The 224,965-nt window shown below is 37.3% G+C and overlaps 3 protein-coding genes across 6 annotated transcripts; 2 read left to right on the top strand and 1 right to left on the bottom strand.

Moving 5' to 3' along the window:
- The first annotated feature begins 95,501 nt into the window (after positions 1 to 95,501).
- Positions 95,502 to 99,116, top strand: GIMD1 (GIMAP family P-loop NTPase domain containing 1). The gene is made up of 2 exons (XM_058837562.1): positions 95,502 to 95,894; positions 97,070 to 99,116. Exons 1-2 carry the CDS (start codon positions 95,502 to 95,504, stop codon positions 97,337 to 97,339), a joined length of 663 nt encoding a protein of 220 aa, XP_058693545.1. The 3' UTR covers positions 97,340 to 99,116.
- A 146-nt stretch (positions 99,117 to 99,262) lies between these two features.
- Positions 99,263 to 131,009, bottom strand: AIMP1 (aminoacyl tRNA synthetase complex interacting multifunctional protein 1). 3 transcript variants are annotated; one of them, XM_058837560.1, is made up of 7 exons: positions 130,888 to 131,009; positions 115,503 to 115,636; positions 114,672 to 114,785; positions 112,295 to 112,453; positions 109,576 to 109,787; positions 106,193 to 106,361; positions 99,263 to 99,505 (listed from the first exon to the last, which is right to left on the bottom strand). In XM_058837560.1, coding segments are annotated over exons 1-7 (957 nt in total). In that variant the 5' UTR covers positions 130,890 to 131,009; the 3' UTR covers positions 99,263 to 99,338. The 3 variants fall into 3 exon arrangements, with proteins under 3 accessions (XP_058693543.1, XP_058693544.1, XP_058693542.1); XM_058837561.1 differs by lacking the exon at positions 130,888 to 131,009 and adding an exon at positions 130,314 to 130,448; XM_058837559.1 differs by lacking the exon at positions 130,888 to 131,009 and adding an exon at positions 123,054 to 123,139.
- Positions 131,010 to 131,142: 133 nt separating this feature from the next.
- Positions 131,143 to 219,535, top strand: TBCK (TBC1 domain containing kinase). 2 transcript variants are annotated; one of them, XM_058837557.1, is made up of 26 exons: positions 131,143 to 131,288; positions 135,065 to 135,299; positions 137,727 to 137,799; positions 153,198 to 153,312; positions 154,793 to 154,866; positions 155,848 to 155,989; positions 156,473 to 156,533; positions 157,802 to 157,863; positions 158,611 to 158,672; positions 159,006 to 159,154; positions 160,109 to 160,247; positions 161,160 to 161,259; positions 163,119 to 163,168; positions 163,514 to 163,643; positions 164,466 to 164,564; positions 165,803 to 165,865; positions 166,723 to 166,849; positions 167,402 to 167,452; positions 168,153 to 168,236; positions 170,517 to 170,602; positions 176,739 to 176,775; positions 178,163 to 178,324; positions 192,150 to 192,325; positions 205,118 to 205,293; positions 208,262 to 208,421; positions 218,882 to 219,535. In XM_058837557.1, exons 2-26 carry the CDS (start codon positions 135,107 to 135,109, stop codon positions 218,990 to 218,992), a joined length of 2,682 nt encoding a protein of 893 aa, XP_058693540.1. In that variant the 5' UTR covers positions 131,143 to 131,288; positions 135,065 to 135,106; the 3' UTR covers positions 218,993 to 219,535. The 2 variants fall into 2 exon arrangements, with proteins under 2 accessions (XP_058693540.1, XP_058693541.1); XM_058837558.1 differs by lacking the exon at positions 208,262 to 208,421 and having other exon boundaries at positions 205,118 to 205,196; positions 218,882 to 219,064.
- Positions 219,536 to 224,965: the final 5,430 nt, after the last annotated feature.

Raw genomic sequence — 224,965 nt, 5'->3', positions numbered from 1 at the left:
AGATGACAAGATTTTTTGTTTTTGTTTTATAAGGCCACTGAGTGGCCTTATCCTGAGGTAATTTTTTTAAAAAAAACAATGAAAACTACTTAAAGAGAAAAGGGAACCTTTAAAGAAACAAATAGGAATAAAGAGGTTATGGTGTCGGGTTTCCTTGTGTCTATCAAAGGGCACTTCCAGAAGAAATACACAAATTGTAAAACCTAGATTTAAGCTCAAAGTGTCTTTCACTTGGAAATCACCTTGCCAAAAATCCACAGAGTGGTGATGTGTACAATTCTGGATTTCTCAACACCATCTGGCCATGGCTTTTGTACACATCTCACATTCTGTTTTTGTAGGACATGCATCTTGATCGCTAACCCGAACTAACAGAAAAACTGTAAATCCAGATGAACCAAACAAAATAATAAGACCACAAAGTGTCACGTTAAATACAAAAGAAGTAATAATGAAAATCTTGAAATTCACTAAAATTAAGAAAATATTATATCAAATGTAATCTCCTGTTGGTAGGAGAGGGCTGTGTGAGATATAGCTCAGGGTGGACCTGTGTGGATACTCCTTGTCATTAGGATTACCTGTGTAGATGCCCACTTTGGAAACTGACACACAAAAACTAACATTGTCAGTGGAGAAATATTCATTCAGCCTTAAAACTCTCGCTGACAGAAGTATGTTTTTCCAAGTAATAGACACTTTTCTGCAAAAACTATCATCTTTCCCTGGGAAAATACTGACAGGCCACTAGAAAGTATATCAAATTAAAATCTAGAAGTAAAACCATACTGCTAAAATATTATCTTTTGCTCATATATGTGTAACTGTGCCCTGTGGAAGTTGCCAGCTGCACTCGTATCCAGGCTGCCCTGCAATCTCATGGCAAATCTCTTCTTCTCACCAAGAAGAGAGGCTGCAATTTTTTGTAATTACTGCAGTATGACAAAGAAACTCATTCCATAGACGAGAAGGAGAGCATGAGACAGGAAAGTACATTTGTCCACCTGGAACTGGGCATTATTTCAGAAAAGCCTGTTAGTCAAAATACAAAATATCCGCAGCTTTGGTACAGTATTTTCTCTTTTGACAATAGAATGTCAAACTTCATTTTTTGGACAGTTTGGATTACTTTTTATGCTTCTAGTCTGACAGAGGGCATGCAATGTGAGTTGAAGAAAATTTTTATTCAGAAGAGTAAAATTTCACCTTTCTTTCAGGAAAAGATTGCCTTTTGAGTTACTCAGAAATCAGTCTGAAGGGCAGAAAATCTGCCTGAAAACTTAGAATTTCTTAAAAGCATTTCAAAATAAAAGGGAAAGACAGGAAAGAAATAGAGCAAATATTTTAACCTTGCCAAAGGTTAAATAAAATAGCAGAAGCAAATAGGGTCAGAAAGATGTGTTTTTTCCCTTCAATATTTAAGCCAGCATCTTGAAGAGAAATTGTGGTTCTACAGAAGTACTTTAAAGGAAAATCTATATTTGAACAGCTGTGCTGAGGTTTACCTGAATCTGTAGGGGGAACTAAACTCTAAAAAACAAAGTTGAGCTGCCTTTTTTTAAGAATTGTAACTAAGATGACTGATCACATAAAATTCGACTTTTTTTTTTTAATATCCCTTGTTAGAGCAAGGCAAAATAACACCCTAGCAGCTGTAATGATGCTGTTATATACGAGATCATGCAAGCTGTTATGTGCCATATAAAATTACCGTGCCACTATGGGATATTTTGTTGATAGTATCCAGATATCAGAAAGGGAACAGTAATCAGTAATTGCTCAGTGACAATGGCATGGCATTCTGCTTTCTAACATACTGAGGAAAGCTGAGAAACCTGCAAATCTAGAGCTGGCACCTGAAGCAGTGGGTATTTCAGAGCAGAAGGAACTCTGGGCCATGTTTTCAGGCACTTTGCTAAGAAATATTGTCTACTGATCAAACACTTGCCAAATAATTGTATGAGAATATTTAATTTCATAACATCCTTGCAAACACAAAACACAGCAATATCTAATGTTTTATCAATGGCAATCGCAGACAGCAAAATGCAGGGTCTTAAGCACAAAGCATCCTTTCCATGTTCCCATTGACATCTCCTCTTTTCCCTAGGAGTGCCAGATCGTTAGCGTTTGGATCTCACAGTTCCATGAGGCTCACTGAGCAGATTCAAAAGTGCTCCTTGCTACCTTATGGAAATATCGAGTAAAATCATCTCTTTTCAAAACCTGGGAGAGCAACTGTAGGTCCTCTAATTTTATTTTTGATAGAAGTCTGTTATGGCAGACAGAGATGAACTGTCCTCCCCCGCTTTTTTTTATGCAACATGTGTTAAAGGTATTATTTCATAAAATACATGTTTATTATGCAGTTATCTCAGCCTGAAGGCTTATGGCTTTCCAGCATGTATAAAATGGTACATAACTATAATCCATAGAGACTCTGGTTTATTTAAGTCTCTAGACTCGCAGCAAAAATACCAAAATAGCATAAGTAAATAGAAGGCTGTCTGAATGTAATAATCTTAAAAATAAACAAACACATCTTGTAAGTAAGCACAGATCAGCAATATTGTCTAGTTTAAGTTCCAAAGCTTACTGTCTCCATCCAGAAACTGGTAAGAATTATTCACATACTTGTAAACTTACTAGTTTCAACCATGCTTTCCAAATAAATCATGTAACCATATAAAGATATTTTAATAGCCAGATGTACTTTGGTTCCTCAATCATCTGAGGTAGTAAGAAACATCTGGCAAGGAACCTGTCCAGAGAAGTACAATTTGCCTCCCCATAACAAACATACATGCACAAACGCACAAGAAGATACCTTCCAGCCTCAAATATGCAGGTCTACCTCTAGATATTACATCTGCTCATGTTTAATGGTTCTCTGTGGTTCAATATTTAACTATTTTAGCATTCAGTCATATGGACAAGTGCATGTGCTTTTGTATTCAGAAAACTACCACTAGGAATAAATGATAAAGAATAATATTCTTTACTGATTTTATCTCAACCAAACACTCGGTCAAGGAACCAAAACAGATGTCAGCTTCTGAATCTCAAGAGGTGGATGTAGGGGGAACCTTCTGCAAAAGCCAAATAGGTTTTCACACTTAACATTTGTACACAGAGTTTCAATGTTCCCTTTGCTGAAGCAGAAGCACACACAGAGTTAAGGGCTGTTTTTGCAAGAATAAATCTATTGCATCCAGTTTTAGTTCTCCGGGCAAACCATTACTGTTTTCCCATAAAACTGAGAACGTAACTCAAAAAAAATGGAAAGTTTTTGGAAAATCTGACAGTCTTTTGAAAAGGGATTTGGCAGCTTGAAAAATACTATATCACTTCATCATGGATGAAAAAAGAAAAGAGGGATAATCACAGATATCTAATTTGTCCAGACTGATTTTCAACAATATAGCAAATTATTCCATTCTTCTTCAGAAAAATCATTGTTGGGTCTTGCATATTAGCAGTATCACAATCGCATTAGCAAGGAAAAACATTATTATATTTGTGACTGAAAATTGCTTCTAGTCACAGGGCTGACTTCAGTTTGTGGGTTTATTGCTGTTGGAGATAATTTACCTGGCGGTAATTTATTTACAGAACTTTTATTTTGTTCATTTGAAGTGTAATAGCATTTTTTGGTTTTTTTTTTTTTGTTGTTTTTTTCTTTTTGTTGCCAAAAGGATCAATATACTTGCAGTATTTCCTTTATTTGCATTACATTACAGACTCTGTTCAGATCCTTATAGAAAAGCCTTTGTTTTTCAAAGAATAGGCAGTATGATATTTGGTTTATTGCTAAGCTGATCATTCCAGGCAGCTTCTAAGAATCCTGGATACATAGTGAAAATAAGTTGTTTTAATTTTTCGATGGAATCTTTCTCTGTCACTGAGACTTAAAAGACTGATATTCCCTGTCAAAATGCTCTGTTAAAAGGCTGAAAGCAAAGACTGTGCCCTTAATAAACACTTAAATAGTAAATTGTGCGGTACCATGGCTAGACCAGGTGAATGAAAATCTATACTGCAAATTTGATTTTTAGAAAGAGTGTCAGAGAAGTTAAACCATGAGATTGGAGCCAAATGATTTTAGTTGTTATTTTATAGTTCAAGTATTAATAATAATGACTTCTTCTTACTGCACAGTAAACTAAAGGAAGATCTTCTAAAAATTTTGCATATTTTCCCTCTATTCAACTAATAGTTACTATCATATTGCCAGTGGATATCCAAGTTTAAAAACTCCTGAAAACCAGCTCAAGGAGATAACCGGGGTAAAATTTCAACAATGTAATAAAAGCATATTACATGTAATGTTTAGGCAATAGCAACAATGAAAATGCAAAATATTCTATTTGAACACAGTTCTTTTCCAAAAATCAGAAAGAACTTTACAAAATCTATAAGTCATAATCTCACAGATGGTAGTACAGTCCCTTCAGCTCCTTAGCCAAGCTTATAAACATGTTTAAGACAGCTAGCATACTTCATCTTATCTGATAAGGTGATTGCTTTCCTACACAAAAAAAGCACAAAAATTTAATCTACTGGACTTCACTGAAACATTTGATACGTTGCCATATGGGAAGTTATTAATTCAGCAGCTGAAAGTGGAGATTAGCAGCAGAACTATAAAAGAGATAGTGGACTTGACTGCCAATTGTCAGGAAGTACTGAAATTATAAGGTTAAAAAGAGGTTACCAGTGTAACTCCTCAACAATTCCATCTTGGAGACAACTCTTTTCATTTAGTGACATTTTCACAAACAGAAATAATTTACCAGTGAGTCTGCCAATTACATAAGTGTGGTGGAGGGCTAGAATATCTCATGGGAAAAAAACAGGGATCTTAGGGATAGACATGATACCAAAACAATTAAAAGTTTAAAAAAAATAAAATCAGAAAACCAGGAACAGGATTACTAGATTTCTCTTGGAGAGCTCTACCAATGGAAATGGCAGAGGACAGAATGATCTGGCTACATTTTCCAAAGAGAGAGGGACTCTCACATGTTTATGCCATCTAACCCTGGATGTACCTTGAAGATTTTCCAGCGGGGACAAGTATTTGTGTTTCGGTAGAAGACACTGGCAAGGCATCTTTCAGAAGACTGTGTACACTTATGGTCAGCCAAGATCATAAAAAATTTATTTAAACCAGAACAGAGCTACCAGAACACATAAGAGCACTAGAATATTAAAACACAGGGCAGCTTATTTGGCCTCTTTAAAAATTAAAAAAAAAAAAAAAAAAAAAAAAAAAGTTTAAAGGGACCTCAGTTTTCCTCTGCAAGCAGTCAGAGTGATTAACACTAGCAGGGGAGAAAAGCTTTCCAGGATCCTCTTGCCATAGGCAAATATAAATGAAAACATTCCCCTCCCAGTGCATATTCCTCTCACTCCATGTGAACTCCTCTCCTCCAGTTCCAGCAGGCCTGGGACTGGGGCTGTGCTGGCACACCCAGCCAAAACAGCTGGGTGGGTGCAGTGAGGTCTCATCTATCCACATCACCTGCAGGCTGCTGAGAACAGCTTTTCAAAGAAAATCAGAGAGAAGACACACATTCAGAGATCCTCTGGAGAACAGGCTCCTGAAGAAGCTGATTCCTTATAGCCTGTGTCTCTGTATTTATACCTGTGTCTTTGTATTTACAGAGGCAGCAATGTCCCATGGACAGGGACATCTTTTACTAGTTCAGGTTTCTCAGTGCCCCATCCAACCCTGGGCACTTCCAAGGATGTGGCACTCACAGCTTCTCTGGACCTGTTCCAATGTTTCACCATCCTCACCATAAAAGAAAATTGACTATTCAGTCATAGTCCAGGTAAGAACTGGTAGTGTCCTGCTGAGAAGAAAACTCTGCGTCTTCAGGAAGCCTTCTGGGATCTCCTCTTGTTCTCTCAGTCCTTTTCATATCCAGCAAGCATGGCTAGGGACAAACCCACAACTCAGCCCTGCTTTCATTGCTTTCCTGTCCTTGCACTTCTTTGGCTCAGGGAGGGTTTTCCTGCCAAATCCTGAGAAAATGAAAGATTTTTTTCCTTTTTTCTGACCATCACATTCTATCCTTTTCCATTTCAGTCTTTCTGTAACTATGTAGCCCAAATACACAGAATTTGTTTTTTCATTCCTGTGTCATACAATACTCTGCTTACATGGTAACAAGCTCAGATGCTCAGACAGATGAAGAAGAAGTTCAACAACATGTATTGTTTTTTTATATCACATCAGATCAAATTGTTAGATTTTTTTTTCATTATTTTAAAAACAGAACCACAACTACAAAAACTCATTTCTTGAAATTTTGCCCAAATGAGCAAATACATGGTTTCAATATATACATTGATAGTTTAAGCAGTTACAAGAATGAAGATTTAGTGAGTCAATGGGAACTAATTTCTTAATGAAGTTATTAGGGGATTTGAGGGATGCCAGTCCAGAATGACGGAAATACATGGCTAAATAATGCAAATTTTGAAGTCACAAATATGTTCATACATTTTCTTGGTTATCTAAAATGAAGTGTGTTTTAACCCAGATAATATATATAAATGAAATCTAAAATAAAATTCCTCCAGATTGCAGTGCCACAGAGATTAAGAGACGTTGAAACACTAGAAATAAATTTGAATCACATTTAGATCTCTGACTAATAAGATATTCTAGATGAGGTACTTAAAAATCTAAATACCACCTAGAGGGCAGCAAATACTGAGTGGTAGTACTTTAAAAAGCCGTGCAATTAAAATCTATTCACCTTTTGTTCCACATGCTTAGAACTAAGTTCAAATTTTAGATTTAACTGCTGAAGAATACCAAGCTTACTTTACTATAACACATTATAGCCTGAAAGATGAGAACAAACACCAACATGGTCATTTCACCAAGTAAAACCAACCCCAAATCCCACAATATAATGGCTTTTAAAATGTTGGGTTAAATTTGCTAGTATTATAATTCGCCACACCTTATCTAGGGCACTTTGGGAGGAAAAGACAACCATACACCTCTCAGCTCACCTGCCTATAGCAGTGCAAAGACCTGGTTTCATAACACTGAGCAGTTGCAAGTCTGTACCATACCATGGTAAAGAATCCAGCCTGACAGCCACAACTACAGCATGACAATGCCATGCTTAGACACGACTTTCACCTTGACCAAGGGAAAAAGCTTTTACAGCTCCAGCAATTTTTATGTAACCATGCAGTAAGGAAGATCACCAAAGACTCTATCTAGTCATCAGCTAATTAAGATAGAAGAAATGATTGTATAATCATACTCAGCTCACCCAATTATTTTGTGGAGCATCTGGGTGTCATTAGGTTGGCTTCTTTTAGTCTGACCATACTGCCAGCCAAGCGGTTTCCCCATAACCTGAATTGAGTTCTTTTGCCAGTTAATTGTTAAAATCCAGAATCAGAGTATCAAAACATGGTAATTGGTCTACTTTTTTGCTCATTACACAACCCTATTATTGACAAAAACATAAAAGTAAATGATGACAAAGTACCATGCCTTTATTATTTTCATTACCACTGAGCCCTTGAGCCCCACCACTAGAGAGGATCCCACTGTGCAAGGCATTCTACAAACAGAGTAAAAACGGCTCTGGACAGAAAGCAGAGCTCTGCAGAAAACCAGAGAGGGCAGTTAAACAATAATAATTTACATTGGGATGAAGCAGATCCAAAGAGCAAGGCAAGCTAAAAAAAAACAATGAAGAGGCTCCAGAAGGAGAGTTGCTCTACTGAGAGCAGAACAGGAGAAGTAGGAGAGAAGGAGACTAAGGGAAATGCAGAAGTAGCACCTAGTCAGAAACACTTCTAGTTTTGTCTATTAGTCCTGATTACGCTGCAGTTACTAGCTCAGTTCTAGTGCTGTTTCCCTCAGATGAGGCAGACAGCGTTGCCTGTATTTTTGGGTGAGCAGCCCCGCTCTGTGAGGAGGCCTGCAATGGCCTCTTGAGACCCATGTACCTTCCAGTAGGACACAGTAACCAGTGTGACTAATGCCAATCATATGCAATTCATTCCCTCTCTCATCCTGCTGCCAGGGGAACAAGTGAGTGAGCAGGGAATGTTTTGTGTTAGCAGCATTTGGGTTTTCCCACCCTTGCACACAATGCGGAAGACAAAGCCAGCTGAAGAAATGCATTATTCCTTTGCAGCAGAAATGCAGAGGCTTAAGAATGTTTTATGTTCCTGTGAAAGCATATTTAAAGTTCATGCCCTAACCTAAGTACGAATGGCTAAAAATTACGGGTTTGAACATGGCTTGTTTGTTGAATTGGGAGTCACTAGATTATCTCAACCTCTATATTTCTGAGACCCAGACCTACAGGGACATAACCACAGCAGACACGAATCAAGCAAAACAGTGCGAAAACAACATTTTCTGTGTGTGCATGTGTGCAAATGATCTAACAAGACAAAAAAGATCTGAACGCTGTTTCTCATGGAGCCAGTAAAGGAAAGGTGTCATAGAAATATAACCAGGGCTACAGGCAAACCCTCGAAGCTGGCAGAAAACACTGCTGACTGCTTTCAACAGATGAATAAATCTGGTGCATCAATAAGCAAAGCCTGCACTCTCAACAGCTCCTGCAGCAGTAGAGAGCACACAGTGATGGCCCACAAGTCCTTTCACTTTGCCTGTAATAAGTGACTCCTCCCTCAGTTCTGTGATGAGCAGAAGTAAAAATGACATCTGGGCATAAAGGCACAGCAGGCAGCCACGGGCTGGGGTGTTTCCAGTGGTTCAGTAGGTGGGGTTACTTGTTCAGGCACAATTTCTTTCACTGCACTACTCCCCTAAATCTGTTTTTAAATGGGTTTGTAGCTGCCACATTGCTCCAGCTCTGATAAGCAAGGCAAGGCACACATGAAGAGAGGTACCTGTGACACTTTTATTAAACCAGTTGATGCAGCAGAATACCTTATCTTAGCCATTCTTTCATTTCCTGGTGTTTCCCTCTCACAGCCTGTTTTGATTTAAAGCTGTTTCTTCAGGCAGGAGTACTTCACATAGGTGACACAAAGTTTACAAGACACAAAATGTGCGTGTGCATGCACACACATACACACTTGCCCATTATTCCCACACCATCCATATCTGTAGTCTAGACAAAGCCACAAGAGCCAGAAGTGGGGAACAGGAAAGGGAAATAAAAGGTGAGGATTGCATCAGTGTCACCAGAGCCTAAACTGGGAAAAAAACAGAGTGAAAACTTGCATGTTTCTCACTGAGCTGGGATATGACCTTCCATCAACCCTGGTCCACATAGACCCAAAAGATATGAAATCACCTCTGTGGCATGAGTTCAGTAATCAAGGCCCTCAATCCCATAAGAATTAAGCTGATGCACTAATTTGCCTTTGAGCTGCAGAAGGACATACTTTCAACTACAGGGTCTGAGTAGCAGCTGATGCTGTGCCACAAACAGCTGTGACTAATCTACACAAGAAAGAAGGGGTGCTAGCAGGAGTAAAAAAGGCTTTCACAGAATGTTTTCAAGTCCACAAAATCAACTTTCCTCCAATTTCTCCTTAAAAATGGGGCAGAGCAACAAACCACACAGGAGATGGGATGGAGGGCATGGTACTAGGGCATACTCATGAAATACTTTGAGTATAACCTTGGTTATGAAGAATGAAGTTTAAAAAAACACAAAACAACGCACTTATTTTCTATTTATTTCTTTGATTTACCCTGCTGGAAAAATAAAATAGGCAGTACAGTTTCCTAAACCACAAGACTTCACCACAGACCATATCGTCTTTCTGCTGGTATCCAAACACAACAGGCATGGGATATACCCCTTCATCTCTTTGGGTGGTAAATTGTTACTCAGTCCATGGAAAATAAAAGGAACAGATGCACAAAACAAAACCGTGGTCCTCGGTTTTTGCAGGTTGCAAGAGACAGTCCCGTCCCCTCAGCAGCGCTGCTAAGCCTATGGAGCAAAGCCTTGCCACCAGGGTGTGGGTGTGAATGACTGACAACTGCGCTGCGGTAAGTGCACATTAACACTTCTGGGTTGAAAGCAGCCAGGTTGACAAGAGCCCCATGGTAACAGATGAGTCAGCTTTGAATGGATCCTAATTGAAGCCAGCAGCGTGGCTGGACATTTTGCACCAATGTGCTGGCCACCTGCTCCCGGGGCAGCAGAAATTTCAGATGCTAAATTCATGGGCTGAATGACCTCAGCTAAGAGCAGCCATCACATCTCAGGCACCTTTTAGCAGAATACAAACCAGAATAAATACCGGGGTATAAATGCTGCTGCCGTTATAGAACACATAATCTGTTATGTATGGGTTTAAGCGAGGGGGTGAAGGCTTTCTTGAAACCAATTTAAAATCAAGCCAACTCATAGCCAAAATCTAGCCATTATTCCAAATTTGTTGGTTGCTTTATTTTTAAACAGAACTTTAGGAAGTGCATAGCTTCAGTGTTTTGGCTGTTGTTCATTTAATGGCAGAAGGATTTGGACTAAATTTGACACAGTGCCTTACTGTCTTGTTCAGCCATTTGTAGTGAGAACGTTATTGGTGATAATTTAGACATGTTCCAGATGTGAGAGAAATGTTCACTCATTTCTAAGATTCTTGTGCTATGCCAAATACACACAAACAGAATTCATACCAGAGGGTGCATAATTTATCGTTTTCCAGACCAAAAGGCAAGAAAAAATGAAAGGCATCCAGCACAGATACCACCATATGTATTGCTAAGGTAAAACATAGTAATTTATGTGACCCCCCCAGTCCCCTAAAAAGACAAATGTAATCGTGATGCATGCACCTACAGTAGTAAGATTGTTTTTTCCTATTAATTCAATTATTATTTATACTGTAAGTGTTTGGTTAAGGTATTGAATTTTAAATTGCATTGTATCTTTGATTTTATTACTTATTTGAGATTTGAGATGTCTTGTTCATCAGCACTTGTGTGCTCAAAACAACTAGTTTAATGTGTACAGAAAGAGTAATATTATGAGCAAATAAAAATACAATAGCACACATCCTCAATTGGAAAATCTTGTTTAAAATAAGATCCAATAAGCATACTGAGCCAAACTGTATAAAAAAGGGTACTTATTTTCATTAACTAAAATAATTTACAAAAATGTTACAACTGCTAACTTCCTTGTTCGCCTCACTCCCCATGCTGGATGAAATGCAGTGCTTAAAAATCACACCACAGAAGGTTTATAGAACTTTGCAAATTTCTTCATATATAAATGACATTTAATATATATTTCAGTGATACAGTTTCTACATAAAAAATTTGACCTGTAGATTTTCCTCCCTAATTCTTTCCTCTACATCTCACCTGAATGTTTTTACATTCATCAGTCACCCACAGACAAAAAGTTTCAGATCTGGAACATGTTTGAGATAATGATAATCTGAAATAGCTAAGGAAGAAAAACCCAAAGAAAACAAATTTCAGAACTTTTCACTTACTGTACACAGATTTTCCAAAATATTGCATTCAAAACTTAACTGAAAAATCAGTGGTGGAGAGAGTAGGAGAAGGAACAGAAGGAGAAGGCTCTGGGTTTTCACTTAAGGGAAGGGAGTGGAGTTTTAGCTTTAATTTATTTTACTTAAGGCTGATAAGTTTAATTAACCAGGTATGGTTTGAATACACAGGTAATTCATTAGACTAAAGCCACAGTTGCATACAGATGGTCATTTTGCTTGTTAATACTGAAAGACTTGCTCATGTGCTGAGCTTAAGACCACGTGAAATCCCATGTCAAGTCTGTTTTGCCCATGATGGCAAATGATGAGTGATCTCTCCTTGTCCTTAACTCATGAGCCTTTTGTTATATTTTCTTTCCTCTGTCCATCTGAGGAAGGAAGAGAGAGAGGGGCTTTGGTGGGCACCTGGCACCCAGCCAGAGTTAACTCATCACAGGGGTTCTGGAGAAAAGCTGGAAGGGAACTATTTACAAGGGCATGTAGTGGTAGGGCACAAAGGGTGAATGGCTTAAAATGGAAAGAAAATAAGTTTGGATTAGTAAATAGGAAAAAATTCTTCGCTTAGTTTAAGGCCAGGTTGGACTAGGCTTTGAGCAAGCCAGTGTCGTGAAACACGTCCATAGCCATGACAAGGGTGTTAGAACTAGATGATCTTTTAAATCCCTTCCAACACAAATCATGGTTCCCTAAGGCACTGAGAACTACCATTCATGATAGTCATGGTACTAAAGGCACTGTCAAGGGATTTATCACAAAGTTGCCTACTGTAATAAGGAGCAGACATTCTCATTACATGAACTTGATTAAATACATTAGTTCAGCATCTGACTATTTTTCCAGTAAGGTCAGAAGAGGAGAAAGGTGCAGAAGGCAAGGCTACAGCAACACGCAAACATGCTTTTTTGGATAAGCCAGGTATTAAAGGAAGGGTACCTATAAAATCCCTGCTGACAGCAGACAGCCTTTCCCACCCTCCTCTATAAACATCCAGCACAGCATAAGAAAAACATGCCATGGGCAAAGATCTCTAGAAAACCAATTCAATCTGTTGGCATCCAGGGGGTTCACAGTTCCAGCTTACTGTACCTGAACTACAAATAAGTTTGAGGGGGCTCTCCAGGTCTTTATCTGCTGGAGACTCCCAAGGAGCTGAAGTTGCCCTTCACAGGAAGGTGATGGTTGCCCACTTGGTGTTTTAGTGGGACATCTACCTCCCAGACGTTCTGATGCTGTTCTAAGGTAGCTCACCCAGGGAGACATTCCTTAACTCTTCTCTGCCTTCATAGACCTTCTCCAGAAGAAAATCTGAGATAATTTTCCCTGCTCATTTTGCCTGATACCAGCAGGGATATAGCTACTTGTGTTTCTATCTGTCAGTATTTTTCCCAGTTTCTAAAATATTTTTTGTCTCTTGCTACAGCTTACTAGGCCTAGTCCACACTTCTAAATTTATATTCTACTTGAAGCCTTATTAACTGTAAATCTGACAGAGAAATCTCAAATGATTAGTGCCTTTAAATTCATGACCTTATTTTAGAATTTCTGTTCCACTAAACTGTAAAAAATCAGTCTGAAATTATGTATGATTTTTAAAAAAGAAATATTAACACCCTGATTGGTGATTGCACAGATGTAATCTGAGTGGCAGTACTTACACCAGCACAAAACCAACACACATCCTATCAGAATCCACTTGCACAGATTGTATTCTTTAAACTGCTCATTTTCCTCCACTCCAGACACACTGAACTCATTGTTTTAATAATTAGCATTAAAAAGCCTGAACTTAAAAAAAACACAATAAGCATACAAGTAACACAATCCACATAAAAGACAAAAAGCATTTGTTCTTTCATTAGATTGACTTTTGCTTAGATGCACTTAAAATACCACATCATAAAATGTATGTGAGGAGACCATTTATTGCATGAACAATTAAAAAGTTTTTTTCTTTATTTATTTGTGTAGGACCAGCTACCCCACAAACCACTTGGCCAAACAACCTGTTGGAGTACTTCCAGGATGCATCGAGACATCCACCAAAATATCAAAGACTGTAATTACACTTTCATCGTATGTTCCAACTCATCCAAGAATAGTCAAGAAACATTAAAGACAACAATCTCATCTGAAGCTAATTACTGACAACTAGCTCAATACTGCCTATAGAACTCATCATCTTTGATTTTATTCTTTAAAGAGCAGTCTCATCAGTTCCCATGTATCTCAAAGTATTTCTTAAAAGGGTTATAATTTAGTGGCGATGAATTCCAGCTCCTGGGTTTCTGAAATTTTTATAGCTTCACTGTCCTAATAGGTTCTTCATAGTTGGTCTAAGTTTGATCATAACTGCAATGATGAAAAGATTGGTTCAGGAAGAAAAAAAAAAAAAAAAAAGAAGACTGCTGAGTTAATAAAAAATTGGGTGGGGTTTTGTCACAAAAACTAAAAATAATAATAAAAAAAATTTTGTTCCTATTTTGAAATTCCCATTGAAAATTTTCAGCATATTTAATAATTATATTTTTACTCACAAAACATTGGTTGTTAAAAGGATAAAGTTCTTTTGCTCACATTTTAGAGATAGGGAAATGAGTCACTTTGGAAAACTGCAGCAGAACAGGGACTTTTAGCCTGGTCTCCATACTATCAAATTGGTCTTCTAAATACTGGAAATCCTTTCCTACTGCTAGTCTCAAACAGCAGCTGCAATAACTGCAGGGTAACCACATTCTGGCTGAAGCTGTGCTGAAAACCAGTTTGATTAAACCAGTGGAAACATTGCTGAAGAGATCTCCCTAACCAACCCAGTCAGCTAATTTTCAGATTTTTCTCCTCAAGAGAGATGGTGGACAAGCTACTTCAAGGAGAAATTTTTCTATAAATATTAATCAATTTTTCCATGAAAACAGTATTTTTTTAAAAATATAATAAAATGAAAATAAAAAAAAATCAATAATACTGCAGTGTTTTTGAAAGCCTCAATTTTCCCCTTGGTGATTCCTTTGGCTAAAGTACTTTACTTAAGCAAAGTGCACTTTTTGATCTAACTAGTGGAACAGGACTTGTGGGGACCACTCTCCCCAAGATGCAAGGAAATGTCAGCAGATCAGAGGCCTGCTGCTGTCTTCTACAGAAAACACAAAGAGAAGGCACTCTAAGAAGCACTGGGTGGCAGCAAGGCATGCTGAAGAGAGTCTTGAAAAACTTCTGAAACTGGATGTTCTTTCGCATTTGTTCTATACCCTGCTGAACTCAGTCCTGTAACTGAGACATACCAAACACTGTGTTTTCTAAAACTTTTCATACCAGAAAACCTTCTGCACTGAGATGAGCCTCACATCCTTACACTTTCACATCTGAAGATACACATAAGCTTTGCTTTACTGCATGGCATGAGGCTCCCTTTAAGGTAGTAAATGGCAATACCAAGTCCTGCTCGGGATCCTAAACCAAAAAAGTAATGGGGGGGAGGGGGCATAGGACAGAAGCTTAGCCTTGTTGGTGTGGACTCAGGGTGACACTGGAGGTCCCAGGGCTATAAACTGCTGGCAACCAGTGGTCAGTGACTAGCCAGGAGAGGGATGAGTTCTTGGGAGCTGGGTGAAACCAGCCAGCCGTAACCAAAAGAGAAAAAACAAGTGACAAACATATGTCAAAACCACCATATAGAATAAATCCAAATTCTATGTGGAACTAAAACCAGTCAAGAAGGAGATAGGTGCAGGCCATGCAAAAATGCCTGCAAGCAGATCCTAAAGTGAAGGGGAAAGATTTCTCCCAAGGATATATTTGGAATACTCAGGATGCCGACAGCTCACCAAAAACTACCACTTCTGCCCAGATTAAAAATACTGACTTCCAGACCCAGAGCACCAGTGGAAAGTATAACTTACGGGAAAGATGTACAAAAACCTTATATGTTTTTATACATACTAGAAAATGTGTGTATGCCTCATTTTATCTGCATTTACTTCGATGTGTGTCACTATTATTGTAACTGGACAAATAATAACCCTTTGACCAAACAATTAAGATTTTAATGATAATACTAATGATAAATTCTTGTCTTTGAATAGAAGGTGAGTTCTTTTTGCCTATTGTAAGATCTTGAATGTGACAAATTTGTGGGAATTGGAGGAACCTGTTCTGTAACTGGGACGCAACGATTTCCTAAGAGTAACATGCTCACTGGTCCATCAAATTCAGGTTCAATCTCCCTTGGGGAGGGAGCAGGAGTGTTTGAGAAGAGTCAGAGCATTTAATAGGAATCAGTTCAAAGAACATGATACTTACAGGAATAAAACCATTGACATCAACGTTTTTTCACCCTTACAGCCTCAGAAATGTTTCAAAAGTGATGGATTTAAAATCGATACAGAGCACCAACTCACACAGCACTCAAACCCCAGGCAGAAGACACAGATCACAGAGTACCATTAACATATGGTGCTCATAAACTATACTGCTGCCCGCTCGTATTTGGAGAGGTTTATGGTTATGTTCTACACGGAGTTATCTTGTCTAAAGGTATCACACAGATGGATCACAGCTATGAGATCTGCACCTAAGAAAAACCACCGGCCTCCTGGCCAGCTTCAGTTGTAATCAGTGCTAAAGAAATAATGCTGTTTCCAGCACACTGAGCTACAGCTGGAGGGGCTGCATGAATTCCTCAAGGCTACACATCCATACAAATGTCGCAGCCTGAAAGAGAGAGGTCAGCCACACCCCCTACCCACGCCTTTCTGCATCACCTTTGCTTTGCTCGGGGCTGATCATCAAAATTAGGCTTTCTGCCCTCCAAGTCCCCTTCAAGCAGGGTGGGGAGTCATCCCACACAGCACCTGTGAAGTTGTTTCAGCAAGAGAATCTGGCCAGACCTAGCACCTCAACACTGGGACCCTGCTCGGTAAGTCAAAGGTTTGCCAGGATTTTACACCACACATCAGGTGCTGCCAATTAAAACGTCTCAACATAGTGGAATTCATGCAATTATATGAGTAATAACAACATAATGTGTAAGTTAAGAATAAAACCCTGAATTCATAAGTGATTTTGTTGAATAAATGGAAAATATGGATCAACAGTGGAGACTGATATCTAACATGACTGTTAGTTATGATTTTGGAGTAGGAGTTCTAAACTTTGGAGGGGGCTTTTAGAATAAGACTTTATTAACTGAGAATCAAATTCTCTAGAAATTGCTCATTTTTTTCTTTTACCCTTTGTTTTATTGTTGGACTAAGGCACAGCAAATTTTGCCAAGAAAGGGTAAGATCCTGTGTAATATAGCTGCTCTAGGGATAGTAAGAGGTTATATAATCCTCCCAAAGGAAGGGATTTGTATTTTTTTGTGGAACTATAAACATAAAGCAAATGGAATTGCTTAAGAGTTGCTATTTGCCCTGTTGGTTCTTGTTCATCTTGTAAACTAAATGCAATAAAAGAACAAAGACTATTTTCCATTTTTAAGGATTGTGTCTCCATCAGAGCTATTCAGAAACAGTTTATTTTCCAGTTGGTGAATTCAGATTGAGGTTTCTGTCTCTCCTTCCTATACTTGGCACAACTACTCCATTTTTGAAAAATACAGTATCAAGTCAATGCCTTACACTTTACCTTAGAGCAAGGTAAAGAACTGAACTTTGCCTGCTGAGGAAAATAAACAATATGTTTTAGAACATTGCTAAAGGAAAATTTGAAATCATTCATATAATACTTTATGGAACCTCTTAAGGAAATATTTTAAAATAGTAAACACAGTGAAGAAATTAAAAAACTTATTCCTAATTTATTTGAGCTAGCAGATATTCTTTAAACAAAACAAACAACCTACATTACAGGTAATTTATTAGGAGCTGCTGAGCACTTACCACGAGGAAAAAAAAGGTTATTTATTTATGTACTGATTTTTGGAACAGGATGGGTATTTTAGACAGTGACTAGGATCCTTTGCAATCAGACTGTGATAATTTCAGACCATTGTAAAAATTTATTAAGCCTCCATCTACACTTTCTTCTTCTGTATGTGTGGGCAGAGCAAAAGTGAAACTGAGTTGATGAGAATAAATTTGTAGTACTTCATTAGTAACCCATGTCAACTTGGAAAAAAATGGGCAGATGTTAATCATGCAGTTCCCTCTCCTGGATTCTCCTGGTTTGTTTTTACTGAGTAAATGTATTGATGGAAATGGAGCGTTTTTAGAGAAAGGAGCAAAATGTGCAAGAGCTACCAATCATGCAGAACTGGGAGAAAAACAAAAATTTTTGCTACTTACAAGAATTCTACAGAAAACACATTTTCTCCCCTACAGCCTGGAACACACACAACACTCCCTGTTCTTGAGACACAAATATCAGAGTGAATTTAAAGGAAAATACCCCAAAATTCATCCTCATTGGCATATAGTATTTGATCTGCTTAAGCTCTTTTTAAAAAATACTGACAATGATACCCAGAAAAATTATGCCTGTTGAATATAGCTCTGTAACCAAGCACTCAGGTAGACTTCTGGCCTTCTGCTTTATCCCCTTCTATCCCCTTATTGCACTCATCAATTCACATCAAGTACACACAGTTAAGCCAAGTGAGAAGTAGGGAGATTTTTACAAGGCACACTACTGGGCACAGTATATTCATATATTTTTTAATATATAAAGCTGAAATGTCACACACCTTTCCCTGATATACCTTGAGGAAGGAAAATAATTTTTTATTCAATTAGCTGCAGAAACATCTTGCAACCTCTTTGCAACAATTTGTTATGACCTTTCATAAATCAGAACAGAGTTGTTTAGCAGCCAATGAAAACATCTGTCAGAAGACAAAGAAATTAGTCCACACTCACATGCAAAGACGATTAAAATCAAATTCAGACATTAATAATTGATCCCAGGTGTCCCTCTATTCTTTGACCCATAGTTGTCAGTTGTCACTGATGTAGTTAGATGGTTAGAAAGATTTTTCTTTTTTTCCATGGTGATTTGGCAAGTTTCTAAAAGCTTTTAAGAGTCAAATCTAGGAATTCATTCAATAAATATCATTATTGTAGAAGCCACAACAATTAAAATCTTTTTCCAAGAATTTTAAATCATCTTAATCTGGAGCAGTATAGATCATAAAAATAGCAAGTGTTTGGGGAAAACATTGTCTGCACTTTTTCTTTGGAAATTTTGAGGCAGACATTGGAGGTGGGTTGCAAAGTCAGCAGTGCATTTTGATCATTCAGATGTGCAGATGTGCAAATACTCAAGATGATATATTGTTTTTTTTCTTTCCACAAAACACAGGCACTTTAACAGCTGAAAAACAATAATTAATGCCCAAGTTCATCAGCTAAGAAGCACTATGGCTCCATAACAGAATTCCTTATTTCTTGGGTCTATTGCATTTCCTAACCATTTCTCTTCATCTTTTAAAAAACAGATCAGCCTGACATACCCAGAGGTTACTAATACCTACAATTTAAATTTCAAAAGGCAGCCCCCACAACTATACACGGAAAAGAGGAGAGTGGGAAAATCTGTAAGGAGGCTTTTCTTTTGAGTCAGCAATGAGTAACCACTGCTCTCAGTTCAATGTTTTGGGCTGGTAAAGAGTTATAAACTGGTCACTAAAACAGCAAACAAAATGTTACTGGACATTAAATTAAAAATGTACAAATTTGAAGTCAATTAAGAATTGTCAGTCTTTCTTTTACTATCCACACTTAGATGAGGATTGTTGACTTTTAGACACACATTTTAGACACACATTGACTTTTAGCCACATGCCATGAGGCATCACCACCAGGCTGTCACCACACTCAGCTATAAAGACTCTTGTTACAACAGACAGCTAACCCAGCAAAGAGACTGGGTGCACATGGTGACCCTTGTGGTGACATGGGTCTCATTTTGTAGTGCATCATCTGTTCAGGGCACCATCTCAGTCCATAACCTAAATGAGCCTTAAAATGTTCGTTTCCCTTTATGAGGAAGTCTCTCCTGACACACACACACACACACACACACACACAAAAGCATGGATGTAGAATAAGTCATGCAAGGAGAGAAAAAGGACAGTCCTCAGCACACAGTGGCGCTGTGGTAAGACATACCATCACATTATGTTTTCCCTTGTTACGTTGCCAGTTGAGGCAGTGTGTAGTCTTTCCTACTTTTCCTAGAATTCTTCACAGGAAACCTGCAACCCACACTGTCTGGCAACAGCAGGCTGGACACAGCCAAAAGAGAAGAGCATTAATACTCAAAATTAACAGCCAAAGAACTAAGGCTTCTAAACCACAAAAAACAATGCATCATAGTTGTGGCAGGGTACTCGATATGTTTAGTTAATGCAGAGAGAAAAAGAAAAGTTTTGTTGACAGGTGAACTTCTGGAATTTCCTTTTACTCCAAAGGCCACACACTCACAAAAGCACTCCAGAACACAGCAGCAGGAAAAGACTTTACATAAGAAGCATTCTGTTGCATCAGAGGCCTGTGGCTTTTTTAGAAGAGGGGGATCTATGTTTTTGCAGAAATACTTAGTTGGCCTTGCAGTAAAGGAATAAGCTCAAGATTACATGAGAATTTAAATTGCCTCCTAACATCACAGTCAGAACTATGCTGGCAGCTCCCAGGCTCTTTTGCCTTTCCATATCCAGCTGGAACTTCATGCAAAGAGGCAGATTTCCATGATGTAATTAAAATCTTGCTGGAAATGAGATTTTTCACATACTCCATCAAGTTTAAAAGCAGAGGCATTCAAACAGACTGCATCTTTTTAACTCTTGGATACCATGCAGTCTTTTCCTCCACCAGCTCTCATCATTATCCGTGCAGGAATTCTCTACAATTACCATTGCATTAAATTAAATTAAGTCCACAATCTTTCTGCTATGATCAAAGTAAGCACAGATGTTGAGATTGTATAAGGCATAGTCTGTAAAAAAATGGGATGGGGGCTGAAGCAAAATCACAACACCACTATCCAGTAAACCAGATAATTAGTAACAAAGAGGTTACCTGCTCTCAAGATGCCATCATTTCCATCTAATTTAACTTTTTATTAGCTTACAAAAGAAAATATCCTATCAAAAAGCATTTCTCACCATTTTTTGCCTTTGGAAAAAGTCACCCAAACAAATACTTATTTTTGAAAATCATATTCTTCTGAGTAATATCATCTAAATGACATCTCTCCTAGCATTTATAGCCCTCTCTGTTATTATCTATGAGACTCTCATCATGTTTTTTGGTAACTGAGGACAGTATTTTTCCAGAAGCACCACTAGAGTTCATGTTAACCATTTTTTTTAATGATTTCTATTTTTCAGTTCAGAAAAGGCCTGAAATACAGTATGGAAGTATTTAGCATGCACACAAGAGTTAGGTAAGACTATTTCACTCTTTTTTCTTTTTAGTGCCTAATTGTTTTCAAATTCCTGACAGAGTAAGTTAGTCAGAAAGAAAATCGAGAAAAAAAAATTGTGCTGGCATTTGGTATTCTGAAGGTCCTGTTCTTAATTTCCTCCATTCTTTCATGTAATAATAGCTTTGGTTAAGCCTCCGGATACATGGTAAATTGGACTGAGTTTGAGTTCTTCCTCTTAATAGCTTTTCTTGTAAAGGGGTCCAATGCAAATAAATACAATAGGGCACATTAATCCATAAGTTTTTTGGAGGGGGGGAAATCAAAGAGTAAAAACTGATTAAAAGTTAGCAAAATATTTGTAGCTCTAGGGAAAAGTTTCATTCAGTTTTCTGCTCATCTCGCCTGCGATGCACGATGGTGATTCACACCCACCAGGGTGTGCACATGGAGAAAAGCAGTGCTGGCTCTCCTCTCCTGCCACTCGTTACACTTGGAAGATAATCAGGACTTGAACACCCATGACCAGGTAGGTGACAGATTACTTTGCATGCTTTTTTGGAACCTGGGGTGGCTTTGCAGGCCAGGCTAAGAATGAGAAACAGCTTCCCACAACCAGCAAGGGGAGCAGGTAGACAGTAATGAAACTTCTAACCACAGTCAAATGCTGAGAATTCAATCTGAAAGTTGAGTTTTCAGTTGATGACAGGAGCTAAATCTTATTGCGTTTCCAATTAAGCCCCTAAGTGTTTCCAATTGTTATGCTAATAGAGACAATATTAGCATACCGAGTTTAAAAAAATATACATATATATTACATAGACATCTACAGTAAGTCACAAGAGCACTACAACTCTCACAGGCTCAGGAGCTGTCCCTGAAGAGGACACACCAAAATCTTGCACTGACATAATATGTGCTATTTTCCCCAATTTTAACCTCTATTTTCCTCCTGTAATGATTATTTTCTTACCCACCTGTCTCCTGACCACCTTTAGAAAAGTCTTACCTATCTCCTTTATTTGGTCTATAAATATGGATGCAGTTTTGGTCATCAAATTGCTTGAATTTTCTTAGTAGCACTGCACCTGCAGAGTTTCCAGTCTCCTATAGCCTGCTGCTGATAGAAGTCATCCTCCCACTAGTCAGCCTGTAGGAGAATTCTCCAGCTACTTCCAATCAACATGAGACAGATTACCAAAGACATACAATTTGAACTAATTAACCTAGCCTAGATCTTTTTTGCTTAACCAGGTGTGGGGTCATCCCCGTGACCAACTTAGCTGGCAGCTGTGAAAAAGTCAAAACCTCTGGGAGGAAGGATGTGACGAGAAGCCAGTAACCATCATGCTTCCTCTTCCAGCTGCTTCCACAGTTCTCCCTCTAAAACACCGTCCTGATCCCCCCTGTGAGGGGTCACGCTTTCCTCTGCAGACCAAGGCAACATGCAGCCATTACTAGCAGGCTGAAACCTGAGAAGAGCAGCTCCAGTACAGCTCTTCATGCTGTCCCAACTACTCTTACCAGTCTCTGAGGACCTCCTCTGGTTACAATTTGTTTCCTCCTCTATTTGTGTACTATTAGACTATTCCTCTTCTTAATGCTGTGTCCTTCCCAAGTTTCCATAACTCTGCTCTGACACTCTTCCTCCTGTTCCACCTAAGCAGTGTTGAGTAAATGAGATAATTTGGGTGTCTTCACACAACAATGTGTGGTCATTCCCTGGGACAACCTCCTTCACCTGTTCAATTAGACTGAGAATAACTCAAAACAAAATTTGTGCTGAAGGCCTTTGTTAAAACACCAGCTGCTCCAAGGCCCATAATTCAAGCATCCCTGAAGCATTACCATGCCTATGTTTGCTGAAATGTCCTCTGAAAATGGGCTCACAGCAGTTTTCTTCTGTACCTTTGCAGCATTTTTATGCCTTTTTATGCTTAAGTGCCTTAGTACTGAAATACAGTATACTTGAAAACAGTCTTACCAATGTTTTAATTAAAAGCCCCTTTTTGTTGCTTCCAATAAGGTAGGAGAGCAAATATCTCCTTTTCCCATTTACAGAAACTCCAAATTTTGCCTCCATTTTTACAAGGAATACAGAGACATTGCAAAGTATGCCCCAAATGTGTCATCATCCAATAAAATTCCACATTTGCAAAAACCAGCACTAAAATAAAGAGACTATGACAAAGTTATAGCCAGCAGGAGGAAACAAAAGGTAGTGAGGTACAAGTTAAGAATATTGTTACTAGCTATTGAAGGAGAGTCCAGGGTATATTTCAGAAGTTCAAGATTGAAATGTCCTGGCCAATATTATAATAGAATTCCCAAACTCATCCAAAATGAGATTTTACTCCATCTTGAAGAAGGCCTGTGCCTCTTCAAGTCCTCTACAACACTTTCAACAACATGAACCTTTTGTTCACAAAAACCAGAAGAGGAAAGACCTGGAATGCATCTATGCAACATGAAAGCTGGGAGGAGAACCAAGTGGGGTGAGCTGCACCGGAAAAGTACACAGTCTTTGATGGGTTTTGAACAAGCACAGGTGTGGTGGCATGAATTCCTAGTAGGATTTATACATTTGTTGCAAGAAAGACCTTGAAAAACCAAATTTAATTGTCAAATAATCTAGAGGAAGATTCTATTCCTCAAAACACATAATTACATAACAGTATATGATTTACAGATGGTGAAAAAGTACAGCACCTGTCACAGACTTTGCTAAGCCAAAGCTTAAATATGTTTATCCTTTGTAACATGTTTCTGACTAATCTTTTTTAATTCTAGGTCCACTGCCAACTGTGAGGACTAATCCTTTCTCCAGAAGAATAGACTGAAGTCTTTATAACACAGTCATCAAGTCAATGCTTACCAACTGGGGATAAATCCAGTGCCCTAGAGGGCATTAGTCCTGCTGATAGAAAAGGCAGCTAAGGTGTGCTAAAAAAAATACAGTAAATGAAGTAAAGTGGAGACTGTAGAGCTTTAAAGATAAACCCCGGTACCAACATGAATTATTTCAGTTAGATGAACAAGATAAGGGTTAAATATTTTCCTCCAAGTGCTCTTCAGTATTCAAATCAACACTGACAGTTCTTCATAAGGTACGAACTAGTAGAAATAAGAGTATAGACCAAGCAAGTGGTGCAGCATGGTAGAAATGCACCCATAAAGAGAAGCAGCTGGTGGTGAAGATGAGATATCCTCACTGTTGGACATTCACGGACTTCTGGTGCCCAGCAGTCTGGTCCTGGAAGCCAAATGCCCACTAGCAGGTTGGAATGTATTTTCTTGTTTAGTTGCAGCCAAAGGAAATCCTTCTAACATGCTGCCAGGCTGCCCCACAGAGCACAACAATGCACTTTGGGTGTGGATGAGTGGATGATGTGTTTCAAAGCTCACTAATATACTAATTGAAATGTTAAACACAGAGGAGTATAAACCCAAGCCTTGTTTAGGACTTGTGACTCCAGGTCACAAAAGGTGCAGCTTCCCTCTTCACTGATTGCTGGCCATCATGGTAGGCTTATGGATTTCGGTGATAACTTCAGGAGTTCCCTTCACTCTGAAATCTAAGCCATTTTTATTGGGTATCTAATGTTAGGACTTTATATCTGATGCTATTTATTTACATGTTTCAAGAAATGGGAAAGTGTAGCTGAGGTGAAGACATGTGGCAAGAGTATTCCAGATGGTCAGAGCTGCAGGGGAAAGAAACTGGATTAGACTGGTGTGTTACAGACCCGCTGGGAAGAAATTACACTGAGTAAGTTAATGATAAATTATGAATGAAGTATGTGCCATGAATATTAACCACACACACTGTGTACTTTCTGAAACTGTCTGTCTCCAGAAGAATAGTTTTGTAGCCACAAGACAGCACCAGTTTATTTAGGGGACATGGGAACTCTGTAGGGAGTAGGAATCCTACAGAACTAAAGAAATTGTCCGGTGTTGTGAAAAACAGAAAATTATTCCTAACTTATACAGCACACTAAATAACAAAGACATTAAACTTTTATGGCACTCCTAGGGATGGATGGAAGCCCATTTCAAGAGCAGATTTAATTCTCCCCAGTTACAAAACATCAAGATTTACATGAACCTGGGGAGGAGGAAAGCCAGGGAGATACAGAAGAAGCATCACAGTACAATGTTAATTAATAAATAACAGAAGTGTCTTGAGACTCCAGAAATGTGGGTAGAAGTATTAATGTCAATAAGAGATATTTTTGGAAAGGATACCTGTGTGACTTCAGAACAATGGGGTTTTTAAGTGTTGGAAGGAAACTTCCACATGTCAACCATAAAAATGAAAAATAAGTTGTCACTTTAAATTTCCTTTCCTAGGCAAGCACCTTATTTCAGACTCTATTGAGCGGAGAATCTTTTTTTTGAACCTTTTGAGGATATACAAGTGCACAGACCCTTCTTTAGCCTATAGTTCCCCATGCCTTAAAAAGTTTACACAATAATATCATTATACTGAAGACTATGCTGGCACAAAAAACTGAAAACACAATGGTCCTGACAGCCTTTCTAAAGGCTCAAGTGTTTGTGGTCAGACACCTCCTGACATAAATATGTAACTTCCCAGATTTCCATTGTTCTGACATGTGTACATGGTAAACAGAGGAACACAGCTTTGGAGGTCCTCACTGGCCAAGGAAGAGCAAAGAAGCACCCACCACATCTGCCAGTGCCTGGCTCAGGAATGGGAACATTACCTGCTTTTCTTCTTTGTTTTACCAGCGGCAAAAGAGCCAAGCCAAGACTGGACAGAGCACAAGGTGTCCAGATTAAATGTTGCGAGCCACTGTAATGAGTCAGGCAAGTAAGAGCACCACCAAACCCACATGCTTTCTGTAAGGAGCTGGGCTGAGCTGCTGATGGTGAGCATACACAACAAGTAAGAAGTGCCTGAAATGCAACACAGGGCACAGACCTGGGACTAGTGGCAGACAGATTCCAGCAGCTGGAGAAATCAATCACTTGCTACAGTGCTTAGACCTCATTGAGGCAAGAGTAAAGTCTAATATGTACTTTTTTGGCTTTTCATTTCAGATTAACTTGCCTTTCTCTGTATTACATCCTTATTTCAGACATCCAGAAAATTATGCTCTGGCCCTGTGCCTCAAAAGTCACACATAAAACCTACCATAAACTTCTACTCTATTCTAAAAGTGACAATAATGGCACTTTCAAGGCAGAAATTGAAGGACAGGTTTCCAGATACAGGGAGTATTACGTGAGTTGTATCATTGGCATAAATGGATAAAAATACAAAGCATTAATATTTACTGTAAGAATTAAAATACTGAAAAAGTCAGAATGTGTATTTTACAAGGTTGTCAATCATGCAATATAAAGAAGGATTATATTGGCAGTGAAAGTCATATGAAGTATTAATGAAGTGACCTCCCCCTTACTACTTCTTAAAAACAAAAAAATCTTATCTACGTGTATAGAAGAACACAGGCTAAGTGGACATAAACCATGTATTTTACTCCACTTTACAAACACTTTAAATTTTTTGTTGGGTTATTTGGGTTTTTCTTTTTCCCTTGTAACTTAGCTTTAGAAACAACTAGGCATCCTGGCATCAGTTTATTCAAAATGTCTGCTTCAGCATGGGGCAGTAATGGTTGCTTTCTCTTATTATCTATGCTATGAAAACTTCCACATATATTTTATATCCGAAAAATTCTTTTAAGTCTGTTGAAAATATTGTGGCTCTTTGGAGAAGGATCTCAAATTTAATAATGAAATGTCACCAATAACAAGGAAGTAATGTCAAAATTGCAAGATAGCATGCTGTCTATCTCTTGAATACTATTTTCCACTGCATATACAGACAAATAGAAGAATGATTCTAGAATTTCCTGCTGTAATAACTCAACCTAGCTAGCAGAAGCAGAGATTATGAAGTAGCATGGTCTTCAGTGCAGGGCTGTGATGACTTGGAAACTGGTGGTATGGCACACATGCTCTGATGGTCGGCAAGATGCCTCTGTTGCAGCATCCTGAAAGTCCTGTCATCATTGTCCTCAGCTTGCTCTAAAGATGAGGAACAGACCCTTTGGAATGCTGCATGATATATTTTCTGAGCATCTGCTCTGTAGAGATATTGCTATACCAGGGAAAATCCCAAACAAACAAACAAACAAAATCAAGGGTGAAAGCAGAGAAGAAAAACAGATTACTTAGTCTGGCAGTGTTTTAAAACCTATCCCTATCAGCCTGAAGCTGGAAAGTGACAACAAGCACAAATTCAGGCAGCTCTAAGTTAGGCAGCAGAGCCAGGGTGAGCAGAGGGGGAGGCTTGGCTGTGCAGCAGCCCAGCCTCACTGTGCTGAGTGTCTGGCTGGGGAACCTGCATCTGCAGCCTCCAGGGATGCAAGTAGCTCACAAGGCCACACACAGCTTTTGCTGGATAAAGCTTGTGGTGCACTGTGGTCGCTGTCCTGTTTTCCAGGAACATCAGCGCTCAATAACTACTTAACTTTTCACCTGTTCACTCCTTGTCACTCTTCAAAAGAAGTCCTAATGCCACCTAATGCATACTGGGTAGCAGATACAGAGTGTGTGTCCTGGCAAGGATAAGCTAAGTGAGGTGAAACAAATGAGGTGTTGCAGTCTATGACACAGGAAAACAGACAAATGATTAATAGTTCAATGAAAGACTATCCTCATCTGATATTTCCACACGAGTGAAATCTATCCCAGCTGCAATTTTATGTAAGAGTTGTCTCTTTGGATTTCCTAACAACCCTGCTTCAAGCACTTTTATAATTGTTTGCTTTGAACTTCCAGTAATCTTTAAGAATTAGTATAAAAATACCTTAGAATCCTAAAGATTTTAAGCTGAAGGGCTCAAAATATTTTGTTTTCCAAGTCTAGATACCACAGAATAGCAGCAAAACCCTCTATCCTGCAAGACAATGAAATAACTTGCCAAGCCATAGCAAAGAGAAGGGCTGCTGCTCAAGTGGCAACGAAAAGTTACTTCAAGGCTAAAGAAAGCTTAAGAAAGCTGCCAATAGCAACAGTGTCAACATCAATCAGACCTGGGAGAGGATAAAAATGCCTTTCTTAAGTCTAACCATCAAACACCAGAGCTTTTGTAAAGATGGGCTATGTCTCATGTGCAACTTGCTATACTGTAGATGAATTATTAAGCAACTCTTTATCTTCTCGTGCCTGCAGTGACCAAAGGTTACAGGAAATTTTCTGTCCTATCTTTCTCCATTCATTTCTCACAGTTTCAGTTAGCCCCTGCAAAAAAATCAGTATCTCTTACTAAAGCAAAAAAAAAAAAAAAAAAAAAAAAAAAAAAAAAAAAAAAAAAAAAAAAATTTCTGTAGTTCTCTATTCTTATTACAAGGGAAAAGGCAAGAAAATTCACTGTAAAAATCCTTTAGCAAAAGGGCTACACTGTTGTGATATACATGGAATAATCAGGGGAAAAACTTGTCATTAACAAGTCATTGTAAGAATTCTGAGTTCTTGTAAGATCTATTACTCCTTTTCACTGGTTCTTCCATGCCCATGTCCTTTGACAGAGAGAGAAGAGTTCATTATTTTCTGATATACAAGGTGGGTGGGAAGGGAAAAAAAAGGGATAGAAATGAGGAGATCCACAGGAGAATGTCAAGATCTGGTGATGTTCAGCTCCTACAGGAAGTTTAGAAGGTCAGAGTTTATAGGGACAAATGGTCCCTCTCTGCAGAAAACCCTGTTTCTACAGAGAGAAATCAGCTGACTGCTCCATCAGTTATTCAGGATGGCAGCTCAAATCTTCCTTCATTTCCTTCCTCTTTCCATTACATTTGTGTGCCTTCTGATATATTGCTATTGCACATAGTAGCAGGTGTCCTACCCTACGGTAAACTTCCTAAGGAAAAGCTCAAGGAGAACGTCTGAAAAACCTGAAGATAAAATACTTTTGGTACCTTCGGGGGGAATCTTAGGGGAACACACTTTCAAGCTGTGCCTCCCACCTCTCACTTGAGTGGAAAGACTCAAGGAGAAAAGACTTAAAGACAAACTTCTCCAGGGAACTGGAATACTGCACCTGCAGTGAGTGCAGAGAGAATGCTTTATGTCAGTGAAGTTATTAAGACCTCTGCAAACATTCTTGTAACCACAGTCCTGGTGGGTGTTTTTTTTTTATTTTTTACTTTTTTTTTTTTTTATCTGTTGGTTGCTTTGTGGACTTTTTTCCTCATTCCCCTTTGTCCTTTATCTTTCAGATTGACTGGGCAGTAAAATAATGAGCTTAGATCCACCAGATTTAAAGATAAACTGTTAATAGATAATGGGGATGAGGCTTAGATTGAAAGATAAGGTATTAATAGATAATGGGGAGGAGGCTTGGGCTAAATACCATACAGGAAGGGAGGTTCCTTCGAAAACATTCCATACTAATAATTTCTCTTGCAGTAAAGGAAATGGTATGATCCTTTCAGTTGACCTCTGAATATAACCAGCCATCATCATTCCTATCTCTAATTCCTTTACCTGACTTTTCAGAAACCAAACAATGGTAAGAACAGTGATGATGCACCCTGTCAGAGCTGAGAGAAAGGAACAGTCCCCACGGTCACTGCTTTTCTATCCACACACTATTTAGTAAACTTGTCTCTCTGGGGGAAAAAAGAACCTTACAATGTCACAACATTTTCATGGAAATTTTGTAGCATTTTCCTTTCTGATGTTTTGCATTAACTTTCAACAAAGTCAGGTGAAGAAAAGCAAGGAGAAAACTAAACAGAAAATTTATCCATTATTCCTAAATTCTGTTTTATGACTGGGTGAGTCTTCAGTTGTTACTTTCACACTACTTTTTAAAAACACCTTTCTATAAGTGCTTCTGACTTCCTTTAAAAAATCCAAATTTGCTCTTTATAGTAGAAAAATACTTTTTTTTAGTCAACAGGATATTCCATTTACCTCAGGTCTTTAAACCTCCAAGTCAAACAGAACTACTATATTTCCAGATATAGTTTCAGCAAATCGTGGGTTGGGTATTTTCTGAGCAGGGACTTTAACAGGTTGAACACAGCTGAGGAAAGGAAGTTCTGTAGACCAATATTTCAGCAAATGCCTTCTTCATAAGGCGCCCAGCCAAAACATTCATCTGCAGAATTTCCTTCCTAGTTACAGTGAGATTTACCCCTGAGTGTTTGTAGTGATAGATAGAGCTTTCAAGAGACCAACTCTCACTCACAGTCTCAAAGGTGAGGAATGAGAGCTACAAACAATATATAACCCACACCACGAACATCTGTACCCAGTGTCTTTGCAAGCTTTCTTCATTTTGTCTGGCTGCTCATCTTTCCCAAGCATCTTTCAGGAACCAGCCACCTTTGCTAGGGAATTCCTCCTCTTCTGTTCCTTGTGAAGATACAGTTGGCAGTGACAACATTGCTGTTCACTTAGGATTTGGATAGTGAGTGTTCACTGTTTTAGTAAGGAAAATTTATTTAGGGGAAAATCCATAATTTTTTGCATGCATATTATGGGAATAATTACCACTCAACAAAGTGTGTTTCTGACATTTATGATACAATTTTCAGTTTTCAAAAAAAAAAGGCAGCGCTTGGTCCTTACCCTACCACACATAACTTAAATAATTTCCTCCTAAAAAGTTTCCTCTGGGTTTGGATGAAGTATTTGAACTTTAACAGTGCTAAGGTCCAGCCTGAGTTTTACATCAAGTTTACACCAAGTCTGTTCTACTGATTCTAGTGGAATTATTCCATCTTTAAGTAAATATAATATCAGTATCAGAAGATATAAAAATGCTTTTCTTGAGGAATATGGACAAATATCTAGATATTTTTCCTTTCATATAATTAAACTCTATGTTAATAAACTAATTCCTTATATTAAAAGTTACTCCACCTAGATTAGACCACCTAGATTATATGGTGTCTCTGTCTTAAGAGAGTGTGCATTTTGTAAGCAAAACATCTAATACTGTGGGTAAGGCAGGATTAAGTTGGAGACACTGTTAATTTAAGTGTCAAATGCTTTTAAGAGTTGAAAGTGTTCACTCATAACTGTTATGAATTCAGCATATGTTATAAATTATGTACATATAACCTAAAAGACAGATGAATTTTGTGTAATGCCTTTTTTCAATTAAGACATTAATTGGCCAACATGTTAAAAAAAAAGAAGGATTAGGATAGGTGAGGCTGTTTTCTAGTTTAAAAAGAAAAAGAATCTTTAGAGGAATCAACCAAATGATTCCCCAGTAAATTGGTAACATTAGTGGGAGAGGCAAGGGTGTCCGCTATATGATGGTTCAAAGTCATTCATAAATTTACACTTGCATCACATCCTTGATAGCCTATAGTAGCTGAAAATACAGATGGAAAGTCACAGTATTTCCTTTATGGAGTGGCTGGACAGCAACTGGATATTTTGTCTTAATACCTTTTACTAACTTGATACCCTATCATTTTTTACTCTCCCATGTGAACTATAAAGCAGTCAAAGCCTATATAAAAGAGCACTGAATTTATAAGACCTTCATTCTGCACCCATTTCTTACCAAAAAAAAAAAGCCAAGTAGCTAAGAATACCAGCCATACCTTTTTCAAACGCTTTTAGTTTCCAAGGAAAACAACAATACTACAACCAAAACCACCTCATGTACACAAAAAATCCCCACCAAGGCTATATTAAAGATCCCTTGAAACGACCCAAACAGTTTCTTGTCTGCAGCTACCAGGGTTTGGCAAAGGCTGTTCAACAATGACATTTCCTGGCAAAAGAAAAACTGGGCAAGAAAAACTGAACAGTGGTGAGTAGTACTTTATGATTCAGATGGATGTAAATTGAATTACAAGTCTGGAACACCAAATAACAAGGAGCTGTAAATAAAGGTCATAAACGTTTCACATGAAGATATACACAAAGAAGCTGTAAAGCAATGTCATGTCTGCACTCAATCCAAGCATACATTAAATGAACTCTGTTTTGTCACAGTGCTTTCCAAGGTATTAAACATAGCAAATAAATAAAAAACTATAGACCCTTCAGCCAATATAAGCATGTAGGATAAAGGTTTCTCATCCAATGACCGAACAAAATAACTCTCTTTATTCTCCAAAGTAGTTTATCTTTTCTGGCCACTTTCAAGTGTTTGCGAATTACTGTTTTCCCCCAAAAGTCGAAGTATGAAAAGTCATAAAAAAGACTGACCCTTGTGTTATTGTTGACTTTATGGAAACCAGAAAATGCTGACATATTCACATTATGGCTTTGTCTCTTACAACTTGGAACTCCACAAAGCACCTGAAACTTACTTTCTGTGGTCTAAGTTTCCCCTGAATGCAAACTTCCACAGCCTTTAGCAATGAAACATCTCAGAGTTGAGATTATGCTTTCTAGTCCTGCTAAATGCTTTATAACAATATGAACTTGAAAGGATCCAAGTGCCCTTTCCAATGGAGGAGATCAAAATAAAAATCAGTTATTAGGGAGAAAGAAAATGCCACCAAAACAACACTTGCTGCAATAAGGTTGACACTCGCAGTGTTTACAGGAGGGAAAACAAACAGAAGTTAACTTCTCCCTAAGTCTAAAACAGGCAGTAAGACCTAAATGCAGAGCCAAGGTCTTCCAATTCTCACTCCACCATCCAAGCCACTCGGTCTCAGTTGCCTTAATGTGATGCCTCAAAGAGAGGTCAAGGTACGGACTGCCTTTCAATCTAAAATATGCTGGAAAATAGCTGAAGCCAATGTCAGCCTCAGCACAGACAATGCAGCCAACTGATGAATGAACTGAGGGGTTTGGACCCACATTTAATTGAACAGACCAAAAATCTCTCTCAATGGTCTTCAAATGAAATCTTTAGGGAGAAATCCTGTTTCTGCTGGAGTGAGTAGGAGCTTTGAGTTCCTTAAGCGATGAAGTCAACAGCTAAGCAATGAAGCAAGCAGTCCAGAGTTTACCACAGAAAATATTCAGGGCTTCTCACCTCCAAGTTCAGCTTTCACATTTAAATTCTACTGAGGATAACTACAGTAGTCTGCCAATTCCAATTCGCAAAAAGGCAAGCAGAGCCAGCCAGACTCCTTCTGTGCAATCTACTGGAGACAGCATCACAAGCTTTCTGTGTCTCACTTCACATCCTCTGAAGCAGCAGACCGCCACATCTGACTCACAGGCACAGCATAGGAATGACTCCAGTCACATTAGCGTAGGTACTCAGACTGCTATGCTAAGGACTACAAATAAACCTTATAAACAGAGAGGAGAAAAAACCTCCATATTTCTCTTGTTTACACAGGAGACACTATCCTGCTCCCCAGGAAGCCAATGATAAAATATTCACTGACGTCAATGGGAGTGTGTTCAAGACTCAATTTAGGTTAAAATTGAGTAGTGTTCAAGTAGTAGTTTTTGTCTTCCTCTTTACCCTCTGTATAAAATTGAACAGCTCCATCCTCACTAAATCATTCATGTTTGTCAGCTTCCTGCCTCTCCCTGCATGGTGGGATCCAAGGAGCCAAAGCTGTTTATAGATACACATGGACTTATTTGTGTATGATTTTAATTTTCTTAGGCTCTAGAGAAGAGCAAGACTTGCCAGGGGTGGTTTCTGTCACTACAGGATTCACTCATTTTCTTCATTCCCATCATATTTGCAAAAGCAGTGGAAGCACATTCAAACTAAGACTCCTGTGGGTGTGGCAGGTCACAGAGTCCATAAATATTTGGGAGAGCTCCTATAAGCCTTCCACAGTTTTAAGAACTTAATTCAAAGATTTTAAAAAAGCACTTAAATACCCACCGATACAAGAAAAGATCTTCTCAGATCCTCAAAAAGCGTAAAACGATAAGGATACATAACGCCTCATTGATCTCGGAAGTAATTAGGTGCATAACCTTCTTGGTTAGAATTACTCTAAATCCTGTTTTCACGTGTTTGCATCAATACCTATTAATCACACAGAAAATGCGGATTGCAGATCTCTACCTCCATTGACTTTTGCTGAAGCATAGCTGGACTCTTAAAAGTTTCTGTTGGTGTTGCTAAATGGCCCAAAAGGGATAATTTGAAAAGAATTGATGCAACTGAGATACTGAACACTGACATCAGAATTAAGCATGAATGCTCACCTTCAACATTCCATTTCAGTCCAACAGTAACAGCTTCAAAAATTTGTTTCCCAAATGCTTCAGTCCCATATGCATTCACCTAGGGATTTCTAATCACTCAGCAAGGTTCCACTGAGTATCTTATTTCCTTTGATTTATCAATCTCTTTAATAGGCAAGAATTGAGGAAAAGCCTGAATGTCCTGGAGAAAGTCAGAGAGATATTATAAATATGTTTACATTTGTTTCAGTATGTGGCTGAAGTTGAGTGAGCAAACATCGCAAGCAAAAGTCTCAAGGACTACAGTAACTGTAAAAATTAATAAAGGAATCATACAGGGAGCAAAGCAATTAGGAAAATATTGACCAAACATCCCTTCTTCTTTCTCACGTTTGACAATAATAGAAAAATTAAAAAATAGGTTTCATGCGTGAAAGAAAATGGACCCGCTCTACCTACTTTGTTGCATATTCATCTTTCTGCATAATGGGACATGGCTCTTTCAGAAGTTATTCATTGAAAATTTCAGTATTGTTTCAGCTTAATATTGAGACCAAGTTGCCTAAAATAGCTGCACAGAGTTCTTTGACAGCCTTTTTTTGCCTCACAGAGCTGTTACAGGGGTGGGCTCTTCCCCCTCGCCTTCCCAAATATTTTCTTTATTGTGATCTGAACTTCAGAGAAGGATCCAGGAGGGTAGCTGTGCATCAGCCGGGCCCCACGCTGGCTCTCCTCAGGGGTGGGGAGCAGGCACTCCAAAGCTATCCTGCATGGTAAGTGGGGTCTGTCCTAATTACTAACAGACTGACATAACAGGCACCAATCTGAAGATGATTAAGTCTCCCCTGACATCACTGCAAAAGTCACTTACCCTCCTCCAGCTTTCCCCTTCTTTTGTAGGTGAAGAAAGGCCACAGCTAACACCACTGCTTCTGCAGAAAGGCCAAAAATTAGAAGGGAAAGTGATGGCTAACCACACAGCTCCGTGGTATAAACTTTGTTAATGAATATAAACCATTCTTAATGTACAGTTAATAGTTTCTGCTCCTGAAGCTGCCAGCATCTGCTGATTTATCATTTAGCTTACTCACCACTGTTTCAAAGCCTAATCTTCAAGAAAACAGGGTAGATGAGCACTGTGTCCATTGTTTCCGATTAGTACTTATCTTTGGATCCTTTTTGATTATTCTCCATTAAAATAAAACGTGCCATGCTTGCCAAGGTTTCCTGTACAGACACACTGCAGAAAGAGAGTGAGCTGGAAGCCCCCAAGCACTGCAGTCTTCTCAGAGAGCACAGCTCTGTTCACAGGTCAGTAGAATGGATCTGTCTGATAGGAGCAGATCATCAGTGAGATGTCTAGGAGAGGACACCTGTAAAGCAGAGAGAGCCAGTTAAAGCTGAACACAGAGAATGCTTTGGCACACTGAGTAAATTCTGCCCAGTCACATCAAAGAGCATTCTCAGGCAACACAAAGGAAAAAGTCCAGTAAGAAAGTCCAGTAACTTAAAGAGTGGGAGATCACAATATAAGCTGTTGGCATTTAAGGAAATTACAAACATAAATCAAATAAGAAAATAACACTTTTTAAAAGAATTTTATTTATTAATAAACCATATTTCCGTAATCTAGACCATACACTGGCACAGGCAGAAACCCATCAATTTTCTTCACTTTCTCATTCAGGACAATTTATGGTGTCAAATAAAAACCCATGAAATTAAGGTAAGCGTCTAGTGAGCACAGCATTTTCTTTAGAGAAGTATATACCAACAGATAGGTCTTAATGAAAATTGTTAAGCAGAAGACAATGAAGAGAGGTGTCTCACACGTCCATAATATTGTCAGAGAATTGCTGGTTCTTAAACTGGAACATTTTCCAGCAATGTACTTAGCATGTGACCTCTCTGTGGCTCCACAGTTTCCCCAACTGTTTTCATAGCTCATAAAACGTTTAGGAAGTGTTTATAAAAACTGCTTGAGGAAACAGTGCCACAAAGAACTTGAGCTTCATGTCTCAGCAGTGCAGCTTTGATTTAGTTCTCTTCGACGGGATTTCATTTTGCAAATGCCCCACTAACATCTGCATGCAGGCCCTCTTGGGACAGCACCGAGACAGAGTGCAGTTTTATGTATATTACTTGGCCAAGTTCCTCCAGCATGTGATGGTTGACTTGCCTCCCTCATGAAATCACACATGCAAATGTTCCCCATGCATACACTTACTGATGGCCACTTTCAGTGATCTGTGTTGGGAAGAAATATTATGTCATAAACACCATTGCAACATCTGCGACGGATCCTTTTGGAACCCGACACGGCCCGCCAAGCCCAGAGAGCGCTCTCACATCACAAGTCCATGACTGACGGTGCTTGACCTACTGCCCTGCAAGCTCACCCCAGCTTTTTCATGCATGCTCTAACAGCCTGCTTGGAAACACACAGCCAGAGAAGTGTCACAGACAAGCTCTCAGTATATAGCTCTCTAGAGAATGTTTGCAGAGTGCAACAGTGAAACACGATCATGCAAGAACAATGAGGTTTAAAACCAACATTTTACTATGCTTAATTAACTAAAACCAACATTCAGAGTGTTCTAGTGGAAGTCTAGTCTTCAGCCACAGCCTCGTGACTTCCTGTGTCTTGGATATTAATTAATAATTATCAGTAGCCTTTGAATTCGCTCAGGATAAGGAGATTCACCCCTACAGAAAGACTCTTCATTTAATTCTTATGCTGAAGCATTCAAGTCCAATGTCACCAAGAATTCTACTAAATAAAGCAAGAAATTCTTCAGTCATAGCATATTTTTCTCATAAGTTAAGAAGAAAACTCTACTTGTATCCAAGTAGCAGACATAGCTCTAGTAGACATATTTTAAATATAGACATCATTAACCTCTTTTGAGGGAGCATCACATGGCAAACTGATGGCCCTGACTACATGTCTAAATAGTCATATACTCCACCAAGATCATCTTAAAAGAGTTAAGCAAAAAGCTCTTCAATCCTGTTCATGGACCCATCTCCATACACCTAAACTGGTTACTAAGATAGCTTATGAAAAAAATACCAATAATATATGCAATAAAGTGCCACCAATAACTATGGCAAAGATTTTATTCTCTTACTGGTAGAGATTAAATATCCTTGAGCAAGACAAGCCCTATTTGTATTAAAAATAAATTACAGCATAGACATAAAGTTTTTAGCACATTCTTTTGACAATAGAATTTTTCCAGTTCAAGGCTGCTTTATGATACTAAAATAACGTTATTCAAACCCAGGAATTAGTTCTGTGATATTTTGAGTGTCTAGTCAAGCATGCACATTCTCTCTCACCCCTGTTAATTAATTATCCACTCCTAAGCAATAAATAAGAAGAGGTCACTACCCTTGAGGAAAAAGCAGGACGTATGTATCAGGTGTTAGACATAAAAAACAGTTTCAACTGTTTATTTGGCTCCCAGGCTTAGCCCAGGGATTCAAATGAAGCAGTCAGTGAAAAACAGCTACCCTGTTCCTAGCTCTGAGGACCACAGGAATCTTTAGGAGTTGTCAGACAATACAGTACTACATCTTTCCTTAGACTTCAAGTTACAATTAAGGTCAAGTCATTCTTATTTTAACTCCATTGAGACAGTCATGAGAGGGACAGGGGAAAAATGAGTGCCCCTTCTTTTTCTTTCCCACTAAAAAAAAGGAAGCCTGCATTAATGCTGTCACTGCCCTGCACCTTAACTGAATACCCAGTCCAAACATTTCTTATTGTCTAGACAGTTAAACAGAAACAGAAAAGGCAGAAGCACTCAGATCTGACAAATAAGATGAAATTAAAGAGTTTGAAATGAAATTCATTAAATGAATTAAATGAATTAACTTTCTGGAACACTCAAAGTACGGGTTCTAAAAATTAGGTTTTATGTGTGCTTTGCTGCTGATAAGGCTAACCATGATTGAGAAGGCTCATTTTGCAAACAGAGGAAAACAAAAAATATCATTCAACAATGATGAAGGAAGGCTTCAGAATCTTATCAAATCCCTACTTATGAAAACCACTGAGTGAATATACGAGCTGACACATTAGTATGTATATATGTAGCTCATGCTCCCCATGTCTAAAATCCCTGTTCACAGCAACCCTGTCTCACAAGACTTTTATCTTAATGGACAAAAAGCAGGCAAGAATCACATCTGCCTTGCTCAGTGGAAGAGATTGGAAAGTCCCCATATTTTCCAGTAATTGAAATCCTATGACACAATTCTTTTGGAGCAAAAATCAATCTAGAAATTTTGGGGGGAAAAACAAAGACCAGCAATCAACCAAAATCAAACCCAAACCCCCAGAATCCCCAACTATTTAAATATCCTATGTCCTGAAAGTCTGTGTTCACCACCTGTCTTGAGAATGAATGCATTTCTTACTCCTTAGAAGTAATGTATTCAGATCACAAGTGAATGCAACTTAATATCAGCATTAAATATCATTAAATATCAGCATCAAAGTCACATTGCCCAGTTCTTAATTTCTTAATTAACAAAATATCTGCTGACATCACTATTTTTCTTCCCCTACTATCCACCTCTGTTCTTGGCTGTCACAGAGGCAGACTGAACATTAACAACTCTACATCACCATTACATTGCTCTTTGTTTTACTAAAGTCTGTAAAGCCATTATAATATAGAAACAAATACCAACTTCAAGGATCTTCCATTCAAACATATATTTGCTTGCAGTATTTTCTCTAGATAATTGAAATTTACCTTTGTGCCTCCTCAAAATACATGTGGCTTTATCAAAATGTAAGCCAACCTACAACTGCTGGAAAGGATAAGATACATGAAGTACACAATTTGTATTTACTGTGCTCGAGAGGGGTAATTCCCTCTTTGCTGAGTTGAGCTGCAGCCCTTCAATCATCATTGACAAGCAGGAATGAAAGAGGCAATCAGTAAGAAATGCTGGTAGAACTGGAGAGCAATTCACAAGAGAAACTGCTCTGGGAAGGCTCTTTCATATAAGACATGACGCTTTATGGTCACAGTGAGACTTTTCTTCACATTGCTTGAAGTTCCTCACCATGCTACAGATTGCTGATATTTTTTTATTTTTTTTTATTTTTTAGTATGAGAGAACTCAAGTCTACTCAAGAAATCCCTCTTCAGCCCCCTTCACAACACATTTACTTTATTACTGAGCAGTCAATGCTGCAGACATACGCTCACATCTCTACAAAATTAATTCATTGTCTTGTTGCAGCTACAATAACAGGCTGCAGAATAGTTTTCTTTTAGATGGAAAATTGATGAAAGAATACTTCTTTAAAGCAAATCCAGTATTTCTATTATATATAAAAACTTTTAAATGGATCTTTTTCTTCAGTGGGTTAAAATAGTAAAGTTAAATGAAGATGGGGGAATGAATACCTGGGCAGAACCAAGACTCTCAAGGGTACCACTCACCAATCAACACATCTGCAAAGCCAGATGACCAAGAACTCTGCTCAAGGAGAATGTGCTCAGGAGCACATTCCGTTCTGCAGTCCTCTCATTTCATCCCCACCAGTGGGGAACCTGCATCACTCCTTAACAACTCTTCCAGAAAACTGAACAAAATTAGTTGCTTGTAATGTGCCAAATTCATGAGACAAATTCATGAGACAGATTCAATAAATGTGTGTGGTGTCTTAACAAAACCAAAATCATAACAGCATCCTTCCACCCTAGATAAGAGAAGGAGTGATGTGCACTTGAGCAGAATTCAAACAATTTATGGGTTTTTTAAAATGTCAGTTCTAAGCTATGACATATTCTGTCATTACCTTGGGAATTGTCTTACAATTTTCTATCCCATAAAAGTATGGTACTTCAACTGATGTAGAATGTCTCTAACTGGATGGCTGCCCACTACTTGAAAGGCACCTTGCCTGCTTGACACGGTTATCTTTCTGCCAGCCTTGGAGCACAGACAGCCTGGTCTCATGTGGTTTCACTTGTGCATTTGTTTCTCCCTTTATTGCAGATTCCACACCTGAATATGTAATCTTCAATGGCGGTGTGCGTGCTTGGCCAGAACTAAGAAAATCTTATGTTCCTGCCCTGCATTTCCCAATGCATAGATGAATATAAAGGATTTGCACAGAGCACTCCTCACCTCCAGCAGCCAGCAGCATTTCAGCAAAGCAGCTTCTTCTGGAAGAAGTGGGGGAGAAGGGAAAGAGGGAATTCCTACCTTTTTGCAATGAATCTAGGAGCCCAATAATTTAAGGTAGGGTGATCAAATGACAAACAGAAGTGTCCCACATCTAATACTCTTGAAAGACAAGATCATTTCATATCAAACATTCTTTCTATGGCTTCCACACTTTTCATTGCTAAATACCAACGTGAAAGGTTATTTAAAAATGATCATTCTCATTTTCTAGGCTCAAAGGTACATATCTACCGTTAAAGAACCAAACCCCATAACATCAGGGACAATAGATGTGCTCCACACACTATCAAATCTAATACACTATCTAGTTCTTACTGTCTGCTTCTTAGAACACAATTTTGACCAAATAATTATTTGTCTTTCTGTTTTATACTGATTTAAAAAATAATTATGAGACAAGTCTGGTTCCCATTCATGTTTACAATAGTAGAAAAACAGATCAAACCGAACTTCAGTAGTTACTTAGTAACCACACCAACAAAAACAAAATGCCACTCATAAATCCTCTTTCTACATCCCTCTCAGCTACTAAAACATATGATCTTTTGATTACATCATTGTACAATCAAAGAAACATTAAACCAATTTCAGTATTTTAAACCCTAATAATGTATATTTCTTTTCTGAGGGACTATAGGACAAGACAACACTCTGCTTACATTTATTTGTATCCCCTTCACTCTATATGGCAATCCTGAAAGCAGAGCTATACAGAATTTTATGACCTGACTCTACATTACACAAAGAAAGCTTAAGTTATCTTTTATGAGTCCTCAGCCTGTAGAGGAGGAAAGCAATACTGTCTTACCTTTGCTAGAGTAAAAATCATTAACTCAAACCAAAAGCCAAAACAAACTAGAAGAAGTTACAAGAACTTTGAGAGAAGCTTCTCCCCAGTACAAAGAAGAGTTTTCTGATAAGGTTATTGTTATTGTTCCAAATAACAGAACAGTGCTACACCCACAGTGATTTAAAGTGTGAGTTTCAGTGTGAATATGGATAAGAAATCCCAGTCCTGCAGTTACTAGTAAGTTTTCAAACACATGAGTCCAGAGAGCAAACTTGTTCAGGTACAGCCAGAAATTTGAGTGGTCCACAAAAGCCAGTGCTTTGAACACCTGATCTCAGCATACTTGTGCATTCCAAATGTAGCAAGTTATTGCTTCCTCACTGATTGCTAATACACCTGTATGTTTGCATGATGCCCAAGGGCAGTTGCAGGCTTCCAGCAGCATTTTAATAAGCTTTTATATGTGTATTTTCTGAATTCTATTAAGAAATTTACCCTACAGGACACTCCCAGGAAATAACAGAGGGGGGAAAAGCCTCAAAATCCAAATAAAACAGAACAGTCCCACAAGTGCACCTAAGCCTCCTATTGTCAGTATAATATTAAGGGTACATTAGATTAGATCCCACTCAGGAAGATGAAACCTGCACCCAGGATAAAGTTGCACACTGATGACAATTTGGCCACCTTAGAGATCTTTCTGTTAGAACAAAAGCCCCTTCAAGAGTCAGAAGGTACAGAAAGCTGACACAATGAAGCAGCTGCATTTATTTCCCACTGGAGTTTGGCTATAGTTCCAAATGGCCCAGTTAATTGTTTTCTAGGGTCAGACATATGATATGGCACCAATATTACTCCTGAATATTAGAGTCCTACTGACCCAAAGGTATCTGTAGATTACAGTCTGGAGACTCTCATTTGCTAGGGAGAATGGTTCTTCTTCAATAAGGTGTGCTCACAGTGCCTCCACTTCACTAGCTCAAGTACATAATGTGCCTCATGAAAGAAGAAGAATAAAGAAATACCAGGGATTTATGAATTAAAGGCTGATTAGATTTTTCTTTTATTTGAATACCTCTGAAAAAAGACCCTACTATGAGACATAAGAAATCCTTTACTTCCAAAGAAGTGACTGACCACCAAATGGTTAAAGACAAAAAAGCTATGCAAAAAAATTGCTGTAGCATTGGTCAGTGCTGATATGCAATTCCTGCCTATCACCTTATGACAACTGTCTTTGGAGTTAAAAAATGCCCATATTTTGTGCGAGCCAGAGGGAGGAAAATGCAAACCAGACACTTCCAAGCTATTCCAGAAGATCATATCCTCACTTCTACCTCCACCCTGAGCTCACTGGCAATGTGTCAAACACATGGCCACATTTGACATTTTACACATATCAAGCCTGCCAGCCTCACCTGTGAGGCAGTAGGTGAGCACCAACTGGATGTCCACAAACTGACCACACATTTCTCACCTAAACATGCTAACTTCCATATGGGTGAAAGTCTTGTCAGGGAAGCAGGGAGGTGGTACAGGACTGATGCTTTGAGGTTTTTTGTTCTGGGTTCTTCCTCCTCCTCTTCCCAACAAAATTTGGTGGTTGGAGTAGGAAATTTATTTTGGGCTTTAGCATAAAGACAGCCACCTTGCTTATGGAGCAAAGTGCAGGATGCTTTCTTCAGGTACTCAGAACCACCTGCTTGCAGTGACATGTATAGGAGTACCTGGTGGTTAAGGATATGTGTTAATTAAATGGGACCTGCCTGATGAGGAACAGTGCTCTCATTGAAAGGGATAGCATTGTTTCTAGATAGACAAGTTATTTACATGTTTTAAGTCACACACTCATGCAGAAAATGGCATGGTTATTATTGAGCTCAATTCAGAGTTCCTCCTACTCAAAAAAAAATTGTCTGGAGTGAGGGAAAACCCAATGACATAGTTTCAATTTACTGAAAAAAAGATCTATCAATGCTAACAAAAGCACTAAAATTCATTCTAGGATTCTAACAGTTTCTCTGAGAAAACTGAAATATTTTAAATTTGTTGAGGTTTACTGATTCCACAAATTACTTTTTATTTTTAAACCCTCTAAATAAAAATGAAGTTATCTTTATTTCCCTAAGGAATTTAAGCCACCTTGTTTCTTCCAGGATCATGTTGAGAACACAACACTTCTGAATAGCTTTCACTCATTGAACACCAGCCTTGAAGGTAAGCAATTTTTTAACCCTTGTTTTTCAAACAGACTACAAGACACAAAACCTTTGCTTTTCTACCCTACTCACCTTTCCTTTAGACCTCACCCTTCCTGAGGAATTTTGCTGTATTATTTTATTCATGAACGAGTCAAAGTAAAAACTAAGTGGGTAACTGGACAGTGTACTAGGTAAATCTTTTAACTTACACTGGTTTCAGGCCCACCCAAGGGTCTGAAGAGAAGGAAACCAGGTGGTCTAACCTAAGTCCCACGGCAGAGATATGCTATATTGCCAAAGCAAAATAAGTGATCCCACAGAACCTGAAACATATCTGTTGACTCTTTGCAAAGAAATGAAAGCTGAAATGAATGGAAATTAAATTATCTCCTCCCCCCAGAGACAGTCATCTTCCCAGGTCAGGGGTATGCAGAGGAAATATGAGAGTTCCCATTTCATGGCTTGCACCATAGCTATGATGAGGCAAACAATATCTCCTCTTTTTTTCTCTCCCACCCCACCATCCAGACTTGGATCTTCCAAGTATTCCTCATAACAGAACTATTACAATACATAAGAGGAAAAAATAGTATATGCAGCTTTAAACAAAGCATTTCTTGTGAAAATGTGCCAAAACTGAAAATTGTGTGGTTTTGTATAAAGGAAGAGCATACTATCACATAACCTCGCTGAAACATATTTTTTGCATTCATTCTCAAAAATGATAAATAAGCACTAGGAAAATAATTATGAAATTTTTCAGAAATTGTTGGTGAGAATTGGAAGGGACACGATGAAAGAAAACAGACTGTCAGATTTGCAACTGCAAGCTAGCTGGGAATAGATACTTTCAAGAACAAGCTTATGTTTTAGAAATATTTACAGTAGATGAAAAGCCTAAAGGCATTACTTAAAAAAACCCAAACAAACAAACAAACAGGAAGAAGCACAGTTTCATCATTAAGACCAGAATGAAAATTTCTAAGCTTTAAAGAATTCGCAAGTTCTGCCTAGGCCCCTCTCAGCGATTTAATCAGAATTCAAGTTTGGCATTAAAAAAGATGAATTCTACCACATGTGTAATCTGTAAACATGCATATAAACCAACAAATGTAACACACAAACATTTTAATGCTTGCAATATTTTAAAAAGATGACTATTTTTCTCCAACACGATGACCAAATTACCTTCCAGATGATCAGTAATTTGTCTTGAAAATTTATCCTGTTTCATAAAACAAAAAGAAAATCAGAAAAGTGCATCACATACAAATCTACTGCTTTAAGGTGTAGAGTTTTAGATCACTGAAACTGCAGAATTAAATATTTTGGCCTACGACAGAGTAGCTATGAATCCATCAATTAATATTGGGGGTTTTTTTCACACTAGCCACAAGATAGGTACACAATCCAGTGAAAAATACCTGCTGAACATAATAACTAATGAATGATCAGTAGTACAACAATTTCTGACTGTCTACGCATGCTCTTCAACCAACTTGCTCTGTAAATAATTTTTTTTTATCTTAAAGATGTTAATGATCATATCGTGTTTGTTTTGCTGACTTGACCCAGACAGTTATCCATATAAAACTGACACCAATAATGAGGCAATGTAAATTGACTGAATTCCTCACCTTTTACAACATGTAAGAAACCACCCTATATTTGAGCCATTCAGCTGCTCAAGAGCCAAAGATAATTATTACAAAGAAATGCAGAAGTGAGATCCATTTCCTTCCCTTTTTGTTGCTTAAATTGAGATTGCCACCAATCTCAAAAACGCAGAAGTCTCAGAGGTTTCTGTAGTAACCCTCACTGCTCCTGCTCGAGCTGCCACAGAGCAGGACCAGCACTCTCTAGCTCTGTCCTGCATGCTCTGTGCCTTTATTCAGGAGAGAAGTGTAGTTTATTCTTATCCAAGATAATTTCCACTGTGCATGCTGGAACTCTGTTTCTAGTTAGTCCAACACTTGACCATATTGCTAAAAATATGTAAGCACATTTTTGCACGAAGTGAATATTAAAGTTTTCTAAGTCAACAGGAAAACAAAAATATGGATATGGTAAAACAAACACTTTCCAGGGGAAAAGACACACATTTTTCAAAGCTTGTTTCACTGGATCCTATGTGACATGATTTTGATAGAAGCAGTCAAGTGGAATTTGATTTTGCTTTTCCTTTCCCTGGGGAGTGTTGGGGTGAGAAGATGGACATGCTCCCCATAACAGTGAGCTCAGCTACATGCTGCAGTAGGTTTGTGATCATGTATAAAACAGAGCCTGAGAAACTACATCTGTCCTGTCTTTTGGGTCTTCTATGCAGAGGAGCTGACAACAGCTCAAGCAAATTCTTGCCACTTCACTATGGGCAAATCCCTCTGTGGCACACAGTTCTGCTATTATAAAAGTAACAATAACAACAATAACAAAGATGCTGTATCCAACTACAGCATGCCGAGATAAAAAAGTAAGTAAAATGGCTCCTCCCTCCCAAAACAACCCCAAAACATGTCCAATAAGCACCTAGATCCTCCACTGCTGCAGCTGTATGTCCATCACGATAGTTGAGCTTACCCATCGTAGCCTGAATTTACTCTCTGGCATGGAACTGTTCATCCCGTGAGACTGGTTTTATGTTCAAAGCATTCTCAAAGCTTTGTTGCCTTTGTGGCACATTTTGTATCCATCAACATCAAGCCACAAGCTCCATTTTTTCCTTGTTAATTATGCTTATGCTGCTCTGCTCTGGCTTTGTTCATTGCAGAGCTTTGATAAATGAGCTTTCTGCCCCCATCATTCTGAGGACACAGAGAGAATTCCCATCCAGTTCAAAATTAAATGATGAAAATAAGGAAGTGGTTTGGTTTTTATATTAGAAATTGATGAAGTGTGCAAGAGAGGGAGGGTAGGGAGAAAAAAAAAAAAAATAAAAAAAAAAAATAAAAAAAAAAAAAAAAAAAGGAAAGAAAAAACTCCAGATTTAACCAGACTTGACCAGCAGCTCTGACTTCCTGGAGCCACTCAGGTCCTCCAGCTCTGGCTATGCTTCCAGCTATAAAACAACTTTTCACTTCATTTTCCCACCAGTGGGCTGGGAACTTCAGCCTCAGCAAAAGCCTGGTTTTAGTGCTCTGCCTAGGGTTTGGGTTACGCTTAGGATTAGGGTTGAGGAAACCACAAAGCCCAGAGCTCCAGGGATAGTGCAACTACAAAAGGCATGCCAAGGGCAGCACAGCACTGCCCCAACATTTCTCCCTCCACACTGTGCTCTGTGGCATCTCCCATGTTCTGGCCACCTCAGTCTAGGAAAATCCTGATTTTACTGCTCAGCTTAGGCTTGAATAAACCACAGAGCCTAGAGCTCCATGGACACTGCAACTACCAAAGTCTGCAGTTTGAGAAACTGTAAAGCTCTCCTTGTTTGGATAACTCTTCTTTTGAGTGCACGCTGTTTCCCCTATTTAATAACTGCACAAGTGCTGCATGAAACGCTTAAGTGCCACAAGACCACTAGGAGATGTCCTGGGCTTGTGATCAAGTGGCCCATTCACATCTAAAATTAACTGTCTGCTCAGAACTGTACTTCAAATATTCTAACATTGCAGATACTGTGTATCAGCTCACTTCTACCTCTGTGGAGCTTAAGTGACAAAGCCACCCAAAACTAAATTTTGCACCAAGAGTACAGTGCCCTCCCCTTCCAACACCTGTGAAGGAGTAAAACAGGAGGGACTGGTGGGCTAGGGATGAGGCAGGTAGAGAAAGAAAAAAAAACCCTAGTCCTAAAAGCACAAGCCTATGACTACTCAGTTATTAACTAATTAAATGGTTTTTATAAGAGTAGCAGCACTTGCTTCTTATGGGGGAAGAAAACTGCAAACAGGTTCTAACTAGAAAAATTACTGTAGCCTGCACAGATTGATTAGATGACAGGAAAGCAAGAACACTGTCAAGAAAAGTAATTTCAAATTGCTTTGCATAATCAGGCAAGATTTCTGTCTTAAGTAGATAAGATAATGACAAAACAGGTTCAAACACAAGCGGAGTCACTTGATCACTTGGGCCACTCCTGGTCCCAAAGTCAGGTGTAGGGCAGCTCACTTCAAGCCATTCCAGGTCTCTGCTCACCTGAGGCAGCATTTGTGAAGCTGTGTTTTCCTGTGCTCTTTGCCCAGGACATTCTCAACAGAGAACACCATGAGCAGCAACAGGAACATCACAGCACAGTAGCACACCATGGCTAAGAGGGAGTGTATTTCTTTCACTTATTATGTTAATTCCCTCTTTTTGTCTGTTTTCTGTCAAACAAAACATCCTTCACTTTTTACTAATGCATTACAATGAAATGTACCTAGAGGGATATCCAGCTGTGTTTAAGTTCACTTAATTTCCTTGTTCTCAGGAAACTTTGTAAGTTTCAGGCAGAATATAAATAAGGAAACAAACCAGACTTGATTCAGAACAAGAAACTTGGTGTTCCCATGAGCTGTCTCCTTTGTTCTTCTCCTGTTTCTGTATCTGATTTTTCCTAAGTTACCACCAATAGGATGGCAGAGCTTTTTTATTTTGCTAACTGCAAGTCACCGTTGCTCTGGGTGAAACAAATGAAGTTTTCCTTTGTATTCTATGTTGCCAAGCAATTTACCCGCTGATTTAAACTTGGATATCCATTGCAAACAAGGCAACAATATCTTGTATGAAATAGATATTTCAGGAATAAACATCATTGGACAAATTCTGCATTGAAATAAATACTGGAACATTGAAATAAATACTGTGCAACATCCCAAGATTAAATGGGCTCTCATGTAGATGCACAGCACTTAAAATATGATGCAATTTGCTTTGAAATAACTGAGGAAGACACAGATTTCTGGGGCAGCCAAAACTGCTACAAATGTTACTCCTTCCTGACCAGGTCATACAGGCCCTTTTGTGAATGCACACCTTGGGCAGCGGGGCCACACACAGGCCTTTTCCAGCCTTTCCTTCCAGCCAGTCACCGGTGAAGCAATACAGATTAAAGGTGGTACAGCCACTGTGTGCCCCTTAAGCACATGCATCAATGTCCTTTGCATACATACTCTGACCTTATGCTTCTCATGCCTGACTTGTGTTTCCCCTGTTCTCATAAAAAACCCCTCTCACCCTACATTTTAGTCATTTTTCATGAGCCATCCTTTTGGGATACACCCACTTCATCTCCACTAGTGAGCTTTACTAATCCAGCAATTTCTGTTTCCATGTTGACGCAATTTGACTGTTCAGCCACCATGACTGGGATTCCTAAATATCTGACATTACAAAAAATTAAAGAAGTTAGTTTAATATGCATATGAACAAAATAAAACAGACCAAACTGGTAAGCATGGCATCAGCTCAGCAGTTACCCAGTTGCACAGCATTATCACGGTTTTCTTCTTTAGCTTAGTAGGTGTGTGTACTAGATGCCTATACCAGCTTTGCATGCATTTGCATGCACACAAAAAGGATCTTATTTTATCAGTCTTAAGTTCTCTGGTCTGAAGGAAGCAGTGAAGTAAAGCTTAATAACTCTACCAAGTAGTTACCCATCCTAATGTGAAGGTCTTTGAATTCTTTATTTTCAGAGGCAGTGAATAACTTTGGTTAAGCCTTATGCTTATTTTTTAAAGGTAAACAAACATATTGATTTTTCAAATACTTTCTCGGAGCTACTGCATTTCATTTGATTTTTTACTTCCTGATAATGGAGAAAACAGTCAACAGAATACTCAACAGTCCCTTACTGAAATCACTTTCATACCACTGCAGAGAATAAAACCAGCTAACCAGGCAGTACATTAACCCCAGAAACATGGGAAGCCACATCAAAGTCAGGGTATTTCAGTGTCTTTCCTGATGCTTATGTCCTCTTTTCATACACTTAGTTCAGGAAAAGCCCTGAATTCACCCTATGCCCAAGAAAAGAGAGTGGAAAAAGCTGAAGGGAGGGTTGTTCCAAAATAAAAATAGAGTTTACAAAGTGTGGTGACTTGTGTAACATGCTTTCTGTTTTACTGACATGCAAGCCAGGCACATCTGATATTCAGCTGGCTTTTTTTCACACAAGATAGTGCGATTATATCAAACACACTGTGGCTCACCACAGCAGAAAGGGAGGTGTGCCACATGACTTTCATTTGACCAACATGAATAAACATGTCACTAAAAGCTTTCTTAGGAAACATTGTCATCTTGAAATAAAAAACATATTTTGAAAGAGAGCCCACAACAGAAGTCATGGAATCTTTGGTCTTTGCGTAACATGGAACATTTTCTGGGATAACCATCATGGTGCAAGTTCTCAGGACTGCCTGGTTGTTGGCCTTCAAGTAACTACACAAGGGTTTCAGATACTCCATGTTTGGCAGCTGTAAAAGGTGCCTTGAAATATCAGGGAAACTGAAGTCCAGCTACAGTGACTAGCTATTAGTTTTTCTGCTGGCAGTGGCCCAGATTGTGTTCATTTTACTCACAGGAGCCATCCAGCTGAGGTCAATGTGATGACTCACGGGGACCAGAGTGCACAGGACTTGGCACAGAATGTCACAGAAGTGCAGATGTGGAAACTGCTCTACAGCCAGAGACAAACAGGATTCACAAGGCAACGAAGGTTTTGAAGTTGTTTCTGCTGACCTGTTCATGCACTGAGACTCAACCAGACAACCGCAACTCCCTCATGGTAGAGTTTACTGCTAGTGTGTTATTTATGGTTTCAATAACCTCTATCCCAAGAACTCACCAGTTCAATAGGACCCACTGACATTTTTCTGAGCACCTACTGCAAGTTAGGCCCAACTATTAGGCCTTGAAGAGAAAATGTAATTAAAGATTCACAGTTCCCATAAGAGCACCTTAACATGTTAGCATTTCCCTTCATCCACAGTACAGGAAAGTATTTTTCCCAAGACATTATGTGAAATCTCAGACAGTTTTGTTACTCAGGATTAACCTTCCAATGCTATTCCTGATATATCACCCCCATACCAGAAATGAGATCTTAGAGGTTAGGTTTTAATTATTAATTTATTTTACAAGCTAAGTTGTGGAAACATTGAGAAACTATATTATTTTCTAGTACACATTTTTTCAAATTCATCAATCTATACACTTGGAGTAGATACTCTCAGATGTCTCATCTTCTTCTGTAGTATGAAGGACCTGGATAACTGTGTTAAAAACATCTGAGCAACTACAATTTTATGAATTTTCATTCCATTTGGAATATGTCACAGTCAACAAGTTGGAAACTCCACCAGTTTTGACTTGTGGAGTGTTTCTGTGATTTTTCTCTCTCTGACGGCATTTTTGACTCTCCCCAAAGAAAGCAGGAGTTCCAACCCACAACTCCAGATGGACCACTAGAGGCAAAGATCACCTGCAGTGTAGCTTACTACATCTGCTACTCCCATGAGCACACACTCTGCTTAAATACACTTTCCAGGTTCTTCCTTGATGGTGGGTTTTTTTTTCAGAACATCCCTTCAAGGGGAACTTCCAAACCACAGAAAGGGGAAACATTATAATCTACTGCTGACTGAGAACTGCACTATCATTTTGGGAGAGAGAAAAAAAAAGAAAGATAAAGTAGGAAAAAAGATAATGGGAGGGTGAGAATTGACAGAGGCCTGTTTGTGTGATTTCTATACCATCCAAACTCTGGATATAAAATATAGAAGAACAACCTGGGAGCAGATTGAGAGAGATTGAATATGGCATATTTTGTATGAGGGGAAAGCCTATTAACTAAAGAATTAAGAGCTGGAAATTAGATCAACCACATCTCTGACATAATCTGACTTAGCACAGAAGGCTTATTTTATTCCATTTGGGGTTGTAGTTAAATTTTATGCATACAGATATAATATACTAATACCCTTCCTTTAGCAAGGGTGTGATTATTAGCTTCGAGATTAACAAAATAAAAATATCTTGGTAGACATTTTAGAATTTCCTTACAATTAAATCAATCCAGAAATTAAATACTGGGAAAAAAAAAGCCCATAAAGTTCCAAACCATTTTGGGAAAGAGACTGGTTGCATTGCTGACTTTACACATACATCCTTGAGTTTATTATTTTGGCCATTAGTTCTTTGCAGTCATAGTGGCAACACTGGCTGGCTTTTATCGTCAAGTCACTGACACTTCAATGTTCCACTTTAAACCAGTAAACACTGGCTTCATCTAAGTGGAAACAAATATTTTTTAGCAATCCAAGATAAATGTGCTGTTTCAGCAGAAACAAAAACAGGTTCTCAGTTTTCCTGCCTGGCTCTTCAAAGAGGCCAGTTCTTAGTCCGTTCCTATGCTCATGGCATCCACAATCAGCTCACACACAGCTCTCTCATGCATGCACACATAACATCATCTCACTCTCCTCTTCTTTTGCCTTAGAAATGAGAGGTGACACAGGTGAAGACAGTCCTCTCTGGAGACTGCCACTGGTATGTCAAATCCACCTCATCCTGGCCATGCTCTCAGTGGACAGCCTTTATGTAGAAGAAAGCTGTTTGTCAGCTCAGGTGAAATGTCCCCAGGTTTTCTCATTAGCACCTGGCAGTATCAGCACTAATTTGTTCACATTCCATCCCACAACAGTGCTGTCCTTTCCCGCTCCCTGTCCCACTGGGACTGCATTCATATATGGCACAGCCCACCCAACTGATTCAATGTACAGGAAGGGGCCACTCTGCGTGCTGACTGAAGTTTAAAAGAGATAAGAGTTCCTGCATTAAATATGACTGGAAGCATTTCTAATTCACCATTTTAAATGTGGATCTCAGGTTTCCCACCTTAGCTTAATAGTAGATTCAGCTACAAAAAAATCAGAGGGGAAAAGTGCTTACAAGCATATTCCTGAAAAGAAGAGAGTTAATAAAATATTCCCTGTCCACCAAAGAAATATCTATGCTTGTACTCAAACTTTAAATATATGTTAGACTAAATTAATTTTAAATATTAGAGTAAGGAAATATTTTTTTAAAAAAAGTATCAGAGTACTACCCCTGCTCACTCACAGAGAAATTAGGCATCCCCACCTGGAAACAGCTAACAGAAATTCCTTAAATCTGTCTGCATTAAAAGCTGAAAAATACTTTGTGTCTACGCAATGTTATCAAGACAGAGCTATTAACATTTTCCCATTCATTTGCATTACTTGCTACAGAAGTTGACCATAGTAAACTATTTGCAGAGTGCATTTGCATTACCTGGGTAACTCTGGGCAAACCTAAAAAGCCCACTTGCTCTGGAATTCCAGAGGTTGAATGAGTTCAGTACATGCCGAGCTATTTGGAGCTTTGCATCAGTGGGTGTAGCTTGATTACAGGCTAATAGAGTAGAACACTAACACTAGCATCAGACATCTTGCTTGTTTGATGGTTCAGCTCTTTTCTGCAGCTGTAAAACAGCTAAAGCACATTCTACTAGATTTGTTACAGGCCTCCCACTTGCCATGTGAAGTCTGAGGAAGAGCCTTGAGCTAATCCCAAAGAACAGTCTCATAACCTAGCCCTGGGCAAAATTTACACTGATCCTTCACACTGCAATCAATCCTTGTTTAGTTTTGTAGTCTAAGTCTGGCAGCATCTGCCTTCTGTCAGCTACAGAAAGCCATATGTGACACTGGGCACTGGAAAGCAGACAAGTTTCGCATTTTCATAAGTTACACCACATATTCAGGACATCACAAATGAAGAAACAGGTTTGCTTAAAGTTAAACAGGGTCAGGATTGTATTCTATAACACCAGAAGTTTAGACTTAAGCCAATCACTACAAAACTGTCTCTTAACAACTGACTCAATTCCTACAGGAACGGCGCTTCTATGCAAGTGCTAATGACAACAAAGCGTATTTTGAATGTACACCAGAGTCCACCAAAGTGACTCATGCTTTTACTCTTCTGTTCTAGGCTTTTTTGTGATCCTTGGCCATCCTCCATCTTTCCCCAATCTATGATGGAAGGAGAGAGCAAACATTTCTGTCACAATGGCAAAAATTATTGGCCATTCAGTCATACCTGCCAAGCTGGGAAAGAGTTCATGAAGAAATAAAGCATTTTGGAAGGCCTGCAGGACCCAAGTCCTCAAAGCGACCATGTTTAATGTTAACAGCATGAGTGGTCTTGTGCCAGCTCTTGGGTGATCCTGCTTAGGATTTGCTCCTGCCTGCATTTCTCTAGGAAAGTGGGATTTTGGTAAGACACCTTGTCAGCTTTGCAAGCTAGTTCAAAAGTAGTGTAGGGAGAGCATTTCCAGTTAAGTTCAGTGTGCTCAGATCAGCTCTGCTTCTTGACATCATTATCTCACACAGACAGTTCTCCCACCACCATGCAGCTTTAGCTCCAATACCTGGCCAACAATATGTGGGCACACCACCTCTTTACGTGATGTTGCCCTTTCTAGTGCAGCCATACTTGTACCACTGTTTTTTCTGATCCAGAATGTGACTGTGTTTGCATTTTTTTATTAGCATGTAAAAAGGCATTTTGGCTTCTTCCACTAACTGTTCTAGCAGCTTGGAAAGGAATTTTTAGCTTGTTTTGTTCTTTTTTTTTTTTTTTTTTCCCAGGCATCTCCATTCTCTAAGTCAATTTACAAGAACAATCCCTTGTAAATGTTGCCTCTCATATTTATTGTGCTGGCCTAATTATCCCATTCTTTGCAGTATTTCAGGCACCCTGTATACCTTGCCTAACAGCTACATGCTGTTGCTGACATCAGCATAACATCCTTGGTGGGAAATGATGCTAGTTAGAAATATAAAGCAACAATAATAAATTCAAGGAAAAAAATGCAAAAATGCTCCATGACCTCCCTGACAAACTGCTGTAATGGTCTGAAAACTGCAGATGTTTTTCCACTAAGTTTTTACAATGTTTGTTTTGAAATGATTCTTTTTAAAATCATGTTGTTTTCCTGTTGTAATTTCTGCAAAGCAGATGTGACATCTTGGGCTTAAGGGCTTTAAGCTGATTTTGATGGCTCAGTCTTGCTGTTATTCAGGCAGCACAGAAAGTTCTCCTGCAGTGGAATGGGATTCGCTGCGTAAGAACAAAGAATCACCTGGGAGGAAAGGGGTTGTCCTCACTGTTGGTGATGGGACTTGGCTGTTGGATTTAGGGAAAAGGTCCATCTACTGCTTAGTCCCATATGGCTAATTCTCAGAAACTGGAATAACACCAGGGGCCATATCAACTAGCCTAACACACCTCTATTTCAAGCAGCCTAAAGTCACCCATATGCAGCACAGACTAGTGTTACAGCAGAATACAGCAAAAAAAAAAAAAAAATGGCAGGAGCATTGATTGCATCTTTGGAAGCATTTACAAGATAATGCTTTCTCCTAAAATCAAAATAAAATGGCAGGACAGTTAAGAACTGGATCAAATAGATTACCCTCTTATATAACCAAGTTACAGTCAGAGCAGAACAAAAGCTTTCTGCCATCATATCTTCTCAGAACAACTACAAGAAAAGCTATGAATGTCCAGCTGGTGACAGTGATGAGGAATCATAAATGCCTTGTCTGCCTGTCAGTTAAGCTGCAAATGGTTTCAGTGAAGCACAGAAAAAACTTGTGTAGCTTTTTTTTTCCCAGTCTACAGTCTTAGGTTTCACTGAAATGTACAGAACAGGCAGGTTTATACCCACAAAACCAGGTGGTTCTTGTGTAGTACTATTGGAATAATAAAGGAGACGATTTTTGTCCCTTCCACATGGCTCTGCTACCCTCCTCACCCTCAAGGCCCTCTTATAGACTCCTACCTTTCTTCTCCCTGGGCAAGGAGTTCTACTTGTGGTTGCCATTCAAAGCCTTTTGTGGCAAGTACAGGTGCTATTCTAGAGTTAGCCAGAGAGGCTGTGGCTTGTGCAGTGCAGTGAACTGCAGCACACATTAAATACAGCTCCAAGACAGAGCAACATACCTTATGGAGGCAAAACAAAAGACAAAAAATGATGGATATCTGTCTTGGGCCCCCAAGTACTCATCATTAGAGCACCTTACCATATCTGTGACAGCCAACAGTGCAGAAACATTAAAAATGGGGATTTCAGAGCTGCCTGGATGATCTAGATATTTATTAATTTTTAATTATGCTTGACAGGTTGAATGCTGCCCATACATTTCCAGTGATGGTTTAAGGGCTAGATAGCTAAGATTGAAAGAAAATTATAGTCATAACTAGACAGTAGGAACTGAAATAAGAAGTCAACCTAGGGTGGCAGGCAATAAACCTAGAATGAATGCTTGATTTTTCAGAATAAAAATAGCTAGGTTTTTGCTCTTTTTACACATGCTGAAAAGGAAGCTGCACAACGTGGAACAGTGAGACCCTGCCTTCATCAAATCCACCATTCAACAAAATATTCTTACCGGTGTTACTCTAATTCAAATCTTTGTGTCAGTATTTTATTTCTTTTGCACCTTGAATCAGAGACGAGACAGCAAGCAGTGTAGTCTCAGAAGGTGTAAATAAGGCAGTGCTATAATCAAACTAAGCCTTCCACCTCCCTAAAGATTGTTCTTTCCAAGCTGTTCAAATACTGAATAACTCCAGAATATAATTACCCCTTGTATTCGATCATGTGCCAAAGCTAAACTAACCAAGCACTGTAATATAATATAGTTCCTTGAACCAGCTAAATTTTCACATCATTTATCTCTGTCATATGTAAAAGGACCACCCAAACAGAAATATCAGGTAGAGGTTATTGTCCATGCTCAGTGAAAAGGAAGGTGGTGGAGAAGAGCTATAGATGACACAGTATTAAGGTGATTTAGTGACACACAAAAGAGTTGGAACATTTCTGCTCTTTTCCTGGTTATAGCCACAGACAGCTGTAAGAAAAGCAATCACATATCTTGTTTGGCCTTGATTCAGTATTTTCTTTGTAAATTGGAGGCAACCCCACTGAAATATATCTATTGCCTAAAGGCTTTTGAGCCAGACAAAAAATGCAACACTTTATTAAAATAACGCTAGACTTTTATTTCAGAAAATGGCGAGGGTTTTTTTCTCAGTGTTAAAGATAACAAAATAGAACACACTACTTGGAAGCAATCACAGAAAATCCATTTTTCTAAAATGTAATATAATTTGGTTTAAGGTCAAAAAGAATAGCATTCCATTCACTGCTGATGCTAGTAAATATCCTTCTATTCTATATCAATTAATAAATTTTCAAATGAAGAGATGCTATCTGAACCTGGGACTATAACCAGCTACTAAAGTCTTTTTCCTTTCCAAATAAACATCAAACTCTTCAGAGTTTTACATATAAAAGTAAGAAAACACTAAATAATCTGTTGAGACCAAAAATGTTACATTCCTAGATAGCTTTTTGGAGAATGTTTTAAAGACCACGTGGGGAAAAGTTGATGAATTTAACAGGATATTTTCTTAATGTGGGCCATATTAAAGACTAAGGTTCTTTAAAAAAAAATATAAAATTATCAGTGCCCACTAAGCTTAGAATATGGTATTTCCTGTCTGTTTCAGTTCAGATCAGTATCAGAACCCAATTTTCCTCCATTTTCTGCTCTGAAGTCCTTCCACAGCCATTGTCTGGAATACAAGGTAAGACAAAGCATGAAATGGGTTTTCCATATGGGGTGAAAAAGTCAGCACCACTATTTAGCTTAAATAAGGAGTGAGAAATTATTATTTACTGTTGATAGACAAGGGTGAACTAGGCTCTCACAACTTCTGATCCTAGTGCTGTGTAGCACCATCTTCAGACAGGTCACTCACCCAAGTGATCCTCAAAAGATGTCCTAGTACCAAACTTTTAAACTTTTAGTGGATTTAAGGGCTCACATCCCAGCCTGGAGAAGCACTTTATGCTTCATGTGGCTTTCTAGACCAGGATTTCAACTCCTGTGCTTTCCTTTCAGTCTGTAAAAATGGAAAGAAAGCTTTAAGGAAAGGTCAAAAGAAATTCCTGCGAGATTTGTAATAAAATTTCGCAAAATCTCATGTTGTTGTCTTAAGTGAAGTGCCTGAATACCTTCTGTGCAACTCCAGCCTTGGTTTCCTTTTAAGCTTATAGAAATAGAACTTCAAATGTGTCTCAGATGTACCATTAGCTTCTCCCCTGGCCATTCACACCATAGCACAGAAAAACACAGTTATCAGGTTTCTAGAGATATTTGAACTTCCAGGAAGATGACAAAGATCCAAATGTTGAAAGAAAATTATGTGAAGCAGCAGCAGCAAAAAATCACCCTCCAGAAGAAAGGGGTGATGGAGTCTCAGCTCGGTTCAAGAACCACAGAATGGTTGAGACTTGCACATGTCAGCAGATGATACATTTGAAAAGTTGCAAACTGGTGTGACAAAACTGAGGGAGAAGTGAGGAGAATTCTTGTATCACTGTTTATGAACAAATGGCTTCAACACACTGGTACTACCAGGTAAGCCTCAGAAAGAGGCTACAAATTCTTATGATTTCAACCTTCTTGAGACAAGAGTAAGATGAAAAATAAGAAGCATTTGTCAGAACAAGCCTCAAGCCATCTGCAAGCCGGAGCACATCCACGGTGGAGAAGGCATTTTGCCACAGTGAGGAGCCATACCACTAAGACAGCTGATGAAGGTGTACTGGACTGTGTTAAAGAAGGGGAAGCATTATCCTACATTTTTCAGGCTTTTAAGCTGCTAAAAACACTTTATAAATTCCTCTGGCACCAGGAGCTACATAAGGAGAGCATAAGTTGTTCTATATGAGCATAAGAGTTTTTAAAGCTTTCAAGGAAAGCTCAAACTCAGTGCTTATAATAAGTTTCCAATAAAAGGAGAGATAAAAAGAGGAGGAGAGATTCTTGTATGCAACAATCCTCGTTTCAAGCCATCTGTACCCTCTGACAGGACTTGCTATACTTACACAGGCTGTTTTTCAAACGCCATGCAACCCAGTTCCAGGTGATGGGATTGCCACTCCAATTTTGGATCAGTGAGCTAAAAAAAATACCAAAATCCAAAATTAACAACCAACTAAAATGAAAAAGGCCCACACCTATCTTTGCCTTACTTACTTACTTTGCAGCACTCAACTCAAATATATGAAAGAACCTCAATTTTTAAACCTACTTTTTATACAGCCTCCCCTCAGTTCATTGTACAGTCTTGAATATGCCATCAGAGCTGACATATGCATTTCTGAAGAAAGTAAGTTTGTGGGGAAAAAAGAAATGAAAAAAAACCAAAAAATTAACTAGTTTTTTGGGGTTTCTTCAGAACTATTCTAATCTGACATTTAGTTTGCCTGCATTGTGTCATACAAAAAAGCCTCAGCTGCTGTCACTGGCTGCATGTAATAAAGAGAGGCTGTGTTTTTCTCTGTTTAGACACACTTACACCAAGCTGCTTTAAGCTACTGCAGAATTTAATGTCAATGTGCCTCTTGGAAACACAATAACATCATAATTAGGGCTGGCAAATCACTTGCTACTCATTAGCTAGGAGAAACAGAAGCAAACTTAAGTTGTATTTAAATTGACTGTTTGTTGTGTATTGAAGGTAAGCCAGCTATTCTTACTAGTGGGAGACAAATTTCAGAGACATAAACAAATATGCATTAAAATGTTTATTTATGAACAAATGCATGCACTTCGAAACGAAGATACCTCAGAAAACATTGCTGACAGGCACTACATATTCTTCCAACCTTGAAATAATCCAATGCTAAATGCTGTGTCCACATGCTATTTTTAATTCTTAAAAGACAACATTGACCACAATTAATACATGTGTATAAACATATACATAAAATGTACATGTATTAGATGTGATTAAAGTTTAGAATTTAAGAAAAAAAATTAAGAATAAAGAAGATGGGTTTCCTTAAGAGTGAGGGCCCAAAATATTAAAATAATTATTTTATTAATATGCCCAAAATAGCAAGAATTGTAGGTGACCTGAGACAATATGGCTCTTCAAAACAATGGGAAGTGTGTATAAACAGCAGTAACTAAGTAGCAGTGTTACTAACACATCGGTCTCAATTGTTTTGATATAAACATATTCTTCTTAAATAATTATTTGATTTCTACTTGGAAAATATCTATTTGTGGTACACAAAGAGCTTTTAGACAATGTGTGATTAAATTAAAATCAGCTTCTGAACTGGAAAATCTTCGTTAAGCACACAGAAAAAAATTAAGATGCAAGTAGGTCACTCTTCACTCTTACAAATTTCTCAAGCTGTCATCCAAACAGCACATAATCAGGAGTGCTGTGTTTCAGAAAACTAGACTCCAAGAGGGAGGATATTCAAACTTTCAGGAAACTGGCCAAGGCTTACAAGTATGGGATTGATTTCTTGCTCTCACAAGGATTTCCAGTGTATCTTGGCTTACGTTACCAAAGGGATTCCAAAAATCTAAAAATCAAACTTGGTAACAAATTTAGCATCAAATATTCATCAAAGAGGATTTGCTTAACTTGGAAGCACCCAAGACCATCAGCATGTATGCTTCCTAGCTTCCAATTAATAAAACTCTCTGGTTTAGAATAAAACAGTAACATCGTAGCCTCAGCCACAGATGAACTATCATGTAGTGGCACCCCTAAGGGACACCCTCAGGGAGCCTGGACAGCAGGCTTCCATCACCCACTCCAAATGGTGCTCCCATTCCTGCTCTTCTTCCATCTGCTGGGGGCAGGATACGCACAGACAGACTTCCTGCACACAGGCAACAAAAGTAAACTGTACCTACGCTTAAACTGCAGCTGCCACACCAGCTCTGAGGGGTCTGTCTTGCACTTTCACACCACTGGCTTTGAGTAAACAGAAAGGTCCAGGTGAGATGCTCAGGCACTGCAGGAATAGGGCTGCACTACACAGATGGAAAACATCCCCATTCGGGATGAAACCATGGAGGGAAAGGAGTGGTGAGTCTTGTGCAGCAAGTGTTTAGTAACTTTTCTAGGTTGTGGTCCAAGGGGAGAGCAAACCCTGGGGTTTGCAGCATGTTCTAGCAGAGGAAAATCCATCAGTTGTATAAAAATGTCCTGACAGTTTGGCACACCTGTAGTTAAGGACTTTAGCAAATAACACCACTACACAGTAAAATGTGTTTTCTATTGTGTTGCACAAAGCCAATATTTAGATTAATTTTACTTGACATTTTCCACTTCATATCATTACTTTTTTCATCAAAATGGAAAAAAAAGTAATAAGATGGACTCCCCTGAGTCACATTTTTCCAGTGTGAAGAATTTGTATAGGGGATTCTGGCCAAGGTACAAATTTCATATAAAACAATCAAATGCAATTTTACCTGCAGCTTTCTACCCTCTCCACCTTCAGCAAGTTGAAGGTAGTCCTGGTTTTCTATGTCTTTCTTCTCTGTCCTATTTGAGGTACTACCATGACCCATTTCTTATGAAAACAAATGAGCTCCTGGTTTGTTTGACTTTCTTTTATCTGTCCTTCAACTCTTGTGAGGTTTTAACTGCAGCTCACAAGGGACACAAGTCCCTATCACTACCATATTCCATTTTCACAATTAAAGCACAGAATTAATAAAGATGATAAAACACTATAGTGAAAAAAATATTCTTATCTTCAACTGTTATTTTAGCACTCCCTAGTTTCATTTCTCTGCTTTATTGTCAAATGGACTGTTGGAGCCCCTGTAGGAAAATCAGTAGTCAAAAGAGATTTGTAAAAGAAAATGTCTCTTTCTAATCTTCCTCTGCCTCTTGATAACCACGAAAGATTAATCAATTTTGGTAGGCCATTCTGAAATTCCTAACTTGGATGTGCAAGAGAAGTCAGGGATTCCAGCAAGCTAACAACAGAAACGCTTGTTAGTAACTCACATTTATTTTCAGAATCACTAGAAGTTCAAAACATGTTTTTTTTAAAATTACTGTTTAGTTATAAATTACACAAATACCACGTGCTGAAAAGGATATTTTCTTCTTATTATTTTTTTTCCTGACTAGGCCAAATTCAGACATACTTTGTATGTCTGTCCCATACACCTGGACTCCTTTTGATACAAAGGAGGGAGGAAGAATTCCACCATGCCCCAGTCCAGCCCTAGCAGGCTTGAAACCAGCCAGCTCGTAAGGCATGGTAGTTTGAAGGCCTTCCAAAGACATGTAGTTCAGACATACCTTTAGCAATACAGAAGTGTGATTTTATTGTGGAAGAAACTCTGCAGCCCTAGCCAGATATTCAGGAGTGTCTATGGTTGCTACAGGTACAGTTCTTCCTCAGCTGCTCATCCAGAGAAGTGAAAAGACATAGGTAAAAGCTGATAAAATTATCAACTCAGTGCTTTCACTTTTTAACTGAAATACTGCTGGGAATTCCTCACTTTCACAATCAATTCCTCCCAGTTTTAACCAGAGAAGTTCTGTTCTTTAAGACAAGTTGGTTTAACTTTTCCTTATGAAATGATGATAAAACTTTGTGTAAAATACCAGCGTTATATCTTGAAATAATGCAATACATTTAGAAGAGATTTCAACAAAAAGACAGTTACTACAGGAAATTGAAACTGCCTGACTTTAACATACACTTAAATTTTGTGCATCTCCCTCTCAGTCCAGTATTAGTCACAAGCAGAGTGCCAGAATAAAGAGATCCAGAGTCAATTTCTAACCTAGGTGGCAATTTCTAAGTGTTCCTGTGTGACGACTTTCAACAGCAGAAAAAGGCAATCAGCCATAGTTTTGTACATATATAAATCATAAAGATTTTTACTTGCACTTTATACATATTAATCAATCACAAACAAATCCCAACAAAAGCCATGATCAGGAACAGAATTCTCACACTTGAAAAAGAAGTTTCTCCTTTGAGCTATCAGCAACTCAAGGACATACCAGGAAGTGGTTATTTAAAGACTTTTCTGATCTTTAGCAAGAACTTTGCTGCTAAATGAAAAAGAATGTACAAGCACAAAAGCAGCAGTGATTTGTCTTACGGTTACTGAGGAAGAACAGACTTTCCTATCCCTTTTCAGTGAAGCATCTTCTACACTATGTGCAGTCCAGGAACATCTCTGGCACTGACATTTTAATGATCCTATCCCACAAATTATTCCCTTAACCGATTAACCTTATTGTTGTAACACTACACTAGTCTAATTTCACTTCTAATTTGGTGGAATTTTTCTGTCTGCCAAGGCTACTCATTACTTTGAAGCACTGTTTGAAACTCAACTCCAGCTACACAAAGACAATTCTTAAAATAGCCCATGAACTGTGTGAGTTAATGCCAGAATGAAATCGGATATTTGCCTGTGCTCTTCCAGCTACTTTATTTGATGTCTCCTGAGAAGAACCCAAAATCTGCATTTGTTTACTATACTTCACATAATGCTTAGCTATGGAGAGATGGGCTTGATGGATATATCTGTCTGTGTTAATCTCACCTCTGAATTCATAGAGGACAAGATTATGAGCACTCCATCATGTGAATGCTCCTTTTATGAATTGCTGACCAAGGGATTACCTCTCAGGACAGAAACCTGTGCAATGGGAGAAAGCAAATACCCACAGCAACGAATATGAATGAAATAAAATCAGTGATTTAAAGCACAGTATCCAAGGGTGCTCAGACAACATCTAGAAAGACCAGTTCTTCTCGGGAAGAGATGCTGGATGAGTCTCTGATGTTGTTATTGTAGGTGTGTCAGCTGTTATGCCAGCAGGGAGCTAGAACAGGATCCTTTCAGCTGTGCATTCCCACAGGGAACAGAAAAAAAATTAATCATTTTTAGCTGAATGATATCAGAAACTTTTTTTCGGCTGGGTTTTGTTTAAATGCCGAAGGCATTCCAAAGCAAAGGATTTGGTAAGAAACTGGAATTTGCTATATATTAATTCACATTTTACTCAAGTACTCTAAAGTCTATGTTTCAAAGAAGTTTACACAAACAAAGGTTTAGCAGGATACATTTTCAGTGTGTTACTACTATTTAGTAACACTGCAGGATGAATAAATAAAATGTAAGCAGAGGTATGCCTGATGGGGAAAGTGTGATTTATGAGCAGTAGGTAGACACTAATCCAAATATTTTATAGAGGTCATACAACCATAAAAAGGATTCAGAAAGTGCGAATTTTTGAAAGATGCAACATCTGGTAGAATTTTCTGGAGCCACAAGGCCCTCTTAGCCTCTAGAATAATCTGTAAAACAAATAATGCCAAAAAATAAAGTCTGTGAAAAATATTTGTTTAAAAGAAAAAGAGTAACTCTATATGAAGACATAAATTCAGCTATTCAAAATCTACATTTTTAGATGTTAAGCTGGAACAACTTTTATTTCTTCAAATCAAGACTTCTGTAATTCTCCTAAAGGTACATCTTGGGTAGATAGCAGTACTCTATCACCACATCATTACACTACTAAATCAAAATAAGGTATATCATGTCAAGTTTCAGTTAATTATTTTACCAAAACCTTGCAAAGCTACCTTTTAAACTAAGGGGGAATTACTTTGAAGGTCTTCACTTGAACTTTTGCTGTGTTTTTGATTCTCAAAAGATTTAAGAAAGGGGGCTTTGGGGTGGAAACTAGACATAAAACTAATAGTGATGCATTTTGTCTCAGCTAGGAATGCTGCCTGACGAATCTTTCAGCAATATAGGAATATTGGCAAAAGTCTTTACTATACCCTGAGAATGTCATCTGGATTACATCCTCTCTAGCAGTGGGATTAAACCACTTGTAAAAAAAGCGAAATCTCTTTTCATTAGTTTTCTAAAATTTATTTATTTAAAGAAAATAACTATAAAACTAAACTCATTAAAAAAAAAAGGAACTTTTGTGTGGATTTCTCAAGATCCAGTCTGAACTTCACAAGCCCTTCAGAAGGAGCAACTGTTTGATTTGTATTTTCAATGTGTTGCAAGAGTCTCACTTATCCATGGGTTTGATCATGACATTCCAGTGGGGAAAAATTACGAAATGGTGACAACACAACACTGATAATTCTGCAAGTATGAGGATGGGAATAGAGGGTTCAACATCTACAGACAGAAACCTGTAACTTTTCCCCATCCAAAAAAAAATCTTTTGTTGAACATACTGAGAAAGGGTCTTAGCTGTGATCATTAATTGCCCACTAGAAGAATTTTGAAGACAGATACTAAACGTAGTAAGTAAATCACCACACTCCATATTTCTTCAACACTGACCCTTTAATGGTGTCAAGAGAAAGGTTTGGGGTTTTTTCACCTCTGCAACTCAAACTGAGAAGCGATGATTTTGGCTGCAGTTTAAGCACACCTTTGAGTAGTTTTTGGGATGTCTATAACCATGGAAGACAGAAGTTTATAACTCCATCTCTGATCTTAATGTTGGTTTTCACAAGGACCTGTGGGAGATCCTCTGACAGCAAGCAGGTTTGAAAGCAGCTGTGATTACAGTCACTCTGAGGCTGCCAAACACTGCATGTGGGGTGAGACAATGCACCATTCAGATTTTCAGCATGTTTTCTTCCAGCAGAGATTTTACATTTTGATAATGAAAGAGCATAGGATTAAGACACCACACAGAAAGGAGCATGGGGAGAGGAGGAAATCAAGAGGAAAAGCAACCCTCGGCTGTTTTAGCAGTAGCATGGTATGAACTAAAGGCACATACACTGAACAGCCATATGAAATGCTACAAGACATTTTAGGTGCATAAAACAGACCAGTTATGGTGATGGCTGGGAATCTAACAGTAACAAGTATCCAAATTTGCTGAGTATTTTAATCTGAGTTTTACAGAAACTTTTCAGAGGGGCTCAAATGTTCCCTCTTTCCAAACCGAGTTTTCACATCACTGCCTTCTTTAGTAGCCAGGTCACAGCACACCGTCTCTGCCAGCATGCCATTCATACCAACTAATGCTTTGGCAGAAGTACAGCATCTCACACTAGCACCATCTGCTCAACAATCTGTCCAGATATCACACACATCACTTAAAATGGAGCCATGCTCTTTGCTGCTGTCTTGGGTAGCAATGCAAGATGCAATCAAAAGTAAGTATTCTATTACCATCTGTTAAAACCAGGTGGGGCAGTGTTCTTTATCTCTTCCATGACCCATCCTCCCTCCAGGGGGATCTCTTCTGTTAATGGGCCATTGAGTCTCACTGCATGACTGATAAAATTACATCATCCCGTTGTGAGATGTTCCACACAGGGGGAGGAGCCAAGCATTCCTACCTGGATATAATCTGAGACTCAGAACACCACAGGCAGCCTTTCTCCACTGGATTCCCAGAAGACCAGACTCTTCTACATCACCACCAGACCTTCAGAAGAAAACTGCACCATTCTATGGGATCACTGCTTCAACAGAACCACATCTGTCACTCCAGGAGGGCTGCAGCCACCACTTAGAGTGCTACCAACACCCTGACCAACAGGGTGTCAGGCTGTATTCTGTCAGTGGGTTTGTTTCTTTGTACTACTGCATTTTTATTTTTATTTTAATTTTCCTAGTAAAGAACTGTTCCTATTCCTATATCTTTGCCTGAGAGCCCCTTGATTTCAAGACTATAATAATTCAGAGCAGGGAGTGTGGTTTATATTTTTCCATTTCAATGGAGGTTTCTGCCTTCCTTAGCAGACACCCGTCTTTTCAAACCAAGACAGCTGTCCACAGAGATAGTTGTAAACTACATTTGACACAATTCTCTGAGTTCATGCAAACAATCTTCCCCACTCCTCTAGTCTGGATCCTGACATTTGATTAATTTATAGCACAAATGCTCTTTATTAATCTCTTCTCTAATTATTTTGCAGTCATCACACACCTGTATGTCAGGTGATGCAACACTTTCTTAAGAATTCCTCTTGGACTCAATCCAAAATAATAATAATCATGAAATAACCAAATTTTTTTTCCACTCATTTGAGCACATTCTGTCTCCTCTTACTCAGGAAAACATTTTACATCGATGTCCATGAGGTAACAGAGTATGTTTAAATAGAAGGATAATTAGTTTGATTTCTTGCTAATTTATCAAGAATTTTTTTTTTCTCAAAGGCTGTTGATTTAGTTTGTAAATTCTAAAGTAGTATGATGTTCTAAAGTACATGCATGATGTTACAAGAACTGCAAACTGGCCTGCATTGGTTAGGTTTATTTTAATTTACCTTAAGGTTTTAGGAAGGAAGAGATGGCAATTTATGAGAAATAAGTTTAAGTGTCAAGACAAGGCATGAATCCAAAGAATCTGTGCTAAAAATTAAATTGCTGCACCGTAAGTCCATGTCAGACCCCTTAAATTCTTTACTACATTCTCAGATGTTAGCTGCCCATCAGTTTCTATTATCTAAACAATTGTGTTTTAAGTCCTATTCAGATATGGCAAAAGCAGGAATGAGGAAGACATGTCTCACTCAGTTCCATCAAGGGCTGCTTTGGATGACAGTCTTTGGCTAAGACCTAGACTCTCCTCTGCCTGCCCATGCTCACATGTATTAGGCTTCAGTGTTTGTACAGCTGGCCACATTTTTACCTTAATACTATTTACCCTATCTTTGCTATAAATTTAGAACTACAAATAAAATGGGTAAGATGACAACTGAGAGAGAAAGCTCACTGCTCAACATTGCATCTCTCAGTACCACCCCCACTGTTAGTATAATACTGTAATTCATTATGATGTCATGTAAGGGAACTGAAGGCTACATTCAGGTTGTTATATATAGTTGTTTCAAATTATCATATGCTGTTTCTCAAACAATGACAATAGAGTGTGACCTGCAAATTTAAAAAGCTGTATTATAAATGCAATACACTTCAAATAAAAATAAAATACCCAAGCCAAGTTTAACCATGTTACCTAGGCATGTCTTTAATATAATATTCATCTGGAACAACAAAGAACATGGACAGCCTTTCATTTTCTACTGTTTGTTTGGCAAAATCCTTCATTCTTTTACCTTTGTCATGAATGCTTCTGACAACAGATACTTGGCTCAGAAACTGAAAATCAAACTGTAAGTACTACTGTAAGAGGTAACAGACAGCATCATAATCTTTCAACAAAAAAGGGATTCCAGCTTTACAGTGCAATAGCAGATCTGTCTCTGAGATCACTTCTCATCCTTTGTGCTGGTCACTGTATTGTTCTGTTTCAGGACCGCTCATTCCTTCATGAAGAAAAAGTAGGATCATTTAGGCTGGAAAAATCTTCAGGATCATCGAGTACAGCCATTAACTGAGCACTGCCATGTCGCCAGGTGCTGCCTCTACACATCTTTTAAATATGTCCAGGGGTGGTGACTCCACCATTTCCCTGGGCAGCCTGTTCCAGCATCTGTTCCCATTTTGGGAAAGAATTTTTTCCTGGTATCCAGTCTAAGCATTCCCTAGTGCAACTTGAGGAGATTTCCTCTCATTCTGCCACTTACTCTTTGGGGAAAGAGGCTGAGCCCCACCTGGCTACACCCTCCTCTCGGGTCACTGTAGGGAGCGATAAGGTCTCACCTGAGTCTCCTTTGCTCCAGGCTGAACACCCCCCAGCCGCTCCTCACAGGACTTGTGCTCCAGACCATTCCCCAGCTCTGTTGCCCCTCTCTGGACACGCTCCAGCACTGCAATGCCTTTCTTGTAGTGAGTGGCCCAGAACTGGACACAGCTCTCGAGGTGTGGCCTCACCAGTGCCGAGCACAGGGGACAATCCCTGCCCTGCTCCTGCTGGCCACACCATTGCTGATCCAGGCCAGGATGTCCTTGGCCTTGCCTACTGCTACAGTTCTCTACAGATGAAACAGAACTATTGTCTGCGAAGTAAAACCAGCAGAGATCTTGATCCTTTATTGTTCAGTACAAAGGAAGTACCCATTTTAGTCACCTTACTTTTCCTCTGCCACTAGGAGTGCACTCTATTTCGTGGTTATGTTGCCAACACCCATTTTAGTGCACACACCTACAAAAGTGAAAAAGAAACTAGAGGAATCATGGATCAGATTTCTAAAGTTGCCAAATGAAGTTGTATTTTCTACTTGATGTGAAAGCAAGAAGAACAAAACAGTCATCCACCTTGTATTCCAAATAATAATTCTGCTGGTCAAATGGCTGCTTTTCTTCTCATTTCACCTCCAGAGTTGTTCCCAGAATACATCCTGTTGCACACAAGCAAGCAAATAGATTTTGTAGCAATTGCCACTGATTGTCAAGAAGCTGCTTCTTGACATTTTAAGAATATCAGTTCTCCAGTCTTTGCAATAATTTTTAAAAATGTGGTTAAAACACCAACATTTTTGTCACTGAAGCAATCAGATCTAAGTACAAAAAAACCCCCAAAATCTCTATGATGTGACAAGAGTGAATTTCAGAAGCCCTGAACTCTGAAAAGGTCTGTTGAATTCTGGGACACAGTGACGCCTTTGTCTGTGCTTCCCCCTTCAGGCAAGTTGTGAATAAATCTTTCTAAGCACTTTTCATGACTAGCCCAGGTTTACCAATGGCAGAAAACAGTCTCTGATGCACAAGTGTCCAACGCTGTCCCAAGATTAGGTGGCTATATAATATTCAAGTCAGTACTACTGCCCACTGATGAGTAAGTTTGTTAGCAAAACTCTAGTGGAGGCATCCATCACAGAAACATATACCTGAAAGAAGCCCTTGAAGTGGTACTAAAGGACTTGTTTAATACTCATTTCATGGCAATCCTCACTTTTTTATTTTGCAAGATGCATTACAGCTCACTGCTGTTCTCCCTCGAATATTTAGGTTGTCTTACAATCTCTATTCACAGCAAGTTTGTCTAATGAGGTATCCAGTTACTCTTAGATCTAATTACAAGGTACACACACTATACAGAAAAACAACACAACTTTTATTTATTCTTTGCTATAATCTGAGAGTGAAAATGCTCAAATACTTTCCAGACATCACAGGGATGTAATACCTTCTTCAGAAATAAAAAGCCATAACAAGTCAGTTCAAAACAATACAGCCACAATCAACACTTTCAAAACAACTTTGTTTGACCTTTGCAGTTATACCTGACATATTTAGTTCACTTTTCACTTGATTTATAATACATACTGCTGTTTCAGGCTGTCATGCTGTGCCAGCTCTCTGAGTATTGTATATGTCGTATACTGCCAGCTATGAAATCATGCTAAGATTGTGAAATACATCAAAGCAAGGACATTCGACGTTTCTTCAGGCATTCTCATCTAATTTCCCCCTTCTCTGCTTTAGCTGCAGTTTATGTTGAACTACACTGGGGCATGAGATGGAGATTCTGGTCATCCATCAAAAGAACAAGACGCAGACTTTAAAGACATTTTTCAGAACTACTGTTAGTGGGTGAACCTCAAAGGCATGACTGAAAACACCCAGTATATTCGCTAAACCTCAAGTCTTTGTGACAGTCATTTTGGAAACAGCTGGCATCTCGCTTTTTTCTTCTCCTGAGTAATATGAAATATTTCATGCTTTTGGAAATCCAAATGTAGTTTTAGTGGTCATTTTGTTTGGTTTGTTGTTTTTGGTTTTTTCAAAACTCAGATGAAGCTCCTAGTGCCTATATCTCCCTTGTTTAACATTACTTGCAACAAACATTTCTTGGGAAACTTAGATATGAATACCTACAGCAATTTCTAAGAATTGGCAAGAGAATTTAGGTTACTACTTCAACCTTTTTCACTAACAGGTTAAAAAAATCTGCTAAAGGAGTTCTTTTGGACATACCACTGAACAGCCTAAATGAGCTGTAGTTGACACTGGACAACCACCACAGTTAAATTCTATATTAATTTTTAAACCTGTCTCATTATCAACATAAAGAAAAAATATTATTCCCAGTGTTGATGTTTGGGGTTCTTTATGATAGTAAACATTTAATCTGACGTCAAGTTGCTTTAATTGCGTTATGAATCTTATTGATTTTTCTAATTAACACCTTGTATTTGCATGAGAGGAAGACGGGAGGTCACCAAGGCCTTATTTTTATGGTACAGTTCATCTATGTGCTCCTACTACACCAGTTTGCTGAAACAGCCTTGGTCATTGTTTCTGCAGCAACTCCAAACATCTCCTTCACAGGCTGTTATCGTTTTCTTGCAGGAGCTACTCTTCTTTCTGTCAAGAAATCCCACCTGTGGCTGGGATGCAGCCAATGCAAATGAAGGGGGTCGATCAGCACTGGGGCTATGGTTGTTCCAATTTTCATCTTTCTGTTGTCACTATCAAGGTTTTGTCCAAAATACATGCAGAGACACGAAGAATTTGATAGTGGCAATTGACCAGGAATTTGATGGAAGTTCAGGAATTATTCCTGTCATATAGCAGCACTACTCTCTTCTGGCTTTTAGACAGATCAAGCAATAACTCTATTCCACTCTGGCTCCTAACACTGCCATAAAAGATGAAAATACTGCAAGAGCTCATTGCTCTTTTGAAGTTCCCAGGTGAAGGAGACATTAAAATACTAAAATATTGTCCTAGGGTGACTCCCTAAACTAGGACAAGTATGTCTGTACTTATGCTGCGCTCTTTCAAATTGGTTCCTATGCCAGCCTAGATAAATGACTACTACCTTAATGGGATGCTGCTTTCTACTGCCTGCAACTTCCCCATTCAGTTTCAGTTTACTCCCCTAAATGTTGGCTCATTGGCTGGCAGTGCTTTCCTGAGCCAACAAACATCCATCCAGTTCAATCCATCTCTCTTACTTAATAGAAGAAATAAAATTAAACAGAAAAGCATTTTTTGCTCTGATAAAAATAAATCTAATTAATCTATTCATTACAAAACTATCATTATACACCAGTTCACAGAAAACATTTAAAAATAACTTTTCCTCAGAAGACACTTGGCAGCCTATTGTATCTGTGCTAAGAACACACTCTTACAACTCTTCTATTGCTTTAAAAATATATATATATTCAGTTACTTAAGATATTTCAGGTTAGCAGCTATATGGACGCTAACTGTGAAGCAGGGAGCACAGTGCCCGTGGAACAGCAGGCCATATAACTTTCTCAGTCTTGCCTGAGAAAGTGGTCTGAGAAATCATAAGGAGAAATTAAAACAATCCTCAGAGATAGTAAACAGCCTTGCAGGTGCTGTTTGTCTGTTCCTTGTTGTCTTGCAAGAGAAGGTCGAGGGGTGTTGAACCCCACTGACCAATGATAGTGATGTGTTAGTTTACTAACCAATAAGAGTTTTACCTTTCTGTACTTTCACGTATCGGTCTATAAAAAAGATCTGAGGCAATAAACCGAGAGAAATTCTCCTGTCAACTCCCAAGAGAGTCTGTGTCATTCTTCTCATCTTTCCCAATAAAGCGACACAGCTATACTGGTAAGACAACTTTATATTGCAGCTGGCACAGTTTAGAGGGTCTTCTTCATTTGAAATTCAGTGACTTAAAGATACAATGGTGGCCAGACTTGGATTCACCAATCACTCATCAAATTCAAGAATGATCAGCCTCTTTTCCTTCCAATTATATAAAATTTTCCAGGAACTGGATGCATGTACACTTCTGGGGGTGAGGTTTGGCTGCTTCAGTTATTCTACAAATAAAATACAAAAGAAAGAAGAGTGTATGGGCTTGGGGATTTCTCCCCTCCTCTGAATTATTACTAAACAAATGTAATTTGTGGTCTGAGAAGGAGTGGATGGAACTGTTACCCACACTCCCATTAGGACATGCTAACACATCTGCTAATGCATTTTTTGCCTGCCAGGACTTTCAATCTACCCCATATTAAACCCCAAAGTGCTCTGGAGCCAGTCTGGCCAGCTGGCAAATCACAGTCCCCCTCCTATGTGTCTTTTTGTGTCTATGTGTTTGTGGCAGCACCAGCTCTATAATTCTCAGTCTCACATTGGATTCATGAGGCTGTCACAGTCTTATTCTACTTCCCAGCTGCATAGACTGCTCTTTAGTGAAGCCAAAATTTACAAAAATCCTCACTCTCCTTTGTTCAGCAAGTGACTGCATCGACCCTCTGTAGTAAGGGAGGACTGATCTTTTGTTTGCTTTCCAAGAATAACATTGTATTTCAGCCATTCTTAAGGCATTTATCAACATGCCTGAAGGAAAATTATCATATTATGCATTGATTGCTTTCTTAATTTCCTATAAAAAGCCAACATTCTGTTTTTATTATGCAATACAAACAAAGGCATGGGCAGTTCAGAAGAGCGTGAGGGTGGTGATGGCTTAGTGTTTTTTTACTTTCTTCTCCTCCACTCCCACCAACCTTTTTTTAATAAGTTAACTAGACAAATATCTTAAAAATTCTCCTGTGTATATTTAGAAATTAAAAATAAAAATAAAATTAAGATCTAATAGAATTTGTTACTTTAAAAAATCATAAGGAAAATGTTATCGTCCAGTTTGTTGGAATGCAGAATTGTCATTGCAGAGCTGGAACAAATGTTTAAACTTGTTTTTCTGAGTACTAAAGTCATGTTAACCTTTTCCATTACTCCTCCCTCTCTAAACACCAACTATCTATTTGGATCACTATAAAACATAAAACAATGTCAAATGGAGACAAAGACAATCCAGTGAACAGCAGATTTTGACATAGGGTGTTTTTTCCCAGCATTCTTTTAGCCAGTTTAGAGAGCCATTGAAGTTCTTTAATTATTCATAGAGCAGGGAACTGCAAGGACTGAGGAAGTATTAATTAGCACTTGCATGAATCAAGAATTAACATAGTTCACAGTTGTCACAGGAAACTCTCCCTTATTTGAACTACTCTACTATGGTACACCTAAAGTAGTAATAGCAGCTATTTCCAAAACTAATCCACCATACAAAACACTTGGTCCCAAAAAGGTGCAAGAAGAAATACATTCTCTACCATTTTAAAAAGGCTGGAAGTCATTCTAAATACCAATTCATAATAAAACATCAAAAAAAGTCAAAAAAACTGGTACAATTGAGTGTGTTGTAACCAGCAAATATTTAGTTTTTAAGGGACAAAGTCAAAGCTATAACCTAGCAGCACATTCTTTCAGAAGGAATATATTCTCTGTAGATAAAGATATCCTTCAGCTTCTATCACAGCCATGAAGTATCCATATAGATGTCTTGTTTGTAAAGAGTCAGGATATGTTTTGGGATTCACTATGAGGAAGCCTTCAATAAAAGCAAAATATAGCTTTCTATTGACAGGATAACCATTGAGCTAAGCTGCCCCCTCTAGCACAAGGGCCAGCAGTAGGACCATTTGTTGTGTCTCGCTAAATCAAAACTACCTAGAGGAAAACATAAACCTAGAGAGGAAAAGAGAAGAGCAAGAAGAGATTTGGGAAATTAGGTCTAGATCCATATGCAGAGAGGACCAGAAGTCAACTAACTTTGCAAAACACACTTTCATAAATACTTGAGAGCTAGGAAATTTGAGGTATAATTGATTTTATCATATCTGGGCCTTCTGTGGAACCTTGAAAGGAGCCAATTTTGTAATGCTTTCTACTTTTTAATTGAAAAAAGTCCTCAAATGTGTCAGTTTTCCATATGCTTTATGTCTATGGCTATGGATTTTTTCAGTGGCACAAACTGAGGACTGAAGCTCATAAGCTGCTTTCAATATTACAAGAAAGGAACCAACCAAGAAGAACACTTTTTAAAAATTCTTTTTCTCGTTTCAAAGAAATGGAACATTATCACTGTTTCACAGGCAGAAGGTGCCTGTAAACAACTGTGAGCCCTTACCACCTCAATATTTCTATACAGTCATACACAAAGTAGAAGTCAGAAAGCTTCCTGGTTTTTCCTGGAGAATTAGCTTACACCTGTCCTGCAGTATGAAGAGCTAATCAAGAAATACATATTAGAATTTACATTAAAGAGATTCCTAAAAGAGACAGTAAGATAAAATAGCATAATTTTTGTATTATTTAAAAATAAAGCGGAAGAAAGGAAAACCCAAAACTATTTCCACAATTAAAGCATCACTGGATTCATGTGGCAAACAAAAAAATGGATGGCCACATTTTGATGGCATTTCAACTTCACTTGGTGGCCATCACATGCTGTACCCTCTGGCAACATAAAGTGTGAAGCTCATCATCTATTGCTGAATTATTTTATGCATAGAACAGGTCACAGAACATAGTACAAAAGTATGCACGTATGAGTACATAGAATAACTAATGTATCACTCTTAGCCTACATTCTGATCCTAGGATTAATTAAGCGCTTATTTATTTTTTATTTGGTGCAAGTATGTCTCCTTTCATGATCAATTTTGGTGAGTAATACCATATCCAAATGAAAAATTCAATTATACTAGTTAAGATTAAGAGAATCTCATAACCATAAGCCTTAAAAAACTAAGGGTAAAGTATAAAGATAAAAACAAAAGGTAGGGTAAAAAAGCTTCTAAATAAATTCAAACACCCAAGTGTGATATTACTTCAGCAGGGTTACTCCTGATCAAGAGCTGTTCATTGAAAACTGAGAAAAATATTTACTACTAAAAGTAGCATGGAGACGCCAGTCAAATTGATCTTGCATATTTGCTCTTCATTTAGAAAGTTTCAGAGCATTCCCCAAGATTATCTGGACTTTATTCATGTTTTCTCAGGTCTAGACTAAACAGACATTGCTTCTGACCTAAAACCAATCCTTTTGGTAGTGGACATGGCACCTCCTTGACCAACATGCAGCAATAGCAGACTAATGCAAATCACAGCTCAGCTGGGGGTTTTAGAGCAGGAACTTCATCTCCCAAGCAACCTGGTTCTCTTCTTACAAGGAAAGAGCTGTACAGGCCCTGTGAGTGAGCAGCCGCACTGAAAAGACTCTGGGGTCTTGGTGGACAGGAGTCTAACCATTGATGACTTGTGACCTGGCAACAATGAAGGCTAACAGTACCTGTGGCTGTACCACCCAGAGAATTATAAATTTTCTAATGAAATTATAAAGTTTCCCTAATTAGGGAACTTCAGACTGTGTCTGAACTCATTGTTGAACAGCCTCCTAAGGACCTTTCCAACCTGAATGATTTATATCAGTGTCACCAGATTGTCAGGATCATGATGGTAATTACAGAGATCACTTCTACCAGTGCAGCATCTCTCAAAATTAAAAGCATCTGCTTCTGCACACCTTTGTGTCCAGAAAGTTTCATGTCCAGGATTCAGCCTTACTTGGCCCTACCTTGCTTTGAGAGCAGACAAGATATCTTTATTATCATTAGGTATCATTTCTGAAGAACAGCATCTATCCCACTAGCCAAGTTTATCTGTTTTAACAAAGTCCATGCCAGCATATTTGAAAGATTACATGTATGAATCATTCCTTTAAAGCAATTACTGTGATGTTTTTATTGGAAAACTCCTGCATTCCTCAGATTCTCAGTGCTGTTCTTTGCAACAAAACCTACAAGCACGGAACATTGTTTCTTTTGTTTCACATCATCAAAATGAGTATAATCAACTGACTGAGATTTCAAGACTGTTATTAAGAGTCAAGCCAGATTATCTTGTGAAAGAAAACTGTCACTATGTTTATCATTCTTCTGATGGAAGAAAAAGATAAAAAAAAAGAGAAAAAGAAAAAGAGGAGAAAAAAAGAGAGAGAAAAAAAGAGGAGAAAAAAAGAGAAAAAGAGGGAAAAAAAGAGAAAAAGAGAAAAAGAGGAGCAAAGAGGAGAAAAGAAAGAGAAGAAAAGAAAGAGGAGAAAAGAAAGAGGAGAAAAAAGAAAGAAAAAAGAAAAAAAGAAAAAAGAAAAAAGAAAAAAGAAAAAAGAAAAAAGAAAAAACTTACCACCCTTGTAGTATTGCTTTTCCCACAACCTACAGCTGAACTGGGGAGAAAGTTACTCACTATATTACTATACTAGACCATTGATTTATACTGTCTAAACACAGACATTTAGCTAAAACATTCTATTCAACCACCATTCACCACCAACCCAACCATACGTGATGCAGCTGTACCTGTACCAGGGATGCTGCAGGAACAGCAACATCCCTGCCCCTGGCAGGATGGGGAGGGAGCAGAACAAGGAGGAGAAATTACATTCAAATATTCAATAGCAGTCAAAAAATTTGTTAAGTGAGATTAGTACATTCTAGCTAATAGATTAAAACTACTTCATACTTCAGGCATCTCAGAATGTTTAAAATACTTACAATAGGTAAGTATTACTTTAAGGCAGCACCACATGGGATCACTTATTATGAAATCAGACTTCAAATTAAACACATGGAAAAGAGAAACGCTTTGGTAATTTACTCTACGCCTACCTCTAAAACTCCCTGTTTCATCTGCCACGCTGCCTGCTCGGTTCTGTGTCAAATTGTCTCCTAATGTGCTCCTAAGTCCTGCCTGTCTCTTGTTACTGCACAGGCGTGTGCCAGGCACCAAGCCAGCCAAGGCATATGTCCTGATGGCTAACTGATACCAGCTGATCCCCTGCCTCCTGGAGTTACTGTGATCCACCGAGGCAGCTGAACCACCCTTCACCTCCATACCTTAATCCCCAGCACACCTTCATTACACCAGTCGCAGGCACTGGCCTGCGAGCTGGTGCAGCTTCATCCAGAATAAAGACCATTTCAATAGACTAATTTAGTCCAGCCTCAGTTTTTCCATAGAAACTTCTCTTTTTCCTTTAAATTCGGTGAAATTCTTTCTTCTTTGTGAGAAGGAGCAAAAAAATTAAACTATTTATGACGTTGGCCTATTTGCATCAATTCAAAATTAAGTGAATACTGGAGTTTAAAAATACAGCACTTTAATAATTTGACATTTATATGTGCCATTCTAAGATGAGCATGAATAGACAAGGAGTAATTCTTTGAAAAGCACCAACTTTCATGCACACCATGTTCCAGGTTCCTTTTTGGTTTTGAACCGCATCACCTCCATCACCAGAGATGTCCACGGTAAACAGTGAGGACTGGAGCGACAGATATTAACTACTTTCCTCTAACAACTCAACCACATCATCACCGGCTTTCTCGTCACATCAGCAGATACAAAACACACTACAGGTATGTCAATTCCCTGTGAACACAAAGCCCTTTCAACTCAGTGCCTCCAGGACTGGATTCATATTACTAAGGCTCAAGGGGAGGCATTAGGTATATTGGGAAGATAATCTGACATATGTTTATTTTCTGACAATCCACATACCAAAACACACTGTGTATGACTTAAAGCCATGCAGCACACACAACTTACCTCAGAGCAGAGCTCGGCAAACAAACCACTCCTCCTCATGTAGATCTAAACTGGTCTCTCTGCCAGGTTTCACTTCAGTATTATGGCCAGGCCCTGACACAGACTGGCCTTTCAAGAAAGGCTCCAGAAGCAGTGAGGCTGATGCTTTCCCCCAGAACACAGGGCACATATACACTGGATCCATATCCAAATTATATCCATCTCTCCATAACAGCCCAACTGAAAATTCAGTCATCAACTGCTTCCCCAGAGAGCTCACAAGTTAGAACAAATCTCTAGAGACTGAAACTATTTGGTAGCAATCAGAGAGTGGATGAATTTCTTAGACATGCACAGAAATAAATCAAACTAAACTCTCCCAAGACTGGACCAAAAACGATTTTCTAATCAGATTTAGAGCCTCAGACACTCCTGATAAAGGGAGTGAGCCCTCTAAATTTCAATTCATCCAACAGAGAAACAAAAAGGCAGTGATATATTAAGATAAATGGACAAATGCCTCTTCCATAAGCAACAACTACCATAAAATACCAGTATATTTATGGGGAATTGTAGTATGTTTATTCAGTTCTGTTAAAATTGTTAGTGTTTTGTCTGTTTGGTATGTTCCTGGTTCTCCCCCATTTATTGCTTTGGTTGGTTCCATTTGTCTGTTATGTAAACCCCTCCCAGTTTTCCTGAATGTTCCCCGTCAATCACCTTTACCCTGCCCCATCTCCCCATCCATCATGGTAAACCCCACCTCTCCTTCCAGCTCCTTCCATGTATATCATCCTTTCCTAGACATGTTATTGGTTGTTGTGTTATGTTCCCACCTGCCTTGTATCCCCATTGGTCCCTGACATTGTACCCTCCTCCCCTTACCCCTCCCTCCGTGAGCTCCCATTGGACCCTGGACTGTGCCCGCCCCTGAGATAAAACCCAGTGCACAGAGGTGCTCTGGGCTCTCTTCGGTCCTGATTTCTCCCTGCCCAGACCCTTGTGCTCATCCCCTCTCCTGAGTAAAGTAGTAAAGGGAAGTACAGCCGAGTGAGTCTCCTCCTTCCTTTTGCCACCACACACGACGCCTGATTTGGCAGAACCTGGCAGGATTCTGTGCTCTGAAGGTTCTGCAGTGGGATCGCCTTTCCCCTGCAGTTCCCCTCTCCTGGTGACTGCCCGTGCCGGAGTGGCACCGTAGAGCTAGCCCGGAGCTCCAGTGCAGCCAAGAGCAGCGTCAGGGAACTACATCTTTGTGTGCATCTCTAAGAAGCAAACAGAATTTCATTCACATATCCTCCACTTAACCTGTGAAACTCCACCACTTCTCCACTATGCCAATCTGTCCTCTCTTCTTCCCCAGTTTACATCTAGAACACTCCTTCATTCTGTTTCTTAATAAATAATTTCCACACCCCAACAGCAACTTCGTTTCAGCACCCAGCCACTCACCTCCATTATTCATTACAGAAAACGAGAGGCTCCTGCTCATCAGAAGTGAGTTTCTCTTTCAGTTTTGCAATGTAAAAGAATTAAAATAACTGTACATCAAGCACTACTGTAGTTCCTTAGAGAAAAAACCTGCACAGAGCAGATCCATGCTCACCAACACCCACCCTCAAAAAACAAAGTAAAACCTAATGGCATGCCAACAGCAGCCCCATTTGGATTCCATCACCTGTGTAACACAGGTGGTAAGGATCAAAGTCTACATCAACACTAAGCCACATTTTTGCTGGCTCAAAAAGATAACAGCGTCATATCAACAATGCTTTACAGCTGCCATAAATGCTTTGCATGTCTCAAAACAAAACATATTTTCTTTCTATTATTTTATTTGCTAGAATATTTGGAAAACCTTCTATTTTCAAAGTGAAGAGAGGAGGACTTCCCTCACAGATTTCTAAATTCTAACACCTTCCCTTGAAATCACTTGATCTGTAATCTAAAGGAAAACATTGCAAGAAGGCTATAGATTTCCTTGTGGGCTTCAGATTCCTTTCTCCAGAAAATCTTCTCTTCTATTGTCTCTCCACTGTTCAGCTTTACAGATTTGTGCAAGAGAGAAAAGCTATTTAGCTATTTATTTTGCTTCTTCTTGCACTCTAATTTCTATTCAGCTTAGTCTGAGCCACTTTTCTTATACTCTCCCCTACTTTCTGATGTGGAAAACTATGGTCAAGTAAGAATCTGACAATTCCTTAAAATGCATATTTTGTTGTCAGTGATGCTTTCAACAGGGTGAAGGTTCTATGTTTAATTGTTCTTTGCTGCTGTATGATTACCGTGAAAACACTGCCAAAGCAGCAGCACTAGAGAAGGGTGTGAGTGCTGTGGAGCAGCATGTGCCCATTTCTCTGCTGTTCCTGTTAGAAAGGCTGGACACTTCTCCTTGCTTACATGTGTTAAGCTTGATGGATTTTTTGCTGGAAGTTGTCTCCTGGAGTAACTGAGAAGGGGCATCTTTAAGATTATTTGGAACAATCACTGTTTTACAGCTCCAAAAGAAATCAATACAGTCCATCAGGAGTCAGCAAAGGTATTTCCATTGGCAATCAGGAATGCCATTAATAACATTTTTAAAAGTACAAGTAGAATCCCATCTTTATTACCTCAGTAATCCTGGAAGGAAGAGAAGCCAAAAAACTTGTATCTTTAAAATTTTAGTTACGTGTTTTCCTTCATGTTTCACAAGAGACAAATCTGCCTGCCTTTTTCTGTGTAGTATGAGAGCCAAAGTTTTCCCATGCATTTCATTCCAACTTTGTTCTCTATTTTATACCTTCATTAGTATAGCCATAACCTTTGTGGTTATATGTGGTTGTACACTACAGTTCATTGCACTGAACTATGCATTCTCTCTTTTAAGAATGTCATATGAAAAGAAGGTCGTGGATCGGTCTTAAAATAAATTTTAGGGTAAGCTGCTCATATAGACACATGCTATGCAGCTTGAATAGCAGGCATACTATGCTTTGTCAGCAAAACTTATCTTTGGTAGCAGTTCTGCTCCTTAAAATTGAGTTTCTAAAGTTACCTCTTAGCATCTGCTTCTCTTTTCCTGCTATCTATATGCTGATGTCATTAATATATGGGTTATATGGCTGTACATTAATTCTGCAGTTCCTACTTTTCTTTTCTTTTTTTTTTTTTTTAAGTAAGTTTCTGATGTATGATATGGTAGGAAACATGGTGGAAAGTACACCTGTGGTTAGGCTGAAAGATACTGGTTTCACTTTTATGCAGAGCACCATGGAGAGGCACTCAGGAAAATGCCTCAGCTTAAGCCTCTCAAGGAGCTTAAGCCTCTCAAGACCTCTCCTCTTCTTCATAGACTGAGCTCCTCTTAGTGTTGCTCCTTAGAAAATAGGAACAGGCCTGTATCTGAAGTATAGCCACCTATAGAGGGAACAAGGCCAGCAGCTGGAATGCAGCAATTCCCAGTAGTTCAAAATTGTTGGAACAAACCTTTTCATATTAGTAGTTTGTACATGTTGAAGTTCAACAAAATAGTAGATTTTATGCAGACAAGTTTCAGTTTTAATTGATAAGTTCTATATTACCTTGCGTACATTCACAATTTTTTTTCATCTTCAAATTCTATGATATTGACTCATACCCTTCTGTTTTACCTTGTTTCCTCTACTCTTTTCTATTTTTACTGTGTCCTGCTTAACCAATGACTAATTTGCCAACAGAGGTCAGGGTCTGGTTTGCATCTCCTGTGTGTCCTTTATAAACTACATCGGTGTTCTTTAACAAGTAACCTGCTTCTTGCTATCTCATAGCTTGGAGTTCTGAAATTTCACCTTTTATTTCAGCTAATTGAAATGAGAGAAATTACTCTTGCCATGCTTGTGTCACTTCTTTTTGGAATTCATCTGGCTCTTGAGGAATCTCTTCATTCTGTGAGCAGAAACAGGAACTGGTTCAGTTACAAGACATTTCTCTACAGTCAAATTAAATGTGAGTTTTCTAGTACCACCAAATAAAGTATTTACATTCCTTTAAAAACCACTTCATAATGAGCTATGTCCATCCCATTAGTGGCTTCCAATTGCCCCTGAATTATGGCGCAAGCTAATGTATCGACTTTTCCCTTTGTTTAAAGCACTCCACAAATCCAGGATGTCTTACAAGAACTGGCAGTGAAACCTGCAATCATTAAAAATCCAGTACTACATTTTGCAACATTTTTGATGAATCACTGGATAAGTATTTGGCAAGAGCATGAATTCTGCAAGCTTGAATTGACTTTTCTCACCCTATTTTCTTGTCCCTCGATGCTTTGATCTTGTGTAAAAGGAAGAATGGACAATAAAAACACTTATACAGATATTCTGGTTTCACAGAACATGCTTTTTTAATTTTGACAGTTTTTAATAAGGTTTCTAATTTCTTGAAGTACTGTAAAAAGAGAAACTGTGATTTTTCCAGAGAAGAAAATAAAGAATAAAAACAAAAGAAAGATAGCCAAAGGAGTTATAAAAGAGATTTTAGGATATTCCAGTTAAAGTTCACAAAAAGAAGTATCTCAAGATGTATGTTATGAAATAGATATAGGCTTTGTAAAGAATACCCATAATTGTACACTGAAAACAAAGGCTTTTTATCCTGTTATAAAACTACACTTAGATAAAAATGCCCACAACGAATGCAGAAAGATTTGCTGAGGGTGGGGAGCAAAAATATGAAATATATTAAGCAGATTTTAAATATGATAAACCCAGAAATTAATTTTGAAGTTAGAAAAATGAAAAGACAGCTGAAACTGAGAGGGAAGGCAGTGCATTGCCTAAAAAGTGTAGAACTGCTTTTTATTTTTCTACTTAAATAAGCTTTATTCTTACTTCTTTCTACATATTCTACCAGAATTGTCCTTAGATTTTATTGCTGACTAAGCTATCAAAGACAAGTTGTTGCTGTACCAACAACTAAAGTAGCTGTTGCACACTAGAAAGAAAACAACCAAGAGGAGAAAAATAAACATGGATACATATGAGAAATGCACATATGCCTTATTAAAAACCCAAAACTTCTCTACAGATTTTCCAAACTTTCTGATTTCCAAGGTAATAACTTTGATGAGAACCAGCAAGGCAGTGAAGAAAATGTAGTTTAAGGTTTCCTCAGTTAATTCTTTTCTTCCTGAGATACATGAAAAGGCAGATTTCCACCAACATCTTATAAACCACTCACACATCTGTACATTTTTCCCTAATGAGATTTGATATAGTCAAGTGGTCATCAGAGTCTTGGAAAAAGTTCACGCTCAACACTTGCAGGCAGTTTTAGTTTGCAGTTTCACGGGTTATGTTTGTCAAAACGTTTCTAATTTTCTTACTGAACTAGTTTGGCCTCCAAGTTGTCTGTGGGTCCTGATTTTTAATGCCTGTCCTTGCAAAAGAACCTTTATAGAGAAGAATCAGAAGCACATAGTGATTCATGGTTTTAAAATGGCAGCATTTTTTCTTGGCAGCTACATATAACTAAAAATATTGTAAAAGCAGTATAGATACTATCACAAAGTGAACAGCATGAGGATGACTCTTCATATCTAACAACTGATGTTCGTGTGTCCTGGCAGGTAAGAATCCATGGATTTCATGGCTGGACCCATTGTCGAGCAACGCAGCAGGGCCAGTGATTTTCCCCAGTGCATATCCAAGATGAAGCTTCTGTGATTGAACTGTTTTCTTTGGCTCTCAATGTATGACACCTAAAGTTATTCCAAAAAAAAGAGCAAATGATCATTTGTAGCAGGGAGTAACTTAACCTCACAAATTTCATTAATCTTAATGAGATAATGAGGTAGGGATTGGAGGGGTCAGTAGTAGACAGAAGCAACTTCTATTTGCATTGACAGGAAAAACAGTATTCATCAAGACACAGAGGTCTCATGACATGAACACCAACACTTGCTTTTGATCAATATTGATTGCAGCTTTCAGATAGGTAAAGTAGGAACACGGGAGAAATCCTTTCCTTGGGACCACCAAACAAAATTAAACCCTCGAGTAGAGGAGTCATGAAATGAGAATAAATAAAAGACAAAATGTTCTTTCTTTGGTTTAAAAAGCTGTAAAATTTATCTTCTTGCCTGCTGTTCTCAGTTACAGAATACCAACACTCCTTTTTCTTTTTTAGGCAGAATATATGACCTAAGAGAAATGAGAACCAAGGGGGAAAAAAGGCACTTAAAGATAGTGTCTTTCTATCAGTGACAAAATATTTGTCTCTGCTTTCTTGAGAAGTTTAGAAGAGTGCTGCTTTTTATCCTTTCAATAAATATTTTTCTCTCTATTCAGACTATTAAAAATAATAAGAGGAATATAATAAAATTTAAAATGAGAGTTTATATATCACATGCTTTATGACAGCTGCTTTTATTTCACTTTAGATTAACAAAGCCTTTATGTTGAGACTTTGGAGCTGACCTTACAAAGAGGCAATACCATTAGCCCTGAAGCACATGTTTCCTATTTAATGTTTCTGAGGTAACATTCTTTGTGAAAGTGAGAGAAATGAGAACGCAAACTTGCAGGAAAAATAAAAGTCTGACTGTCCTTCTTTTGAACAGAATTAAAGTAAGTTTGGACACTTGAAAATATGAAGTGAGAGGCCACGGCCTTACAAAGAGTTTCTCAATGTGATCCCAAGAGTTGCAATGCTCAGCTTTCCTTCAGTATGCCATTCCTCTTTGTCATTTCCTCTCAAGAGGCTGGACATATTTTGCTATCTCAATTCGAAGTGAAAGGTGTTGCTTACATCAATGTTATTTCAGGTTTAACCAGCACTACTCAAATGATTTATAAACACACCCAACCAAGAGAGCATTATAATAGTTTAAGCAAATGAACCCAACAAAGTTATTTGTGGATACAGCAGAACGGAGTTGGATCTGCCATATCTGAAAAAGCCTTAAGTCATTGTTATGCATAGAAATCAAACTGATCTTAATGATGTTTTACCACTGGTTCAGTGCAAGAGCAATGCATGGTTTTTTTCCGTCAGTAAACTTAACAGTGCCTACCCACAAGTCTTCCATCCTTTTGTTCAATGACTTCATGCATTAAGACCTTCCTTCAGCTGCTGTCACAGTCAACATTTTATGCTTATAACCCTTTCTTAAACTCTTTTCAGTCAGTGGATGTGAAAACCTGCAGACTAGAGTCTACAAGGTTCAAAACAAACTCAAGAGAATCTGAAAAACACAGGAATGAGGTGAACAAGGGCACAGTTTGGAAGCCAGCGTATGCTCTTTTTATTTGGGGCCTTGCCAAAGAAAAGAAAAACCTATATGCACAAGAAAAGGAGAAAAACTGTGATTTGGAGGAGAAGCTGACAAATTCAGCACTAAAATCATCATCTATGCCAGTGGAAGCTGGACCAAAGTTTTGCTAAACATATGGCCTTACACTCAAAGCAAACCTTGCCTTTGAAAGACATTTCTGCAAAGCCTTCCAACAGGAATGCTGCAGAATTTCCTGGAGGTGCATCCAGGTTCCAACAGACCATGGCTGCAAAGGTGTCTGGGACTAGTTTAGAATGGAGACTTCTTTTTTTTTTTTTTTTTTTTTTTAAGAAAGAGACAAAAACATTTGTTTCTTAAATCCATGTTTAAGCATTTAAATTCAAAATTCTAATTGAAAACCACTAGTTTTCTCTCTTCCTACAGACACAAATGAGAATTCTTGGAGGCTGAGCCTTCTGAAAACTCGAGATGTTATTTAGCACAAAAAAAACATGAAGAAGCAGACTGCTTGGAGCATCCCTGAAATGCTCTTGTCCTAAGCCTCAGGGATTTCAGCTGCTTTTTGTCCCAGGACCAGTGTTATTCTCAGAGAGCCCACCATAATCTGCACAATACTTTTTCCTAATCTTGCAGTAAATATGAATTTATATTCCTGATATCAGATGCAAACAGACACACAGGTTTTCTAAGGTTTCCCAAAAAAAGGTTAACTTACACTAAGCAAAGCTGTACAATCTTGCTATTTGCTTCACCAAGTCCATTCCCTCATATTTACCTATTCTTTCGACTACTGTTAGACTCCCCCAGTCAATAAACCAATCAATGATCATGAAGTTCCTTTTGCCCTACTATTTGGTGCCTTTCCCTCACCAGTGGAACACTTTGTCCTGCACTTCGTGTGCCATGTATGATACTCTTCCCCTTCAGTTTGGGCAACCAAACCCCTTGGTTTGTTTGTCTGGCTTGGTTTTTGCTTTATGCTTCATAAACTCAGTATTAGGGAAGAAGAAATAAGAGAAGTATGCTCACATAGCATTTTTGCCATCAGGTATCTGGTATTGTTGGCAATATTCTATGTAAGAAACTACACTCTGCCTGTACAGTCCTCCAGTTTTCTCTGATATATTTAAATTCTGACTCTAAACTGTTGGTTTCTTGTGTTACACTGATAACATAGCTGCAGTTAAGAGACTCCTATGTCTAAATTTGTATTTCAGTAAGGTTAGATATGTTCAGAAACAAGAAATCTGAAAGGTGAAACAATAGAAATAAAAATCACTCATGTGCAAGCGCAGACTTAAGTACCCAATATGTCTTACTGAAATGACAATCTGAATTACCACATTACCATTGTAGTCAGGTCCAAATAGGCTATTTTCACCACATTACAGTCCAAATTACAGTTTACTTTTGTCTGTGATTAAATATCAACTCTGGGGAAATCTTCCCTTTCTTTTTTCCCCTTTTTGCTTTCTCTAATAGTTGGTCTTGATATCATTAAATGGCACAGAAAAAGCCAATATTTAGATTTCTGTTCAATCTTCTGTGTTTGGTCATTTTGACTTCATTTTCTTTGATGTCTAGAAAATAATTTTTCTTCATGTTCTTTGTATTCAGAGGAAAAAAAAAATCTGCAACTCTTTTGGTGTGCTAAGAATAAGCATGGATATGTTGGGACAGGAAATACATACATGCCACTACAATTAAAATAGACTAATTTGTTAGCAATCCCATAATATCCCCCAAATGCAGAAATTCTAAACAGTGTGTAGTCATCTGGGTAACTCCTCTTCTCTTTTCTGCTGCCAGGCTCCACAAGCCATGTCTTCCATAACAGTGAATATCATGGGGAGAGACAGCATGCCAAATTTTGTGGACTAATATGGAACACTGCAGCACTAGCCAGTATGATATAGTGCATATTTCAGACAGTCCCTGAATCTCCCACCTACTAAAGCCAACTCCTTTTTTGCAAGCTCCTTCCATTATGACTTCTCCAGCTTTCTCTGCATGCTCTCGGACATGACTGCCTTTCCTGACACATTCCCTGGATAATTTAGCCACTGAATTCCAGTTGTATACATGGTAAATAGACAGCACTTTCTTAAATCAGGCTGGATTTGTCCTCTTGCTAGAATAAGAATTCTCAAAAACAGTCTGAAGTTCCCAACTCCCCAGCAAATAACAGCCAAAAGACGATCACAGAAAGCAATTTAAGATGCAGCTCTCTGACATCTTCTATGCAAATGCAGTAAATTTATATATATATATATATATATATATATATATAATCATTCCATTATTCAAGTCTAAAACAAGAAAAATGAAACCATGTTTTCTCTTTACACCAGGATTATAAATTAAGACATGAAAATTTGGTCTTTGAGGTTACAGAAATGCTAACAGCTGAAAGTTTTTGTTCCTGCATCACAGTTTCCTTTTTTTTATTATTTTTAAATGAAGCCTTTCTCTCATTTGAGACAAATTCCATTTCTGAAGAAAGAAATGTGGGTGCAAAAAATTACTACTACTTTTTTCGTCATGGCCCTCTGATGATTTTATGCTGACTCTAAAGAGAAGTTTTGTATAATCCTAGCTGCGACAATGAACGAGCATTGTGTGAGCTACAGGGGAGATAATGTAAGAATATAAACTCACGACATAATTTTATTTTTCCAGTTTAAAACTGAACTTCACTTGCAGTTCTGAATTATTCTTGCTGGTTCACTTAACTGGGAGACAGAACTGCTTGGGAGTCACACTTTAGTCTCTGCTACACAGCTGTCCCCTGTACACCTCTGTTCTGAGAAAAGGCCTCTGGAACATTGCATGACAGTAATTTATAGCTGGATTTCCACCAGCAGTGCTGCTTTTGCATAGCACTACAGATGGAATACTCTCATCTCTGCCACAGAAGTTATTCACAGCGTGATGCCACGTTTTAAACTCGTCTCATGGTTTTGTGCAGTTTTATTGTAAAATACATCAGAGGCTTAACTATTCAGATAAAAACCAGAGCTGAGAACAGGAAGGGGACACAATACTTTCACTTACTTTATCAGAGTCCATGAACCTGATAGTTGGTTAGCAAGGCCATGTAATCATCAGTCTTCCCTTCTGACCCTTTATCCCACTCTGTACAGGGAGCCCAGGTTTGCATCAGGACTGGAAGCACCAGCAAGCAAACTTTTTCCAGGATTCCAGATGTCTGATAGTGGGGAAAAAAGTAAATAAAAAAACCCCAAAACCTTTCTTTTAAGGCAAAGAAGCTGCTGTCAACTAAAGAATCAAATGCACAAAAATTGCACCCATCTCTTTCTGACAGGAAAGACCGTCACATCTAGAAGGAAACAAGCCAATTCTAGATGTGGATGGAAGCAGGTGAAAGGAGGTGGCCACAGCAAGACTTTGAGGACCTGAATCCATTTAATTTGTAGTGGCAAACTGGTTTGTAGCTCTCAAGAAAGACAAACAAACAAACAAAAAATCCCTAAAAATAAACAATGCAAATTGACTTCTGAAAACTTTCTTCTAGTCCATGTTTGTTTCCTTGTGTATCATTATTACCTTTAAAATTTCCAGTCTAAGTCTTGGTGACTTAAAAAAAGGTGTATGGAGGACACACTCCTGCAAGTCAGGAGGATCTGGTTTCTCATTTCCTGTGTGCCATGTGGAGTGCTAGACCTGGGTTATTTTATCTGAGGATACTCAGCAGAAGGATTCCACAGTGTGCAGATGATGAAGTCTGTCAAGCACTGATACAATACCATGGAGGAACCTAGGGAAAAGTCCAATCATCCTGAAACTTCTCAGCCTTCTGCTTTATCTGAAGTTCAAGTGTGACTTCCATTATTCCTAGATGTGTCAGTGATCTCTGTACGTAGGCTTCAGGTCTGCAGCATTTGCACAGACTCATTTCTCTACACCTACAAAATTTTAATTTCAGGAGTCAGTAGTGATGCAGCTCTGTGTTTTCCATCAACAGCAAATTCCAGCCACTGAATAAGGTAATGGTCTGTCACACTTCAAGGACTGGAAGATCCTAGCCACATTCCAAATTTTATAGAGGTAACACATTCCTGAATGCAGCACATTACAGATGCTACAACACACACTGCATTGAAGAGAGGAATTCTGGTTTCTTATATTCTTTCCACTGTGAAAGGCGGGTAGAGATTTTTGCTCCTTTTGTCCCTTCATGCAGAAAAGGCATCAATTTGAAAAGCTCCAACTTCACAGGATTTTGTGACAGTTAATAGTAGAAAGTTACAAGCACTGAAGTTAATTACCACATACTAGCTCTGTAGCCATATACTTTGTGCCCCTTCCTGATTAGAATTTTAATAAACTATCTACAGCAATTTCACTTTTCCAAACAAGTCTGTTGCCTAAGCAAGCCACATTGCCTTTTAAGACAACTTTCACAAGATAATTCTGACATTACATGTTCAGTGGCTTGACAGCATGAAATATATGGAAAGTTGACTTCAGATTCAGCTTGTTTGAGATGTTTTAAAACAGAAAAAGCATCTGTGCAGGTTTGATGTCCACAAATATCATGATTATAAAATGCAAGAAGTGTAGTATTTCTAATTAATAGTCCACTTTCTTAAACTTGTATTTCTAAGAAATGCTCTTTGAAATTCAGAACGTTGCCTCCAAAGGGTAGGTATACATAGAGAAGACAGGAGAGATTTGGAATCAGAATAAAATATAAAAAATATCAAGTTGTTAGATACTGTATATTTTAAGAGAAGTCCTCAACATATGTTGTATCTATAGAAATACAAACACCCTAGAAAACCTGGAAAATAAGAAAATAATGGAACTGAGTAACAAATCTGTCCTGAATACACACAGATACCCATGTTATTGAGTAGAAATATTTCATTTTTACACATCCTTGAGTTGAAACTTTGTAAGATTTGTATTACTGGCACTTCATGAAATACCTCTTAATTATTAGAGTCCATAAGAGTAACAGTGTGACCAGCTCAACTCTGTGCATCAGTGCAACTTCTGTGCATACTAGTGTTACAAGGATTATAGACTTTCCAGGTATCATGGAAATATTTTTGGAAAGTATGTCTTCAGTCATTTGGGTCCCTATAGAATATCATACAATACGATAATTTTTTTATTTTTTTATTATTTTAATGCAAGCAATGCTGTTATTGCTGTACAGAAATCTGTTCCCTTCAGCCAAATCACTTCCACTACCCATCTTCAAAAGAGGTGGATACTTCCTGTATTATTTAGATGAGAAAACTGAGAAACTTCTTCTCAGAATTAGGGAATGTTATAGGAATAACAGCCAGATCTGGGTTTCCTGAGCTTCCAGATATGCTCACCGTTCAGAGCACTTCTGTCTCAGGAGCAAAATGTTCTTACACATGGACACATTTTGAGGCTAAGCACAAGAAAGTGAATGAGTATGGTATCATGTGGTCACAACAGATGTATGAGGCAAGTCACAGAATCCATCCAACTAAGTATGTATAAGGGAAAAAGGAGAAAAAGGATTCTGAAGTCTGCATTTTCATTCGTTCTGATTATTGTTTCTTTTCCAAATACATGCCTTTGAAATCAATAGTTTATCAATTTGGTTTGTTGGTGGTGATTTTATTGTTGCTTTTTTTAAACATTATTTATATGTGTATAGTCTTCCTTGTAATATCACCTAAATTTCTTGATCTTAATTTCATGAAGCCATGAACAGACACAAACATGCCAGCCTTGTGGCACAGTCTTATAGCCAGCGTTGTGCACTAGTGACTTATGTCCAACCCTTATATTGTGGAAAGCATTTTGTGGCAACACAGGTGAAAACAAAGTAGTTGAAATATCTCTAAGTAATCTGATCAAGAGACAGCATAGAACAATATGGTATGTTAAAAACATTCCTTGCATATTAAAAAAACAAATTGATACACTGCGAAGCAGAAAATCATCACTTAAATAATGGAGAAATTGCGGGTTAGTAGGAGAAATAAGAAACTGGCAGCCTGCAGCAGTAAGCGATATGTCCTCCTTTATATTGCATGCCCCCACATTTTGAAAAGCCATGTCACACCAAACCATAATAACAAGAAGAGACCCTGTTCCTGTGGCTTGTTAAGTGCTGTTTTAAGCACATGGAGAAGCAGAGGGCTTAGAGGATTATCATTCCTGCCAACACAAGGAATTTCTGCGCTGCTTCCACAGCAGAGTCTTACCAGATGAGCACGGCAAATATACCACTTTCAAATCTGAAGAAGACAAAGATATCTTGTGGATTTTACTGATTCCTTTGGATTATTGGGGGGGGGGGGAAGTCCAGCTGATGTTCTCAGTGCTCTGATAGTTCTTTCAAACACAAAGCAAGTCCTTGATCTGCTAGCAGTATTTGTCCTGAACTCGTAAACCACTGCAAGTACAGTGGAAACTTGAGGAGCTACATCCACAGTTGTACAAACACAGTGCCCAAAAGCTGGTGCAATTTCAGCATTACTCTGCAGCTACACCCTCCCTCCTTTCCCCTTAGCAATGCCAATGGAGTAGCACACAATCTACATAGCCACCTATACTGCAAAAAGAAACATGATCTTGTAGACTGCTGATAATTGATTACTTATGTTTAAAAGTACTAAAGATACTAAGGACTGCATTAAGGAAAGGGAAAAAAATAATCATCTGTTTAAGGATACTTTTGTGTACTTTGTATGTATGTGTCTTCCTTCGGAATCAGAAGATTTTTGTGTGAATGAAGTCCAAAAGGAGAAGAACATCGCTAAGAATGTCCTATTTCTCTCTCAGCAGTGACGTGCCTGTTGTTTCTTAGAAATTACACATCTAACAGAACTGAAGCCACACTGACTACGTGGACTGCATACCTTCCTGGATTTCTCATGTTGGTTGGGCAGGCTAAGAGCCTGCCTTTGTGTGTGGCAATCCATAAATGGCCTCACTGGGTTTTCTCTAAGTAAGAGAAATTCATCAAAGCACATCTTAAATTACTTATTATGGCATCATCTTGGGCTATAATGAGAGCCCACATCAGGAAAGAAGCTGTAAGGGATGGGAAAGCGTGGGAACTGAAAGATGACACATGGTAAGAGATACCATGTGCCTAAAGAGAAACTACTATTTCAGTTTTACAAGATCTAGCCTGCTTGGTATACCCTAACAAGCATCATGGAGAGCTTGTTTAGGGTGTGTGCAAACCAACTGGGTGATCACAGGGACTACAATAGAACAGCAGCTGACACAGCAATGTGACTAAAATGCAACTCCAGTTAACTCTATAGATAGATACAAAACTAACGGCTACTTGCAAAGTATTTTAGCCTTGTTTTATTCAAAGACAAATAAAGATGCTAGATACACAAATGATCCTTATGTTCAATTAGATTAAGGATTTTATTTCCTTAGATTCCTGAAAATTCCTCACTAGACTTACTAGGTATTTCCATGGGAGCAGTACAATGATTCCTTTATCAGTTACAAGAACCCCTTCTGCCTGCAAATCAGTAATAGCCTCAGTTTTGATCTTCTCTTTGCTATTTCAAAAATAAAGAAATACAAAAACAAAGCAAACAAAAAAGACAGGTCATCCACTGGAAGCAAGCAGTGCTAAAAAGCATCCTAGGCAACTTTATTGTACTTTGTACATGATGTTTTGACAGTAGATTTTATGTCTAAAGCCTCATAATAAGTGTCACTGACTCAACTTAAAAACTAGTGAAAACAAAAGACCTTGAATTTCAAGAATCATGTAAGGAACAGTGAATATCACTTCAGTTTCTTAACTGCTACCCCTCCATTACTGATGTTCAAATTCATTAATTAAGGTGCTACTGTTTATATTTTATACCTAAAGTAAAAATGTTTCTTGTGACAGAAGAGAGACAAATGCTATTTACATTTCTTATCTCAGGAGATGCTTGAAGAGTCCTGTAATTCCGCTGTGTTTTCTAATGCTGTAGCTCATTTCTGATCTGGTATTTTATTTCAGCATAGGACTGCAGAGCAAGGGACCCCAGCTGAGTTTTATGGTACCTGTGGAGCAGGCTGATACTGCCACCTTGGGGAGGACTTTTTCCACATTTGAGGAGCCCATGGAAGTGTTATATAAATCAGTTTGATTTTTCCTCCTGTCATATCCTCCCAGGAAGACAACTTTTTAAAATCCTCTGCCCATGCAGTTGTTAAGACCTTCCAGATGTGGTCCAACTTGGATTGTATTCCATTCACAATAATACTAGAAAGAAATGCTTTTTATTTAAATTTTTAATATAAATTATAATACAGGGAAAGATTTCATGTCTGACTTCTCACTAGAAGAGGCAGGCTCAAGAACACTTGTCTATGTGCTCTTAAAAACAAGTAACAAAATCTTTTACACAGCCACCTTCAGCCAAGTAACGCAAACGATGAACTCATTCATGACAAACTATGTGGATCTACACAAGGAGCTCCTACCTTCTGCCAGAGCACTGATTGTGCTGGTGGCTCCCTGGCAGGAGTCAACGGGTTTCTAGAGGAACTGCAGTCCCCCTTCACTGCTGTGGCTGGCAGGAGCAGCCCTGGTACTGTGGTAAACCAACACTTCCAGGCTCCTACAGAGAGCTACAACTCGGATGACGATGTCCCCAGCAGGACTGGGCTCCGGAAAGCACATTCCTCTTTTCCTGCCACCACATACAGCTTACATACCAGATTCCTGTACTTACTGACAAATATCTTAATACCCTTGGAGTAAACTTGTGCCTGCACCCCCTGAGATTAACAGAGAGATGGCTGATCCTTTTGAACAGACAGGACAGGCTCATCCACTCTTCCATTCTATAACTACAACCTGGTCATTAAAGCACAAATTTGCATTTATTTTCTAACTAGTTACTTTCCCACTTGTGGAAAATTATCAAAAAAGCAAGTGATAGATTCTTTCTGGACAATCTTCTATCTCTGGTTTTAATGCTACTATAGTATGGCAAATAATGATGCTTGCAAGAGAAATGTATTAGGCTAACAGCTAATGCACGACTGGCGGTTTGCAAGAAGCCTTCGGTTTTCTTCCTGGTTCACAAAAAAATTCTGTATTTTAATATATTTGTTATTATTTTAATCCATCTTGTTAAGCAAACATCTTTATATCTGCACATTATTTACACTGTACTACAAAAATACTGCAATTAATAATTTATTACCATAAGAGAGTGCATTTGCTATTTACATGCACATATGAAGACACATTCAAGAAAATGCAATACAAAGGAATCTCACTGCTACATTTACCACTTGCATGTTTATCTGCTAGTGGAATTAATTTACTTTTAAAAATATCAACGTCATGCAACCACTTAAGTGACTTCAAAAACAGCATTTGCAGCTAAGTTACAAAAATTCAACAGTGCCAATTACTGACCAAACATATGCAATTGAATGAGGCTCTATCAGTAATAATTAACCAGATTAATGTGTACGTAACAGTCTCAGCATGGTACGGTGCTCCTGTTAGTTTCAAAGTTCACATATGAACTTCTTTTTACACTGCACATGTGGTTAATGAATGAAGCCTAAATGAAAGAGGAAACTAAGGGAAAATAAGGTAAGTGACCCAAAATGAAACTAATTTAAATATTTAAGTGTGGACTACTTAAAGGGAAAAAAAACCCAAATCTTTGACTATGATTTAAAAAAGGAATGGATGAATCCATGTCCACTACTTCCTATTATTACACTACTAAGTGTAAAATGCATATCTAGACTGATGAATAATTGAAGACAGCAATTTCGTAATATGTCTTTTTTAAAAGGAAATTGATCATTGAAAAATCCACAAAAACCTCACTGTGAATTCAGTAAGGAAGATTATAAAGTACATATTCAATGCTACCTGTAACAATATTAGTATATTACTACCTTTTGCATCTTTGGTGTTGAAGTTATTTCAAAAGATTAATTCTCATGGAATTAATATGAGAAAGCTTAAACTGCACAGCAAGAATCTAAATTAATTAATCACAGGAAATCCCAGTCTAAAATGATCCATTACTTCTCTATGAGTACCTAAACATGGTATCTTAAAAAAAAATTAAAAAAAAAGAATAATTCTGAAATTCACATGTCACAGAAACTTAAAATCCACTATTTGCCACTATGGTTTTACCTTCTGAAACACATCTCAGTTTATTCAAACAAGTTATCCCGTTAGATGATCAGTACACACCAAAAGCCCTTCAGATACTGGGTTACTGAAAAGTACAAAGAGAATGAGACATCTTATGAACAAATAGAGTAACTGGAAATGATACCAAGCCGACTCCCTCTATCAACCAGTCTATGCTTTTCCACTTACTGTGCTAAAAAGTTGGTTTAGTATACATTTCCAAAATGTAACTTTCATGAGATTGGCTATTTCAGCTCTTCTCCTTTTTTTAAACTGAGGTACTTATCTGCATCAGAAAGCGCTTTCAGACTGTTGTCTATTTCAACATCAGTGGTAACCTAAGAAAGACATATTTTAAGCTGTTCTCTGCTGTGAAAGTGCTCCCTTAAAATCTACTTCTCCTTTATTATTCTTTTTCCTTAAACAAGTAAACATTTACATCCTGAAACACTGTCACTTAATAATAGTACCACCTATTTGTCACCATTCTTTTCTTCCTTCCCTAGTTTCCCTCCTTTACCTAGCCAGCTACTCTCCCAGAAAGGCAACAGTGTTTTCCACAGCTGTTTCCCAGCTCCTCCCTTCTCTGTTGCATCTCCACAACTATTTTGCTTCTTCCTAAAACTCTTCATATTTCAGGCAGGGAAAAACACTCAAAAGACTTTGAATGTTGGAAATTCTTGCCTCTACTGTTTTTTTTCTCCTTGAAGTTATCTGAAGCACCTTGTTATTTGTGCTTAGTGACAGGTTTGCGGACAAAAGCACAATGGCAGACAGCAATGAGATGACCATCAACCTTGTTGTCCTTGGAAAACCTCAGAGTGGCAAAAGTGCTGCTGGGAACAGCCTGTTGGGCAGCTCAGACTTCGAGAGCCATCTCTCCCCCAGCTCTGTGACTACGTGCTGTAGCCTCGGACGCAGTGGACGCATTTTGGGGCTCATACGAAGAAACGGCTGCGAGTCAGCTCTCCGTGTTCAAGTACTAGACACTCCAAGCTACCCTCACAGTGCTCTGAGCAAAGAGCAAGTGAGGGACACAGTGACAGCAGCCCTGGCTCAGCACTATGGGGAGCAAGGCCTGCACTTGGCTCTCTTGGTCCTGAGGGCTGACCTGCCCCTGTTTCCAGATGAAAGCAATGACACAGTTCAGCTCATCCAGGTAACCAAAAAATAAATACAAGTCTCTGCCCTAATGGCAACTCTTCCATCTTCAGGTGAAAATAGCTACGGAAGACTTGACTGCAAAAGTGAAATATTTAGTTTCTAACAACAGCCTAATCAATTGCAAGTGGCAAATATTAATTTCAGAACAAAGACTATAATTGATTTTGAGTCTGCAGCAAATCAAAGCTCTATTCTCTCTGAAACTGGTGACTCATGTCTTCCTTGGGCAGTTTAAGGGAAAATTTTATATGTGTTTGATATTTTTCACCTCTAGTGTCTAAAAGAGATTAATCACTCTCAATACACCAGGTCTTTTCAACACCCCACTTACCTTGAAAGTAGACAGACATCCTTTAAAGTAGTTCTGTATACCTTAGCGTTTAGGTTTCAGAGCCAAGATCGCTGGCAGTGTCCCTTACCACCAGGGTAGGCTTCTTGTCATATATAGGGGTTAACGGGATTGCACCAAAGTTGTAATTTCATTTATACCTGTAAATTAAAGACCAACCTCTCTTATTCCTGTTAAAGTTTTCTGTACCTACTGAAAGAAAAGCAGCTTGTTCTCTCCATTCCCCTGCATCAGATAAATCACAGAAGTTGAACACAAACTCTCTGGCCCATTATTTAAGGTGTTGCATTTGATTTGTGTTTTCACTGAATTGCTGAGAATACTTCAGTTTTATGGATCACAGCTGGAACTGAAGTTACATAGAAATTCATCATTTACTTTTTCAACAAAAGGCGATTTGGTGTTTTTCAAACAAATTTTTTCCAAGAGCTGTAAATAGCATGGCAATATGCGTATGTGGTAACTAGTGATTTCAAACTGTGTATCTCACAGGTGTGACACGGCTAAGCAAGCATTTTTCCTTATTTACATGAACATTTTTTAACTGGAGACATTCTGTTAACATCTGCATCCAGGGAACAGAGAACTGCTAGTACTGCATGACAATATATTTCCACTGGCAGTGGATGTGAATGTCTCGGAAAGGTGAAAAAAGACCCAGAAATTTCAGCAACTCGGATAGCATGAACTGGACTACTGCCAGGAAAAAAAAACCAAACCAAACCATACATGTAACTTGTCTGTTAATGTACTAAGTATATGAAATGGGAGTGGGGAAAAGAAATAAGAGATAACTAATTAAGATTTGCTTTTCATTACAGGAACTTCTGGGTCCCACATGGAAGGATTTCACTGCAGTTCTACTTACTCATGCAGACAAGGCAGAAGAGGCTGGATACAGTGAGGAAACATACTTGCATAATGCTTCAAGTACCCTGTTGTCACTTTTGAGTTCAGTACAGCATAAATATATTTTCCTAGACAACCAAAACAGCATAATTAAAGAGGAAAGAAATATTGTCTTAAGAAAGCTCTTGAATTTTATTCAAAAAAATAATTATCAAGTACTACTTAAACACAGCAAGGAATAAAATTAGCTTTAAGATGCTCACTTGTCTATTTTCTATAGTAGGTAACATCTAACAGAAATAAAACAGTAAAAGCCATCAACTGGAAAACTCCACATCCATACCAAACACCTCTGAACACACAATTAGAAATATCTCTTTAGATTATCAAACTACTTCCTTCCACAGAGTACCTCACACTACTGCACTCAGAATCCTAGGTTCAACCCCAAAATCAGAACAAGCTAGTGCTCCAAAATCATGCTCCCAATATGTGTGTAGTTACAAATGAGATTTTGCACTACACCAGACTGTATATTCCAGTTCACACAGAATACAGATCTGAAAGATTAAAATTTAAAAATACTTTAAGGAAAAAAAAGAAAAATAAAAAAAACATTAAAAATGTGCGAGCTCAGAATCAGGGGGCCTCTTTTGCTCAATTCTTCAAGCTTTCAGAAGTTCCTCTGAACTTCCATTTCTAAAAAGAGCTCTCTGGTACTAAAAGCTAAGATTTATCTATTGTAAAAGTATTTCCCCGCCATGATTCAAGATCAGTTATAACTGAGTTCTTGAGCTACAAGGATTTTATTTATTAAGACATTATTGGATATACAGTTTACAAGGCAAATAAAATGGCTTCCATGTGCTCCATGCTATTCAGCATATTTAAAAGAATTACTTTTGCTTATTGCCAGATGCATGAAAAATTAACAGTTTATAGGCATAACAAAAACTCATTCAAAAAGAAAATATGTTCATCTCCTCTTTATGCATGCTCCTTTTAATTTTATATCATTGTCATTTTGTTTTCTCTCCACTCACTGGATGAAGTTCAAAGCCTGCAAAATTTAGAAAGGCTCAAGTTTGGTTTTAATTTCAGCAGTTAAAATAGTATTTACTGTTTCAATGGTTTTACAGCAACAATTTAATATTATATGCAAAAATATCTAAAGTATCTCTAAATAGCTACTTAAAAAGGTTATTGTAAATTGATTCAAAATATTTATTTTCATATTACTGAAAGTAAGGAATTAAAATAATTAATTTGATGCTAATAGCCTAGCAACATGACTATTTGTACATTACTATAAAATAACTCTAACTGTAAAAATTGAAGAAGCTATTTGTGTAAAAACCAAAGCACTTTTTGTATAAAACATCACTGCATAAAAGCAGATTAAAACAAAACCAAAACAAATCAATTAGTTTTATACCCGTTTGAGCACTGGAAATAGATTTTTTTGGCTTGGGTGCTTTTTTGAGTTTTCTTGGGGGCTGGTTTTTTGGGGTCTGAGGTTTTTTTAGTTTTTTATTAGTTCCAGGAATCTCTTATTAATTATTCCTTAGTCTTACCTATAGGTTTGGAAGGATGGACAAGACAAAAACTGTTCTAGTGAAGTGGCAGTTTTGATCTTAATGAAAATTTAACAGCATAGTTGTGGGGACATGAAAGTGTGTGCACTTGTACAACCTAGGGCATAAACCACCATGGTTTAATCTTTCAGTTACAACTGACTGCAGACTACAGAGAGAACACAGGCAAGAACAAAGGTGTAGAGGCTTATAATACATCTGAAAACTGCTTGGAAAAAGAGGAGGAAAACTATTATAAAGAGACTAGAAGAACAAAGACAATTGTCTTCACTAAACAAATGCCAGTCCTGCAACTAGCACACAAGGAACACAGCAGAATGTTTTCCTTACTTCCTTTAGCTCTTGCTAAATAGAAGCTCTACACCTTCAAACTGTCCAGAGAATTTACTTGCCTGCCTGTGGTCTCACCACAAACAAGCCTTGGCAATTAAGTTATGAGCACTGAGTGGTTAACAACTGCTGACAACACACAACCTCAAGGACAATAAGCCTAGTCAATGAGTGAATTGTCAAAATGTTGGAGATGTAACATATTCTGGAAAAGAAGTCAAACAAAACAAGTCTCAGCCATGCATTTCATGTTTTTTTATTGTGCTTGCATCACTTTCCATTTCAACATCTGTAAAAGTTTCTAATAACCACTTATTTATTTAATCCCGCTGTTTGCCATGGTCTCTGCCCTGCACACTCCTTTCCCTTTCACTTCAAATGGAACTCCTTTGTATGTAGCAACACACTGGTCATTGGTATGAAGATCAGGTTGGATTTGCTCCCAAATCTTCTTCTTTGGATTAAGTTCCTTCTCAGGATCTCCTGTTCCAAAACAAAGAATAAACTCATAGTACATAACTCAGAACAAGAGCTCTGTGTACTTACACATCTATGACAGCCCACAGCATCATTGCATACACTTTTAAGGGAAAAAAACCCCAACATTCCTTTTGATTCTCAAAATGAAAACTTTGATTGGAATTAGGAATTGTCTAGGAAATGTCTCCAGAATCTCTTCTGAAAATGAGGATCTTTCAAGGGAAAAATAATGTATCAGGTAACAAGCACTGTCAAAAAGAAGAAATGAAACCACTGCTGTTAGTTTATACTACAGACCAATAATTAAGTACATACAGACCACAGAAGTACACCGTTTATCAAGACAGGTTTGTCAGCATCTTAAATTTAGAAATTAATGATGCTTTTATAAGCAATTAAGTGCTGTTAAAGATGAGCAATACTGAACTTAGACAAGAATAGATCAGAGATAGAATACTGACATAATTTTAGCCCCAAGTTTTAACACTGTTCTCCTATGCTTTGTATTGATGATGACAAGCTCGGATGCCCGAAACAACAGGAGCAATAGAGATTAGCTACAGTTTCAGCAATTATGGCCTCAGTGTCCATAAGCCTCGGTTTCCTGTTTCCATGGATACATCACGATAAGATACCTACACCCTAGAGCTAGCAAATTACATTAGCAAATCTGATTATTTAAGGATCTCTAATGACCAGAAAATGTAGGCGTTTTCCTATTAATGTTTTGAAATATTGTCAACAAATTAGATAGCATAGTGAAGGATATTTTTCCTATTTTTAAATAAGCATGAAATGCAAAGTACAGATACAAAACAAGCTAAATAATCTTGCTGCCAAGATTAATTGCTGTCTACTGACATAATCTAGATAAAACAATTCACTCTACTATTACTTTCTGCTCAAAGGTAAAGTTAATCTCTTAATTCTAATACAACACAGATTACATTAAAAAAAACATTAAAAATAATTTCATCGTAAGACTGTTGGGTGCTTTTGACTTCTTGAGTGTCACACAGGCAAGGCAAACAAAAAACCCCACAAGAATTGCACATTTAAATGCTCAAAGAAATCTCATGCTATTTCATTGTTATTACACTGTATGTTTTTACTTGCTTGTTGTGCCATATTGGCAGCATTCTGCCCAAGCTACCAAAATCAAAAGTTCCAGAACAAGCAAGAATCAAAAACCAAATCCTAGGAATCATATCCTCCCTGAGATCCTCTCAGAGGAGGAGCTCTCAAAGTGAGCAGAACATGAAGTACTCCCATATAGCACTACAAAGTGTTCCCAAAGGTTCAGGAAGAAAAACTGTAAGACTACAAGGATTTTAGCATACCTCTTTCTAGTAGCTGGTTGAAACTCACTGCTTGGTAAGTCCTGATTGACTAACAAGTGGTTAAATCAACTACTGTCATTCCAGCCTGCCTTGTGCCTTATTGGTATTCTCCTTTAAATGTTTTCAATAGTTCAGTATACCCACATTCTCAATGCCTACAAACCTGGGTTATTTCTGTCTGTAGATGGGTTTAATTCTGTAATTTCTGTAATTCTAATGTCTGTAGTATATATGCAAGAGAAGCAGACTAGGCCAGATTTCTCTGTGAAGTAAGCTAGCCTCACCAGAGCAGTATTTAATACTGCAGTCAAGTAATCTCACATTCAGAGTGCATTTAGTATTTCAAAGAAAAATCAGTCATAACATTAATAATTATCTTTGTACAATATTTATAATTAATATTAAACAGAGGAAGAAATTTAAATACTTTAATTACTTAAATGATTACACTAGTAAATAAAAATTATTAAAGGTTTGGAGCTAATTGTACATTTTTACAAAAATAAATTAGCTTAATGCTCAGGTTCATGAACAAAGGCAATTTAGACCACAGTGGATGCATAAACTAATAAAATTATTAAACAGAATGTTAAGTGATCCATTGTACATTTTCCTTCCCCTTCTCAAATAAAAAAACCACATGTTTTCTTGGGTTTTTTTCAGTAAGAAAACCTCCTGACTTTTATTATAAAAAACACGCTTTGGATGTTAATAAGTTTCTTTGGAATCCTGAGTCAAGCTCCCTTGGGATCTGTGGTGAGCTCATATTAGATTAGCATAGGCACCAATTTTAAATACTACCAGAGCTTTAGGCTGTGCATTTTCCTATGTCTTCTCCTCACTGCATTCCTTTTTCCCAGAAAATATTCTTTAGAAGAGTTTCTATAAATAAAATAAATTGAAGCTTTTAATGGTTTAATCAGCTTTCCACTCTCTTTACCAAAAATGGGCCAAATAAGAGGTCCTAAATTTTGTCAAACACAACATTCCATCTAGCAGCTTTAACATTACAAAGAAATTTTCATAATAAGCAAGAAACCTCTCTACTTTGTAACAGCTCAGCAACTACTGACGGAATATATCTCAGCACGGCAAGGAGCAAAAGGACATAGCGATGTGTGACTTTACTTAATGCTACTTACCCCACAGTGGATTGTAACCATGCAGCTGAAGGAAAGCATCCATACACTCAAGCTTTGATTAAAGAAATCTGCTAACTACAGGCTAACCACTGCACTCCAGCTTTACCACTTTTTATTCTTTAAAGAGATAGTAATTTACTAAATTGCTAGTGAGCCTTAGACATTAATGATAATTTAATTATAATTTATAATTGAATGATAATTTAAGTAACAGGTTTTTGGTTCATGTTGCATCAAAGCATCTGATACTGCTATCAAAAAAGAGATTTCACAGTTAGCTATAAATCTTCAAGTATTATTGCTGTCTTAAGGCAATTACTGTGTAGGAGGTTATAGAATTTACATACCCATGATAGAATAATTCTTCTATGGTTTGAAAATCAGACTTTTTCCAGTGAAGATGGATAAAAATCTGATAAAGTTCTTGATGCAAAAAAGGCTCAAGAGACCTTGAAGATGCATGCATTGGAGTATAAAACAGTGCTAAAAATTCCACTGAGGGCAAAGACATCAGATAAATAAACAAAACAGAACAGTACTCCAGACAACAGCACTCCTTATCAAATCACTCCTCTATAACACTCAAGATGGCTCTAGGTAAACACTCCAGCTGCTACAGAAAAAAATTTAACTGGTTTGAGACAAGATATCTTTTGTTTACTTTGACTAAAACAGACAAAGAAAGTTAGTCTGTATCTCATGAATATTTTGTATAATGGAGAGAAAAAACTTAAAAATAGCTCAATTCCAAGCTGCTTGATAAGACAGCTGTGTGCATTTTAGAATTGCTTTATTGTTGCTGGTGGTACTTCTGTTGCTTCACAAACTTTCGTACTTCAAACTTAAGTAAGACCCAGCTCTCCTTTCTATTTTAACTTCAAGGACTCCAACTGAATCTTTACGCTTTACAGTTACTTTTTAAAACAAAAAATTGATCAGAACATAAATGTTTACAATTAAGCAGTGAAATTAAATGAAATCTGACACAACAAGGAGTCTATCCTCCTGGTAACAGCATCAGGCAAGTGCCAGATGGTCTTTGATGAGACAGCAGCAGCTAAGAAGCGGAAGGTTTTAACACAAAAAAGTGAGTAGAAGATAGATGTTCAACCCCATTAAACAACTGAGAAAGTTTTCCAGTCTCGCAGTGAGTTTCCCCCTTAGTTTACAACAGAAACATTGAAAAGACAAGTACCCAACAAATAAATGTAGAGAAGCAGATGTCACCATGATTTTGTAGGTCTCCATCCACCAATGCTTTTTTTTGCATTTTCCTCCTCAAGACAGTAAAATCACAAGTCTGAAAATTCTTTAAAGTAAGTTTAACGTAAGAAGACAGATCACTCTACTTTGTACTATTAAGCATTAGGGAAATTTTCAAAGTCAATGATTAGCTTAAATTTCATACCTACCAAATTTTCCAAGCAGCAATTTATGAAGCATTAGAAAACAGTGCCACATTTCAGACTACTATCTATAGCCCTGAATATATAAGCCTTGCAAAGGGGTTGTAAAAACAGTCATTTGGCACTTACCAGAGCCCCATGTCTCTGGCTCTCCACCAGAAGGAAACTGATATAAACCACACAAAACCTTGTCTCACTGGCTGCAAGTCATAAGCTCAGACCTAGACTTTAGCTTACTCTCTATCTTTTAAGGATCAAAATGTCAACAGTGTCTGCATGCAGTAACACCTGGGAATAATTCTATAACAAATATTTCCATAACTGATTTGCCTAGGAAAAGCTTTTTGCCACTGTAAAAAAGCCAAACAACTGGAGTCAAATACTTCAGTTATTTTGACAGAACTCACTTCATTAGTCATGTGCAAGAACAAATATGCTGGTGAACAGAAAATAGCGCTACTACCAGCTCTCACATTTTCAATTGTCAGGTATATGAAGCCACTTGAGATGTAAGTTTAGAGGAAGGCTGTATCTTAGAATAAAGCAAATGGAAAAAGATGGGGCATAGGGCGTTTTTGAGGGGTGAACTTGTACATAATTTTCTAGGGCTTATGCACTAGAAGTGTTCCATCTACAACTTGATGCTCTCTTGCACATCCATTTCCATAGCAACAGAAAGCAGTTATGAGTGTATTTGTCACTTGTGATTCTCACAGGTAACCAAAGTCCAAGATTTAATCCATCTTTACTCACTATATGTAATAATAACTAGAAGCCATGAATGAGTATTCCTACAATTTAGTCAATGCAATTGATGAAGCACTTAAGATTTCAGTATAGCTAACAAATTCTGCATCTCAACTAGCAAGGTCAGTATACTTTTAGTGCAGGAAACTAAAAATAAAATAAAAAAATTAAAAAAAATGCTGCCAGAGAGATTTCCTTTTAAAACAGTATTATTTTAAAGTACTTCCAATTGGAGCATTAAATCACAGCAAGCTGAGCTCTTTTTCTGTTTCATAAAGCAGCTAGATAGAGCATTGCTTCCTTTATCATATTCTAACCAAAATATATCTTTTTTTTAAAGCATCACAATTTCAGTCTTGAGAATTATAAAAATATATATTTCTGAAAGGTATTTCATGCAAATATGTTCAAGCGTAGAGCTTGCGAAGAGGTTCATAAATCAAAACTCTGCTGTACCGCTAGGAATTGTCAGAAGTGCAATAGTTTAAAAAGGTTCATATGGCTCTCTGCAGAAAATAAAAGTTACACTATTTTCTCGCATGTGAAAGCCAACTTTTGAACAATAAATTTATCCTGAAGATGAATACTTCATTGATAAATGCACACACATACACTTTCACCCAGTATGGGAAATACTGGGAGTTGGACCGTGTTTTTTCAAGTTAAAGCGATGGAGTGATCCTGACCAGAAGAGCACCGCTTACCAAGACCTCTGTGATCCACTTACCACCTGACCCAAGTAGATCTGGGCTTGTGCTGTGCTGTACAAATTCCCAAATTCCTAGGCTGCAGGATAAACCTATGCAGCTGGTTGTCAGGGCAGAGCCTACAGGCAGCTCCCATGCAGCACCAGTAACTGAGCCACCAGCGTGACCTCACCTTTATGGAACAGGGCAGCACCAAGTTCTCACACAAACTTCCTTTATGACTGACAGCCACAATGAGTAAAAAAAATACAGCAGTAACTCAAACAGTGGAAAGGGAAGAAACTGCTTGCGGACAAGGAGTGCACAGCAAGCTGCAGGTGCATTCCCATCATCTGTGCCATGTAAGATTATTTATAATAGTCTGTCTTTTCAGACTCAGCATTTTAAATGGCACTTCAGAGTATGACTGCCTTTTTTACTGGGATTATAATGAACCAGCAATTCCTGATAAAAACACTCAACCATTATAAAAATTACAAAATAACAGTTCTAACAAACACAGCAACAGAAGAAGCTGATCTGACTGTATCCCTTTCAGACTGAGAATAATGAACTGGCATTTGGGTAGGAGGGGAGCATTCATCAACATGATAGATCTATAATGCTTTATTTGAGTTCCTAATATGCAGTCAAAAAATAATCATTTTCACAGAGGTGGAAGAAATGGAAAAATGGATGAAAAATCATCTTTTGATAAAGTTCAAATTTGGTAAAATTCTCATTTATATTCTGAAAAAAGAGATATATTGATTTAATTAAGTGGGGAAAAGTCCAATGTCTGTCTTTGGAAATGAAAAAAGACATTTTGTCCCAGACAAACAAACAACAAAACCCTGGTGTATTGACTATTACGGGCTCCTCTCATGAATAGGAGAATTCCAACCCCTTGCATCCCCTCCATCCCTTCTTCCTCAAAAAAAATCTACCCAAAGTTCTGACACATTCATCACAGTGAGGAGGTGGAATTAGGAATTTAATACTTCATCACTTAGACTGAGACACTGTGAAAGATGCTTTATATTTCCTATTTCCTTGTTGTAATTTGCCGAGTACAAATACATTTATCCATGTATTTCAAAACTGAAATACTTACTGAGACTTAAAGGAATGGGGTGTTTTACATGAAAGTTCTACACAACTTTATCAAGTTAAAATTTTTTGACAGATGATAAACTATTTTCAATCCTTTATTTACACAATATTAGCATGGTCATAAAAAAATAATAGAATTAATTCAGAAAATTTCAACAAAAAACCCAGTCAGCTTTAAAAACAACTGTTTTATGTGCTTCAACACTGATGTTACCTTGACATACCTGTTTCTATCATTTTCCAAATACCTACTTACCAGGAAAACCTTCAAAAGTGATTCTGTCCCCAGGTACCGCTCCAGGTGGGGGAGCCAGAATTTCCACTTTTTCTGGGGAGCTGGCACACATCACCATTGCCTGAGATACTACTCCTCTCATCTTTGCAGGCTTCAGGTTACAGAGTAGTATTGCCATCCGATTCTGCATCTTGGGGGAGGAAAACAGAAGGATTTGAGTACTTAAATGCCATGTGGTTTTGGGGATGCCCATCATTTCATTATAATAAAAGAATTGCAGTGATGACATCTTACCATGACAAGCATAAGAAAAGCATGTAGCCAACAGATTCAGTTTTAATGCCTGGACACCACTAACATAATATTTATACCCCTTAAGAGCTGGCCAGTGAATAATGGATTAAATGCTCAAATGTGACATATTTATTTTGGAAATATAAAATATGCAATTTAGAAAATTAAAAAGCAGGTAAGGCATTTCACTTCCATTCCATCTTTATTCACTACAAACCACCACTTTAGTCCACTTTCAATATAGCACTATTAACCAAACAATTTCTATTTAATGATGATAATACTAAAAATAACAACAACAAAACCAGGCTACAAATTAAGCCCATAGGTAAAAATTTCAAACTGTATCCTGGAAGCTTAGAAGTTTTTTACGGAATGAGCTCATTTGAATCTTAAATTTTATCTTAGTTGATCCAAATGCCTTGAGTTTATTTTAACCACTGAAAATGGCTGTATATACTGTACACTGAATTTGTTAGTGCAAACCTACAAAACTACGTTTCTCCATTTATTGTTTTATTTTAATAATTACAATGGTAAACCAGAGAAAATATTCTTTGTTCAGAGAATCTGCTACACTTTAGACTCTAAAACAAACCATGCTTTCAAACTGAAGAAAAATTAAACCCTGAACATTCTTGAGAGACGAATTAAGGATGTCTTAATTCCCATGCTACTAGTGAACATTATATATAAGTATTTCATATTTCTAGATTTTTGTCTTTGTGCATCACTAATTTTGAACCTGCGGGATTAATAATTAATAAAACTCATATGATCAACTATTTCAAACACTGCATATTTTCCAAGGAGAACACCTCAAAAACCAACAATATAAATACCCAAAATGAGGCAGCTGATAAAAAGTTATGTCACCTAAGTTTCAAATCAGCCTATTGATGAAAATTTCTCAAGTTACTGCTATGGAAATAAGTAGCACAAAACACAAAAAATTGTTGTAAAATGTCAGTGACTAAAATGCAAGTTGTAGCATTATCTAGCACTGAGTAACAATTCATGAATGGAATGCTAATTACTGGGTATACGTCACAATGATCTAGAAAGAAAACATCTCAAGGCATCTAAGTGGAAGAAAAAGTTTCTGCTACAAAAATCAGAGTATATTGTTCATAAAAGATGCAACTGTATCCTCTTACAACCAGTGGTTGTAGAATAGCATTTCTGGAGGATGATGGCCTTTTCCCTTCTTGTTAAGATACATTCCCTGCATTCCTGTTCTTCACTTCTCATCACTGACATGAGGTTCTCTTAGGTTAAGGAGGTGAAGGTGACAAAGTGACACTAGAGAATTGCCTGTATTTCAAGAACAATTGCCTGTAACAGGTATTGATGCTAGGAACACACAGAGATCCACTTCAAAAAGCCAAATCAGTGGCAGAAAAGCTGTCAATTCCTTCTGACATTTCAGAAATTTCCCCAATTCTCCCCAGGTGCCAGAAGACCTCGGCAATGGCATGGTCCACCTCATGCCATGATCCCTCCATCTCCCTATTGCTTGAGACACAACTGCTCACAACAATAGAGAGCTGAACTTCTAACATGGCTTCACCACTTTGTGAACAAAAGCACATCACATCTAAAGTGGGCATGCCAGAAGTTTTCACACCCATAAATAACTTGCACTGCATACTGAAATGCTAGTGAAGATACATACTGTGCTTCCTAACCAAAAGTAAAATCAGATGATACAAATTCTACAGCCTCAAACACTGCTAAATTACCACATCAAATACCAAAATCATGAACAGATGAATTTTTTCTGAAGAAATTTATGGCTATGGTCCTTGATCTGATGTATATATTTTTATTTCAATATATGGCAGTAGACACATGCCAGGCCTTCAAATTTTTGAACACTTCAAAAACACATAAAGATGGAAGCTTGCCCCTAAGAATTTATTGTCTTAATAGATGCTTGCCAAAACCAAAAACAGACACGCAAACAAAAATGTTCACAAAGAACGTGCAAGGATGACCCCTAATTCTCTGCTAATGAGTATTTCAGATTATTTTTCCACTCAGAAAGAAGGCTAAAGAAAAAAAGACTCCTGCTGCCATTTCATTCTATACACTTCATGCTTGTAAGTCTATTTAGAATGGCTTTTAAAATGTTTTCTTCTACATGCTTTCTTGAAAGCAGACTGCTAAAAGCAAGCAAGTTGTGATTTTTCCCAGTGCAAATCCAGTAAGTGGACACCATCAGGTGATCAGTGCAGAATAGTTACTGTATTCAGTTGGGTTTACAACAATCACGATTTTAATTGCTTCCTATGCTTGCAGTCTTTCCACGGGGACAGTGTGCAAGTAAGGAGTGAAAAGACATTCAAGAAATTGGAGCTTTTTCCCGACCAATTAAGATCAATTCATTCGTGATCCATTTTGCAGTTGCTCTACACAACACTGTTTTGAATGCCAGGGTTGCATTTGAATTTAGGAGCAGCCTTCAGTCAATTCCTCTCACCCTCTAGGAGAGGTGTGAAAGGAAAACTAAATCTTGAAGTCTTAGATTGTTCAAAGGCACTCATAAACCATCTGTACCAAATGGTACCAACAAGTGTATCAACTAAAAAGACCACAGACACAGATTCTATTCTGCACGAGGAAGTAAAAATATGCAATTTGTATTCCACTGTTGTTTAAATTGCTCATTGCCAGCTAAGTTGAATTTACATGCTCTCTGCTTTACTTCATGCCAAATAATTCAACAAGATACAAAAAAAGAATTGGAAGGCAATAGTTTCAAAAGTTTGGATCATACCAAAAAAGTTACTATGATTTCTCTACTACATAGTAGGAAACCTAAACGAAGAGTAACATCTGTTTAATTTAGGAGTCCAGTGTGTACTGATGGCAGGGGAATTGGAATAAGATCCCAGGATAGAAGCACTGCCATCAGAAACTGATTTGAGGTAAGGGTACTTCTCTGATATCTGGCAAATGTTGTTAAGCATTACTTCCATCTGCATTTTATTTTTGTTTTCATGACTTTACAAATCTTTTAGCAGAATAAAAACATATCCTATAAACAGATGAATGCCTTAAGATACTTTAGGAAAGGAAAAGTTATCAGTAAATAATTTTGTCAATACCTTATCCAGAGGAACATGTTTCACTAAACCACTGACAACAGTCCTTGGGCTTGCTTCACCAACATCCACTTGTTCAACATACAGAGTGTCTGCATCTGGATGCTTTTCAGCAGTAATAATGCAGCCAACACGAAGATCCAGACGAGAAACATCTACAGGTTTTGCATCGCTACTTCCAGCAGCTGGCTGCTGTTTCTTCTCCTTCTTTTCACCTATTAGAGAATATCTTGCTCATGAAATAAACATTATAAAAAGCACAACTAGGGTATATGACTACTGCTAGGGAAAAACAAGCTACAGTCTCAGAAACAAGCATAAATTCTGTGCAAAACGTGAAAGAAAAGAGTTAGCACCTCTGTTACCAGTTTCCAGTGGTGAATCATCATATACACTTCAATTTACATCATTGTCTCAGCTAATTACCACCTCCTGTTTGTAAAGTCGCCCTGAATTTAAGTGAAACGTGTGACAGACATACTCTGACAAAGGCCACATCAATAAGCCTGATCATCCAATTTGAATAATTAGCAATTACCAATAAGCCTTGCCATGGTGTTTCACCAGCAAAACAAAAGTAGGGAATCACATTCCATCAGGTTAGGAGTGCTAATCAGCGCTGTACACAGTCAGGAGCTGTGAAGTCACTGCAACTGCACTGTCACAGCAGCAATGCAACCCTTCAAGATGACCTTAGCCAACATTCTGCACTTTCCAAACACAACAGTGTATGAAAAGGCTCATGGCTTACCAGATTCCCCTGCTGTGGTATCTTTACCCCATGATCATCACACATACAAACTGTACAGTATAAAAAAACAGTGAAGCAACACTCCCCATACTCAGCTGCTTATTTAAATCATAGAATCATAAAATATGCAATATTCTTTCAACATTAGAAAGTTACATCCAGTTTGTAGATAAGACTGTTGTTTAGGAAACGTTTAAGAGCTGTTCAACAGCTGTAATCTCTGGGAGATTAAAAAAGTCTAAGATGTGCTTACTTTAAATAAGCATATTCTGTTATTCTTTCATCCAAGATAACTTACATATTAATGTAAGCTAAACTCCCTTCTTAAGGGAGCAAAAAAGGAAAAGTGGACACAACATGCAACTTGATCTCATTCTTCACAATTTAATTTCAGGCCTGAAATTAAATGATACATTCAATAATAAAAAGGCAATATTTTTTTAATTCAAGAATTTTTTAATATAAGCAACAGCCCTTCAAAAATATTTGTTCATTTATGATGAATGAAAAGCTGTAGTGATTATGACTGGGGTTTTTTAATGTAATTGATAATTTAATTAATAAACTCAATCGTATAGAGAATAATGTGAAATAAACTGGAAAAAAAATCCCAATCAAAATAGCTAACATATAATAGCTATGATCAGTTGAAAGATGTGCTAAGTTTATCCTTGGTATAATTCCACACTGACCTCCATGACATTCCTCTACAAGAGAAATTAAGTCTTTTCTCAAAAGAGAGCACAGCAAATGTGTACATGGTGTGTACATACACAGATAGATGGAAAATAACCATTTCAATGCCACAGGCTAAGGAGAAAAAAGCATTCCTCTGGCCAGTGTTGGAGTCAGTCCAGAAACAACATCCAGAGAAATCACACAGATGAGGTTTGAAAGAAGTAGAACAAATAAGAGAATAACCAGAGAGGACAGAGATGACATAGGTGACAGAAAGCAAAGCGATTTGACATAGTCTATCATCTCACCAATTTCTAGACTTAAAAACAAATTTTACATATTGGTTTCTTCAACTGTTAAATGCAATACCTCCAACAGATGCTGAACTCCACAGAAATAGCCTGTGCATGGCTACTATTCAACATTTGTGCTATGTTTCAGCAGACAGCAGAAGTCTAACACTGCTTTCCATATGAGATGAGCTGAGTTGGTCAAAGCATGGTGCTAGTAACACCAAATTTGTGAGTTCAACCCCTGTATGAGCCATTCACTTAAGAGGTGGACTTGATGATCCTTGAGGGTCCCTTTCAACTCAGAATATTCTGCGATCTGTGTCTGACTGACTGAATTTAAGCTACTTGTATTGTACTTCCCCTCATCATATATAGAAAGTTCTGTTTTTCCATACCAACTGAACACTTGCTCTGTAGCCACTGAATACTTGAGGGAAAAATTTAATTGCCTGATAGGACATGTGGCCTCTGATTTTGTATTTACAGCTCTGTGGAATATTAATGTGTCAAAGGCTGAAATACATAAAAAATATAAAACAACTTACAAGTCTCTGTACAGCTCACCAGAAAAATAAGAGAGACGGTGCACTATCAGAATATCCATATTCTGAAAAACTGTACAAGTCTAATCATAGCCGATTAATAATAATGTGCATAAAAGAATGATGGCAAAACATAGGTTTAATTTACAAGATACTCTTGCACAAAAGTACAGGTGTCCAACAGACCTGCCTTGTTTTTTGTTGGTGGTGATTTTTTAAATGAGGAAGTGCAGTCACATTAAACAGAATTTGGCATGTATCCCATGCAAGGAAGAATCTGTAGCTTACCTGACAGCCTTCATTAGCTTCAAGTACTTTAAAGATTGATAAGCTAGCACATGACTCTTCCTCACTGTAGCTGTATGAAAGCTTTTTATTTTACTGCTCAAAATCATGCACAAGCACTTGCATAAATTAAATACCTCAACTGTCTATCAGAGATAAGAAAAGTGAAGTACCTTTTTTTTCTACTTTTTCCTTCTTTTTCTTTTCTTCATCTTCACCTTTAATTTGATCTTTGGAACCAGAAGATGCTGTAACTGCTGTAGGTTGTGGAACATCCTCTGAAAATGAAGCTGTAGAAAGGGTTGTACCAGGAGGAACTGCAACCTGCTTTACTAAAACCAAAACCACAAAAGTTAGAGGCAGTACCAGAACTTTGTACACTGACATTTTTAAGCGTACAACATAAATGAAAAAGAACTGAAAATTTTGCTTAATATACTAAACCACAACTGCTGAGTAGTGAACCACATCACAAAACACATTTCAGAACTCAATCTATAAATGATTATTATGATCAATTAAAACAAAGTGTTTGACTACACATTTTTTAAATGCAAAAAAGTGCTAAAATATATAATAAATATATAACAATATTAATATATATAAATATATAACAATAAAATATATAAGCAAACAACATCTCTTTTTGTAGTTGATTTCAACATCTAGTTATTTTTTCTACCAATGCCACATTTCTCACTTGTTTAGTTTCAGTTCATAGCTACTAGCTCTTGTCATATTGGAGACTATTCCATAAATGAGTTACGCACAAAACCATTTTTATAGTGTATTCAGATCATCCCTCAACTCTTACAATTAAGAAACTGAGCCTGAATAAATCATAATTACATGATCTGCTGATTTCTCACTTCCTTTCCCTGAATTCTCCACATTACCTTCAACAGCTCTTTTTAACTGCTGATAACAGAATTCTGGACATTGAACTATCAATCTTACCAGATGAAAGTATAAGAATTACCTCTCTTCTACATTTCTGCTCTTCAAGAATCTTATCAAGGCTTTTAACCAAATAATTGCACTGAGTAAGCATCATCGGTGCTCTAGACAGTGTCATCAAGGCTCCCTTTCCCAAAAAAGGATAGATGAGATGATCTTTTGAAGTTCCTTTCAAACCAGGCTGTTTTATCATTAACAACAGATAAATCATTCTGGTGTCACCATTACAGAATTCTCCATTCTGCATAAATTTTTTGTTTTGCATTTCAGATATTCACTAACTTTCTTGAAGAACTACACTTTGTTAGTTGATGCCTGTTCTCTTCAACATGGAAGTGATTTGCACAAATTATATTCTTATAAACAACTTTCTAAATTAATTTGAATATTATTTTTTTTGTATGAACAACTACTTGCTTGCTAGTTGGGGAAAGTCTTTGTTTCTCAGGTTTTTGAAAAAATATCTTGTGATATTTTTGATCTTCCATGTCCATCTAATTTCTGTACTCAACTACTTAGTCCTTTCAAAGCTAATAAACATCTATTTCCTTCAAAAGAAAAGATCTGAATTTAGTCCTACTACCACTTAGATGAACTAGCTAACTAAAGGAAAATGCACAACAAGCATTTTCTTTGCCATCTTGGACCAATATACCTTGAGACCTCTCTCAAGCACAACAAATTCTGTGAAATATCCTACTGCTGCAGACTAACAGACAACAAATATAACTAATGGTTCGGTTTAGTATGTGAAAAGCCTTTATTGGTGTCCAGAGGAGAAAAAGAATTCTCTGTATTCACAACACGTTAATCTTTTTGAAGACTCAATGTGCTTTTATACCAGTAACACATTCAGTACAGTTAAATGCTAGCATCAGATACACTGAATACTACCCTAAACAATTGACAATACTGATAGCATGGATTAATAGCAATAACCGTTGAGCGCAGAAGAGGATTTTTTTGCATTAATTTTAAAAGACAACACAGTGTATCTGAAACACTTCAGTTTTGGGGTTTTTTTCCTCTTCTCTTTTTTAATATGAAGTACCTAATGATGGTACAAGCTGAACAGAGCTACATAGAGGAGAGCAAAGAAAGAAGTCCAATGGAAGGCTGGTCTAAAGCATGGAATCATAAATTCAGAACACATTGTTTCTAAATTTACATTACCACAGCCTTCCTAGTAAGTCCCTGACCATCTGACTTTGCACCATGGCTTGCTTTTTCCATAGTGATTTTTTAGTCACGCTAGATTAAATACTCAAAGTAGCAAGAGGAGTTCGACATGCAGCAATTTCTAAAGCATCACAAGGAGTCATTGTCATCAGTGCGGTTCACGGCTTATTATGAAAGGCATTGAACAAAAAAATACAAATAACTAGTTCCATGTCTGATTAAGTTTAGTATATGGATCTGTCAGGCCTGCAGCTTATTAAAATGTTGGAATCAAATAACTTGTAGGCATGGAACCAGGGAAAATCCAAAATTTTTAATACCATAGTCACATACAGAATAATAAAAATCAAGAATTAAAATTTTTTGGTGCTAACTACATCTATGTTGTATGAGAATAGAACTTTTTTCCCCTACCTCCATTTCGAATTTCAGCCTGAATCAGTTCCTGTTTCAGTCCTTCAATTTCTTTCTTCAGTTTAGCATTTTCTACACGGAGCTTCTTTTCTTCTCGGAGAGATGCTTGCAAGACTAGAGTTGACACATTTGAAAAAAAAAGCAGGTTCAGTAACTATCATTCATCACTTCGGACACAGAGGTTTGTTTTTAAAGGAAAGTTAAACATGGTGACCCAAACAGCACAAAAACTTTCAAGGAATATATAATCAGAAATACTTAGGAATTATTTTCTTTATTATTGGAATAGCCCTTTTTACAATACATATATATTCAATTTGCCTCTCAGTATACTATCTTCTCAGTCCCCTAAACAGGATCACGAGAAAAAACTCCAAGAAACCTACAGAAAAACCATGATGTTTGTAATACAGAGCACCTTTATTCACTGATACATTTAAGTACAAAATATCAAAGCTGAACATATGACACTCTTGAGAGAATTCCATAGTTGTGAAAAAAACACTAATAAATTCAGGATAAGGTGTAGTCTCATATTCTTTCTAACTCCCTCAGTTCCTTCAAACAGAATCATATCTTATCAAATTTCTGTAATTTGTGTATTAATTCTTCCACATCCATACCTCTTCTATTTCAGAAAAAGCAGCTTTAAAAAACAAAACAAAATAAACCCCCCACCACTGAAGTGGTGCTGCTATTACAACGTTTATCTTGGAAAACTCAAAACATGCTTTAAAGGCTGACAGCACCAAATATTCTCATTTTCTCCTATGTGCATTTACTGTTTTCCATCTGGTTAATAGGTTTAATATAAGATAGGTAAATCCTTACTGGCTTTTTCCTTGAGCAGGGCAACTTGCTGCTTGAGGTACTCAATAACTTGATCGGCCTCTGCACCCTTCTGCTCCAGTCTGTTCAGCACTGCATTGTTGGCTGCCATCTTTACCAAAAAACGGGGTAAAAACCTAGACAAAAAACAGCCTAAAATTAATGACTTCTCAATGCAGTAACACTATTATCTCTTACCACATCAAGCAGTTCCCAAATCAGTTGCTGAATAAGAAAATTTGCTAAGTGAAAGCTGGGCTCTCACCTCCTAAAGCAAAGCCCAAACAAAATGCAATGTTAAACGGAATCTGATGTTTGACAGCTGCTTTCAAGTATTTTGGAAGAAAAGCTATTTTTCTTCCCAGCTGCGGACAATGTGCTCCTCCTTCATGAAACAGAAAAAGAAAAAAATCTAGCTTCTCAGAAAGAAAGGTATGAATACATGTGGGGGGTGGGTGGGATGAGGAAGGAAATAAAAGGGAAAAGATTGGACAGGAAAATACTGTATCCTGGGCTTAACTAAAAAAAATATATATATATATATTGAGTGTATATCAAATTTTATTGAGACTAAGAAAATGGACTCATCCCACAAAGTTTCCAATGTTTCTGATACATTTATTCAGAATATACTGAATACGTTGTGCTTGTGCATATATTAGGAATTTACTGTTGTTTTACTTTTAATACTCATAATTAATGAGTATTTTTAGTTATCTCAGATAAAAACAACTTTTATTACAGGCTTAGACCTTCAGAGTTATTTTAGCACCAATTCCGATTGTTCAATTTTGCATCCACTGAAATGGAAGGGCCAGCACACAGAAAACAAAGAAGCAGGCAACACAATAGACCAGCAAAGAGCATAAATAAATGATGTCTAACTCTCTTTTATGGTATTCATAATTTATCAAATGTTTCACTAATGTTCAACAAAGTAGCTATGCCTTGGGTACAAAAAGCTACCAAATCTGGCCTACCCTCCTTCTCAGTGATATTTGTATCTGAACACAGGAGCTCAAACAGTGGCAACAGAACCATGAAAAACATTTACAATCACTCATATCTGCAGCAGACAGTGCTTTTTCCTTCCCACTCAGTACCTAAATGAGGAAAGAATCTGTACTAACAGCTGCTGCATCTGTAAATCAAGAAAATTGGTTAAAGGTGGGAAGATCTTTACAAGCAATGGTGATTTAATTCCTGTGAGGTGAATTAATTCCTGTGAATTTGTCCATGAACTGCAACAAATGAAAGAATTTGTAAGAAAATGGCAATCCAGGCACATGTATTGGCTCCTCAACTTCATCAAAATCCAAAAATGCCTATTCTCATATCAAATTGGCAGAAAACTTCCTATTTTATTCCAAGACTATTATTGTAACACTATGATCTAAATCTGGTTTTTACACACAAATGTTCCCTTTTGGGATATGCAACAAAAGTCATGCTGAAGATAAAAAAGGTTAGAAATTACTGAAAGATTAGCAGCTACAATCACACTCATGCCAGGGTTAACATACTGCCTATGCTGCACTCTAAAAATCAACACACATTTTATATCTGATCTTACATTATAAATAACTCAAATCTTTACAGGAATATATTTAAATAATTTTTTAAAAATTAATAGTAAAAAAACCTCAGAAAATGAACTACAATTATTCAGGAATAGTATATTTAAAAGGAATAGTGCATTTAAAATGTCCCAAAGTAAAATTCACAAAGCCAGAGAGATGTAGTAGTCAGATGATGCATGGGGTATCTTGCAAACATGATGCATGAGCCAACATCCTGCCTTCTTTGCAATGCAATGCAATCAAAGTCTATTTTAAACACACTGTCTCACTTAAAGATAGGAGTATTATGGCCATCACACCTTCCACTCAATCCATACTAGAGTTTTCTTTTAAAAGAAAGAAACTCTCTTGGAGCAAAGAGCAGAAAAATCTCTCCAGGACAACTAAATTAATTTTTATATTCAAATTAATGTCTGCTAACAAAAAATAATTTTGTTTTCATGGGCAGACTGAAAACAGAGAGTTTCAGAAAGGAAAACAGTGATTCCAGTAAGTTACTAATTAAGATGTCAAATGGAAACAGACATAAAACTATTATGGCACAACACAGCATAATACAAAGCCTGAGATATTACTGTCTGCATACCAGTAAGATTTCTTGCAAGCTACAAATTCTCTCAGGGGAACACAGTACTAACAGTGGAAACTTTGCCAATAACAGAAATGCTACTAAAACTTCAAAGTGAATAGAATTGGTACATTTTATAGATTTTAGCCAAGTTGGCTAATGAACTGAAGATCTGGAAATGAAGTTACATGATTAAAATTTTCCCATTTGTCCAATAAATTTCTGTAAAGCTAGTATTGTAACAATAACACAAAGGAATAGGTATTTCCGATGCTAATATAAAAAGGCAACAGGCTGAAGTGAACTGCTGCAAGAACAAGCACAGGAACCTATACAGCAGTCATAAAACTGTATCCAAAAATCCACATTAAGGAAAAAAAGATCCACCCTCTATTATGGAACACAAAACTCATTAAAAATATGAGAACTGAAACAGTCAAAGGTTACAGTCAATTTTCTTTTTTTTATTTTTTTAACCTTTACCCTATTTTCTTTGCCCTCTACTATCCTGTCACCCTAACACAAAAAAATTCTAAAACAACCAATTCTTATTGGTGATAATAACTGGAAAGAAAACCAGAAATAATACAGCTTAAAAACCAGATCAGAGCTCATTGCAGATACATCCTGACCTGTTTAGGAGAAAATATCCCCAAGAGTAACTAAAAGTAAAGTCACTTCATACAATTGTGCCTAATAAGCTCCTTTCCCTTGTTTTGAAAAACAGGTATGGCATAGCTACATTCAGACATTATGAAAAGTCCTCCTGAAGTCCTCCTGCTTGTTTAGCTAAGGGAAACTGTTTTACCTCAGAACTCTGGGGATTGTTGTGTTATTTGCAAGACACTCAGAACCGCTCCAAAACACATTTGCTCCATTTAATGAAATTCCATCTTGAAATGAAAGATTCAAGCTGTACAGTTATTCATTAGATTACACATCAACATGTGAGAGCTCCTTAATTTCTCATCATTCTACCTGCTGATTAAGAGAGTTGCCCATCTCTTTTTAAACTGAAAACACTGCCTGCTGTCATCTTCTAAGTAGCTACAGTACCCTCACAGGAGAAAACAGGCACTATCTTACTTCGTTGCTCAAAAACAAATAGTGCAGAAGTGTCCCCAAAGTGGCGAACTCTCTATAATAAATCAAGACTTCTCATATAGTACAAATTACCCCCAAATTTTAACATGTTTTACAAATACTTTATCAACATTGGCCTCAACCTTAGAATATATCCAGATCAAAAACTGAACACACAAACGACACTAAAAACGTAAACCTGGTTGTAGCTTACTCGTTACTTGTTAAAAGCAAGAAAAAGCCAAAATCGCCATAAAATTAATGACAAAATTTAAAACTTAAAACTCTAAAATTAGTTTTGGAATCTATCCATAGTCTGAACATGGAACCAATTACTTTCCAGTGTCGGAAAAGCAACTATTAAACAGAAAAAACAAAACCACAAACAAACATGCTAAATAAAAAGCAACACCTGAAACTGGAAAATAACTGACTCCTAAAGCCTAAAACAATTAGCTCTGAGCATTCCTTTTTCCAGCTGGAAATTTTAAAAAGCTCAGGACTTTGAAGGTCTCAGCTTTTACTTGCACTGCTTTGCTAATATCAACACAGAAAGTAAGATTACAACTGCAGGAGATCTAACCACAAGTGCCTCCTTCTTCTCTCTTCCTCTCCCACATACATGTTAATTCCTTCACAGTAAGAGGGTAAACTCTGACAGCCCACCACAGCTGGACAGCATTCTCCTCTGCATGGAGCTCTGCTCTCACCCATCGCTGCTCTTTGCTCTGTGCTTGCCATGGAGGAATCAAGTCTTCCTACAGGAAAGCTAATTCTATTCATCTTTACCAAAGAGCAGGTAACAACCACACAGTGGCCGAGGTGGTGCTCTCTGTGAGGCATATGTTTATGGTACGTTAATGAGTGACTGCCAGGCAAGACCTAAGATTTCCTTTTCTCATTAGAGGAAAAAAATAAAGATCTGCAAAGACACATTCTGGCTTTTCAACTGAGATGGTCCATTCAAATTAAATAGAACCAGTGGCTTATTCTAAAAGTTATCAACACCACAAAGGTAATTTCTCCAATGCTAATTAAAGCTCAATAATTTAAACTATATTAAAGTACTTGATGTTAATTCCTCTTCCTAAGCTTTTGGTCTTAAATCCTAAGCAGATCTCAAATTAAACTTTTTTTCTTCCTTTGTAGGAATGTGGCCAACTTGTATAGCAAAGTACTCTACTTTCTGCAAAAGACCAAGTACAAACAATCACTTTGTTTCTGCAAGAAGTGCGTTCAAAGCCTTCTATCTGAGCATCTTTCCTGAGTATGGTCCTTTCTGGCAGACAATCTTACAAAAACCCATAAACAGAATGTGCCAGCTGTTTGCCAGATTCTGCTCTCCTGTGCTTTGCACTTCTATGAGCTATGAGGATACAGTGAACCAGATTTGAGGATCTCACATCACACCTTTTTATTCTGCAAGGTAAGGAACAACAGTTAGCAGATCAAAACAGAAGAAAGCAAATCGGAAATATGTTTTCTTTGGCTGAACCAAAGTATCACTGCAACTAGGCAACTGTTGTAACTCATCCCACCTTTTCTCATCTTGGAGAACTGAGATCCATGCTTTATAAATCAATCCTTTCTTAAAGGTTTCTCCTAACTTTGATAAATTGTTCTAGGCCTGATGCTGTCAACATCTTTGACTAAGATTTAGAACACCTGATTTGATGATTTCACATTTTTGGTAGAAAAATATAAGGTCTAGCTTTCAAACCTCAGAAAATTTAAACTATATAAAAAAAAAAAAATCATCCAAGCCAAAACACAGGAGAGCTACAATTAATTAGTTTAGAGATCTAATCTTAGTTTTGACGTGGTCATCCCCAAGTAACTCACTCTAAGTAATGCAAAGAAAATCATCAGCAGTTCCCCATTTGTCTTAGGGAAGCAATGGCCTGAAACACTTTGTTACAAATTTTCAATTAAACAGTTCTGTTGCTAGGACATTCTGGAAATAGCATATATTTATCAAGTTTTGTGCACTTATACCCAACACTACCACAAAAGGTTGGGTATTTCACTGGCTTTATACCTCTTATATGTTGTAAAACACAATCATGGCTTTTATGCCCATATATCCCTTCTCAGGAAATTAAGTTCCAAAAGATCATGTGATTCCGGTCTTTAACAGACAGAAAATAATCAGATTTATTTATTAGAAATGCAGGTTTTCCACAGTTTTATGTGTGGGAAAATATAATTCCTCAATTAAAAAAAAAATCCTCAAATAAAAAAAAAAATTCCTCAATCAAGAAAAAGTCAAATATGGAGCTGTTCACAAACAGTTTCAAAAAATGTGCCTTTTAAACCCATATACAAATAGGCAAAGGTATCAATAATGAACAATATAATGCTGAGAAAGAAAACAGAAGAATTTTAAGTATTAGGTACTTCTGCATTGCATTACTATCAAACCCATCGTTTCCTTGCTATAATGGAGCAAAAAAAAGACATACTGCACCTACACTAAAATACCATTTCAGGCACACTTGAGGCACTCACATATCAGTGAAGATTTAACTACCAGCTCATCTCTCTTTCAGAATTAAGTTTATTGTTAGTACTGTATCAGAAGAATTTCTGTTTCCTGAATAGCACGAAGTTCACACATCTAAAAATACTATCCAAGATCTCAAGCAAATATGTGTAAGTATTCAATCATCCAGGTCCTTCTCCACATACAGCAAAGGAGACCTATCAAAACATTTTTGACAGAACATTGGCAAACACTTGAAAAACAACAGCAAAACTAAAAATAAAAAATAAACTAGCCAAACGAGCCACAAAACAAAAGAAGCCACATAAAACATACTAACAAAAATCACCCCCAAAAGGAACAAAAACAACCCATGAAAAAAAATTTAAAAGGTAAAAAAAATCAACAAAACAACCCTTAAATTTCCAAACCCAAACCATAACTGGTTTGTTTTTTTTTTCTTTTTCAAAATTTGTTCAGTATTGGTAGGTTGCAGTATAAGAAGTTAAACCTAGAAACTATCAAATGAATTATCATGGAACCTGATTTTTGACTCTCAGTACTAGACCAGCAATTCCCTGCCAGGTATTAGAGATTTGGGCACTATAAAAGATCAAATGAAATTTTAACTACTGCCCTGGTATTTTTCTAAAAATAGAATGGTCTTTTTAATATACACAAAATTAAATTACAGCCTACAATATTAAGAGGGTGTTATGAAGTATGGCAGCACAGCTTTAGAGACTCATAATTGCAGAAAGACATCAGATCTCATCTTCCTTTCTCCCCAAACTGTGATTGCTGTAACTGGGTCTGTCAACAGTCAAACAACTTGTTTTGTTTTTGTTCTTTTAGCTCTTAAATACAATTCATTATGTATTCCCTATCTACAAGCTTCTGTGTAGTCACAATTGAAAGGAATTTCCCAAGCACCAAATCAGGAGGCAAAAATGCACATATTTACTGTATATTATTTCAACTCACATCTTTGTCACTGAAGAAGTCAGAATAACTGCTTTGCAGATTTTCAAACACCCAAAATGTCTAACACAGTCCATCCAAGTAGGAATGTCAGCTCTGTAGAATGATTTGCTAGCTCTGGAGACTACAGTCCAACCCTTCTGGCTGCCAGATAAATCAGGCTCAATCCCAGCTGCACACAGGTCCTTTTAGTAGTCCTAAGAGCCTACCCCTCCCTATTTTGAAAGGCTGTAAATAGTAAAAACACAGAAAACTGAACTTTTTCGTACTGAAAAACACTGCAGCATGAAAGAGATTTTTAAACAATTGATGGAACATCACACAACAAAAGGCCCATCCACTGGTACCAATTTTGAGGAAACAGAAGTTACTTAGTAATGTACTATTTTTAAACGTGAAGATAAGTCTGCCTTGAAAGGGAATGATATACCAAAGTTACGAGCAAGTCGTAGCATTAATAAGATAGTCAAAAATCAAATCTATGCAAGGAAATGAATGAGGAAGTAAGGCATACAATACAACATATACAGTAGAAGCATGAAATTGACTGGCCTAATTTGCATTAAAATGGATGTCTTGGATTGATATGGTAGAGATCATTAGAAACTCAATAGTCAGAAGTAAAAATCATTTTAGTATTTCATTCAATTTGCATTTCAAGACTTTAGGTGATGCCACATTGTATTTATTAACTGCATCATACCTCAACATGCTCCAGCTGCAACACTCAAAAGGTTAAGAATACTTGCAGCTTCCTTCACATCCCTGATGTAAGCTTGTGCTAAATGTCTGTTCAGGGAGAAGTTTCTACTAATGCGTGCCTCAGGCCAATTCTGAATGAGCTTTGTGTTCTTTCCCACCTCTGAGCAGACACTCCAAGGACTAAACAAGGCAGAGACATGATCACCCTTAAGGCATTCCATCCAGGTTAAGACAGCAGTCAAGCATTTGGATGTGGTCTGTAAAAAAATTTACACCTTTATTAATCTGAGCAATCTGCCCGGTAATCGAATAACCAAGGATGGCTCACAACACAGCTCAAGGAAAGTAATTTCTTTTCTTTTTGACTGAAGTCTCACCAGGTTCCACACCCACTGCATCTGCCAAGTCCCTGCAAGTGCCGTAGAGATTCATCTGGCTGTGCTTTGTAGCGCAGGCTGCAGTTTAAGTAGCAGCTCATATGCCAGAACAGTTGGACAGCCTTATGTATTTCTCGGCAATGTTTATCTTTCGAATCCCACTGCATTAATATATTAATAATACTATCAAAAGCTTTCAGTAACTGATCACCACGTTCACCAAGAAATTCCCCAAATAAATCCAGTGATGGAAAAGATGCAACACCCACAACACGCTGCCTCATTTCTCTGACTGTAATTACCGATTTCCAAACCCAAAGTACATACAGGTCTTTGGAACAGAAAGCTTAAATCAAAAACCGACAATGTTTTTTGCTCATTTTGTTTCTCTTTCATTTTGTTGCATTTTTTCTGGTTATATATAGATGTGTGTGCATATACAAATAAAAATATATATATTAAAAAGTATTTGCTAATCACGTCTCAAAGTATCCTCATAAAACTTCCCTGACAGGTGATGAACTTTACAATTACAGACAGACACATATGCCTATAAATTCAGAAATTTAAGAGGGCTCAGCTGCATCTGGACAAGTCTGCAAGGTCAGCATATGCCACAGGAACTCAAAGAATCTGTACTGTGGTTCACCCTCTAGGGTTTTACTGGGAAAGTAAAGTGAAAGCTTTAGATTACTGTTGTAACTACAGAGTAAACTACTCATAAATCAGAGAGAAGAATCAGAACTGCACTGAAATCTCCCTCTTGATGCCAAGTAGAACATTTTCTTAGGCATTTTATTGATTTTTGTAACTTTAGCTTGAAAAAAGTGAACATTAACACTACTTCCTTAATTTAGAGTAAGTACAGCAGTTACAGAAAGGTAAAGAAAGAAAACTGTTTATACTCTCTCCCTAAGAGAAGTCTCTGTTGAAAACAAAGATATATTTTTAAAATATCTCTCAAAATATGGTATTTTTCTTTTGGGTCTGTCACAGCAGTAAGGAAAAAAATCCTTGTCAAAAACCTCAGCTGCTAAGAAGACACTTCAAAAATATTTTTTCCTTAGAAACTTGAAGTTTGGGAACAAGAATATCGTTAAACAATGTATTTTATGTCTCCAATAGTCTGCAAAATAATGGTATTGGTTAGGTAGTTCACAGGAATATTGATCCCCCCCCACTACATTTCAGTTCCTAATGCTCTTAATATCTGAAACCTGTCTGCTAGTTATCTTACATAGTCCAAGTGTGTTAAAAAAGAAACTTGAAATTTACTATTTTTACATTATTAACAGCTTTTCTACATGTAAAAGTAGTATCTTGTAGCACAGCTAAAGAAAAGCAGGATTTAACCATTCAATTAAAACACATACTCAGGTTAAAAATAACCATTATTTACTCATAAAAGCAGTGAGCAGACCTCATGCAGATGTATTTCGAAAGAATCAGTGTCCTGTAACTTCAGACACATTAGCAGCTGCTGGTATTTACTGAGGCAGAAACTTTAGGTGTCCTTTATGTGGGCCAAACAAATATCTGAAGAAAAACCTGAACATGTGCACCTTTGTGTGCATGTGTGCATGTAACCAATGCAAGAATAATGCCAAACATCTTTTAATGGGGAGCAACAAAGCTGTCAAACAAAATTTTCAGGGTAAGAGCAGTCCTTGATGAACTTTAACCCTGCAGCTGCAGCACCTTATTTACACAGGAAAAAACCCCTCCCCCACACATCACAAATACTTGTATTTTTCAATGCTGAATTGACTTACATAATAGAATAGGATGATATTTTAATGAAAACCTATAAAGATACTAACTAACCCTGTGCAGAGAAAATTATTTATTCAGCTGTGGAATGAAAAGTCTAAATGAACTTCTGTATCTAAAGTGGGCTGACAACTAATCCTCAGCAGCCAGAAGCAGTTTCATGTCACTTCAAAACCACGTGCCAGCAGTATCTACCACTTCTTTGTAGTTGTATGCAGTGAAAAGCACTTGGGGTTCACAGCTTTTAAGACTTCTAGGATGAAAATTATTTCCTCTCTTTTAATGCTGATCTACGCAGCAGGGGGAAAAAAAAATTCACAAAAGCAAACAAACTCCCTGTGCACCCATCTTGGATGTTGAGAGGGCTGATGTCAGCTATTAAGACTGATAGTCTCTGACAGAAGAATCCTCCAAGCAGCTTTTGGGGAATAGCCATTTTTCATTTATGGATTCAAACTATAGAAACAAAAGAAGTTTAAAGACAAGTCAGCTAACTCTAATTTTGCTGTGTTCCAAATCCTTCTATTAAATATCCAATAATTTTTAAACAATTATTTTCAATTGACATATACTAGTTCAATGTCTTCAAAAGTTCTAATTTGTGGGTAAGTTTTCAGTAAAATGCAAAGGAAAAGAAAAGATCTGTGTGTGCCTCATTCTTATCAAAAGCATTATTTTATAGAGGGTCACTTGGATGTGAAATTACTCATGCACTGTGATGCAGCAAGCATAACTGAACCCCTAAGAAAAGATTAATTTCCCCGGGGTACAATTCAGTGTCATATCCTAGTTGGCAACAGCACCTTCCTTAGTGTGCGACTGTTACCAATTATTAGAGCCCTTGACAGAGAAGGTTTCAAGCCTTACAGTAGGACTAGCACAGATGTGAACTCAGGGCCTTGCCTCCAGAGCAGCTGCCAGCAGGCCAAATGCAATGTCTCTCGCATGCCATGCACCAGCCCCTGCACTGCTGGGGGAACAGCAGTCCCCAGCTGCCCCAGACAAATGAGCTGCTGAAATGATCTGTCCACTTATCTTGAGAGTCTGAAACAAGACGCCACTACAAAGCTGTACATTAAACTGTAACTGAGAAACACTCTGGGATAGAAATCAGATCCAATAGCCATGGATAGTTTCTGAGAGAGGCTCCTGAAGTCACAGACTAAGCTTTACACTATTAATTCGTACTCAGCTATGCTGGGAAAGCTCCTGATGAGAAGGAAATGGAAATAGAAGTCTTCCATAATAGGTAGTTTTATGCCAAAAAGATTGAAGCAAATGACCTCAAGAAGACATGTCCTAACTTAAGGCAATTTTTGATGATGTTTAATGCATTACCAGCTGCCAGGAATTCAATTTTCCCCTAATCCAGAATAGAATCTCTGTCAGCATTTCAGAATTCTGAGGAAAGAATGAGTTCTACATGAATTGTGTTTAGCAGATGATGATTAAATACAGTATCTGTTGCTTTCTAATGTGAATGCTAGTTTAATCTTCCCTCTCTACAGTTCTGGAAGTCAAAGAGCAGTTTCTAGGCTGTTAATTTACATAAAGTGGCATAAGAACTTAAGAACTGAGAGTGGTGAGGTTTGCCCAGAGGCAAAGTGGTTGAGTTTGCCCAGAGGTCTGCATCATAAGCAACTGTTCCCTACAACAGGAATCTTGCACACCGAACTTTGTAATCAAGACTGACAGGGATTGCCATGCCTAAAACCAGTTACAATTGCCCAGAAATTTCTAACAGTACTGAACTTAAAAGCATCTGCTAGAAGCACAGAGAACGCTCAGGCAAGGAACTTTTCCTATTAAAATGTAAACATGGATGTTTGGAAAGTTTTGGACTACTCAAAGGGACGTGGTGACAATCTCAAAACATTTGGAGCCATCATGCAACCTAAGCAAACCAGCACGTTTTTATTATGCTTAAACAACCACTTTCTCTTGTTTCATCAAATCTATTCAACTGACTGGAACTACAGGGGCTGTATTTTCAGGAAGAAAATACATTCTTTCACTATATTTCATGCTTGTTATGGACTTCACCGTTAGAAAACTTTACGGCTCAAAAAGCATAAAGGCAATGACACGATCAATTGACACTAAACTACACCACAAAAACTACAGAGAACAACTGCTCACCTGAAAGTCTATTACCCTGCCACACCTGTCTGCTCCAGCCTACAGAAAACAAGTTCAACTTCTAATTTCTCTAGAAAGCAAGTGTGAGGGACACAGCATGGAATAAGGGAGAAGCAAGTCAGGAATGGCCTGACCAGCCACATTTTATTTTAGGTAAACTGCCTCAGCTGCCCAAGCAATACTCATGTTGAACTCATACATACTCAAGACCCCCTGCAACTGGCACAGAGATTTGCCTTTGTTCAGATTCCCCTTTCCTGTCTCTCAACTTTTTCAAGACACTTCAAAGAAGATCAAAAAGCTTGAAAGAAGTGCAGTTGTTTAGTCTACAGAAGAGAAGATAAATGGGAGACCTGGTCTTGTTCTTCAAAGACAAAGCAAGTTGGTACGAGAATGGGACTAAACTGTTCACCAGGTCTGATGCAGACATGAAAAAGAAAGCAAGATTTAAGTTTTGGAAAACTTTCAAGTAAGAGTAATAGACGGAACAGGCTGCTTTTGGAGGCTGTGGAATATCCATCACTGTAAGGTTTTAAAAACAGGCTAGGCAAACATCTGTCAGAAGTGATTAAGTTACAGTAGATGAGAAGATCTTTTGCTCCTCTTCTGCTAAGGTCTTTTTGTTACAGCCAGTGTTACAAACCCAATCACATTTCTTTCCTTTACATGCCTGTATTTTATTTAACTTAAAAACCATGCAGTAAAACCTGCCCTTCTGTGACATTTCCACATATTCAAGTGTGTTTATTTGGGACAACAAAGATTTGTTAAGTGTGAAAGAAAGTAGGATAAAGAAACCACCTGCGAAGTGAAATACCAATGAATTAAATTTACACTCACTCTGGATAAATAGGCCTCTAACATCATAATGCAGACAGCACTGCATTTTGTTGTCCTCCAAGAGAAAAAATTGTTCAACTGATGACTTACTGATCTGCAGTTCCTTTAAGATTTTCCTTAATGGATTTTTATTTTTTTTTAAGAAAGCACTTTTCTTAAACACAAATAAATATAAAATTATATATTACAAAATATTAATAATGATAAAAAAAGACAGAAAAAGGCTTCTTTGATAGGTATCCAAATCTTTTTTAAGCTATATTAAATTATGAGTGAGAATGGCTTCCATCACACTGGAGGAAAAAAAAGCCATTGGAGACCTTTTTCCTGCCCCTATTGTTTAATACTAATGTAACCATGGAAATGAAAAATAAACTTTGATTCCTCCAGCATGACTGGCAATCTAGCAGCAGAAATGCTTCCTGGTAAAGGTAAGAACCATGCAGGTAACCGTTCAGAAGAACACAAGGGTTTCTGGGGGTCTGCTGGACTGACATCATGTAACTCATACCACTACAAGAAAGGTGCTGTTTGCTTTGCAAATATCTGATGCTCCTACCAGCTGCCCTCTGTGCTGACTCCTCACTTTTGCCTATGTTGGCTAGCATTTGACCTTTTTTAGGTTTTAGGTAACACTCTCTTAGAAGATACAAACATGAATTAATAGCTGTGACATAAAACAATCAGATCATAATCAGGAAAGTTAAAAAATATCATAATATTTTGGAGGATAATACCAGATTTGTCCTTCTGCACACCTGACCAATCCTCCTAATGACAACTGTTTTACATTATTTTTATTATATACATATTTCCCAAGTATGTCCACGGAGCCTTGTAAAGTAGGTTAACTTGCCACTATTAAATTCATACTAAATCAGAGTTACAACAATATCAAAGCTATATCATCAAACCTTTCTGCATTAAACTTATTTTTCAGATTGTTTTCCCACTCAAATATGCTTCATTATCAGAAGCATTAAGTTTTCAAGCCTCTAGGCAACTCAAGTCCTAGTATTCCAATCTGATGGACTATTTTAAGATTTGCAGAATTTTTTTTTAGCAAAAATCCTTTTTCATTCAATACCATTTTCTTCAGACAATCCACTGCTTTCAGTGTGGAGAATGAGAAGTTGTTTCCTTCTCTCTTTACATTTAAAGGTGTAAAAGAAACAAAGATACCTAGAGCAATGTATGGAAAATCTGCATAAAGTTACAACAGGAAAGAGACATTATAGAGCACAAATTTGCTGAAACTAGTTTTAAGAATAATTTCTGCCCTCAACATCTTGCACCTTCAGGATTCAGTGTTGCTAAAACACCTAAGCAACCCACAAATATATTGCTAAAAGTTCTCATAAATCAAAATTACTGCAACAGGAATATATTGTTAAGGAGTGACAGGGTGGAGAGAATATATTATGATGAAGCTGTATTGATAAGCAATGACCCTTGAGGCAACCTAAAAATATACAACACTGCTCCCCTGCAAAAACAAAGTCTAAAACCCCCACTTTACCAGCCATTTCTCAAAGTTCTTTCTCTTAGTAATTTATAATACCTTTTAGCAACATCCAGTATTAAAAATTCAGGTTTCAGACTTTGGTTTTGCTTAATTTTATAGAATTTGGGTGTCCTTTCCATCAAGTATACCAAAGGACGTAATAAAATTTAAATGTGACTAGTGGATAACATAATGAGTGAATGGTAAGGACACACCAAACCAGAAGGCTGCATTTAATCCCTACTGCCTCACCTTACTGCAGATTTCATGTAAGTGTCTTGAACCCCAGAACTATCTGTGAAAAGCAATGACTTCACTTAAAAGTCTCTGAGTTACAGAAAGAGCAAGAAATGCAAGTATTACTCAGTTTGCAGTAGTATTGCCTTTATTTTGCCAGTTGCTAAACCCAGCTCAAAACCACTTATTGATAAGCCTCAGGTACAGCACTATCTGATATATACAGAACTCATATAGATCGGTTTAACAGTGATAGATACCCATTATATATGGTGCTTCAGGAACGTTGCCATATGCTGGGGGGCTGTGGACTGGCAACATAACCATAAACTCATCCCTGTCAATCCAGTGCACACATCCCTGCACAGAACACGTGCCGTATGTTAAACCTTGCATCCCTACTGAGCACGGATCAAATACTGGGTTATACTCTGTTGTTCACTCCAGGCTATGCTAAAGTATAAGAAACCTTATACAATTAACCAAAAGCGAGGCAGCAGCTACGTTTCCTTTAGTAACAGCAAACGTCACTAGGTACTCTGTGCACGTACTTTCCAGGCTAGTATAGCATATCTTCTTGCAAAGCCCTACACCACTTCCAAACCCTCATCCCAGGGACAGGACTGAATGAAGGACCACAACCACTTTGAGGCGAACCACTTCACGCGCGGCCTCCAGGCAAAGCGCGGGATCCGAATTCGCAACGCCGCCCTGCAGCTAGAGCACACGTCCAGCCCTGCCATAAAATCCCTGCTATGAATGGAAGCAGGACCGTAACACCGCCTCCTGCGGCTCTGACCCTGCCCCTGCCCCTCCGCCGCAGGGTACTCCCTCACCAGGGCGGCCTCCCTGCGACCACCGCCACGGGGCACCCCCGCTGCACCCGCCCCGCGCTGCGCTGGAAACTCGCAGCAGATTAACAGGAGAGAATTAGCGGGGCCCCGCCTGGCTCCCCCCCCAGGGAGGTCGGCCCGGCCCGGCCTGACGGGCAGCCCCAGGGCACCCATGGCGCCGCTCCCCAGCGGCTGGCGAGGGAGCACCGGGGCGAGGCCCGGCGGGGGCACGGAGAGCGCGGAGAGGGCAGAGCCCGCCCGGCCGAGCCCGCGGCCCCGCCGGGGCACTCACATGAACCGAGGAGCCGCCGCCGCTGCCCGCACGGGGAAGAAGGACCCGCTCTCGGGGCTGCTCCAGCGAGCGCCTGACGTTTGCAAAGAAGCGCTCGGGAATGCGTCGCTCCCCGAGGAAGCTCACGGCTTAGGCGCCCAACGACCCGTTCCCCGAGTACTGGCAGAGCACGCACACACACCTGAGGAAGGGTGTTAAACGCTCTCTTTTTCTTTTTTTTTTTTTTGTTTGTTTGTTTATGTTGGGTTTTCTGTTTTGTTTTTTAATAACCCGGAAAAAATAGGAAGCTCAGGCATTGTGCAAGTCACCCCTGTGGCCCTACAGCGCGCGGCTGGCGGGGAGCAGTGACGCCACTGGGGCGGGGTGGGGCCGTCGCGGCGGGGGCGGTGGCGCTGGCGCAGGTACCGCGGGAGCCTTTGGCTTTCCTCCTTCCCGTCCCTCTGCCCGGCCCCTTCGCGTCCTTCCATCCTTATCATCAGCCTCTTCCCCCATCCCTGTCCTTTTCCCCATCCCCGTTCTCCCTTTCTCATCCCCTCCCTCCATTCCCACCCCCTTCCACCTTCCCTGTCCCCGTCCGTGTCCCCAGGGGCTCTCCGGCCAGCGAGTCTGTAGCAGCACAGGGGGGATCAGGGTCCCATTCAGGATCAGGGTCCCCCAGCATTTCTGGGAGTCATTCAGAGAACCGGGTAAAAGTGATTTCTCTTGTGCCAGGTTTAGTTCCTGAGCAGACCTGTGTATTGGCTAAATCAAGTCCCCATTTTAGGTCTTTATTAGGACACTGATGTAGCAGAATTTAACTTTTCTTCAATACCTATTCTGCATCTTAATAAACTTTGTGAAATCACTCAGTTTCAGGATTTTTTTGTGAAGTAGCGACGCTAGTTAGAATTGTATATTCTATTTCAGTTATTTTATCAAATTAATAATTACTGTAGTTGTAGCAGGAATATTTTAAGACTTGGGAGTAAAGTTATTTTGTGAAAGGATTTCTTCCTATGAAATGGCACCCTTTGTTTAACATACCATGATTTAATGAAAACGTGTAAGTACAGGATATTTAGGCTACCTGTTCTCCTGAAATTGCTCTTAATTGTTTTAAAAATAATTTAGTAACAGTAGAATTATGTTTTAATTCAGAAAAGCTGTCTTCGTTGGGTAAGGGATATTTACACCTGAGTTCTCAGGAGGCATTTAACTAAGTAGCCATTTCAAGTCCCTAAAGGGGCTTTTTGCAATTATGTCTGCATATGAATGCTTTAGGAATTGATAGATGTGTTTCATTGGATGGACCCATTCAGGTTGGTCTCTTTGTATGTGCAATATTTGCTTCTGAGAATCAGATGTATTATGTTTTGACTTTTTTCCTAAGGGCAAAGTTTTAAGTGTCCCTTAACTGAATCACCTCAGCACTGCTGCAGTGAAGAAGTTGTAAATGATGCTTCTAGAAAAGGCTGACTTCTGAAGAAAAAACATATGTTCTCTGAGAGCAGTAGATATTCGGTATTTGGAGGAGGAAATAAATTCCTCAATAGATGGAGTTCCACTTGGTATTTTATTTCTCATTTTTGGTCATCAAAGAGCTACCTAGTGCAAGATTTTCAAAATAGTGCTAGTCTGAATATTTAACAGGAATTTCTAAAGGTCTTTCTTTTTTTATTTATTTTGCTGAGAATGTTGATGAGTGTTTTTGTGTACTATAAAGGTTTCTAAGGGGGATTTGGATGAAGGTAAGGAGCTAGGGGAGGTCATTCAGGAGTCAACATAACCAATAAATTATATTTAATGTTAATAGTAAATAATATTATTATATATGTTATGTATTATAAATAAATTACAATGTTTAATATCAATAACAATATAAACAATATTTATTGGATGCAATAAATCCACTTCTGGACTTCTAATCTTTATGCCAGGCACGTTTCACAGATGTGATAGGCTGTCTCATATGTGGAATAAATGGTGCTTTGGAAACAGTGACTCAGTAATTTCAGATGACACTAATAAAACAAGTCTTCGCTTCCTCTTCCATCCTTGCTGTTTTGGATTATCAGAATTGAATTTCCAGAATTCAGTCCCAAAATTGAATTTGCGTTAAGTGGTTCTGGTGTCAGTTTAATATAACAAACCTTTCTTCTTCTCTTCCTGTTTTCATTTCAAAGTGGTGGGGAAGTTCTGCAGGATACAATTAATTCCTTCGAATCATAAAATTAATGCAGTATGTGTCTTTTCTATATAGTAAAAGAGAGTTTGAGGTGTAAAATTGTGTCCATTGAAGTAAGTGCAATGTGTAATACTCTCCTGTGTTTATAGGTCTGCCAGACTTTGATGGGGAGTGAAAAAAGAAACAAAATACAGACAAACCTCCTCAATTTAAAAATAGAGAAGAGCTTTTTTCAGATGAACTTTTAAAATATCTATAACGATTCTTTTTGAATTTAAAAATGTCAATAAGTTACTTGAGAAATGTTGAGACTGAAGAAAATCTGTTAAAAAGCCCCCTTTCATTTCAGCTGCAATATGTGTCCCTTTCTGAAGGTGGTGGAAGGCTTAAGTTTGGGGTTACTTGTGTTATTTTTCAACTCGGTCTCTGGAATTTAAGTAAATTGAGAATTAAGGAGAGATCAGAGTTTGACTGTGAGGGTTGAAATTGACAGAACTGGCTGCTTTCTGTCATCAGAGAAAACTTTTACCATTGCTTTCATGGATTCTCTGTAATTAACTCTGTAGTAAGAGAATGCTTTTTATTGCCCACCTTTTACAATGCTTTATTGATTCCTTTAGGTGGGTGACAGGAAAAGTTATCATATCTCATATCTTGCTTTTTGCCCATCTGGTTTCCAACCAGAGGAGGCAAATGATGAGTGTGCAGTTGCCTGCTTGAACACATTGCAGGTGCTGCAATTCCTTCTTGTAAGCCAAGCGATCTAGAGTGCAAGGAGAGTTAATCACTTAAGATGTTTACTGAATTGATTGTATTTAACAATTATTTTTATTGAACTTCCTTTCTATGTGTCAGCTGAATGCAGGTACAATGTATTAGAAAAGTATTATCTAACAATATTTTTCTACAGTAAAAATGAGAACATTTTACCTCAGTAAATAAATTGTACAGTATATATTTACCTTCTTAGAGACATAAGATCTTACTATAATCTTGCTACTAGATCTTACTATAATCTTACTCCCCCTCCCCTCCACGCTGATCATAATAACGTAGTTTTCTTTTATTTTAGAGCAAGAATTAGAGGACTATTGTGCCAAGGAAGATTATAATTGAATCTGTAAACTAAGCTATTTTTTCTAAATGTTTACTATATATATTCTTTCTGATGTTGAGTAGTTTATTTGGCAGACTTGATGTTTTTACAGGAATGGAGGCTCTTATTATTAATACATAGTTAAGGGTTTCCAATTGGAACCTGCTGCATGCCAATAAATCTTTGTGCTTGCACTCTGTCCAATTGATGTCTTTCCAATGGAAAATTCTGACTGTAATGTGCATTGTTCACATCCTAAAATAAATCATCTGAAAAAAGTATGAAATATTCATGAGATATGAAAGTATTGTATCTTTACAAATAAGACTTTTAATACAAATACTTATATAAATATTCCAATGCTTAAAGCTGTTTTGGATTTTTCTTCCTTTTTTAACTTTGATTCCTTAACACTCTTCATACATATTCAAAATTATTATATTTATGAGAATGTAAAAATACATATCTCATGTCTGCGTCTCTTCAGGGAAAAAAAGCCAAAAATAAGATCAGTCTTTTGTGTTTGCTATGTATCCTAAGCTGGGCTGTGTTAGTTAAAACAGAAGGTATCTTTCATATCCATTTCTATAGACTTAGTAGATATGTTTAGTATATAAGGATCTTTGTGCAAACTGTATGGAGTTGCTCTCAGTTGGGATTCACAAATGAATTCAGTAGTTTTTTACTACTAGTAAAAAACTTTCAGTAGTTTTTACTGAGAATTTTGTGCTTTGAACAAGATTGTTCCCTTAGAGAAAGAAGAATTTTTAGACACCAAATGTTAAGTCTTTTGTTTCTCCTGTGTGACTTCCTGAGGGGGAAAAAATAAATCTTAATTGCATTATTTAGTAAACAACTAGTGACCTGCGTCTGTATCTTTTGCTGATAAATTCTCACTCTTGTGTTCTCTATTTAAGGAACACAAATTGCTCTGAAGGGCTTAAGATTGTGTGAAAAAGATGTTTCCTTTAAAAGACACTGTGATGGGTGCCTCCACGTTCTTTGCCTCGGCTCTGCCCCATGATGTCTGTGGAAGTAATGGCCTCCCTCTAACACCTAACTCCATAAAAATTCTGGGGAGATTTCAAATCCTTAAAACAATCACCCATCCCAGACTTTGCCAGTACGTTGACATTACCAGAGGTAAACATGGTGAGTATCTGTTTCATAAGCAAATTTTTTGTGTTATTACAGTTTGTTTGGTTTTTTTTTGGTGACAATATATTTTAAGGTGACTGAGCAGAATACTGCTTTCATAGCACCAGAAAGTGGCCAATTTTCAGTCTCAAAATTCCTGAATACCTTTACTATGTCTGGCGGTATTGGCTCTTTTGTTTCTTCTCTGTAGACTCAAAGCAGAGATTAGTTGTCTGTCTTGTCTTGTTGTGTTACACTAACAAATAAAAGCTAAGAACTTCCTTCTTTTTATACCTCACTAAAATTCTTGAACTCAATTGCTCTGCCACATCTTTGTGTGAAATGTGGAAATACATGTATTTTTGATGGTAAGCTCTTACACTCATGTTCTAGTCTTGTGAATATGTTCATGTCATGGTTAGAGGTTTCTTGTACTTGATTTGCAGCGGGTGCTGTCATCTCGTGTCCTGGCTGCAAGCTTCCTGTTAATTATCTTTTGATTTCTTAAAGATTTCTCCCACTAGTTGTTACTTTATTCTAGTACAAGTTTGGAGGGTTTTTTCAGTACCTGTTGTTACACTTATTGTTAGCTGAAATAAAACTTCATTTGTTTCTTTCTGCTCTAGATATTCTTTTGCAAGCTCAGCAGGACTACAGCACTTAATTTCCACAGAAAGTCTGCAGCACCTGTGACAATTTAAGTCATTCCCACCTTTAACTTTTAAATCGAGTGTTCTCATACAAAAGTGCATTGTATGTATTTGATTAGCTACAGGGTCTCATAAAGTAGGATGAGTAATTATTTTCTCCTTTTAGAATGCAGTATGATGGAATATTTCAGATTTTTACAAAATTAGGATATTGCCAACTCCAGATACTGAAGTATTCAGTGGGTCAGGAAGTTCTTTATGTGTTTTTCTTTGCCCTCAAACATGTAATTTTTTCACTTGCGTGGTCAGGAGGTCTAGAAAATGTAATAATTTTCATTTGTATTTACTAGTACTACTTGAAACAAAACCTGATATTTTCTTACAATATTGTTTGGGATGAAAGGTTAGGAAGTATAAGCTAACATAACATTTAATAAATAAAAAATAAATAGTAAAACATGGTATTTTTGATTAAAAAGAGTAAATGACATGAAGATTTATGTGTGTGTATAAAAATGAAGAAAAAATACCTTCCTATAGTTGAAGTAACTTAAAGGATAGTAAATAAAATGTCTAACCATGAAGTCAGGAGACTGTTCTGTTTCAACAATGGTTAGAATAGCAGCTAATAATTTTGATAAAATATAGGAAATTTAGCTGTGAATTTTATCATTTTGATACTGGCAGAACTTTCATGTGTCAGTTCTATGCCCAGTGATTTAATGTCTGTGGAGTTCTGTTTGCAAATGTCAGTTTCCACTCTTGCAGAGAAATATGAGAGCAGACTAGGAAAACAATGCCAAAATAAATTAGATGTATAAATTCCCCCACAAAAGACTTTCAAGGGGGGAATATAAAAATGAAAGATACACATTCAAATGGATTTTTTTTTTTTGTAAAATTAAACCTTTTAAAAATCTATGCTAGCATTGTAGAAGGCAATCTCAAAATTGTTTCTTCTAAAGCAAATTTAAATGGTCTTTTGAATGGAAAAAGGAGAAACAGAGTTGAGTAACAAGCATTCCAGCTATAATGTGATGACTTGAGTTCCTCAGTTTTCCATCTTTATCTTGCAGTAACAGTCATTTTACAGAAATGTTTGTATTAGTTTAATTTGATTTGATTTTGAATGTCATCATTGACTGCTAGGTGACTGAAAGTACCAAAGCTTCTTTGGGAGTTTCCTCACATGCCCCTGTAACATCTTACACCTTGGTTGTTGCTTTCAGTGCAACAACAGTTTTGGTTTTCCCTCCACATTCAGAGCCAGCCCATCCATCTTCAGAACATATGGGATCCCTACAGCTCCATGTTGGGCAAGAGGTGCTAGAGCTGGCAATGAACTCATTGGCCTGTCAGGGCTGAAGCTCATGTGCTCACCCTGAGTCCCTTTTCTCCAAGCTGGCCTTACTTTGAATATCTTCCATCAACCCAGTCACATATTGCTGCAAATTGATATCTACTTGTGTTTGAGACCTCTGTTCTTCAGTCGAATCTGACTGACATTGGCTGAGGGCTTTGATATTTCTTAGGAGATTACTGGATGCATTGGTAGTTGGATTAACAGTGCTTTGCATGAAGAAACTGGAAGGATAATTTTCTGTATCTCATAAACAAAAAATAATGGTGTTATCCATAAGTTGTACATCTTGTAACATTTTATTATGTGTAATTTTTTGTACAATATATGTCAAAATACTTCAACATCTGTCAAACAGGTAGAATGAGAAGTTTCTACTCTGAGCTTCATTTGGATTCCAGTTTTCTTACTTTTTTTTTCTTCCTAAATCAGAGAGACTGGTTGTGGCAGCTGAACACTGTGAAAAGAGTCTGGAAGATTTGCTAAGAGAAAGAAAGCCTGTCAGGTGAGGTGTCAAGCTAACTCAAATCCACTCATCATTATTCCACATCATCTGTGGCAAAATCTTGGCCCATCTTTTAACTTTACTGGTTTATCCAAATTTTACTCTGTTAGACTTTAACCTAGAGACATTGTTTAGCAGATAAAAATATGCACCTGAAGAGGGTGTATTCATTTCTGTGAAATTTTGTTATAGAGAATTTGCTTTTGTAACTCATAAAATACTGTAGTTTGGGGGTTTGCTTTTAAAGATAAAATCAGACCTGTGACAGGATATGGATCTTTCTAAGAATTAATGTGAAGGTTAAGTCTTCTAGGTGATGAAACACAGCTTTCACTAGAATGGATAGAATTTGGTGTGTGTTTTTTTATTTATAGAAATCTATTAATTTATCATCTAGAAAGTGCCAGATAATATGCCCTGTGTTTGTGTTAGCGTTTTTGTGAACTTGAACCTGTATGACAGTGTGTGTTGCAGAGGGATGTAGCTTGAGGAATGTTAGGACAATGCAGCTTCCAGTTTTCCTTATGATAAAGAGGTATTAGGTGTAAAGGGTTTTTCGTGTGTGATATGTGTGACAGTTCTTCACACAGTTTTGCATTAGGTTCCTATTGTGCAAAGTTCCAGAAGCAGTTAAAGCATCAGAAGCTCTTTTCATTCCTTTTTAATTCAGTTCTCACACTGTTCTTCTCATGTCAGATGAGAAGCAGCCCAGACTGCCTGCTTCTTCCTGACTGTTTTGGGAAAAGCTTGCATGTAGCTATTTTAAATTACAGTATACTTACGTAGATTCTCTGACAAAACTTCCTCTGACAGCAGATGAGGTCTATATGCACATCCATTATACCCTTTTACCCTAGCATGTCTTTTGTGGCCTCCTGAAGGATTTTTTGAATCTTTTTAGATAGGCTGGTAAGGTATGCAGCTTTGGGTTTTATTGTGCTCAAAGAAGTCAGTTTGTGATGTTACCTCAGCTCTTTGGACTGTAGCTCCGTTAAAAGTAGTTGCACAAAGCCTGGCTTTATTTTTTTCCTCTTGTCTTGAGAGAATTTTTACTGTAGTAAATTTTTCTACTCTCTGATCTTTCTTTTAATGAGCCAGTTGGGATTTCTTCTGGAAGTTGTAACAGTTGAGGATAAGGGCTAAAATATAGCCTATATGTATATCCATAGTTATAAGAGACATTAGTGATTCATCTACTGTAAATTACAGCTTTTGCAGTAGTAGCTTCATTCGCTTCAAATGAAGTTTCTTGCAAGACTTACGTTTTCCTTTTCCTTTTATTTTTTTTTTAAGAAAACAGAACTTTTTATTCCTATGGAGACCCAGAAACCTCCAGAAATAAGTTGGGTGGACCAATTCCCAGCTATTGGTTATGTCATCTGTATGCATCAATTACCTTTGGAGGAAATACTTGGCTTTTTTATTAATTCTGATTGCATTGGTTAGTGATAACGTAGCTGGCTACACATCCAGAGCTGATGTGTGTGCTATTGCAATTAAGTTTTTTAACTGTTCATGGAATGTGAGAAACTGCTCTTCTGGTTTCTAGATTAATTTTCCTTGTGCTTGCCAGTAACCTAAGTCCTTTGCACCTGTACCACAAGCTGATATGAAATCAGCAGGAAACCTTCTATTATTTTAGTGCTGAAATCCAAGACATTACATTATGGACAGTCTATATACATGTTGGAAAACAGGCTATACAGCTGTTTAGTAGTTTTTTGCAGTTAATCTTTGCTGAAGTCATGCATCAGGTGTAGCATACATTCCTTAATATATGAATTACATTTTTAAAAATAAATGTAGAAATGTTCTTTCTTCAATTAACTGCAGGCTTTCCCCAGGTTTTCTAATACTAATAAATCAGTTGCATGTAAGGGCCAAATACTGGAAATAAGAGCTTCAAGAGCTTATCTGCTGTGTTCAGTCACAGTGTGGAAAGTCATTTTACTAAGAGTACCACCAAACATTTGCTAAAAGTTGGAGTTGTGACATGTTGACTAATTCATTCATTCATTACCTAAAAATACTGTGTCAGCAGTCCCCACGAATGCAGAAATTGTTTGTCATTGTCCTCAAAATTAACATGCTCAACTTCATTTTCAAAGATTAATGCAAGTAAGTGTTTGGTAATTTATGGCCAGATTATTTTCTGCTTTGAGTGTTACATATTTGCGATCCTGGAATAAGCACCTTCCGCCGTAAGAACTCTTATCAGGTAAATTTCAAGAACTCTCCAAGGGAGGAGGAAATAAGTGTCAGCTGAAAAGGAATTTAATAAAGCTCTAAAATGGGTTTTTTTGTTGGGTTTTTTTTTTTCCAGAGGATAGCCATGTGGACATAGTAACTGCAGTTAATGCTTCTAGAAGTGACATTAATCCCGATTTTCTTTACTGTGCTTCCATTGAGTGTCACAGTAACAGCAGGGGAGCTCCCTTGGAGTTGCGTGCCACGGGAAATTCAGGCTGCAACCATGGATAAGAGGGTATGATAAGGGTAGGATAAGAATTTTAGTCATTGATATAGGATGAGAATTTAGGCATTGTTATCCCATTTCTCACTAGACTGCTGTCCGCTGTCTTCTCTGAGAGAGACTGGGTCATTGTTTCCTGCTTTCATATCCTAAATTTAGTGTCCTGTTGTGCTCACTGAAAGGATGCACTTAATTTCAGTTTATAACAGTCGCGCTTGTGCAAAATCAGCTCTCTGAAGTATGTTCAAGAGTCAGTTAGATGTTTAAAAGGCTGGGAATTTATGTACAGTTGCACAAAAATAGTGAATACCTGATTTAAGCTCACAATGGTTTATTGCTGTTCAGAGATTTGAAAATGTGTCTCAGTCTAGCTGGCTTCCTCTGTCTTCCTGAGCATACAAGGATTTATTTTTTTTTCTTGTAAATGAATTGAAAATAAGTCACAAAAAATTATGGTGGGTAGATGTTTTATACTTTAACAGTCTCACTAAAGTGGCAATCGAAATTTCAGTTTTTCCAAGTTCCTAGTTGTTAGTGTTGCTACCAAAGACCAGAATGTAGAATGTACATTTATCTTTAAAGTCCTCCATCTTTTAAACACATTTCCAACTACTCCTTTGAGATACCTTTTCCAGACGGTGTTAAAGGAGTTATTTTCTCCGCTCCTGTGCTGTTATAAAAGGAGTTGTGAGCATTTCCTTTCTGTCATGCTTCAAGTGTGTTTCTTCTTTGAAGAAGTTGGTCTGCACTTGTATTCATAACAATAAAAATGCCAGCAAATACTGACATTTAACAGACTTTTGGCACCTACAGCTCAGTTTCTGGATTGGTCTTCAATTTGTGGCTTGGACAGTCTAAATCCATTCCTTTCTTCAATAAAATATAGTTGTCATATGTTTTGAAAGTCATGGTATTGAAAAATTACTAGTGAACCATCAGATACAAGGTATAGTTTGTTATACATGGAACATTTGATGGGAAGCAGACTGTGTCTGCAGCTGTTTACTAGTTTGGAGAAAACATGATCTGATGGATTCAGATGAGTACATTTTATTTGGCTACATTAAACAGTTGTCTGTTCACTGATTGGACTAGAATTCTTCATGCCATCATTGCTGTTAGTGGGCTTTTGGCAAACTTGAAGGAAGACTGTGGTTATTAGATGGGGAGGAAAACAATTTCTGAGTAGCCAGGCATTCTTCAAAAATATTTGTAAAACAGGTGCAAGTCATCAAAAGGCTGAAGGTTTTACATGATTTGTCTTGAAGAGCTGCATATGAGCCGAGTCTCATGGGCTGAGTGTATTCTGCTTTGAATCAAGTCTGTGCTGGAATTTCACATGAGAAATCCATATATCACAATAAGGCTGAATTTGGCAAGGATAAATTATGTAATAGTAAAATGAAGTAGCATTAATAAACAAAGGGGTTTTTTTCCCCTAAGCATGTGTGAAGTTCTGTAGTTTGGGCATTTAATGTCTATAGACTTTTTCTTTACTTTCTTGATAATGCTTTACTTGCAAAGATACGATGAAAGATTATCTGTTAGTCTAGACTTGTTTATATATTTTCCAGTTATGCTTTCTTTCATATAGAAGTGCTGGTTTATTTCTGTAAATACTTTTTAGCCTGACTGCAAATCTTCCTGTAGCATTCCTTTTAGCATAGGTTGTCTCCTGTGATTGCCTTTACTCTTGCAAAAAAACAATTGTTTGGAATGAAAAAGCTTTCATGAGGCATTAGAGGTGAACATTATTGCTCGAGATGTTTGAGTGATGTTTTAGTTATGCAGCCAAATTCTTTGCTTGCAGAGTTGGTTGCACTGTTTGATGGCAGCACAAAGACATTTCGGAACACAGATGTGTTTCCTCCTTATATGTGACACATAACAGTGAGTGCCTGCTTGTTTTTTATCTTCCAGGAAAAAAAAAAATCCTACTCTTTGAGATTATGATAGTATCTGTCTCTTGCTATGAAGAATGTGGATATGATAGCTGTATATAATTGTCCTGGTTTCAACTAGGGTAGAGTTAATTTCCTTTCAGTAGCTGTTACAGTACATGTTTTGGATTCGGAATGAGAATGGTGTTGATAACACACTGATGTTTTGGAATTTTGCTAAGTCATGTTTATCCTGAGCCAAGGATATTTTTCTTTGGCTCATGCTCTGCCAGTGAGGAGGAACACAAAAGAAACCGTGAGGAAGCAGAGCTGGGACAGGTGACCCAAACCGACCAGTGGGAGGATATTCCACACCACGTCATGCCCAGCATCAGCTGTGGGGAGCTCCCTGGAAGGGTGGCTGGCCTGGGTCCGGGAAGGGGGTCTGGCATTGGTCAGTGGGTGGTGAGAGATTGTGCATCACTGGTTTTTCCCATTTTTTTACCAATATTCTTATCATTTGCCATTATCACTGTATTTCACTTTAGTGTCAATTATGACACTAATCTTATCTCAACCTACAAGTTTTACTTTTGTTCTTCTTCCCAATCCACTGCGGTGGTGGGGAGAGAGGGAGGTTGAGTGAGTGGCTGCATGGTGCTTAATTTCCAATTGGGCTTAAACCATGACAATATAAAGTCTGTGGATGGGGAAGAAGTGTACGATTATTTCAACCTTTTGTTCAGCTGTGCTTTTTCTGTAGTTCCTTGTAAACACTTTATACGGATTTCCGTGCTAAAAGCAGTATTAAAGATCTTGAAGAGAAGATGAGTTATGCTGAGTTAATTGAGAACAAAAGTACTGGAGAGTTTTGAGTCTACAGTTTCTAGTGAAAGAGGATGTTGAGTTTCAAACAGAGAAAACACCATCCTCAGTGGGAGGGTGGCTTCATCCTGCAAAGATATTTCTGCAAGAAATTGTGTAAGGATCATGTTAAAATTCCATTCTGCATTAATGAGCAAATTACACTAATTAGCTAATGTCTGAAAACCCAAATGTCAAATCTGTACTGTGCAAATCTTAGGGGATTAAAAGCACATTATTAATCCTAATGTTGATTTATGATAGTTGTGTTTAGCATAAAAATTGCTGTAGACTGTGAGAACAAGATGTGGTTAGTATATGGTTATTCTAACAAAATAGTATTTGACACTTCATCCTGCTTCTAGAAAGGGGGGGAAAAAATGGAAGAGTGAGCACTTGTTAGACTTGCTTTATAGTGCATCCTTCAAGAAAGGAATTTTATTTTCTTAAGTGCAAGTTCTTGCTTTTGGACTACTGAGCAATGTCTTCAAGGGAGCATTTGTCACTAATTAGGGATCAGAGAGCTGGTTTATTTAGGTGCACTGATGTGCTTGCAAACATCTCTCACGTCATTGTGGTTTGAGATTTGTTTCTTCTGTGCATATGGATATTCTCTTCTTGGGTGTGTAACTAAAGAGGTACCAGGGCACTGGACATTGTTTTTTTGCGAGTGTTTAGAAGGCTGGCACATCAGGCTAGTTTTAAGGTTTCACTCATTCATTAGCAGTATACATCTTGCTAAAGGTTAGTTTGTGCATATTGTTACTCATCACTCTGTACACAGAACTGATACTTACTGTAAATTAGCTGTGAGTATCCCAATACCACAGAGCTGGTGCTGTGCAATCAACAGTGGCAGCTGTGGCCCTCGGTGGTTATCAGAAGTCAAGGTGGTAAAGCTCAAGAGCTCTTCAAGTGAAGCATGAACTGATCTTTCTTCTACTATTATCTAATGCCTGATGTTTTCATGTAATCAGCACTATCAGCCCCTGCAAAATGTGATTTCCTGTACTTCCAGTAGTACTTATTTTACGTTTTGCCAGTCATCCTTCCTATGTATTTGGGAGTATGTCCTCCATATTTAGAGTTGGTTCTGCTTCTCTTGCCCTTTAGTCTCGCAAATTTTGGTGTGTGGATTTCTCCTACATGCAACTGCAGCCCTCTCTATTTTCCCCTTTGGTGATCACATTTCTCTTGTCACTTTCAAGAAAATTTAGTATTAATTGTGTGGTGATTGATAAATTCCTAATTTATAGTCGCAGGCATCTGCTTCATCTACACCTAAGTTTATGGTTACTGCTCCAGATAGGTGTTTCCTGCCTGTTGTGATGATGTGTACTGGTTTATAGATCAAAGTGATGTACTTCCTAGCAGCTTTTGCAAGATTAGTTGTTAGCTATGAAATTCCTAGCAGCACCAGTGCTTATTGGCCTAGTTGTAAAGTCCCTTTGATCACTTGAATTTGCAGGCTGTTCTTCTCTTGAAACTTCTCATTCTGTTTCACTTTTTAGTAGTGTCTGTACCATTGATATCCAGGTTTTTTGAGCTAAACACTAAAACATACCCAGATAGGCTTTTCACCTTAGATATTTAGTTGTTTGGTTTTTTTTCAATATGTTATGGCCGAGTTACTTGTTAAAGTAATACTGTTGCAACATATAATTTACATAGAGTGCCTGGCTTTTGAAGGTTTGTGCAGTGTTGGAAGATTTGTCCATAGCTTTAAAAGTTCTGTTGAAAATTTTTAAAATAAGGGAGAAGGGTTTAATTAGGAAAGTGGCTTGTTAATAATTTTTAATCCTCTCATAGAGATGCCTGCAAAAATTAATTTTAAAAAACCAATGCTGTCTGTCTTCAAGGACAGCATTATTTATTGATAGCTAATTATGATTTTTTGAGCCCTCAGTTCAGTTTATACTGCCACACAGCTGCAATAACGTTAACTGCATCAATAATTAACCTTCATTTTCAGCTTTTCTTTTAAAATATTTCATTGATCAGAATTTTTTGATCCACCTAGGGCACCACAGTGAGAATGAAGGAATCTGTCTCCTTGTGTGATGAGGCTGGGACCCATCACTTCTCTTGTGGTGTGGAGGAGAAAGTCGGTATGGCTGACATTAAGTAAAACTCTATTCTCATGCCATAGATATAGGTCTTCCTTAAAATTGAAGTAAAATAGGCAGTTGTACATTATAACCTCAAATGGGAGAAAACACTCCTATGATCTTAAAATGCCAGATCAATACCTTGCCCTCAGTTGCAGCAGGGAGAATTGATGGAGTATCAATCACAGTGTATGGCCTTTTAGACGTGCATGCATTTATTCAGGGGAGTACCAAAGAAAGCAAAAGATTCTGACTTCAATTATCTTATTATCTACTTTTTATCTACTTTTTATGAAGTCACTCCTTTTGGAGAAGGAGAGGAGAATGTGAGATGTGTTGTTTCCTTCAATGAAATTTTGGCCCTGTGACATATGGTACATGTATATAATGCTATTGAAGATACTTCTTTATTGTATATTTTGGGGTCACTGTCTTGTTTTTTCCTTCTGTTAGGTTTTGTTTTTTTATGATTACCTGTGCATCTAGTTCTATTATGTTACTCAGAGTGTATAGTCAGTGGTAAGAATGCTGAATCTCTGATTGGGTTTTAAATCAGAGCTACTTTACCTAATTTTTCTATCTAATGGCTGAAATAATTTATTTCATTGCACTTATTGCACATTATAAATTGTAAATTGCACATTGCACAATGTAAAGTATCACTATTGCATGTCACATACAGCATATGAGCCAGCTGAGGCTAAGATGCAAAAAAAAAACTGTTTAGAAGTTAATGAGGGGCAAAATCAAAAACTGCAAATGTGGATAGTCATTCTCGTTCTGGGCATTTAACAGGATGGCACCAGAAGTTTGATTAAAATAGCACTTTATAAGGTGTAATTACTCTTCAAAACTACTTTTTTCACTTGATTTCCCATTTCTTGGGATGAACACTGAATGTCCAAAAGGAATTAAGGTGCATTGTTTGAAAATTTTTGGTTTATGACTTACATAATTTAAAGTGATAAAGTTCTGAAAAATCACCTGTCTGATAAAAAGTGTTGTGTTCAATCTGCTCTATATATAAAGCTTTTCTTTGTCTGTGCCTTCATCTATTGTTTTATGGACTTTTATCATACATTACAAGTTGAGACCATCATAAAAGTGTAACATCATCTGTGCTGCTTTTAAAGTCATGCTTGCAGTTTAGAACTTTAAAAAAAGGAATGAAAGGACTTTCTGAGTTTCCTCAGGTGAGCGATGAACTTGTTGAAGATATCCTGTGTGAAATAACCTTGTGCATGAGTTAGTGACTTCTGAGGACTCTTGTCTATAAAATTCTTTTTTTGTGTGTGTGTCTTACTCTCTGTTTGTTGCATTCCTTTCCAGTTCATTTCATTCTGGTAATGTGAATGCATTTCCAAGTAAATTGGCAGTGTTTACAATCTTAGTCCCCAGTGCCATTTTTTAATCAAACACATAATAAAGTGCTAAATAAACTGTTCCCACCTGCATCAAACTCTTTATGTTCTGTATAGGGTATTTTGTAATTTATTTACCCAGGAAGACCCAATTTATCTGCACATCTGGTTTTCAACCCACTTCTGCTTTCTATCCAGTTTTCCAGCTGGTTGATTGAGGGATAAGGAGGTCAGATGGCTTTCTTGAGGTCAGCGTAGTGATTGTCTCAGCTGGGATTATACCCAAACTTTATCCTTCGCTGAACCACTTGGCCACACCATTTCTGACCAGTCTATCCACATTGTTAGCAATAATGGAACTAACTGCAAATGTCATTTTCTTTGTTTTATAGTTTTGCTTGTATGGAAATATCGTCACTTTTATGAGTTCAGAAACATTACATCTGTTCACAACCTGGTTCCCTTTCACTTTGAACACACACAATTTTTTGTGATGAATCTCCTTCCTGGATTCCAAATGTGTATTAGTTTCACAAGTTCAGGGATAGTGATTGATGATGTTGCTGGTTTGTGTTGCTCTGGTGTCCTTCCTCAGGGCAGACCCTGTCTGACACTCTGCTTTGGGAGAGGAACCCATGTTTTCACTCCTGTGTATCAGTGCTATTAGCCTCTTAAGACTCCTGCTTGTTGAAATTCTTTTTCTTTAGAGTTTACTTTTTACAGGAATATTACAATGTTAGAACAAAATGCCGAGATTTAATAAAGGAATTTCTAAAATGTGCATTGCAGTGTATGTACCTATGAAATGTTGAATCTGAGGAAAGAGAAACTCAGAAACTTGGTATCATCAGCATAATCTTACCCTGTTTGGTCTTGCTCTTCTGGTTCCAGTTTTTGTTAATGATTTCCTCTTTCCTTAATTTAATTTAATTTCCATTAAATTGCCGCTGCACTGAGGAAACATGACTTAGTACTAATCCACATATACATCTCTAGTACTTACAAAATTACAGGACTCTGTGCAGTTAAGTAGATGGCAAGGAGGCTTGCTTTCTGATACCAGTTCTGTTTTGTTTTCAGATTCTGGTGGGGTCTCTGTTCATTTCACTTGATGAAACATTCTTATCCAAAATAGTCCTTTAAGTACTGACACGCTGTCAGTATTTTGCAGGCACAGCTTTCTTCCTTCTAAAAACTGGATTGGGAGCTCTGTGTTGACTGATACAAAAACATAAAAATAAATTAAATTTATGACTGGCCATAACCAGTTAAAAATACCACAAATGTATTTGTAAGAGGCAGAAGTATTTCTCCTTTCCCCAAGATTTGGCTCCTGCCTTCACTTTGCTTCCAGCCTGTTGTTTTTGCTCCTGTCCTGCTGTACAGGTACATAAATGTGATGGGTTGACACTGGCCAGACACCAGTGCACTTACGAGAGGTACTGGGATTGATGCCCGCATTCTTCACCAAAAATTAATCATTGCAAAACCAGCACAACCACTATGTACTGATTACCTACACTGGAATAGCTGCCTCTGTATCAAAAGGGGAGATGACGTAGTCTAGAAGGTAGGACTGGACACAGTAGCAAGACAGGAAGATCTTTGGAGATACCAAATTACTCTTTCATATTAAACTGTTTTATTTTAGCACTGAAAAAAGATGGATAAGATGTATGTCCAGTTAATTCCATGAATGTTCTTCTCTTAAAGATAATGGAGTGAATTTGTGTGTGATTTGCATTGATTTTCCTTTAAACTGAAGGGAAAGAAACTTTTGTGAACCTGTAACTTCCATGTTACTGACATAAATGCTGAAAATTCATCTCTTTGTTGTTTCTTTTCTCACAGTGGATTTTTTTTGATCAGACAGTTTAATAAGTCAAGCCTCTTGACCCACCCGTGTCCAACCTCCAGCTGTGTGCTCTGCAGTCCTCTTGTTCTTTAGTATTCAATGTCATGCATGAAGTAGTTTTTATTTTCCCTTCAGCAGTCTGTGGTGTATGTAGCAACTACCATGCTGCTGGCTGTCAAATGCAGTTTTTCACAATTGCTTTTCCTGCTCTGGAGTTGAGCAATGATAAAATAGCAGGGAGATTCTACTGAAAGAATTCTTGATGGCTGTGGAATGCCACAGGAACTAGTAGGTGATACTATCAGACATGATGCTTAGGAGGCAAACTTTTGTTTCACCCAGAAGAAATCTTGGATTGGAGGAAGTTGGAAGTCAGGAAAATATTAAAGAAAATTTCACATGTGCTTGCTCTGTACTCTGTATTCCCTTTCTCCTAGGCAACCGTCTGCTATTTTTTGTTTGTTTGTTTTTGGGTTTGGTTTTGTTTTGTTTTGGAAAAAGGATAGTGGTCCGAAATAATTTTTGGTCTGAGCTAATATGATTATATTTAGGATTTGGAAGACCAGTAATTTTGTCTAAAGTAGAAATAATTAGTTGCAAGAAATTGTTTGTTCCTAGAGCATCCTCTCTTGGAGTCCAGTTCCCACTTCTGCGAGCAGCTGCATTATCATTCCCATTAATCATAAATTAGAAGTTAATAAATAGCCACTTAAACTGAATAATATATAGGTAATATTGCTATGGTCTTTTTAGCAGGAATTCAGCATACCACATTTTTGTCATAAATTTTTTGATTTCTAAATAAAGTAATTTTTTTTTGTTTGATCTTGTGTTTATGTTGATCTCTGACTTGAGCAGTTCTTAGCTGTTTCTTCCCAGGTACTGCTCAGTCACTACTGGATGAGTATGCTCACTCTTAGCTCTCCAATCCCGTGATCATTTTCGGGGTTTGTTGTCTTTATTTGGTTCCTGATAATCCATCTTTCTCACTCTCTCTGCTAAAATCTGATCCTTTGGAAAAAGATAGGACTCTGGCTATGCCAACTTCTTCTAGTACTTTCCCCTTCACCCTGGCCCAGAAGCTGTTCTCTTTTGGATCAAGGAGTGTGGTGGGTACAGTAAGAAGCTTTTCTTCCCCACCCCACCCATTTCAATCCAAAAAGTGGCAACAGTCTCCTAAGCAATCAGATTATTTCATCAGTGGGTTTGCAGAACCACAAGAGATTGAAACTCTGCTAGAACATCTGTTTCCTGACAGGTTAGTTTTATTATTCCTGAAGTGAACTTCCAGAAAATGTTTTTGTGTCCTTAACAGTAAGAATTCAACAGACTGGAGATCAGGCTCACTGCTAAGTGGAAAAGTTAATGTTTCTTGTGAAGGCACAATGCAGCCACCTGTGTACTATTACAGTGTGGAAATTAGTCATTTGTCTGGTATAGCTTTTGGTCTGACAAGTTCTGGAGGTAATAAAACAATCCTCCTTTTTGTGGGTTTTTAAGTAGACTTCCCTTCTCTCTCCACCCACAAATGCCATGCACATGCCTCTCTTAACCATGCTGGGTTTTGTACTGTTGGCTGAACTTGCTCATATCAACTTGTAGAGATTTTTTTCCCCTCATCCTACTTACAGGGTGGATCTGAGGGAGGAATACAGTTCTCCTTAGTGCTTCCTTTTTTATGCATTCAAGTTATAGCCCCAAATTTAGTATTGGTTTTAATCCTTACAGTCTTTTAGTTCATGATTTCTAGTATGAAGGAGCACAAAATGACCTCTTTTTTTGGCTATGTTTCTTCTCCAAACAAGGATAATCACTAAATTTAACCAGTTTGATTTTACACCCGTGTGCAATCCTTTCTCTTGAAGAGAACCCGTGTTTAGAGGCCTGGCTGACTAGGCTACAGATGAATAGATTTTTTGGTATCCAGACTGAGGATTAAAATGCACATAGCTTCTTTAATGTGTGTTCCTTTTGCAAATAAATTTCTGTTTCTTTTCCTGTTGGTGGAGAGGAGCCACCTTGTTGTAGAAGTTCTCCTGTGTTGTTTCTAGTTTGCTGTTGTTTTTTTCCCTCCACCTTCTTTTAAAGGATACTGATCCTTTAAAAAAGGTGCTGATACCTCTGCAGTACAAGGGGCCCGGTAGTTAAACCGGGTTACATCTATCCTAGTTCAGCACTAGCTAGTCTATCGAGAAACAGGCTTCCAGCTAAGCGGGGGAAAAGTTTCTGAATCTGCTCAGATCTTGCCACCAACACTGGATTTCTGTAAGTGTTGTCCTCATTAAGAACAATGTTTTCTATTTATGGGGTTTTTTTAAAAAAGAGTCAAGCTGACCTGGAGCCTGAAAGCAGCTTTGTGAGTGTACCTTCTGCATTTGCCAAAGGCTGATGTAATGCTTGCGACGTTGACAGTGGCTGTAGCGCCTGAGACAGAGTTGAGACCTACTGCAGCAAGGGGACAGCCTTGGTAGTGATCTCCAGTAAGGCTGGGAACATCGGCTGAACTTGGCCATGGGAAGTGTAAAAGGAGAGAAATCTCTTGGGCTTGGTAACAGCAGTAAGTGTAGTTGTCAGGCTGTTGGGGATTAAATGCGAATCTCATGGGTTGTAACCGCACAGTGTATTTTCCCTAATAAATAAGGGCTGCACAAGGTGCAGCAGTGCAATGCAGAGCTTGTTATACAGAGTGCCCTCTCTGCTGACCAGTGTGAGGTACTTGGCTCAAAGCTTCTGCCCCGCAGGGTGGCATCAAGAGTTTAAGAGCACTGAGCATTGAATGTACGTTGAAAAATAGTTACCACTCGTGTAGTGATCGTTGTGACGATGTGAAGGGTTTATCTTAAAGAGCAAAGAATCCCAAAGCAATATTTTCTTGTATTTTCCCGGGTTCTGGGGTGTTTTTTTAATTAATTACAAGAGAGCTTGGAGAATAAATGCGTGGCTGACGCCCCCTGGCGCCAGCAGAGCACACTGCCTGCCTCCAGCAAAGGCCACCAAATTTCGTTTCTATTAATAGTTACTTTTGGTTTTTTAATATGCCATATTTGCTTTTATTTTTTAACACAGAGAAACAGTGTTTAGGCTAGAATACCTCAAGATGTACTAATTGTTCATTTTCAATTATTTCCTTAGTGGAAACATGAATACTCCGTTATTTATTTTTCATGTCTTGTTTTGCAAAACTGAGCAGAATATGAGAGAGGGGATACTGTTTGCCACCATTATCACTAGGATTTTGCATTGCAATAAAAAATACACAAGAAAGCTGAAGACTTTTAAGGTGATTTTTTTTATCACATTCATATGCCTAAGAATGACTGAGGGGAAATGTACACAGCTAATAGTGTCTGATGCTGTGGTATAGGATTTAGCTTGTGGGTGAGAGGTGCTAGGGAGAGAGGAACTAAATGGTTTTGGGGTTTTGTTTTGGTTTTGTGGTTATTAGCTATGAGGTTTTGGTCAAGAATCACTTTCAAATACTAAGACTTAAGATACAGCAGTATGAACGTATGTTAGAATAGATTCCCTTTGTGCTTAAAATTTTTCAAAGTATATATTCACAACTCTTGTGATTTACTACAGAGGTGTTCTAGATAAAAGGTGAGGATCTGAAGGATAGCTGCAGGCAGATTAACTTAGTCATGGCCTCTTTCAGTATTTCTGTATTGCACTAGTCTCAGAATTTGTTTTAAGTGTGGGTTTTGTCAAAATGTAGCTCTGGTGACCAAACTTCATCATTCCATCAGGTGTTAATAGCAGCTGATGAAGTTGAATAAAGAAATTAATTCTGATATTTAGATAGTTGGCTTGTCCGTGTCATCAGTTGGAAGTAGTCTGAAATGCTCCTTCTCATTTTGCTGTTGCACCAGTTTTTAATCAGCAAGAGAAGGTCGTGAATATCCTCCTCAATGCTATTGTATGTTATTTTTGAACAATGAAATACAAAAAAAATGGGATGTAAAGTTAGGTCTTTATAAGTAGATATGTTTTGATTTTTGGACGTTGTGTAAACCATTGTGTAAAAAAGTGCCTGCAGAGGAAAAGTTACCAAAAAGATCTGAAATGGCTGATGGGGAGTAGACAGGATGAGGAACAGTAGAAAGTTAAATGGAATCTCTCTAGGTGACATGAGATCTGAGTGTTTTGTTCTTAAAGTGCATTTTGGAAGCCTGTTATGGTGATCTGAATAAATTCCTGATAAATTATTCACAGAAATTCCTCTTTAAGGCTATCAGTCTTTAGAGGAAATGGTAACTTTTGTCAAAATACATAGTTATGTCAAAATGTTTTGGGTTGTAAGCTTTGTTGTTTCTGTACAAAGATGGTAAGGTTGATACTTCCAAAGTTTTAGAACAAAATGTGCTGAAAATGCAGTTTCTGCCTTTTTTTTCCCTTGTGTTAGATTTTGAGATGGCTGAAAACTATAGGTCAGGCCTCTGCTATCTTCTGAATAAGCTCTAGTTACTATCTGAGTTTTAAAAACCTCTTATTCAGGTGAACTTTTTTATGAGTATCAGTAGGAGACTTAAAAAGAGCAAATGAAAATAAGGGAGGGTTGAGATTTTTTTTATTTCCTGATTAGGTGAGTTTCTAATGAAGAGAGTATTTCATACTGTCAGCATTTTCTATGCTTCCTAAGGACCCATTCAGAGTAAGAAACCTAGTTGTGGGATTTCGAGGAGATGTGTGTGTGGCACTGAACATACCCCAACATATTCAATGCTGATCCCTTACAATTTACTGGAATTGTAAATGTCTCACATTTGTTTGGAATAGCTGTGAAACACTACATTTTTACAGATTGAAAAGGAAAATATTCACTATAACATGTTGTTGGTTTGTTTGGTTTTTTTTCAGTTCTTCAAAGATCCTATGCATAGCATATGAGGTTTTGCAAGGTTTACAATATATGAATCAGCATGGAATGGTCCACCGAGCACTCTCCCCTTGCAATATCCTTTTGGATCGAAAGGTACAGCTCCAGGAATAAATCCGTGGGTTTGTTTGCTGCTAACAAGTGCCATGCTGTGTCATAGATGGAGACTGGAGTCATAGCACTTTTGATGGGGATAAAGATCTGGGAAGTTGTTTTGTTTATTTTTTTAAAGTACAATTTTCCATCATTTCCTAAGTTTCAAATGTAATGCCGAATTTGTTTTTCTGTTCTATCCCAAGCCACACATTTTCTCCCTTCTCCAAGTGGTAATCTAAGTCTACTTGTCATCACTGTAGTTAGTCACAGCACCTTCCTAGCTATTTGAATAGAATACTTCTTATGGCTAATTAGCTGTCACTAATATTTATTGTGTTCCATGGTGATATCATACTTGCCTTTTAAGATATTAAGGGGTTTTTTTTGTTCATGTTAAATTATTGAAATTTAAGTATCTGTCATTTCTGTTATCACAGGCTGTTGAGTTGGCAGAGTGGAATACAATTTCTGTTCATAAATGTTGAGAGAAATTGATAGTTACTGGTGTCTTTGGAGCAGTTTCTTCATCAGAACCAGCAGCTAAAGAGTTGAACCTGCCTGCATAACTCCTCTATCTATCCTTTTTTAAACTTGGCTTAGGTGAAATAACCAGATCCTCCCCTTGGAAGGCAAAGAAAGGAGAGGACAAAAATAAGGAACACATATATTTTTGTATGCCTGTAAACAAATGAAAATCATAATAATGCTCTAACATGCAAAAGTACTTTAGGATTTTAAGATACTCCTAAAATCAATAAAAGAACAGAAGAGGGCTATGATACAATAAACTTCTAAGCTCTCCCATCCCCTTTGAAAGCTTTCTGATGTAGCCTTCTCTGTTGCACCATCTGGAGGCTGGCTGAGTGTAATTCACAATCCAGTGGAAATAAGGCCTCAGTTTAACTTCTGTGCCTAATTTTTTGTTGTTTTGGTGTTAGCAGCTCTTTTTTCACAAATAAGAAGAAAGTGCCTGGAAAAACTGTTTGTTGGAAATATGTGTTGATACTGTTAAGGAGAGCAATATAGTAATGAGTTGAAGGGAGATCTGCAGAAGCAAGGCTGGGTAAATGGAAGAGTTAAGGGAATATTGGTCATGTTTAGGGAGTTCTAAGAGTCAAACAGGATGAACAGTTTTCAAAAAGAAAAAATGTTTGGTGGAGTCTTTAAACCTTTTTAATTTACTGAACTTAATTAATGCTGTAAGTTTAAAAGTTCTGATGTTTTTCCAAGCAAAGTGATTTCCTTAATGCTCTTGAGAAGTAAAAGCATTAGAAATAAGCATGGTTTTAACTTGCAGTGCACTTCTGCATAATGGATGAGGCAGAAACATACGAAAGTGCTTTTTATAGGTTTCTGTCGTCTGAGAGCTAATGCAGTTTGAAATTATTTTTGAATTTTGTTTTTAACTTTTTTAACTTAAACAGAGATTCTTCCAGTGTTGAATTCTGCTGCTCTTGATCGTTTATTTTTGCCTTTTCAGGGACACGTGAAGTTGGCTAAATTTGGACTCTATCATATGACTGCTCAAGGTGTTGATGTTGATTTTCCCATAGGGTAAGGATGTAGCTACATAATACAAATATATCAGAGATTTATTTTTTCAGGAAATATATTGTGTTTCAAGCACCCTTTGTACAGAAGCTTCTGATAATGTCATTGATGAGATTGTCATCTGACTAGGTGAGATGAACAAAAAAAAGAATGGCTGCCATGCCAGCATGTTACCATAACTCTGTCATGTTAGCCTTTATCCCCAGATTTGCCATCAGATACTAATAGTTCCCTATTACTTGGATTCCTAATTTCAAATCTAGGAAAATGCACTGTCAGTGCTTTGCTATTACCCACCAATGTAGGCTTTCTGTCTTTTGATAGTTTTTATGATATATTTTCAAGTGATCATACTGTATTACAAACCACAGCTTTGTTGAAGTGAGTTTTTTGTCACTTTTGCATTTTTTGAGGTGCCATGTTTTTTTCAGATTAAATACTGAGCTTATTCTTAAAGACATGGCCAGAAGAAACTGATGTTTCCTTTCTGATGGTTTCAGATTTTTAGATACTATAGTGAATTGTTGACAAAAAGAAGAGTGATAATATTATTTTAAAATTATCTAGTAGAAGCTAATATATGTTCTTAACACTTTTTGTTACTTTTTTTGCAAACTTAAAAGTTATTTGCTGGGAATACACTATCAGTGGAAAAAATTACTGCCATCATCCTGAAGTATGAGTCTAGGATATACTTAATATCCTAATGCTGAAACTCAATCTGTGTTTTCCCTAAGATATGTAAACATACCACTTTGAAAGGTGAGGTTTCCTTTCACAAAACAACAGAGCTAGAGATTGGGATTTGACCTTTAATGTAGTAAACACTACGCTGGAGTGAACTTTGTTGCAATGTTTAGATTTTGACTGAGTAAAATAGGTGGTATTCTGTTTTCTCAGAATGCCAAATGATTCTGATTATGTAATGGGAAGTCACATTTTTTGGGCAGAAGGATAGTATCTAATGTTGCTACATCTTTCTAGGTACCCATCATACCTGGCACCTGAAGTAATTGCACAGGGAATAGGCAAACCAAGTGATCACACTCAGTGTGAGAAGCCTCTTCCTTCCGGCCCAAAATCAGATCTGTGGTCTCTTGGTATAATATTATTTGAGCTTTGCATGGTATGTAAAAGAATTTGACTCTGGGAGAATAGTTTCATTAACTTGATTGCTCTTGAGTGTGGGGTTAATGACACCCTGCCCATCACCCAAGCCCAAATGTCAGAATATGTTAGCATTCCTACCTGGATAGTACTGGTTGTTCAAGGGATAGGATGCATTTTAGTATATTGGATGCTTGATATATGTGTTAACCATGAAGGATAGTTACCTGTGAAGGCACAAGAATTTGGCTGCAAGGCAGTTCCATTTCAGAGAAGTTATTGATACATTTTTGCTATATTACTATGTGAAACTGTTTCTGCCATAGTTGGGGTAAATAAAGTTTTTTGTTCTTACAAATTGTTTTGATATGTCTAAAATTCACATGTAGAAGCTTATTTCACTGGTTTTGTATAAAGATGGGATACAATGTTATCTAAATATTTTCATGTCATAGCTGTTTCTTTCAAATTCAAGTGTAATTTGATGTTGTTGTGTTTTTAGGGGAGAAAATTATTTCAGAGTTTGGAGATAGCAGAAAGATTGAAATTCATACTTACGTTAGGTAAGTAGCACAAAATGATTTTTTTTAATTTCCAGGCAGCTCTATGATTAGAGCTTTACAGACTAGTCAGCTTAAGGTGCTCATACTTACACTTTGCCTTTGTCATCTTTCATCTACAGATTTAAGCAGGCATTTGTAGGGTGTTATTTCTCTAGGGAAAGTATGGAGCTGGATGCCAGGGAAAAAAACTTGTGAAGAGCTGGAAGTATATTTGAGTAAGGACAAGCTATTAAAAAAAAATAAAAGACAAGAAAATATCCTCAAGAATTATTGTAGTTTTTATGGTTATTTGTTGGTTTGAGTTGCGGGAGATTTCTGAAATGAGTTAGGAATTGATACACTGAAGAAAACTATCCTTATAGTGTCAGCAGGGAAGAGCAGAACTCAGATAGGAAGACAGAAATAAAGAGAGATGAGAAGTGAACTCAGCTTTTGTCTCTGGTTTCACCTTCAAACTATAAAACATCACTGCACAAGTAGAATTTTGGCTTAGTATAGATGAGTCAGGAGGTGGAACTATCCTTGCGGCTTTTAAAACTTGATTTCTGGTGGTGTTTATGTATAAACCATGGGAAGGGGAAAGGCATGAGTTTGCAATTTGAAGCTTTAACAGTAAGATATTATTATCCAGAGTGAACAGCAATAATGTTAAAATTAATTGCTGTCAGGAGAAATATCTTTTTCATTCAGCAGCTAGTGCTTGAGTGCTGGAATTCTGACTCTTTTGGGGATTTGGTAACAAGGCTTCCTGAAGCATCTCCATACCCTTCAATCTGAATTCAAGGTGTTGGTTTATCCACTGAAAAGCTTTCATGTGCTGACTTGGGAATTATTTGTTCGATAAGGTAGTGACAAGAAGTTCTAAAATACTGCTAATATTATCTGCAAGGAGCAATAGAGGCAAAAATTACTTCAAGATTCATGTAGGTACCCTTAAGTTCTTCCAAGGATTTTTTTTTAAATATTTCTATTTATAAGTTGAAGGACTGTTTTGCTTTATTTGTCGGAGACTGACACTCTGGACTAGGCCTGTAAATAGATTTTCGCTGTAACCTTAGATACGCTACTTAACTTTCCTAGACTTCTGTCTGCATAGGTTATAATCATTTTCATTTCTGATTTTGATAATTCAAGAGATGTAGCAGTGTCAGTAAAAAGCCGAAATAAAGTGCTTTTTATTTGAGTGGACATTTATCTGATATCCTGTTTAATTGATATAATTTTATTATAATCTTGAACTTTTTATTGTTCTGTTTGTTTCTCAAAAGGCTGTGTAGATGATATTGTAACTGTATTGGCTGAAGAACATGGTTGCCTTGATATTATTAAGGTTTGTGAAACTCATTTGCTCTTCCATGCTGTCTTACCCAGAATATTTCATTATTGCTGCATAGTATTTTGCGTAATTATTTTTATAATTAATTTGGTCACTTACTGTGTTGCAGTATGATGAAAATTTTTAAAAAACTACGTACCTAAGATCCTCTTAAATAGTCACCACTGTTAATATTCTTTCTTAAAATTGCTATCAGTCTCAGTAAATGTTAATGCTCTCTGAGTAGTTCAATAATCTATAAATTTTCTTTGAAGTTTTGGTGATTAAGTATTTTTCTTCCAGAAATTAAGTCTTCTATCTGGTTCACTTTACACATTCTGATAGTGTAAGTTTATATAGTTCAATTTTTCCATACCCACAAAAATTATCACTGAATTTTAGTGTCTGTGTAGTTTGGGACATAATATGAAAGAGTTCTGATTGATAGCAGAAGGAAGTTGCCAGGTACTGCATTGTTTCCAGCAGGGTACAGAATGTCTAAATTAAAAAATAAGTGAAAGGCTGCATACACTGCAAATTTTTCAGATTTTTTTCCTCCTAAATCAAATATAGGATTGGGAGGTAAGAAGAATTGCTTCCCCAGAATTTTAGTCTCACACAGCCAGCCTCATGTGCATAGATGTGCAGTTTTATTGCCCTCAAAGGAATAGCCTGTATGTTAAAAGTTAAGTATGCGCCAAGTGACTTGCTGAATTAAGACAGTAATAAACAGACCTCCTCTATATTTTTCTTTTGTTCCAGGACCTTTCTGAAAATATCATAGCTCTACTGAAGAAATGCCTTACGTTCCAGCCTTCTAAAAGGCAAGTACTCAGTCCAAAGGCCTGGTAAAGGTTACTATGAAATTAGAAGGACTGTCACTGAACCTTTTTTTTTGAATACTGACGTTTGGGCTACCTATAAGAAACTCTCAGTTTTGTGCTTTTCACTGTTTAAAAGAGAAGAATTAGAGGTCTGAATTTGGGCTGTAAACAGATTAGTTCGTTGCACTGCATGAATTAAAAAACATTGGTCTGAAATCCAATATAATTTAGAATAACTTGCTAATATTTATTACTGGGGACCTTTTTTGCTGAAATGCAACATTTTTGGGAACACTTTGCTCTAATTGTTTTATCCTCTTCTCTTAATTTAAGGCCAACTCCAGAGGAATTGCTGCATGACAGTTTGTTCAGTGAAGTATCCTCACTGTATCTTCCCTTCCACAAACCTGCTGGTCTGTTCTCATCTTCTCCAAGGTGTGCCAATTTAACACTACCTGAAGACATAAGTCAATTATGTAAAGGTAAAAGCAGGTAGTGGGATAAATGTTGTTGGAGGGGGAAGGAAAATAAAGTGTTATTGCATTTTCTTTCCAACAAATTATTCTCAGAGACTATTAAATGTTACAACACTAGATTAATGCTATAAGTTGTTTAATGGAGGGAGACATGGGCAAACACATCATGTTTGAGTGATGTGTGCAAGCCAAAGGAGTCAAATATTAATTTTGTGCTTCAGCCCCAGGGAAAATATAACATTAGTATTCAAGCCCATGTTGCAAAAGCAGCGTCATCTTTTGCCTTTAGAATTTGGACATGTGCACATATAAGGTAATTTTTTTTCCACTTATTGGTAATTGAATTCTACTAGATCACAGCATGAAATGATCTTTGGAAGTACTGGAAAACAAAGTCTTGGTGAAAGAGGTCACATTCTGGACTAAAATATTAAACTTCTAAGTTTTAAACTATAGTATGTTGAAAATGTTATTGCTCTTAAATCCTGATTAGTTTTTTCATATGAACTTGGAGATATTTAGAAAATCTCATCTAGACAAAAAATTTTCTGCCTTGTTAGAATGAGTGTGGTATGTGAAGGGAAGAGAGATTATAACTACTCAGTAGGAATCACTTGTTTCTTATTTTAACTCTTAGTCTGCCTGTTGGTGCTATGTACAAAACACTGTTTTGTTTTGTTTAAAAGCACACAGGAAGCAAAAGTCCACAGTCAGTGTATTCATGTGAGGGGTTCATGGCAAACTGCAGAAATATCTGCTTTTTTAATGACTTCTTTCCTTGAATCTCCTTAAACAGCACTTGCAAAGGAAAGATCACCTTTCCTCTAACTTCACATTAAGGTTATGACCTTTCAAGCAGAATAATTAATTTTTTTTCAACAGTATGTGTTTAGAGTTGTAGAAAGAAATCCAAACTACCTAAAAAGCTGTAATTTATTTCTGTGTCATTTCTCCCAACAGATGAAGATAATGATTACCTAGCAGAAAGATCAATTGAAGAGGTTTATTATCTCTGGTGTTTGGCTGGAGGAGACTTGGAGAAAGAGCTTGTCAACAAGGAAATCATTCGATCCAAGCCACCTGTCTGCACACTTCCCAAGTTAGGATGGAGAAGCACTATAAGGAAAAGATGGATGGATGGATGCATGCATGCATGCATGCATGGACGGATGGATGCATGCATGCATGCATGCATGGATGGATGGATGCATGCATGCATGGATGACACTAGCAATTGGAAGAGAACATCTCAGTTTAGAGACCTGTACATGTGGAAAACACTGAAAATGGCATTCGTGAACAGAAGGAAATTGTCACTTCCCCTCTTATCCAGTTTAAGGCATTTGAATGCCTTGTATCTGTCACCTGAATTTAGGTGCTTTTCAGTTATGAGGAAGAAGTATTTTCCACCATGCTGTCTATCTTGAAGATGAGGAGTTAATTTCAGAAATGCCATCTAACTCTAAGTGACACTGAGAATGCTAGGTTAAATAAATTCTGAAAATCAGTTTCATATGGTCTACTTTAAAAATATTATAATAATGGAAAATTTCTGTACACTCTGTCTTGGATACCTTTGTATCCTTAGATGGACTGCAACAGAAAAGGTCAGACTTTCGCTTGGGGTTTTTTGTCATGATGGGAACTGCTTTTTATATGATAATATTTCCTTTTTGCTTTTCACAATAAATGATAGGCTTGATCTGTGCAAGATCAAGGAATAAAAGGGGATATTAATCCCATGTCTCATAACTCTTTCTTTATATGCAAAGCAAAGTTATAGAAAACCTGAAATGTGCCATTTTACAAAAAAAGCTGTCTGAATAACTTAAGGTGATTGTATATTCTCTTGATAGCAGGTTTCATGCCATGCAGAATGAACACAGTATACTTCTAAGACTTAATACTTTGTTTTAAAGAAGAAATTTCTTGTAAGATTTTTTTTTTTCCCTAGCTCAAGTCCTGGGTTATAAAATGACCCAATTCTTTTTTTTTGTTCTCATTTTTGAAGCTTTTTATTAGAAGATGGTGAGAGCTTTGGGCAAGGACGAGATAGAAGTTCCCTCCTGGATGACACAACTGTGACTTTGTCTCTGTGCCAGCTCCGAAACGTAAGAGTGATATTGTGCATTTCTTATGTTCTTCTCTGCAGAAACATTTGTTTAAAGGGAATATGTAACAGCAGCTCCTACTGCTGTTTCTACCAACGGAACTGGCACTGATTCCAAGAGAACACTTCTTAGTGTCCAAGTCAGATTCTGGTTTGTGACATTAAATTGCTTTGTCTTCAAAAGCTTAGTAAATTTGATCTGTTTTCTGTCCCTCCCTTTCCTTTTTCTGTTACCTGCTTTGTTCCAGTGTAGTACATATATTTCTGTACCATCTACTATTCTCCATGATTGCTACAACTGTTTGCTTAGGGAATGTCTTCTGTATGCTTTAATTACTGTCTGTCAATGGCTCACATTATCCAAAATCATTTAATTTCCAATTCATTTCAGTTTCAGCTCCTCAAAAGATTTATAATTAATGTTGATTACCAGTTTTCCACTAGTTGATTATTAATTTTTGGAATATATAGTAGAAACAGCAAGTTCCAAAATTCTTCAAAGCATTTTACAAAATACATCTTCATTAGGAAAATCAGCATAACTCATGATTTGGCTTGATGTAATGATAGTCACAAGATTTACTGCATATATCACTGAAATGTTTTGACTGTTTACATGTCTTTGCTCATGTAGAACTTTATTGCTGTTAAATTGGGAAACTATGCTGCATTGTTTGCAGTTTGTTTTTTATAGCAGCAGATGCAATTCTGTCAGGTTTTTTTTTTTTAAACCCTTTCCATATGATTACAGGGGTTAGTACAAAAAAGAAGGTGACTCCTGACTCTACCACCTTAGTATTGGAGGTACTATGTCAAAAACTGCGTAAATACATTTCTTCAGTAGAACTTTGCACTGCTTCACATAAATGCATCAAGGCAGACGAAGAACTGGGTTATTTTCTTCAGTTGATCAATGGGGCTTGCAAGGCAGGAGGGAAGTGAAAAATATGCAACATCTATTTTAAACATAATACACACTGCAGCTTCTACTGTTGCTCTCACTAGAGGGCAGTTTTTTAAGACTTTTTAAGAACATTTTCGTCTGTAATTTTGGATATCACTACCTGCTTCTATAAATGCAGCAGGAAATAATTATATACTGAAGTTTCATTTTGTGAAAGATGGAAGAATTGCAGTGTTAGTTGAAATAAGTTTTTGAACTTGCGCAGCTTTTCAAACACCTTTTATAGAGCAGAGCATGATGCCTATAATCAAAAGAGGTGCAGTACTGAATGAACTGAGAATGAACTCCTCTGTCAGCCCCAAGAGGAACAGGCTGCTGTGTGCCTGCAAGGTAAGGGCTGAACTGCAAAACAGAGCACTGCAGGGAGCATGGCATTAAATATTAGTCATGCACCATAAGATGTCTGAAAACTTCAGTCAAAAAATCCAGCCACGTTTGTCTGTCACCTTTGCTGAGTGTATTTCCTTAAAGGAATTCAAGTTTGTTTAACTCTTGAACTAATTAGAACCATAAAAGCAAGTTGTGCAGTAGATTTGCAGCTACTTGGATAGGAAGTCCATGTAGACAAACAAGGAAACAAAGAACTATGTAATATTTTTGATCTGTTAATTCATGGTGCATATAAACCATTTTTTGTGTGGAAATAGGTTTATGGATATCTTTAGGCAGGAGAACTTCCATCAGCTCCAAAAGACCTGTATTAGCAAAAGGTTTTAGTGTTGAAGGCTGTATATGCTTCATTGCAGGCGGAGGACTGAGCTAATGCTTCGATCTCAAGGATAGTTACTGAATTTGGCAAATTAATTGCTATTTAATAGTTTTTGTATTCCACTAAGATTTCCACTTGAATTCTGAGCGGCATTCTGATAACAAATTGGTTTTCTTCCTCCTTTCAGAGACTGAAGGATGTTGGCGGAGAAGCATTTTATCCATTGCTTGAAGATGAGTAAGTATGTGTGTAAATTTGTGTATCTGTAACACACTGAATTTTGAGTTATTAGTTTTATTTGAGAATCACACTGGAAAGCTAGACACAACTGCCTCCCTTAAGCAAAACTAATGTGTCTTTGTTTGGCTCTGAAAGTCAAGACCTGATAAGCACACTGCACTTAAGGCCCTGATTACAAATTGAGGATCTTAGCCTCTGTCCTAGAAATCAATTGTTTGTGCTGAATAGTCAAAATTGCCCATTTATTCTGGTTTCTAAGTTAGAAATGCTTCATGTGGTATTAATTATTTTCAGTGACTTGTTTTTCTTGCTCTTCACTATTACTATCCTTTTTTTTTCCAGCCAGCCAGCTTTACCTCATTCCAACAGTAGCAATGAGCTCTCTGCAGCTGCTACTCTTCCTCTGATCATCCGGGAGAGGGACACAGAGTACCAGCTAAATAGAATTGTCCTGTTTGACAGGCTGTTGAAGGTATGGAGTCCTTGTAATGCTGGATAATTTGATTTGGTCTTTTAACTGGACGATTTTGAAGCACCAAGTAATTGTAAAAGGAAGCAGAGATACACGAGACCACAGTAGGAAAGGGGGAAGAAAAAACCCTTCAGAAGTATAATAAGGTTGAAAATAAAAATAGAACAAATAATTCTCAGTACTGGTGAATATAAAAGTAGGTTTTAAAGTATGCACATGGAAATAGAGCTGATGCTAATACTGCTAATACATTTACTGATGAAAATAATTTTACATCCTTTATTTCATAACAGACTAAGTTATTATTGGTATAAATATGCCTGTAACATTTTTGCATTTCCAAGCAGTAAAGTACTGGAACACATGGCAGTGCCATGTCATAAATGTGAGGTTTATACTGGGTAAAGGAATAGCAGCCCCTAATTTACATATATGCAGAGAGATTGATTCCTGTTTAAGAATGAGAGAGCTGATGAGCATTATCAAGGATAAACTAGAAATGTTTAATAAAACCAAGATGGATGCATAGTATGAAAAGAAAGATATAATGAAGAAAAAAAGCATAGTACACATTTGGATTAGGAGATCTATCCACAATATACCAAAGCACATGAATGCATTTATGAGAAAGAGTGGATATTTTAACATCAAACAGTAGTCCTTTGTCCAGGCCTTCCAGTTAGAAATTAAATTTGTTTTTTGTGAAACTTGTATTCACTGTTTAGGCTTTTTCATTTGGGGAAAGACTGTGCCAGTTTTGGGATTTGAGCTGTTGCAGTTACATGATAGCATTTTTTTGCAGTTAATCTCTTCTTTTTGAAGGCCTATCCATACAAGAAAAACCAAATTTGGAAAGAAGCCAGGATTGACATCCCTCCCCTTCTGAGAGGCATAACCTGGGCTGCCTTGTTGGGTGTTGAGGTAAGGGCATTTGGAGAAGGTCCAGTACTGACTGGGGATGGCGTGGGTTTGACAAGGAATGGGGTTGACAAGGAAGGAAGCTGGAATAGGTTTTAAGATTTGGCAGGTAGGTTACTTGAATTTCAAACAAAATTAGTCATGAAATTGTGCAAATAAAGACAATGTTCTGACAAACTTACTTCTTTTCTGTAAGGGTATTTGATTCCAGAAAGCGTATGTATAGTTGACTGCCTTTAATTTCGATTATTACCTTCAGTGGAAAAGAATACTCTGACATTTTGTAGTTAACAGGGGTTTTTTGTTTTGATTTTTAATATTTTGATAAGTGCAGTTGACAGTCCTCCTGCTCCAGTGAGCAGTAGTTGGACAAAACAGGATAAAATATGAAATGTATTTTTCTCATGTACTAATCAATACACTTCCCTGTAAGAATGGAGAATAAATTAATCAAATACAGTCCTTTTGGACAATGGAATGTCCCAGAAATGAGGGCTCCTCACAGAATTGCTGGACTACCCAGCTTTTGGATTTACTTTGCTTGCAATCCTGCAGCAGTGGATCATAAAGATTTTTTGAGATAACACATCCTAAGGTATTCAGGAGATTTAGCTTAGGATATGATCTTCTGAATACCATATAATATAACCAACAAAAAAGTTATAAAGGGGAAGAAAAACTGCTGGTCAGGCTTGTAGCCTGAGTCTTGGGGAATGAGTCGATTGTCACGCTTCAGCAGCTTGCCATCTGTACAGTATGTGTGCTTTCCTGTCCCATAACATTAAAATGGACTTGTTAATATTCCTGCCTTGGGATTTATGCAGGGACAGGCTGCTTAAGTCATCTATATTGGCAGAATCAGTTAACAGGCAGCTGGATTCAGTTACTTTAGAGATGATGCTGAAAGCCACTTGCAGGTAGCTGAGGTAAGCACTGTATTTAAACTGAGAGCATCTCTTGACTGGAAAATGGGGAACTACAAAGTACATGGCTTTCTGTGTAAACAATTGAAAATCACTGAAGATCATGCTGAGCAGATGTACAGAAAGGTATGTATGTCTTAAATTAGTAACAGAATAAAGATGGTTTTGTTAAAATTAAGCTCTCAGAATCTTCTGTTCTTCTGCTAACTGAAGTTCTTAACAAAAACAGTCAACTTCTGTATATCACCATGTAGATTGTCTTATGCACTTATGTTGGCGATGGCTTTCTAAATTCAGATATTCTTCTTCTGCATTTAGGGTGCCATAGAAGCAAAATACGATGCCATTGATAAAGACACGCCAATTCCTACAGACAGACAAGTAAGACTTATGGTGTTACCAAATATTGTCAGTTGAAGGTCTTTCCCACCCATCACTTGCCTATTATAGCACATGTGGTGGATAACAACAATATGGTACCCCTTGCCCTCTAGCCTTTACTGTAGCAAGCATCTTGCAAAAGAGGTCAAGACAAATACTTTAACTCAACTTACAACATGGGGAAGCTGAAATCCTTTTTTACTTTTTAATCACTGTTTCTGTAGCAGCAGCAGTGTATTGAACAATATTAATGATTTATTGTTAAAAATCCTGTGTTTACCAAATGCTTGTTGTGCCTGTTGCACCTTGTAGCAGATACTGCTGAGTACCTTGAGGTCCTGTAATGTGAACTATAGTTCACAGAAATGGGGGTTTGAGCAGTTTGGATCTCCAAGAAGAGAACGTTTTCAAATGTTTTCTTACCAGACATAAAAAGACTTTGCAAACAACAAAGTTGTTCCTTTCAGCTGGGTGAACAAATATTTTCCATCAAATTGACTGCAACATTGAGAACTCTGATTTGTTTATCTTTTAGAACAAAGCAATATTAACACCCAAAACGAGTCCAGAAGTAACAAACCTGTAACTGTTGTCTGTTTTCTGCCTTTTTCAAGAGCTAGAACCCTTTAAAAAATATGAGCACAAAAAAGGAGAAAAAAAATCTCTATTTTTAAAATTTGACAGATCTGTTAGGTTCTCTGTCAGTTTCAGTTTTGAGAATGATGGAGGAAGCAGATCATTTATGATGGTGGTCTGACCTACATATTTTGGCTGACTTCCACCTCTAGTGTTGCAAGATTGCTGTAGTGCTGTCCCACTCATCCCAATTTTTCTTTGTATGCTTGGCTGTGCTGCAGATTGAAGTTGATATTCCTCGTTGCCATCAGTATGATGAACTGCTGTCATCACCAGAGGGTCATGCAAAGTTCAGACGTGTGTTGAAGGCCTGGGTTGTTTCCCATCCTAATTTGGTGTACTGGCAAGGTGAGTTTGACTAGTTGGTAAGGGCAGATAATTGAATGAAAAGTTTTGATTGACTTTAAAGTACCTCCTGCTTTTCACCCCCACCATATAAGCCTTTTTTTGGGTGCTTTCCTTTCTGTTTCCTTTGAAGAATGACTCTGGGTTACTGCAAATTTAAATCCTAATAATTTATATTTAATTTGTAATAAAAGAATTCCCCACTCTGTTATATATTAGTCTTTGTAAGTTTCAGTCACTTTATTTTAAAATGATAGGTCTGTTGCTTGCTGTTAAGCTCCAAGGTAATACTGCAAAAATTACTGAGTTCTTGGGATGCTAATTGGTATCTCTTGGATGCCTCGGCAGAATAATCAATTTGGCATTATAGCTGAAAAATTTGAAATCCTTGCAATTTTCATGTGTAGATTTCACTGTTGTTCTCACCATTACTTCAGAAGGCCTGATAATGCAGTATCTAGTGTACAAATTTTCATTACAAATTAATGTCTTCATCTTGTGCATTAAAATAAACAAGCTCTTTGTGCTGTTTCTTCATGGCTTTTCTCTCTTTAGGTCTTGACTCTCTTTGTGCACCATTTCTGTACTTGAATTTTAACAATGAAGGTGAGTTTTCTGCAGTGAGTGAAGAAAAGCAGAGTCTTTCCTCTGTATCTACGTCCAGACAGATTTGTGAATCCACTTAGAGATGGAAAGTTTCTGTATCTACAAAGGAATTTCAAAGCTCTTGTTGCCACAGGTCAAAAGAAATGGTTGGGGTTTTGAAAACTGCATGTGGTGTACTGCTCTTCAAGCAGGGGTTCAAGTACTGTTTATTGAAAAGCACAATAATGATATATAATAAAAAGCACAATAAGTCTTGAGTTAGAAGAAGGAAGAAATGCTGCTGTCGCAGTTGTGTTTTTCAGTGAAGCTGTAGTTCAGCCTTCCTTAACTTGAATGTATTATTTAGTAACCTAACTGTTAAACTGTCAGGCCAGCTTTGTTCAGAAAAGCTGATGGTAGTTTTAAATGCCTGAAAGTTTCAGATTTTTAGGTATATGACCTTTATCTTCTTAGAATGTGATTTGCTCATAACAGGTGTACTCCAAGCTTTTATTGTCTTGTACTTGGTTTTCTTTATATAGGGTCGTTGTGTGGGAAGACTAGTTTTTTAGGACAATGACTCCTATTATACTTACTGTGCATGCAATCATTTTTGTGTACAGATTAAGTATTTATGCTTATTATCTGGTTAATAATGAACTTTTTTAGGTGTAATTGAATTCTGCCTTTGTCATTGCATCTGTTTTTTTAATTCTTTCAGCTCTGGCATATGCCTGTATGTCTGCTTTTATTCCAAAGTATTTGTATAACTTCTTTCTGAAGGATAATTCTCATGTTATTCAAGGTAAGTCAGTCCCTTTATTTGGTATAGTTCTAAGAGAAGTGGAATTGTTTCTGGGTATATAAATACTCTTTTTTTTTTTTTGCAAGGGGTTGCAAAATTGGGGTGCAGTTGTAATGTAGCTGTGCAAGAAAATTTGGAACAAAATAAGTGGTTAAGGATTCAGATAGGAGACAAAATCCGGATGTGCACACACAGAGAAGTGTTCTATGTAATATCCAAGGTAAAAGTCAGTCCTGCAAAGTTGTGAAAATAAATAAGTAAAGTTATTGTTATAAAGTAAATAGTCTTTCTAGTGTTATGTTGTAAACGCTTACCCTTCAGGTGTTCAAAAGTCATCATGTTAGAGAAGCTGTTTGGACAATAAGGGAAAATTAAGAGGAACAGGACAAACTAGGGGTTCCTCAGAAAATTAAAGTTTTGGTATTCAGGAAAATAGTGATTTGAGGGGAATTTCTTATTGAGCAGATGATGTTATTCAATACAGGACAGGAGTTGGAAAACCGCGAGGAATAATGTTCCATAGTTCAGCCTTCAACAAGTATGTAGGTAACTTAGAGAAATTAAAACAGTAGCTGGGAATGTCTGTTTTAATTGAAAAGTAATTCTAAATTTCATGGAAGCATGAAAAAGAAATTGTCTCCACCTAGAAAGTCACCTTGGCACAGTCTGTGTTGGGAAGATAATTTGTCTTCCGGACAGTCTATAAAAAACAAAAGCTCTTTCAAAAGCCATTAGTAATCAAAAGAAACAGGTGGTAATTAATGTTTTTAATTGTAAGCAGTTATGAATGCTTATTGAATGCTGAGTATCAGTATGGATTGTTGTCCTTGTATTTCTTTTAAAGAATTTTTTTTATTTATTTCTTGTGGAACTCATCAGCTTTAAAGTGTCTGTCATTTTTTGTCTTCAAGGAAGGTAATTAAGAACTGATCAACAGAACTAATTAGATGTAAAAGCATTTAAATATTAGATCATTGGAGAGAGCTAACATAAGGAGAGAATGCCAGGGTTAGGAGAGTTTATGTATGAAAGACAGTGGGTAAGAGATGTTAGGAACTGAATAAAATAATAGTAAAAATTATTTTAGAGAATATGTTTGCATCCTTTTTTCAGTAAAGAAAGATTGCTTGCAGTAAAGGTCTAAAGATGAAAAAAATAAATATGTTCCTCTGGTGACAGCTACTTTAGACTTCAAGATTAATAGCTTGGTAAAGACTTTTCTCAAGTGGTTATACTGTTCCATAAAATAATACTTTTGCTCTGTAGGGTTTACTGCCGTTATTCCTAAAGAGCTTTGTAAAAATACGTATCAGCCAAAGTTAGAAATACAGGTCAGTAGGATTCTGTGAACCAAAGCAGAGTAGGCATTCCTGAGTTCCTGTTCTACATCTGGCATCATCAAGGACTCAGGGAGATGGGACCCTTCAGGGTTCTTTCAGTATTCTAATTAATCCTTTCTAAGGTTGTATGTCAAAAAACAATATATAAATAATGGTTTAAAGGAAAATGCTGCATCTTTCCCTGCCTTTTTGAAGTAGAGGAGAGGGTTAAGAATATGTCATTTAAGTACCCACTGCAATTTTAGCTGCTTTATGTCTTCTGTGTAGACATAAACTGTGTGGAGCATTGAGATGCCAGCATGTTCTGGAATCAGAGTTTGCATTCTGTCTCTGTTGCTCCCCAGGACTAGCTCTCTGCAGCCTAATTACTCTGTTCTTGGGAATGTGGAGGAAAAGGAATTGCCATCTGTTACAGAATTACAATCTTATTGCCTCTTCAGTTTTCTTCTAACAGAGTATGTGGCAGTGTGGACAAAGCTGGGAGAGGGGCAGAACTGAGAGAAATCTGTCACTGTCCTGTGTTCTGCTTGTCTGCTTCTCTTCCAATTAAAAGCAAGTGTTATTTAGTCAACTTAATGAAATTGTACCCATCAACCTAATAGGCCAGGCTGAAGTTGTAATAAATTTTATCTTTTATAGTGGATATTTCTCCTTGCTGGTTACTAAACAGTCTTTAACTTTGCATGTCAAGCATACATCACAACCTAAGTGTGTATCAAGTTAAACCATTGTTAAAAATCGAAATTGAGAAGTACTAAAGAAGAAAAATTGAATGTTTCTTCCTCTGTATTCAATGTAATGATAACAAGGAGTACAGAGTGGTATTCACTTGCTGTTTTATTGTACGTTTAAAATGAGTGGCCATCCTAGAGCTCTGTTGTGAGCAAGCAGCATGTGATGGCTTGTGGTTTTGACAACAGTCTCGGATTTTTCATTTCAGAGTACTTGACAGTGTTTTCCCAGATGATTGCATTCCACGATCCAGAGCTGAGTAACCACCTCAATGAAATTGGGTTTATTCCAGATGTAAGTGCTAAGGGTCCTTACAAGTATTTTCCAAAGGAATTAAAAATTAGAAAATGAGGGAAGCTGGGATGAGATGCTTTTCCAAACTGCTTCAGAAACACTTTGACAAAAATAAAACTTCCGTATTATTAGACCTTCCTGAACATGCTGATAAAAGGGTAAAGTTTTGATTCTTGTTTTACGTGCTTTAGTCCTTCCTGGTCTGCTGGTATGGTAAATACAGTAAAAATACTACTAGCCAGTTATTATAACTTAGATTCATCTTAAAAGGTATATATACATTTATTTTTGAAATGTGGGTTAGTATGCAAAAATTAGTGTACCCATAAAGTGCTAATAGTGAAACTACTGCGGCTAATTGAATGCTGTTGATTAACACAAATGACACATTATTTTTCAAGTAATAGAAGAAGTACATGATCATCAATCTTGTAGATATGTCAGACCTTGGAAAATGCTAAGCAGTCATTTGCAGGGGTGTGTCTCAAATATGGGACAAGTGCATAACATAGACAAAAGTTTTATGCTTCCATTGGAAAAAAAATCTTAATGATGGAGGAAAATGAAAACTGAGAACACCAACCAAAACACAGCAGAGAGGATGGGCTTTGTTGGAAAAAATAAAATAAGGCCTTCTTTAGAGCCTCACTTCTAGCTATCACAGTAAATAGTAAAGCTTTTCTCCTGTTTTCAGAGAGGTGTGTATAATCAAGAAAGGCAGAATACAAATGTATTTAAAATTTATTTACAAATGTATATAAAAATACTGATGTTTCTGAAAAGCAGATTTAGACAAGGCCATAGACATAATGTTAATTGATATGGTGTATATCATTCTATATTTGGCATTCAGAAATTTGGTAATTGCAAGTTGGTCATAAGAAGTGATGATGACTGAGAGATCAAAATGGAATATGATAACTGAGCTCAGGAGATGTTGATGTAAAAATAAAAATTTCATATGTAAGAAATTTCTATGCATTTCTTCTAGTTCAGTTTATCAGAAGAGCCTTATGCTTATTAGGAAATATTTTAAGTTGGAGCAGCAAGACCAAGCCATAGAAAATAATTTGTTTGACACCATTCCTGAAAGAATTTGTGGGAGTTTGGGACTGGCAGATACTCATTTTCTGTTTACAAATATTGTAATAGAAAAGAAAGTATGTACTTCCATTTTTAGTGGGTGCTTTCATGTAATAATTTTGTTTGACTGATATGAATTTAGGAGATACAGTGGTGCTAAAATGAACAGAAGAGAAAGCCAGTGTATTGCCTTATAAAGAGAGGAGTTTGAGAAAGACACATGTATTTCAGATGATGCACATATGAGGAGGACAGGTGGAAGATTGAAAGGAAAGTGAGGATAAGGAGGAATATTTATCTGTAGAAAGCCAAAATATGTGGGTAGATGAAGTGCAAGGTTTAACAGCAACATTTAAGTTCCTGAGGGAGAATCAATTTTGCAGCATCACTATATAAATGCATTTAATGCTTATTTTTTAAAGGCTGCACATGACCAAAAGAATTCTTCCTTGTATTTCGTCTAGGATGCTAGTTCCCACTAAAGAGTTTGAGTTGTAATTTCCCTGACCACCTTACAGGTCCTTGTGTGGGCTACTAATCTATGCCAGAGCTGTGTAGCAACCCATCTTGGGTCTTACCTGAAATTTCAGCAGCTCCTTGTGTCTTACACAGTTGAAGACTTCCAAGGTACAAGTCAGATGTAATAGTTTGAAATCACGTTTTCCTATATTTTAGTTTCTGTTATTGTTCTGTTATTATTCTGCTAGTCATTGGACAGTATATAGTCATACATGAGCCTGTCTCTAAATCTGACAGTCTATGGATGATTAGGTAATAGAGCGAACAATTGCAAAAGAGGAATATTTTTTTCAAACTCTTCCATTGAATATAAAATGCAAGTTCTAAAGTTAACACTAACCTCTGAAGAGAGGTTGTCCTTTCTGAATTATCTTTCAGGGTTCGGGGATTTTTTTAGTAACTAGAAGTTGTTCTTTCTTTTAGATTAGTCAGAGAGGTGATTTTTTTGTAACTGTAACAAGGCAGCACAGGATCCATCAAGGTGAAGGATATGCACTGTAGTAATGAGATCTGAACCACAGTTTCGTGCTTGAGTACTAATCCTATCAAAGTAAACCCTGATTAATCTTTCATCATTGAAACGCTGGCTCTGCTGCAGGGAAGATTGTGTTCCTGGCACCCTTCTCATTTGCTTCAGGTCACGTAGCTCTCAGAATATTGAACACTGCTGAAGCTTGAGTTGTCGTGAATATTATTAGCTGATGTGGTGCCTGGATTAAGTACCTTGCTGTGGCTATGTGATTTACATATAAATAGAGGGATGATATATACAGTGAATCTTAGAGTTCTTCTTTGCTCACTCTCCCAAAGTTCATAGTCTTCCCCACCCTATATAATGCTTTGTAATGCGTTCCTTATGTTACTAATTCTGACCCTGAACAGCAGACCGTGCTAAACTGAAGAAAAACAAGAAAGTACAATGTTGCTAAAAGCATAGCAATTGCTGTAAATTACTCTAAAGCACCTTCAGCTGCAAATTATGGAAGATAGACACAGTTGCCATCTATCCACTAACACAGAAGGCAGACTGATTGCAGTTCCTTAATATTGTGCTGAAGCTGCTGGCACAGGTAGATAGCTTGGTTTTGGTGATATGCACAAGGTATCAGTAAGAGGGCTTCATCTTAAAAATCCTGCCCTTGAAGTGCTTTCTCTGTTTATCCTGTTACACAATTACCTGAAGATGAATCTGGAGGAGAAGTTTCTTGCTGATATTTTTATCTTGTGAAGAAAATGATCATTCTTCAAATTTTGTTTGTGTAGGTAGATATAGGTGGGTAGAATCTAAAAATAAAAATGTGAATCAATTTGCCTTATCTTTTGTACCTTTCTGTAGCCTTTAAGTATATTATTGTCTAAGCATTACATGGGATTGAAGCTAAGTATGTGTGTATTTCAAGTATGGAACTGGAAGGTAAAAGTTTATAGAACAGACAATTTTCTTTGGAAGGGACCTACAAGACTCATGTAGCCAAGCTGCCTCACCACCTCAGGGCTGACTTAAAGTGTGCTGTTAAGGGCATTCTACAAATGCCTCCTAAACACTGACAGCCTTGGGGCATCAGCCACCTGTCTAGGAAGCTTCTTCCAGTGTTTGACCACTTTCTTGGCGTAGAAAGGCTTTCTAATGTCCAATCTAAATCTCCCGTGGTGCAGCTTTGAAGTATTCCAGCATACCTTGTCACTGGATCCAGGGAGAAGAGCTCACCATTTCCCTCTCCACCTCCCCACCTCAAGAAGCTGTAGAAAGTAAAAAAATAGGTTTTATTATCAACTAAAAAATAAAGCAATAAGCAGTTAGAACTGTTGTTAGAACAACTCAGCGAAATAAAATTATGCTTATTGTTGGGCAGCATTGTTTCACATATACATCGAAAGGGAAAAAAAAAAGAAACATGCATTTATAATAGAGGAAAAAACCCCAAAACTCTTTATCTTTGGATTTGGCACCTCATATAAACTGCAATATATGGTACAGCTAAAGTATATACAGAAACAAAGTTATACTTTTTCTGTATAACTTATTAATGAAGGGAGTTTTTCCTCTGATTGTAACAAATATAATGCTTTAAGGCAAGGTGTTTGTAAGCCTGGAAAGGTTATGGATGCTATTAGTAAATAAGGAAAGGAAAGGCAGAATACAGGTGGAATTACTCCCTGATGCAAAGCAAAATTCTAATTACGGCACTGCTCCTGTCAAGGTCTCTCTAACAAATGATGTGTTGGTTTTACAGGCTCTTTTTTTAATGTGGCGTATTCTCAGGCTATTTCAGCAGTTGATATGCTACTTTGATTACACATTAGGTATACTCCCCAGCTCCGGAGAGTTAAATGTCAAGTAAAACCACAACCCCCTTAGGTTTCAGCGTTCAGCACTGAAGGGTTGAAACCCTCTTTTCCTGGAGCTCGTTATTCCAGAGGCGCGGTGCTGTTCCGGGCAGTGGCCGCTGGAGGGCACCATTCCCTAGCGTTGTGTGCAGTCCTGGTCCCTAGTGCATCCCGAATTCTGTCCTGGAGTCACAGCAGCTCCTCCTTCCCTTTCCCTGGCACCACGGAGTAATGCCACCCGTGTTGTGCCTTCCCTTTCCTTGCTTTCTAATAGCATCCATAAGCTCTTCAGGCTCACCAACACCTCCTTGTCTTAAAGCATTATTTTTGTCAGAGGAAAAACTCCCTTCAATAAAAGCTCGTCTGACACCTTCTACTTAAATTGTTTGACGTACTTTTCATGTCACTGCTGATAGGCTTGGTGAGGATAGGTTAGAGTAAAGCAGTGGTTTTCCTTGTGATTACCTTTTAATAATTTTCAAAGCTTCACATTTCATGTATTTTCTTGTATATGTCAATGTAAATGCATGCATGATAGAGGTGTTTGTGAAATTAAGACAAAACGAGGATCTGCTTTGGTAAGACATTTTAATCATATATATATATGAAAAGGAAGGAATAATTGCTTTTAAGTACCAAGGAAATAAAGTGGTTTACATAATATGAACCTCCAAGCAAAGAGGAGCCTCAGGACACTAGGCTTGTTTTCCTACAGCATGGGAAACAAGATATTGCATACAAACAAGCAGATAAGCAGGCATTAGCTGATCAAAACCACTACAGGGGATATTTCAGGGAACAGGATATGTTATTCCTAGAATGCCATCTATTTAAAACATGACATAGATATTCTCAGGGAAATAGTATGATTGTATTATAAGATTAAAATTACAATAGAAATTGATTTGGTTTGGATTTTGGATGCTTAAAAATCAATTGGTGGGCTGGAGGTCAAGCTTCATAAAAGCCTGCTGAATATTAAAAGTGGTGAAGAAGTCATTGAACCACCTGTAGTTTAGGGACAGTATGGTTCAGCTGCTCAGATGAAGGCATAGGAATAAAATTTAGAGAGAGCTGTGCTAAGAAGGGTTTCAGCAAATGTGTATATCATTTAGTCAGAGCCAAAACCCAGTTCAGAGTTTATGGAATAAGAAGTAATTTATTAACATAATATCAATTATGTTTTCTGCTCCTCATTTGTTTACTTCCAGGAAAAGCTCAATAGGAGGATTAATTTGCACTTTTTATGAGTTAAAAAGTAATATATTAAGCTTTATGTTTAACTGTAAATCTTCATAGCACATGAACTACGCAGCTGAGTAAAATTTAACAGTGATCATCTCACTCTTGCATTCCTAATTCATGGAAACTTTCTGTGCAGTTTGAAGTTTCAAGAAAATAGATTCTCTTGCCTGTGTCTTGCTCAATACTTCATTGAAAAATGAGAAATTCTTAATGTGGCGGAAGTGCTTAGCTCTTCTTTCTCTGTATGATGTCATGAGTATGAAAGCTTGCAGACATTAAAGGTTTTCTGTAGCTGTTGCAGCAGCGCAAGTCTCATAGGGCTGTAAGTGCTGGAGCAGGACACCTTCAGATGACACTGCCCTAACATGGCCACAGTAGAACTACATAAATGCTTGGGTGCTAGTAAGCATTTACTGAGAATTAAACTGTCCTTGATTTCTCCACTGATAAGTGTGCATTTTAATAAATACCAGCATAGCAGAAAAAGGCAGATGTGGTTATTTTTTCTCTTGAAAGTTCATGATTTGAACTTTTAGTTATTTCTATAAAACTATTTTCTTCCATAGTCAAAAAGGTATCTTAAATCAAATTGGCTTAGGCTTTTTCAGGCATCCTTGACTAATTTTTACTCTAGATTATTGAGAATTGCAACAGTTTAATAAAGCAGGTTTTTTGCTTCTGTAAGACTTTGCAGCTTATCTTTTGCAAACCAGCCTAGTAAGGGTGTTGAATGATTTTTTGTTTTCAATATAGTGTCACAAACTAATAATTTGAAAAATTTGGGGATGAAAAAAGGGGCTGAGAGTTGTCTGATAGAAGATCTGCCACTGTAGTTATTTTTCTTTCTAAATGAATTCACACAGAATAGGCAATTTTTAATGTAGTTGGCGATTGTCAGAGACAACTTGAGTTCTCAAAATTTTTTTTGTCTTCTTCTTCCCCCCATCAACACCTTTGGCAGCTTTATGCAATTCCTTGGTTTCTTACAATGTTTACACGTGAGTATACCTTTTTTTTCCTCTGATTAAATGTTCTTATATTTCTTAAGCTTAATTTTTCTCACTTTTCCAGCTAAAGCCTTTCTTAATTGGTATAATAAGTCATTTAGTAGGATGCTTATAATTTGCAAGGATGTGTTGTGGAAAATTCTAACAGTGGAAAACTCAACAGTGCCTGTCACTTACTTTCTGCCCTGATTTGGTAATAATTAGTCTTTCTCCTTCTTTTTTGAGTTGTTGTTATTCTTAGATTATTATGTAGTTATTATGTTATCATTGTTACTATTATCTGGACGATTTTACACATGCAGTATTTAGCGTGTGTTCAGATGATGTTGTTATCTATTGGAAAAAGATGTAATAATAGTTAAAAAGCAAAACCAAACTACACCACCATCCCCTGCCATCACTCAAATAATGTAAGAAAGAGAATTACTTTGTTTTTGAAGATAATCATATTTTTGTTGCACATTGGCATACTGTTGTTCTGGTAGCACCACTGTACTGTATTTGTGCATGTATATTAAGATAAAAGGAGAGCTTTCTAATTTGGTGAGTTTTAATTAAAGAGAAAAAAGTTAATAAATCAAGTCTAGAAAGCAATTTAAAATCCTTGATTTTTTTCATGTCATGTCAACATTGACAGATGTTGAATTTAAATTTTTAAAAAGTGGCAGAATGAAAAGAATTGATGGATTATTTCTCTCATGAAATATCAAAAAACGTAATATGAGATTCTTGATTGCATTTTCTAAAGGTGTTGACTGTAAAGCACTGTTTCTTGAAGTTGTCTCTTTTTCTATACCCTTCATGAGAATCACCACATTTGGAAAACCAAGGAGATGGTTTCCTTAAGCAATCAAGTGCAATAAAGTCTTAGAACTATTTAGTTGGAACATAGCATATTTTAAGGGAGCCACCTTCAGGTTTATATATAAAATCTTGCTATTTTTAATAGGTCTTTATCCTTGTCTTTCTTTCATTCTGTCAGTTTTTTCTTTATTCTGTTCATTTTTTTGTATAAATGTAAGTAATTTATCTTATTAACTCATTAATGTCATCTTATTGTGAAAAACCAATATGCATGTCCTAATACATAATTGTACTGCACCAAAAGAAAAATAAATTGCTTAATTCTTGACATACTTGAAATGTGAAAACTCATGTGCTTTCAAGTATTCATTAAGAAAAGAAGATTGTGATTTCCAGAATAATCAAACTCCGTATGAAGATAAACATGATCCTAAACAGGTTGAGTCCTCTTTGTTCCCAAATAAAGAAGAAATCACTCACAATGGGAGAGAAAAGTACATAGGCAACTCATTAACCTTATTATTGTCTGTATATGCTTACATAGTTTTATTTATTGTACTTATTCATTATGCAGATGTCTTCCCTTTGCACAAAATTTTTCACTTGTGGGATACATTACTGCTTGGAAATTCCTCCTTCCCATTCTGTATTGGAGTTGCCATTCTTCAACAGCTGAGGGATCGTCTTCTGGCTAATGGATTCAATGAATGCATTCTCCTTTTTTCAGACTTACCAGGTACTGGAAAGTACTGTTTCTTCTTTTGTTCTCTGTCTTCCCCAGTGTGTTTCTAAGTATATATTTAGAAGTCATGGTAGATTTAGGTAAACTCACTGCCAGAGTGTGTGGCTCTTAACTACAGGTTATTGTAATTAGTTGAGTCTTTTCATTGTCATCAGCTAAAATGCAGTAGGATTGTTATTTCCAGGTGAACTGGAGTATTTTTGTGAAATTTAGAACAATTTAAAATAATTCAGGAGCAACTGTTTGTAGTCATGCCACATATAGACACAATCAGTTGATATGAATTATTTTTTAAAATAAATTGAATGCAATTCTGAATAGTCCTTTTCCTATTTGGTGGTGGTATTAGCCTGTTTTCCTTTCAAACATAATTCAGCTTTTACTGTGGAAGTAAGTAATATAAAATTATTAGGAAAAGCACTATAGGAAGCCATTGGAATTATTCTGTTAGCTATTTCCATTTGAAATTTAAAGCTTTCAGAATAACTTTCAAAAGTGTATCAGAGTCTGCATGATCATTGTGTAGACGTTCTGTGTCTTTGCTCAGTGGGAGGTGATTCACCTATCCATACAAACGGGTACCTTACAAAAATACTTTGCAGTTAACCATGAAGTTTGGATCTTCCTTCTGAGCAAGTACATAGTAAGACAGTAGAATGCATTTGAACTGAGTAAGCCATGTCACCTTAAGAAGTGTTTTAGTTTGCAGTAACACAGGTAGGAAGGCTGGTGCACTCAGAACATGCTTGTATTAATTCTTGTATTAATTCACTCTCTCCTGCTCAGGATCTTACTAATGTAACACAGGTCTTAGGTAAGAGGCTGGCACTGTTTTAAAGGTGTAGCTTTTCTTTAGATAACTCTAACTTTGGGGTAATTCCTGAGCTAATTATAGATTTAGTGAGCTCTATTTGAACACCATGTGTGCAATTCAGTAATTCATTTAAACAGAAGTTGTTCTTCAGAAGAACTGAAGGAGAGAATGAAGTCTGGAGGAGAATTTAAAAGCTCGTCTTAAGTGTTGCAGTCTCCACAGCTGCAGAGTTTACAGAGGTTAGCAGTAGTCTAGGATATGGTGCCAAGCAGATGAGGCTGAGTTCACCATTGCATAAGTCAGTGAGTTATCATAAATGAAGCTCTGTAATTTCTTTACATACTGTTGTCACTATTTTTTCCTCACTGTGTACCCTTCTATATGGGTCTGGATTTCAAAATTTGTCTCCTACTTGTTAGTTTAATATGTACTATGCTACCTGCTATTTGCTACTGTATTTTTCAATTTATAAGAGATTTAATTAGGCCATGCCTTACAGTGTAGAATTTTAATTTTCAGTCTGTGTGTTTAGTCATTTCAAATGCTCATGGTAAATTTAATGGGATATCTACAGATGGCTGAAATGTGAGTGCTAAACTGAAAGATTTATTCTCTCCTCCCCCATGTGTTAGCTGTATGTCCTAGTTAAGTACAGATCCATTAATATTTAACTTACTTTCTTGCCTAAGGTAATTTCTCCATATTTTTCTTTTTCTTGAAGGGTGCTAAATTATGGATTCCAATTTATCTTAAGTCAGCTGATTTACTGACAGTGGGAAACACTTTATGCTGAGGTCATATGTAAGATTACATTAGTTTTTGTAGTATATATGTATTCATATAATAAAATTAAATCAGTAAAATCTGTAGTGATACAATGAACATGCATTCTGCTGGTTTTGGTTGAAGACAACTTTGCTGATACTCTGATAGGAAATACAGGTTTCTGAAAAGATTCTCTTTTTCTCAAATTGGTAATATCTGTGATATTTAGGATGTCAAAAATGGCACAATTTAGTACTTTGAGATTAATCTAAAGCATAGCATAAAATACTGCTATTAAAACTACTGAGGGAAAGAATAACAGTGAAAGACAATCCTAATGTCTTAAAAGTTAAATGTTGTTGGTCTAGCTTAATGAGTAACTTTTTCAACATATACTTCTCATAGCCTTGTGCCTTTGCTTTGTGACCTCAGTCTTATTTCTGATTAAAAAGTATTGACTCATTATGCATTTTGTCACCTGTGTCTTCCAAACAAGACTTCTGTTCTTTTGGTAGTGATAAATTGTGTGCCAAGACTGAGAATTTTCTGAAAGTAATTTAAAAATAACCTTCACCTGAAAATACATTACTTCCAGGAAGAGATTATGTTGTTCAAAACATCTGCAATAATTTTAAACTAAAAACAATTGTTGCTCAACACTCTGAAACTCCTGTGATTTTTAAGCTCTGTGTGCACTGGAATGGCTTTTTTCTGGCTTCCGATGAAAGCAACTTCCTTTCCAGACTGATAGAGATATTTTACTGCAATCTTGATACTTTGTGGAACACTTTTAAGATTTATTGTTTTTACAAAACAAAAACCCCACTGCCTAATTTCCAGTGCACTGTATATTACACAGCTGGAATTATTGTTTTAAAATAATAGTGATGTGAGGAAAATGGAGGGGTGTTGCGTCGTCATTGATTACTTGGTTCTGAAAACCCTTTCCAATACTCGTCTCAAAGCTTTGGCCATATTTTATCTTTAAAGCCAATACAATTGGGCAATACTTGCTATTTTTGGAAGCTCTGTTGGAGATTTTAATTTATTTTTATTAATGGTGGTAAAATATCCAATTTTACTGGACGGTAAAATTGGTTCAAACAATGTCCTGGTAGATTAGGAAATTTATTTGAAGATTTTAACAAAATAATTGGCTAATTAAGAATACTGGAAAATCCTTTTGTAACAAATGTCCTAGTTTGTTCCTCATGGAGCTGTATGAAGGGACCATATAAGCAGCTGCTAAAACTTAAATAGAATTTGATTGTTCAGGAAATTACTACTCCAAAGTGCTGAGTTTTTTTAGTTTAAATTCTTTCATTTTTTCTTACATATTTTTTCCTTGTGTTTAAGGAGCTATGTGAAGTACAAAGTTTATTTGAACAATATAAATACCAGAGAATATTTAAGAATATTTGAGACATACAATCAAAACCAGCTATTATTGTTGCTAATTTTTTTACCTGTAATTTTGAGACTTTTGTCTAATTCAGGTGACAGAAGAGGTCAAAGACATGCATTACCTTTGTTTTTCCTGTAAGTCTGACATGTAGCAGAATGTGTCAGGAAAATGAAAATGATGGCACTACTATGATGTGATTCCTGAGGTGCCAACAACAGAGACAGGACTCTGCTTTCAGACCAGTGCTGATTTGTGCTAAACTGGTCTAGATATCCTGTAACCTCATGTATCAGCAGATTGACATCCCAGAAGGCTTTTCATGCTTGAGGACCAGCTGTATAAGTTTGCTTTAAAGTGTGCAGTTTTGCTTATAGCTTAGTCTGTAGAATCTTGCTATAAGTTTGTGTGATAACGTCCACTGTTCAACTCAAAAATTAGGGTTATTGTAGTTTGACTTGATTACCAAGCTGTGCAAGTCAGCAGCAGCTTTTGTTAGGGAACACCCAGACACGTACAGCTCTTTGCAAACAGTTAAAGGATCCTTAGACCAATCCACTCCCAACTGCAATGGGTGCAGTATAGAGCCTGACAAACAAATCTTCCACCAGTGATCACTGCCAATATCAATGCTGACATACAGAGATCAGTTACAGACTTCTGAGACCTGATGAAAAGATATGGACAGATGTTGTTCAACAATAAGGAAATGCCAAGCCTGAACATGAGCTAAGACATACTCAAACCTTTTAAGTTGGTTCAATAAGTTTATATTCTATAATTCTGGAGCAAGAGGGTTCATTCTTTTAGTGCTGTGTACCTTGGGAAGGTGTCTCTTTGTTGACTCCAGGCTAGTCAGTGCTCCCAAAGGAGGAACCTTGGCCTCAGATAGGAAGTTCATAAAGACTGACTGTAGAAAAGCAATCCAGTGCAATGAGAAGCTACAGTAAAATGGTTGAAGTGGAAAACTTTGTGAGACACAGGCACATAGCTTGAAGATACAAGATCTGGCTATCATCAAACCACAGACATAAGTGATCTCTGGGGAATGGATTTTCTCTAATGTGGGAGAAATTATTATATCCATTGCCATTCTAGTGATTTGCCAAAATGCTGAATCCCATGATGGTGGAAGTCATGTGAATGCTTAGAAGGATTGCGTCCAGTTTATAAATGGAGTAAAGGTTGAAAATTATGGAAATTCTCTACTGAGATTGTATGGAGCAATTTTGAATGCATTTCTGTTGACAGCAGCAAAATTAGACACATATCAGAAGGCTCTAGTTCATATATGTTTCTCACCCTGGGTAGCTACCATTTTACTTTCTGCTGTTTTCCTTCCTAAAAATCCTTTGTCTGCGCACATCTGTGATCCATACGCTTTTATTGTACTGGAATTTTTGGTGGTTCAGCATTTAGTTAATACAGATCTGATAAGAGGAAAAAATGTCAGTTGGCCACCAAGTCTACACTGAATTTGTGGGTGTTTAGTGCCTGTTCCCATTTGTTTCACCATTACTCCAAGGAAAATGTAACCTCGAAGATTAAAACACCACCATTGAAGGGACTTACAGAGATACAGTGGTTTTTCATATTCCAGTGAGCAGTAGGGAAAAAAAAAAGATAATACAGTATTTTGATTAGGGTTTGACTTTTTTCATGCATTTTTGAAAATACCTTATTGCTTAGATTAAGGCTGTGAAGAACAGAAACCATAACAGCTCTTCTAAAATGGAACTTTTTTAACTTCAACTACAAAATTTTGACATATCGATCTGTTATTGTTCATGGAAGATCGCTCTGGAAAGTATTTTGCTATGGAGCTTGAGAAGCTGACTACTTTTTCAAGTTACAGTATAACTGAAGAAAAACAGCACTTTGGTCTCTCACATGATACACATGATAATGGTGTTATAACTATGACAAAAGTATTCATTGGAAATACCAAAAGACATCAGAATTTAAAAGGAAGTCACTTTTTCTAGTTTTCTTTTCTTGAAATACGTCGGTCAGGCTGATATTTATATTAGCATCTTTTTCTGAGTATGGTGCTCATCTTTGCTATATTAGATGGCTTTTTGGAGATGCAGGTGTACTTCATGGTGCAATTCCTCAAGATTATTGGCTTTGGGACAGAAGCAGAGATACTTGTCAGGGCACACCTGCTCACCAAGGCTGTCTGGTAGTGTCAGAATCGGTAAGATTGATGGTTTTTTACCTAAAGCTGTGGATGCTTTAATTATTCACCTTTTCCATTCATTGTGACACAAAGAAAACAGTTCTAAATTATAGATTCTACCCTCTTGAGACTAAAGAGAGATGCTGGAGTGGGCAACACACTAAGGAAAGAAAATGCTGAAATCCTTTATTGTTGTCTGTAGCTGTCACTGGCAGAAGAAAATCAAATAAATATCCTTTAGCAAAGGACCGTCTGCTGCAAGAGATGGCACTTCATAAAAAGGGTGAAAAGTGATTTTCTCAGTAGAATTTTCCTAGTCCATGTCTTAAAAACAGTCTGACACACAGCCTATGCCCCTGCTTCTTGAAAGAGCCCTGATAGTGCTCTCCAGAGTAAAAAGGCACTTCAGAAGATACAATAATCCATCTGTTAATCATGTAGGATTTTGTACACCTTTATAATATGGAATAAGAGTGCAAGAAAGTAGACTGTCAAACATACTGGCATTTCTAGGACTTCCAGGCATGAACAGACAAAATTCAGGCTGCTCTTATCTGTACTTTGTTGCTAGATGTGGTATTTTTCCTCATTACAAAGATGTCTTGGGAAAATATTTCCTTTTTTTTCCCATTAAAACTACAAGCATAGCAACTGATTCAGGATTAGACTAATGCTTAGAAAGCAATACTTTGTACTAGACTTCTTTCCTTTTTGCTTGCAGAGAACGTTTCTGACAGAGCAAGGTGCCTCATAGGGTATTTTTATGATTTTGTTATGCTGGATGTTTGATTGCCTGTACAGGTATGAATGTTGTGCTCAATATTTTTTATTCTCTGTTAATTGAGGAGAATTTCTAAATCGGCTGCACAAATAATGCAGTATTAAAAATTCTTGATTGAAATGATTGATTGAAACCACATTTCTATATGATTGCAGATATACTGGGAGTATCTTGCATTGTAATAGAGATACACTTTACTACTTAAATACAGGTTGGAATGGCAGTGTAGGCTGAAAGCTGGAAAAATCTTTCTGTCGAAATAAGAATGTTGAAATGATGTTAAGTGGACTCTCAGTGCTCTTATGCTTTGGGGTAGCTGTCAGTTCCCTTTGATTTATTTTCACATAATATTTCACTTAAACTCCTGCTTTTATAAAGCTGCAGGCTGTCTCTGTTCAAAGTTCTTTGTTTCTAATGTCCTAAGAGTATACTGGAGTTTAGTAGAAATCAACAGTAAGACCAAAACTAAACATGGAGAACTAGAGCAGGATTTGTACCTAAAGGTAAGACTTTATTAGTATTGCAGGCTTGGAATAAATTTCAGGACTGCAGTGTTAATACTAAAGGGCAGAACTTGTTCAGGAAGGGCAGGTATCCCAACTGGGAAGAACTCACATCATATGTAAACAATGTTGCCTGCATTCTGAAAATGCTGATAAATAGTCTGAGTAACCAGCAGGGGTGTGTCAGGTGACACCTCTGTCACTTGAAAGATTTAAGAAATCTAGAATTTAAGAAGCATCTGTAAGGGATGGGGGGGATAGGCTGGACATATTGCATTTGGCTTTAGAGCAGGGCAAGGAGCTGTATAGTCTCTTGCTAGCTCTTCAGCCTTCATGCTAAAAGAAGGCATAGCACCATTCTAAGGAGACAAATCATATCAACAGTCATGTAAGGTGATGAACCACAAACTTGTCTGCTGGGAATGGAACCCTGAAATTACAAACTTTTATGTCTTGAATGTACTTTAATCCTTTCATGTGCAAATTCAAACATGGGTGCTAACTTAGCTCTTTCACAGAATAGGGGAACTTTTCCCCATGGCTTATGAGTAAGTTAATTATGTTGCAAGATTTAAATAACTTTTAAAATGTATACTGACAAGGTTAGACTGCTGCTAGTTACTTAAAGCTATTAGATTTGCTATGTGTAATACTAACATAGACTTGATTAGTGGTAAACACTGGAAGTTTTGGATCTCAGTAAGTTATCTACTGCTATGCCAAATGGCTAGAGCATTTTTTTAGAAATGAAAGCAGTTTTAAGTATGGGTACATAAGCAAGATGGTTATGCTTCCTGTTTACAGTTGCTGTATTTATGGGAAATAACATTTCAATCCTGAATTAGATGTTGCTTTCTCTAGCAGTTTGAGAGTGTTACATGGTTCAGGATACTCTTTAGGCAGATCTAAATACTCTGTCTGTATTTATCTTTACCCATAGTTTTCTCATCATTGTTATGGGAATGAACAGGTCAAATTAGAGGCTTTCATCCTTTTCTCGTGGCAACAGGTACTCTTTCAGGATTACGTGAATTTTCATCTTATTTTAAAAGCAGAAAATCTGACTTACTTCATATTATTTCCTTATAAATATCCTGAAGGCTAACAGGACAGCTAATGCAAAGGTCTTCTACTTATGGCTCTTAAGAGAGTCATCAGTTTTATAAGGATTTGGCCTGGTCAGAGTTTCTGACTGTAGAGTTTTTAACAGGTTTATACCCAATACACCTGGGAAATAACTGAAGTAGCTCATAGTTACCACTCAAATGGAAACCTATAACAGCATGATCTCTGTTTTTTTCATGCTGAGTTTCAGTCTTTGTATATTATTTCTGTGAAGCATGGATTTAGGATAAAGAAGTTGAGTTTCACTAGTATTTCAGATTCTAAAAATGAGTTAAGAGATATTTAGCGAAGAACAGCTGTGAAAAGAACACAGAAAAGCCAAAAAAGAGTTATTCCTTCAAAAATTGACTGTTGTAGGATGTTGTGTCGGTGTCACCACAAGTTCTTAATCTCCATGGCTTTGTCACAAGTTTCTCCTCTGAGCTGATTCCTGCAATTCTGTAAACCTGTCCTTTTGTGCATCTTCTGGTTGTTATCTACCTAAGAACAATGTTCATTTTTCTGCTGAGCTGCTTTATTTCCCCTTGTGTATTTCTCAAGTTTTGCATAATAGCCTTTGATTATTTCCATTATATACTGGGAATTCCTCTGCTTCTGTCATTGGCCAGTGTCCTACCCTGTATTAGGGCTGCTCTAGGTGTCTTTAACATTTTGTTAATTTGTAAAAATGTCTGCTGTTCAGTGAGGCAGTAGCGTGCCTCATAAAAATGTTTAAAAAGTGCTTTCTTGTCAGAGCTTAGCTACACTCTCTATGTAATCTATTTCTGCCTTCTTTCTCAATAAGACATAGCATGTGGCATTTGGTGATTGACTTACAGAAAAGCTTTACTCTTTGTACAGTCACCTGGCATTCTGTGTCTTCCCTGCTCATGTCAATCCTGACACCATCACGTTTCCATACGGGAAGGCATTCTTTACCAAACCTTTCCAGTGAACTGCTGAGTCAGAGAATTTTTACAATCACAAGAAAAGAATCCATGTTTGCCCTTTGTGCAGTCTGATGTCTAGGGAAAAACTCATAGTATTTACTGCTGCTTCTCTCTGCTGCTGTCCACAAAAGAAATGAAGTCACATAACTATCCTGCAATTTATGAAATAAATAATGTAAAAAGAATAGTTCTGCATTGACCTTTTCATTTATAATAACCTTCTTACAGTAATAGATACAGTGATGTTGGATAGAAGTGTCACTTCTGTTCCTAGATTTGTCCTTCTAAATGTGCACACTCAGTGTGACTTTTTGTATGTCATTAGGAAAAGAGAGTTTATGGCCTTTCACCTCTATTTCTTCTAAGAGCAGGAATCAGGAGGTTGAACTAACTGACCTATTCAGTACCAGAGCATTCATAGCACAGAGATTTTCTGGCCTATTTCTGTGGCTGTGTGGTGAAAGCTGATGTTGCCTGGCAGGGTAGTAATAAAGTATTTGTGATGGAGATGTCAAACCAAGCTCATAATTCTGGTCTATTCCCAAAATGCAGAAGCCATTTATTTTGGCTGAGTTTCTTAACTGGTATCCTGTTACCCAAGGAAAAGGCTCTGGAATTGATTAACTGCACACAAAGACTTGTTCTGTGTAGATTTTCATTAGGAAAGAGCTATTTGTCTTACGTTTTTCTCCATTACTTGCCTTCACTTGCTGTGAACAACATATGCACACCCGGTTTTGCTGTAAAAATAAAAAAATTCTATGTGCTTTTGTCACAGATGTGTTGCATTTAAAATGATGCTTTTTTCAACATCTGTTGCAAGTGCAATCTACTTCTCTCCTGTATCTATAATAATAAACCTTAAACTTACATAGCTTAAAAAGCAGCTATGTCAGGCTGAGCCATCCTTTTCAGTTGAGGCTGTGGATAGAGGCAGGCAGCAGCTTGGTAAGAAGTTATAGTTTAGCATGAAAAAAGCAAAACAGAAAACATCTTAGAATAAACAGTAAGTTTTGCTCAGAAAAGGAGCAAAACGTTTCAGTAGGCTTAATGTTAGGATGGGGCCATGGCAAAACCATGATGCTACTGTAAGATCACTTTTCTTTCCCTTCTCTACTCCTGTCTTTATCAATTGCTGTATTATTTGCAAATTTAGAAATGTCAAAGCCTTTTGATGCTGAGCAATTAGCTGCTGCTATAGAGTTGTTTCCTGTAAGACTTGATTTTTGCTTGACTGTGAAATACCTGAGCTCATTTGAGCCAGAACTCCTAAACATAATCTTTGAAAATGAAATTGTGACTTTGTTTCCTAAGATACTTGGGCTGCAGCTTTGACTTTTTGAAATACAGGCACCTTGCAATTTTTCAAAAACAGTTTGAAGATGTACTAAATTTTGAAATTATAACTTATTTTTATAGTATTTTTATTATGTTTTAAGTCACACTTAAATTTTTTCACATTTCATATTTGAGGACACCATGTTATTCAGCATGGTTTCATCACAAATATTCCAATGAAATAATTTGTCTTAATAACAACAGAGGGCACATAATTTTTAAACAACAAAATACACCAGTGCTGGGATCCTGGAGAGCACCAAGATGTTAAATACATATCTCCATGAATAAGCATGCCCTCTTCATTCTTTCTAAACGTTACTTTTACTTGTTGCTCACACCTGGAGATTTATGCAGACCCTGCTCTCAGAAGAATGTTCATCTAAGTTGTTTGCTAGTGTCAAGGACTCTGGTACATTCTGCTGAGGTAGTCTCTGTTCATTTTTTCATAGTCCTGTTCAAGAATCTAGGTTCTCACATGATCTATTTATGCTTCTGACATATCAGTGGTATGTTTCTAATAATATGGAAGCTCTAATGTGTTCTGGCTTGTAATGTAGTGATTTGGGAGCAGGAAGAGTACAGGCAGGATTAATACTCTGTGAATGCAGTCTTGAAGAGATAACAAAAAATGGACTTCTCACTAGAGACTGACTCATTTGTCATATATTTGAAAGAGCATGGGAAGAAATCGGGATTGAAGTAGAGCAGCAGACCCTTACTTATTAGCCAAAAAGAGGAGAAAAGATCTTATCCAGCAAGGATGCACGAGATTGCATTCCATTTTACTGATTGCATCTAGTGACGGGAAGTGATTTTTCTGAAATCGAAATTGCAAACAAATGATGAAGAAGGGCTTGAAGGTTACTCAAGTGTGAAGCCTGTTCATGTAATGTGACTAATAAATATTCTGCAAATATTTATACCAGTTTAGTGTAGTCTTAAACTCCAATATCCTGAAAGTAATTGTTTTTTTGAAAAGAATGTGAGTAAATTATTTCACCACCCATAGTCTTGTTTCCCTTGTGGGTGCTAGATGTTGACTGTTCCCATATAATATTCATGTATGTGCCTAGGGTTTGCACGTTGTTGGGGGACATTTTGTGGTTGTGGGGATTTTTTATTGTTACTTGTGGAAACCGCAATTGCCTTGCTGTAGTTTTTATTTTGCATTCTTGAGAAGCAGATAATTAATCAACAGACTGTAAATTTATTTTAGACTTTTAATCGAAAACCTGTAAATTTGTTTTAGGCTTTTGATGGCTTCCCCCACAAACCATTAAAAATTCTCTCTTGTTCTGTGGAGATTCATTTTAAGCCATGCCCACTGTTCTCCTGAAATGCTGCTTAGAAGAAATGAGAAACCAAGCATTCCAAAATCACAGAACAACAGGCTCCTATATTTTTTACTTACATCCTGATGTGTGAGAACTGGTAATGTTTTTTACAAACATGCACACAGTTGAAAGAGATCCCAAGCATCCTTGAGTCCTTCTCCTAGCCCTGGACAGGATACCCCAAGAGTCACACCATGTGCCCGAGAGTGTTGTCCAAATGTTTCTTGAACTCTGTCAACTTTGGTGCTGTGTCCACTCCCCTGGGAAGCCTGTTCCAGTGCCCGAGCTTATTTTCCAGTTCTCTGAAATGGATTTCCTTTGGAATTACAGAGCTTGCTTCTAGGAAAAATATTTTGACCTGTTTAACATTGTCAGTCTCAATTGCTGCTTTCAGCTTTTTCATAGCTTTACTGCAAACAGTGTTCCTATTCCATCCCCCAGTTCTCTGTTTTCAATTTCAGATATATGTTGGCTATTATGCCCTCTCACAGCCATATGGTTCTCATGCTATTAATTATTGTTGTTAAGATTTATTTTTCTTACTAGCTAAATTCTGCATTAATATCTTTTATTATAGAAGTACTACTAAATTTTCCTTAGCCAAAAATCTCAGGAAATGGGACTTATAACTCGATTGTAGCAGTCTCTTTACAAAAAAAAAAACAAAAACAAAAAACAACAAATAAAACCAAAACAATAAAAGAGACCACATCCCCACTATAAATGTACTGCAATCTTGAACTGAAATTCTCAACTTTTTATAAATAAAATGAGTTTTCAGAAGTGTAGAAAAAAAGTGCAACTGTAATGATGGTGCTTTGGGGTGTTTTCTGAGCTTGAGGAATAATAATAAGTGAAAGGCATTTCCTGTCTTTACCTGAATTTAGAAATCGTGTGAAATTCTCCAATTGTGTGGATTTTCCTTAGGAATGATATTTAATAACAGCCTTCAATTACAATATAGTTGAAATGAAAAATTGTTAGCTACTGTTGAGACATCACATAGTCTGTTTATCTTTGACACCAATTATGCCAAGCAGCTAGGGAACCTGATATTGTCAAGGAAAATTGTGACTTTCACACATCCACAAAAAGGTTTTAGAGCTAGAATTAAACTTGATTAAGGCAGAGCTTTACTCTCAGACTTTTCCAAATTTTAGAAGCTAAATAGCACATAAACATGTTGTTATTGATGGAATTAAAGCATCTGCTGCAGATTGTATCCTATCTGAATAGGGATCTGAATAGCTTTTTGAATGGGAGAGTAATAGATCACGTCTTCCAGATCTTAAACAGTCAGTAATCCCATCCAACTAGATTATTCTGCCCCAAGCTTCAATTTCAGCTTCTTCTGCTCACCACCCTGCTAATGACTGAGGTTTCTGGAGTAGCTCCCAGATTGATGGCAAGGCATCAAATCTGCTGATGGCAATGAGTGATTGATGGCAATGCATCAAATCTGTTTGAGACATACAGATAAGCCTGGCTATAACACCTGTGTTTTGTTCATAGTAGCTGATGCTTTAATCTAAATTTTGACTGTTGTAGTGAATCATACATGATCTTGGGAGAGACACAAGAAGTGTTGATATCCCTGCTGTTTGACAAAACTACACCAGTTTTGTCATAAAATGCAAGTTACAATCATCTTTCTCTTCATAAGATGACATACAGGAGGTACAAAACTAACCAGTCCTTTTATAGTGGTAAAAGAGTAAATGGCTTGTATGTTACATCTTGTTAGAAGATAGATACATGTAGGCTGCTTAGTGTTGCAAAATATATATTTCCAAAAGGCTTACTTTTTTTCTCTTTTACATATGCATTTCATTGTACTTTCCTGCTTTTTAATTGACCACATCTTATTTTAGGATGCTTCTCATTTGATAGGTGTTAGCTTTCCTTTCAAGTCGAGTAATGTATCAGCACAATGTATTATCACGTAACTCTTTCAGCCAGGATGTTTCACTGGGAATGTCTGGTTGGGTTTGGGACTGTATTGTTTGGTTTTTTGTTTGTTAAAAAATTCTCTAAAATCTCCACAACAATCCATTATGTTTCCCATCAAGCACAAATTAATGTTGGAAAGTCCTATTGTCCAGCAAATAGATAACATTTAGGTTTGTCCAAATGGCGCAGGCCATGCAAAATTCAATAGTTGAAAGCTTTCAATCTGGCTCTTAGTTGGACTTAGCTAACAAATAAAGACCGTTGATCAAAAAAATCCTGATGTCTCTACACTGAATGAAATCTACATATTTGTGCATTTCATCTACTTTCAATGACCTGCACAAATTTACATTGAACAGTCAATAGTCTGACTTGTAAAGACTTAAAGATGCCTTACAATGGCTGGGCTTCCATTATTGTCCTGACTTTGCATTGGTAAAAGTTCTGATATGCTTCCCTTAAACACGTTTCCCTATATAACTGGGTATAAGTTAGTTCTTAAAATGTCTTTATTAGTTTTTAATAAAAAACCTCTGAGTGCTTTTCTTTTTGAATGGGAAAATGCTTTTGAAATCTACATTTACTTTGAGCAAGGGACAGAGAGACATAGATATTTAGTAATGTCATAGCTGGGTTACTTGGCTTTACTGATATTTTGCTCTTGCATTTCTTGTTTTGTCTTTAAATCCCTTCCAGAGATTGATATTGAGCGTTGTGTTCGCGAGTCGATCAACCTGTTCCGCTGGACTCCGAAGAGTGCCACATACAGGCAGTACGCGCAGCCCCCCCGGCAGGCTGCCGAGAGCAGCGGCACCAGGAGCTCCCTCTCCTGCTTCTCTGCAGACTACCAGGAAGCTCCTCGCAGTGACCTTGTAAGCAGCCTGGGAATTGGAAGGGGGAGAATTGTTCAGATTATTCAGATTTCATGTTTCTCCTGTCTGTCCCAACTCCCGCTCCTTCAGTTCTGTTACAACAACCCACCCATGTCCACAGCTCACCTGCAGAACTACAAACAGGATTTATCATGGGAGAAAAGCAGTGAAAAGAGCAGTGTGCCAGTGAGAAAGAGGTAACTGGAAAGTGATACAGGCAGCTCTGGCTGCTTTTTCCTTCTTGGTTTATCAGGTAAAGGATATGCCCCAAGGTACTCTGAGAGTTTAGTAGGTGAGTTATGCCTGTGTTTATCTTGGCAAAGAGTAACTAGTAACTAAGAGAATACCGTCATTAAATAGATACCCAGTTTAGCAAAAAGATTTTTCTCCTCTATCCAGTAGAATCTAATGGCTGTTTCTCTTGTCAGTTGCACTGTCTGAATACTGGTAATTTGAAATTATTCCTTTCCATCCTCTTAACAGTATAAATCTGGTTCGTTTCTTAAAAATTATATTTTATTTTGTTGGGGTTTTTTTCCATCCACATTCTCCTAAAATCGTTCAATTCATGAGAACATTCCAATAAAATGCAAAGTATATATAGACCTGCCATATCTCTTTGGTGAATTGCATTAGGTTTTAGTCTTTCCATTTGTTTTTCCTAACTACTAGGAAACTAAGAAGTGTTGCTGTATTCAAAGTGAATATTTACTTTTTAGTCCTTAAACTGGATCTTGATATTCAGACATTTTCTTGTTTTTTACTTTAGTTTTTATTTTATTTCTATTGTAATTTCTGGAAGCCTTAGCTACAGATCCAGTATTGCAAGTGGTGACATGCAAATGAAGAACAAAAGGAAACTTAAAAGATTGTACAGGATTTAAGAAACAGTAGGTGGATTTAGAAGGCAATGGAGAAGAAAAATGAAATTACAGGGGAATATTGGTTGTTGTCATCTAGGAATTGTATCCACCACAACTGCTGCTATGCTGCTCTGGAGATGTGTAGAGAGGCTTTCTGAAGGAGCCAAGGGCTTTACTTTCTTAGAGTAATTCATATAGGACCTCCTAAGGTACAAATTCCTGCAGAAAACATGTCCAACACTCAATTCAGATAGGGTTGCCCAGGGCTTTGATTCATCAGATCAAGAAAACTTCTAAGGAAAGTATTCAGTCTCTCTTGTCAGTCTGGTCACATGTCTGGCAGTGCTACCAGTAAAAATTATTTTGTGCATGTGCTAGTTTTTCTGAATGTTGTGACAAACAAGTTAAAAAAACAAGTCTTCTGATTTCTAAGCATTTGCTTGTGCCTTTATGTGTAAAAGCAAGAGTCAAAGCACTTGGATATTGCAAAGGGAGATGGGAGAAAACAGTGCTGGTCTACTGAACTAATAAATAGTAAAAAGATTTGTATTTGTAACAGAAAAATCCCTATTTCAAATCAAGCAAGGCTCTTTCATTATTCTTCTGTTTCCTGAGAAATGTTTTGAGTGTTTTTTTCCTGATAGTGTTTTTATTTTCATACCAGAAGTTGTGTTTATTTATACAAGTGGTAATTAGGTTCATCCATCCATCCCAAAAGTTCCAAGAAATTAAGCAAATGTTTTTGGTATGTTAAAGAGGATATAAATAAATACTAGAACTTCTATTGCCTTCTCTTTCATTTCTAATTCTGTCTGCCTAACAGCAAAGACCTCTTGAAATACTGCAGTGCAACTGAAGGTTTAACATCTTTTGAAGCACAAGTATATTGGATCTTTTTGTTATTCCTGTATTTTGTTTCTTTAGCTCATATGAAAGAGAGCTGTATAGGTTCTGGGATCTGTACAGAAATATGTAAGCAAAGAGGGAACTAATCTCTTGGACACAAAAAAGACTATTCATATCTTAAATTATAATCTGCAAATGTGTTGTTTTTTCTTATGTGCTGTATTTTTTGTGTCAGATTTTGAGACAGATAGATACAAGTATGTTATGATTCAGTCAGGAGCCATAGTTCAGACTTAGAAAGTCCCATGTAACATGAGTCCATAATGAGCTACCTCTCACTTGTGACCAATCCTGTCCTTTTGGATGTTTGTCTTCATAAAATGACACTTCTAAGGGATTAGAGCAATATTGATAAAAAATTAATTGAAATGATTAATGTAATACACTATTTACACACAAAGGTGATGTGGTTTGTTTTTTAGGTTTGGGGTTTTTTTAACCTTAATCCTGGAATTATCTATCTCTTTCTTCAAACATGTCCTCTCCTGGTGTTTGTTGCCATGGGGAAACTTTTTATCTACTTGAAAGGGGTGAAATCTGAGTTCAATCTTTAGTACACACAGTACCCTTTAATAGATTTTCTAAAACACCATTGTGTCCTTGCTCTGCAGTTTAGCTCTTAAAAAAATAACTTTGCTGTTTCCTTACCTATTTAGTTAGTCATTCTTTGGACAAATACTTACCACTACATTTCTATCTCCAATTTTATATTTGTGTGTCACCTCTGTGTTTCAAAGTGGGTAGGGTGCAGAACAATTCTTTGTGAAGAAGGTTGTGGGTTTGCTTCTGAAGGTAATTTATGTCTTCTTGAAACATTAAATGTTTAGTGTTTTTAATTGTAAACACCAGCTGTCTCTTACCTCTATATTTGTGTTTTCTTTCTACACTGCTTCAGTTTGTTTCTTAAGTGTTTTTTATTGGCTGCTCAAATATTTGTGTGTATCAACATGTGCTTTGGTTAATAATAACAGGAGAAGTATTTTCCCTCTGGGTGTGCATTTTTCTCCCTAAATCAGCAGTCAGTAAAACAAAACTGCTTTGACTCCTTTTATCACTAGCATTGCTTAGTTTTTATTTTAGTGACATCTATTTGCAACTTTGTAAATAGGCTTGGTTGCTCTCTATTTAATTCCCGGACTTGTGTGTTGCTTAATCTTTTACTCTTCCAGCCAGTAAGCATATCTCTACTGAGATAAAATCTCAAGGAGGAAATAGTTTCGGAGAGAATGAATGTACATCTTAAGTGGGTTTGCATTGTTTATTTTGAGAAAGATAAAAAAAAGGTCAAAAATAACAATGGAAAAAGCCCTTTAAATTCACTACTGAATGAATTTACACTAGAATCTACTCAGTTTTGTGTCTGTAACTTTTCTTTACCAGTACATGGTTGATTTTTTTTCTTCCTTCTCTTCCTGAAACTCACTTTCATACCCTGGAAACTCCTGAAGTATTTTTCCTGAATGTCCAGGAGTCACAGAGACAAATAACACTGTAATATAACAATTGTCTGCTGTATCTGTGTCTCCATTACTGTAGATATGGTAGACATTCACTCTCTCCAGCTACTTCCATAATTCTAAATAAAAGGGAGAAAATATTGCAGCTCAATATCTGTTCACTTGTGGCAGAGGAACTGAAAGAAATCCAGAGACTGATGCAATTACAGCTTTGTCTTGTTCTTCTGCTCTTGAGTTCTCTTTTCAAGAGTGGGAGTTCCTGAGAGATGTTGAGGAATGAAAGCATTCAACTGGAAAAAAGTGTACCAGACAATTATTGATCCTTGCACTGATTTAAATGCCAACAGTCCAGTTCAACTTTTTGTTTTTGATGAAGAAGTCAAAATACCTAAGCAGTAACATGACTTAATGGTTTGATCAAACAGCACAGATATAAAAAAACATGTTTTTACCAGAAATAGCATAAGCAAAGTTTCCTGATGATATCTTTCCTTTGCAAATAATTAAGGATAGCTTGTGTGATAGTCTTCCTACAGATGGGAATTCAGGCCTATTTGTCATGCAACAGCACTGAGTTGCTTCTGAGTTCATGTGTGCACGTAGGAAGTATTTTTCCATATAAAATATATTGGCTAGGTTTATGTTAAGCCATTAAACTGGTGTGTAAATCCATTTCTTCTTCAGAAAGATGCATGGTCAGTAATGTATACCAACCCTTCTGTTTCAGTGTACAAGCTAAGAAATGTCTATATGGTGTTCATGCTGTTCACAATGGCTGTTACTTATATTCTGCCTAAAGGGTCTTCTGACTGCCTTGACCCATTTCAGATTTCGTCTTCTGTTTTTGTATCTTGGATCTTGGTTTTGTTTTCCTCTTCCATTGTTTTTACACTTAACAGAAAGCTCTTACTCAAATTTGTCTTCAGTTCAAATTGTGTGAAGCATTAACTGATCAGGATCTCAGTTAATGCTTCTAATTTATTTTACATTGCCTTTGAAGCTTCTGTTTTAGATTAATCTTTTTTAGATTAATTGGTGAAAATGCACTTTTTATATCACTCTCTTGTGAGTGAGTGAACAAATCGTTGTTTAATTAGGCATATCATAAGACCGTCACATTCTGGCAAATACTTTAGGAATTGTTACAAATTTCAGAACATTCTCTGTTTATTGGTTAGCTTCTCAGAGTTTTTTTGATACTCATAAGCCAGGCAGCCAGCTACCAGTGGAAGTGGGGAGTGTAGGGAAACCTCTGCTTCCAGAGCTATGGTTCTGCAGAGGAAATTATTTAAAGGAAGCCTTACTTAGCACCTTGTCTACTCTGACTGGCTTTGAAAATCTTTTTATATTTTCTATAGTTTTAGGACTTTTTCTGGTAGAAGATGAGGCATTAAATTACCAGAATTGATAAAATACAAAATATAAGGCTCAAGAAATAATTGACGTTAAATGTAAATTTAAAAGTTTCTAATGAATGTTGTGGGTATTTTTTTAAGTTGCAATACAAATTGCAATTATTTAAATTGAATGTAAACTCATTGAAACAAATGTACTGCTTAGTTGAGACAGAATTAAAGGAGTATGTTTGTAATATTTGTAATGATCTAAATGCTATTTATATGAGACCGTAATAGATCATATTTAAGGACTCTAGTTCGTATTCAAGGGCTGTAAGCTTGTTTTGCACAGACTTTGTTTTCAGGTCTCCCTGGGATGTGTTCATCTGATTTGAATGTTAATGGGGCAGTTGGAGCAGCCAGAGCACTCTCTGCTGCAGCCTTAGGCTCGGGTTCTGGATTCACTGATTGTCCACTAGTCCTTCTTCACAAGCCTTTGTGATTATATCCACTTTGAAGTTGAAAGCTGGCTGTATTTGACCTTTTAGACCTCCCACAATTGGGATTCCATGACTGATTAACAAATGTGCAGAGGGGGAAAGGGTAATTGTACCAGTAAAATTAATTATTAAAAAAAAAAAAAAAATCTAGCTAGTTCTTTCTCTCTGCATCTTGTAGGAATGTTCTTTTTTATTTTTTTTCCCAAATTGGAAATTGTTTTAAAATCAAGTTCTAGGAGAATATTAGGAAATAATTACACACCTCTGCGTTTGAGTATTTTTTTAGGCTCTAGTGGTCCTGGTTTGCAATCTGGCGGGCTGACTGAAGACACGGTTGTTATTGTGTTTGTTTTAATGTATTTTGTGACTAACTCTGTTTATCTTTGAGAGGGAGTGCTATAGTAGAAATAAGTTTTTTTTGCCAACCATGGCCAAACCGAAGTTTCCCGAGTGACAGTTTTATTTCATACTTTGTTAAGCAATCCATATTTTATAAAAAAACAAAGAAACAGTGGCCTGCATCTAAAAAAGGAAAATGAAAGAGCAAATGCAGTGTTTATGTAAGTTTGCTTCAGGAGAGAAGTCAGAATAACCTACTAAGTGTGTTAAAATACACTTTAGGACCAGCACATATCTAAACAGCTTAATGCTTCGTTCAGCTTCTGATAAGCACAATTAGATACTGCAGTGAGGAATTATCCACTTGGTGTTACATTTTTTGTTTGTGTGCTTGTAGCATTAGAAGCAATGGAGTTTGGGAGACATTTTTGAAGTCAAGTTTTGGAGGAGAAGTAGACTGAAGGATCTTAATGGTTTGTTTCCCACACAAACATGTGCAGGTACACAGCTATAGCTGCCTCCTGCCAGTCACAGCAACTCTAATTCCAACTTGTAGCAGCTCCTGTGTGTGCCATACACTGCTGCTGTGAAAATTAGGTCTTAGAGCACAGTGCTGTGTAACTGTGTTATTAACACCATTTTCATGATGGGGGGAGGTAGTGTACTATGTCAGCCTAAGGTGCCTTTCCCTCCATTCCTCAGTCTTCTTTCCTACCGTATTTGTTTTCTCAACATGGGTCTCTGTAGGAGCCTGCCTTCGGCTAGTCTTGAATTTAGGATTCCTCTCATTCCTTTCTTAGGTGCACCTCAGGCCAGGCTAGGTGCTGTATGCTTTCTCAGTTGAGTCAGGATGCAGTGTCATCATGATCTAATTTTATTAGGAAGTGCAGTTGGAGGATAGAAAAGACTTTCTAGATGCAGCTCTCTTGCCTGATGCTGTCACAGACAGTTCTTGCAGACCATAGCCTTGTGCAAATTGTCTGGTGGCCTGTGTAATGGTGTCAACACCATCTTAACCTACTAGTAAAAAAAAGTGTTACAGCTATATATATACACACACACACACACACACACACACACACATATATATATATAAATATATATATATATATGTATGTTTTCTCTGCTGACATTATTAGGAGTGGAAAATGTGATTATCAAATGTATGTGACAGTATAACTAGAAGAAAGAATCCATACTGGTTGTAAATTTGAGCCTGCACTGAAGTTTAGTCATGAAGCCCATCCTGCAAATGTGAATGAATACGTTTTAGACTTAGAGGAATAAATGTTTCTCTTGATGATGATTTTTGTATAGCTCAACAAAGCTTCAGCCCAGGTCTGTAAAATGGGTGGAATGGTGAAGAAATAAAATATTTATGTGAAAAGCACATATAGCTTACAGGATAACTGTCTGGCTGACCATATCCTCAAAGTTTCTGTCAATTACTCAAATTCAGTACTCATCTTAATAGTCACCAGTTGAGAGAGCCTGAACAGCACATTTTGACAGGCTTCACAGAGGTAGATGACTGAAAATGTCCTAGAGCTGTGCCACTATTGTTATTGCCAGTTCACAAAACAGGAATGTGAATAAATAGCAACTACAGATGAAAGAAGGTAGAGTGTCTAAATCCAGGGTCTCTGACCAAGTGAGATACGTGATCACATTATGAAGGAAATTCCTCTAGCAGTTGCAGTTTGCATTGAGATGCAAATTATTTATTATTTGTTATTAAATTCTGGTTGATATTTTGTTGGTTTTTTTTAAAAAGGGACAGGGGAATCTCTGACTGTTTCCTAAAGATTCTGTGATAATTTTTCTTAAATCAAAGGAATACAATTTCTTGTCAAGGACAGAGCATCTATCAGGAAGGTAAAAAAGTAGGCACTGATGGAAAACGTTCAAGGCTGGCAAGATCATTCTTGCTCCTGCTTTTACTTTATTTTATTTATAGTTTTATTGCACATTAAGGCATCCTGTGAGTATTTTCAGGCACAACTGGATTATGTCTCTCTCAGCTTTGTGTTTTGAAGTGGTTCCATGCAGTGGTGAGCAGCTTTTACTTTTTTTATCATATCAGGGGCAATAACTGAGTTTGCAGCATGTCTGCCCTGTTGCATGCAGGGGAATATCATGTCTTCCAGTCCTGCTGACTCAGTTTATTCACTCAGTTATGTTATTCCATTGAGAGGTTTCCTTAATAATGAGCTGGTTTGGCAAGAGGAACTCAGGTTTTTTATAGACTGCCTACGAAGTTGTGTGCAGACATTTGTAGGATGTTTATGATTGGCAGTTGGCTGGAAGTTGCTGTTTGCACTTCCCAAGGTGTGACTTCTGAGGTAGGGAGCTTTGTGAGGGAGTCAGAATGGTGGAGGGACTGGAAGAGAACAGCTTGCAAAATGAAAATGGAGCAAACTTCAATAGGAAGTGGAGGGAGAGAGGGAGCATGGGGAAGGTAGACGCCAGTGTCTTGACTAGGAAATATAAGCAGAATATGATGGCCACGGAGGACTGAATCTAAGTTTATAAATCAGTTTGCTAGAGAGGTTGTGTAGGGAGCTCTGGCACTTAAGTGTTGAAAAGCTGTAGAAGAGAGTTCTTAAAATCTGGAAGATTGACTTTTCCTCCTTTATAAACAGTCAGAATTGAGCATCAAAAAACACCGAAGCCTTTTTGTATGACCCTTTGTTAGTGATTGTAATAAAAACAGTGGGGAGGAGGACTGGAGAGCTTAAACCATTATCTTGTAAGTGTTTTTAAAATGTTTTTGTAGTCTTATTTCTATGTATTTGCATACACTGGTTTCAGAAATATGATTGAAAAGTATGGAATGACATCTTTCATGAAACATGTTCCTTCATGAAGGATCTTGCTAGTTTGAATAGAGTATTTTACTTGAACCCCAGATTTTAATTATACTGACTTCCAGGCTGCAGTTCCTAGTATATAAGTATATAAAATAAGCTGCATTAAGTTTTGTCAGCTTCAAAGACAAAAGGGAGAAACCCTGCATCTGTTCAGATAAAGCTGTCCCTTCCATGGATAGAAAGTTCTGTTAAATTGCGGTTCAGCAGAACTAAAGATCCTTGGCTTTCTCAAAAAAAAAAGTGCATATCTTCATTTAATAGCCATGATGAAATGCCTGTAAGAGATTACAGACTAATGGGAAAAGAGATAGGAGCTGTGATTGTACCAGCTTCATGTTCTGGAGTGCCTTAATCTTTCTGAAACTTGACTTCCAAATCGAGAATGGTAAGCAGCTTTAATTCCTAATATTTAACAAAAAAATTAATTTCATTCTTAATGCTATTTCTTATTAAGAGCAGTAAATGCATATGGATTAGCAATTCCCAGGCCTATTTGAAAATAAATGGGGTGAGAAGAATAAGTACTTTGAAAGTAAAGAATGTAGGGTGTTGTCAGAGAAACTTCTGGATGACAAGGAGACTTCAGACTTCAGCTTAGGTACTCTTTCTGCTATTGCAATCCTGCTGATTTAGGCAGTCTTGCCTGACAAATAGTTTCTTATAGCTGAATAGTCTGAAGCAAGATTCATGCTTGTAGTTTCAATATGCTAAAACAAGTTTCTCTTCGCAGGAAAACAGAAAAAGTGACTTAAGTAGTAAGCTTAGTATCTTAGCGCATGTAGACTTGTTCACACATGGATGTATGAAAATGTGTCTTTCTGAGAATTTTTGTTTTCTAAGTAATGACAGCAAAGTACATGAGTATTCTCTGTCTATGAGCAGTTCTCAATTTCAGTATTGTTGTCAGTATCATTTCTTACACAGTCACTAAAGCACAAGTTTGTAAGTGGACCTTTAACTACTTTCTGGCATTGTGCTCAGAGCTTCTGCTTTTTTAAGAAAGTGCGGGTTTTTTTAGAAAGTATGTACCATGTCTGCCTTGGAAAAGAGTAAATAGATCACAGCAGGAGGACAGTTGAAAGGAAGAAACAAGCATTTTATATATATGATAAGCTTTTAAGGTTTTTTTTAAGCTTTTCCCAGTGGTTATCCTGGCTTTTTTTTTTTTGGCTTTTTTTTTTTATTTTTTTAATTTGTCCTGTTTGTATTCCCTATAGAGTATTACTGGCATGGGAATTTTAGGTTGTGAGATAATCATTATGCTTCCTTCATTGTTTAAAACAAACAAAAAAAAATACAGATGATAAATTCAACAGGATATTGCAAGTAGCTGTCCCGAGATGTGCCTGCCTGCACTTAACGTAGCTGAAATCAAAATCTCATTTGCTTAGTGCACCCTGTTCACAACTTGTTGGATATTTGTAAATAATTTCTAACAGACTATCAGTGCCATAAACTTTAACTTAAAGGATTTGGTTTACGGTGAACCCTCTTCCTTCCTTCACCTACTTTTCCTTCTGGTTCTTCACAGCTGGAAAGCAATGCCTGCAATGACATAGTAAAGCCTAAACAGGGGACTGAAGAAAATAGTCCTGACAAATGTGAAAACTCCTGTCTAAAATGTCAGCCTGTATCTTGTACATCTCCTCTTATTTGTCCATGCTGAAGTAAAGAGAGTAGGCACTGAGGTGATAGACAACAGGTATCACCTACATAACACTGTTACGTAGAGGAGTAGGAAAGGCGTTAAAGGTTCAGAAGAATCTGCAAGATTTTTGTGTTCAGTGGATGTGACAGCCTGAAGAGCTGTCTCAAGTCCAGTTTCTGTAGTAGTTTCTTGCAGTTTCAAATTATCTGTAGCAGAATGGTGGTTATGAAGATGAGGTCTGAGGATGGGGTAGAAGGATTGACAGCTTGATGTTGGCCATGTTTAGTTTGTGCAGACTGGCAGTTCATTAGAGCATTCCAGTGAGAAAATGCATGAGATGAAATGTAGTTGTTACCAGATACAGCAGAGGTAGTAATTATTTTTAGTAATTAGCAAAATTATCTTATAAACGCTTGCATAGATTTCACTTTGCAATTTGAAGGAAATAAATCAGTCTGATAAAATAGTTGTTAAAGAAAGAATTGCTGAATCAATTCTATTCCCAGCTAGTATGTTAAGAATCTTCAGGTTTGTTCAAAGCCTATATAGAGAAGTTGTATCACTGAATCTACTGCAGTACATAGGACATAGTAGGTCAAAACAATGTGAAATTCACGGCTGAATGCGTTTCTTCTTAATTTCAGCCCAGTTAAAAGGGAAGAATGCTTGTCTTGGTTATTAAAACCTAATAACGGGACAGATAGTGTGTACCTGTAAAACACTTTGTATGGCTTTATATTTTTAGATAAAATGTTTTTATATCAGATTAGGTGATTTTTGGTTGGTATGTTTTCTGCTGTAGACTTCATGCTTTCTTCTTAAGGTTTCATTCTTGTCTGAGGCATTCATCCCATCAACTGAATGGGACAACTGAATAGACAAAAGTTGTATAAATAAAAATAAGAAGTGTTTTTTTAATTAGAGTCCAAAATAATGTAGGTGTTTCTCCAGAAGACTTAATTCGGGTCATCTCAGCCAATTTCACTGACTTCATTATCTGAGTGTTTATTGTTACCTGTAATCATGTGAACCTGCTTCAAGAATTGAACTCCTTGCAGCAGACTTGCTTCCCTTCCCTCCTTGGTGTTGTTCCTCAAACATGCTCCTGAGGCAGAAGCTGTTGTCTGAGGAGAATGTAGTGATGTCTGCCAGTTTGTCATCAGGCAAATTAAGCTGTGTCAGCCAAGTGTGTATTTATGTAATCAGTGGCTTTCTCTACATTACTGCCTTTCTTGGATCTTGCAAATGTGTCTGCTATGAATCCCCCAGACATGAGACTGCTGAATTCCTTTGGCAAGCCTGAAGTTTGAGAGAAGAGTTCGACTTTTTTCTTCCTCCTCCCTTTTAATGCAATTCATTTCCTTGGACTCCTGGGAAAATTCAGCTGTTCAGGTGGGAGGTGGCTTTAGACAGCAACTGGAAGTTGGCTGTGCCCTGTCACACTGTTTTTTTTATGGACATAGATGTCCCTTGAGTATTAACTATTCTGTTGAAACAAATCATACATTTTCCAAAAATTGTGTATTTTTCTGATTATAAAGCATCTTGACTCTATTTTTCTGAACTTGGAAGGAGAGTGTTGAGACTGGCAATTTGTAACTTCTTCTGTTTTGAATATTATTATATACAATGGAAAAGGCAGTTCAGTGAGGTAATATTCCCTGAAGTAGAATTACTGATTTTGTTTGTAATTTTGAGGGCTTTTGGATAACTTGCTTTACAGGAGAGGTATTTCAAAGTGCTGGACTGTCTTAAGAAGTCTTTTCTGGAACATAACTAAAAAAAAAACCCAAAAAGTCTATGTCTCTCTGTTATATTCCCTAAATTTGGCATAGTCCTCAGATTAGATGAGGAACTAGTATGTTTAAAAACAAACAAAAAAAATCTAAGGTTAACTACAGTCAGACTAATAACAATTGGTAATGCCTCAATTTTCTTCAGATTGCTACTCCTGTTCTCTTGAATCATGGGCTATAAGCAAATAATGTTTTGGTGTGATTACTGCAGTCTTAAACAAGATAACAGAAGTGGAATATTTTTTAGAAGCAGAAAAATTGTTACTGTGATATTCTTTAAGAACATGCAGGATAGAAATTCTAGTACTTGTGAATATTTCTGAGATAATTCACAATGAATGTTATCTTACCAAAAATAATTTCAGGTATTATCATGCAGTTGCTTGAGTACCACCAGGGGTGTGGTGTTGTGTGTTGTGTCTTAATCTGTCACATTCCCCAAAACAGTTTTTTTTAATTTAATATATAATTCTCCTATCCCACAAAACTAAGGACAAATTTTCCAGATTATAAAAAAATAATACTATATTCTAGATACAATATTATATCTTACATTTCTGATGTCCTGATTTGTGCTTGGTCTTTGGGCTGGAGAAATAACTGGTGTTTAGAAAGTTCTATATGTTTCGAAGACATCCTCGCAGTTTCTGTGGCAAGCTGCCAGTTGCTAGCCATTTTTTCTGCTCCAATCAAGTCTTTTCAGTTTCTCTTTTCAGAGTGTTTTCTAGACAATTTACTTAATTTATGGTGTTAAGAAATGCTTTGTAGGTGTTGTGAGCCCATCAGCCACTGTGAATAATTCATTAATAAATCACAAACTAAAATAATTTGCACAAATTTTCAAACTATTCTTCTATTTTAACAAATTCTAACAGAAGATAGAGCTGTAGCTGTCAGGCATTTGGCACTGCTCTGGAACTTTTGTGTGGATAGTGGAAGTCTGACTAGTTCAGAATTATGAGAAAAAGATATGTTTCTGTCTAACTAGGTTGTTATACTTGATGATGTCAAATAATTATAAGTTTAAAAACACCCATATTCTTTCACTTCTCATATTATTTTTTTTTCTTTTGAAGTCTAGGGACTCCATCAAGTTGGATGACCTGAAGGCAGAGGTGTCCCCACGAATTTCAGCAGAAGACCTGATTGACTTGTGTGAGTTGACAGGACCTAGTCATTCCAAAACACCTGTAAAGAAAACAAAGCCTAGCAAGCCAAAGCTGCTGGTGGTGGACATCCGTAACAGCGAAGAGTATCCTTCAGTTATGAGTGCCAGCCTTGCTAAATCCTGCTTGTGTCAATTGCCTGCTCATTGTCTGCAAACTGTTGTGTTAGAATGGTACATAATGGAAAGAGAGGGATCTGGTGGAGGTGGAGTGAAAGAGCTGAAGGCCAGGTGGGTTTCAGCATGGAGAGGCCTGGATTGCAGAGCAGAGGACAAATGTATTTTTCCCTTCCCATTTTAAGTTGTGGGTTTAGTGAAATCACCTTGTACCAGTAGCACAAGTGCTTTAATGCTACATTTTTCTTTATGAGATGTGTCATCAGCAGGCCTTCCCCATTTAATGTGACCAATATTTTGGGAAGGTGTGAGGCTTTCCAATTAAATGGAAGGGAGACAGAGAAGAGGTGATACCTCATGTGCTTTGCCAGTCCCTCAGTGGAAAACTGATTCCTATTGAGTGCCTTCTAGCTATGTCAGGTAATGCAACCATGTAGCCATCCTAACTTAAGTCCTCTAGTAGCTGATAATCAGAAAATACATAATATTATATACATACATAATAAAGGTGTTTTGGAGGTGTATTTTTACCAGGGTCACTACCCTGTCTTCACCTTACACATATGTTGCATTTCAAGTTACAGTTCTTTTCATAAGGCATATTTTTTTTTTAATCTTTGCGTTTGTTTTTTTCCTGAAGTAGTGTAGTTGAAGGACTGGGATTGTTTGCATATTGGAAGGGGTAGTCCTTCATAAAGATGTTTTGGTATGTTTGAAGTTTGTAGCAGACTAAAACGTGCTGCCCTTTAAATAATAGCTGGAGTGATATTCCAACACCATCTGGTATTAACAGTGCCATTAACAGGAAGTGCCATTAAAAAGGCAGCTGGGTAGATAGTAACATTGCCCTGGAGTGTACTGGTTGGTATATCATTTGCAGAAGAAAATATCTGGTGTGTAGAAAGTTATCAAATTGTCAGCAGTTGTGAATATACATGGGAAACCTTAAGAATACTGCATTCAGTGTCCTGTTCATTCTCGCAATAAGGGAACAGGCTTTGTGTTTGTCACAAAATTTCAACAAACTAAGATAGGATCAGACTGTGTGTTTCCGTGGTGTGTGTTTTAAAATGTGACAGACCACTGTGAGGTGTTTCAAAAATATGATCATTTTGTGTATTTTAGTTTTAGTCTTTTTCACCATGTATGTCTGTCATGCTAAACTTTGCTTTCACTTCGTTTTCTTGTTGTTTTGAGAAAAGCATGAGAGATCTTCCAACACGTATCAAACATGATTCATATTTCATAATATGACCCACATGAAAGCTGAGGGATTGTTTTATAAGGAGTCTCATGTTGCAAGGGCAAGAGCTACCAGCCCTCTTTCCCAGGAGACAGCTTGGTAACAGAAGGCTTTCCAATGAAAAGCTGTTAGACACAAAGCACTGTTTCAGTTGGCCAGCAATTCTTCTAAGGCTTATTTCATTAAGCATGTTAACAGATATATTGGCAGCCGTCCATTCATGTTTTGAAAGCTATAGCTGCATATTTATGGTCTCTCAGTCTGTAGCACAAAATTCTGGCCTTTTTGTTAATTGTCTTAGCAATTAGAACTTTTTATTAAATATTAGGTCATGTTTCTCTAAGTGTACTCAATAATTTAAGTTACTAAATTTGTCCAAAGTTATTTTCTGTCTAAATCATGATCATTTCAGAATATGATCAATAGCAGTGGGAGTTTACGCTGTTATAAATGGGGTTGGGGAAATGGGATTGGCACAGAGGAGTAATGGAGGGATACAATTTTCCCATTCAAAATAGAAATAAACGGACAACATTAATGATTGGTGCATGATCATCTTTTGTTCTTTCAAATGTTTTTACATAGCCATGCTTTTCCCACACAATAACAATGATGATCTTAAAACTAAAACTGTTACATAAATAATGAAAAACGAATGCTACTATTACTCTAAATCAGTTAAATCTTACCCTCATTTAAGGCAGCTCCTTTATTTAACAGGATTCTGGGATTTAATTATAAATTTAACTAGCTTTCGCCAAGTACAGTAATAGATTGACTAATGTCAATATTTGGCATTGTGTATAATTTTGTAGAACTTTGCTGTTTCCCACCACTTCAAAGCTGTTTTTGCTTATTGCTGGGGAAGGAGAATATTCCAGGCATGTGTGTACAGTCCATAAAAGTAATTCAGAGTTTTGTCAAGGTCATGGTGCATTTTTAAATTCATAAAAAGCTAGGTAGTAGTAGTCCAACTTAATTTTTATTTAAGAGACCTTCACATTCAATATTTGTTTATAAAATCTCATTGAATGATCATCCTCTGAAACTGAAGGACAGCTAACTATGATGTTTCAGAGTTGTTTGCTTTTCTCAGTACCCATTACACACTTGCTTTTAGTTGGACTGCAGATAATATACATGGTGCTCATTGTCTGGGAATCTGAGGTCATATACATTAGAATTTCGATTTGGATCAAAATACTAGAGGACTTGTGGGAGTTGACAGGAAGTTTGAGGACATTTCTTGATAATCCCTGTTTAGTTTTGGTTCTCATTTTAAGTACTTCATTCTTTTTGTATAAAATGCCTCTAGAAGAGGTGCTCCAGCTGCTTATTGGTATTTGGCTCCTCTTAGCAGACTAGAGTTGAAGTAAAATCCATAAAATTAGGTATAATGGGGATATTGGCTCTTTAGCAATAAGTATTTAATTTTTAAGATCATTTTCTGTAGTGCTGTGCTGTGTCCTTTTTTTGAACCAAACAGCTCTTCATTCTGTGCTTGCTTTCATATGTAGTGTCAGAAGGTTTTTCTCCAAATGAGTAAACATTAAAGAGGTTTGTCAAAATACTGTATCACAAAAGACCAATGGTGTTGTATCGTGGCAGCCGGGATGAAGAGTAGATTTATCCTGCAGTTATTCATGCACCACAGGTTTCTCTGCCTTTCAGACCTCCTTAGCTGATCCTCCTAAGCTTTAACCGTGGCCACATTTCTGGCAGCATCAATGTCCCTTTTGCATCAGCGTTTACCTCAGAAGGGGATCTCATCCAGTGCCCAGCAACTGCCACTCTGCAGAGCTTTAAAGGAAGAGTTGTGGTGATTGTAGGAAATGCAGTGAAGAACACAGCTGCTGTAAGTATATTGCTGTAATGTGTATTTTAATCCTTAGAGATACATCAATAGCCTGCATATGGCAGTAATAAAATAAATGCTAGATTAGAATTTGGAATAAATTCTAAATTTAGGTTAGAATTTTGTGTATGATGACAGGATTTGGGGTGATGTTTTTGTTGTTGCTCATTTCTGCTTCTAGACAAGGGCATTTCCCTTCAGGTGATCCACATCTGAGAAGGCTCATATTTTGAAATGCAATTGCTTAATATTATCTTCTTCAGCTTTAAAATCTTTATTGTTGTCATGTCAGAAAAGTGACATTGACACTTCTAATGTGTATCTGTAAGAGCTTTCAAAATTGGCTAGCAGTTACTTTTTGTGGAGTTAAGAAGGACACACAAGGGGAGTTGAATGAGGACAGAAACATTTTGAAGTGCAATGGAAATAAGATATAATTCATATTCCTACTAGTAAGAAACAATGTATAGTCCAGTTTTTTAGAATCACTTGTTCCTGCAGTTGTGCTTAGTGAAGGCGAAAATGATCCTCGCTGGTAACTTTTGTATGATATATTTATTGTCGGTGCCACTAGCTAGACAGGAAGAATATTCAAACTTGCCTGTTCCTTTCTAGAATTAAATATTTGATGGTGTTGAGAACTGCTAGACTAACACGTGAAAGTGCATAAATATTTCTTTCACTATACTCTCAGATGAAGGAAAGTTATCCTTTTTTTTTCAGAGACTCTTAATTATGGTTTACCTTTAGTTCACCCATTTCTTAAGCCTGTTTACACAAAGGACATGAACTGTAACCCTGATATGACAAGGAGGGCTGTGACTCATTAAAAGGTTGTCATGTCAGGAACAGCAGATGCATCAGCCCAACACATGATGTTCATTTAATACCTGTAGGGAGTTATAAGTAGATGGAGAAATCCCCTTTATTAACGTGCATTTCATCATTTAGAAAATTAACTTGTAATATGTATGAGGTTTCTAAATCGTAACAGAAATGGCATGGAAGAGACTGTAAACCACCTCTCACATAGTTTCAGTAATGACTATCTAGGTTTTTGTGTGAATCCAGATGAGTTCTTTTTTTTTTTTTAATGTTTCAAAATTTTTGAATCAAACATGAAATGTTTCCTTTGCTGTGCAGCTGAAGAAATCTTGCTGTGTGGTTAGTAAGCGCAAGTACTTCAGTCACGTGGGAGGTGCTGTTTTATCCTCTAAATCCAGATTTTCTGCACCAAGACAACGTTGACCTGGGATTGTCAATATTATAGCTTTCCATAAAGAAGAAATGCTGCTTTGCCTTTTGATTTGCTTTTGGAGTTCTTGAAATCCTAACTAAAGAGTTTTGAGCTTTAAGTAGCAACAAAATACTGGATTGACCAGTTTGACCACAAATTAATTCAATACTAAAGCCTAAATACTGGCTGGGACTCACCACATCAATCACTTAAAGTACATATAAAACCAGCTTCAATCTGACTTTGTATATAGAACCTTTTCTTTTGTGGGTATTTTTTAAGGCCAGTGTCAGTTTTACTCTGCACAGCCTTACAGAGCTGTCTGCCACTCTTCACGCCAAGCTGTGTAGATCAAGGCTTGACAAGAGCAATAATTATTACCTTTTAAATCTTACTAGGTAATCCAATCATAGGAAAAAACTTAAAAATGAATGCATGGAAGCAAAACCAATTTTTATCCATATTGTAAGATGCTCAGCTTTAAATGTATATTTTCTAAACAGAGGTATGTATTTCCAGATGAAATGGGATGAGCCAAAAATTGTACCTTCTGCCATAAAGAATTTTTCAGAAGTGTTCACTGATATTTACTGTACTAAAAATTTGGAGATTGGCACTGCTATATGGTTAGTTTAAATTTATATAGGACTGAGAGGCAGAGGTAAGTGTGGAAAAAACACTGTCTATGGGGCTGTTTATAATTAGAAGGTTAAATCTTCCAATTGTGCTTCATGTGAACAGCTTACTTGGGATCTCTTAAAAATTATTTAAAAATCAAAGTGCCGTATACTGAACAGACCTGTAGCAAAAGTTTTTTTGAACTTCATTTCTGTTTCTGTTTGTTGCATTTGATTCAGTGCCACATGATGAAAAATTTAAATTGGAAAGAAAATTCTCCTTTCCAATTTCCACAGATAGATAAGTACCTTGTAAATTCCATTATGGACAAGGATCATTACAGTTGGGAATATAATAGTTAAAAGGGCAGTAAGTGTTTAACTTATTCGTAGGTTATCAGTAGCTTCTTTTTTAGTGTAGGATAAATAACATGTCTCCTGATTTTTGTCACTTTCAAAGTCAGAGATAACAGCAAGTGAAAAGGTGAATTATAGTTATGCATATGTAGGACAGGGATTATTTTGGGTCTTTTTATGGAAAGGTGACATTACTTCATCTTCCCTCCTTCAGTCAGCTTTGAGGTGCTACGCCATTATCTGTTTCCATTTCAAACTTTTGTCTATATTACTGCAATGGCTGAATTTAAAACAGGAGAAATACCTTACACAAAATCATTCTCTAGCAATTTAATTTTGACAGTGGCACACTTTTACTTCTGTCACGTGGTTGATTAATAAATGTGCTTCCCTCAATGATTTAATATATGTTCTTTATTGTCAGCTAAGTGGTATAACAATAAAATATACAGGACACTTTAATCAGTCTAATAATTAGCAACTTATTTATGTTTTGCTTAGAAGAAGACAGATAAGCTGTAAGTCAAAGCTTAAAAAACATCTGCCTTTATAACTGGGAAATAAATTCTAAATTGTAAATTCTAATTGCTACGTCGATTACTTTTTGTCTAGATAAGTTATGCTGCTATAAATATATTGTCTAGACAACTTCTATAAGTTACTGAAGCAAAGTAGTCATTCTTACTGCATTGCAATAGCTAATAGATAAAATACATTCATTTTCTCCAAAACTAAGACAAGAAGTTCTGATTTTCCATGAGATTTTTCTGACCCTTTTCAAGGCAAGAGGGACAGGGTCAAATTCGGAATTCTTTTTGTATAACATATTCTTAGCTTGGAAAAAATAATTTTTTATTTCTATATGAAAAGACCACATTGCATTTTCTCTATCCCAGGACACTGTCAAAAATGCATTTCTTCTTATTTGAAGACTGAGACACATAGGTTTAAGTGTCTGGTTACTACTGAATTTGTGTGCTTTTATTGTCATCTTCCCCGGGCCTTTTTAAAAACCCTTACCAAAGAAGCAAGTCCTTGCATGATTTCTTTGTTTATAAACTTGTCTTAAAACCACAAATTGATACCTGTGAAGCTTCCTAGGGTGATCTGAAGATTAGATATTGCACAGAATACTAAAGGATCAGTGCTTCTAAAGACAAATGTATTTATTTGGAGGGGCCTAATGAAATTTACTTTGCACTTGAGTGCAAGTAAACAGAAATTAGGCAATAAACTTCCGGACATGTTTCCACTCTACATCTTTTAGACTGTTTCCCTGTAAATAGTTTCTGGAGAAAAGTGACTGAACAATTGGAATGAAACTCTTCTCTTTGCAGGGATGGAGGGGCCCCTTATGATTCCCCGAATGGCTCTTTCATGTTTGTTTTGTTAAGGCCCCATTCTTCCATCTGCATTCAGACTCAGAGCCTGCTTGTTGCCTTCACAGAGGAAGAGATTAAGCTTGTATTTTGAAAAGTTTGAAACATTTTAGTTAATCAGCAACAATCCTTCTGGTTGTAACTCTCCCCAGTACATGGCTAAGTCTTCATTATTTCATTCCATAAATTTAGCCCATTTTATTATTGTAATATGTGTAATGTATGCATGCTTTCCTTCACAGAGAGAAAGCAGCTCTGCTGCTGTTGCCAGCTCTTCACACAGCCCAAGAGAGACACTTGGGCTGCCAGCCAGGAGTTGTGTTGTGCTGTTGTAACTCTGCCCCTGACCCTGACTTTGGTTGGTGTGCATTGAATGCCCCAGGTATAGCAGGGATGACCTAAATCTCTCACTGTTCCAGCCAGGTGTGAAAGAGGGAGAAAATGCCAGGTCTTAGGGACAGAATCTGAGTGTTCCTTATCCTCTGAAGCAAGTGCCAAGGAAAACAGGCTAATTCTAGAACTCCAAAATAGTTCTCTTTTTTAATGTTTTACTGAGACTGATGGTAGCAGTCATTGGAAATTTCAGTTGTTATTTGATGTAGGAGTTGTTTGACCTCTCTGACCTCTCTGTGTGCCTTACTACGCAGAGGTTTGGATGCTTCTGGAATGAGGAATCGTGGAGTCCTTAGCTTTACCTATGGAAATATATCTGAGAGATGCTGGGAAGCAGCATGTCAGCTCTTTTCAATCATCTGGGAAATCTCTGAGGACAGGAAAGGTGGGAGAATGGGGAACCTATATCTCAGAGTGGCGCTGTCAGGCTCCAGGGTTTCTCCAGACATCTGTATTGGTTGTGTTATAGTGTTTGTGGACTACACCTCTGAAAGAGTTCTCTTGTCCTAGATGGAGCTTGCATGGATTGATGAAGTTGTAACCATGTTGCTTAGAGCTACTGCATTACAACAGAATTTCAACTTTCTGGGGCTGTTTCTCAGCTCTGAGACAGAGTTTTGTGTTTCCTGATATTCTAGTTCAGAGAATCTGAAATAGTGATAACTGAAATAGAGATGGTAATGAACTATAAATATTTGTTACAGGTTCAGGACCTTGTGTAAGGATATACCAGGCAGAATGGAGCTGGTGAATTTGGCAATTACAATATCCATGCTGCTTATCTGGTGCAATGTTGTTTTGCTTTTCTCTTAGCTGTGTCTGAACCAGCCTTTGAATAGGATGGACTGACTGACTGACTGCTGCAGGAGGGTTTGAGTAGAAACTGAACAAAACTTGCAGTTTGGGTAGTGCTAGGAAAAAGTACTACAAATCCCAAAGAAATGTTTTTCATTATCAAATACTTCTTTGACCAATTTTCAAGATTTAGGGCAGCCCATAGACCTAGGGGAGGAGACTTTCATGAAGACTCATACTTCCTTTTTTTTATATCCAGGCCAGCTGTTATGCCTCTTTTCAAAATTACATATTTCTGTTCCCTAACAGCTTTTTTATTTTTTTGTCGAGTAAAAAATTGAATAGTTTTCTTTCTGTATTTTCCATTCCATTTGTCTATAATGTATGCACTGCATTTATTTTGCTCAGTATAAATTAGCTGTGTTACAACAGCTAAATATCTGTGACCGACTTTAATTTTCAACTTACTTTTAGGTGGATTTTTTTTTTACTCTATATTATTTCTAGGTGGAAAATTTAAAATACAGGTGTTTAAAATCTATCACTTGAAGAAATTTGAGTGTTTACTCTTTCATTCTCTGTAAAACTTACTCTAAAACCAGCTATTAAATACCTGTTTGTTTAGGCTTATTTTCAAATCTTTGCATGTAAGTCCCTTAAGTTACTTCTGTGTTTTTGTACTGATGGAATGAAAAGTGTTCCCTTTTGGACAGGTCTACATATAGAGAATTTTCTGTTGATCTTGTTAAAACAGTTGGTTCTATGTTCCACCCCTCCCACCCCCTAGTACGTGTTTGCATCAAGTTGTCCTTTGTGTGTTTTGTTGGGGTTTTTTTAACTCCCATTCAGTTTATGGTAATACTACAACCAACAGCTAGGTACTGTTTTGTTGATAAGACAGGTTTTAGATTCCTATCTTTTCCATGGTGTTAAAGTGTTGTTTCATTTATCTGGAACCCTTTAATACAAGAAGTAGCTGTCTAAAAATAATCTTGTGTACTGGACCCGTGTTGTGCAACATGGAGAGTGTTGTATAAAAAGTTGCAGACTGATCACTTTGACTGTTGGGGTTTCAGAGAGGTGTAGGTGAGCTCTTGGACTGGAATCACACAGCAAAACAGACTGTAGTTCCTGAGAGGTTTGTGTAGCATGAGTTTACAAAAGAAATCTAGAAACAATCTTGTGAAAATGAACGAATACTACAACATTTGGTTGATATCTCGCCTTCAACATCTATTTTCCTTCTGACTCTTTCAGAGCATGCTGTTAATATTTATACCATGGCAACGCTTGTCACAGCAATCTTTTTTGGTATTCTGGTGCAGTATGTTACTCCTCCTTCCCTCCCAGCGTGCCCTTTAATTACAGCCTGTCACAAGAATGTCTGAGAAAGTGAATAATGTGTACATAGCAGCCCTCCTGGCTGGCCCAAAGGCTGCTGAGACTGGGGCTGCTCAAGCTGTTGTGTCTTACACTCTATGCTGCAGACAGCCTGAAAACCTGACGTGCCTGGCATAAGACATGCAGCACTTGAAAGCTGTTATTTTGCAGCTTGGAACAGGGTAATAGAAACATTTTGATAAATTCTCCAATGTGCAGATCATTAAGGTTCTTGATGGTGCTTAAAGGAGCAGTCCTGTTATGCTGTTTATATTGAGAGCATCACCAAGGCAGGGTAAAATGTTTAATATTTGCCCAAATTTTGGTATGATATTGCTGTGATCTTGTCTGTCTTTGAAAGCCTGACTTTTTGTATCTGCATGAAGAGTCTTAGCTGACTACTTTCAAATGCAAATTGCAACTTTCTGGCTCAGTTTTGCTTATTAAGAAGGATGTTTTCTGTGGAATTGATGGATGCATTAGTTAATAGAGGAGCTGTGTTTCCAAAGTCTTCAGCAAAGTCATCATATAGTAGTCATTAAAAAAGTTTCTCATTTATTTATCCTTTCATATGTAATATTTGCTGTGAAAGCAGCAAGAGTTTCAATTTGGAAGTTTGGTTTAAATATAGAATGCAACCAGGGAAAACACAGTAACTGAACTTGGGAATCTCATTTTGAGGAAAGGCCACCTGAAGCAGAAAGTAAAAAGCTTGAAGTCTTGTAGTATGCCTTGAAGCCTTTCCTCAGATAGGCACAACTCCCATTTCCCCCAACTAGTCTTCTTGTCTAAATGAAAACAGAAGCATTACAGAGGGATGGGATCTATTGGTGGTATGGGGAAAGAGTTGTTTCAGAAGTTATGTCAACACAAACATTTGATAAATTTGAGAAAGTTTAATCATATAGTAAATGAGAGTTTATTTCTATTTACAGAAATGTATTGCTGTATAATGGAATTTCATTGTACACTACCTTTATATGTTTCAATACATCTCTCTTTAAAATGTAGGTGCTCTAAAGGTTGCTAAGGATGATGTAGCCCATAGAATTATCTCTGCACCATGTTATTTTCAGTCTTAACAGCAGCTTTGTAAATTGGATTATTTAGTAAACTACAAATTACATATTCAGGTGCCAGTTAGTAAACTTCTAACTGGCACTTTATGATTGCATATGTAAAGGAAGTAGAACCCCTGTATGCATTCCAGGATGGCAGTTTCTGCTGCAGAAAGTCTGGGGCATTCATTCAGAAGAGCACCTTGGGATTTTTTTGATGCATGAGATTCTGCTTTTTTTTTTCTTTTTTGGGATCAGTGATTTTTGGTTTTTTCCAGCTTTTTAGGACACTAATTTTTTTTAATCTTTATTTCTTGGATTCAGGCTACTGATATTTGACATAACTGAGGGTCAAACTGGGGAGAAAAATCTATGTAGCTGTTTCAAATAGTCCTTCTTCTCATGCCTCTCCATCAGTGCATACACCAGAAATAACACTCCCCCTGTATTTTGAAAACAGTGGCTTCATAAAGTGGATTTTGGCAAGGCAAGGTACTGGGTGGTGTTGGAACATTTCAGAAACATGGTGAACAAGTTCCTGTTCTTGTCTGCGACAGACGGGCTACTCTGTCTGGGAGAGGGTGGCACTGACATGTACAGAGGAACAGAACTATAAAAGGTCAAACCTTTAATAAGGAAGACTGCTATGCCAGTGAGAGAATGTTTCTAAGTCTGTGCTTTACCAAAAGTAACTATTTCTACTTTCAGTGAAAAAAGGGGGGAGGGCCGAAGGTAAAACTAGGAATGTCTTTAATCAGCTCAAGTCCTATTGCCATGTGACCTAAACCTGGAGGCTTCTATGCAGTGCCTGGGCAGATGTATGTGCAAAACTCTTGGAGGCTGATATTGGGAATTGGGTGGCAGCTCTCAGCTTATGTCAATGTGCCTCTAGGCCCCTGTCTCACAGCTGGTTCCCACAGTAGTGAGATACTGATAGTTGTACATTTCCTATTCTGTAGTTTTTCCCTGGCTGGTTCAGCTGCAATATTTTGAACTGTATTTGCAGCATTTCTCACTGAAACCAGGCAGACAACAGAAAACAGTTCTGTGACCAAAAAAAAAAAGTTTGTCTTACGGTATATCATCTTGTACTTTCTGCCATCATTGCTATCAGTCCCAGATTTTGCAGTGCTTGCTTCCTCAAAGCCCTGCAAGAAGCAGCAAATTCCTCACTATAAGGTTTTAAGGTAACCTTGTCATATGCAGTCAAGAAAATGTATTTTTAGACATACCTTAGTTAATTAGTTCTAAAATACAGTGGTACACAGGCCTTAATGCTCAAACCCCAAGTACAAGGCATTTGTTTGTGTATTTTCTTTTAAGATTACATTGAATGGTAGTTATATGAGGGTTAGGGCATTCAAAACACTAGGATTGGGGTTTACAGTTTATTATTAGCATTTTTAAATTATCAGTAGTCAGAGAGTGGAACATCTCTGTTGACACATGGGACATTGTATTCAGGAAATAACACGGTGCTTCCTGCCAGCCTGAAGGCTTGTTGCCATTTTTCATTTCTGAAATGGTTGGCTCTGAGTAGCGTTGGTGTCTGAGACACAGCACTGTCCATTAGTCACAGGTGGAGAGCACTGTGAGGTGACAGATATGTGAAGTAGAGATATCTGGTAGGAATATAAACTATTTTTGTAGTTCATGGTATGCACAGCTGAGTGCTATATTTGTCTCTACTGTACACCACATCTTTATGGACTGTGATTATAGCAAGAGGTATTTGGATTCTCCTAGTGATGTCTCTGTGCATTTTACACCACCTGTGCAGCCAAGAACCTTTCCAAAACAGCATTTGCTTTGCTCATGAAAGCTGACATCCGCATATGGTGTAAGTTTACTGTCAGCTGATTTGATTGCTTGATTGCCAGGATTTTTTTCTTTTTTTTCTTTTTTTTCTTTTTTTTTCTTTTTTTTTCTTTTTTTTTTTTTTTTTTTTTTGTTCTTTGACTCCTGTACTGAGTAACCCAAACTGATGGGGAAGGAGATGATTGAACTTCGAATCTTCCCTAGGTAACCACCTGAAACAAATTTAACAGCCAAAATGCTTACAGGTAATGGTCTAGTACATCTAGTTCTGACTCAGTACTGTTATGCTGTAACAGGTAATTCGGAGGAAAGTAATGAAAAAAGAAATCCCAAGTGTTGAGTTTGACTGAGGTGCCCACAGCTGTTCTTCAATCAGTGATTCAGTTGTTTGTGCAAAGTTAGCGACCTGGACATCATGCTTGCACATGTTCTCAAATAGCATTGCTAATTATTTTAAGGAGTCAAAAAGGGAATTGCAAATGTTTTACATAACCCATTGGATGCACTCAATGATCTTACAAATGGTACTGATTTGACAGCCAAGTTTAAAGAAACAGTCTCAAAGACTGCAATGGCAGAGCAATCTCTCACAGCTTGGAAATTATTGTTATTGGAAATTAAGTAAAACTTAGTTTCTCACTGATTGGTCCATTTGGTGCTTACTTTTTAATACATTGTAATCAGTATGTAGAAGGTAGGTTTGACATGTAATGCACAAAATATTGTTTGGATTTTGCTCTTCTGAACATAATTTTGATTTTTTAACTCATAATTATTTTGCTATGCAAAATATCTTTGTCAATGCAATAATGTTTCACAGAGTTACTTTGTGGGAAGTGGCAATTGCTGTGTTTGGTTTATGGCGTGAATTAATTGAGGAAAGAGGCTTTCAGTGGTGGGGGGATATCTGCTTGTACTATTTAAGCTGCCTGTGGGCAGATTGGTGGGAGCAGGGAAGAGATGGTAGACCCCAAATTTATATCTGACATTTGTGAGATCAAGTCACATCAGACAGTCTGACAAGTAGGCAAATGACTGTACCCTCAAACTGTGATGCTTGTACATTGGGTTCACTTAGGTACCTACAGAAAAGGGCTGGGAGTTAGATTAATACACAGAAAAATATTTGTTAGTTCATGCTTTGAGAGAGTCTCCAGTGATTGCCCTGAGATAAAACAGTCATTTTAGAATGAGGTAAAATCCTCTCTAAGCAGAGATAAAGATCATTGTTATTAGTAGGCCACTTTCAGGACCACAGAATTCATCCCAGCTGTTTTAACAGCTCCTGTGTTGGACTAATTGGTGCAAAAAAAGAACTTCATAGGTTCTGATATTTTTTTGTTAATTTGCCTTACATAATATTAACAGAAGTTATTGTCACTTAACAACTATGATATGCAATGGGCTAATGATAGATCTGTTTCAGTTTGCAGCTCATCTGGTGAAAAACAAATACCCAAGGGTCTGCATCCTTGATGGAGGAATCAACAAGATCAAGCCAACTGGTCTCCTCACTGTTCCTTCTCCACAAATCTAAGTGACTGTAAACATTCAGGACAATCTGTCTGAAGAGGAAAGTCCTACCTACAACACAGATATCCTGAATCTAAAGGGCATTATGGCATCTTCCTAAGCTATCCTCATGACCAGTGTCTTATCCTGCAGCCGTGGAGCCCAGGAGTTTGGTGTTTGTTCTTTAGTATAGAGCTTCAGTTGGAACTGATCAAAACTGAAGCTTTAAACTTTCCAAGAAACCTCTTTCAGCACTGCAGTGCACAAGAGCTTGGGCAAGTCTGAACACAGAGAGAGGAACGTATCTGGCTTTTGGTATCTTATATTTCTGTGGAACAAAATTAACTGGCACTTGATGGCTCTAAGGTGCACTTAGATTGTTTGAAAAAGTACTTTACTGTGAATATTGAAAGTAGCAAAATGAAACTGTACCATGTATATCATGTGAAAAAGTGTGTTCCCTAATATTTGAAAAGTAATTGCTGTATCTTGTGACCTGCATTATTTCTGAGAAAGTGTTTTTTTTCATTTGGTTTGTAAATAAAGATGTGTCCCAAATTGAAAGTCACTGTAAGAGCAGCTGCTGATTCAATCCAAAATCTATCACAAGATGGAAAATTTCTTCTACCCTGTGGTGAATTTAACAGTCTATTTCTACAATCATATCAAATGTAACAATTTCTGGAACAATTGCAGTTACCAGAAATGTAGGCTTTCAATAGCACTGTGTCTTAGGAGTATAAATCATTTATTCTTAATAACATACTTCCATTTTAGAAGCTCATGCCTTGGAAGGAAACATTGCAATTTTAATTTTCATATGAAAACATTCTAGAATTATCACTCTTGTATTAATTGGAAGTTGAGACTTTTCTTTGGCCCTTTGCTCTTTCAGCTAGTGGTATCAATTTTCTTGGGGACTTTTTTAAGTCCTTGAACATGAACTTTAAAACTGACAGACTGGGACAGCAACCTATTTTTGAACTAGGCTGGATGCAAGTGCTGCAGATGAGTGAAAGCAGGCTCCCACAAAGGGCATAAGGTAAGCTGTGCAGAAAAGATGTGGGAATTACTTTGCAGTAAGAAGCAAAAAGCATTTAAAGCACTGACAGAAGCAGGAATTGGCATATCTTGCTGAAAAGCTAAAAATAAACTTGATTCGGACAACTGCCACCTTTCAAGAGATGTGGGGGAAATACCCCAACACCCTAATTCCTCCTCCTCAAAATCCCATGTTAGGTTTGCTGTCCTGTCAGGTCCATTATTCTAATAGTAATGCTGGAGATGGGAGGAGGGCTAGGAAAATAAAAGAATCTGTCTTCAAGAATGCTCCTTGAAAATGCTACATTTAATCCAGGAAAACCAGTTATGATCATGTACGACTGTCAATATGGCAGGGAAATTAAATGGGAATGTGGAAGAATGTGTTTTAGAAGACAAGGAAGTGTTGGATTTATCTTTTTACATTTTTAAAGCTGGAAAAAACTGATGTGACATGAAGCTTAATAATCACTGAAGTGTGAGGATTAAAATGTATTTTGTAAAATTAACAAAATGACACCAAAGACTTGTTCACCTGGTTACAGTCACATATTGGCTTGCAACATGAATTTGACACCCTGCTCTTTTATTAGAGCCTCATTTGAAACATGGCAGTTTCCACAGTACAAGCTCACTGTAGGCTAAGGAGGATTTGCTCTGGAGATGGGATTATTGTATGCCTTATTTGAGGATTTTATATCAGGAATAGGGAATCATTTTAATTTGGCAAACAGAACATTGCAGCAGCTAACTTTGTTTTTTTTTCTGTCACAACAGGTTTCCAAAACAGAGTTCTGAGTGAAAGGCTAGGAAAGGTGTCTATACATCACCGGCAACCTGATCACTTGTTCTGTGGAGTTTTTTTAGTGTTATGGGTTTGGGGGTTTGTGGTTTTGGGAGGGGTTTTTTGAACTGAAACTGTGGAAGATAAGACTTTGTAAGAGGTGCTGAAGGAGGAAGTCTTCATTCTCTTGGTGGGGCAAGGAGAAGGTTTTGTAGCGCTTTTGAAAGATTTCTGGAGGCTGAGTTTTCCAAACCTGTGCATTTCTAGAAGCATGGTTTGTCCAGGTGTACCATTCTCTGTTTCAGACTGCAACTGGATGCCATAAAGATCTAGTAGGAGAAAAAAAAACAATATTAATGTTCCATGTTGGTGTCTTCTGCTGCTAGCATAAAAATATCCTAACTAAATGTTTCCCACTGTTGGGCCTGTAAAACGCAGCCTCTCTTGGTCTGTTTTTTCCTACCATTTTAAAAACATCCTGAATCTGCCCCAGCCACGTGGACCTAGAGCTTCCTGCCAGGACAGTCATATTCCCAGAGAGTCCCCAGGTGGGCTTCTGAAAAATGCAGAGGAATTCATTTTCTTTTGACGGCCTTACACCTGTTGATCATTGCAGACTATGAAACAATTGCTGCTGGCACTGGAGTGTCCTTCTTCAGACAGTATACAGTCCTTTGAGCTTTTTATTGCAATTTACATCTAAGTTCCTTGGGATTTATTTTGTTTTTACAACTGGATATTTGTCCTGTTCGGCCCACTATTTTGGAGCAAAGACTAAGCCTATTTGTTCATATCCTAGGAACTCCCTTCCTGCACCCATTTTGTTTCCCTTTGTCATCCTGGTTTCTCCATGCCTGACCTCTCTATGATTACAGTACCTTCCCAGTTCAGGATAAGAGCAGCTCACCTGATGTAGCAGAAATGAGAAAAGTTACAGTGTTTACTGCACTCTTTCACTAATGTGGTTCGCTTAAGGCAGTTCTGGTTTGTTGATTTTGGGGAGGTTTTGTTGATTTTTGAGATGTTTTGTTGTTGTTTCAATTTAGCATAAGTCTTCCCTTTTAAATTATGTTCTTCCCACTCGTAGTCTTTCTTGGTAGAGTCTTTTGGTGGACTCTTCCTGGTATTTCTGAACTAGAAACAGTAACGGTAGCAGCTGAGCAGACTCTGGTATGTATTCTTTCATTTAGGTAATTTATTTTTCTGATTGCCAGGATGATTGCTGGAACTGCTAAAGGCTAAATAATTTGTCAGTGGATAAGGGTTAAATTTCATGTGATTCATTCCTTGCTTCTTTTTTCTGGTTTTAATCTATCCTTAGGCTTACTAACAAGACCACTGCATTTCAGTGTGTTGCCTGTGCCTTTGTGCACTCATGATCTGTGTAGGCATCACACAGTGGTATGATCTTATTTCTGTGACCTTCTGGATATCAGTATCTAGACTTCCTTTGATAATTTAGTTAACTAAGGAAGATTTTTATTGGAGTATCTCTTCTTGGACTTCAGAGCTGCATCACACAAAACTTAACAAAGCAAAAAACCCCAAGTGGCATGACTTAGTTCTCCAGCTGCATCACTCATGTTATTATTGAAGGAGGTACTGTGAGAGTCTGTTAATTCTGTGGCCTGAGACATACTTGCTGCTCTTATTTACAGGGTGCAAATGTTGTACAGAATATCACTTTTCAAGATTTAATTTGTACTTTTAGTAGCTTATCAAGTTCCTTCAGTTAATATAGAAAATTAGGTCTGTCTTTATTTAGCTTTCACAGTGTTCAGATAGAGTTACTAAGAGGTCTGGGAATTGTGTGGGACTGAGTATGACCTTTTAATCTCCCATTTCCACTTATCTTTTCTTTGCTGATGAGTCAGACTGGCCTCTCCCATTGTTATGTTAGAAACTTTACTGTCATCAGTCTTATCTTGCTATTTTTAATTCTTTTTGTTGGGCCCAGCTTGTGAAAATTAACTGAAAGAATTATTATTTTTCCCAAAAGTGTTTCTTTCCAGAAGAAGTAATGAAACTTGATCTGTGCTGACTTAGCTAACATCAGATTTGTATATTTGACTAGCAAAATTGCGGATTTTCCTTTTTCTTTGAATGCTAAGCTATAATGTTGGTATTGTCAATCTTTTAGGTTTCCAGACTTAGTAGAAAGCTGATGCCAGAAACTGCAGGCTTGTTTGGAAAATAGTGTTTAATTTGCTTTTCAAGTAACCATGAAGCTTTAAGTTTGTTACTGGTAGTGTCTTTTAAATAATAGCACCAAAATACCTGTTGGAAAACAATCTCTGTTCTATGTCAACAGAATCTGTATTCCATTCATGTAGGTTTGAAAATTCTTCTAAGAATTTCTTCTAAGCATGTGTGATTGAAGACAATTCAGCGTTGTTGTATGTCTGTCATTATATCAGCATTTAATAAACCAGTGTTGGACAGAATTTAAAGAAACTTAAAAAGCATAGGATCAGTATGTTATTACCACTGAATCAACTTGTAAGTATTTTTTGTAAAGCCTTTTCCCAGAATTTGTTTAAGCATAATGTAAATCCATATTCTGATTAATCTCTAATAGTGGTCTTGCATATAAAGGTAGAGAGACCCCAGTGCATGCACTCCCATAATTCAAGTATTTTCCTTCCCTGGTGATAGGTCCTTATATCTGTATAAAAGAGCAGATACAGTAAAACAATGTGGTAATAATTGGATTCAATGGGAACAATCCATGGAAAAGTTGCAGATCGCTTGTTAAATTAATATTTCCTAGCTGAAGCAGTATTAAATGTTTCCTCTTTGTCTATCTAGAATTATCTGTCGTTACTTTATTTTAGAGAGAAATAGTGTTTGGTGGTATCAACTTTTTTCAGCTGAGCTGGCCAAAAAGAGTAAAACTAAGAGTACAGAAGAGGTAAGTGTAATAATTATGGGGTGACATTCTTGCCATTTTGTTAGTTAACTTGATTTGACTTGGTTCAGTTGCTACCATAAATGTGGTTTTTTCTCAAGTCCTTTGAAATTTGAGCAAGCTAATATCTCTGATTTTACATCTTTGCTTTAAGTAAACAACGTTGTTTCTCCAGCCTTAAAGAAAAAGGTGTCATCACATGTAGGATGTTGTGCTCAAGAAAGGAACTTGTTAGCTTTCAAGTTTCGTATGTCCTCAGTGTGGAACCAGTTCAATGGCAGCTCTTCAGGAACTGGAATGCCCATACTCCAGGTCTGGAGAGATGTCCCATATACAATAAGTACCTGGAGGAAGGAGCATGGAGAACTTACTTTAGTAGAAAACTTTATGGGTATATATGTATGAATACAATGTAGTTGGGGAACAGCTTACTTTAAATTGACAAGATTGTTAAAAACTGCCAGCTCTTTTTGGAGGATCACAGAATCACTAGGTTGGAAGAGACCTTCAAGATCATCGAGTCCAACCGGTGTCCCAATACCTCAACTGGACCATGGCACCAAGTGCCACATCCAGTATTTTTTTAAACACATCCAGGGATGGTGACTCCATCACCTCCCCAGGCTGACCATTCCAGTATTTTATCACTCTTCACTCTTTCCATGAAGAACTTTTTCCTCATATCCAACCTAAATTTCCCTTTGTGCAGCATAAGGGTGTGTCCTCTCAGTTGCTGTCTGGAGAAAGAGACCGACCCCCACCTGACCACAAACACCTTTCAGGAAGTTGTAGAGAGTGATAAGGTCACCCCTGAGTCTCCTTTTCTCCAGGTTAAACAACCCCAGCTCCCTCAGTCAATACTCTGAACCTAGTTAGAATAGCTCAAAGAGGTTGTAATAATTAAATTTCTCCTTTGCAGTAATTGTATTGGTGTACAGTGCACATAAATACATGTTAAGCCGAGGGCTAAACTGGAAAAGTCCACTTGTCACTTCAGAGATAAACTTTGCGATTACTTTTCAAGAAGAGACGAGCAAAATGGGAAGTTAGAACCCAGTGCTGTTGCAATACACCTGAGCTCAATTGTTCTAATTAATTCTTTTGAAATGTTTTGTGCCTCTTGGTCCTATGTGTGCAAATATACACTTACCCTATATTTCTTCTTAAAGCCCTAAAGATAAACCATTATTTACCTGGGTTTCTTTGCTGTCATCCTGCCTAATAGTGCTTTTACTGAGCACTTTAGAGGCCCTCCTTCCCTCCCT

Source organism: Poecile atricapillus, chromosome 4 (assembly GCF_030490865.1).
Source record: "Poecile atricapillus isolate bPoeAtr1 chromosome 4, bPoeAtr1.hap1, whole genome shotgun sequence".
Classification (NCBI taxonomy): Eukaryota; Metazoa; Chordata; class Aves; order Passeriformes; family Paridae; genus Poecile; species Poecile atricapillus.
The sequence above is the reverse complement of the archived record's forward strand: the minus strand, read 5'-3'. Positions and strand labels throughout refer to the sequence as shown.

Excerpts from the sequence above, each read along its gene's own strand:
- GIMD1 (XM_058837562.1), top strand. The coding sequence starts at position 95,502 with ATGGCAGACAGCAATGAGATGACCATCAACCTTGTTGTCCTTGGAAAA. Across the intron at positions 95,895-97,069 it reads ACACAGTTCAGCTCATCCAG|GAACTTCTGGGTCCCACATG; the intron begins GTAACCAAAAAA and ends TTTTCATTACAG.
- AIMP1 (XM_058837559.1), bottom strand. The coding sequence starts at position 123,094 with ATGTCTCTGCCTTGTTTAGTCCTTGGAGTGTCTGCTCAGAG. Across the intron at positions 114,786-115,502 it reads CCTGCTCAAGGAAAAAGCCA|TCTTGCAAGCATCTCTCCGA; the intron begins GTAAGGATTTAC and ends TGTCAACTCTAG. Across the intron at positions 109,788-112,294 it reads GGAAAAAGTAGAAAAAAAAG|GTGAAAAGAAGGAGAAGAAA; the intron begins GTACTTCACTTT and ends ATTCTCTAATAG.
- TBCK (XM_058837557.1), top strand. The coding sequence starts at position 135,107 with ATGTTTCCTTTAAAAGACACTGTGATGGGTGCCTCCACGTTCTTTGCC. Across the intron at positions 170,603-176,738 it reads AAATTGGGTTTATTCCAGAT|CTTTATGCAATTCCTTGGTT; the intron begins GTAAGTGCTAAG and ends CACCTTTGGCAG. Across the intron at positions 176,776-178,162 it reads GTTTCTTACAATGTTTACAC|ATGTCTTCCCTTTGCACAAA; the intron begins GTGAGTATACCT and ends TTCATTATGCAG.